Source organism: Scleropages formosus, chromosome 12 (genome assembly GCF_900964775.1).
Source record: "Scleropages formosus chromosome 12, fSclFor1.1, whole genome shotgun sequence".
NCBI classification, from domain to species: Eukaryota; Metazoa; Chordata; class Actinopteri; order Osteoglossiformes; family Osteoglossidae; genus Scleropages; species Scleropages formosus.
In genome coordinates, this window is record NC_041817.1 from 11,774,035 (window position 1) to 12,035,799 (window position 261,765).

Here is a 261,765-nt window from a genome sequence, read left to right on the forward strand (position 1 = left end):
GCTTTGTCCCTTTATTAAGGAAGAGCAGGTTAGAATACAGAGAATAGGAAGTTTGCAGAAGTGTTCGCAGAGCCTTGTGCAACATGGTTTGCACATTAGGACCCATTTTTAGTATGTGAATGCATGTTTGCACATTTGGAATTTAAGGGTGAGGCTAGATGCAATCGAGGAAGGAAATGCATGTTGTTCCGGGCAGCAGATCCTGGAAAAAGTACTTTTGTTTTATGATCATGTAATAATATAGTATGAGGTTATTCATGGTTTCAGGACAACTATCTTCTTGATAGCTTGGGAGGGGAAAAAAAAAGAGTATCATTAAATATTCAAGAGAATTCAGAGGTATCCCTGCTCAAACAGGGTGTGGGTTTTATGTCTGCTGACTAAAAGGTTTACACTGAAGACAAAAAATAGTTCACTGGAACCCGCAATTCCACAAGAAGATGTTTGGCAATGGAGAAATTTGTCTTATCATCTTCTCCCACACATCCTGCAAAATATAAATTTAATTAGCTCAGCGAACAAGCAAATGTCACCAGCCGGGCTGCTAAAAATCTTCAGCATAATGCAGAAGATGATTCTGCTTCCAGTGACTATTTAAATCATTCAAGTTTATTTGACGGTGTACTTCAGTTGCCGTCTTGCGCGTTTTACATACTTTTGTGTAATCGACATCTCATTTTCAGTTATCTCCCAACCGAAACTTGTTTGCGGTTGATCAACCTGATTAAATATGTAAAAAAAAACATTTATTCAACTACTTTGGCATCTTCGCTGCATTTAATATAAAAACATGGTCTATTTCACGGCAAGATCTGTAGTTGTCTTAATAGAGTGGACCGGCTTCTTATGAACTTAATGAGACCAAGAATTGGGTCATTACTCAAAAAGTCTGTTAGCCAAATATGACATGGAGCAAGCCAGGGGCTTGTATAATTCTGTTCTAATTCTACATGCAGCTATTCATGTAATACGTGCCAGTAAGAACAGTGGTACTGGACTAAGGGACTGTACTTATAGAATCGCGTGTCTGAACGTGTATGTCTCTGCAGGGAAATGTACTGTTATTACTCAGACTTCTAGGTTCTTTTGGAGAAAAGTGTCTGCTAAATGAACAAATATAAATGTTAGAAACCTGACATATATATTTCAGATGGGACCACAGCAGCAATGTCTTTCTCTTATCCCCCACTGAGCAGCTCATGGAAGCCAGGGTCGCAGACAGACTCCTGCAAGAATCCCCTGGCTGTGTATTTATGACCAATTGTAAATAAGAAAGTAAAGAACCCTGGTCAGAACTAGGGCAGGGTTTTGACAAACTAAAGGCAGCACAATATTCATGATCACTCTCTGTAAAGCGCACTGGGTGAAGCTATGGTGAACGGTTTGAATTGTATATTCTCGACCTGAAAAAAATAAATCAAGTACTTCTCTCAAAAGTTTGTCATGGTGTAAAGACTGATACTCAAAAGTGCATAAGTCTGAGATTAAGTCCACTGTACTAGAAATAAATATGACTGAAGCCACTGACATGTAAAGAAGCAGTTGTTATAAAATGAGCAGTGAACTTTTTCAGTTGGACCTTGCTCTCCTCTCAGCCTCTGCAATTGTCACACATCACTGTTTCCACCTAGTAGGATTTTTACTGGAAAAACACTTCACATCTTGTAATGTTCTGCCTTCCACACACACTTTTTAAAAATCCCAAAAAAGGTTGTGGCCAGCTGTGACATTTCCTGGATTTAATTTCACTGTTCCACTGCAACTTTTTTTTAGCTGAATGAATCATTTTTTTCTATCTAAGATCATCAGCTAAGTAAAGAGCATGGGAACATGAACAAGTAGATTAATATACACCCCTTTCAATATAAAAAGTTCCCCATGGCAAGAAACTCCCCTAAAGTCCTCTAATGTTTACAGCTGGTGGTTAAGAGTGTTTCACAGCATGTTTTCTCTGTCGGAGTGCATGTGTGTACATGGATCTGAAATCACTAAGAGGCACTTGTCAGAGTAATTGCTGTATTTTACATGTCTGCATACAGAGCTTCACAGCCAATCTTCCATTTTCTCCTTAAGAGCGACAATGGCATGTCCAAAGGAGTGAGAAATAAAAAGTAAAAGATAAACCCATGGCACTTATCAGTACTGATCCACTGAGTGAAAAAGAACCAATTTCACAAACAAGATTCTCTCCTGTTAAGTTTTCCATTTCCTTGTAACAGTCTTCCATCTGTTTTCAACTTCATCCTTATATTACCGTTTCCTAAATGTTATAACAACATCAAAGTAAATCAACAAATAAAATGCAGATAATGTTTTACAGTCACTTCTAATATAAAAACTTGACTGTTTTTGACCATAACTGGTGAAAGGCCATTGCCTTCATTTGTGCGCAATTATACAAGCCCCTGGCTTATAATTCTCTCTCTGCTACTGGGAACAAGCTGGGAGGAAGGAGGAAAATGTGAAAATAAAAATAAAGAAGGCCAATATGCTTGCCAAGAGTGGTCTGTATCAGCTCATTTTTTGTTTCAAGTGGGGGGGGGGAAATAGATTAGTGGAGAAAGCAGATAGGGCACAGGACAGGTGATCAGTGTCCCTAAGAGAGATGGCTGTGTTTGCATCTACAAGTTGGGTTCTGGTCTCTCAGCAAAGCTCTAGTCCTGCCCTTTCTTTCCCTCGATTCCCTTCATCCTGCAGGCTCAGGAACGGCTGCGGTCCTCCTGAGCTCCCACCAACATCTTGCTGTAGAGCTTCTGCTGCTCTTCCTTGAAGGTATCCTTCACCTTTGCACGCTTCAAGCCACCATCCCTGCAGCAGGGCACATGCAGTGACGCAAAGTAGACAAGTAAGAAGGTGGAGGACAAACACAGGAGATGGTGCTGTGAATTAGAGGGTATACCCTATAACAACTCTAAACCACTCTGGATGAAGGTATCTTTCAAAACAGTAAGCAAATACACAAAGGCTAACTGCCAAACACGACTGTGGTGCGAAGTCTCATGCTGGGTGATGATGATGCAGATGATGAAATGCACAAAAATATTCCCTTGTCCAACTCACCAAAGCAGGTCTACAAGTCCTCCCTGTCTGGCAATGGCAGCCTTCACACGGTTGGCAAACTGGACTGCATCCTCTCCTTCCTGCACAGAGGACATCCATCACAGCAAACAGAAAAACACTTAAAATTCAAAAGAGTTTTTGAATGCCTAAAGTCACAGAATTTTGTTCAAGAGACTACAGGTTTGTTGTATGTAAATCTGAAAATGTAGCACAGGAATAACAGAAAACTTGAAAAACAACACTTAGAAAGTCGGCATTTGGTGCATAATCAAACAACGATAGAGGACCTTTCAACAAACACTCAAGATCGTGCACTTAAAGTGATACAAACAGTTCTATTTCCGAACTGGTTCCATTTCCAAATCTGTCCACAGTAGGGCTTTTCTGAGAGGTCTTTGTGTGTGTGCGCATGTGAAAGAGAGAGCAAAAGAGACACAGAAAGAACAGAGGTTGTAACATGAAATGCACATTAGATATGTCTGTTTGGAAACATGGACCAACATATTAAAATCTGTTGTTCTTCATTAAAATTCTGATTAAAAAGGGATACAATCCAACTGTAATGTTCCATGGTTTACTTTTCCAGGCAATTAACTGAAGGTGCGAGTGGCTCAGCAAAGTAGATGGAGGTCGTCTTGGTGTTTCTCAAAACAAACCTCTGCCCGCAGGTCCGCAAACCAAAGCACATGTTTTGGGGACTGAGGTCTGTTTGCTTTTTCCCCGTTATTCCAGAACTGAGCATTGTCTGGACTGCAGTACAATTCTAAACTGTCCTTTTACATTTTAACATTTTTCTTAACTTAGAGCTAAATTAAAACTAAACTGACAGAAAATAAAAATGCATACTCCTGTCTGATTCTGCTGTCACTCATGAACACCAAGTTTACCTTACAATATTTAAGGATGTTTACCCAGATGTTTAAGAAATTAATGTTAAAGATAAATACAAAAAAGTACTTTTAATGTGTACAACAAAACTATTATTAGGCTCACTTCCTGCTGTCATAAAATGCCTTTCTCTCACAAGAAGTCCTTATAGTTGAAAAACTGATATTAAAGTTTCAAAGTTAATATTAAGTACTCAGAATCTATTACACAGGCAAGTTCATTTTTATTACAAATAAACTGAATTTTGCATTTTAGTTTCGTAACAGGCCAAAACTTGCATTTCCCTACTGTTGCTTAAATGAGGAGTTAAAGTAGATAAACTTTCCATTATACATCTTTATCTATAATCTTACAGTTAATGCTAAGAGACCTCTCAGTCAGGTCCAGTGCAAGCCGCCCCCATATAACAGGAGTTTACCTTGAGGACCTGCCCTAGCACTGACCCTGTCCATTGGTGAGCACTGATTTGGAAACTCTCTCGAGGCTGGGGAACATTTGCCTGCTCTCAAAACAAACATCAAGGAACCATTTGCATTCCTTTCAGCCCAGGTTGATTTTACAGGTAAATAGACGCCCCCCCATTTACCGTGGAAAGCACAACACTAACAAAAGCCATCGAGCACATGGAAAGAATATGACTGCACTCACAGACCCTCACTGAAACTGTATTTTATATTCAAAGCAGCATCTGGAATAATCATCATGACACACAGATGGGGGCTTGGTGCTGCGTCATTGTGGTGTGCATTTGTGGGCGTGTATTTGAGACAAGAGGAGGAACCACGATCACGCAAGGTGGCTGGTGCACTGCTACCCACCTCTCGGCGCATGGGAGGCAGGTACCACACGCTGCACACCACAGCCCAGCTGCTCATCATCCTCAGTAGGTAGTTGACCATCCCATACTTGCTGCTGTTCCAGAAGGCCTCAGCAAAGCGTGGGTCGTACTGTGTGCAGCAAAAACAGGGACACTCAGTTAGGACTGAGGGGTGTGTATGGGGTGACACAGTGCGGATACAGCGACCTTCTACCTTGATGGCAACAGGGTACACGGTGGTGCCAATCTCAAAGCTGCCCTTCTTGAACATCATTACGGAGGTGTTGTTAATGCAGGTGCCTGAGGAAAGGTGTCACACAACGCAGAATCTTCAGTGTTCAAAATCATTTTGTTCAGACACTCCCCAGATGAGGGCAATGTAAGTTTCTGAGAAAATGTCTGGTAGGACTGTGAACCACTGACAGAACTTACCCTCAGGGAAAATGAGAATAGGCAATTTAGTTTTGTCTTCTACATGGTCACTCAGTCTGCACAATAGGACACATAGAAATATATTTACAAACCGTCTTGTACAACAGCAACAAATGAGAGAAACACAGCTGAACTCATACATTTTAATGGACACACTATATAGCAACTGCAACCAAAATGCACCCATTTCGGGTTTAGTTCTTCCTATGAAATCAATAAATTAGGCAAATTCCAGTTGTAAGTGGCTTCGATGTCTTATTTCCCAAAAATAGTTTAGCAAAATGTTGGCGCCCGAGGTTTGGGTCGGCCGGGCACTCGGCCCCGACCACCGCCCAAATCCCACTGGGAGGAGGCCTCGGGGCAGACCCAGGACACGTTGGAGAGACTATGTCTCCCGGCTGGCCTGGGAACGCCTTGGGGTTCCCCCAGAGGAACTGGAGGAGGTGTGCGGGGAGAGGGAAGTCTGGAGTACTCTGCTCGGACTGCTGCCCCCGCGACCCGGCCCCGGATAAAAGCGGAGGAAGATGGATGGATGGAGTTTAGCAAAATTGAATACTAAAATAAAAGGTATGTTTGCACATGACAACGATAATGGTAACACATTATATAATAAAAAAATATGTTTCTTGCTTGTCTTTAAATGTTACACTTTCATTCATTCATTTTCAATGACCGCTGCTCCTACGGAGGGCCATGGAGGTCTGGAGTCTAAGCATAGAGTGTGAAATGAGACACACCATAGACAGAAACATTTTTGATAATTTTTTGGTTCACAGATATCTACAATATAAAGAAAAAGTTCACAAGATTACGCCGTATGTCTTTCACTATACAAGCAGGCGTAATGTTACACCTTACATTACAGGCAGTGTGTAATGTTACCACAGCATGCAGTGATACCGTTTGGCCACAAGGTGACGGTCTTTGACTTCAGAGCGCTCAAACCAGATGTGTGGACATGCCTTGACCATAGCCCTCTGGATGACCCCCATCAGCCCTCCGTGAATTTGACCCACCTGGAATGACAGTTGATAAGCACATTGCCATAAATAATATAAACAAATAGACAAAACAACCCTTCCACAATGTACTTGTGAACATTAAGTTCCAGTGTCTCTGCTTATTATTGCAGTAGAACATCCAATATCTGAATGTCTACCATGCAATTATTCAAAACCCCCGCAAAGAACTTACAGGACTACACTCTTATTTGTGCACAATTACTACTGTTTGTCTCTTTCTGTTTATGTATATTAAAAAAAAAAAAAAAAAAAGTGATTTATAGTTGAAACCGTGTAGAACAATGAGGTAAATTTAAAATAAATATGAAATCTACACTTTCTTTAAAATGTTTTGGTTATTATTTAAAAATCATGTCCTAAATATTTTTCATAAGGCCTCATATTTCGAAACATTGTAGTAATAACCTTGCATATAATATTTAAATGTATGCCTAATTACACTTTTGTGTAAACTGGGTATTATCATGCATGCTAGATTATTTGAGTAATTGAACCAACCTTGGTCCCAATTAGTTTGGATAATCAACATTCTACTGTACTAATCATCATCATCATCATTATTAAAAGCACTTTATTACCTGAAAGCAGAATTAGTAACTGGCTCAAACATCAGCATTTGCTTTCTGCCATAAAAGAACGGAGTGTGCACTTAGGGAAGCAGCCTGCAGGCTGTCCAGCAGGGTTCTAAGCATAAAATACAAAGATCTCACCATAGCATAGCAGCCATCACTGGCCAGGATAATGACGTCAATAGGCGAGGTGTGGTTCGCGACACAAATTCCACCATTCTTGGGCTTATTTTCACTATACAAAGTGAAGGCATATATGCATAAAATTAGGAACATAAGCAATATTCAGCAGACTACCTGGCAGATCAGTAGACTCCACTGAAATTAACATTACGCGTAACACTCTGTACAGACTCAGGCCTGCAGCAAGATACTGTATTCAGGCCTCAGTCAAAATTTTCAATCTTTTAATGCCTCAGTAAACAGCTGCAGTAATAGTGCTTTAAACTGCTGCATCACAACAATGACTACAGATTTTTTTTTGCAGAACTCCCACAGAATTCAGAATATTGGCATTTTTAGGCACTGAAAGAAGCATTTAATCTTTTGTAAAATTCAAAAAGATAGACCACAATCATTCACATTTTACTTATTTTGAAAAGCTAGATATTTACCTTTCTTAAAGACATGACTTAAGCCTTTAATTTTTGAGATCTGGGTGTTCCTAGTAAAGCACAACCAAGGATAAAGGACAACCAAGGAGCAGCAGTGAAAAACCATACAGTACTAATTTAACTTTGAGAATGTTTACAGGTGGTTTCTGGTGTTCCTGACTATAATAATAAGATGAGGAGCATTACATACAGTATAATTACGGAATGAACTGGTCAACAGTCAGCATTGAACCGAAATTTGTGGAGACAATGTACACACACACACACACACACACTTTCAGAACCGCCTGTCCCATACGGGGTCGCGGGGAACCGGAGCCAACCCGGTAACACAGGGCGTAGGGGACACACCCAGGACGGGACGCCAGTCCGTCGCAAGGCACCCCAAGCAGGACTCGAACCCCAGACCCACCGGAGAGCAGGACTGCGGTCCAACCCACTGCGCCACCGCACCCCCTTCGGAGACAATGTATTTATATTTTAAAGTAGTTCTTTTTTAATGTACATCAAAATTAAGGTAACAATCTTTATCATATTTTTGTGTTTTAGCTATATCCAGATTTTTACAGAATCTACCAGAGAACACATCAAAGTAAATATATTACGGTTTTTTTTTTATTTAATCAATTAAATTAATTTTGATTGTTTTTATCACTTTCAATTTACAAGCTACAGACTTCCAGTCCCAGATGTGTCCCTAAACTGAGGAAATCGGCTGTGCCGTTAATGATGTTTATCTAATTCCATCACTTGCTTTCAGGAAGCAACTAAATAAATTTTTTTTTTTTTTTTTTTGAAAGACCCTATGCTTTTTACTTAATCTTTTTACTCTAGATACAAATGCTGCAAACTGCTACAATTCTGCCAATAAAAATTATTTGACAACCTTTCTTTAAAGGTGAATTGACAATGTTACCTGCTATTGCTTCAGTGACTGACCTGTTGTGGTAGGTGATAATGGCAGTGAGGGCTCGCACACATATCCGGTAACACATAAGATGAACCTTCTCACTGAGGAAGTTCTTTGTCCTCAAGAAGGAGAAAAAGAATAAAAGTCACACAAGAGTTATAAGATAAGAAAACGTTAGACAGCTGCCGAAGGCAACTTACCTCCCACTGGGCAACAAACCCACAATGCTGGTAAGGACCACAAGGAGACCCACACCGGTGAAGGCCAGTGTTACCCTGAAAGGAAAAAGATACAACACGTGCCTTATGGAGACAATGCAGGAAAACTAAACAATGCCATGAATAATGGTCAGCTTGAGTTGCCCTTGCAAAGGACTCAAATCCTCAAAGCAGCCACAGTACAGGCAGTCAAATCAACAGGAATAAAATTATGCATCATTCCTAAAATTTGAACTCTGATGTCAAAATATCATCAGACTTTTTTTGGTATTAAGTAGAATAACCATTTGTGTGAACTGGACAGGAGAGTTTTCTTTCTTGAGACAATCTTGTGTTTCTGATCTACCTTCTGTCATGCTGGTAGAAGCAGAAGGGTATGGGGTCCAGGTTTTAATATGTATTTAAAGCTCGAAACAGTTCAGCTGCAGACATTCACCATTCCATTTAGCTGTACCTGCATTAGGCAGGGGCTCCAAGGAATGTGGGTTAACAAAGGATGCTTCTCTGGCCTAATCCTAACTAATCCCCAGATGGTTTCAACTTGTGGATATTCAACAGAGCTGCACATTGGCTCCAGCCACAGCAAGAAAGGTTAGCATTTCAGGAAGACGAAGGGACAGCTTTCGGTGTGCTCAGTCTAAAGGTGAGGAGGTCAAGGCTGCTATAGACAGACCACTCTGTCTAACCATGTGAAGAACATCTCCAGAATAACTGACTCCTATGTTTAACCATCTCATCACCTTATATGTACTGGCAATCCAATTTTTGCACTGATCTCTGTGCTTTTTCAGTGAAACTCCCAGTAATGAACACACAGTGCTGCAGCAAACAACCATCAAAACCATCGGTAACAAACGGGAAAAGTGTGTACATACAAGAGCGCATGCATAGCAGAAAAATTAAATATACACAGATCAAGTACAACATGCTGACACAAGATGACAAATTAAAACTGTCTACTTTCAGGGGCTCTTTCATGAAAAACAAGGTTTAGGATTGAAATGACTCCAACTGACAAATGGTTCCAAACGTGTGCAATTCATCTGTTAAATTGGTAGATATAGTATGCGTCAAAAGTTTGAGTACACTTGACAGAAAGAACTTTAACAATACTAATAATACAGTAATAATATTTTACATCATTTCAGTTGCCGTAAATATTTGGTAAGAATTTAAAAAAAAAAAACCAACACTGTCTTAATCTCAGGTTCCTCAGGACAGCCATGTTTTTGGTTACTCTGCTATGTACACATATCCTGTTACTACTTTTACATGTTGTCCATGTAGTCTCCTTCCACCACCCCCCCACAAATCAACCTTCATCCCTCTCCCTTTGATAAGGGCAATGGTGCTGTTCAACTTCAGTAACCGCACTGCTTTGAAACTGCCCCTCTGCCATGAACACTGAGCTACACTAACCTGAGTGGCAGCAGGAAGCCATAGCGGACGAGCACGCCCAACCCCCAAAGCACAGTGAGCCGCAGGCTGATGTGCTGGAAGTTGTAGTTGCTGCGTGTCAACAGGTTCCATGACTCCAGCTCTTCAGCAGAGAAACGCTTTGTCACCTCGTCGTCCATGATGCTTTCCACGCCACGCCGGCAGAAGTAGAAGATGTCTGACATCTCAAATTCCTGGGACGCAGCACCCAGGTCCCTGCTACTGCCACTCCGCCGGATCTCCTTGATCTCCTCCTCCAGCGACATGGGTTCCTTGGCAATAATGCCTACGGTGCCAAGTGGGGGACAGAGGAAAACTGAGACCTATATGTGCCTTCTCTCACTCCAGCTCACACAAAAACACACAAAAACACACAAAATAACAGCAATAACAATGGCTGTTTAAGGGAGTGACAAATTTCAGCTCAAAAATGATGAACAACTTAAAAAGTTAGATGTTTAAACATAACAGTATTGCATACAATGCAATTGTAACAGTGTACTGCTTTGAAGATTTGGTCCAAAATCAAAGACACAAGTATGGTGTTCTTATGTTAAATGTGTTGCTAGCAACCCAAAGAAAATCCCTAACAAAAAAAATGAAACTAAATGATGACATTTTCACAAAAGTTAGATCTCTGAGGAATGAAGAAAATTCTGTGTTGAAACCTATCTTGACAAGAAAAAATATGAAAAAGTAAAAAAAATAGCTAAGAGGTCAGTAAAGCCCTAAATCTCATAACTGGTGAGATATTACAGACTACAATTAATAACTGTATTGCTTTTTTGGAACCACTGAACCACCATGCAGCTATACTTGTTAGTTGTACGATTATTTTCCAAGACTGCAGGAAGCTGCAGCTTTTATTCCGTGTTACAACAGATCAGTTTCACAGAAGACTTGGTGGTGTCCAGAACTTTTGCTTTTCCTGAGGGAGACAAATCTCATAAAGACAAAGGTTCATACAGGGCCACGTACCATTGCTATAGGGCTTGTAGATGAGGTGGTTCTTCTCCTTGGCTCCCCTCTCTATTCTCAGAGTTGCCCACTATAACACAAAGAGGAAAGACGTGCATTTCAACACTTAGACCCAAAGCTTTCGTGGCTTTTTATCCCATGAAGTGGTTTTTAAAGATCACAACTCAGTTTGATGTCAGCATGAATTCTTTTCATGCTGACATCAGTCCGATTCTTTCCTTCCTTCTTGTTACTCAGGCTTATCAAAAAAAAAAAAACTAGCCCTGAGGAGACTGTGGATGATTCTAAGAGTGTGTACAGTTGGCTATGTTTACTGCAGCTGGGTGAGATGCACCATACGTCCACTATACAAAACGGTAAGTGAAATTGCAAAACGAATTACCCAAAAAAGCGGGCTGCCATGACCTATTTGCTCGCTTGGGGCAGCAGGTCAGGGTTGTTGCATTAGTGTACATTAAGTCCAGAAGTCCAAGTAAAAGGCCACCAATTTTGCAGTAGCCAAGCTGCGCAACTCTGCTGAGTTTCGGGCAAATCAAAATGTATAAGGAGAAGAGCCAGAAGAACGCTTCTGCCTTTGCCCTGCAGGAGTCGACTCTTCACCCAAGCGGATAAAGGGCTTTTATGTAACCATAGACAGCGTTGCATAACACCTTTCGCCAGCCATCTATCATCAGTAGATCAGTTGATAGGCTACACCCTAGTGCCCCATTCACAGCACTCCCTTGCCTTAAGCTTTCTGTTGGAGACATGGTGTGACTGCCACAAAACCTGTGGGGCAACGAAACACACTGGCTAATGGCAGAATCCCACAACACAGAAGTGTACCAGGGAGTGCACAGTAAGGATGCAGCACAGAGACTGGCAGCACAATGTACAGTGCATTCGCAGAACAGCGCTGTCTGTGCACTTCGTCGGCTGTGGGCTGTTCTCAAAGCAACGCTAATTCAGACACACGCTTCTTACCCCATTTCCCCTTGCAGTAGTATGCAGTGTGTGCTGGAGACACTTCATCTCAGACTTTCATACTATATCAGCACCTCAAAGAGGCAGAAATAAGCAATCTTGTACACAAATATTAAGGGAGGGGAGGAAAAGAACTGTGGCCTTATTTGTTATGGTGGGTCACGCAACATCTACTCATAATTACCAGTAACGTCTTGAGACATGGGCATAATCGCTCATCTCCACAGCACACATTCTGATCCAATTTGGCCTGCTAAAATCCTTTAACACATTCTTGGTGAAGTACCTCAATGAAGGGTACAGAAACAGGACCCTAGAAACTGAACCTGCAATCCCGTCATTCCAAGTTTCTGTACTGCCTGGGTACTGTGACTCGCTGGCTCTTTCTCACTCTGCCAGCCCTACTGAGAATTGCTGCATCACCAGACCAGAATGGAGCACTGCTCTGCTTCAATGGCCTCACTACCCTACCCTATCCTTTTCTAAAGAACTTCGGTGTTTCTATTCATAGTTTCCATTCTAGTCAGATCACAGCTCCCAAAGGCCCGGTCCACAGGCACCTGCTGACTACATCTTTAGCCTTCTTAGAAAAACTTGTGTTCAGACCAAACCAGACCCAGACCCTACTTCACACAGACACAAAGCTGTAACTTTTTGATAGCAGGACTCTGCAAAAACAACTAAGACATTTCACAAGTCAAAACTGTGGTTTCCTCTGCATAAGCAACACATTTCTTTTAGTTCAGCATATGCACAGCTTTTTTGTGACAGAAAATACCAATGAAACATGATATTAAAATTATTTTTCTTTTGTCAATTGTTTATACACTGTTTATAACTATAATTGTTTCCATTCGTGGGACATGCAAATCTTGGCCAAAACATGGTAGTTACAAAGCTAACAGAGACAGGCTCTTTACAGGTTGTTCTTTTTTCCCCTTTTACAGTGAAGTTGTCTACATGGGTACTAGCACCTTGTTGTTCACAAAAAAGCTAAAGATATGAACAATTATTTACTTGTAGCAAGTATGACTTTGTTAAAATGTAGTGTTTGCATACCCAGAGGGGCCTTTGGACTGTAGCTAATGTTTCCACTAGAGGCCCTTGGCACTTGTCTGGTCACATGCAGTACCCATGCCATCTCCTTCCCCACGTGCTTTAAAAGAAGCTGCTGAGCAGCCAGAGGCCACTACTGGGAACAGAGGAACAGGACCAAGTGACCTTCTCCAGTTTCAGCTGCTGCCACACAGCAGGCAAAGCACGTTGGGCCGAGGCCACGGCCATGGACTCTTGGACGGCTCTATAAAGGGGGACACAACAGCCCCCACCCCTACCCCGGTGTCTCTAAGGGCTCCTGGTGCCCTTCACAACTTATTTAGAACGAGTTTATCATCAAACTGAACTCTAAACTACGAGCTGAAGCTAGATGCTTCATGCACGCAGCGAACTGCTTTTAATTTCAGCAACTTCTGAACAAGGCCAAACTAAAGCCTGACTATTCAGATATCACGTGTAGTAATAACTAAAGAAAGAAAGACAAGCTCGTGCCTTTCTGCTCTCTTAAACATTAAATATTTTGGTCATGGAAACTACAGTGCAGCAATACACTTAAAATGAATTTGTTATTTAGTTCACTGTTTAAAGAACAAAATCTTAACTCCACTATCTGAAATAACAGTGGAAGGAAAGCCTCTACTGACCCTGCAAATCTGATTCTTTAAAGCGCTTCTTCGTCACCTCATTTGGGAGCAGGACTAAAGAGTGACAACTCAGAAGCTGGACTGCGTAATCCTCTCATCACAGGGCACCTCTGTGACAGTCTATGGCTTGTTGTTGGAGCTCCACTGCAGTAATTTCCCAGGGTCTGTGAACACAATGAGGCTCCTGGTAATGGAGCAGGAAGGAAGTAGGCCTCAAGTGTTTCAGTGCAGGCCACAAAGCCCTGTACCACCCACAGCATGGGCCAGCATCATCTGGTACAGCCAGTGACCTAAAGTAACCTTCAAAAGCCCAGAGCAGGGAACAGCTTGTTTACTTAAAGATGAACACTAAGCAACAGCACCACACGCTATGATGAAACTTTACTGGTGCAGAGAGTTTCCAAAACACACTTCATGTATAAAAGCTGAGCGCTCTTAGTCAATAGTGTCGATATATTTTTAAGGGAAACATGGTAAACTTTGTTCTGTGTTAATTAGTTACCAAGTTGTCGAGGGGTTGACAACTAATTCTAAAAGCGGCAGTATAATTGGTGCTGAACTTTGGCACACTCATTCAGTGCCACACTTCATAATAGAAACTCTGAAGGTGGTGTTGGCAGACTGCTGGGAGGGAACCATTGGGAGACTATTTTGAGAGAGAATTGAGGCAATGGAACATGATTCTCAAACGTTCTCAGATACTAGCGAGGGTCATCTTGGTACACATATTGGCAGCAGCAGACACAATGGGAATGTGGACACTGCTTACCCCAAATACTTTGAGCAACGTCTTCATGTAGAGACGGCGGATGCCGAAGGACACGCCAAAGATGGCAGGCACAATGATGAAGACCAGCAGCAGGGTAAACCACACAGTGAAGGAGATGCCCAAGAGCATGCAGAGCAGGTTATCAAAGGGGAGAAGGAACCAGCCCATTTTGGTAGAAGGTGGGAAGATAAGGCTTCTCCTTGACTATTTTTTTTTTTTTTTTTTTTTTTTAAATGTACTCCCAGCCTGTTTTCCTTCCTTCCTTGCCCTCTACAGCCTCAGTGTCCTTAACCTTATCTGGAACGGCACCTTCATAAAGATGTCTCAGAAACAAGGCTCCTCCTTCTGGAAGAGCAGAACTCAACTGTGGCAATGAACATTCTGAGAGTTCTTCCAAAAGCCACAAGTATCAGGTTGTCCCCCCCCCCCCACAGCAGCTGCTCCTTCCTTCCTTTATTTATACCGACCACATTCGTTTCTCCTCATGAAAGAACAAACCACGTCAAAACTTGTCTGGTCATCTTTGACAGATGTGAACAGAGGTACTTCAGTTAAGGCCAAGTCTTAACGGCAGGCTTTCTTCCCAGGGTTCGGTACAGTCTCATTTGTACCCATTAGTCATTTCAACTCCAGCAGGAGCATGCAAAACATCAAATCAGTCTGGAGAGAATGGATGAGGTGAAGAGAATCTCCCACGTCTTGCACTACCTGGAAAAGAAACACAAAGCACTGGATTACTTCAAACTCAGAAAGGAGACACTCCTGTGATTGCAAGAGGATATGTTTCTTTCTGTGGCCTCAGCAGAATGGGACACGCAGCAATGAGAAACCAGAGAGTATCAGACAGGAGGTTGTGTCTAGGAAGCTGCTCAACAATACAACGAAATGACAAGAGCTAGAGAAAGAAAGTATAATGGACCCTAAGGGAGCAGACTGTTAAAAACTATGACCAAGAGACCCACAAAGCTTCTATAAATTGGCATTGTATTGAACACACTACTTTTTTGAACAAACTATGATGCTTCCACAGACGGTGCTGAATTTTTCAATACCAAATCAGCAACGAGAGGAAGGAGAAGACTCACATGTCTCAGCTGGGATAAGGATACTGGACACGCAAACAATCTGGTTTAAATTTTCATTGAAAAAATCTGTTACAGGAGCTCACTGGCATATATGAAATCATTGCAAGTACAATTTAACTGGTCTGGAGGATTGACCTAACATTTGTGCAGTGCTGTGGCTAATCATAGCTACTCCAGCATATTCATTAACACAACAGGTAGTTGGCATATATAGAGATCGCATCTATTTTGATGACATAAAGGCTAAGAATAGGGCCTCCCCGCACAGTGCTGAGAGCCTGAGAAACAAGAACCAGCTGGCTAAGGATGGACAGTAACATCTTAAACAAAACAAAATATGATAAAAGGCAACAGTTCCTTAGTTCTTTAAGGAGCCCTCCCACAGTCCTCAGACTCACTACCCTCTTCTGTATATAGTGGGCAGGACATAGTTATAAGATATGGCTTCTGCGCATGCTTACAACTGTCACCACGCGCAGAAACTGCCCGAGTTAGTAACAAATTACTAAACAGCAAAAGCACAGCATCCTTTTGGCACAAATGGTTCACAAATACATGTCAATCAGAAACAGAAAACGCAGAAGGCAGATGATTGTGTAGCAGTTAGAGGCACCGCACCGGCACCTCGCAATCTGAAACGTAGTCCAGCCTGGGCACGGATCGCAATCAATCGCGGACTGATTCGATTCGTGCAGTTCAGTTCGTCCAAATTACTTGGCAAAGTATGTGGAAGAGGAGCACGGAGGTGTCCTACTCATTTTTCCTGCCATAACGTGTGAAGAAAGGTGACATTTTTCCAGCAAGAGTGAGAAATTTGACTTGAAAGAGAAACAACTGACTGAAAGACATCCCTTTCACTAGTTTGCTGCGCACACACACAGTGCAAAAGGACGAAACGGGGAAGGTTTAAGTGTGCGACACAAATCATTTGCAGAGACCACGTATGTTTCGTGTCTTTCTCGTAACGACGCCGGGGTTCGTGCGAAGGCCACGGTCCCCAGCAGACTGGGCACGAGTCCTCACAGAAATTTAATTTAGTACAGCACTTGACAACAGCAGTACGAACTGAGCAAGCAAAAATCCGCAAGGTTGCCTGAGTGAAAGCTCGTCACCGCCAGCCTACGACTACTAGACTAGTATAACGATGAAGTCTAGAGAAAAATCAAGTCGCGAGCTCAGCTGGTGGTGGGTGTCCTCGCGCTGGTGAATGAATCTCACTTAGCTTACCGAGCTAATCGAGAGAGACGTGACGTGTGGACAGCTGTCAACAAGAACTCGGATAAACGAATTCCCATTCGCGATTAAACAATTCGTTAAAAGCTAACAAAAAAAAAATTAGCGACGCACAGGTACGTCAATTGTAGTAGTAATCTGACGGGAACGGAAGGTGCGACGCGGTGTCGCTTCACACGCTGGCTCAGGTCGTGCTTCACTTCGGTCCGGAGCCGTTCGCGCGGCGTCTCCGTCCGAAAAAGCCCCTCTACACAGCAGCTAATTACGACCCGCCACGCGCACACACAGTCACCACATCCCGCTTACTGGCTAAACGGCCTCCTCGCGCTGTCTTTCCGCTACTTACGCGGTACGTGGCCCCGTCGCGAGCGCCAACGTGCCCAGCCTTTGTCTGCAACGCGGCCTCCGGTTCCGGCTCCGGCTTCGCCGCCGCTAACAGTGCTAATATCCGTACAAACAGGCGGGCGGGGGCGCGCGCGCTGTGCGTGAACACACAGACCCCCCCCCTTGCGATAGAGAGTACAGTAACACTTGACGGTGGGATTTTCGACTGAGCGGAACGAGCTCGTGGTGTCAGGAAGCGACTGGAGGTGCAGCGAGTCTACGAAATAAAAAAACTGAGCCTTACATAACTCAAACTCATCTATTTACACAGCTGACGACTTCAGGCATTCCTGCCTCGGACGTAGAGTCCCAGTTTATCGACGTTTGCACACGCATAATACCTCTTCACTTACTAAGTGCACTTTATAGTTTATTCGAAAGTACATGCTTATATCCATACAGAAAACAATTTTAAAACAACGTTAAGGTATCTATAATTCATTTTATTTAATTCATGGTTTTTGTGCAATTCCACGTGTAGCAGTATCTTCTTGATGTAAATTTGAGGCTCCATAAATAATGTACTGTATCCGAGGGCGTCGCTGCCCCCTAGTGTCAACACTGGGCGTTGCGATCTACGGTACAGAACCGCACTGCAAAGGAAAGAGGCACTTCAACGCAAAGATAGAAAATTCAACAATTTTTTTTTTCCCAGAAAAAATACTTTTCAGAAAACTGAACCAATCCAGCTGTAACATCAATTGAAAGAAAAAAAAAAAAGGGCTACATCTTTGATTTGAACGCAGCAGTTTCAATTTTGCATCAATTATACCATCAAAGGTTCCTGTCCTGCACCAATGAGAACAAGTGAGATGGGGGTCCATAGTGATGAAGCCCTTGCCCAGGGCTGAGGTCAGTGAAATTAAAAGAATGGCACTGGCATTAACAATACAGCTATATTCAAAGTGTGTGTCTTATACCTTATTTACATTTGCACCAGAGCTCGTTGTGCAGATTGCATTTTGAACCACCTCCACAGCATCCTTTTCACCGTCAAGTCAACAAACAGGGATTGTATATGGAGGCAAGGAGCTTGAGAACGTAGATCAAGGACGCTATGTGCAATGTTAGGCACTCATTTGTATACATCATCTTTCCCACAAGTAGTCTTACAGGCAAAAGGAACTAATTTTTTCCACTAGGAAGGAAGGAAAAAAGCCTGATCAAGGTTACACAATGCACATCTCCCTACCATACAAGACATCAACATGTCCTGCACATATAAAGCAATAAAAAAAACATTTGCACAATATTGTTAGCCCTAATTTAATTTTTAGATGAGTGCTGAGAGAGCTCCACTAAGCAATACGGCGATGTTTTACCACAATAGAAATTAAAGACACTGTTCATGTGACACTTATTGTGTCAGTCAGTATTATCTCAGCTGTCTGAATGCTCACCCCTTATGAAAAATGTAAAGCAGCAAATCACGTTCCCTTGTTTGAATTCTAGGAAGTCAAAGCACCCATAAAAATTGTGGTAGGAATTATACAGTGGGGGTTACTATGGGTCATCATGTCCAACCCCCACTGAGCAGCATGCACAGTGGTGCTCCAAATCTTCTCACACCCTGTTCTCCAGCAGGGCTTGAAAGTCTGGCGAACAGACCAGTTTGTGTTTGATATGGCCCAAAACAGTAAGGTCACCGATCCTGCCCTCTGTCGCCACAGCCACCAGCTCCTGAGGAAACATGAGCAAGTCCCACATCAGTTTTAGGTTTATAACAGACCTGCAAGTTATCAAAATGACAAATATTCAGTAAAGTTATTGGTTTTCCTTAAAAAAAAAAAAAAAAAAAAGAATTTCTACAACTGCATCTCAACAGAGATTATTCAAAGAACTCACCTGCAGAAAAGAGCAAGGCGTCCCCAGTGCAAGGTCCAGAGTGATCTGTCCCAGGATGAGCTGCACCCGGCCAGACTTCCGCACGAGCAGCCGGCCCACTAGGCCCTCGTGTAGGTCTTTCAGACAGCAGCTGTTGTCCTCCTGTTGATCCTCCTATGTGTACCAAGGTAGGAGGGGAGAAGAACATGTGCGTGCATGCTCCGAGTCATTCCCAAAAATTACACACCTACACATACAAAAACAAGGTATTGCAACAGGGTGGCTCTACCTACCTGACTGTTTTCAGTTTTCAAAAGCACTGACTGGCCATCTGCAGACTGCACCTCCGTCTTGACCGGCCTGCTTTCAATTGTGGGTGGCTGCCCTGGCAACGAATCTGGAAGTTGCACAAAGAGCAGTTCCTCCTCTTTGCATCGGCTGAAGGTATCCAGCAGCTCCGGCAGTGACTGGGGCTCTGGGAGCGGCGGGGGCTTAAAGGCGCGCTCCCCCGTCTTCGCTTCCTGCACACGGGCCGGCTCGTCTTTCACCGCATAAAGAGGTAGGTAGTGATGAGGGAGAGGTAAGCAGCCAAAGGACACAATGTCTCATATTACAAACAGGCACAACCATATCAGGTCAGTTAACTAACAAGAAGAAATTAAATATGTTCATTTCATAAAACTATCTTCTCAAACCTTATCATTTATAAGTCATTACTGCTGTTTATTACTATGAATATCATGCTGGGAAATTTTTCTTCTGGCAGAATACTTCTGAACACAGACTTTCAGTTCTCTTGCATCATTGTTTTTCATAACACACCTTTTATTCTGGTTGCTTCCTCATCCACTTCCATGCCCTCCACCTCCTCTTCCTTCTTTATGCCCTCCAGTTTAAGGCTCCGCTTCCGTGTGTCCTCGCTCAGCTCCTCCTTGAAGGTCCATCCAGACACAGCCAGGGGCAGCTGAACAGGACAACTTCTCATGTCACTGTGCAAGTGAGGGTCATCCAGGAACTGAGAAGTTTCATGGGGAGGGGAAAAAATAAGCAAAGTCTGAGGAATGCAAGAACCATGGCCAAAGGTACCTGTTGTCATCAATGAGCACAACCGGAACCATCAATGGATTTAAAATTGTTCTCTGAGGCTTCTTTCCTGTAGCTCTGAAGCACAGTTATAAAAACTGCAATAATTAGTAGTCTCGCTTCATAAATATGCAATGATTAGGGGCCATGTGAATTGAAAGGGAAAAACAAAAACCAAACACGTGTGTCATGAGGACCTCACATTGTCCCTCTCTAGCATGCGAAGTATCTCCTTGGTCTCCTCCTCAGTCTCCCGCTTCTCCTTCTTAATGTTGATGATGGGAGAAGGGCCCGTGTTGGGGGTCTCTCTCTCCCCATCCCACCCACCTGAGGGAAGCAACAGGGAATCCATGAGGTAAAGTCTGGCACACTGAGCTGTAGGCCCCATAGGAGCAAAAGTCATGATTTCAGGGGCCTGAAGGGTTAACTACACTGAAATGATAATTCAGTCAAGCTCGCTAGGTAACCCTACTATAAATATTTACATTTTTATTTCACAACACTAGTCTGAGGGCTTTAGACAAATTCCAAAGCAGACATTCTCAATTAATGTTATGCTGTTTATTTTTTTTTTATAAAAATATGGTTAAACTGATTCCCAGCAATAAAGGCAGGTTGGGATGCAGCCTGTCCCTCTTACTCCTTACCCCTTTTTTTCATCATCGCCTCTGCAGGTCCCTGTTCAAAAATGGAGTGCGACTGGATGACCTCAGGACGCCCCCTGCCACGGCCACGGCCATCTCGCTGACGGCCACGATCAGTCTCCTTTCTGTCCCGCCTCGGACCCGACTCTGTCTTTTGCCTGTGGAAGGAAAACCGATTCCGATTTTGCCCCATTCCTCCATACAAATGCGATTCATATCAAACTACTGGATTATTACTATAAGCTGATACCTTTCTCCCAGGCATCTTACAATGACAAGTTTTTATTGTACAGCTGGATCATTTTTACTGCAGTAATTGAGGGCAAGTATCTCAGTCAAGGCTGCAACACTGGGAGTGGGATTCGAACCCATAGTCCTTTGACTGCAAGGCAATGGCTCTAACAACTACACTTACCTACTGCTCCAAAGTCCCATTTATTCAACATGATTTAGGCGGTGGCCCTGTTCAAGATTACTTACAGTGATTTGCAGTATGATATGGGGAGAACACACCCTGCAGGTCATGCCCTGCTCACTGCACAAATGCTTTTGTCAGATAACCAGTTTGACTGTACACGCAAACACCTATCCAGCTTATAGGAAAAAATATCTTCAGCACTACAAGATAGTAGTACTAGGCATTGTACAAAAACTCAAGTTGCACTTAAAAAAAAAAAAAAAAAAATCACTTTCATAAGCTTTAAAAAAAAAAAAAAAAAATCACTTTCATAAGCTTTACAAAAAAAAAAAAAAAAAAATCACTTTCATAAGCTTTAAAAAAAAAAAAAAAGTAAAAAAAAACAAATAATTACTTACTCTTCCTTAATTTTTCGGCCAATGATGTTCGGGGTGAAGGTTTTCTGTACGAAAACAGAGGGGCGGTACGTTTACATTTATTCATTTAGCGGATGCTTTTCTCCAAAGCGACTGCATCTCATACAAAATACAGTGTGTACTTCACACTGGCAGAAAGAGACATGATTTAGATGCAGACGTGTGGTCCTTTGGGCAGTTTGTTTCTTTCCATATGAAATAGTGTTCATGACACAAGTAGCTGCATAAACTTTATCTGAATATCGACAATTCCTAATCATCTTCCTAGTAATTATACACACATACACACACACACACATATTTATGTTACATTACAGGTAGCACAGAGTGCAGTCAGTTAAAATCAGACCTGTATGTCTCTTTGGAGAAAATTCTGCTATACAAATAAATGTAAAAAAACAACACTAATGATCCAATGTAGGAGACACTGAGGGTAATCAGGTTTAGCACTTTCCCTGAAATGGTTCTGTAAAAATTACCCAGCTATGGGGGTGGATAACTAAGTTGCTTTTGGAGAGAATCCTCAGCTGAAAGAGTAAATGTGAATTTACAACTGCAATGCGAGAGGCAGCAAAGCGAGATGATGCTCTGTCTGTATGATACATCTCATCTCTCGTCCTTAGTTTGACTGGACGGTACAGCCACCCAGCTGCATCCCCACGAGGAGCTCAATGAACGAGACAGCAGGTCTCAGTCTGTGGGAGCCAGGGGGTCCGAGCCCATTCCGGGCCGGTGCCCACGCTGGCTAAAATCATGAGTGTATCCAAAGGAAGGATGCAGCCACGTTGCCCACTACGCGCGCGTGTGTGCGTGTGCGTGTGTGAAGGCTCACCTTCCGGACCCCCCCCAGGGTGAGGTCCCGCGATCGTATGGAGGGTAGGCGGCCAGGGGAGAGTGTGGCCGGCAGTCTGCGGCCCACCAGGTTGCCCACGGCCACGCCACCGGCACTGCCTGCTGCTGGGGTCGGGACACGGCCGGGCCGCCCAGCCTCTCCACCGCCTGGTGCTGCCATGATGGAGCCGTTCGACTCGGCAACACAGCTGAGCTGGATGAACACACACTCCCTCTTCGCTCCACACACACACACACACAAATCAAATCAGACCTATCCTCCTTCTCGTCACACACTCACACACACCCCTTGACTGTCGCACGGACGAGTCTGTCCACGCGAGTCGATGTTCGTCTTCTACCACTTAGTCTGGAGTTCGCCGCCCGCAACATCCGTTTCCTTGCGACACACACACAGTCACACACGCCGAACCGCAGCTCCACGTTCCCCCGCCGTTTCTTTCACATGGTTTCTCAGCGAAAAGCAGCACTCACGTCACATCATCATGTCATGGCCACGTGCCGAGACCGAACCGTTCCTTCCGGCAACGTCGTGACCCGAGTCACGTGTTCTCTCGTCACGGCGACGCCACCGACGCTCGTTTAACAAATACCTGGGAGCAGGTGGCAAGGAGCGGAAAGCTTTTGTGACTTTTTTAAAAAAATCTATAAAAAGCTGGCGGATGCCCCGTGTAAGGCGTGAAAAAAAATGTCTGTGTGATATTAATCCGGCCCCTGTTCGAGGATGGAGGCGTTCTGTTGGCGCTCCCCCTAGAGGTGCGACTGGGAACTGAGCTGTAAATCGTCGTAACGTCTGCTCGTATCTCGGGGAATTGCTGTCCGTCGCATCTGCTCAATGAGGAGGCGATGAGGCTCGATCCGATGGAGCTGTTATTCGCGTTGCGAGAGGAATGGAGCGCTCCTGTTGTCAGTGGAGCGTTTAGTACCGCTCCGATGGAACCACTCGGATCCGAATGTTTTATTATCCGAGTATCACACTTTGACAAGTTTTTTTTTTTTTTCTTCTGTGTATTGTACTGCAGCATTTAGTGGTTAGGAACATTTTCGCTCGTATAACCTTCCACGTTTATCCTACACAGGCAACACATGACTTCACTTGTGTTTTTTACGGCACTTTTTTTTTTACTGCAGGTCTGTTCCTTACTTTGTACCCGAGAGACCCGTCTTACAGTATATATTTATGCTGTTTTCTTGCAGATCTCTGTGAAGTTGTGTGTAAACCTTACGTGATGGAATGCACTGATCTGAATGGCCATTTTATGCCAGTCGTCGTGTATGGTATTGTTTTACCTGTTTCTCTTTATTAACAAATAAAGGAAAAATGCAATTGCCAAGGCCGAAAGGGTTTTGTATACACATATATATATATATTATATACAGGGAGCACAGAGTGGCACAGTGGGTTGGACCGGGTCCTGCTCTCCGGTGAGTCTGGGGTTCGAGTCCTGCTTGGGGTGCCTTGTGATGGACTGGTGTCCCGTCCTGGGTGTGTCCCCTCCCCCTCCGGCCTTACGCCCTGAGTTGCTGGGTTAGGCTCCGGTTCCCCGCGACCCTGTATGGGACAAGCAGTTCTAAAAGTGTGTGTGTGTGTGTGTATATTATATACCCAAGCCTATCCCAGAAACACAGGGTGCAAGGCTGGAGGGGGAGGGGACACACCCAGGATGAGACACCAGTCCATCACAAGGCACCCTAAACAGGACTCGAACCCCAGAGCAGGCACAGGCCAAACCGGCTGCACCACTACACCCCCCCCATTATTCATGTAATATACAAATGTAATATTTGTCCTTGCTGCCTGCTGTTCTAATAAATGCAGTCATGGTAACGACGCTCCTGTCTTCATTCTCCCATCAATGCCTACTGTTCCTGTATTATGGTATAAAATGATACTCTGTCAACAATGCAGACTTTTTAGATATTACAACAGGTCATTACAAAAGAGATGGTATGACAAAATGATTTTTTTTTAAAACCTTGCAATATTTTAGGCAGAATCAATGGAGTTATTTTTGGATGACTCAGTCAATCAAGGTATAAAATTACACACAATTGGTGGGAGATGCGCTGTTGCACGTCTCATTTTTGGGGGTCAGAGTTGCTGGGACATTTGTCTTACGTATTTAACACACATTTCTGAGAAGAGATCAGATTGTATCTGGAAGACAGACAGTTCAGGAGAGTTCGAGAAGTTTTTTTTTTTTTTTAATCAAAAAATTAAATCAAATTTGTGTTTATTAGGGCTTTAACATAGCTTCTCCATACAGGACAAAGAGACTTCCACAGCAAATAACTAATAAAAAATGGAACAAACAAATTTACTGACTTCACAGGAAAGCAATATTTCCCCATTTCCTGCATTAGGTACGGTTGCTCAAAGTTAATGGAATATCAAATGTTTGTTTCATAAATGCTTAATGCGTTGTGTGCTCACTTTCAGCGAGGTTGTGTGATCTGCCTGACTTTCGCTTGTCCATGAAGAGCATTTTCAGAACTCAGCGTTATCAAAATCGATTCCTCTCACCATTTCAGCTGGTCTCAGTACGACAGACAGAATCTTATTATTCACTTTGTTTGACAGTTTAATCAACCCACTTTATTCATGCTGCATTAGGCGTTTTAGATGAGAGACACTGTTTGCATGGGAATATATCTGATAAGAGTTTAATATTTAAAAGGAAGATTAGAAAGAGAACAGTTGGAGTATCGTGAGAAATTCATTTGTTCAATATCAGTAACTGTTCGTTCTATTTCCAGGGTCGCAGTGGTCTGGACCCTGTTTTGGAGATGCAGGATATGAGGCAGAATTCCGGTCCATCGCAGCGCAATCGCACACAAACTCATTCACTCGCATTTACGCACTCTATGGCAAGTTCAGAGTCACCAACTTGTCTGAAAGGTGTGTCTTGGGAAAAACCAAAGCACCTGGAGGAAATCGACAATGGGAGAACATTCAGACTCCACACACACCGGAGTCAGATTCAAACCCACATCTGAACAAACTGTTCTAAGAGGTGCAAGGCACCAGAGCTATCCATTCCATCCTTAATAAGAAATAATAAAAAATGTAAAGACCTAGTTTATGCAGCATTTCCATCTGCCTCAAAATTACTTTAGCAAGATATGCTGAAATAAACCAATTTTATCATCATGCTAATTCTGGTAATCCCAGATTATTGTATTGGGGTCTGTGAATCATCCACAGAACTGAGGGGACACATCCTGCACGGGACACCAGGCCACCGGTCTGCCGCAAGGCACAACAAGCAGGACTCGAGCCCTAGACCCGCCACACAGCGGGCCCCAGCCAAACGTGCTGCACCACCACGCCCCCGCAGGATCTGTACATTAAAGTTAAAATTTGTGTGTCTAATGTATAAAATATGAGGACGTTATTGAATGATCATTTAAGTGCATTCATTTAAGTGCATCATTGGTTCTATTACATTAAAAAAGGTACATTTAATATTGGAACCTGTCTATGCTCATAGTTTTTATTGTCAGTGTTAAGGGATGAATCTGTAGTGTAATGTATGTATTTGTTCATAGTTCATAGTTCTGTGTATGTATATTATAGTGTCCTATATCTGAAAAATTTAAATGAAGTGTCATTGAAATGGGTTTCTTACTAAGTCCTCTTCATCCTTACAACTTAATCCTCTTCATCCATGGTATTTACACCCTTGGCTTTGTTCAGACCTGGTAGAAAAAGAATCCATCTTTACTAGAATTTTCAGAATTAGACTCTAAGACGAAATCAATCAACTGATTGCAACAGAACAACTTTACTCGCGACTGTGTACTATACTGAAAACACCAATAAACGGATCACTTTGTTCTGACCCTATGGACTCTGATTGTTCTTCCATCTTGGGTTATATTGACGCTGCCTACTAAATACATGGACATTGATCGTTTTCCCACAAGTGTTAATATATGGTTCAGTTTCATTAAGTAGGTGGCCCCAGTTTCTACATTTCTTCATAAAGTGGACAATGATCATTCTTCGTTGATGTTCAAATACATCTTCAGTTTCACTTTGAAAGGAACCTTTGAAGAAACACCTTTTCCTGCCCTTATTCCAAACATATGTATTTCATGGCCTTCGGAAGACAGGTGATGTCTTTTTAACAGCAGCGAGAGGAGATGTGGGGAATGTGAGCCACAGCAGCAACTTTCTTACAAGGCTTCCCAAAGCATGGGTTTGAGAACCATGTCTCTGTTCATTCTAGATGAATGCAAAAACATGCAGTGACCACTGCAGACAGTAAAATCTAAGGAGGAGTTAGAAATTAGGAGTTAGGAGTTGGGGTTAGGGTTAGGGTAGGGTTAGGAAGGGTTAGGGTTAGGAAGTCTGTGTTTGTGGAGAACTGCACCTTGACCTCAGGAATGTGTTTGATGCACTTCTGCAGTTTGCAGCTCCATGTTTAATTTCCTCTTTGCAATTTATTCGTATAATTTACTACTGTATGACTCACTGCTACATTACTGCAGTGACATGCCAGTTAGGCTGACCTATTTATTGCTAATCACTTTTCCTTTGAAAGTGTTGCGCTCCACCATTGAGTACCATTGGCATCAGTAAGAGATAATAACCTCATTCAGGTGTAAAGCAGAATGAAAAAGCCTTTTCGTTGTAATCAGACCAGAAAATGTAGTCGCAGTTGAGAGGAGCTTATACGGTGTATCTTCTCAATATGATACCCCTTCTTTCCCCATGGAGAAGGAACGGAGACAGGAGGTGAGCTGAGTGGACAGCAGAGGATGTCCATATGGTGCAGCATCTGCTGGAAGTGTGCAAGCTCCAGCTCCGAACGGACGCCACAAAACGGGGCTCTTTGGGCTCCTGCCTGCAGTAGTCAATCCCAGCACTCGCTTGCCCTCCATGTGCTCCAGAACCCCTCCGTCACCTCAAGCGAGTTGTCAGATGTTCTGCACTGACTACCACCAAACGGTCAGACGGTGGGGGAATTGAGGATGTTTTTTGTGTGAAAAACAACGGCAGTCCGGAGGATTATTCCGTTTAGCAGGTGTGAACACAAACGCATAGATTGTCTCAGATTTCTCACTTTTAAGGAACGTTTTCAGCTCTTCTACATTCACAGCAGCGGCATGCTTTGTGTTTCATGGCCTTTTCGCATCAACACTACGCAGCACATAGAGAATCAGCTGCATGCGAGCCAAACAGACCAAGAAGTGCAACTCGTCATCAGCTCCTGAGGACACGTTGCTCCCTGCATGTTTGGGTCTGCTTGTGTGTTTTTAGGTCGGCGGGGGTCTGGGTAACTTGCCCGTTGCTTCGGTGCAACCCTTTGGCAGCGCAGACACACACACGCACACACACACTCACACTCACCCACACTCGTGTTTGAGAGAGAGAATGTTTTCTAGCCTCAGCTCAAATTTGGGGACTGCAGCTGCGCAGTAGTCCAGCAAAAATCAGTTCCCGTAACGAACAGAGAACCGTGCAGAATAATAGAGTGAGAGAGAAGAAAGAGAGCGAGTGGGAGAAGGATTCAGAGACAGAAAGAGGGAGAGAGAGGGAAAGAGAGCGAGAGAGAAGGGGGGGGGGGTGAGAGAGGGGTGCTCATTTTGCTCCTAAATCGTTTTTCCTCAGGGATCCATCATCCACTGCAGAGAAGAAAACACAAGTGTGAGAGAGGGGAGGCAGAACAATCCGAGAAGCACTTAAATCTGTGGCTTCTGTCCTCATCTGGAAACGGATTTTAACGTTTTACCGCTCAGAGAAACGGCACCACCACTGCAAGGTAAAAGGCCTTTTTATGCACTTTTATCCAATCAGTCCTGGCAGAACCACACACGCCAGTAGCACGAAATGGACTTGAAGAAAGTGTGGAACATCGCACTGGTTCTGACACTGGAGCTGTGCACTGTGTCATCAGCATGTTTCAATAGCTGCATTTTAAGAGTTTGGTCAGAGGGTTGATCTGTGTGTTGGTGTGTTTATCCTCAGCATGTTCGGCGCACCTCTGCATCGTGTGCGTCAGTGCTCTAGTCTTTTAAAATGCATGCCGTGTTGGTGTTCAAAAAAGTCAGATTTCACATTTATTATATAGGTGATTATTTCCACCATGGGCTTGTATGATTGAGCCGTGTGTTCTTTTTAGCAGTTAGTTATATCATTAAGTGTGTGCATCAACATGCTTTTTGGATGTTGAATACCTGCAAGAGTGTTAGTGCGCGTACCGATGTTCAGCATCCCAGCGTGTAACTGTTTTTCCTTTCAGTGGAATTTGCGTTAAGAATGTGAGTACTGGTTCTCTGCATCCCGTTCAGTATCTCCTTGTGTTGCTATACCGCTCTGGCATTTCTTCTGGGGATCACTCCAGGTAATCTCAGTTACAGTGGTTCTGAGATTTACAACTCTTTTGTCATCTAAGCAAAGTACTGATGAAAGCAAAACATTGTTTTTATGAAGTGAGAAATCATCCCTCAGAGCCACCTGACAGTCAATTCCGTGTTTTCCATGGGCAGAAGAGATGCATCGGTGCTTTCTGTCCTCCGGTTCCAGAACATGAACTGGAAGTAATGAGGAAATTATATGGATGACATTCATCAGCAATCTCACAACCCATATGTATGTGATATTTCCTTTAGGAATCCTGGTGGTGCTATGAAACATTTTTCAAAGGAGTCACTCACTGATCATTGACTGCTTCATTGGGCTGTTATTAGTCAATGCACCAAGGGCCACTGAGTAATGCTGTACAGAACTCTTTGTAATAAAGGACAAGACACAGTGAGTGTGCAAATGCTCTCCTGTGTATGATATGATCAGGTAGATGAGAATATTACTGCTGTGATGTGTGTGTATGTCTGTGTGCCTTGAGGGCATCAGGTGTGGGCATAGTCTGATGAATTCCTGGGAGGTGGGCTTTACTGGGACGGGTCTCATGTGTGGAAGGGGGAAGACAGCCAAGCGAGGCTGGGCAAAGAGGAGTGTGCAAGTGTATATGTAGCGCTGTGTATCTCCAAGCCAAAGGGATGTTCACCCACACTGGCAGGCGTTGGCCGTTTAGACATTTTATAATTCACATTCATTTTGCCAGCGATTAGAGCAGCCTCAAGTGATGCACTGATATGTGCTCATTTCAGTTATTTAAAGACAGTTAATTGGAGTCAAAGTGCTGGAAACATTCAGGCACTGGCTGACATTCATCGGTTTACAAAGTGTGCTGCATTTAATAAACAGTTATGCTGTGTTTACCAGTTTTAAGGTTCAGCGGGGAGCATATAGAGGAGCAACACTTGAGTAGTAAGTGGGAATGCTGACACAATATATTTGAATTACCTGGGAGTCGCTGGAAAAGTGGAACAAGTTGCACTTGCCGCGGTAGCTGTCCTCAGAGGATCTGCTCTCGACCTACATCCTCACTGCGTGAGAACGCATGGCCGGGAGTGGCTGGAAACTCACACCACATTTACACTTATTTTACTGACACTTTTCTCCAAAAGCGAAATGCAGTGTTAAGCTTCTGATGGGGATTTACCCATTTGTACAGAAGGATAGTTCATACTGTATCGGTTTTTGGGTAAGTACCTTGCTCGAAGGTTCTACAGCTGGAGATGGGATTCGATCCTGGTTCCTTTGAATGCTAGGCAGCGGCGGTAGCCTCTATGATGGCAGCTGGCCCTTTAGTGTTGGGCTGTGTAACCATGTCGCAGATAGGGGTATTAATCAATGCCTCACATGACTACACCTCAGGACTGTAAAACCCCTCCTGTGACACATGCCCTTCACACATAGGTGTTTCCATTCAAAGAAGTACTGATCTCTTCCATTGGTAGCATCACCCTATGCTAGAGCTCACAGGACTGCGGCAGGGATTGTTTTTTTACATGAAGGTGAAGGCTGGCCTGGTCTACAGTTATGCTCCCAACGAGGCGAAAGAGGGGACAGCGATGGACATCTGAAGGATAGACAGACAGACAGAAGAAACTGAGAGCACGAGGACGCATGAGTGATGAACAGCAATGACAGAGAGGCAGCGATCATAGGTCGGCTGCCCCCTCCCCACGCTCCAGCTCAACTCATGCGTGACGCAGTAGAGTAGGAGATCATAGAGGCAGATAATTGCCTTTCCTAAGAGCGCATCAGCCAGACTATTGATTTCGATGGGGCTGGATGACAGCTAATCTAAGGGAGTAGATGAACCAATGAATGAAAGCCTCTTTTTCAAGGTTGTGGACACCTGGCTGGACGCCATAGTTCAGAGGAATATATCACCAAACCATTGCACTTGTAATCATTTCACCCCAGTGCCTCAAATGCCATGAAAGCCATCGTGCCGAGATATTTGTGCCGGCGCTGCCGTTTCAGCCATGTGCCCCCGACCTGGGTGCTGTTTATTTCGAAGGAGAAAGCGCACCCCATTCCATCAGTCAAAAAAGGAAAATAAAAGTATAACTAAATAGGAGGCCATTAGACCAGAGCAGAGTTGATTAAAACTTGGGATATCGGCATTGTGAAGCCACTAACAAGCCAGAGCTGCAACATTTTCCAGGTCTGCGGTGCGCTGTGGTACACGAAGGCTTCAAACAGCAATATTGAGCACACGTACAGCCAGTTGCCAGGAGACTGTTCCTGGTGAAACCTCAGTCCACTGGAAATGGGTGCTCGGGGAAGCACCTGAGAACAGATCCAGCGCCGGGCTGCTCTCAGAATCAGAGGCATTATTTAGGAGATGGGGTTTGGCTTGGGGACATGTTCGTGCTGAGGTACAAGCACTGGCTGTGAGGCACTAGAAGGTGGTGGTGGCTGAGGTGTTGAAGATAAAGCAGCGAAGCAGCGGCGTCGATGCCGCTGACAGTTCTCTCCCAGCAAAGGCTAATTGAATTTGGCCGGAGAACCGCAGAAAGTTGTCTCAGCTGCACCTTTTATTTATGTCTCTCATTGCTTTCCATCCATTCCTTGACCATCCAGTCTCAACCCTGGAGGAGCCGTAAGCTAATGAAAGCTCCCTTCCTCCCCTCACTGATGGGTTATTGATCAGGCATTAAGAGCTAAATGGAGCACGTAGAGGAAAAAAATGAACAAAAAAAAAAACAAATTACCTCAGTTTTATCTCAAATAATGCAAAAGAACACAGAGGGGGAGTTGACAGGGATGAGAGCAAGCCTTTTAGGCTTGAGAACAGGAGAACTTGGCGCATGATCTTATAGAAACATGTAGCATGTTTAAGCTAAAGCCAGGCCAAAAACCTGAAGATTTCCAGCTCTTAGTGAGGGTTTCATTTAATGGGATTTAGCATTAATGGGGTGGCACGGTGGCACAGCCAGTTGTGCTGCTGTCTCACAGCATCTGGGGGGGTGAGAGGATGTGGGTTCGATCCCCACTCAGTCTGTGTAGAGTCTGTGTGGGTTTCCTCCCACAGTCAAAGACATGCTGTTCAGGTTTATCTAAGGTGAGTGACAGACAGAGTGTGTTCCACTGATGTATGGATGAGTGACCCATTGTAAGTAGTGTATCTAGCAGTGTAAGTCACCTTGGTGAATGAGGTGTGTGGGCTGGTAACACTACATAGAGTTCATTGGAAGTTGCTTTGGAGAAGTGTCTGCCAAATAAATAAATGTAAATGTATGTAGCTGTCAATATAGTGATTCAAGACACTGCCTTTGGATCAAAGGTCACATGTTTGAATCCCACCTCCAACTGTAGTACCCTTGGGCAATGTCCTTACCCTTGCTCCTGTAAAATTACCCAGCTGTATAAATGGGTAAATCATTATAAGTCACTTTGGAGAGAAGTTTCAGGTAACTAACTGTCAAAAAAGCTCCCAGTCCAGGCAATGAGTTGTGGCTGTTTATATTTAACTATGTGAAGTTTCAAAAAACCAAACAAAATGCACATTAATAAAGAAACAGCGTACAGAAACAACTCTAAGCCTAAAATAAATACAGTTCTACATTCAACATTCTTCTTTGTTGACCAGATTTAGATGAGAGGAAAAGAGGTGTAAAAATCTGTCAGAAATGTCTAGTTAAAGGTTGGGTAGAAGTGGGGGCAAAGAAGAAAATTCTCCACCTGTAAATGTCACATGGGGAACCTAGGTTGAGATGCTTTAGTGGATTGTGCCCATGAAGATCCCTTTTGTCTTCATAATAAAAGCCTAACATGTAGACTCAAAAATTGTCCATTAACTGCACTTACACATACATACTGTATAGCGTTCTGAAGCACAGTACTTATGTTCTACACCTAAAACCAAAGACAAAATGAAATGTCCTCTCTTAGCACTAGATCTGCTCCATGGGATTTAATCTATAAGGTGCAAAACTAACCCAAAATATTTATTTTAGTAACTCAATTCATTTAGTTATTGCTTCTGTAATGATTTTTCAGCTACACTGAGCTCGTTACAATACAATGGTGTTTTGAGATATTGGCCCGGTAGCACAGATTTGAACCCAGAGCACAAAATGATTTTCCTTAGTTCGGTGGGAACTTTGTATAATTAGAATTACATTTATTCATATATTTTTCTCAAAAAAGGACTTTTTTGGCAGAATAAGTATTTACGTTTATGACCTGCATCACAGTTACACTCATTCGTTCCGTGGTCATCAAGCCACTAATAGCCATATCCATCTAAATAAGTAATAAATTAGTACACAAACCGAAATGTATTATCTCTATACCAAACTTTTGTAAAAAAAAAAGTACTTGGATGAATTTATATGCACCCAGTAAATTTTTGCCTTTATTGTACCCTAGTTTTAAGTCTGAGTTTATTACAATGTTTTCATGCTGGGCCAAAAAGTCAGTTTGTATTCTCAGGACACAGCCCAGGAGCGCAGAAATGATGTACCATAGACAGAATTCGAGTGAGAAGATGTATCATAATATAATCTTGATCCTGTAAACAATTAAGATACACACACACACACACACACACACACACACACACACACACACACACACACACACACACACACACAGCCTACAACCACTTGTCACAAGCCAGAGTCAGGCCAGGGCTGGGGGGAGGGGACACACTCAGGACAGGACGCCAGTCCGCCACAAGGCACCCCAACCAGGACTCAAACCCCAAACCTACCCCAGAGCAGGCAAAGGTCAAACCGGCTCCACCACCACACCCCCATAATCGAGATACAATTTTAAGGAAATATTCTAAAGGAGATGAAACTGCAGGCAAAAGAAGGTACAACCCCCCTCCCCCTCCCCCCAGTGTTCAAGCAGCCCTTAATGTGTCCCTCAGCATTTGCGCAATTCCACAGATTACTTTTGCTAATATGATTCTGGCCCCCACTATCTGGGTGATTGAGTGTTAGGTTTAACCGTGTTTTTTCTCATATTGTTCAGGAGCTGATGGCAGAGATGGTTTCCCTCTCCATACCCCAGAACATCCAGATCAGCGAGGTTACCTGCGACTCCTTCCGCATTGGCTGGGACATGGCCCCGGAGGACACGGGGCGAGTCACGCACTACTTCATTGATCTGAGCCGCAAGGAGGGCAGGGACCCTAACCGCTTCAAACACAGGGTCTGCCACATCGCTTTCCATCTCACCTCTGCTGACTTACTCAGTCGCATCCCTCTCTTCCTCACCAGACAACTTTATTTTGTTCACTGCTGGGGGGGTGTTTTGCTCTGACTCATCCGGACACCTCTGTTTACATGCACTCTTTCTTAGGCTTGGCGCTACCCAACAGCAAGCACAAGAATTGAATGTATTTCAATGTATCTATTGCGCTTTATGCATCTGCATATGACATATTGTGTGGAACAAAAATTTCCGTTTGCTTCATGTCTTGTGCTATGGTTTCGCTGAAGGAGCCATCCATCAGTAGCAAGTTTGGGAGAATGCTGTAGAAGCAGAGGGCGCAGATGTGCATTCAACCACTGAAATGCAGTGACTCACAAACATTCACTTCCTCTTCAATGGCCTTGAACCCCTAGAGCTTCAAAACTGCAGCGGCCCCAATCCTGTCCTCTACAGGACCTCACTTCCCATCTGCCTTCCTGATGATCATTGACGCTGATCAGTTCCATCACCGGCTGAAGGGAATATCTGTTACCTTTTAAACATGTCAAAATGATCTCTAAGCTTTAACTACAAAATAGACATAACCGGGACTTATCAACGTCACCGTTTCCATCTCAGGTTCTTCTTTTTTTTGGTCTGTATGTCATGATTTAGTGGCATAAATAATTCAATAGGAAGAACAGCATACTAGTTTTTCAAAGTATAAATATCAATTTACTTTCCATGTCACATGTCAGTGATTCTCATTTCTTCAACAGAGGATTAAAAAATGTAGAAAATTACGTCTGAATGCCACTGAAACTCAGACTAAATTATTGCAGATGTGGCTACAGTTTGACTGTAACAGATGGTCCTTGATAAAGTCGAAACAATTCAACATCCGTCAGCACTAACCAATAAAACTATGTCACAAATACCCCCTGGCATTCAAGCTGAGAGAAAATTCCTTAAAGTGTAAATGTTCTTAAAAATGACATTTTATATAATTTCCAGCATTATGTTTCAGCCTGTTAAATACTGTGATTTTTTTCGTTCATTTGTAGACCCGCGTTGCAAGAACAATTTATGAGGGACAAGGATGATAGTTGCTTTTCCAGCTGAGCTTTCAAATAAACTTCACCTTTTGTTCCATTCAGACCGTTTTGCAGTCTGTCCCAAACATTCTTTATTTAAACGTTTTGATGGCCCGAGAGAAGCGCCGCAGAAGATATGAGCCAAGTGTCTTCATCCGACAACGGCACACGCAGCTGCCACCGCTGGCGGAGCACACTGCTCTCAGTCAGTGGAGTGCACTTTTACACTTACATCTGTTCTTGTCTTTTAATGTAAAGTTAAAGCCACACGGTGCAGTTGCTGAAGGATTCCCCTTGAGCGCTTGTCGTACTACATTAGCCTCAACTAATTGCGCTTGTGAAAAAAACCCGCAAAAACAAAGGGACAAATGGACTTTGAGAAGGATGTGCAGATTTGAGTCTTGCGGAAAATACTTTCTCCATCAGGTATAAAAGGGTGAGAGGCTGCAGGGAGATATTCACAGCACAGATCCCTTGTAGTAAAATACGTTTGTTGATGTCGTGCCGTCATTCTCGTTACATCTCGCCAAGTCAAGAAACTGGCGATCTAAATTAAGAATATGTTTCTGCCCCTCGGCATTTTCACATTAAAATGGAAATCACTGGCTTGCATGAAACGTGGACTTATATAAACTAGCGCTGTGCGAACAGACGAAAACAAATGTGCATAATCGGAGCAGCCAGGGTGTGAAGCGGAGACGCAAATCCCATGAGACTGGATCTTGGTGCCGGGTTGCCCTTTCTGTCACTGCTGCCCTACCCACTTCTCCCTGTTCCGACCGTTTCCAGGATGTCCCGACTAAGCTGGTGGCTAAGGCCGTCTCCTTGCCCATGGCGGTGAGGGGCCACTGGTTCCTGAGCCCACGGACCGAGTACTGCGTGGCCGTCCAGACTGCCGTGAGGCTGCCGGAGGGGGGCGATTACCTGGTGTCCGAATGGAGTGAGGTGGTGGAGTTCTGCACCGGAGGTGAGACTCTGGATGGATATGTGTTTGGGGGCTGAGAAGCAAGAGAAGAGGAGACAGAAAGTGAGGAAAAAGGGAAACAATGTCACGCTTGCGGTGATAACGATTTTACGATTCGTTATCCACAAAGTCGATGGCCACAGCTGAAGAGTACAGTTCTGGGTTTAATTCCACAATGTATTAAAAGGCTAAAAGTGGCTTTTGGTTTCCTTTTCGCCGAACTTCAGCTTCAAAGGCAAACTAGGGTATAAATGTATCCGAAGCATAAGAAATCGTGGTTAACAGCGTTTGGTCTCTCCGCAGACTACGGTACCGTCCACCTCCAGCAGCTCCTGCAGAAGGCCGAGGGGGCCGCCGGAAGGCTGCTGAGGTTCTCCGTGTTCTACCGTAACCAACACCCAGACTACTTCCACCACATCAGGTGCCGTGCAGACAGACGGCTGCCAGAGTGATCCCGTCTAACTCCGCTGCTATGTTTGCATGTCGACTTGTCCTGAGAACCCGTGGAATGTCCACGCTGCGTTCATGCTCCCTGTCCAGCTCTGAAATGTCTCTCCGTCTCACAGGACAGCGTGTGGGGGCGTGATGCACCCTGCCCTCAAAGACAGCAGTGGCAGTCACGGGTCTCCCATCAACGGAACCCTCAGCGGCATCTTCCTCAGCTGCAACACGGAGTTTGACACGGGCTTGCCTCCCAATGACTCCCCCTACGGGCCCTTGCGCTTCCTGATCCCCGCTGCACACCTGCTGCATCCCTCCACCCATCTCTACTTTGCCGACTTCTACTGCATGTACACTCCCTACCACTACGTCATCCTGGTGCTGACCCCTGCTGGCTCGGAGGGGGATCTCTTCTGCCGCACTCGCCTGCCCCAGCTGGACCTGACGGCCAACCCGTTCCTGACGTACAGCCCTCCGCAGAGAGAGGGGGAAGAGCCAGCCTTTTGTCACGCCAGGGATGTCATCCTGGAGGTGTTTTACACGGAGCCCCTGCACCTGGACCAAGGCTCAGTAGTGGAGATCAGCGGGCACCACCAGCTCATGAGCCTGTCCACGGCCAACGCCAAAAAGGACCCCAGCTGCAAGGTGTGTAACATTAGCGTTGGTCGTTGAGAAAGACTCGGAGGCTTCGGGAGGGATCGCCTCTCCGACATGCTGCGGTCGGAGGTAAGATGCAGCATGACGGACATCTCTCCCTCACTAACGCATGCTTTCCAGGACACACGGAGGAGAGCTCTACCACTGTTTCACCCCCCTACCAGCGTCACCATTATTAGTCGCTTAGCGAATGCCTTCATCCAAAGCTAGTTGCACAGCTTAGAGCTTTAGCAGTTTTTACAGGTAGACACAAGCACGTCCACAGAAGCAATCCAGAGCGAGGAAACGGCTCAGCGGCACGACACTTAACTGTGTAGGGTCCGCGCTGAGATCTGAACCCTCAGCCCGCCTTGCAGTTAGAAAAAAAGCCATATGTTGTACATACTGTATAAATGTTGTCTTTGTTTCCGCTCTCGCCTCACCGTTGTACCTCCCCTCACTTTGTCATGTAACTTTGCTTGTTAGTGTGGTGTCCTCAATTTACGGAACAGTTTTAACAGTAAAGTGTTATTTCTTTAAACCAAACAAATTATGCACCGTTTATGTACAGGTTTTTACCGGTATCAACAGTTCCACTGAATCGGATACGGCTGAATAAAAGGAGGCTCCAGATGCTGTTTCTCTGCGTAAGACAGTTCTTGCATCATTCTACCATCCTGTTCGGCTACTCTCCATCAACTTATTTTCCATTTGTATCTTTTCAAGGAGACAATAACAATCGTTTAAACAATTGCAAATCTGAACATGCTGGGTCCTAACACGCAGTCCTTCAACATTTTATAACAGGGTCACAGCTGGACTTATTGGCAACCTTCCTGCTGACTATTTTCCAAGACATAAGGACAGCTGGTAGTGTAGTGTAGGGGTTAGAGCAACAGTCTTTAGACCCAAAGGTCCCAGGTTTGAGCCTCACCTCCAGCTGTAGTACCCTTGAGCAAAGTACTTACCCTGAATTGTTCCAGTTAAAAGTTACCCAACTGTATAAATGGGTAAATAACTATAAGTCACTTTGGAGAAAAGCATCAGCTAACTATAATAAGAAATTCACATTTTTGCTAAAACTAACAGTCAAGTTTTTTCACTTCTTATGCTATTAAGTTTTGCTAAATATAGCATATTGCAACGAGCCACAAACAACACAATGAGCACTGAGAGCGAACGCTGAGAAAATGTAAGTTCTGCAGCTTCGAGATATTTCTCTATGTTATGTGCATTGACAGTACAAGCATTAAATGTGCTTTCTCTGGCAGGAAAATGAAACCTGCCTGCTCTGACTGACCTTGAAATGGAATCCTGCTTGAAAATGAGACCTTTTCGCCAGTGTGCGCGGAGTACAAAAACACAGCTGGGCGACGCATGCAGATACACAAAGAGGACCGCTGGAGCGTCGCCCTTAACAACAGCGACCTGCTCCGATGAACAGAAATCTCACATTGAGCTGCGCAGCACAGTGACTAGAATATAAACCAAGCTGAACTTGTGCCACTGCAACAGAAATAAATAGTCATCCTCCGCATAACGCAGGTGGCTATCGCACAAGTCAGTAGGTGGCATTAATTAGTTCTGATATGATCCATAGTGTCACTGGCGTTTTTACCAGATCAAAGAAACCTGTAACCATGATGTACAGCTGGTACGGCTTTTGAATTTTGCTGCAAATGAATATGAAGGTTGAAAGAAGAAAGAACGCATGGCAGGGGCAACATGTGATATAGGGTCAATGAGACTGGAGGGCAATGATGCAGCGGAGGAAAGTGACCACAGAAACCAGAGAGCAGGGTTAAAATTGTGACTTTGACTTTGAACATGAGACGTGAGACAGGTGAAGGGGTCTGGGTGGGGTAAACATGACAAGCGCTCAGCAGGTTGAAAACGCGAATCCCCGTCAGCTCTAATACTTGTTCCGTCTTTGTGACGGCAGGTAACACGGTCACTGTGCTCACAAAAAAAAAATCCCTCCGGTGAGGCACGGCTCTCCATTATTAATGCACCATCACTGAAAAGTCACTTGCAAAACGACACTTGGCTGGCATTCCTGCTAAACTGAATGTCTAATTCAGTAAAGTTTCTTTTTTAAAAAATGTGGAAAGATAAATATTGTATATAGAAAATAATGAACTACTTGTCAGAATACAATAGGGATAATATCAGAACAATGTAAATTAATTTTTTTTTAACTATATGCAAATATTATGTATGCTATGAGAACACATTTTCATATCAAACAATACATTTAAAAAAAAACTTTCCCTTAAAATTCTCATATTTCCACAATGCCTTTAATTATTGCTGCTTTTACATTAAACTTACATTTATTTATTTATTTTTAGTTTATATAATATTGTAGCGCACTGCACTCTGGGTTCAGATGGGTTGAAAACGGCCGCATGAAGAGTATTCGTTATGAACATTTGCTGGAACACCAACACAGCAAGAAGTATAGGCGCGAACGCAGGGAAATGATGCTCTCGGTCCAAGGACCTCTTTTCCCCGAGGAGTTGCACCTCAAGCCAGACAATTTTTTTTTTTTTTCCTCACTGATCAGAATGGATCACCAGGGTGTCTGGTTCAACACACTGTCAAATTTCTCCATTCATCATTTTCGGTAATTAAAATCTTTATTCAATAAACAAATTAATCCTAAAAACTTCCATGCCAATAATAAAATTTAAAAGAAAACAATAAAAATCAATAAGAGCAGCTAATATGAAGACCGCATGGCAGAACCTTTAAAACACTAAAAACATACCCCAAGGCTTAAAACCATACATAATAAATAATTAAAAGGAACTTCCCCAGTAAGATTCACTGCTCAAGAGGGGCTGTCCCCTGGCCTGCTCCCAGGGTGTTACCATACACCTTACCTACAGTTTTTAGGTGTTTCCCTTTTCACAACACATCTCCGCTCAAGCCAGATTTTTTTTTTTAATCAAATTTTATTTGATAAAGTTATCAATAATACACAACTAAAACCATACATTAAAGTCCACAATCAAACAAACCCAACACCATTTTCCTACAGTTGGTCAACAAAGTTACTAAGCAACCATTACATGAAATACATTGTCAAGACAAAGTCTTTCCCTAACAATCCCTTCCTGGCTTCAAAAAATATAACTGACCCAACCTGTTTAGCATCCTTCAAGCTTTCATTTTTCTTACACTGTCCAACGGACACTCAGCTCCTTCCATTCCCTACGAGTCCTCACAACGGTTGAAGACGTAATTCACGATTTACCCACAATTCTCAACTGTTCACAATAAACTAATTTTCCAGCCAAAACATCACACTCCCCAGTAACGTGGGTCGTTACTATATTAATTATTTTAGTTTAGCAGCAAAATTACTATGGTGGATCTCACAGAAGCTAGACCACCCAGGTCCATCACATCATGTGTGTTCTGAAATCCTCCCACTTCCTTACTAAAGCAAAGAGTTTGACAGCCAAGTGAAAAACTCTGGACGTGTCGACAAGCACCAGAGGTGTCAGAGCAGGGCTGGGTGCGGCTGCCGCTGTTTCGGCTGCTGCACATCCTATGCAGTATTACCAAATCTGAAGGCAGAGTGTTCGTCAGGAAGCGGTGTTGAGACAAATTAATTCAGGGGAATTTGGGGAACATGACACAGGTTTATACTTTCATGCTTCCTTTTTTTGTAAACAAGCTGTAGATCACTTCGGAGAAAAGCATCTGCTAAATGAACAAATGCGTAGAGTGCTGCTTGAAAGTATATGCAGCCCGTGTCCCTCAGATTTACCACAAAATGGCTGTTTAATGAGAAGCAGTGTTTCTCATGGGGGGGGCATGGTGGCACATGGTGGTGCAGTGAGTTTGGCCTATGCCTGCTCTCTGGTGGGTCTGGGGTTTGAGTCCCGCTGGGGTGCCTTGCGACGGACCGGTGTCCCATCCTGGGTGTGTCTCCTCCCCCTCCAGCCTTACGCTCCGAGTTGCCGGGTTAGGCTTCGGCTCTCCACGACCCCGTATGGGGCAAGCTGTTCAGACGTGTGTGTGTTTGTCATGTGACATAATAGGTGTGTGAAGACCAATTCCATATCTTGCTCTAGAGGAAATCGTGTGTAGTAGAAAAATGGAAGTAGGGTGTCAGCGGAGAGGCTGATAATCAGACACTGATGAAGGTCCCAAGGAGGTGGACTGCTGACAGTTACATGCCCCGCTCCCTTTCCCCTGCCTCGTGAGCCAGATGGAGAAGCACGTAAAACTCACGGGGAGTTCGAAAGGCTTCATTAGTCTGACAGCAACAAGAGAAGTTCGAGCGGACACTGGGGAGAGGGGGAGGGCTTGTGTCCGAGGTGCCCTTGCCGGCAGCCATCGCAGCGGAGAAAGCACGAATGTTTCCGGAAAGGTACACAGGTCTGTAGCTACAGGAGCCAAATGTAAACGAGTGTCATCAGGAATTTTTGTGTCTGTATTCTCTTAGGCATCCTTTCAAGAAGCACTGAGGGGTTAGGGTTGGCACAAGTCACATGTCCTTGTACAACACACTGGTGATCCTGCGGTTCGGTAAATCTGTGCTTTTTACACATTAAAATCATCAACACAGACAACCTGCTTACAAACCACACATAACATTTAATATAACATCCATTCCATTACAAGAGCCCTGTATTCAAATGCAAAACAGCACAAATGTGCTTTTTGTTCCAATGTGTGCATCTATACATTTCGAACTGGTTTGTTCAATAAACATGTCGATGAACAAACAGAAGATGACACACACCTGCACAATTCATGCATAGAAAAGGCTTTATATCCCTTGTAGCTGTTGCTCAGTGAATAAAGTACCGAAGTTTATTTGTACAAACTATTACAGCATTCTGAAATCTTTCACATCCTGCATTGCAAACACCGCTGCACCTGTACAGTTATTTATATTCCTAAATGAATACAAACCATACAATGAGCTGTTAATACCATATAAAAATACCTTGCTGAATAGGAATGTGTCCAGGCAGCCAATGCCCAACTGAACATCAGGCAAATAAATAACAATTCTTTAAAATCGCCCTCAAAAGGAGTGGCTGATATAAAGACTAGTTTTGAGCCTGCGGAGCTTAGCCTACAGGACACCTTGCTTTATTATCCTTTTGTGCAGAGTGTCAATAAGATTGATTAAACCAATCAATTCCTATCTCTGATTTACAAAGACTTGCAATGTTTATGACGAGTTTGAGGAATGAACACAAAAGCAGAGGTGTGAATGAGCAGTTAAACCTCAGGAAATAATGTGCATTCTCCCAATAAATAGTAATGATAAGACAATGAAATCAATGATAGATAAGCAACTGGACATTAACAGACCTTAATTCCCGTGGCCAGTAGATAAAAACCCCATATGACCAGATAACTGTACATGAACTGATTACAATGCGGTGAAGTAACTTATTTACAAAAAAGGGAAGAACCTTTAGAGTTTAGCCACAGTAGTATTTTATCACAGCGTTTCATCAGATTTTAACATTGCTCCATTTCAAACAAAAGAAGTACTGTAACTAAAGGCTGCGGCGGCATCTTGTGCAATAGCAAATATTACATTGCAATTACTAACCGTGCTACAATTATTTTCATTTTAAGAGACAGCTTTGAAATATCACCTGAACTTTCAGAGACCGAACATTACATAAGAAATCTCAATAGCTCCAGTGATTTATTACCGCAGGCTGTGAGCAAACCCCAGCTCTGCTGGATATGTTAATCATCTGCATGCAGCCGAGTGAATTCAGCCCAGGGCGGCGTGCGTCTCCGGCCTTGTGTGAGGCTACTGGAGGTGGACCGATGGGTCATCCTCATCACCAGAAGGGGGCGCAATTCTCGAGAGTGCCCGAGCTTTGGTTCAACAAGATCTCAGAGCAACTGGCTGAGCGATGGAGCGCTCTGCTCTCCGGACCATGCTGCCTGCCCCAGAGCTGCGGAACCCACAGGTCCCTGTTGTGTGACGCCACAGCGAACGGGGGCCGGTGTGACCTGGCTGTAGCTTCAGGCTCAGTGAGGATGGAATAGTTCTGTCCCATGTTGTTGTCCCACAGAGGGGTGCTGTACCCTCCTGGCTGGTACGATATGCAGAACTCAATCCGCTCCCGGGGGTCTAGGTCCCTGGGGAGAGGAACGTCAAAGGCAAAGGCATCTGTGTCAGGGGCACCGTAGCTTTGGTGCATGTAGGTGCAGGGCACATTATGATGGCTGCGCCACGAGTCGAAGGTGACGCGGAGCCGCACGTCTTTCTGATAGCTCACGTTCTTTACGCGCACGGTGCCGCTGAGGGCTCGCTCCGTCACACTGCAGCTCTCCAGCAGCACCAGGCCCTCTTGCAGCCTAGCGCGGAAGGTCTGGAAGTCAGCCGAAGGCAGGGGGAAACCCAGCCGTGGACTCTTGCCAGCGCACGTACCTTCCACTGGTACTCCCAGCGCTTCCAACCTCAACACGGGTTCGGGGGATGGGCACTCGTCTTTGTCGGTGAAGAAGCACACCGCAGTGAGCGAGAGGCCTTTGGAATCCGCAAACGCCACGCGCTTTTTCCCGGCGCTGGCGCAGTCATCGCTGCAGCTTCGCTGAGCTAGCTTCCGGCTTCTGCGCGGGGGTGCCGGGTCAGAGCCGGGTGGCGGGAGCTGCTTGAGAGCCGATCGGAAGCAGCGCAGGTTGACAGAGGGCGAAGAGACATCCAGCAGTTGGCCCAACGGCGGCCTGTGGTTCAAGCACAGCTTCATCATGGCAAGCTCGACGGGAATCAAGGGCTGGGGAGCGGCGTGGCCCCCTAACAAAGGCAGCCCCCTGGAGGAAGAGCAGCAAGTTAACCAGTGCAGTGCAGATAGAGCCCCTGCCTTGACAGCAACCTTACTGTGTGGGGTACTCACTTGGTGCAAGGCATCCTCACAGGTTAATTGCAGATCAGGAAATGTGATTTGGCAGTCTTTAACTGAAGGTCTCCACTATTTATATATATATATATAGAAAAAAAAAACACACAATTTAAAACAAATTAAAATATATTAAAGAGATGTGTTCCCATTTGCACACAAATAACTGCTAGTTGTAATACAAATTGACAGTAAACATAATTTGAAAAACTATTTCATTGTTTTGCTTTTGGAAAAAAGACACAAGAAAGCTCCAGTTTAAGACAGAATATAAGAATTCACAAATTCTGTTCTCTTCTGTCTCTCTCTGTATTTTTCACGAAAGAGCATAAGTCTTAAAAAATGAAAAAGCATTGACACGTACAGAGAAAATACTTAGAAGACTTACGTTTTTTAACGATTCAATAGTCAAAATTCTCAAGAGCGCAAGGGGAGGCGTCGTTACTTTTTATTATACATAGCAACAAGTTGCGCTCTAAGGTTTATTTCGCAAATTGTGCGGCGATCCGCGTCTCCGGCCTTTAAGATCTTTACGTCACCGGTTCTGGACAGCCAATCAGGTGGCAAAAAGAGTCGTGCGGCCAATGAGATTCATCGAAGCTGTTGCGCAAAGTGACGACAAAAAAATGACCACATTTGGAGTTTCCCGGCAACATCCGGAAGTGTTTCAACAAGCGTTTCTCTAGTGAGCGTCATAATAATAGTAATAGTAATAATAATGCCGTGTATAATTTGTTGTTGCCTCGGCCATGCATATGTTATTGAAGAAAGTAAATATTTCATTGAGGAGTCCTGGAGCTAAATTCAAGGTTATATCTTATACAGAGAACTGTAAGAATACACAAAACTGAAATGAGAAGAGATCTATGTGGTAATATTACAACAGGAAGTCATCCTTACATCAGAAAGCAGAGAAACAAGAGCGGCAAAGGCATTAGTAGTGTTTTAGCTCTTGATTTCAGGAAATTATTTATTTCTGTTCCCCACTGATTGCTATTCCACCCAGTCTGGTACACTGTTTTGTGTGAGGGACAGAGGCGCCAGGTGTAGGTCTGGCACGTTTTCTGCTTCAGCTGATTGCGGCTTCAGTTGCCAAATTACAGAAAGAGCGGGGATGCGGGCTTGAGTAAACACGCTAGGACTGAGGTCCCGACCAAAGCAAAGTTTTCTGTGAAACGCGGTGAATTTAGTGAAGTAAATCCAGAGAAATGATTCCGCAGAGATTAACCAGATCTGTGTGGATTGTTTGAAAATGCTATAACAAAATCAACTTTCCTAGTGTTACATTTAGCAAATTATTTTCTCCAAAGCAACTGCCAATGAACTCTATGGAGTGTTATCAGCCCACACCCCTTATTCACCGTGGTGACTTACACTGCTAGATACACTACTTACACTGGGTCACTCATCCATACATCAGTGGAACACACACACTCTCTCTGTCACTCACACACTATGGGGCAACCTGAGCAGCACATCTTTGGACTGTGTGAGGAAACCAGAGCACCCAGAGGAAACCCACACAGACACAACATGCAGACTCCAGATTGAGCAGGGATCGAACCCATGTCCTCTTGTACCACCCAGGCACTGTGAGACAGCAGCATTACTCACTGTGCCATCATTCCACCCCAAGTGTTCCTTTCACCCGGCAAATTCCGCTACAATAATTACTTTCACTGATCCATTGAACGTTTGTTCTTGTACAATAGCCCTAATTGCGACAGAGCATAACGTGGTTGGATCACATGTGAGTTCAATAGGTGACATGTTGTGCAGTCAGATTTCCTCTGCACAGGGAAGTCCAGGGTGAAATAGTCTACCCAGTGTTGAGGAGTGAAATCCTCCTTGTATTGGTTGTGAAAAATGTCCAGAGGTCAATAAAAAGGCAAGTGAGTCTGAAATAATAAAGCTTCATGTGGAAAACCATTGGTAATATAAACATTGCATGGTAAAAAATGTTCAAGATGAAATCTGTTAAACATTCATTTTCAGGGCTCCGTTCCTTACTGAGATTGCCAGGGCATGGCAGTTGAGAAGTCACTGCAAAGGTTAAACTCCCAGTCTATTTCAGTTCACGGCTACAATTTGCTTTCACTTGACAGGAAATCAGTGAATGATGCTAAAAATGACTTGCTGATAGATGACTTTGAGCTCAGCCAATAAGTGGGATGATCAGTATCTCGCTGGGAAAGAGTGCATCTCCACCAGAGCTGAATTTATAGCCTCAGTGTCTGCAACAGAGACAGTTAATTTCAGTCAAACTGAATTGTTGTCCACACTGCTGCAAAAACAAAGAGAATGCTCGGGTAGTAAATCTACTCCGTTCTCAGATGAGAATAGTGAAAGCCCTGTTTTTGGCGTAAATGTGACAGGCCCAATCCCCCTGATGTATTTGTGTTCTACGTGGTGGTTCGCAATCTCATGGACAATTTGACCAGCAACTCTCTAGACGGTATCTGATCCACTAGAATGGAACAAGAAATTAATTCTGTTGTGCAATAAACTACATTTGGCAAGCGTGTGCTGCCACGGTGCCCGGTGAGATTCTGAGAGTGCATACAAGCTCTTGGAAATACCTGAGAGTGGTGATCAGTTAAAAATGCAACAAAAAGTTCTGTTTAATTTTTGTGGTACTTGCAGGAGAGGTGCCAGTTGGCATTTATATTATATTATGATATAAATATTATAGTTTATATTATTCTCTCCAAATAATGTATGTTGTTCACCTAGGATTTTTTTAATTCAGCGCTCACTTTTAATTGTACCAAAGCAACAAACAAGCAAATAGTGTCCTCTCAATGACATTACACTGCATTATTTAAATCGGCTCCTTCAGGCAAGAGTGCATGGCAGTGTGGATTTGAGGGGGCACCACCACAGTCCTGTCGTATTTGTCTGCAAGTCATCGTCTAGTAATGCTTTCTTTGCATGCATTAACATGTTTCCCTTTCTGCATACAGAATAAGGTCAAGAGCAAGAAAAAGATCCCAACAGGTTTTTTTTCCAAAACCATTCTCCGCTGCTTCCATAGAGAGGCCCGCACTTGATAGTGCTGAGACTGTGCTTTTAACATATGAATAAAGAATTCCTCTCATGACTACTGTGATTACTAATTACACAGATTATATCACTGGTTGTGTTTTATATATCACCCCAGTGGCACTGATATTTTGCTATCTAGTACTATATTTTGAGCAATAAGGTGTTTTCACCTGAGTCTCCTTGCCAGTCCATTTAAAATCTGCACTCAATTCTCTTATTCTCCATTATGAAGCAGCTTTTGTTTTAATCATGTTTTATTTTTAAATGAGGCTTTAAGCAGTTTTGTCCATGCGTGAATGCCTTTGACAAGAGAACACAAGGTCTGGACATATATCATTACAAAGCACAACTTAATATGTTTAACTGCCAATTTTTTGAGTGGGTATTCTGGTGTGGGAATTCTGAACCAATCCCTGTAATATCATCCTAGCCAAACCTACATGCTTTTTTCACACCTTGCACATACTCTCACATAGCTGAAGACTGCACCAGTAAATAAACCTAAAAAAATGGCTCTATTGTGGAGCTGATGAGTAATCCCTGATGGCAAAATGTGACTGATGCAATCGTCGCTTCCTTTGTGTGATGTTCGTCCGGTAAATCATTGCTGAAGCCAACGATGCTTGACAAACACAGCTATATCATGTTTTTAGACAGCAAACAATTTCACGTTAATTTATTTGTACATTCATATTATGTACACTGTTCAAGTGTACAACATTAGAGGTTCCCTTGGTGCTCCTGGGGACAGTTACCTTTGAAAAATGTGTCATAAATGACCAAAAAAAAAAAAATCAAGAATGGGTTCACAAACTTATGACATGAAGGTGTAGTACACTTGAGCACAGTGCTCAGACTCAATTTAGTAAAATGCTTACATATACAAATGGCTATTTGTAAGGTGATTCAAGATGTGCCACTGAGTAAAAGCAAACTGAGGGACCACTCATGTGGTCTCCATGGCAAGGAACAGAATGACTTCACCGGTGTCTTCTGTGCAAGGTTTTGGGGTTCAAACATAGGAAAACTTCCAAACCCTACTCCCAAAAAGAGGAGGAATGATAAGGCACCGGCATGTCCCACTTCACCACTGTCTCCGTATAAACTGCAAAATACTCTGGATAAAAGCACTGAGCAAAAAAACATTAATGCTGTACTATTAGCACACCATCCGTTCAAATCTACAAATTACAAGTCTGGACCAATGGTACTGATGATGCCATGAAAACAGTACTGTTGCTCATATTGAATTTTGTTCCATTAAAGTGAATAAGCAAATTATATTTATTTTACTGCAATTTTTAAGATATTATATTAACATTTGCATTTTTGACATAAATGATTTTGGAAATACTGGGCTCTTTACCAAAGTCTGCAGAAATAATTGGGCCGCCTGATGCCACAGTGAGTAGTGCTGCTGTCTCACAACACCTGGGTGGTGCAAGAGAATGTGGGTTCAATTCCCTACTCAGTCTGTGCAGAGTTTGCATGTTCTCCCTGTATCTGCGTGAGTTTCCTCTGGGTGCTCCAGTTTCCTCCCACAGTCCAAAGACATGCTGTTCAGGTTCCCCCATAATGTGTGAGTGACACAGAGAGAGTGTGTTGCACTGATGTATGGATGAGTGACCCATTGTAAATAGTGTATCTAGCAGTGTAAGTCACCCTGGTGAATAAGGGGTGTGGGCTAGTAACACTACATAGTATCCATTGTAAGTCACTTTTGCAAAAAGCATATGCTAAGTGATTAAATGTAAAATAATTATCAGCAGTACACATGTAATAAAAACACTAAAGTTATCAAGCAACCTTATGTCACATGAAACATATACATACAGCCTTTATAACAACTCCAACAGACTGCCAACAGTACACAAACACACAAACACACACACACACACCATAATGAATGGTAATATATAAAACAGTAAACGTGCTGTGATTTTCCTCTACTTTTTTATTTTGAGCTTCTGATACCAGATCTGCCAGGCAAGTTTTTACAAGTTGTCCAAAGAATGTGAGACGTTCATTGAGCTTGACTGGTCTTGCTATTGGCATAAAGCAACAAAACAATCAACTTCAAGAAGGTATAGCTAAATAAATGTTTAAAAAAATCTGTTACCAGTCAGCAAATAAATATTTGTCACATTACTGAAGATAAAGAACAGCAATATGAATCATTTGATGTTGAAGAAAGCTAACTTCCTTAATACAAGAATAATTCTGGACCATTTAGATGTATTCCAAAAAAACAAATAAAACATACCTTCGTTTTACTTGTGTGAACTACTAGTTAAGCAGTGGTCCTAATTTCAGGATCAGATCTGCTATGAACATGTTCTCCTGGACTACGAGGCCCAGTGTTTGGTGGAATACCTGGTAAAGCCATCTCAAACTCTTGCAAAATGTAGGTTGGCAAATTGTGTACGTGACCAGAGACATTCACATTTGCCTGCTCAGATGCAAATTACTACAATACATGAATTACATATTGCACAATCTCACCTCTGCTTCCTACATTCCTTATTGATGATTCCAAACTGACAAACACACATTCAGGGACAGTGGTATTTAATGAATTCATCTGGGAGTGTCAGGTTTTGCTAGTGATTAAAACCTTGAACTGAGAATGGGTCAGATGCCATACCCCATACCCTTTTTCTGATAGGTATCCATCCTCTCCTTCAGTCAGAAGAACATGGCTCTGAACCTGCTGGGGAAGTAGCAGGACCACAGCTGATGTTTCTATTAGATATTAACTGGTCTCATGGCAATAGAAGTCCAGGAGCAGCTGAAAGGACAGGACAGAATAAGATTTGTTTAAATTCATTCAGTCATCTGCAGCCTGTGTTCCTATGGTAGAGTGAGGTGACTGAGAATCTGCAGACAGCCAGGCATCTACAGAGTTCTGAGCAAGATCACTCATATGGTTCTTTTCTCCAAGTGTTATTTCATCCAATAAAGCCTACAACTTATACACATGTTATGATATGCACAACTGTAGTATTTTCCCCAGGTTGGCCAAGGTGTCATGCTTTAAGAGGAAAAAACAGAAGACTTTTAAGCACAAATAAAACCAGTACAGAAAAAACACAAACTAAAAAAGTGCTAAAATCAACACTTGATACATCAAGTTTGCATCCCTTCCAAGAAACTGAGTCTTCCACTGAGCACCGCCCCCAGGAGAGGATGAAGGAGAAGCAATACAAATAACATACACCAATCAGCCAAAACATTAAAACCACCTGCCTAATACTGTGTAGGTCCCCCTCGTGCCGCCAAAACAGTCTTGACCCGTCAGGGCATGGACTCTACAAGACCTCTGAAAGCGTTCTGTTATATCTGGCACTAAGACGTTAGCAGCAGATCCTTTAAGTCCCGTCAGTTGAGAGGTGAGGGCCTCCACGGATCGGATTTGTTTTTCCAGCACATCCTACAGATACTCAATGGAATAAAGATCTGGAGAATATGGAGGCCAAGTCAACACCTTGAACTTTTTTATTTTTGAGGTCTGGCAGGGCACATTATCCTGCTGAAAGAGGCCACTGGCATCAGGGAATACTGTTGCCATGAAGGAGTATACGGGATCTGCAACAATATTTAGGTAGGTGGTACGTGTCTAAGTAACATCCACATGAGTGCCAGGACCGAAAGTTTCCCAGCAGAACATTGTCCAGAGCATTGCACTGCCTTTTCCAGCTTGCCTTCTTCCCATAGTGCACCCTGCTGCCATCTCCTCCCCAGGTAAACGTCACACACATCTGGCCATCCACATGATCTAAAATAAAACGTGATTCGTCAGACCAGGCCAATTTCTTCCATTGCTCCATGGTCCAGTTCTGACGCTCACGTGCCCACTGCAGGTGCTTTTGGCGGTGGACAGGGGTCAGCATGGGCACTCTGACCGGTCTGTGGCTACACAGCAAGCTGTGATGCACTGTGTGTTCGGGCACCTTTCTATCACGGCCACTATTAAGGTTTTCTTCAATCTGTGCTACAGCAGCTCTTCTGTGGAATCGGACCAGACGGACTAGCCTTTGCTCCCCACGCGCATCAGTGAGCCTTGGGCTCCCATGACAGTCATCGGTTCACCAGTTATCCTTCCTTAGACCACTTTTGGTAGGTACTAACGACAGCATACAGGGAACATCCCACAAGACTTGCCGCTTCGAAGATGCTCTGACCCAGTCGTCTAGCCGTCATAATTTGGCCCTTGTCAAATTCGCTCAGATGCTTCCGCTTCTCCATTTTTCCCGCTTCCAGCACATCAGATTGAAGAACTGACTGTTCACTTGCTGCCTAATATATCCCACCTCTTGACAGATGCCATTGTAATGAGATAATCAATGTTATTCACGTCACCTCTTAGTGGTTTTAATGTTTTCGCTGATCGGTGTACACCCTGAAGCTGTAATGTTCAGCCTGTAGATGAAATTAGTGTGACTGGACAGGCATTTGTCATGTGGAAAAGAGCTCTTCAGGGTGACACTGATGAGGAAGTTGACCAACGAATTTTAGAGAATCTACTGCGAACACAGAATGGAGGCCAAAGGACAGACTGCCTGTTCAATTTGGAACAATAACAAAGCCAACTCAAAAAGCATGTATATAAAGACTTCAGTACAGTCTGCTGTAAATGTGCTGATGTCTGTGCTATTGTTTCACTGTGATCTTTGTTACTTAAAAAACATTCTCCCTCCCATAGTTTTGCTAAGTTTGTTACGCTTGACTGAGCTATGGACATGACCTTAATTAAAGTAATGAAATTTAGAGCTCATCATGCTAAGATCCACATGAATTTCATCTCTATATTGATAAAAATAAAACACTTCCAGGCCTGTGGGTAAAACAAATTAGCGCACAATCTCTTACATAATAATAAGTATCCAAGCACAAGTCATCAGACTCCTCATGTTTGCTTATGTGAGGGAACAACCAGCACAAAGGAAAGCAATCAGTCCAGGTTAACATTTACCCTTTTTTTATATAAGCTGCACTGCGCCACTGGCCACCAGTGGCGCTATAGTGCAATATCGCATCAGGTGCTGGGAGCCTTCCTCCAGGTCAATGACATATTCCCTAGAAAAGAAAATAGAAATGGCAATTTACATTAAACAGGGTCATACCCTTTAAAGTTTATAAAATGATCTGTGCTGAAAGTCTAACCTCAAAAACAAAACACTTCACAGGTTTGTACTTAAACACTAAAAAGATTAAAAATATCAGCTGAACAAAGAAAAACTATGCTTTGTCACAGCTTAAAGGAGATACATCTTGAAACATCACTTAAGGCTAACCAGATACAGAGAATCCTAAAAATAAATCCTCTGCAGTACAAGCCCAAATATGAAGGGAAATAGCGCCCCCTGCTGTAGTCAACGGTGTCACAAGGAATCAACAATCCTGAAGTTCAGTTGAACCACATTGCAATTTGCAGTCAAAATTTGGACTTAAAGACAGCACAAAAAATATTATTTATTGAGAAAAAAAAAGAGTAAATACTGACAGAAATTTTCTGATTAGTCTTTACTTTAAGAATGAAACTAAAGCAAAATTAAAAAGTATGAAACAATTTTCTTTTGAAAAGCTATAAAAGTCAGGCAAAATATTAACTTCTAAAAAAATTTTAAATACTTTAGTTCTGTTTTTTCTTTGTCAAGTCCAAACGCTACATTTTAAACATTTTAATGCAACACAATATCATCACTTGGTTTGAGTCTAACAAAACTGACTAAGCAAAGAAATTAAATATAATGGTACAGTTGGTTTGCGATGTTACAAGTGTTATGGTCTGGAAATACTGCTGAACCATGTCTCCATTTGTAAAGATGCAAAAGGGCAATCTGCTCTGAGAACAAATGCCATAACCTCAATGTCTTGGCTAAATTCCATAACCTAACTACCCTAATCTGTTAATCTTCACCAACAGTTGTCTGTCTTAATCTCTTGCCTTCCTTGCTAGCTGTACACTAGGATATCCCTGCAAGTAAAAATACACTCTCAGCACACAATCTTGATCAAGTGTGGCTCTACATGAAGAAAAAGACATTTTCCATGCAACCTAAAGATGGACAAGTGAGCTCACACAATACACAATAGACATTTACTGGCTGACTAGCATTGCAATAGTACCTCTGCTCATCTGTCTCAGGCTCAACCAGAATGTTCTCTTGTCGCTCACGGACCCTCAGGAACACAAATGAGTCCAGGCAAGGCTCAGGCACTACAGTGCAAGCAGGAAACAGGAACTTCACACACAAGCAAAGGGCAGTTCCACTGTATACATCCACCGTGAATTCAGAACAGCTGGAATAATTTATCCCAAAAGTATTACAATTCTGAAGCATCCTATATCCTACAATATTAGTTATTTGTGCTTTGCTTTTTACTACTCCAATATAGGCCATTTTTAAAGAAAACATACTTCAGAAATACTTATACAACCATATGCTTGACTGCTTAAATTGCTCCAACCATAATGAAAAGATTGTTCATATTAATCAGTACATTAATCATTCATGGTCAGTCATGCCCTCAGTCCACTGCACAGGGCATAGAAATTACCTGCTTTCACCATGTCCACAGTCTGGAGATTGGGAGGCATGTGTTTGAGAGCCACGGACTTCAGGTACGTTTCTGTGTTTGCCAGATATCTGTTCAAGTAGAAGCATGTAATCATTACACAACTAGACTGTAATGCATGTGTACACTATTTTCTTCAGAGAACACTGGTGTTCCTCAAATTTACAATAAATCCATTTCAGTCACAGGTTTACTCCATTTTGTCCATACTGTATTTCAGAATTTGGTCCAGTGATAGATTTGGCATTACCTTAATATACTGCAACAGTGTTTTATACAAGCTTGCTGTCCAAAAAAAAAAAAAAAAAACAGTTTACATAGAAAATGCACACAGAAACAATTTCTGAATCAAGGAGTGGGGATTGAACACAAGTCCTCTTGCACCACCTAGGCACTGTGAGACAGCAGTGCTACTTGCTGTGCCGCTGTGCCGCCCTAAAGAGACGTTTCTAACTAGATGAACTGTAGGCCAATCAGAAGCACGGTGCACTTCTGCAGGCCTGCACTGGAACATAACCATCAATTACTAAACCTCATCCGCTGGACTCAGTCTCCGGTCCTGGTCCTACTTACTCTTTGGCAAAAGCAAACTCCTCTGGGGAAAGAAATGATGGGTCACCTTCTGCACGGGACTTTTCCTTTTCCAGCACATGAGGGAAGAACCTCTCTATCTGGAAGAATTAAGTACAGTACAGATGTGTATTAAATTACTAACAATACTCAATGAAAAGCTTTGTTCTAATATTTTAAGAATTTTTTGAGAAGTGATGATAGTTTTGTGAATCCCAGCAATAAATTCACTTTTCTGATAATTGTGAAAAGAAGCTAGCCAGCATGGGGTAAGACAGTAAGCACCATTGTCTGAAGAGGGGTCCTGCTGTATTCCCCTTATGGAAAATGCTTTTCCCAAATTGATTCATTCGCTTTGAATAAATAATCCAATAACGGAAATGGAGTTGCGCATGGAATAAAGAAAATCCCGAATAAAGTTGTTCACCTTTTGCAGACGGGAGCGGAGGTAGCTGCTCAGGACAAAGCGGATCCTATCTATCTCCATGCGGTGGATGCTGGCCTTGATATCCCCCTTCTTCACCCGCTGCAGGTTCTCCTCCTGCCCAGAGAGAGGTGGCAAACACCCAGCAGGAGGTCAAACTTGCTCACGTTATGGCCACAGACCCCAATCTGTAACACAGTGCCTCACCATGTGAGTGAGCTGCTCCATCACACACTCCACTATCTCAGACTTGTTCTCCAGCAGTTCCGGCGAGAACTTCTCGTTCATCCACGCCTGAAAAGATACAGGGTTCCCTTTGCCTTGATGCCTCAAGAGCCAGAAGGAATATGTGGAAAAACATTGGCCCAGTGACTGGGGTAGATAGTTACAATAACTCAGGTCAGTGAAATAACACCGGATCAAATATGGGAGAAAGCAAAAAAAAAAAAAATACTGGAAACAGAATACAGAAAAGGTATACATGTGGTGGGGAAACCGGCCTTGCTTTAATTGTGGGGGACATGATGATGAGGAGCGATTCATTAACATTTTCAATCAAAATATTTCTGAAATTTCAGGCCATAAACCTATATCTGGATTATTCACAAAGTTCTTTACGAAACTCTAAACTAAAATTAACAGTTATTTCCCCAAACTGCATACGTCGTCAGAAAACAAACTAAGTCAGTTTTAATTAATTAATTTAATTAATATAGGAGATGGTTTGTCTGTCCAACGCCCATACAACCGGGAGCTGTGAATGCTGCCAATATATAAACTTAAAAGGAAGGCCAGTACGCAGCATCAAGACAAGTCAGTCTGACACAGTGACAGTGCCCGTCGGAGCCCGAGTCTTGTTCTACCTCCTCTAGTCTGGCGATGAGCTCCGCCGGGGTCAGCTCGTCCTCCTCGGCGCTCCGCTCGCTGCTCTCCGACATCGAGTCCGACATGATGGCTCACGCTGCTCTGAGGCGCCAAACTACTAAGCAGCCGAGTCGCGCGGGCTGAACACGGATACGCTGCAGTGCTGTGCGTTGTTGTGTTGTGGCACGAGCTCACTCCACTCTCCACTCGCACTCACCGTCCTGAGGTAACCCGTGCAAACAACGGAAATTCCACTCACTCGTTCACCGAACGATGCGAATATTAATTAACTGTTCCTTTTTTGGTTCCTGAGATATTAACGAAACAATAATACGCAAAAGTTAAAAATTAAACCCACTCCACACAATTCACTATGACATTAGCGAGCGAAAACAACAACATCAACTCCCACGCCTCCAGACAAACATTGCACTTTGGAGTTTCCGGTAAAAAAATTTCGCGCCAACTTTCCATCCGATACATGATAGGCTGGATTTTTTTGTGGGCGTGGTCAAGCTTGGTAGCAACGACTGCAAATATCCACCATTTTTGTTGTGGAAAAGCTGTCAGTGATGAAGTTGAATTCGAAGAAGAATTTTTCCCATTTTTCCTTCACTAAAAGACAATGCATTTTGCATGTATTTTAAAAATAATGTACGTGATCTGGCTAGGAAAGCCGTACTGTGTTTTAGTAAACTTGTCTCTATCGCTTCTGTATTGAAATACATATTCTGCGTCATTTATTTAAAACATATTGTATGCGTCCACAGTATTTTAATTATCACTCTTAAATTTAAGACTTTGCATTGGATTTTGTTACATTTTGTAAAATAATATATTATTGTTACCACGTAGTACTCAATGTGAGTTTCGTTGCATCATATTCCTAATGTTACTTCTCCGAATCATGTGGTGGTGGCAATCATTGAATGGTTGTACATAAAAACTGATGTTTTCATATGTTCTTCCTCAAAGTATATTGGTAGCAATAAAGTATTTTAAACGCATCAAATACAGACTACCAAAAATCAATCACTTTCTACATCAATCAGTAGAAATAAAGTATAATGCCATACCTAAAAAACAATATGAGTTTGCACCAAAAACATATTCAGTCGAAGATAATATCTGTCCATGTCAGGGTCGCGGTGGTCTGGAACCTATCCCGGAACAACTGGATGCTGGGTGAGGGGGTACACCCTAGACCACCAGTCCATCGCAGGGTAGCCCAAAGTGACGTACATCGCAGAGAACAATACGAAGAGTGCATTACATCAACAGAAAGAGAGACTCGAATGCAGGAACGTGATTCTAAAGTAGGCCTACGGTTAATTTGTCGCATTCCGACATATGTATAAACCAATAGGCCAATACATCACACAAGTAGCTGCATAAAGCTTTACCCATAATTCACCAATTTGTAATCACAAAATTATTCACAAAAACACACGCTTATCATGCTATTAATAGATCAACGGAGAAGCGAATATGAAAGAGGTGAGTTTCGAGACCCTTTTTAAAATGTAAAGTGAGATTCAGCAGTTCAGTTTAAGGTTATTCCACCACATCAGAGCCAGAACCAAAAGTCTTTGTACTTTTGGACTTTTTGTGCATGGGACCACCAAGCAGACAGAGGAGTGTAGTTTGTAAGGTACCTGCAGTTATTCACTCATTTATACAGCTGGGTAATTTCACTGGAGCAATTTTAGGGTAAGTACCTTGTGCAAGGGTACTGTGGCTGGAGGTGGGATTTAAACCTCTTGAATCTGGGTCCAAAGGCAGAAAGTTTAACCATTACACTACCAGCTGCCCCCTCTTTGCATTTATTCACTTAGCTGACGCTTTTCCCCAAAGCAACTTAGAGTGTTAAGGTTACAGTTATTTACACAGCTGGGTAATTTTACTGGAGCAATTTAGGGTAAGTACCTTGCTCAGGGGTGCCACAGCCAGAGGTGGGGATTGAACCTGCAACCTTTAGGTCCAAAAGCAGTAGCTTTAACCAGTACGCTACCAGCTGTCCCCCTACTTCACAAAAGCAGAACGTTTATACCAGTTAACAGATTAAATGTAGGGTTCATGCAAAACAGGAATAACGTGAACGAAAACAGTATTTATGAGTTTGTGCAAATCCCTGCTACATCTTAATGTCTCTTTAGCTATTGTTATGTGTGGATTGTGCCTTTTATAAGTTTTCATGAATAATTCAACAGTCTTTGTCAGCAGCTCTGCCAGTAAAAGTGGTTCTGGTGTGTGTTTATTATAATTGTGTTGTAGGAAAGTTGCAGAAACTGGATGAAACTAGACACAGAAAGTAATAAACAGAAAAATGAATTATCAGGTTGCTGCAGATTATTTTAATAAAATGGGAATTGCAACATTTGATCGGAAAATGATTATACATCAAAGAATGGGGATCATCACACATCTTCCCATTTTCTTTCATATACTCCGTTTGAAATCATCTGAGCGCTCTGTAAAGTGTAATATGCTTTCCATGACCAGAGCCAAAAGACGTTTGTGAACCTGAGCTTATCTTGCAAGCCTCCTAAAGCTGCCATTCTTGATATTCAAGGTGATCAGGAGTTCCGCTCTTCAGGAGTAATCTCTCAGACTGAGAAAAGCTCATAAAGCCCGTAATGCCACATTGACCGTGGCTTGGAGCACCTCTCTGCCACCAAGTGACATTCCCCCCCCCCCCCACATACACACACACTGGCCTCAAGTTCCACCAGCAGGCCCCCAGTCCCTTTGCTGTGAACGCTCCTCTCTGCTGAGTGTATGCTCCACATTAAGACTGAAGCCTCTCTGCATCATTAAATGGAATATGTCAGAGGTTTATTTTTCACCCTTTTTTGGCAGCTGTGTGTTTTTTTTTTTTTTTTTTTTTTTTTTGTTTTCCTCTCCACACTTGTTACCTGCCTTATCCAATAGTAATGTATGTGTGTCGCCACAGAAGGTGGAAATCTTGATTGTACCATTCTCTTTGCTGCTGTAGAACTCACTGGAACAATTTTCAGCACTCTTTGTTACCCTGGTGAGAAGAGAGCTCTGTAAAAATAAATGGAATAAAACTGAACTTAATGTGTGATAAATTGGGATCAGTTTGTTTCATCATGCTGTGTGCCCTCATGTTACAATATTTGCGCATTTTATATGTAATCCATTAAAATATGTAGTCACGCTTAAGAAATGTCATTATACAGTATGTACTTCTAAAGACGCCTCCTAATCCTACACGATCAGACAAGCTCACCGTCACAGCGTCCTTGTATCACTGTGCAGATCCATTACGAATATTGCTATCTTAGCGTGACCTGGCAAACTTGTTATCTACTGCTACTACGGTTACCCCGCTTCACCATGTGTGACTTGCGTGGACGTAAAGCAGAGACGGCTGAGAAAGTGCATTATACGTAGGACAGGGCCATACAGCAAAAGGTGTTAATGTTACATTAGCTGTTACTCAAGGTGAAGTCAGATGGCCTTTGACCCTGCAGTCTGTGTAGAATATTTAGACTCTGATCTTCAGTGCTTGCAGACAACACATCTTATTACTGCTTTGTAAGAGTCTTATGAACTAATGGGCTTTAGAGGACAAGCATCCTGACCCAGGCAGACAAACCGAGAGCCACACATTCTCTGCTGAACTTTGTCCAGCAGACAAGAGGGGATGGGTGGTCCACACCGCATTAGCACATCAAACGTTTCCTCTCACCGTAGCACGTGCCACACGGCTGACAGGTGGTAACGCAAAGCCGTCCGCATGATTTGCGCACGAAGCGAATCTAAACGTCTTCTGTCACGTTTTAGGAAATAAGCACAGAGGTAATTATGATAACTTTAATTTGCTTTAATGAGATGCACTAAAAAATAGAGCTGTGCAAATGATTCAATGCGTGTAAATACAGTCGTCTGTGTTCGTGGAGTAAAGCTGAAGGCGTTTTTTTAAACACCTGTAGTATTCGCGTCTAGGCAACGATGCCTGGACACGAATACTAGTTACTAGGTGTTTAAAAAAAAGCGAAACGTGTGTTACTGTGACAGATGGGTCAGAATGGGACGGGATTGGACTCGGGTTCAGCATACACTACAGACTACAGACCCGGAGGAGGCTAAATAACTTAATTAGATAAGGTAAGGTATACTTAGAAAGTTGACAATGAAAAGAAGAAAAGGTTGCTCCAACCGAGAAGTTTAGGATCTCCTGCCGGGGAATTAAGATTATAAAGTGACGTCAGGTGCCCAGTGCGACGATGTGTATAAATTTTGCGCGGCGATGCGCTGCGGTCCCGTTGTCCGAGGACGGTTCGCTCGGTCGCTCGCTCGCTGAGGTTACGGTTACGCTGCGGTCACTTCGCCGGTTCCAGTTGCAAACCGCACTGAAGGATGTTGGCGTCCAGGGCTTTGCTGGCGAAGCAGGCTGCTGCGGTCCTCTCCCGGCAGCCCGCGTGCCTGGCGCACCAGACCGGAGACTGGGGCAACTGGGGCAACACGAACGTCGCCGTGGTGAGTGAGTGAGTGAGTGCGCGCGGGCGGCGCGCGGGCGGCTCACGTCGTCTGTAATGTAGCCAAACTCTTTCGTGATGTTTGCTAGCCAACTTTACGGTGGCTTTGCAACAGATCTGATTGAATCAATTCAGGCGAAATACCGAGACGAGAAGGGGTACTACCTGCAACCTACAGATTTTTACACACACACACACACTGACTGAAGCCACGACTTGTCCCGAGGTCGCAGCGAACCGGAGCCTAACCCAGCAACACAGGTCGTAAGGCTGGAGGTGGAGGGGACACCCAGGACGGGACGCCACTCCATCGCAAGGCACCCCAAGTAGGAGTCGAACCCCAGACCAGCCAGAGAGTAGGACTCGGCCAAACCCGCTGCGCCACCGTGTCCTCCTGGTCCTACAGAGTTTAATCAGGCAAAAACCCTGAACTCTGCAGTGCCTGTTTTTCATCTTAGTACACTTTACAGTACATTTGTTAATGAAAATCATTCGCAGATTGACATTTACATTTACAATCGTGCCGTTTTAAAAAAAACCACAGACACTGACTGGTGTTACACGAAAGTGAGAGACACTCGCTGCCCACACAGTGACTGTGAGAGATGATGTAAAATTCAGTGACTTTTTGACACGTTAGCGGAGCACCGGGCGTTATTTGTAGAGGTCGGATGGTTATAATGCAATTAATGTTGTTGAGCGCAGGCAGTTTACCGCGAGCAGCGGGGAGGCTGTTGCCCTGGACCCCCCATGGAGAACGGCACACCCTTTGCCATTAATCCAAACATTACCCTCTAAATCGCCTTTAGCAACATTTACTATACGATATCTATAATATGATTGGCAGTTCCTCAAGTCCGCAATCTGGCCACGGAAACTTAATACCACGTTTTTCCATCGCAAACAGTAAGTCGGAACCCTGACCCCTACACTCCTGCAGTAACTTAGTGTGGCGTTTAAAGCTGTTGTAACCTGAAGGTTCCTGGTTTGAATCCCACTCCTGCTCTAGTACCCTTGTTCAAGGTTTCTACCTGCATTTACTCCAGTAAGAAGATCCTGCTGTATAAATGGTAAAGTTATACCATGGTAACATTTATCACTGTGAAGCCGATTATGTTTCATTGTAAACCTACTTGGACAGAGACAATAGCTGAAGGCACTGGGGACAGCCGGTAGCGTATTGATTGCAGTTGCTGGCTTTGCACCCAAAGGTTGCAGGTTTGAATCCCACCCTCAGCTGTAGTACCTTTGAGTAAGGTACTTAGCCTAAATTGTACAGTTAAAAAATACCCAGCTGTCTAAATGTGTAAACAGCTGCAAGTACCTTATCACCGTATGTTGCTTGGGAGAAAAGCGTCAGCGAAATGAATAAAGATTAATAGTAATAAATAATTCTTGTGTTAATGCTTCCCTTCTCGGACCAGGTCTTCTCTGGGTGTGGCTGGTGGGATGGAACCGATGTCCATGAGGCCACATAGTGAGTACTGACAGCGAGCTTCAGGAAGCTCCGCACCTTGGCAAAGTGAGCTTAATGCTGTAGTTATTTAAGGATTACTGTAAGTAAGCTCTCACAATGCGTTTAATAAATAGGATTCCTTATTTATATAAGCTGGGTCCCTATGGCTTTTTAAAAATAAAGCTGTCTGTGTTTACTCCCATTAATTTGTTTTATTTTGTTATTTACAGTACCATGTACCACCTGAGCCGCAATGGTGCCCGCTTTCAGATCTTTGCCCCAAACCAGCAACAAATGCACGTCATGGACCACTCCAAGGCGCAGCCCTCATCTGGAGAGACCAGGTTCATATGACAATTTCTATAGACAAAGACACAAGGACCATGAGACAAGCCCATACACATAAGGAACGTGAGACAAGACCATACACTGACCTTTCATTTAGTAAAACTTAAAGAGCTGAATATTAAATTGTTGAACGTTAAACGTGTTTTAGTTATTATCAATTACAATGACATTCACACCTCCTGTAAATAAAGCACAATTGCAGCAAAATTACCGTAAGTGAAATGATCATTGTTGTGTATCGGGGAAAAAATTATTCTTCCACACACACCGATTGCATTCATCTGTACCAAAGGGTTTTTTTTTTTTAAATAGAGCACTGCTTTTGTTCACTGCACATTATAATTTCTTCATCATAATATTTGACAGACTTTTCTATGTAAAAGAATTTAAAAGCAACTAAATGACTTGAGGTTTGTGTCTCTCGGGCAGGAACATGATGGTCGAATCGGCTCGCTTCAGCCACGGTCAAGGCATGATGCAGCTGCACGATCTCTCCAGGCTGGACGTCAACAACTTTGATGCTGTCATCTTTCCTGGGGGGCATGGAGTGGCGAAAAACCTGTGAGAGAAGGGCAGGATTTGATGGATTTCGTGGTGGGGCTGTCTGGGATAGGTGTGGGTGTATGGGGGGATTTCAGAATGCCTACAAGAAAAAAGGAGATGCTGCTGCTTGATTTTCTATAATTTCTGGCATGAGAATGTATTTTCAAAGAAGCTGTGCAGTGCGGGGCAGTTTTTTGCTGCTGTCAGGTCTGAAAATATTTGACATTTGTGCTGAAACTTGTGTAATATCAGTCTTCTGTCAGACTATTGACAGTCCTGCACACCTGCAGGTCTACCTTCAACAAGGATGGCAAAGACTGTAAGCTCCACAACGATGTGGAGAGGATCCTGAAGGATTTCCATCGCTCCCGCAAGCCCATCGGGTATGTGACTACGTTGCACTGTACTAGCAGGCAAAGCAGGTCAACTCGTTGCACTGGGTGATGTAGTACCCTCCCCAGCTTTAATATCTTGCTTTGCTTCCGGATGATTCTTATCCTCGTTTAGTGCATCTGCAAGGAATAATGCCCCAGTAAATAATCCGGTTAAAACAAGACACTTCACTTCATATTCAGCAAAAAGTTACAGGTCTTACCCGTTTTAGTTTTGCACCTTTTTTTTTTGCTTTTGTAATATATGGAGATTGATCTGTTTCTTGTATCAACCTCATTCCTACTTCCAGGATCAGATTTTACGATTAAAAGGAAATGAAGGTTAAAATAGCAGATAAACTTACGGCTAGCTGTAAAGCTCTCTCGCTGTACAAACTGCACCATTTTAATTTTTCTATAAAACATATGAAATGCAAAAACCAGTGAAATTTTTAATTTTGTCCCTTCTGTGCAGTTAAGATGTAAAGTTCTTGTAGTGCTATTAAGTCACCTATGCTGAGAACTCTTACTGACGGCTTAAAAGCAAGTGCTACCAGCTTACAGAACCCAAACCCTTATACTTTTAATCTCCTAATGACATTTTCTTTGTCCTTTCATTGCATACCACAGCCTGTCCAGCATGTCTCCTCTGCTGGCATGCCGTGTTCTCCCCAGCCTGGAGGTCACCATGGGCTACGAGCGGGATGAAAACAGCCGCTGGGGCCGCTGGCCAAACACCAGCATGGTACAGGCTGTCAAGAACATGGGTGCACGCCACAACGTCCGTGAGGCTTACATATCCTTTCCGATGTTCTCCGCAACACTCTTCTAATGTGTGATCCAGGGCTGGATTTTAAGATTCAGATTAAGCCTGGTTTGGTGCTCTGACACCTTCAATGAGGATTCTTAATTCCATGTCCAGCTAGTAGTGTGTTTGGAGCTGTTGATTTTGGACTTGAAGGTTGCAGGTTTGAGTCCCCCCTCCAGCTGTAGAACCCCTGAGCAAGGTACTTGCCCTAAATTGTTTCAGTAAAATTAAACCGCTCTATAAATGAGTAAAAAGTTGTAAATGGATTAAATTCTGTAATTTGCTTTGGAGGAAAGCATCAGCTAAAGGAGTAAATGCAATGATAGAACAGCTTTAAGTTGGATCCAGGAAGTCAGCACTCAAAGTTTCCACCATCCCTATTCTCAAGCTATATGAAAGTGAGGGGAAAAAATGCACAAAGGCAATGGGACACATCCATTAAGTCACAGATGTTTTGCTTTTCATGTAGAAAGTGTAATAAGTCTTTGCTGCTGAGGATGTTCCTGTATGATGTGGTCAGAAATGTTCAGCCAAAAGCACAGGAGACACTTGATGTGTGAGTTATCTGCATTTTATTTTGACAGTCCATTCAATAATATTTTAATAATGCACTTGAATTAAAACTTGATTTTTTTTTCTTTTTTTTTTTTTTTTTTTTTTTTCGGGGTGCTACACATGAAGGCTTGTTTCCTTAACTGGAGTCTCCACGAAGCCTGCGTGGATGAGAAGAACAAGGTGGTGAGCACTCCCACTTTCATGTGGGAGACAGACTACCACTACCACTACATCTTCGACGGCATCGGCAACATGGTGAAGCACGTGATGCGCATGACGGCCAAGTAAGACATGGCAGCAGAGCATGGGCCGGCAAGTTGGAGAGATGCTCCCTTACTAGTTCCTTTTTGCATGCAGGAGGGCCGACCATGATGCATATACAGGCAACCTAAATAAAGCAAGCACAAGAAAGGAAATGCTTCACTCTGTGTATCATTTTGCCTTTTCTGAGGATATGTGGATTTTTTTACTACCTAGAATAGGAGACGTGCATGTACATTATTATTATTAGCTTTGACATATAGTTTCATAAAATGTCGTCTTTAGATTATAAATAAGGGCTGTACATAACTGAAACATACTGGTCCTCTTACTCAAAGTCCTTAAATCTGCCACTTGAGAATGACAGGAAATATTTAGCAAAAACAGAAAGGAATGGGTTGGATTATTTTGTAAACTTTCTTGCATTCGGAGTTTGACCACAGAAAACTTGGGCCAGAATAAAAAAAAAAAAACTGTTTATATTAAGTTATTCAGATTTCATTTTATGTTTAAATTCAGTAAACACCAGAAACACAAAGCAATGGAAAATAAAGGCTGTAATTTTAATGCTGATCAGTAAAGGCAGGGTCTATGCAATGACAGTGTCTGCCTTAGATCTACTCGCTTTCGTCAACTGCTTGTCCTGGGCAGGGTCGTAGCAGTCTGGCACCTACGCTGGAATCACTGGGCACAAGGTACACCCTGGATGGGATGCCAGTCCATTGCAGGGTAGCCGCACATTCACACAAATTAGTGTCCAGTTGATGTGAACTGCATGTCTTTGTACTGTGGGAGGGAACCCACACAAACACAGGGAGAACATGCACAGACTTCCTATATAACCTATAAGCCGCTCTCCACAAAGAGTCAGATGGATTCAGACCTACACCCAAACAGCCCAGCTTAGGTGAGGTGGCAGTGCATCCTGCTCCAACACTGTGTCACCCTTGACCTGGATCTAAAAAATAAAATAAAGGTATATACACAGATCACTCATGAAAGTTCATCCATACCTGTGGCCATCAACATCAGTTATTCTTTCTCCAGGAACCCAAGAGCAGGGGTGGAGTCAAGGCTCCTCCCCTTACCTCCTTACACCTTTACTTCACTGGATGTGAATATCCAGACAGGCCATATTCATATTTACATTCTACCTACATTAATGTAGCAGACACTTTTCTCAGAAGCAAAGTACAGGTCAGAGAAAACAAAAGTGCAGTTCACCAACAAACGGAGAAATACAGTGGCAGACATTCGAAGTATAGCCAGTTGGTCTGATGCCACTGCTTGAAGCAGAATACATTACACAGGTAGCTGCAAACAGAATTAGTAGAGCATAAAATTTTGTGACCCATATCTAACACTGCTGGATCAAGGCTACCTTTTCTCCTTGCAAACAGAGGAGAATTCAAGGAGTTTCTGTAACTGGGAGTCCCTGAGTCATGCTGTTCACCTTCACAAAACACTTTCCAAACACCTGGAGGCCTGGGAATTTATGGAGTGAGAACCATTTACCTTCTGAAATAATTGTTTTCAGAAGTTTGTGTTTAACTACTGTGACGGGAGGTGGGTGGTGGGTACAGCTTGACTTTCACCCAGATGGGCTTCTCGCTGCAGCCGGAGAAATCTCGAACTCAGTCCTTGAGTCCCTATACCTACAGCTGAGACCTGCCTCTTGTTGCTTCCAGCTTGGCTGTCCTGCTGTTTACCACACAATATTACTCAGAGTTAACAAAAATTTTAAAATGAGTCTTAAAAGTATTAATTTACTATTGTTATGTACAAGATTTTTACCTAACCCATAAATAAATAAAGGGTCATCTGCATTACTGAGCTTTTACTTATTGTGTGAATCAGTACCTACACAATACACTGGTAAACCTGGCAAACATTGCACATCCTTATATGATGAATCAGTCAGTCATCAGGATTGTAGAGTAGGTTGTGGAGATAAAGATTGTGGTAGGAAAACATTTCCATATTTAGTAACTTTAGTTTTAATGCAGTCTGAAATTAATAAGAAATAATGACTATATTGTGATGGACTGAAATCTGGTCAAGGGTTTACCCTAGTACACACCCCAATCTTCGAGGCTCCGGAATCTTCATGACCCTGCACTGGACAAACAGGTGTTGATTATGGGGGAAGGATATGTGAAAGTGGTCTGCGATTTTTACTCAACCTAACAAATGAATAACTGGAGGAATGTCTGTATTATGAAGCCTTTATTGATTGCGGCTTAGCGGTAAAAGTGACTTGGGAGTTACTTGGAGATACCTGGTCCGAATCGTGTAAGTTGAGGAGCCAGTGTACTGACTACAGTGGTAACCAACACTGCTCAGCACCAGCAGGTGGTGTCATCAACCAAAGAAAATATCAAGGAAACTACTAGGGCGGTTCTTATAAAGGCATAAGGAAGAATGTGTGTGGTTTCATCCCAGCGTAGGGCCACATCCAGTCTTTGAACCGTAAATGTTAGGTGGTTAATCACCCCAATATACAACATGAGGTCAACCACACTAAGGGTCGGGCAAGCATTCGCTGTAAAAGCCGGGCCTTTGGTGAGATAAGAACATGCCTGCCGAGGAGATGGGGAAAATGGGCATTGGTGGGTGTTGATGACACTCTTTACACCATCGCAGAAGGCCTGAAAAGGCGCAAATGTTCATGCTGTTTGTTTACGGTCAGTCAATAAATGTGAAAATGCGATGACGAACTCCACTTTCACCCCTGAGCTTTTCCAGGAAACACATTTCAAGCAGCATGTCACAAACTATACCACATATACAGGCTTTGCTGCACACCACCTACTAACCATATTAGGAAGCTCAACGTTTCTATGGCTGATAGTCTACGGAAATAGCATTTTCTGACCCCATTCGTTTTCTAAGTGACCACATTTAGTTACACAGTAAAGACAGGCAACCAAAACTTTTAGAGTGCGTTAGTAATAACACAAAAATCCTGAGAGACGAACAGTACATCATTTCTGTAAATAGTACGACTTAATAGTGCTGAAATTCATACGAATAATTCATGCTGAGGTATGCATGCCTCACCAAACGACTGAGGTACAAACTTTGTGAGGGCACTGAATTTACTGAGCTTAATGACCTGTACTATACTGTAAGACAAAATGACAGAGACTGTCCTTCTGTGTCAGAGTATTGCTAATTTATGCAGGGTAGGAACTCTCAGAGAACTGTTAATAATACTGGCACAAATGCACATCAGTGTGGTAAGATCTAGCACTGTTTGCAGAATAAAAGGCAAAGTATAATAATACTATACTTAATAATTATAAAATATAAAATGGTCAAAATCTGAATGAAAACAAGACTCATAGATACAGGAGAGATAATTAAATAGCAGTTGGACATGAATTTCCACGTTATGCTCATAGCAACCTTTCTAGGTTAATATTTTTGCTACTTCATCCATGTGCAACTCTGTATATAAGAGCATCTGCTGTGAGAACGAAGTTTTTTTTTCTAACCACCAGAAATCCTTACATTCATCAACATCATACAATGCAAAAAGTCATTACAATTGTATACATCTCCATGGCCTTGTTCTGCAGCAGTTTAAAACAGGTAGATAAAATGCTAAAGGAGGATGAGTGGTGCCCCGTGCGTCAGTGCCGGTTGTGCACCTGCAGACAGTGAATGAAGCTGGACTGCAGCTCTTCGATGTCATCTGAGGCCTCAATAGGAATGTTGACTCTGGTGAGAGATGCCAAAAAAGGTGGGCCCTCATCGGCATCAGCCTCCCTGTAGCGGTGGTACAAGGCGGAGTCAGAGTGTGGGGAGCCCCCGTAGAAGGTGGAGTGGGAACCATGGGGGAGTTCGCATGACTCCACTCCCAGGTAGGTGCCAGACAGCTGTGAGGGAAAGCAGCAGGGATACTGCTGGATCTGCTCAGCTCCGGGACTGTGGCAGGGACTGTGTGATGGGCTGTGGGGCATTAGGCATGTCTGCAGGCAGCTGCTCCGCCTTGGGGGTCGGTGCAGGTCCAGCCTGGCGATCAGCGGTTTCCCAATGTTCACCTCCATGGTCCAGTCCACTGGCTCCTCCATTGCAGCATACGTGCACTGCAGACACACTGTGAAGACCAACTGCTCCTGCATAGGTCATAGGGCGAGGTCAGTGCAGCAATGTTAGAACCATTACTCTTCAGACTATATATGCTTCCATTAGGGGATGTTATTGTGAAATATTGTATTAATTTCCAGACTGACTACCAGTGATTTCAAAATACTTCTTATATAACCCATAAGGTGCTCGGGAGGCAACCCAAGTGAGGTAGTATAGTGCTGCTTCCTAAATAACACAAGAGATGACACTCTGTGTTCATAAGACCTACTCACAATTCCCAAAATCTAGTAAAGCATTTGGGTTCATGGTCCTAAATTATGGAATGAACTACCAACCCCCTTCAGTCTCAGTCTTTAAAACGAGGCTGAAGACGCACTTCTTTCAATCAGCTTATCAGGCAGACTAGTGATCCACTCTGTGTTTCCCAGTCTGTTACCCAAACTGTACATATAAGAGATTTTTTTATACCAATACTTGCTGAAGTAAATGAATGAGTACTATGCCTACTATTCATACCATTCCTAATTTTGTGAATAAACGTTCCCTCCTCAGATTCAGAGCTGCAAACACACGGTTCCTGTTTAAAGCACAGTTTATGTGCCTCTACTTACCTTTGACAAAGAATCAGTGCCTCATATAGAGATGCTGAGACCTGGAAGTAAACATGATGAACGTGTTGTGTTGGTGAAAGCAAGCCGTCTTACCCGGAGTTTCTGCAGCGAGCTGAGGCGTGTGTACAGGCAGTGCTGCGGCAGGTTCTTAGACAGCAGGTAGCTCCCTGTCTCCTCAGGGGTCACTCTGTTCATCTCCTTAGGATCCACGTCGAGCTCCTGAGAAAAAAGAAAGCGCTTGCGTTTTGTGGGGCACGTTAGATTACATCCTCATGAGAACGGCGCACGTGTGCAAAGCCATGTGATCACCTGTAAATTGACATGCTGCATGTGTGCAAGTGTCTCACCGGTGTGAAGTTTGTGACATAGGCCTGGCAGGAGGATATGTCAACCGGCTTCCTCACAATACTGGTATAGATGACCAGTACGTTGGAGAACTCCGCAGCAAAGCCCAACTTGATCTGTACCCCGCCCTCGAAATTTAGGCACATGCTCTCAGGCAACTCTAGAGATAAGGTCATTCAAAGAGAGAAAGGCAACATTAATTATGGTTAACACGAATTATTGCACATACAAGGCAATCGTCTGTCTTGGCTGTTCTCACTGCTTTATATCCATGTGTATGGGAACCGTGCAACTGAAGACATGCATACAGGACCTATATATATGTGTGGTTCCTTCCTGAGCATTCAGAACTCCAAGGAACAGTGAAAGGAAGCGACAAAACCTCCCAGTATGTGCCTAGTGTACCAGTGAAGGCCTGTACCGTGTGCCTTGGCCCACTGCAGGTTGCGAGCCTGGGCCTCATCCCAGCAGCCACTGGGCAGGACAGGGTCTGTCAGGGCCCGTCTCTCTGATAGGCTGCTCCGAATCTCTAGAGCCTGCTTGCCTTTGGTAGGGTCAAACTGGCCCATATCTGCAGGCGCAGAGAAAAAGCACTCAAGCACAAGGAGAAATACACTATATTTGATGTTCAGGATGCACTTTGACCACCTCTGCAGAATGACTGTGTAAGGACATGACAAGATACTAAAATGTTATGAAATTCACAAGAAAAGGACCCTCTGAGATACAAGAGCACACAGAACAGATAATGGTGTATGTTGAAGGAAGTATTGCTGGTCAAAAATCATTGCGGTAGAGTAAACATGATTTGGACATAGGAAGACAGTGGTAGAGATGCCTTTTCTCCAGGCCAAAGGTAACATAAAAACTAAGGCAAAGAGTGAAGTCCTGCATGACTAAATAATCTGTGATATTCACAGCATGTGCCATTATAGCATGAGTGCCTGACCCCACCTGCATCCTCTACCTACCCTCTGCCACTCGGTCCAACAGCACGGTGATCTTCTCATCCTCTAGGAGACGCTTCTTCAGGAACTTGATGAAAACACCATTGGTGAATCCGCTTGAGTTAAGCTCGAACGCCTCTGCATCCGGGCAACTACACAACAAGTTTCATTTATACCACAATAGGATCAGGGTGAAAAATTAGGGCAGACTCTTCTGTTGAGGGGTCATTTTTAAGATTGGAAATTGTCCAATTGTGACATTAAGCTGTTAAAATAGTACCCATGTGACTCGAACCATCCTGAAGCACAATATTAAAGGCTTGTGCACTCCTGGGACATGCTCTAGTGGCACTGGGTCAACTTGGTTTTGTGTAATACATCACTCAGGGTAAGAGCTTGTGCTAGAGGTCCACTTAATATGATGTCAAGTTTACATACAATAAACAACTGAACAAGTAGGCTGGTTAGTAAACATACTAACTGGTGTCATTTTCCAGATAAGCCCCTGGGAATAAAGCTAAAAGAAGTTCCACAGTTCCTCAATGTAGATATTTATCAGTAAGTTTTCTACAGTGGGGTCTTAACTATATCTCTCACTAGAAGTGAACTGGTGAAAATACAGGTTTCTTTTCTTAAAAACTACTACCAGACTTACGTTGCATATCCAAAGACTATGTTAGCTGTAACTTTCAACACCACATTGGGGGTAGTGTCATCATGAACATTCCTGTAGAAGAAAAAACTATTGGAAATTAGGCAGTCTAGTAACTGAAATGTCTTTACAGGCACTGCAAATGTTTTGCATTACTTGACAAACGGGCTCAGAATAATGCTTTATTTATTTGCTGGGTATGTTCACAAAAGCGATTCAGTTGAAGATCTTACAAAAATTCACTGCACTGACACATTCTACAACAAGGGAGGACATGGTGTAGACTGAGACAATGTCCACTAAAAGGAAACAATGGAAAAGCCCACCTCTTCCTGCACATGTCCAGCAGGAACACATTGAGGCCCGTCTCCTTTTCCTGCATCAGCTTCAGGATGCTCTGCACGCACAGGCAGTTGGCAGAGCGGTAGGGGTTAGGCGCATCCACAGGGACCATGAAACTGTTGCCATAGTTCTCGTAGCCATGCCCAGCATAGTAGAGAAGGCCTAAATGGATGAGACCATCCTGTAACATTGTTCTGAAACTTGGCCTCTGTGAAATCATCACCAGAACCTTGGGTGTGAACCAACAGATTTACATAACCATTGATCTAAGCATACAAGTTGAGTCATCGCCACCTCCTTTGTGCAATACAACTTATTATTAATCTATATGGACTTTCATATATCCTTTCTGTGGCATCAGGTCTTGGTCGTGACATTCGGTTCAACGCGATAAACTGAGACAACATTTGAAAATTGTAACAAACAACTGCGTAAGAAAGACCGTGAAAGGCGCTAAGGTTTAAGTTTCTAATAATTTATTTATTTAATTGTGAAATATAGCCTTTGTCTTCCTCAAACCTTCCCATGCACACTACCAGGGTAAGTTTCCTTTACGAAACCATTCAATTTACATTTATCTGATGCTTTTCTCTATAGCAACTTACAATGTTAAGGTATTTACAAATATTCACCCATTTATACAGCTGGGTCATTTTTACTGAAGCAATTTAGGGAAAGTGCCTTGCCCAAGGATACTACAGGGAGAGGTAGGAATCAAACCTGCAGCTGTCGGGTACAAAGGCAACAGCTCTAACTGCTATACTATCTGCTGGCCCGTCATATCATAAAATTTATTTTATATGCATGACCCTTCATGAAATTTCTGAAAGTAGGTTTTTGTTACACTATAGACCCAGTATATCCTAAAAAATATAAAAGAATAAATTAACTGCTGTTTATTGTATTTTAATGTGTTACAAAACTTTCTCCTTATGACATTAGGCATAGTTTAGGGTGATTTTGGCATGGTCTGGGGTGGCTTGGGAAGAATTAGCCATTTCAGTACCTGGTTTTTCAATATTGGTTTTATTTAAGGAAAAAATTTATACTGGTAAACAGGGGAAAAGTGCAACTGATTCACAGGTCAAAGGAAAAACTGGCCACACACAGGTTCACTTTAAAGAACCGACAGGTTAAACAGTTTCACTTGAAGGCCTACGCTCTGAAATCCTTTATTTCAGTGTAAATTTTTGGGCTATCTGGTCAGTATCTTGGTCAGACAGCACAAGTCTTCATCGCCATAAAGACTACCAAGATGCTTATTTTAAATTCCACTCAGTATTGTACATTTTTCTGCAGGGACTAATGAAATAAATACCCTATCTTGTCCAGTATTAAAATGTATTACACATTGTTCAGTGCTCAGTTAGTAAAGTTTAGTAAGAATTATTGTATATATGTCACAGAAGGATGTCTTTAGTGAAAATTATCTAAATAACATGCTTATCTACAGCATCCTTGATAGGATGAAAGAATATCAGCTGCAGTACCTGTCTCCCTGTCAGCTGGACATATGGACAGAAAGAGCAATGCATCAGCCTGAAAATAGACAAACTCCTACTTGAAAACCAGAAGCATGAGTGAGCTGCCAGGAATAATGTATATTAAACTTATATCATGTGCTGGCCCCTTCCCTGAGTTACTGGTTGATGACATTGAGGCACTTTTCCAAGCACCATCACGTGTCATTTTTGATCTTGTTTGGAAACATGACCCTGCAGCGTGTCACAGCACTCTCCATTTCGTCACTTGCGCCGTGGTGTCCTCTCTCTTCGCGCCAGGAGAGCTGCTGGTGCACTGCCACATGCCTTGGCCAAAAACTGTGCGGGGCTTTTAATGCACTTGTGATTGGCGAGTGATATTCTGACACATCCTAGCACAGTGCATCAGAAGGCGATAGGAAACTGTGACCTCAGTGTGCTCCTGCGCTCAAAGGTTTCATTTTGCATGAGATGCAGATTTGAAATGCAATGTTTTCACACAACTGAGAGTCTGCCATAGACAACTTTGTCAAGGTCAAACATATTACAGCAGAACCTGAAATGAAAAAAAAGGATTCGTTGGAAAAAAGAAAGATCGCTTGATGATCTTGGAAGCCGATTCATGCTGCTCAGCCCTCAAGTAACAGGATAAGAGACAAGCTTAACATCGCTCACATCGTTTAAAAGTCACATGTGAATATGGCAGCTTGAATTACACAAACAAGCACCCCATACTCTGATAAGTCAAATGTGTCATGACACAAGTGCATGTGGATTTCCACTTCCCAGCCACAGGTCAGGCCGACCGAGTTCAAAACTGAAAACAAATTTTCCACAGGGGATGACTGATTGACAAAAGAAGTCCTTCGAGTACCTCGTTTTTGCTGGCGAAATCAACATGAGGTCGTCCACAGGAAGCTGCATGCAAACCTGCAGTGAGCTGCTGTAAACCTCAACCAACCCTCTTCTGTGAATCTTTCCACTCAGTATTTTCAGTTTGCTCAAAAACAAGCCATCGTTTGGTTTTCAAGTCCTCACAACCACCTCCCCCCACTACTTAAAAAAACAAAAATAATCGGGGGTAAGGGTGTCACAGTGATGATCACCAAGATGCTTATTTTAAAAACAGGTTCTGAATTATCTCTAAATTCCTGTTTAAAATGATCACCTTTGCTTGGCCATGAACACAAGAGCTTTTAGCCCTGATTAGTTTATAAAATGAAACAGACATGTAGGGCAGGGGAACTGGTGATTAAAGTGTCTGAGCTGTACGACCATGTGAGTGTATGTGTCAGATTGCCCTGGGATGGACTGGTGTCCAATCTAGAGCATACCTTGCATCATGCCCTATGCTTCTGGGATGGGCTCAAGATCGCTACTGCCCTGCATTGGACAAGTAGTTGTTGATATGCATATAGGTAAGGATACAATTAAATTTAATTTTGAATGTTGAGCGGAGCACATTGAACACTGCACACCGGTCCCATGTACACATACTGTAAGCTACCATAGCGCTTTGAGTACATACCGTAAACGCCCTTGTGCAGGAGCAACAAGAACTCGTCCACAGCATTGCGCATTTCTGACTCGGTGAGGTCCAACAGTGACACCACCTTGAAGTTGAGCTGGCGCAAAAGGTTAGTGAGGTCGTACACGTCCACCATGGGCGCCCGCAGCTGCGGGTGATTCTGGTACGACAGGTTCCCAATCAGGAGCGCCACTTTGTCCGTTGCTGTCGGAGTGGAAAAGAACATCAACTCAGCTCTGCTCTTTCTGCTACCTAAAGTCACTCAAGTTTTGACACCTTTATTGCCACAATATACATATCTTATTACTATTCACTGAAAAAAATCTCTTGTTGGACTGATAATAATAAAGACTGAAGAAACTCTCCTCTACTCAGTTATTACTGGAACCTGTCTTATAATAATGTAAACCTGTAACTTCAAAAGAATTCACATAAAACTGTAAGGTCATTCATACTGGAGTCATTAAGACAAATAGCTAGGTCAACAACTACTAATTTTATATATGATACCATATATAAAAACACACATTTCAGGTACACATGTGTAAATACACACACACACACACATCGTCTGAACCGCTTGTCTTAGGTGGGGTCGGGGGAGCTGGAGCCTAACCCGGCAGCACAGGGCGTAAGGCCGGGGGGGGGGAGGGGACACACCCAGGACGGGACGCCAGTCCGTCACAAGGCACCCCAAGCGGGACTCGAGCCCCAGACCCACCGGAGAGCAGGACTTGGTCCAACCCACTGCGCCACCACGCCCCCCCCACGTGTAAATATGTTAAATATATTTGGTACTAAAGAAGAAAGTAACATCAAATGATCACTACACTCAACCTTAAGGTATGGAGAACATGTTGAGAGGGCCTGGTCCTTTTGATAAATGCCAGCAATACGAGGACAGGTGTAGGGGAAGGGGGGTTATGCAAAACCCAGGAGCTGAAACTGGATCTTGGTCTATTTTAAAAACAGCCTCCACACAGCCTAGATTGTCTGTAAATGCTGGTATCAGTGTAGGAACTATAGTACCTGTTTCTAGGGTGGAGCTATACAATGTCTGTTGAAAAGAATGAACTACATTTAGCATTTCCCTTGTTTCCTCATGTGGCAGGCTGTACCCCAGGCCACACTCTACCTAGTAGACTGAAGCTTGCGTCTGAGGGAGGGCTTGTTAGAAGGAAACATAATAAGGCTAAGAAGACTAACAAGAATAAGATGCTGATATTTAACCCTCATGGAAAATTGCTGTCAGTCAGAGTCTTGGACAATAAAGACACCTGATATTTTTCTGAAGGGTTATTTGTTGGTTGTTTTGGCTTTTAAATTAGTTCTAGATCTTTTTCCATTTGTGCTGAATTTTTCAATGCTGTCTTATCACCGCACGGGTTTTGCTTTCTTTGTGTTTTCTAGCATTTTAGCTCACAGGGTTTTTCCTGTACAGTTCTTTGACAGTGTTGCTTTTGTTTGCTGAAGTTCTTTCAATAATTATGGGTCATATATATACCAAACACTGTATGTTCACCTACTGCTGCTCCAAAGCTTGTCTCCAGTAAAAGGAAGGCCCCAGCATGTAATTTGTTATTTCCCCTGTTAAAACACCCTGCATCTTATTTACTCACCGTAGGGCTTTTCTGGACCTTGATGCCAGATGGATACATAACTGTCTGAAGACAAAAATGACAAATGGGCAAACTCCTCAGAATAAATGTAAACTGAAACAATAACACTTAACAAAAATAATATTTTCCAACCAATATTTTGCAAGTCCGTTAGCTTCAGTGTAACATGTACAGCTAAAAAGTAACAATTACAAACAACAGTAATCTCGACTTGTGTATCTGCAGACCGAAACTAAATAAAAATGTAACATCCAGGAAAAATTCCAATTTATCCAAAATATAACAATACCTTTAAAACAATTGATGTAATCAAATGCTAACAATACCTTTACCAAAAACAACAATGTCCATCGTATTTTAATATTTTGAAATCATGAAGCACATTTACACCTGGGGGATAAGGTAGTACAGTGGTAAGGGTCTCACAAATTATTAAAAACCACATTGTGCCTCAAAAGAAGCAGATGTGAATAAATTTGTTTAGGTTTGTGGAAAATAAAGTTTTGGATATAGCTGAAACTCCTGGAATCTTTTTTGTAATATCTCAAAATTGCAAATCGAGGTGACATGAAACAGTGATTCAATAATTTACTGCACAATACAGGGGAAATTATTTCCCGTTGAGCACAGAAAAGTCAACTGGTTTTCAGAGTGCAACCAGAATTCCTCAGTTATCAAGGCACTGGTCTCTTCATTGGTTGGTTCTCAAAGAGACAAGAGGAGGATATTATCCCATGTTTGAATTAAGCACTGGACAGTCATGGCTTCATGACTGACAAGTGAGGGAAGGGTAATATCAGTGGAAAGCAGATGTGGCTGTACAAGGACATAATGAGCCAGATCAGTACTTTGACCTGACCAAAGTGGAACGGAGGGGACCATATTTCCAAGGCAGTTCCACAACAATTGGGACAGGATTTACTAACCTATAATGACGTCTACTTCCCGTGACCATGTCCACTCATCCTTGCAGGATACCATACAGCGGTACTTCCCCTCGTGTTCCCGGGTAACCATATGAACCTATTCCAGGAATAAACACCACACTGAGAAGAACACAAATTGGTTTCTACTTGCAAGTAGACTGTACTAAGAAAAGTGACTGCTGGGCTGACCAGACAAGGGTCTACTGGCACAGTGCTCTTCCCTCCTCACCATGTACTTCCTCTTACAAGCATTCTGAAGGGGGACCCCATTCCTGTACCACTGGTATTGGGGAATGGGCTTCCCTACTGCTCCACACTCTAATTCCAGTACAGCTCCTTCATGTAGCCTCTGGTTCCTGGGCTGCAGCACAACTTTTACCCGACTGTCCAAGGACTGACATGTCGCACCTGGACAGAGGAGACATCATACCAGATTGCAATAAAACTGGTGTTGAACAATTGGATCACACTCAGGTAAAACAGAGCGCTTCACTTTTACACACAGTGGTGAAATGTTGGCTTTATTTAATGTAAATTGCTATACACTGGTCATGACTGTAACCGTTCAAAACAAAAGTGGCTCACCACATGTTCCTGCAACATCCAGAATCTCTAGTTGGGCCCAGCTGCTGAACTCAAACATACTGCCACAATTCACTCTGCAGATGTAGAATCCTGCATCCCTTACTTGGACTGGGCTGAATACCAGTTCAGGAAAAGTACCATTTGGCATCTGGAAACATCAAGTAAGAGTATGATCCAGGTTTCATCTCTTAGAAACAGCAAGTATTTGATTAATTTCACACCAAAGCTTCAGAAAATGACTGAATTTTATGACAGAAATAAGCCGGTCTCCTTGCTAAACTATACAATAAATTGAAAAAGGCAGTTTGCCAGTATATCTGTGTCTCTCCAGCTGCCCATTCCTTCACACATTAGGCTCTATAAAGTGTGTAATGGATGAGCAGCCCAGTGTGAAACCCAGGACAAAACCTAAGAATCCATCTTTGCTGGACATCTGTGGACCAAGTGACAAGACATCCACAACATTTAAGGACCAGCTGTTCAGAGATTTATTAACAAGCATCTTAGCCCTTCATATAAATGCTGTGTACAGCTAAATCTCAAATAACCTGTAATGACCACAATAGATTCTGCAGTTTCATTATTGTTTATTGTTTCTTACATCACAGGTGTTTCAAGGCTACATATCACACTAGGAGATCAGTGGCTATATTATATTTAAAGAGTCTTTGGAATATTGAGTTTTTTTTTAAAGGCAGTAGTAACGGGTGTCAGAGCACTCAGTTGGTTATGCAGAATAATACTGAATAAAGTTTCTCCCATTTTTGTACTCTTGTTCTACAAAGAGTCAAAAAATGGTCATTCCTTTGAGATGGGGGTATTCTAACATGGACACTATTTCTTGCCCTTCACATTCAAACCACAAAATCATACAAAATAAGCCATAAAAACCTCAGCAATAAAGCATATATGCATGCTCTGGTAGAACACATTTTGCAGAGGTAATGAGCATCATTATTACCATTTTCCCTTCAGAACAAGAAGCCTTCTAGCCTTAATTAATATCCAAAATTTTTATGTTGGTTAGATCATCCCTCCTCTAATAGGAGACACTGATGTTTCCGGAGTGTTTTCATACGGTTTCCAAACAGCACTCACCTCTTCCTTGGATTTGAACCACTGGTACTGAACACCAGGACTACCCACAGCCTGACAGTAGAGTCGAACAGTTTGCCCAGATACAGCGGCCACAGACTGGGGTTGGATGACGATCTTAATTTCTGCTGACAACCAGTGTATAAATTAAGCCATCGGTAGTCCTAATGCCTTACACACGATCATAAAACATTGGCTTGAACTCTGTTCCCTGCTGCATTCTGTTTGAACATGTAATTCTCTGTGTTCATTGTTCATTGTCAATCCATGTTGCCAAAATTAACGTGAACAGTGTGGATTTGGGTCACTGCAGTTGATTACCTATTCAATTAGACTGAACATGTTCCATGACACACAACACAGAGAAAGCACACAAATTAATCCTATCCTATGAACTGACTACGAAGATACCTGCTATTTTTATGCACTGAAGAGCCTCGCTGTGACCCATGGCTTGCAGAAAGTCCACCAAGTCCTTCAACACACAGCCACGCTCTCCCATGAGCCTCAGCAAGCTGCGGGTAGGGCTGCCATCCAACTCAAGCACTTTCAGGGAGCACCGTTCCATCTCATCTGAGCTGTAGAGTGCAATGAGCACCATGACATGTAGTTCAAACACACATTTGTCTAAGGTACAGATTCTGATTCTCATTGAAACAAGTTCTGCTCTGCCAGATTTGTTGTTTTGAAGAACCACAAACTGTCGTGTTCAAGACAGAGACGATACAAATCCTGGAAACCCACCTCTCAGCTAATTTCCATAATTGGAAACAAACCAATTAGTTCTGTAGTCTAAATGATACAGGACAACTGGTATTTTGATGCTACCACGCACGTTCTTAGGAATACAAACATACACACACATAATTTCATAATCGGAGGTTAACTAAACATATTTTGTCAGTCTTTGGCCGGTCTGGCGAAATACAACAGGTTTAAAAAAATTGATCCTATCCAAGCAGTGAGAAGACCAGTGAAAGATCACCAGGAGCGAGGGGTGTGTAGTTGACTATCCCATGTCCTGGTTCTTACCTCACTCTGAAACGTCGGTCATTACTGACCACCTCTCCCAGCTTCCGCCACCCTTTGCTGTTAGTTTTGTCCAGAAGTTCACAGAGCCTTTTCAGAACAGGCTCTCGAAGCAGGTTAATGTTCAAAGAATAGCAGTCGGAGGAGTCTGACATCTTGCAAACATGCGTGTGTCCTCCCCAATGTGAAATACACACCTTTTTCTCGTCACATCCAAACTAGTCACTTAAAGGCCTGTGAGAAAAAAAGATGTGATAGTAATTAAGACAAAACCTATAAACTTTATGTAAGTGTGCACCAGTACTTAGTCCCCCCATTTTCAACAGAGAACAATATTGGCATTGTCAAAGAACACTGAAGAGAGTTCTGCTTCTGTCAAGTAATACACCACCATTGGCTTTGTTAAACTTGAGCAGCTGTGGTTTTTATTGCATGCCATTGTACGCAAATCTCAGAACAGAACTAAACAGAATGGCACTTTAGGTGGCCATGCACTGTCATTTACATTTACATTTATTCATTTAGCAGATGCTTTTCTCTAAAGCGATGTACATCTCAGAGAAAATACAATTTGTACATTACATTAGCAGAAAGAGACATGGCTGCAGACATGTGATTCTTAAGTGAACCTAGTTTGTTACTATCCACCTGATGCACCAATGTTTATCGCTCGAGTAGGTGCATAAAACGCAGGATAAATGAATCCTCATAACGTTCCTACAATTTTTTCTTTATAATAAGGTACACAAACAAACATTCCCATACAATACAGGAGCAGTGGCTGTGTAAAGGCTTAACTGGGGATGATCATGAAGTTACGGTGCATGAACATTTACACCATAATGAGCTGGAGAGATCTTGGGCGAAGTGAGTCTTGAAAAGGTGAGTTTTCAGACCCTTCTTGAATGTAGACAGAGTTTCAGCAGTTCTGAGTGAGTGGGGAAGGTCATTCCACCACAACGGAGCCAGAAGTGAAAACCTCCACGCTTTAACTTTCATGTACAGGACCACCAAGCCAGCAGAAGCAGACAAGCGAAAGGGTCTGGTTGGGGTGTAGTGGTTGTTCAAATCTTGTAAATAGCTGGGAGCAGTTCTGTTGATGGATTTGTAGACATTTCCCCAGCGCTTCAAATAAGGCTAAATAAATATCATATTGTTAATCACTAAACTTTTCTTATTCTAACTCTGTGTGACAGGATTCATAAATGACTGAGTCCCTGTAAATGCTACCTCTTTGAAATTATTCCTAAAGGGTTGCAATCACTCTTCTTCCACAGAGAACTGACCGTTTTTTTATTGCCCGCGGATTTTTGTAACTAATAATTTTAATCCTGCGGCGCACGCACAAACTACTACACTATTTAATTTTAGTATACATGATGATGATCATGATCTGACACCACCTCGGTTATCTTCTCATTCCACCGTTTTTATTGAGTCATCATATTAAAGCGGAAACAACGCTCCCGTCGTGATGAACACAGGAACTTGTTCGTTTGTGCTAAATAAACGAGAAACGCTTGTTATATATAAGGAGCTGGCTTATTTAAAAAAATTAATTCAAAAGAATACGCCGTATGAGCATCTCCTCGGGACCGGCGACATCCGCTCGAGACGAGCTCGCGCCACCACACTCTGACGCTGTGTCGCATCCGCAGCCTCGCGGCTTCTTCTCTGACATCTTCGAAAGGGTGAAAAGCCGCAGTGCAAATGAATTATGTGGCATCATGAGGTGAAGTATGAGCAGCTTTGCAATAATCGATCAGCGCTTTCATTGCTAATAGTGCACAGATGAGCGTTGGGAAAGGGCGGGTGGACGGAACGGCGCTTACCGCTTCTCAAGTGATCGCTCAACAACTTCACCCCAGAGCAGAGCGCGATTCGCACACTCGTTTCCGCGCTCGAGTCTGAGGAGCCAGGAAATACGCGCGTGTCTGTGCGCGCGCGCGCTCGCGCGTGTGTGTGTGTGTGTGTGTGCGTGCATGTGTGTTTAATGTGACGATAAAGGGAAAATCCAGCAAGTCTGCCGAGAAGACATCTCACTTCCTGATCATGCAGGAGCTCTGACGTGCGCTGCGCTTCGCTACACACACACACACACACACACACACACACAAAAGCAAGTGCCTTCCTGCCGTGTGTGTGTCGCACACGTTCTCTACATTCGACTTATGCAAGGTGAAAAGATGGTAAAAATGCTGGAAACACACTGGTGACACAACGTTACTCATGGTGCCAGCAGCTGCGGGTTTTTGGGTTGTTCTTCTACTCACTCACTGGGTCAGTTTGCTGACATTCAACTTCTGTTCCTGACCTCAAGCTCAAGAATATTGCAATGAATAATGATCTAAGGGTAACCACACAAAAATGTCATCTCGTTCACTTTCGGTTGCAGTGTTTCGTGCTTTCTTGGTCGAAATTTGGCCTGCTTTAGGACTCTTACAGGTACTAAGCTATGAAATAGACTCTAGTATATAAGACTATGCTGAAAAGTCAACAGGAAGTATGTTAAAAATCATGTTGTTTACACTTGGGGTTTAAGAATCCCTAAAATCATGCTTGGATGTAATGATTTTGCACTAGTGCATCTTCATCTATAAATAAATGCCTCTATATTTATATTAACAGTATTATACAAAAGTCTTAGGGATCCCAAGAAAAGTATATTTAAAGTTGTTTTTGAGGTAATTAATTTTTATTTTGTCATGAAAACATGGTAGGGACACATGGAAATCCAGTCAAGTGCTTGCCTGGCATCTGGCAGAATCATCTGGCATCAAAGTACACACTTCAACCATGTTCTTATAGGATGTGTTGCAACTAGGAAACCATTCTGGGAGAAAGGCAACAAGCAGAAGTATTTGACCTATAAAGCATGAAGTGACTGTCATGGTCGCGTCAGAGGGAAGCGGCGAACCCAAGTGCAGAGCAGTAATCGTGGTGTCTTCGGGGAAATCCAAGAGAGGAGGTCAGAGGACGGGCAAAGGGTCTTTGAGGTGCGAACGTCGTAACAGGGAGGATCCAAAAGGCGAGGTCAGTGTGCAGGCAAGAGGTCGATAATCCGAAGGAGGCAGTAGATCGGGGGAACAAGGGACGGGTTCGGGGAAGGCGTTCAGGAACAGGAAATGGCTGGAGAAGGTCACTAACGAGGAGGCAGATCAAGGTTCCGCATCAGCTGGTTGTCCGACGCAGCCTTTTATGCTGCGGTCTGCGTTGGGTCACAGGTGTTCCGTGTTGGTCCGAAGGTGTGGGCGTGGCAGTGACAACTAGTACCAGAAAGTTGTATGTGCCACGCCTACATCGCCGTGACAACGCGGAACACCTGGCGCACGGCACAGACTGATGCATAAAAGGCAGCATCAGAGTAAGAGCTGATGTGGAACCTTGTTCAGCCTTGTTACTTGTGACCTCCTTGCTATATCTCAACTCCTTCCTGATCGCTCAGTCCTTTCCCAGTCCCTTTACCCTACTCCATAGTCTTCTTGCCTCATGATGATCATCGACCTCTTGCCTGTGTACCGACCTTGCCTTTTAGATTGCCCCTTCAATGACGCTTGCGCCTCGGAGACCTTTTGCCTGTCCTGTGACAAAGTTTCTCTGATTTCCCTGAATAAAGCCCTTATTCCACTCTGCACTTGGGTCCGCCACTTCCTTCCGGAACCAGCCATGACAGTATGGAGCGATAAGTCCAAATTTGAAACTTTTTGTTTGCAAAGACACCAATATGAAGTACTTTGTTGCTTATCTGCATCCTTCTGTGAAGCACAGTGATGGCTCTGTTATGGTCTGGACGTGCCTTTCAGCCAGCAGTATAGGGGATTTGGTCAAAATCGATGACAGATTGACGGAATGATGACTGCTGAGAAATATGAAAAGATTTTCATTCATCATGTTAGACCTTCAGGAAAATGACTGTCAGAGGCATAATTTTTCAAGAGGATGACCCCACACACAGTGTCAACACATGAAGCCATAACAGTATTAAATTGGCTGCCTTAAAGCTCTGACCTCAACATAACTGAAACGGCATGGGATCATTTGAACAGGGAAAGGAACAAAGAGCAGCCAATGTCAAAAGAAGAGTTGTGGCACACCCTGCAAGAAGCTTGTAAAAATTTACCACTGGACTACTTTAGCGGTCAGTGTTTAACCAACACGTCCAGTTTTCTTGGAGAACTGTCTGCAAAAAGGTGTTCCAGTGTTGTAAAGAGAGAAGCATCACCAAAACGGCACAACACTCCAAGACATTCTAAGACCACTGCTCACGCATCCATAAGACCGGTGTGGTCATATGTGTGTAGAAAGCACAAATATAGACATATGATGTTAAGGGTTCAGAAGCAACACATGTCTACGCTATCAGATAGCTATGGGTGGGGGTAGTAGAAGGGGAGGAGGTGTTGGGGCACTATAAAAATAGCTCTAGTCTGTTAGAGTGCTGGAGCATGTTCACCGGCTTTTCCAACAGTGCCATTATTACCACTCCTTCAACATAAAACAGGTATGTAAAACTGCCTGAAAATACCTCTTTACAGCATCATTTCTTGGGTCAGCCAAATGATTTTCCTTCCTTTACAGAATGTTCTGTAGGTTTCCTATAGGAGTCAGCTGAGGGAATATTTGAAATGATATCTATAGGAAAATTAAAATAAATTAGTTTATAACAAATTCATACATGAAGTATAGATGTTAAAACCTTTTAGAAAAAAATTTCTTTGTTACACTTCAGAATTTCAATTTTATAAACAATCAATGGATGTATACTTATGTTTCATGTTATTATTATCATATGTTTATGGGATAAAAGAGAAATCCTCTACTTCATTTATTATAGTTACTTACATTAAAGTGCCCCTTGGTAATAGTGAGAGCTTGTTCATTAATGATGTTGCCAGTATATGTTGTTATGTTTGTCTGAAAAATCTAACTCACTACCACTAAATTAGTCTCTTTTATGCAAATAATGAGTCAGTGAGATCCACACATGAGCCATAAGTTTGTCATTACACATAATGCAGTTAATTGATGGAGATGTTTTCACACAGGGTTTGAATAGCATGGGGTAGCTGCTTTCAGGCAGATAGTGGGCTTCGGATCAAAGTACATCTTACTTGTTGCTGCATTTAGACCTACTTAACTGAATACTTCAGGTCTGGCAATCTTGCAACAGTTTCATATATAAGTAGTATAGTGAAATGAAACAACTGGTTATATGCCAATGTCTTCTTTTAATAAACAACAAAGAATGGTCAAATACAAATACACACACACACACACACATTTTCAGAACCGCTTGTCCCATATGGGGTCACGGGGGAACCGGAGCCTACCCGGCAACACAGGGCGTAAGGCCGGAGGGGACACACCCAGGACGGGACGCCAGTCCGTCACAAGGCACCCCAAGCGGGACTCGAACCCCAGACCCACCAGACAGCAGGACTGTGGTCCAACCCACTGTGCCACCGCACCCCACAAATACAAATAGCTAAACATTTTTATGAGTCAAAGAGGTTAAGCAAGATGATTTCCATCAGTGAGGAGCTACCAACTAATGCAACAGATCTGTTCATTGCCGTAGTACAATTTTATATCAATTTTTTTGAATAGTATAGCTTTAAAAATCCTTTATCTCTCAGGAGGTGGGTGTAGTGGCACAGTGGGTTTGACTGGGTCCTGCTCTCCTGTGGGTCTAGGGTTCAAGTCCCCCTTGGGGTTCCTTGTGATGGACTGGCATCCCATCCTGGGTGTGTCCTTGTGCCCTGTGTTGCCGGGTTAGGCTCTGGTTTGCCATGACCCTGGTCGTGTGTGTGATCTCTCAGGTTGAAAAATCAAAGATTTTGATGAAGGGTAGTACCTTTAATCATAAAAAGTTCAATTACAGTTCCTGAAAATTATGCAAAACACAGATCAGACCTCTACCTACACATTTTTTTTTTTTTAATCTTTATTTAAGAAAATCATACGAATCTGTTCCATTTCTTTCTTTCAGCATTGTAGTCTTTAATTCTGGAAGGCATACAGAGTGAACAGCAGGGATTCAAATATCCAGGATAAAGTTCAAGATGTGTTGTTGGGCTTATGTTAGCTGTTCTTACTGCCATGGAAATTACTAACTGATCACAGAGGTGAAGTCACCAGTTTCCGCTGTAGAGATGTCTGCTGAGCAACAGGTTTCTGACACTCCCTCAGGGGGCATCTGCATCCCAAGTGCTGACTGCATGGAGAAGATTGTCTGCAATACTGTTGAGGTCATGGGACATGTACCAAGCTGCCTGACTGATGGTTGCAGGTGTAACTGTGCGTGTGTCAGAGATGTCATATCTACCAGCTCCAGAGCTCAGGATGCAGAAACAAGCCGAGTTTCTGTACAGTTTGCAGGAAATGTGGTTGTTGCTGCTGGGGTCGCAAATACATGTGGCACCAGCGCACATTTAGAGGCTTGCTTGTTGCCGGATCCTGTAAATGAGCTGAGGCTCAGAAATGGCCAAATGGTTGTCGGTGGGGATGACCTCACTGGGAATGAGGAGTGCAACTCTGATGACACACCTGCAGTTTGTATGAGCAGATCACAGGGGACAGTGTCATTAGCTCAAGATAAGGTCTCAGAAGAGGGGAATGCCAGTGGATGCACGAAAGAACCAGCATCGGTTTACAAGGGAATGAAGGATGTCACTGCATGTCGAGGCAGTGACTCAGAGCTGTCTGGCATATCTTCCGAAGGAAGGATTGCTGTGGACAACTGGATGAATGCAGACTCATACATGATTATCACAGGAGACCTCATTCAAGATCACAGCATAGAGATGCAATGGGACCGGGACAGCCCTAAGTTAGCAGGTGGGGTTTGTATGGCACCACACACCGAGGACTATGCTGGAAAGCTGATGTTCAAAACCCAAGCCTGTGAAGAGATCAGCCCACACAATTTAGATGAGGAATGGTGGTTCCCTCAAGTGAATGAAGATACCCGGGGGACACTAGATACACAGGAGGACGTCTGGCTTGGTCAGGAGTTCTCTAAGCCAAACACAGCTAGTTTTACTCTGGCTTGTGGATATGTTACAGCAGCTACCACTGGTCTGGGAATGGAAGCTATATCTCTCTGGAATATGGCTGTGGAATCCCACGATCACAGAAAGGTGACTGTGTGTACAATTGATGAAATCTTCAGAATACCTGAATACTCTGATGCAGTGCCGGAATCACAGTCCTCAAAGGTGAGTGAGGGACTTTGGAAGTGTTTCAGTTTTGGTGGTGATTCAACACAACCTTTATAATGTATTATCTGCTCTTTGACTGATGAACTAACAACACTGTCATTTTTCTTACAAAACAACTTGATGTTTTTATATTAGGGCTCACATAGAAGAATGAAAATCTGATGATTATTATAATATTTTTATGAAAAATGATTTTATGTGCTGTAACGGCTGCACTGAATCTGTCTGTAGATAAAGCAAGAATTAAATATTATGCAAATCAGTCAAGAGCTTCAAGTATAGCTATAAGTCTGCTATAATTATCTGGACGCAATTGAAAATCATATACCTTGCTGTGTATAAAAGTGATTTAAATATTAATAGCAGTATGCACTATTCGAGCAAATAACTAAAAAGCTGTACAATTGCAGAAGTGAAAAGATATTACTCAGTGGTTTATGTAACTTTTTTCTGAACTTAAAGCTGGTGCAATATGATCTCTTGAGCATATGATACTCTGATCTTTAATGGCAGGTTAGTAGTAAATGTAGTGATTCTGGCTGGCTGATGTATGACTGAAATTGCCTGAAATGCTTTGTTCTCAGGTAAATAAGACTGGAAGTACAAAACACGCTGAGTTCCCAGAAGGAGAAGAAAGTGGAGCAGCACAGCTCTCGGCTTCCATCAGCAACCCCCCTGCTGTCTTCTCAATCTGTCCTAGCAGACAGAATAACAGTGAGATCCCAGACATTACCACACTACACCCAAGCTGGTGGGAAGGAGCACTTCCCACAGATCCCACATTAGGAGGTCAACAAGAACTTGACAAGAATCTGTCGCATGGATCCCCCAAAACAAACAACAAACTCTCCAGGCTCAACTCAAGGTCCATGCATGAAATAACTCTCACTAAAGAGGCATTTCATAAGAAGTTCTTGGAAGACAGCAAGGTTCAAACAGAAGAAAATGAACAAATTAAATTCCTCAGTGATAAACAATCTGTTTCAAACAGTCGCAAAGTTTCTAGTCTGAATTTTGAAAATGAATCATTGCCTTCCAGAGATCCATTGCAGGTGGTGACTATTGATCCCAAGCAGAACAAATCCATTCACACCGTCAGGGAACTCAGTCAAGAGCTCTCCAGTCTAATCATACTGACAGGCGACAGACTGATGCTCTCTAAGGAAGGCTGCATTGCCTACTTCACACTTGACCTTCACGTTATGTCAGATTACACAACTTCACTCTATGCGGTGGATGTACACTCTCAGATGTCCTTGGAAAAGACAAAAAATAATTGCAAAACTGAAGACAGGGAGAAGGTCAGAATGGCTCCCAGCAAGTCTGAAACACATTGGGACTGTGAAATGGTCCCAAGACAGCAGCCAGGGGCTGACATTGCCAATTGTGTTATCAAGACCTGGGAAGCTGAAACTAGGACCACCAAACAGGGAGAATGCCCGAGTAGCGAACCTCCACTGGTGCCTGCCTTGCTAATTGAAAGCAAAGGAAAGGAAAAGCAATCTGCCACAGTGACCAAGACTGCTGCTGCAATGGAACCCAATGTCACCAAATCCTGGGGGGAAGATAAAAGAAAACATTCCTCAACCCAAACAAAGAGTTTTCATCTTGGCGCAGCCAATGAAAATCTGTTAAATCTCTGCAACAGTAAAGGTGGATCACAGACAGAGGTGGGTAGAGTACTCAGAAACAATACTCAAAACTTTACACAAAGTGAAAAAGGTATCAGGCGAAAAAAACTACTCAACTATCAGGTTACTTTTATTCAAGTTAGGCTTGTAATTGTCTAAATCAATCCCATCAATGCATAACCCATCAGTGTTATTAATTTCAGCATACAGTTTCATGGAAAAAAGTCTATGTATCTTTTTCCAATAATTAAATCTCCTGTGCCACTAAAATTAGGTATTTTGAATTAGATTAATCAAATACAGTAGATATAACCCAAAATCAATAGTACAGTCTTATAGGTATTATAAAGCATTATATAAATATCTGATACTTTTGTCCAAGGTATCTTATTATGTCAAGTTTGTATATTGAGCTTCTTACAGTTTTTTACCCATTTATACAGCCAGGTAACTTCTACTGGGGGCAGTTAGGTCAAGGATACTAGAAGAGGAACAAGAATTCAGAATTATGTCCTTTGATTGCATGTCAACATCTTTAACCACTACACTACCCACTTCCCCCAAACTATGGTGTATCATTCATTTGCCATATAGCTGATGCTTTTATTGGAAGATGTTAACTTTTTACCTATTTCAACAGCAGGGTAGTCATACAGCAGCAGTGCAGGATAAACACATTACTAAAAAGCAGTACAGCAATGGGAAAAGCAGAATTTAGCTGAACTTTAGGTTACAAGTCATTATCTCTAACTGCTGCACTACCGTATGTCCCATAATGAGGAAACCAAAACATAAAGTAATACTGTCCAAATAACAAAACAAAAAATGCCAGTCTGCTCAATGTTTAAAATCCAAAGAAAGGTAAAACCCTATAGGGCCATACTGGCCTCCTATGACTTTACTTTCCTAGCTAGGCAGTGATTCATATAAGGCATCACATTTAGAGAATAGCAAGTTATGATTTGAATACAAGTTATATAACTTGTTCATTGCAGCTAGCTAAATGGTGTTTAACAGTTATTCATCCGATGTTCCATTGCCAGTGCTGACATAAACATTCTGGTAAGAAAGTAAGCAGAACTTGTTACCTGAGTAGCGAATACTCAGTAGGTGAGATACACAACAGCTACAGAATAGCTACTCTACACAAAATTCTGACTGGTCAACACTAAACTCTGAGTGGGAAGCACTAAACTGTGCTTAGTCTCCTTTTACAGAGAAATGTTAACCCTTCATGGTGTTAACACGTTTCTCGTATGTTATGTACAGTAGGTTACACATGATATGTGTATGTAATGATATGTGATTGTTAACTGCTCACAATAAAAGTGACAGTAACTGCCAGCTGATAATGACCAATCAAATCCACAGATGTCAGGTGACAGTGAAGAGGTTCTCCAGGTATTTACTTACATAAGGGGACATTGCAATGCAATGCGGTGGTGCAGCGGATTTGGCCTGCATCTGCTCTCTGGTGTGTCTGGGGGTTTGAGTCTTGCTTGGGGCGTCCTGTGATGGACTGGCATCCTGTCCCAGGCATGTCCCTCCCCCTTGTGCCCTGTGTTGCCGGATTAGGCTCCAGCTTGCCACGACCCCACTTAGGACAAGTAGTTTCTGACAGTGTGTGTGTACAATGCAGCTTATTATTTCCCTCTTCTGCTTACAGAATAATGGCAGGAAGGACAAATTTCCAGTTAGTCATCCAGTGAGAACTAAGAGAGACAAGGTCTCAGGTTCAGTGATCCATAAAAGGCCTTACACTGAAGTGGGAAGAGATCAAGTGCTCATAAAGAAGGAAGGTAACTGGAAATTCAGTTAACTTTTTCACTTTGTATTTTAAACCAGACATGGCCCAGTCCTCGTCCGAGGAGTTTCTAAAGGACCTGCAGGAACAAAACACTATGCTACCTTAGAATCAGGGAAGAACATTAATGAGTTTCCCTTTTACTTTAACATTCAACCAAATTATCCTGTCTGTTTTAAGCACTTTTTTGTAATTAACCTTTTTTTAGTCCATAAAAGTATCTATGTATTATGTACTTCCAAAACAGTTAAACACTGTCAATCTGAATGAAATTACACTGTAATATATATAGGTGGACTTAAAACCTCAGACTTTTAGTGAGCACTAGTGGTTTTTAAGTGTTCGTGTCTAACTTGATGGTTCTGACGGAGGTGGTTTTGTGCACAGCCCCTAGAGTTTTGCGGGACATCTGGGTAGAAAGGGATGAAGCTGCCTCTGTTGGGCTCAGGCTGCAATGCCTGTTGGGACACATCACCGAAGACTGCACCATAACCTGGTCCAAAGACGACACTGTTTTGGCCGAAGAGAAGGGAAGGTATGATGTATTTGGTATCGGATTTAAGGCAAAGCATGGCAGACATTCAATGAGCTGGCTAGATGTAATCATAGCAAGTGTCAAATCGTTTGTCTTTGGCCAGCTACAAGGTCTTCAGGTTCCTGTGTCTTACCACTGGTTAATTAAATCATTTGGAAAATAACATCATCTTGGTACCTGCCAATGGAGCCACTGCCTAGTAGTTAACCTAACTTTAAAGTCTAACCGGAATTTAACTTCTTACTTAAAGTTAACTTTTAACAGTAACAACCTTTGTTAACGAGAACACCAGTCATGCAATGAGTACAGGAAGTTTTCTGCTGGATATGCAGAGAGTCATTGTTCATTTAATTTCAGGTACGCAGTAAAAATCATAGCATGCTGTGTTCTTTCAGTTGCATTGGGCAGTCTGCAATGCGGAATTTTTGGCATGTTAAGAATGCACTAAGCTTCAGGACTGAGGACAGCTCTGCTCCACACAGTACAGGTGATGTTCACCAGATCTCACTCTGCATAGCTGGAGGTTCCAAGCCAGACCTAGGGATGTACCGGTGTCTTCTCAGTAGCACCCACGGCCTGGCCCGCTCTGAGTATCACCTGACCCCGGAAGGTAAAGTCCCATGTCGTGTTTGGTTGGGAATATCATTCAGTACTGTTTTGCCCCTGACACTGCCTTTTTACCCACAGCACTGAGGGAGCTGATACCAAAGCAGCACAACACAGGTACAGTGATTCCACTCTTCATGTTACTAGAATCTGTAATTGAATCTAATTCCTACTCTCCATGTATGCATGAACTGCATGGAACAAACAGTTGGAAACATTTGAGCTTATTGCATATAATGGACTATATGAGAGAAAAATCAGGAAGAAGGTAAGACTTTTAAGCCTCTAAACAGCCTGTAAAAGCCTCTAAAAAGGATGAATGGTTTAGCTTTGGAATGAAGCCATTCCGACAGAGTAACTTAGATCAATGAGGAGATTCCATTAGGAGAAAGAATATTAAAACAAGGTTTCTGTCTGTGACCCTCAACAGAAGAAGTCCAAGGAGTCAAGGAGGATGTGAAGTGTGCCCCACTTTTGTTCAAAGAAGATTTCCTCCGGGAGCAATACTTTGGAGGCCATGAGATGGCCAGCATCATCACTGAAGAGGTCCACTTTGGAGAGGGCATGCACCGACGGGCTTTTCGAACCCGGCTGCTGGAAGGCATGGTGACAGCTTTCAGGCCTGGGCAGCACTGTGTACTGAAAGTACACAACTCTGTGAGCTATGGGACCAGGTGCGAAGAGGAACTGCTCTGCAGGAACTACAGCTTGGCTGTGGAGGTAAGAACTATCAAGCCAACATGATGAAGGAGTTCACTACAAAAGTCTGAAATCTGGACAATGCTGGTTTACCTCAGAGAAGAACCCAGCTTTTGTGCTTCACAACAAATTTTGAATGAAGACCTTCAATTTTCATATGATCCAAAGAAAGGATGTTCTATATGAAACAATGAAATTTTACCAAATGATTGTTTCAAATGTAAATGTTCTAATGGTTTTATGTTGTGTTTTAGGAGTGTTATGTCCAGAACACAGCTAGGGAATACATCAGGGCCTACAAAGAGGTGGCCAAGGCAGCAGAGGCTTTTGGGGAAGTACCAGAGTGAGTATGACATCGACTTCACCCCTCTGGTGGAGCTGCTTTATCTTATGTTAATCCCCATCTCTATGTTTCTCGCCCTTCCCTGCAATAGCATCATCCCCATCTACTTGGTGCACCGGCCCTCAAACGACATCCCCTATGCCACACTGGAGGAGGAGCTGATAGGCGATTTTGTGAAGTACTCTGTGCGTGATGGACGGGAGGTGAACTTGATGCGGCGGGAATCAGAGGCTGGGCAGAAGTGCTGTGCCTTTCAGCACTGGGTTTACCACAAGACTGAGGGCAACCTGCTGGTCACTGATATGCAAGGTATTCTATAGACCTACCTGTAGAGCATACAGGTACACTAGCGCCTACTGGCAGAAATAACCAAAACCATACAGAAATAACCTACAAACCACTTTCTTCTTTCTTCACACACACACACACACACAACACAATGTCTACAACCACTTGTCCCCCTCTTTCTTCAGAAGTGTTAAAATCTTGGATCGAATGATCAGTATTTGCTGTGCTTTAATTTATTTTTCCTTTTGCTGTTACATTCTGTTTTAGGAGTTGGGATGAAGTTAACTGACGTTGGAATAGCAACATGTAGAAAAGGGTAAGTCTGACAAAATTAATATGACATCCTCACATAATGAGATTTTGTCGCTATTTTTTCCATCATTTTTGTTTTTCAGATACAAGGGGTTCAGGGGTAATTGTTCCACTTCGTTCATTGACCAGTTTCGAGCTCTACACCAGTGCAACCGCTTTTGTGGTCTCCTGGGCCTGCAGGCTCTTCAGTCTGACCAGCCCAAGCCCAAGAGGACTGGAAATGATCCCAAGCTGAAGCCAAAGAAGAAGACTCTCACCTCTGTCGTGAAGAATAAATCCTGAGAGGGAGGGGTTCTGTAACCAAATGGTGCTGGCATAAATTACAGACAATTCAGATAGTCTGGCAAGTTGGCCACATAGAGTGATCCTCCTTTTGTTTCAGTTTACGAGGAAAAATTTTGCACTTCTGTTTCCAGTGTATGGACCCTCAGAATAGATTTTCTTTGGTATTACACCTGTCAAGTGGCTGTAACTCATGTCAGCCTGTACTTATTGTGCTTGTGAATCATCTCCCTGGGGATAAGAACCATGAAATACACTAGTCTCGGTCAGTGGAGAGGCTGAGGGAATAACCATGGAATAACGATAGGACTGCTGCCACAGAGGTCAGCATTTACTGAAAAGGGTTATTCATATTCAAAATGCTTCTCTGTTAAAAAAAGCAATTTATGAGAATAAATAGAATTAAATAAAAAATTGAAAGAGTGCTTTGAAACCAAATCTAGTAGATGTGCAATATTTATGGAAAAGATATTTTTATTAAATGAAAAAGTCTCACGTATTTATTAAGACATTTTGTATTCCTTTCTATGTTAAATTTTTATTTTTACAGAATCTTTTCCCATTTGATTCTGAATGATTTTGCTTGTGAATTTATATTCTTATATCTTATAGCTATTTTTCGTTATATGCAGGTAGGGAAGCTTGATGTTATTTATGTTGTCTTCTGTGAAGGAGGGACTAAAGTGGACAGGTGTTATTTTTTGGGCATCAGTGTCACTGCCATTAGTTCACATGGTCGGGTGGGCATCTTGGTGTTCAGATGTTGTGACCGGTTATGTGCTCGATCCTCGGTGGTGGTGTTTTTAGCCATTATGTGTGGACTTAAAGATGTGGTTCCTTTATCAGGCCAGTAGCCCTCAGTCGCTGCTAAATGCAGTTTGGAATCACCTAGAAAGGAACTACAATATAAGTCCAAAGTTTAAGTGCACTTGCCAGAAGCTTTATTCATCGGGTTAAGTTAAAAAGTTTGATCAGGAAATCAGCTTACTTGTGTCCAGCTTCTCTGCGGTAATTCTCAGAGTGATTGAACATGCGTGGGTTGCTTTCCTATCACTTTGTTGTCCAGTTCATCAGAGATAGGTATTGCCCAGGTTGCTTGGGAGGTCTCATACTTTTCACTTCAAGGTGGAAGAATTGTTGAATGTATTATGTCTTGCTTCATAGCAATATTTGAAATTCTCCAACATTTTAATGCCTTTTTAGAAAGCTAGATGCATTAAAAAAACCACTGATGTGATGAATGGCATAAGCACGTACGTTACAACATTGCCATGCTCTTACTTGGGACTGAGTGTGACATATTTGAGGAAACCACGTGTAGTTAACTGATTTTTAGCTACATTCAGAGTATGTGAATAGTTAAGTTTCAACTTTATCTGGTCACTTTCCTGACAAGAGAGCTTCATAAAAATAAACTGAATTGAAATAAACTGATTTCTTTATACGAGGGGCGCGGTGGCGCAGTGGGTTGGACCACAGTCCTGCTCTCCGGTGGGTCTGGGGTTTGAGTCCCGCTTGGGGTGCCTTGCGACGGACTGGTGTCCCGTCCTGGGTGTGTCCCCTCCCCCTCCGGCCTTACGCCCTGTGTTACCGGGTAGGCTCCGGTTCCCCGTGACCCCGTATGGGACAAGCGGTTCTGAAAATGTGTGTGTGTGTGATTTCTTTATTCAGTTTGTGGGCAAATTGACTCTTAATATTTAATGACATTCGCACACGTTACAAAAGACATGCTTTGTTATACTCAGGATCATGCTTAAAATATAAATACAGTATTCCTCAGCTAAAGAGTTTCTTCTAAAGGGCACACACAGACATTCTCTTCCAACAGTCCAAAACAAAAGACTGACAGACAGGAACAAATTAAATTTATTAGAAAAAAGCACCGTGTGGCTTACACGGTCTTATCCATTCATGTAATATTTAAGTTAGTCATTCTTCTGAAATACAATGTTTTATACCATCTATATTAACTGCTCTGCCACGGTAAAATGTAAAGATTTCCTCTTAAGGAAATATACTGAAAGTATATACAAGTCAAAACTGTTTAACACAAGTGCACTTAAAATATTTTACATTTTATTCATCACAATGCACAAGTTTCTTTTTATGAAATAGCTTTGTTATCATTATATTATTTTAAAATATATGCATACTGCAACCTTGAATGAAACTCAGCAGCACTTGGCAAAAGCTTCAGAACATGTTGGAGAGCACTGCGTGTGAGTGTAAAGCTGCAAGGCTTAGCCTCCGGTACCCCCTGGCATTAAGCCCTAGGGAAAGGGGTCAAGGAACACATTTCCCAGCTGGCATTTTACCTTCCAGCTCCTGGAACCAGGGGCAATTCAGTCCTTGGATGACCATTCCTCTAATTCTTTCTGTTCAGGGACATTTTTATTTCACAAACTGAACTCTGGAAAGGTCAGTATTACAAAAACCAACAGAACCAAAAGATGTGAATCATTTTGACTTCCCTGAATGCTTGATCATGGCAAAGTATGTACAGATACACTGCATGCACAAAGACACTTCACAGTCCTTGGGTTTGCTCAGCGGTCATACACTCAGAGGGTCACACCTACAAATTTAACTGTAAACCAGATGGTGCTAGAAATACACAGCATTTTACATATACTTTAGCTAACATTATTAGGAACAATTACAATATAACAAGAAAAACACAAACCAAGGGAACAGCTGGTTGCACAGTAATTACAGCTGCTGCCTTTACACCCATAGGATGCAGGTTTGAATCTTTCCTCCAGGTGTAGTACTCCTGAGCAAGGTACTTACACTGAGATGCTCCAGTGAAAGTACCCAGGTGTGCAAATAATCGGCAGATGTTTTTTGGCAAAAAAGCATCAGCTAAATGGATGAAGGTAAATGAAACCTTACCAAAGTTAAATCTCATTGCTCAAGGTGTAGAAATGTATTTTTTATTTGTGTGCTATGTGTCTCAGTAAGCAGTAACACAGCAGAAAGGGGATTCAGTTTAGTGAGTGCATGCGTCCTGCAGTTGTTGCAGTAGAAATCATTTCAGTAGTACTCTTTACAAGGAAACATGGATAATGTGGGTTGTTCTTCTCTATGACACAGGTTGTCAGGACTACATATGTGGTCTAAAGGCCTCTGTAATCTTTTCACTATCCTGCCATCTAGTGGCCATACAAACAGATAACTAATTCAAGATTCAAGATTCAAGAGTTTATTGTCATGTGTAGAGTAAGCAGTAATCATAGTGGTACACAAGCATTGTTTACCTCACCTAAAGATCTCGCACTCTAGGGGGGTTCTATGTAATCAGTGTCTCACTCATGTTCACCAACCACCAGTCCTGGTCAGGGTTGCAGTGGTCCAAAGCCTATCCCAGAATCACCGGGTGCTAGGGAGAGGGCAGGACTCCAGGCCATCACACGGTAGCCACACGCAGTCACACACAACAAGTAATTTAGGCTGCCCAGTTCTGCTGAACTGCGAGAGGAAAACAGAGTACCCAGAAGAAACCCGTGCAGACCCACGGGGGACCATATACACTCCCCAGAGACCGTGCTGGATATGAACATACAAGCGAACATCCCAGATAGCGTGAGGGAACAGTGCTACCTGCTGCGCCACCCTGTGCCTAATTTTAAATGTGGCTCTCATGTTATTCTTTCAGCCACTTATATACAAAAGTAATATTTTGAGAAGAGCTGGGCATAAGGCAAGGTGCACTCAGGACACAACGTTAGTCACACCACTCAAACACACTCGGTTATGCATTTTTCAATTATTACCCTTTATCTGATGACTTTATCCATGGTGACTTTCAATGTTAAGAGGTAAAAATTTGAACTGAACCTTCAGTTGTGTTGACTAGAGAAGAAGAGAATAGATTTGCTGGATTGTGACACCAAATCCACATAGAAAAAATGCAAAGAGACTAATGTGTGCATATTCAAACTCAGAATTCTTGAGCTGTGAGGAGCAATCATCAGTCACAGAGCCACCGCTCAGTTAAAAGTTAAAATGTTGGACAACATTTGAAGAAGAGACAAACCAGCATAATAGTTGATCTCCGGGGACCAAAAATTAGTATAGTAATGAGTCACATTTTTTCTGAGTAATGAGTTATATTTTTACAATTGATATATATTTAAGAAATCAAAATCTATTTACACACACTGGCTGAAACCACTTGTCCCAAGAGGGGTTGCGGAAGACCGGAGCCTAACCCGGCAGCACAGGGCGCAGGGCTGGAGGGGACACACCCAGGATGGGACGCCAGTCTACCACAGGGCACCCCAAGTGGGACTCGAACCCCAGACCCACCAGACAGCAGGACCCAGCCAAACCCACTGTGCTACCACACCCCCCTATATATATATATATGGGGGGGTGCGGTGGGTTGGACCACAGTCCTGCTCTCCGGTGGGTCTGGGGTTCGAGTCCCGCTTGGGGTGCCTTGCGACGGACTGGCATCCCGTCTTGGGTGTGTCCCCTCCCCCCTCTGGCCTTACGCCCTGTGTTACCGGGTAGGCTCCGGTTCCCCGCGACCCCATATGGGACAAGCGGCTCTGAAAATGTGTGTGTGTGTGTATATTATATATATGTATAGATAGATATATCAATAGATAGATTTTGTTTCCTACAGTTAAAGTTACTTAATTTAAATTGAAGTACTTTGGTATATTTCTTGACCAGGAAGTTTCATCTAGTTTCACTCCCGGAAATGTTTAAATGAGTAATATTACTTGAGTAATTTTTAACTAAGAGAGCTTTTATGTGAGTATTGTTTCTTCGTTCTCTAGCCATCTCTGCCAGTCGACATAAACCGTTTTTTTGGCCCCTTCCAAAGTTCACTAGTTTGGCTGTGCCACGAGGAGGTGACAATAGGCATGGCAGTCAAGCACTGGAGAACATTAGCATCCAGATCCGTAACAGAACTGCAGCATTGCAGGTTGTTGTGACCTTTCTCTTAGTAACTGAGTTATATCTTCGAATCAAGTAACTTATTATCCAAGTAATGATTTCAGTCTAGCACTGAAGAGCTGTGGTATATCAGAATGAGAATGTAATAGAAGAACGCAGCTTGCACTCTAACATTCATTTTTAAAATATCCACCAGAATATTAGCACCAAACAGGCAACCTATAATTTTCCCATAACAAGCCTCTCATTAATTCTGTTTCTCTTTCATAACTGAAGTCCAAGGCACTTACACTTTCAAATTATCCTGAATAGTTGACTTCTGTTGCATAGCTTCACGAGCTGCTTCCCGCAGCTTGTGAAATACAGCGTGGTTACTTGGTCTTTGCATTCCTTTCTTGTCTCCTTGGTGTAAATGGTGTTTTCTCTTGTTTACTGGTCCATGTCACCTTGTTGAGAGGAGCACTATGTAAAATAAAACGCTCTGAACTGAACTGAGGTTGCATCAGAATATCTACTGCTATATGTTCCACGGTCTCTTTTCCCGTCACCTTTCGGCTGCTACCATAAAGAGCAAATTATCTTCCTGTCTCAGGAGCATTTTACTCAGTATAGTACTGCAACTCAGTTAAGTCTGCTACTTCTCAACTTCAGCTGATAGGCTTGTTTTCCTACATATGAGTTTTATGATCTGAACATTATATTTTCATAAGCTGAAATGTAGAAAAATAATTGAAAGTTACTACTGCAGAGTTTCTCCTGGGACTTTTACTTGCACCTTTTGGTGAATGTCCTCACTCATAATACCAGGTTAAACACTTGTAAAATTTAATCTTAGACCAGTACTTTTTTAGGACTTTCCATTCTTCAACTATCATTGTGCACTTTTCAGTAAATTTCAATATGTCAGTAGGGAATGATTGGGACTACAGGGAACAGTTATTAACATTAAATATTAGAACACCAGTATAGATTTAAATATTTGAAAAAGCAAACTGATCAATAAAAGTCTGAACCGCTTGTCCTCATACAGGGTTGCGGAGAGCCAGAGCCTAACCTGGCAACACAGGGCATAAGGCTGGAGTGGGAGGGGACACGCCCAGGACAGGACGCCAGTCCGCTGCAAGACACCCCCAGTGGGACTCGAACCCCAGACCCACTGGAGAGCAGGACCCAGTTCAACCCACTGCGCCACTGCACCCCCAATCAAAAAAAGTAGGTAGACAAATTAGTACAAACAAGAACAAAGCAACAAAAAGACAAAGAAAAACATTGCTTTATTCAAAATTCATGCATTTCTGATAAACATACAGTAGAAGATGTAAAAAAAGTTAACTGATAAATACCAATTTCATAACTTCGTGATCCCCACCATCTTCGAGGACAAGCAGGATAAGTTGTCCAGTATAAATGGATCTGTAGACCATGCATGAAATAAAACTAAAGCAGGAAGGTTTGAAGCAGGTAAAATAACAGGAAATATTGATTTAATTCTCAAGCTTTTATAGATCAAACTTTGCCCGGTTAATCTCAAGCATGCAGAGTTGGACGATAATGCACATGTAGTACTTCTGGGTTATTTCAAAGTGTTTCTGAATCTTTGTCCTCTTTGTCTGTCTTTGTGTTTGTTTCAAATTATCTCTAAAAATGGCCTGATGAACTATATAGGTTGTGCTGTTCACAGCAGTGCTGACCCTGTTCTAATATTTATCATCTGATATTTTATAGCCAAACATAAAACCATAACAAAATTCTGAATAAATTCATTTTTACTACAATAATAATGTCCAGAATATTAACTGGAAACTGAAGAACAACTTACATTTACATTACATATATTCATTTAGCAGATGCTTTTCTCCAAAGCGACACACATCTCACAGAAAATACAAGGAGTGCATTACATCGACAGAAAGAGACTTAGATGCAGATGCGTGATTCTAAAGTACAGTTAGTTTGTTACTTTCCACAATATGAACCAATGTACATCACATGAGTAGCTGCTTAAAAGTTTATCTGAATATCAACAATTTCTAATATTTTTTTTCTTAAAAACATTTACATTACACGAGTAGCTGCGTGAAGGTTTATCCTTTGTTCAACAGTTATGATCTCAAAGTTAAAGAGCATGAATTCTGACACATTAAAGTGAACTTAAGAGATCATGAGAGAAGTGAGTCCGGAAGAGGTGAGTTTCAAGACCCTTTTTAAATGTATACGGATATTCGGCAGTTCTGAGCGAGAGGGGGTTGGTCTTTCCACCACATTGGAGCCAGAACCAAAGAACCTTCGTGCTTTAAGATGGAGTTAAAGGTAAAATGTTTTTTAAATCTGAAGTCTGGATGGGACAAGAAAAGTCCAGTGAAACTCAGAAGTAAATTATAACAGTGACCGGTATGCAGAAAGGTCACAAGGGATGGTAAATGCTGTAATAATTAACAGTGTTTTTCCTTGGCTGTTGAAATAATTTAGCGGCTGATCATTAAAGTCCCTCCATTTGAGGTCACTTTTAAACATATACTGCATATTTAACTTGTAATCACACCTTCGCAGACAGGAATTTTTGACATGCCATAAAAAATAAAATGTATATGTATGTAGACTAATCATGCTTTCAGTTTTTCTTCTGAAACATACAGAGAAGTATAAAGGCACAAGAAGAGAGTAAGAAAAACTTGTCATCCTCAGTGAAATATCATCCATCCATATATTTATTTTCAATAACTTTGTCCTGAGCAGGGTCACAGTGAACCAGACCCTATCCCACAAGCATTAGGCTTAAGGCTGGGGGGGGTGCACTATAGATGAGACACCAATCCATTGTTGGGTATCACCACACACACACACACACACACACACACACACACACACACACACACACACACACACACACACACAACGGGCCATTTAGTGTCGCCAACCACTCCACATCTTTGGACCGTGAGAGAAAACCCAGAGCAAACATGGGGAGAACATGCAAATTTCACCCAGACCAAGCGAGGCTCAAACCCACATTCTCTCACATCACCCACGCACTGTGAGACATCAGCGCTAACACCATACAGTGAAACATCATACAAATTAAATTCCAGTTCCACGTCTTCACAGTGCTGTGTAAAAAATAATTAGAAACAGTTATGGTAAATAGTTGCAAAGTTGCTTATGTAACATGGTACATTGTCTTGGATCAAACTGTCAGTTAGACCAAAGACAATAGTGTAGAAATGCACACTATCTGCACAACTGACAGCTCCATGCAGAGATTTACATGTCACCAAAGCAAATCAAGTTAAATGCACAAACATAACTTGCCAAAAAGAGTGCAAAAGCAGTAAATGTTAACTTGTTACAGCGCCTACTTGTTCCAAGCCTAGATTCTCAGCAGGCCACAGTGTAGAAGGTCAAGCAAAGGGACCAATAAACCGCAACACCATCAGCCAATCAGTCTGGTATGGAGCATGACATGTTGTTTCAGCCCTTGTAAAAGTCTTACTCGCTTAGTCCCCTACACTCTTTCTGTATGTTTTTTGAACCATGAGCTGGGTGGGCCACTACAGTGTCCTTCTCAGAGCTCTCTTGCTCTCTAAAGGTTTCTGGTTTGAATCTCACTGTCATATCCTAAATCAAAGTACTTACACTGAACTGACACAATGCAAATGGCAGTAAATAGTTGCACACTTGTCTTATCTAATACGCTAAGTTATATTGGTCAAAGACCAGCAAAAACAGCACAATAATATCTCTGGGAATTTTAGTGGTGCTATAATTGATGAGAATATATTAAGACAGCACACACAGCAAGTCTTAGTTAATTCTATTTCATAACAAATAACATTATAATTAGCTGATGCTTTTCCCCAAAGCAATTTACAAGGTTAATCTACCTACAATTATTATTTACTCATTTATACAGCTGGGTAATTTTACTGGAGCAATTAGCCTAGGGTAAGTATTGGTACTACAGCCAGGTGGGGATCGTATCTGCAAACTTTGGGTCAAGGCAGAAGCCCTAACCACTACGCTACCGACTGTCCCTAATAAAGATAAATAAGATAAGTTAATTAGCTGAAATCATTTGGGTCTCTTGGGTAAATCTGCTGTTCATTCCCTCAGCTGAAAGAAACGTGGGTCTCTCCGCCTTGGGTTTCGTCCTCATTCCGTCACTTGGAAGCTGTGATTTTTTTTTTTTTTGACCCATCTGACGTTCCATAGCGGCCCCTCCCCGCGCGTGCAGGTGAGACCGAGGCGCGTCATTCCGGGGGCGGGGCGAGCGGTGGGAGGGGCCGGTGAGGGGCGCTGTCAGGACTCAGCCTCCTGTCAGATAGGCAGGGACTCCTGTAGCTGTCAGTGAGCGGGACCGTGTGTGAGTGTGTGTACAGTACAGTGCAGTACTAGAGTACAGTACAGTACAGTACGGCCCTGTCCACTGGGGTAAATGTGTTCCCTGGAGCGACGGTGAAACAAAATAACACCCGTGCGAGGACTCTGAGGACAACACATGAGACACCGGACAGGTAAGTCAGGGTGTCAACCTTGTTTTCTCCTTTACTTTTCACAACACAAGTACTTTACTTCAGCTTTGCGTTTCCCGAATTTATTAGATGTTGGTATTAGTAGTTGTTGTGTCAGTAGAGACGAAAACTCGCGGCGCTTGTTCTAGAACTCATGATTAACAGGTGTTGTAGAGTCAGTGTCTGAATTTCATTTTGACAAACAAAGTTATGTGTGGAAGTAAAAAAAAAAAAAAAAAAAAAATCCAAGACCACCTTGCTTAATCTTTATAAATTCCCGAATGCTCGTTTTCTTATGGTGAGCTGGTCTGATGATCATGATGGGAATTCAGTTCTCTGGAGAAATGGTTGTTGCCATGTTTTCAGAAACAGTGAGTCAGGTATAGTATGTTCAGGACGAAAGAATAATGTTACAATATATATTGCAGCACCCTTTATATTCATAAACAACCCAGTTTTAAAACTAACCACCTAATACGCCGCTTTGGTGGCTTTTTTTTTCCCTTGTTTCAAATTTTCACAAGCTTTTCGGATTGATTGGTAACGAAATAATAAAATCACAAAGTAATGCAAGCCTGCATTCCGTTAAATTAATACGGAGATGCTCCGCATTCCGCTGCTGAACAGATTCATCAAAATAACCTGGAAGAAAACGTCCAATAACATAAATAAATCATGTGATTGTGTACATCATCATCATGCATGATGGAGGCGAATGAATTAAAGTCTCGAGACGTCCGCTACAACTAACTAATATTAATGCGACTTTACCACGTGAGACATGATGCCGCGCGCCCTGATTCATGATAACGCAGTTTAATTTTTCACGTTTGGGCTGTTGGGGAGGGCGGAATTATTACCAGTGTCAACGGAGTTATGATAACACACACGACGCGTTTAGGTCGGAATATTAAGGCTTGACTGAACACATTAACATTAATTTAAAGATTGATTCTAAAAAAAAAAGAATTGGACGATTCATATTTTTCTTTAATAAGATTACACACACATAGTTCCCGTGGTGCGTTGGGGGTAAAGAAGTACAGTAAAAATACGGTGAATCAAATGCGCCAGTTTGAGTTTCGGGGGACACGAGTCAGTGTCACGTGTCACTCACTGGTCATTACGTTAAAAGTTACTATTAACTTTAATTTGTCACTATTTTTCGTTTCACCTGCCGCGCAGAGAATTCCACGCGTTTACCTGTAGTAAAAACAACAGGTAAGAAAAAAGTCTCTCTTCATTCATTGCTACAACCATTTTTTACGTATTTCTTACATTTCACACACACACTTTCTGAACCGCTTGTCCCATACGGGGTCGCAGGGAACCAGAGCCTACCCGGCAACACAGGGCGTGAGGGGGAGGGGACACACCCAGGACGGGACGCCAGTCCATCGCAAGGCACCCCAAGCGGGACTCGAACCCCAGACCCACCGGAGAGCAGGACCCGGTCCAACCCACTGCGCCACCATCTCCCCCCCCCTTACATTTCCTCCGTATTTACTACAACAAAATTTTTTACCATTAATTTACACCGTGGAACCATTAATTTTAAAGTGTCCGAGCTGCGCGTCTTTCTACCTGGTCGAGTAACTTTGGATCCATTTTTACACCGTTTACCACGCAGGATGCCGCCCAGAGCAGAGCGTGGCAGGAATGTGGATTTTCAAGCTGAGCGCCTCCGCTCCGACTGTAGCGTCTCTCCCCTAAGTGCGACACGCTATGTTAACCACTAGTTGCACGTAATATACTCTGTTTTACTCACCTCACTTCATATTAAAGGAAGCGACTGGAAGTGTCTGTGCAGTGAAGTGCAGGTAGTATTGATAGAGCCTGCTGCGTGGAATTCTCCCCGTGGCTGCGCGGGTTTTCGCAGAGTGCTCCTGTTTCCTCCCACAGTACAAAAGCACTCAGTTCAGGCAGACACTTTAAATTGACAGGAGTGTGTGTGTGTGTGTGTGTGTGTGTGTGTGGGTGGGTGGGGGGGTTACCCTTTGATAGACTGGTTCCCTGTCCAGGGTGTGTACACCCCCCTCACTGCCTTCTGCCTACTGATTCTGGGATAGGCTCCAGACCACCATGACCCTGGTTAGGAAAAGCACTTAATAGAAGTGACTATTCATTTATTAAATTAACTGCAGTCATGTTAAAATTTGCCACAGTTATACATGCGATGAAGAAATGTCTCGGTGAATATTTCCTTAAAAAAATCAATTTGATTCAAAGTGGGAACATTACTCTTCTTCCCGCAGAACCCCAGAGAGGAGGACCCACATGGTACCGTTTGAGGTTCTGTGTATGTTTCAGTACACAGGTCCTCCAAGGTTCTGCACACACACACACTGAACATACAGAACCGGTTGGAAAGGGGACTTCAACCGTGGTTATTGAGCAGTGCTGATAGGAATGTATTTTGAGCATCTCTGCAGATAAAGGCATAATCTTAGGCCCTGCGAACCCGATTCATAGGTGACAGTCGCTTGGAAGTGTCACGGAAGGTTCCCTTTTCTCTCCTGAGTTATGATGTCTGTTGAGGGCTCTCATCATGGTCTTCTAATTGTGTCCTGTGGTGGGCAGGAACCTATCATAGGTGGGAAAACCACAGTTGGTTGTGCAGGGGCAGGCAGCAGGGAGATGTGGAGTCTTTTTGAGGCTGATCCCTTCACCTGGAAGGTGTGTGTTTAAGATCCCAGCAGGGATTTTCTGTGGAGCTTCTTGTGAATTTTCTATTTTTACATGCCGTAAGTTATACATTTTTTTAAAAAGAGGTTCATCGGGACTGGGGCCCTTTGCTGTTGGCCTTCAAGGTGGGAAGTAAACAGAGACATGGTTGTGCAACCTGTTGAAGACGCAACATTTGGAAATACTTACATCTGATAGCTAGCTTTTCGTTAATCTGTCAAGGAAGCGCATTTCTGTCGAAACTGAGATGCATGGTGGCTGATTCCAGTTAATTTTTCGTTAGCTGTATGTTCACTGTTTTTCTCTCCATAGCGATGCTTTATGTCAAACTTGATCTTCCAGTGAAATAACAACGAAAATATTCTTACATATTGAACTACTGGAATAACTTCTTGGAAAAAAAATGCTAGGGACAGTCTCTACAAGAACTATTTCCAGTGTAGGAAGCCGTGGGGAATACATGTAACATTTTTTGGGTTTTAACGCTGAAGGACTGGAGTTTTTTATTTATTATTTATTGAGAATGGCCTTGCTGCTGGAAAAGGTGCTTTTCTCTAATAATGACATATTTACATTGTGACGTTTTCTACGAAAATATTTACGAAGATAGCGATCACTGCAGTTCGATCGTGAACGGAGCTCTTTCTTTCGTTTTTGGATGTTAGAGAATCTTGGAGTTATGATGCATTGACTGCGATTTTCCTTGTGGATGAATGATTTTGGCCTCCAGTGCATTCTGTGAATTCCACAGTGGATTTACAGAAGTGGACTGTTACTGGTTTCTACATCTGTCATAGATGCAGTTCAGTGAAGTAATTGCTTACTAATGTTCAATAAATACTTTCATTTTGTTCTTTTTTAATTTGATTATTCTACTTTGGGGGGCATGGTAGTGCAGCAGACTTGGCTGGGTCCTGCTCTCTGGCGGGTCTGGGGTTCGAGTCCCGCTTGGGGTGCTTGGGACAAGCGGTTTGTGTGTGTGTGTGTGTGTGTGTGTGTGTGTGTGTGTGTGTGTGTGTGTGTGTGTGTGTGTGTAATTCTACTTGACTGGTCTTGTGTAGGTAACTACAGTGAGTGTACTGTATATACTGTACCTTCACATTAGCTTTTCAAAGACAGTTTAATTTTCAGACAAACTGCTGCCTGCTATTTTTTATAATTAAGTTATTTAATGTGGCAAAGGGGAGGGGGGCGTGGTGGCGCAGTGGGTTGGACCAGTCCTGCTCTCCAGTGGGTCTGGGGTTCGAGTCCCACTTGGGGTGCCTTGCGACAGACTGGCATCCTGTCCTGGGTGTGTCCCCTCCCCCTCCGGCCTTATGCCCTGAGTTGCCGGGTTAGGCTCTGGTTTCCCGCGACCCCGTATGGGACAAGCGGTTCAGAAAGAGTGTGTGTGTGTGTGTGTGTGTGTGTGTGTGTGTGTGTGTGTGTGTGTGTGTGTGTGCGCGCGTGTGCTGGCGCGCAAAGGAATTAATACACCTTAACTGTGTCTCAGATATTATTCATGTGGTGTCCACATTTCCGTAACGCTTTTCTCCAAAGGCACTTACAGTGTTAAGCTACCCCCAGCTATTTACCTATTAATACAGCTGGATAATATTTATTGGAGCAATGCAGGTAATTAACTTGCTCAAGGGTACTGTAGCAGGAGGTGGGATCTGAATGTGTGACCTCTAAGAGCAAAGGCAGCGGCAGTAACCACTACACTTTTGACCTTTTGTTGAATGCAAATGGCCTCAGTCGCTTAGTAGAAAGTTTGCAGAACACATTCATATATGTAGTCTGGGATTACGTAATAGTGCAGCCCATGCGGCTGTACAGGTAATTCACTATATACATTATGAAATGGAACTTCACAATGAGGGCTGAGCTGCAGCTGCAGAGTCACACACCCACAAGCCAGAGAGCTTCCAATAAAGTTGATCAACAAAAAAACAACAGAGCGGTTAAGGAAAAAAACCAGAGGTTGAGAAACAAGCGAATATGCACAGTTTCCTCTGAAATACTCTTAAATGTAATATGCTGCAGTTGTATTTAGTCGTTCCCCATGGCCAGTGATCAGGGCCCCTAAGGCCTGCACTCATGTGATGCCTGTCAAGGTGGTTAATGATTGTGTTGTGCTCCTAGGTTCACTGCTCTCTAGAGGCAGCAGGTCTGTGTTTGATTTGCCAACAATGGAGCCATAAACAGGCTGCCTTTAAAACGTTGGCATCAAAAATTTTGGTGCACTTTGCCCTGTGACCTTTGCATTGCTGGAGTTAAGAAGAATCTTGCCCGAAGTAAGTAGAATCAAAGTTTCGAAAGAACGTAATCAAAGCTGAAATAGAGCTCCTTTTTAAGTATGTGTTTACGTTTAGTGGTACGACATGAAAAAGACATGTCTAATGAAACAGATTAGGGCAGAGTACAGACGAAAAAGTCCAGTTGAATAATTGTTTCTATGTTTATGTGGCCCAGAGAACTACAGGACGTGGAAGTACAGAACCAAAGGGTGTTGCCGTAAATACATCTTTTTATGTCGGCTATATTTGTATAATTTTGCCTGATGTGTGGCCTTGACATTGATGTGTTTCTCAGACCTCTCCAGGCAGCTGAGGACACAGTGCAGAAGTTGGCATCAGGCTTGTGACCCAAGGGTTGCAGGTGACCGGTGAAGTGACCACCAGTGCTATGTTCATGAACATGACTGATGCTGTTGGCCCCAAGCAGTGCCTCCTTCCCACTTCGCCATCGCTGCTGTCGTTTGCTTCCGTGCTAAACGGAAGCGGCAGCGTAAGCTGCTCTTAAAACGCAACGCAGAATTAAATTGCATCGGGGTGGTACCTGAGTGCCTCGCAGTTTCTGGAGGTTCGATCCCCAGTCACTCCGTGCCTTTGTCTTGGTTTCCTCCCATTCTCAGCAGTTTTATGTTTGAGGTTGGAGGTGAAATAGTGACTCTAAATTGTATGCAGTGTGCGAATGCGTGTGGTTACCCTGCGAAGGACTGGGGTCCCGCCCAGAGCGTTCCCTACCTAGCCTAGTGCCCTGTGCTTCAGGGAGTGAGCAAATGAGTCGGGAAGGAATCTGAAGAGAACATTTAAACCGTGACTGTACTCTGGTCCCTCTCACGTGTTTCTTTTTATCATTCTGATAATCCACGTTTCTTTGTGGTAAGTGGCTTTTAATAATTTTCAGACGTTGGAGGTCATTTCATACACTCACCTCTGTAGTGCAGATTTTTTATTTTTTTTTGGTAGCAACCAGACTGCAAACCAGTCGCCTTCTGTTGTCATTGATGAAAATCACAAAGTCACTGAGCGGCCCTGGGAGAGATTGTTCTCCACAGCCCTCTCGCTGATCTCTGGCCTCATGCTTTTTGCTGGTTATTGTATTCCTCTCCCCCTTACATGTTTATTCAGTAACTTTCCATTGATTCAGCCCTTCCTCCTTCAGCCCACACCTGTGACGGTAGTGCACGATCCTTCGTATTTCCTCTGTGAGCAATAAGTAACACCCTGCTGTTGTATATTAACGTAGACTCTAATATTGTTTATGGGGAGTGCCTCAAGCGAGCTATATGCTCTGGCCTGTTGACCCCTGGTTATAGCTGTTGTGTTTTCTCCTTGCTGAGCTATGGAGAGGCCTAGGGTATAACCATGGTTTTTTTGTACAGATGCCCTCTCCAGGAATGCTGCATGGCCAAAACTGCCCAGTTCAGCTCCTAGCAACTTACCCACTCATGGTTAACCGAGCAAGACAAGGTTAAGCCTTGGCTTGCCATGACCTTCAGTGGGACTCATGAGGCTATTTGCAATCAGGTGATTTATATAAGTCATACTTGGCCAGGTGCACTGATTTAGTGGGCCGTATGAACTCGAGTGTTTGAAATGCCACACATAACATGTTTACCCAACAAAAGCTGTGCTTTCTGAATTGAGTTGCTATCTACAGCAGACCACAGCGAGGGCAAAGTCTGATATTTCACGCTAGACATAGAAGCTGCCGGAATGTCAGAGAAACACGGAATCATAAATAAATGAGACCACTTGCTTCATCAGCTCAATAGGATGGGCCCGACATTCTGTATTACAGCTTGAGGTCGAGCCGGTCAAAACATGTTTGTATGTCTTTCATTTTTATTTTCTAAGCACAGTGAAATTCCAAGGGAGTGTGATCCAAGGAGAGATGAAATAGAGAGGGACAAGGCCTGTCAGTGGAATGACGGAAGGGTGGCGTGTATGGGGCTTTGGTCACTGGGAAGCTTCCATAAATTGGCCTTTCTGGACCTTTACAAGCTGTGTGTGTGCAGAATGGCTCTAATACCAATTATCAGATCACAAGATTACTGCTGAAGGGCCTCCTCACCGTGACCAGATAACCAGTGTGATGCTGGCAGCAGCAACCAGAATGCCACATTGTTAGGGTTAGGGTTATCTATGATACGCTTTTTGCAAGTGGTCATTTCCCTATTGTTTCTTTTTTTGTGAAGGGTTATAAGTAGGATCTCTTTAAAACGTGGGATTCCAGAATGATGCAATGTTGCTAATCCAAAAGTTTTTGGTGGACTTAGTATTGTATTTAGTAGAATTCAAAAATAAGTTACATAAATAGTGGAGCACACTGTAAAATAAAGGTAAAGATTTAACTGTGCATGCACTTCCTTGTCAAGGCATTGCATTCGTGCATTCTTTTAGGGAGTCTGAAGTCCTTTCCTCTTCGGCTGTAAGCGCTTGATTGATTTTTGTCTGAACCCTGTCGGTATCCCTAGAGCGGAGCCGTAAGACGGGTTTGCTTCGTGCCAGGTTGCTGTGAGCTCAGTTCCCCGGCCGACACCCGTCACAGGACGAGGGCTGGAGGAGGGAGGCTGGGTACACGATCTGTTATTAGATCTGACACGGTCAGCGATTCCTCCAGAGTGAGACGCAGGGAATGCGAGCGGCTCGTAGCCTGTCCTGGTGAGCAGGCGTGGGCTCCGTGTTCTCTAGCCCTGCATCAGGGAACGTCTGAGTGAGTCTCTCAGTCGGCAACAGAAGTAATAAAGACTTTCATAGGAGACAGCAGCCCTTAAAGTTTACCACAAATATAAATCGTATAGGTTGTGTCTGATCTCTCAGGTTCATTAGCGTGCAAGGTGAGTTCTACGTAATATATTACGTACTGTTTGGACATATACGGTAAAAAGAAACAAGCGGGTGAAAGTAAGACACAATGAGAGCAGCAGAGTATCGCCCATTTATTTCAATTTTCACTTTTCAGCCTTCATACTGTAAAATGTTGTACAATTGTTATGTGTAGCATGACTATTTGTTGTTCCTTGAAGTGATGCTCGGAAGTTAAGCTCCCTTTAGTAGCGCTTCACTATGGCTGAGGCTCTGTTTTACCCAAAAAAAAAAAAAAAGTGTGATGGGGTGTAGAATTAGAAATTAATTTTTGACCTTTTTATCTGTCCTTCTGCCTAAACAGGAAGAAGTCTAATTGGATTCATGTGTAAACAGTAGTAAATTACGCCCTTGCAATTTCAGTCATTTAAATGCCTTTAAGTGGACTGGAAGGTTATGTTCATACAGCTGTTTCCAGGGATTGCATTAACCAGGAAAATAGACAGATGGCCTTTTTATGATAACCTCTTAGAATGCTTTAATCTCCTACACAGGGAGACCACCTAGCTGCGGTAGCCACCCTTTCAGCTGGCGTGGGGTGCTCACGTCCGAGTGCAATGCTGAGAAACGCGTCCTTGCGACAAATTCCTCATGCGTGTGATCTCCGCACCTCTCCCGTCCGAGTGAGACCGGTCAAGCAGGCACGGCTGATTCGCTGTAACTAAATGTCTGAGGCTGCCGAGCTCCAGGCGCAGAGGAAACCCAAAGTGCCCGAGACCAGGCGAGGAAGAGCAGCTCTCCAAGGGGTGGGCCGCAGCGCTAAACCAGCTGCGGTTTCAGAAGCAGATTACTCCTCCAGGATAGCAGATCTCTTTCCTAACACATTTAGGATCACTCCCATAATTAGTACCTCCCCCATCTAAACCCACCTCATCCCAGTTGAGCACCCAGAAGCCTTTGTTTTGATGTTTGCACTTGCCCAGCTCAAGTGTACACTTGTAGTTCTGAGGTTTTTTTTGTCTGTCACTTTGTCAATGACAGCAGTGAGTTTAGCAGAGGAGGCTCTAACAGAAGAAACGGCTAACGAGAGCAACACCGAAAATCAACAAGAAATGACAGAAATCCTGATGACGGCAAAGATTAGCGGAGCATATTTCCCTAAGGGCTTAAGTGAAGGAGAGACTGTTTTGTTCGGTTGTTTCCCTACCCCTTTCCCACTCCGCACTGAATGTAGAAATTAGGCCTCCATTAGGTAGCAGTTCCTTATAAAAATGTCCAAAAACTAATATGGTTTATTTGCTAATTGCACTGGTGCCTGCGCTGTTTGGCAATGTAACTTTTCTCAGATGGGTCCTAATTATTTGTTCAGTTTCTTCTCAGGTTTTAGAGTAACTGCATGAACCTGTTTGCGTTTAAACATAATACTAATTTTGTGAGTTGAACTTGTGCACTTTAGCGTGTCCTCTTGCCCTCATTTGTCCGGGTTCTCCCGAGTATTATTTAACGCCCCCTTAGCATGGTAATGTGGGAGCGGCCCGTGTTTACAAACGTCATTGCGCTGTTTTGCCTTGAAGCTTTGTTTCCATTAGAAACAGAAGGGCTAGACGGGTGGCCTGGTGGGTCACGGAATCCGTGTGTCCTGCGACCCCTCACTGTGACACTGGTTCTTTTACCATAGCCCCATCGGCATGGAGAAGGGCTTTGCGAGGGTGTGGAGGAAGACAGGGACCCGGCTGACGCTCCTCTATCTCCTCCTTCTGCTAGTTGGACGTATGAACGGTGAAGGTAGGTATTTGTGGAAGCCCAAGAATGTGATGCTGTGCACTCTGTAATGTCACTGGATTTTCCCAAACCCAAAGACTAATTATCTCAAAATCACCCGTACCGTAGACACCAGAAAGGAAAATTGCACTGCGACACTGAATTAAAGAAAAATAAATACAAATGATTCTGTTATGTATGTTTGCCTGTTGTGGCTCCCCTGACAGTATATATGTACATTTGTTCATTTAGCTGATGCTTTTCTCCAAAGCAACTTACAATTAATCACCCATTTACAACTGGGAAATTTCACTGCAGCAATTTAAGGCAATTACCTTGCGCAAATATACTACAGCTGGAGGTGGGATGTGAAACTGTGCCTGTCGTATCCAAAGGCAGCACTTCCAACCACTATGCTACCAGCTGACTCATGGTCAAAACTAGCCTATGAGCTGTCCCCTTTATTTTAATAACATTATATAATTTTATAATATAATATTGTAGTGATCTGCTTGGGAGGGGGGGTGAAGCTGAAATAATCATAGACCATTTTCGTCTCTAAAGAGGTGAAAGTCAGCGGCTCTGTGGTACAATCGGTTAGTGCCTGGTGCTTATGGCAGCATACAGTGGAGAGATGCTGAGGGTTGAGCCTCACGTGGAGCACAACCTTTTCTTGGAGCTCTCCTTTGCTTTGGAGAAAAGCCAGATGCGTAAATGTACTTTAAGTTTTGCTCACCCTCCTCTCACTACTGTTCCTTACCCAGCAGGTGTTGCTCCTCCTGGGAAGCCCAGACTCATCAACTGTCGATCACCGGAGAAGGAGACCTTCACCTGCTGGTGGGAACCTGGTTCCAGCGGTGGTCTGCCCACCAGCTACACCCTTTTTTACCGCAAGGAAAAGTGAGTGGCATGTTTCACACATAGGAATAATAAACATTGTATAAATACACTGGTGCTGTATGTACAAGGTGGGATATCAGCTTTATATGTCACTTAACATTTATTCATTTAGCTGATGCTTTTCTTCAAAGCAACTTACAGTGTTGAGGTTACAATTATCTATTCATTTACACAGCTGGGTAATTTTTACTGGAGCAATTTTAGGGTAAGTACCTTGCTCAAGAGTACTATGCCCAGAGGTAGGGATGAACCTGTGACTTTTGGATCCAAAGGCAGTAGCTCTAACTACTATGCTACTGGCTGTCGCAATAGCAAGGGGACTTCATACTTCATATCACACAGCAGTTTAGAAATATTGACCCAGTAACTTTACACACACCTACAGCACCTTCAGGACTTTACACATTCTAAGCAGACGTTCTTGTTTTATACATACTGACGCACTCATTATACGGCTTCATGTTGTAGTATAATACAGATCGACATTCTCACATTTACTCATTCGCTGACATTTCCACGCCATCTTTAAAAGCATCTAAAATGTGACTTTAAACTGGCAGAATGTTTAATATATTGTCGGAAATATTTTTCCATTCTCAGGGTAGGGTTTGGGTTAAGGTTCGGGTAGTTTGTTTCATTCTCCAGTCTCCTGTTGTTCTCATCGTAGTCATTTACCTTTCCTTCCCTTGTGTTCCCTTCATATGTTTGTATACTGTTGTAAATGTCAACAGAGGTAAATCATGTCTAATCACCTCTCACTGGAACTGAACCACTGCTGAATATAGTCCATTGTGAGTACATTTGCTTTGACTGAAACAATGATATTTACACCAAATATTGGTCGTCCTATTTGTAAGTTTCAACCTTTCTCCAGTTGCTGATTGCACTCTGAGACTTTGCTTGGCTAACTCTCTTTTTTTACATTGCTTTTACAGCAAATTTATGTTTATGGTAGAATGTGAGTCACTCTGTATGACATTGCTACACCGTAATTGATCTCCCTTGTAATGTACAGAACTGGTTTCATTGCATCTAAGACCTTCTATTGCTTTCTATTTCAGTGGCCTGTACGCTTCTGAACTTTTTTTTTTTGCGTTTTCCTGCGATGTAAACTTTTTGGGTGGCTTAGTTTGTTGCCGATAGGCATTCCCAGCGGCCCCGAAGCACTGCACCAGCACACACAAACAAACCTACCTTGAAAAGAACGTAATGTGTCCGGCACAATCAGATTGTTTCTTCTGTGCATTGGACACCCGAGAAAGATTGTAAACAAGCTATGTGATAATCTCTAATGGTTTTCAAGAACCAAGATTACTGAAGAATCCTAGAAGATGCTATGGGTCACTCACTTATTAATGTATAAACACACATATATATACGGTTTGTACAGTATACACAATCAGATATGGGCTCACCCACACAAGAGCTGATTCCAACACAGAAAATAAAGCCTGATGAGTCTGTAATCTGTCATCTGTATGGCCTGTTACAGTTACTAGCATTACCCAGGTGTTAAGGGAATTCAAGTATTTGTTTCAAATGCATCATGTACAGTACCCTTTTGAGTACTGACTTTATAGACCTTTAAACCTTCATACCAAGAATAGTGTTAATAGTTTATTTACTCAACATGTTGTTTATCATCCTCCGCATGACATGCAGCTCCATGTCTGTTTTAATGTCAGCAGGTATGGTTGTGTTTAGGCTGTTGTTACTGAAATCAGACTGCTGTTAAAAACGTTTACTTATTTGGGCTAAATAATCTTATTTTCTGCACACCGTATCTGTGGCTAAATTTGCCGCATAGATTCCCGTTTTGCCGATTGCACCCGGTCCTGAACCTAAATGTGATTTCATTTTTGTTCTTCCTACATGGGTGTTTTCACACAGGATAAATTACGTTTATATTTTACTACTAGGTATTTACTTAAAGATTCAAGTTACATTTTTGCCCTTGAGGATGTAGCAATACACAATTTCTGAGAACTGAATCCCTAACACACTGGTTACAAACCAGATCCTTAACTGCCCACACCCTTCTGCTTTCCCTCACCTTGTCAGCTCTGATGTGGTCTACGAGTGTCCAGACTACATCACAGCAGGCGACAACTCCTGCTTCTTCGACAAGAACCACACTTCCATCTGGGTGAACTACAACATTACAGTGGTGGCCCAGAATGCCTTGGGAAACGCCTCATCTGATCCCATGGATGTGGATGTTATGAATATCGGTGAGCTTCTTCCTATTTTTTTGAAGGGCACGGTGGTTACATGACTGGATGCTATGGCCACTAAAGCAGCTGTTTGAGGCTCAGCAGTCCGCCCTAAATCTCACTGTACTATTTGCTCACATTTTTGTTCGTGCTGAAATCGAAAGATAATTGAAATTGAAATAAATCTTTAATTATGTTATATTGTAGTGAATAAATGCATTTTTATTTACAGATTTTTAGCTTTTCCTTCAATTTATGCCTCACTTAAGTTGAAATGTCAGTGTTTCTTTCCTTTTGTCTTCACACTCTTATCAGGATATTGTTTGAATATCGCTAATATTTAATAGAATTGCTGTTTGTTTTTAAGGAAACTGGGGATAAAATGGGATGATTTTTTTTTGTTGTGCTTTCAGGGTGTATATGAAACATGAAGGACAATCTGAAATAAATTTTGTATGTCGGTTTCTTAATTTGATGTCTAGTATATGTTTGCAACAAAACTGAGTCGGCGCGCAGGATGTAGGACCCAATTGCAGGGTCGTTTATGGAGCACAAGAGGGGCAAAGCAGGTCCCGTCGTCGGGGGGCAGGAGAAGGTTCTGGTCAATTGGCAAACGTCGTAGCAAGGAGCGTCCGGAGATGTGGTCAGAAGGACAAAGCGAGAGGTCGTAGCCATGGGAGACAAGGAGTTGGATAGAGGAATGAGGAACAGGACAGGTAAGGTGCGAGGATGATCTGAGAGCGCTGGGAGGACGGTTGTCTCTTAAGAGATTCCGCAAACTGAGAGCGGTGGATTGATACCCTGCTGTGCTGATTGGCCAGGTGCTTGCATCTGGGATATGGCCGTGGACCTGACAATGTCCAAAATCATGGACCATTTATGGTGGCACCTCCAGCAAGGCACATGCTACAGTTTGTCTTTCACACATCAGCCCCAGGTGTGTCTGACAGACAACAGGAAGCAAACCTACACCATACCCCTGATTTCTACTGAAATGCAGTAGAATAATAACTGAAGCCAATTTGTAGAATGAGGATGAACTGGTTTGGCTTCTTCTGTGGTGGCCATAAACCCTGGATCAGATTACAAAACGGCTTGGTCTGAGCTGCAGGCACCAGTGCAGTGTCTTGACTCCAAGTAAATACTCTGAGGCAACTATGCTGGGAAGGGTGTACCAAATTTATTTTAACACTGTGGCTTCCCTCTTGAGATTAATTAATTTTTTTTAACTGCTTCATCTCTTCTTAGATTGATAATAGGATTATGGTGCCTAATTTATCTACTTGGTTGATTGATATGTGATTTTGGTTATTTTAATTTAAAGTTAATATTGTAGTAGGATGGTATGGTTATATCTCAGAGTTCCTCGGCTGTGTTTTTGAACATTGCCTCCATTGCTTCCTTTACTCTGAATCAGACATTCTAGACAGCACGTTGGCTTTTTTGTGTCTTTGTACCTGGACACCCCACTGGTAGAGTGTTCAACTTTCAGGCACTGGTATGAGAATGAAAGAAACCAATAAGATTCAGTTTTTGGGAACATGTGGGAATGGGCTCACCTGCATTCTGAGAAGATAGGGGACAACCATATCTGTAACAGCACAGTTGAGAGACACACCTCAACCTGCTGTTAGGGCAACAATAGGACACTAGTGCTAAGGTAATGTGATATGTTTTCACTACTGTGTTTCTCCAGAGACATCCCATTTGATATGCCGTGTTTTATTGTTATTCAAGGGCGGAAAATGTTGAAACTTGTTAGGCTCCCGAGTTGCATTACTAACATACTTCTTTACTTAGTCAGAGGGCAGCCGTTTCTCATTTCTCTTTTTGTGTTAAGATATTCTCCTACACTGGAAATGAATTTCTCCCTTGAGCGTTGCAGCACATCTTCAGAATGTGTGCAATAATTACCTTCAAGCATGTGCTGCATCTTTCTCATAGCCAAAACTCCTTTGAATTACTTTGAATTATTAATTTGTAATTATTGATTAATTAATTAATTTTTATTTTTTTTAAATTATTTAATTATATTTTATTCTATTATTTTTAATTATTAATTTTCACAGTTGAAATTAACATCATAATGAAAATCTGAACTTGCCTTTACCCAGTTTCTCTTTCAAATGGGTAAAAGATGTCCCTTAGGTATTTACTCTGCAGAGGGCTTTGGGGTTAGTGCAAAGCTGGGTTCCTTGTGTGTGACTGGTAGGTGGTTAGTGTGTGTGACCCTAGCTTTCACTTTCACTCTCTAGCCTTTAACACAACTGAAAGTTTACTTGAAGTAGTTACAGCTGCACAATTTGTGTAAAACCGATGACATTTGGTGGATTGTCATATTAGTGACACAGTATACAGCTTTTTGAAAAGGGCTCTGTAAAAATATACTGGATTATGCTTAAGAAACAGTAACCACTCATTTTGTGTGACACTGCTACCACAAATAAATGTGAGAGAATGTCAGTCACAGTACTGATATCTCAAAATGTTACGGGAAGCTTTGGAAACGGGAAGGAGTCGTTTCGCTTAAACAGAGGGATCCATACTAGTGTAATTAAGTAAATTTAGTCACGCATTTCTCCAAAGAAACTTACAATGTTAAGGTACTTATAACTATTTGCCCATTTATAAAGATTTGCGGTTTTTAGGGGAGTAGCTTAGGCTAAGTACCATGCTCAGAGATACTTCAGCTGGTGGTGGGATTCAAAGCAATAACCTTTAGATCCAAAGACAGCGGGACAGCGGCCCTAACCACCATTCTCTCAGATGCCCCATGTACATATAAAAAGAAAGAAAGAAAGAAAGAAAAGACTGGTAGAGACATAGATACACACCATCACTAAGTGCCTGTCCCCTCTTTCTGTAGTTCAGCCCCATCACCCGGAGAATGTGACTGTGACCCTCATGCAGGGAGAGAACCTGTACCTGCAGGTGAAATGGCAGCCCCCGCGCATGGCGGACACCCGTTCTGGCTGGATCACCCTCACCTACGAGCTCCTGGTCAAGAGGGAAGAGGATGACGAGTGGGAGGTGGGTGTGGCCCGTCTTAGGCGTGTCAGTCAGGATGTGCTAAAGATAGGACTTTCCAGCCGCTGCCTGCTTGAGCTTAAGGAGTGAGCTAGAGGTAGCTATGGCGTTAAGCTGGAGCTTAGGCAGATCTACTCTTCTGTGTGTCTCTGTGTTCTGCATTGATATGAGTCTTTTGCAAATGGCCTCTCTGTGTCACGGTTAAACTGGACATTAACGGGACTACCTGTTCAGTACAAACAAACCGATCCCCCTGACTCCCTCAATGCAGGAATACTTTGCCGGGCTGCAGAAGCAGTACCAGCTCTTCAGCCCCCACCCTGGGGAGACGTACATGGTGAAGGTGCGCTGCAAGCCGGATCATGGCTACTGGAGCGAATGGAGCGCTACGGCCTACGTGGATGTACCTGATTGTAAGCCTGTCGCCATCTGGGATAAACCCAGTGCCCTTTGCAAAGGTGGAACTGGGATTAAATCCAATCGAAGCAGGAAAGGGTCAGGTCGGTAGAGTAAAGGTGAGGTTGCACTGGAGCTAGGAGCACCTGATGTTCAGGCTGAGGTTTTCATTCCAGCCAAGCTCTTGAATCCGTCATGTAGCTCAAACAAATCACAAGGAACTGAATGCGGTTGCTGGGAATTTATTTTCAGTTTTCAAATTAAATTATATGTACATTTCTACAAACACTTGCATTTGTGCTAATCAAACACACACACACACACACACACACACACACACACATTTTCAGAACCGCTTGTCCCATACGGGGTCGCGGGGAACCGGAGCCTACCCAGTAACACAGGGCGTAAGGCCGGAGGGGGAGGGGACACACTCAGGACAGGACGCCAGTCCGTCGCAAGGCACCCCAAGCGGGACTCGAACCCCAGACCCACCCGAGAGCAGGACCGTGGTCCAACCCACTGCGCCACCGCACCCCCTGCTGATCAAACATTTCTCCTTTATCTGTTACAAGATAGCGCTGACTGTTTAAAATTAACATTTGAACATTTACTGCATTTTTATCTTGTTACACCATAGTGTGAAAAGAACTGAGACGTGTTTATTGTAACAGTGGTTTAAAAGCTGCGTTGCACTGGAATAATCTGGCCTTGTGTATGAGAGTGAACTCCGCAGGACTATTGCTGCTGTCTGTCTATCTCAACATTGTACTCTGTACTGCAGTAAACTTTTTACAAAAGTTGGTATCTTATAACAACGGTTGTAGAAGATAATCTCTGAGTAGGAAACTTTCTAAACGGGTTTTTGAAGTGTATTTTTTTTTTTTTTTTTTTTTTTTTATGTCTACAGTTAATTGGCGATTGTCCTATAAATAAATTCTAGGAAAGCTAGTTGGTCTGTTGAAGCAGCTGGACATTGACTGCCTAGCAGCTTTTCTTCCATGGTTCATTGTTTCTCGGATCTCCTACAGTGGTGTAATGTTGGCCCATAAATATGTTGTGTGGTGTTTGTTTGCCATGCAAACAGTGTGTGTTGCTGTTTTGAAGATCTCCCTCGGGAGCGGTCAGTGTGGATGCTCCTCGCTGTCTTCTCGGCCTTTGTCTTCCTGATCTTCATGTGGGTGCTGGCCCTGAAGAAGAACAGGTATAGCCTGTTTACACACCGCATTTCAAAATGACAGTGTATGTTTGGTTGATTCTAACCCTAAGGCTTCTTGCTTTTTGTCACAGATTCTACAGCTTTCTGGTAAAATAGTGGGAAACAATGGAAAGACCAAAATGTTTCTTTTTTACACCAAATGTTCTGTTAGTTCACCCTCGGTATTATAATAATAATAATAATAATAATAATAATATTATAAATTCACTGTAAACATCTTATACAGTAACAATAACAATCATACAATATAATAATACAACTTAATACAATAACCTGTTTTTTTTCTGTTTTCAAGAGTGAAACATTGTCTTCTACCCCCTGTCCCAGGACCAAAAATTAAAGGCTTTGACAGCTGTCTTCTCAAGGTAACAGCCTCCGTTGTGTGTTGATTAAATGAAAGTTGTGTATTTAAAATGGTGCCTTGGCATTGTGTGTGTTTAGTTTTGGATTTATTTCTGTTTCAGGCCTAGGTGAGTAATGATTTTATGCTGTTCTAGTGACAAAACCTAGAGCCTAGCCTAATTATCTAAGCAGCGAACAGCAGTTTAACCCACAGGTTTCCTTTTACTTACATTCTACATTCTACCTTTACACTTGACAGATGGAGAAGTCGGAGGAGATTTTCAATGGTTTGATTGGCCTAGGATTCCGACCACCATCAGATAGCGGGGACCTGCTGGTAGACTACCTGGAAGTGTCTGAGAGCATACAGTCAGAGTCCAGACACAGTCTCTCACCGAATGGGAAAGACCAGGTGAAGGACTCTGTTGCTGACCATTCTGGAGGGCATCTCTGTGACGTTCCAGCTATTCTGGCAGAGAAATGCAACAAAGAGATGGAGGCACAGGGTGATGTACAAACTGAGGAATCCTTAGAAACGGTTGGACACCTGGCTGGGAATGACAACCATACCCCTAACCCTTCCGCTGCCTCCTCCAATCAGCCATGTGTTCAGGAGTCTCCTTACCATGTCCCAGAGGAATCTAAACAGGGTCTAGACCCCGTCACCTGGGACAATGATGAACTTTCTAGTTACCGTGGCAATGCACCGGTCCACGGTAAGTCACACTTCAACAGTGAATATGTTACGGAGAGGTGGCAGGGCTGTCTTCAGGTCACAAAGCCCACTGAATATGTGGAGGTTCAGAAGGTGAACCAGGAGAACACGCTGATACTGAAGCCCAAAGCTGAGGAGGAAATGGAGGACTTCCTACAACTGGGTTTGAGAGGACAGGACTACAGTAAGGTGAGTGAACTTGTCAATGACCATATCCTCCTGCTGGAGAGGGGATCGACTACTCCCAACACCTACTGTGGGTCCCTAGGGAGCCCCGTGCAACAGCAACCCAAGCAAACTCTCTGTCAGGGACCGAACGGCTACGTGGAAACATTCACAGTGCAGTCCTCCTCCTACTGACTGGTACCATCAGCTCTGAGAGGACCTCTTGTATTTTTACAACTTGACTCTAGAAGAGAAGAGGGAAAGCCACCCGCTGTATATATTCCCTTATGATAAAGGCTTTGTACTTCTTGGGACCATTTATCTCAATTCCCATTGTATATTTGCATTTTCAGGACTTGCCACATGCTGGTTAATTTTCCCTCATTTTGAGGTATTGCAGCTACTCAATCACTCCTAAAGAACATGTTTTTGCCAAGAAGTTAATGTCAGCTGTGTACATAAATCTTTTTTTTATTTTGGCTTTGAACCACTGCATTGACAGTATCCTGCATGTGAAAGCATGTGGTTTATTGCTCAGCTTCAGGAACTTTCTTTGCTCTGTTATTTCTTCTCGACTCGCAAAATGTCCATTAACAACTTTCCTCCATGTGTAGAAATATATTTAGTTCTTTAGATGAGCACTACTGGGTTCCGTATGTAAAGTGCAGCTTGCAGCCAATGAACCCAGGATCAGGTATTGAATAAACACGTGCAGAATATGTTCTGTGTCCCGACATAACACTTCTGAAGATTGACTCCAGAGGCGGCGTGTTTGGACTTGTCGGCACGTTGCTGCCGTGTATTTGTCAGATGTTGCTACATTATTTCTGCAACCCTAAATGTGAAGCGATGTACACTGTATTGACATGCAATATGTTACCTATTATTTGCATGTATAGCTAAATTATTTTAACCAACCTTTCCAGCTGAGTTTTCTGTGAGATTCTTACCCTACCCTACGCATATATAAATAGCTGTTGTAAAAAATGCCTCTTTAATTACATTGTTACATAACATGTACCATGTATATAATAGTGTATATTTGAATACGGTGCAAACATGTATAGATGTTTTTAAGGAGGATGGTAAATGCATGTATATACAGCTATTAACATTCACAGAGAAACTTGCAGGGACATGCATGTGATTGTAAAATATGGCTTTGTTGTTTCACTGTCATTAATAGAATGTAAAAATCACTCCACTGCCAAGAGGTGATTCTGACAGAACTCTGGAGATAAGAATGCCAGATTTACGGAGGGTTGTATCCATCCTCTCATCCCTCCTGGATCCAGACTTGTCACAGTGTGCGTCTCAGCATATCCATCAATGATTTTTCTTTGTATGATGGGGGTTGTCACAAGTAATTCCTGTACAGATAACATAGCTGATGCTGATGAACATATTTGTGAAAACATTTAGAAAAGTACCCTGCAGTGCGGTATCTTTGTGTACCATGAAACAGTCTTCATTGTCTGCAACATTTGCTGACCTCTTAGGAGTGGGTTTGGAGATTTTTTACCATTCAGAAATCTCTAAACCGTCACACTTAAGTAAAATGAGACTATGTGTATATTTTAAATATGTCTTGTAAATTTGGTTTTGTGCTCATAAAATTGGTTATTAATAAGATCATATTAGTAATATAATGGACCTGTTCAGATGGAATATACGAGTAAGTGTATGGAAGATATAATTGTGATGTTTCATGTTGAAATCAAGGGACCGTTGATATTGACATAGTCTTGTGTTCATACTGAGCAAACAGCTACTGTCCCAAACGAAGCGAATATGGGGATAAAAGAACCGCTGCAGTCGATGGCCGCTTGAGATGCCTTGAACTGCCTGTAGGTCACACAGGTGAAGAGGTTGTCTTTTCTTTCTTAATTAACACACATTTTGGAGTTAAACAGCATGAACCAGGAGGAGTCGCATACAATTCAAGGAATGAGCTCTCAAAAGTATTTGAGAAATTGCGAGTCTTAGATATCGAGTGGTCATCCGCAGTGCATTATAGGTCTGTGGCCACACTCTACAGTTAGGAGACAAGCAATGAAGAGCTCTTTTTACACCCTTACACTGACCAAATTCAAAAATCCACAATCTCAACAACCATCTGTTTCTAGCAGTTTCTGGTGGCTTGTTTAGTTGTGGCTTGCTTTTTTTTTTTTTTTTTTTTTTTTTTTACAAAGAAAAGCCCAAAATGGATTGAATTATTGATCAACAAGAAGTATGATTATCCTACAATGTCTTAATCACCACTTGTAAATAAGTGAGATTTTCAATGAGCTCTGCCGAAAAAGCTCTTCACTGTGAAAGATGTCCATCTATATCAGATGAATAAATAATAAGGAGCAGACTACTAAATGGGAGCATCCAGATTATGAAATCCAAGCCACTTGTTTGGACTTTTTGTGGTCTCAATTCAGGGATTTTCACAACTGCACTATAGAATTATGATTACACAGAAAGATTAAGTGACTGTGGAAAAGAGCTTCTCACATTGGATGCAACTTGGGTATCACGTGGGGAGATGCTGATGCACGCTTACATATTCTATGAATTATGTTGCACTTGCTGACCTTGATTATGTTTTTAATTATCACCATAATTGGAAGATGTTGTCCAGGGTTTTCTGTTTTTCCTGTCAGATGGTTAAATTAAGTTAGCAGCAGCACCTTTAAGGCAGAACTTGTTCTGACAGTAGGCTATACTTAGGAAAAAGGAAACTCGGAGCAAATATACTTACAGAATGATTTGTACTGGTGCTTTCAGGAGTACAACTGTCCTGTTTTGGGAATGTGTGCATACTTAGTATGTGGCGAGTTGTGTAACTAGTACACGTGTAAACGTGGTATTTTAAGAGTGATTTCAGGAGCTGGGGCTAGTTCACGTTAAAGTCAGCGCAGCATAATGCAGGAGACGCCGAGCCCTTCTGAACAACCATAAAGAGAGTTCTCCGATGAAATGACCAGCAATGGCATAGACTGGATCCTTGTCACGTTCGCAATTTTTATCAATTATTTACTTCTGCTGGTTTCAGTGTTTGGATTTTTCATTTTAACTGTTTAGCCTTTTATTAAAGATGATGCAACACAGGTTCAAGGTTCAAGCTGATCTGCAAATTGTCACTGACCATACTCTGCCATCGTAATAAAGGTGTGGAGAGGAGGAAGTAGTTCATGTTTTGTTCTGGATTGCAATTCACTGCTAAAATACATCCGGACTCTTCATGCTGTTGTTCACAATGGTACAGTTTCATTCCACCACGGAGGAAATGTGATATTATTGCAGTTAAGAAAAATAAATCAGCGTGGCTCTACTTGACTTGTGCGGATCATTCTAAGTACCAGAATTACATCTTTCACAAGCCAGTAGTGTGCTAAATTCCTGACAGGCCATTTTCTTTCCACTTTATTCCCCTTATTAGCCACACACAACACTCAGTTATCTGCGTTTTTATTGTAGTTGTACAAATATTAAATATAAAGCTAAACTAAGTTATGAAACTAAACAAAGGTTATAAAGGCATATGCTAGAACAGAAACCTGCATGTATATATACAGTCTCTCTCCTGCCAGGAACTGCCATAATGCATCTCTAGTGCCCTTTTCTCTCCATTTCTGAGGTTTTTGGAAATGTAATTAACTCTCAATTTACATTTATTTTGTGTAACTGATGCTTTTCTGTAAAGCAACAGCGTTAAGCTACCCACAGTTATTTTTACAGCAAGCAGATTTTACTGGAGCAATTCAGGGTAAATACCTTACACTACAACCAGAGGTGGGATTTGAAGCTACAACTTTGGGAGCAAAGGTAACAGCTGTAAGCACTACACTAGCAGCTGCCCCAAATTCCTTGGAAACCATTATGCTACAAGTTTTTAAACCTTTTTGAATAACATTTCAGTCATCACATTTGGAAAACTCAGAGATTTTGCTGATTTGCGTGGTTCCGATTTGTAATTTGTTTCATCAGCCCACATATTAAAACCCAAAAGTAGTTTCTGTACACATTTAAAAATGCTAAATTTGTCACTAACTAAAGTCAAAACAAAAAAATGGGGCCAATTGTAATTAATAAATTGCCTTAAAGTTTTTATAGTGGCTGTATTGCAATCAAGAATACCATTCTGAATGTGGCCTATGGGTATTGTTTATTCTAACTGAAAACATTTACATTTGCATTTACATTTATTAATTTAGCAAACACTTTTCTCCAAAGTATGTATATCTCAGAGAAAATATAATTTTTACATTACATTAGGAGAAAAAGATATGGCTGCAGACGTGATTCTTAAGTAAACCTAGTTTGTTTCTTTCCACTTGATGCACCGATGTTCATTGCTCAAGTAGGTGCATAAAATGCAGGATAGATGAATCCTGATCACCTTGCTACGTTCAAACATTTACACACAATGCCGGAGTAGCAGTTGTGTAAAGGCTTATCTAGGGATGAACATAAAGTTATGGTGCATGAACATTTACACCATACATGAGCTAGAGAGATCTTGGGCAAAGTGAGGCTGGAAAAGGTGAGTTTTCAGACCCTTCTTGAATGTAGACAGAGTTTCAGCAGTTCTGAGTGAGAGAGGAAGGTCATTCCACCACAAAGGAGCCAGAACCGAGAACCTTCACGCTTTACCTTTCGTGCTGCAGGACCACCAAGCAAGCAGACGAGCAAAGGGGTCTGGTTGGGGTGAAGCGGTTGATCAAGTCCTGTAAATAGCTGGGAGCAGTTCTATTGATGCATTTGTAGACAATAACCAGTGTCTTGAATTTGATTTGGGCAGCTATAGGAAGCCAGTGCAGAGAAATGAGTAGAGGAGATACATGGGAAGGCTTTGGCAAGTCAAACACAACTCAGCCAGCAGCGTTCTGTAACAGCTGCAGAGGTCTGATGGCATTACCAGGAAGGCCACACAGGAGAGAGTTGCAGTAGTCCAGACAGGAAGTCACCATGGTCTGGACAAGTAGTTGGACAGAGTCTGTTGTGAGGTAAGGACAGATCCTACAAATATTATGCAGGATGTATCTGCAGGACCGATTGTGGCTTCGATGTACTGAGAGAAAGACAGACTTGTGTCAATCGTTACTCCCAGATTCTTAGCCAAGAAAGTAGGTCAAATGAGTGAGTTGTCCGGTTTGATTAAAAGATCATGACAGGAAGACAGGCCAGCTGGGAGGTGTAGGATCTCTGTTTTGGTGAGGTTGAGTTGGAGGTGGTGATCATACATCCATGGAGAGATGTCTGACAGGCAGGCAGCAATGCGTGCGGAGATGTCTGATGCACCAGGTGGAAAGGAGAGGAAGACCTGGGTATTATCAGCATAGCAGTGGTATTTGAATCCATGGGAGGCTATGACTGGGCCGAGGGAGGAGGTGTAGATTGAGAAAAGAAGAGGACCCAATACCGAGCCCTGCGGGACACCGGTTGAGAGAGGCAGAGGAGAACGATGAGAGCTCCGCCAGACCACTTGATAGGATCTGTCAGATAGAAAACAGTGGGGATTTTAAAGGCTTTTTAAGGTCTGCATTGAAGGTGTGTGTAGTAACTGCCTTTGGCTGCCGCACTTAATTGACAATAAATTTTGTCTGAAAAATCCTGCACTGCTTTCTCCATAGAGCTATTCCATCTAAAGCCAAAAATTCCATTAACATTGTTTTGAGACAACACATTCACTTAGCTGTAAAACGTTTAATGACATGCCCCATGCTGGCATACTTATTCTCAAGCATTTTGAGAAAGGTTCCAGTTCCCAAATTCCCAAACAGCAGACATCACAACTCTTCATTTGTGACATTTTCATTAATTCTGGCAGAAACTGTAGACTTCGTGAGGGGAAACGTGTTTCTAGTGGCAAAGCCAAACAGCATATGAAGGAAAATGTTGCAAAGCAGTCTGAGTCCTTTAAACCGCACCAGAGGTTACAATGTAGTCCTCTGTGGACTAAATTACATTCATCACACTACTGCTACACTGCTGTACAGCGATTCCAACAATTCGCCACTAGATGGCACCAATTCCACCTCTTTTCCAAGACCATTTAAATCCTGTGTGCAATGCGCTCCTGCAGAGAGGCAAAAATATGAATTTCCTCATGGCAGCCATTATTCTCCCAGCATGCAGTTTGCTTATAAAAATTCATTCTCGTGTGAGTTTACACTTGGTTTGGCTGAAGAGACAATAGGAGCCATTACAGCGTATCTAGCACGACACGTTCCGTACAACCTTTACCTCACACTTTTCTCCAAGGCGACTTAAAGTATTTACCCGCTTGTGCAGCTGGAACTCTTTGTTTAGAGTAAGTGCCTTCCTCAAGGGTGCTAGAGCTGGAGGCTGGATTGAAATGTACAAACTCTGAACCACGACACTACCTTTTGCCTCTCCATGTACACCAATCAGCCAAAACATTAAAACCACTGAAAGGTGAAGTGAATAACATTGATTATCTTGTTACAATGGCACCTTTCAAGGAGTGGGATATATTAAGCAGCAAGTGAACAGTCAGTTCTTGAATTTGATGTGTTGGAAGCAGGAAAAATGGAGAAGCGGAAGCATATGAGCGACTTTGACAAGGGCCAAATTGTGGTGGCTAGACGACTGGGTCGGAGCATCTCCAAAACGGCAGGTCTTGTCGGGTGTTTCCAGTATGCAGTGGTTAGTACCTACCAAAAGTGGTCTAAGGAAGGACAACTGGTGAACCGATGACTGTCATGGGAGCCCAAGGCTCACTGATGCACGTGGGGAGCGAAGCCTAGTCCGTCTGGTCCGATTCCACAGAGGAGCTGCCGTAGCACAGATTGCCAAAAACCTTAATGCTGGCCGTGATAGAAAGGTGTCGGAACACACAGTGCATCGTAGCCTGCTGCGTATGGTGCTGCGTAGCCGCAGACCGGTCAGAGTGCCCATGCTGACCCCTGTCCTCCGCTGAAAGCGCCTACAATGGGCACGTGAGCATCAGAACCGGACCATGGAGCAATGGAAGAAGGTGGCCTGGTCTGATGAATCACATTTTCTTTCAGATCATGTGGACGGCCAGGTGTATGTGTTTTGTTTACCTGTGGAAGAGATGGCAGCAGGATGCACTATGGGAAGAAGGAAAGCTGGAAGAGGCAATGCGATGCTCTGGACAATGTTCTGATGGGAAACCTTGGGTCCTGGCATTCATGTGGATGTTAATTTGACACGTACCACCTACCTAAATATTGTTGCAGACCATGTACACCCCTTCTTGGCAACAGTATTCCCTGATGGCAGTGGCCTCTTTCAGCAGGATAATGCGACCTGCTATACTGCAAAAAATTGTTCAGGAATGGTTTGAGGAACATGACAAAGAGTTCAGGGTGTTAACTTGGCCTCCAAATTCCCCAGATCTCAATCCGATCGAGCATCTGTGGCATGTGCTGGAAAAACAAGTCCGATCCATGGAGGCCCCACCTCACTACTTACAGGACTTAAAGGATCTGCTGCTAATGTCTTGGTGCCAGATACCACAGGACACCTTCAGAGGTCTTGTGGAGTCCATGCCTCAATGGGTCAGAGCTGTTTTGGCGGCAGGAGGGGGACCTACACAATATTAGGGAGCTTTTTTTAATGTTTTGGCTGATCAGTGTAAGTTATATAGCACTTATATTGCCTTGCGCACATATCTTGAAACCTCCATCATCAGCAGTGTTGAAATTTCACAACCACCCAGGAAATTCAGTGTAAACTGAACCGAAGCACAATGTGAGCGTGATGACATAATATTGTGGTGTGCGGCGCACTGGGTTCAAATGGAGCGGAGAAGGTCATGGTGTGGTCACGGTTCATTATGAATGTTTACTAGAACACTGGCACACAGCGAGAGATATAGTCACGTATCAATGGAAATAATGGTCTCGGTCCGAGGACACCTTTTCTTCAAGGACCTGCACCTGAAGTGAGCCTTTCCAGCCCTTTTTAGGGTTTCCACACTGTCCAACAGGAACTCCGCCCTTTATAATCCCTGTCAGCCCCCATGGTGTTTGAACAACTAATTTGCATTTTTTCCACAATTCCCATTATCCACAACTACTTACAATGAACATCTGTTCCTGCTTGAATTTGACGCTCTTCAGTAAAGCAGGTCGTTACAATATGAGGGTTCATTTCTTCAGCTGAGTCTTGTTGTGGAGGTTGTTCTTAAGGCCACTTGTGCAGTCCCCTCTCAGCCAGGTAATGGATGTGTGGACTCTGCCATTGTTCTCACCTGTCCTCACCTTTATTACCTGATAGGTGGTGGAGGTTCCCAGGCAACAAGGAAAATAAAGCATAAGTCACTGACGGCAAAAAGGTCACTATGACCATTGATGGGTTATCAGTGTGCTGGAATACAACTGGAAAGATGCAGCAGCTGTGTAACAGATCACTGGTGGAAAATGGACTGGTAAAATGGACCAGGAGTTTAAGTCCATGGGCAATGACCAGAGTTTTGTATAAAATGACAGTATGACAGGTGTGACTTAGCTGGGCTTTCCTGAGTGCAAATCACAAATGGCTAATGTACTTTTCCTATCTCTGTGTCCACAAGAGCAAAATTATTGTCACATCAGATATTTGTCCCAGAAAAGGAGTAGAGATCCACTCAGATGTGAATGGAAATCTAAGCAATAGGAACACCATATCAGCAAAAGGGTTTTGTGCCTTTGCATTTATAGGGCAAAAGGGCATGTTCACCATGTCGCATGTCGGTTGCTGTTACGGTGACAGTAAGTTGGGGGGGGGGGGGGGGTGTGTGAGGAAAGTGAGGCTGTTCTTCAGAGCTTGTCAAGGCTTCAGAAGGTACGTTCTTCCTGTGTTGCTTCTGATGTGAACATAGAGACCTAAAGATGAACTGTGAAAAGATGAATCTGATATGCACGACTCTTGTGGTTTTCCCAGTGGGGCCATGCATGCTTGCCAGCAAAAAAGCCCCGACCAGAAAAACAATCTAAAAGTCTGTAGAAACAGGCGTAGTTCTACAGACAAGAGTACATTTTACAGTGCTGGAGAAATTGGTTTACTAAGACTGAAGTCAAGATGAATTTGGCTTATTAACTTCTATGGCCCCTATTAAATATGCAGGGCTGTGTTCTGAGCAATACATTCCAACAAACAGCCATTATTTTTTAGAATTATTTTTAGTTACTGTTTTATGGTCTTAGGCATATCTGGGTAACAAAAAGGTGACAATTTATTTGCATCTGGAACAGCATGACAAAAAAACTGCAGTGGATTGGCAGTCCTGTGACTGAACTGAGTTGTGGACATACTTTGTCCTGTAGACTGGATCTCAAAAGCTTCACATATTTCACAGCTGCAAAATTATCAAATGAAGACGGGATGTCCATTTGAGGGAAAACATTATCAAAATAAGCAAGGTTCACATTAATTCATTTAGCAGATGCTTTCCTCCAAAGCAACTTCCAGTGAACACTATGTAGTGTTATCAGCCCATACCTTATTCACCCAAGTTGACTTATAGTACTAGATAGACTAAATTCAAATTCAAATTCAAATTTTATTTGTCACATACACAACGATACACAGCACGACATGCAGTGAAATGCTTTATACAGCTGTCTGACATAGCAATCTAGAAAGACAAATAACAGGTACTAAAATCTAAAGGAAAAATATATACAATCTATTTATGCATATGTAAGACCAAAATATAATATATATATAATATATATAGAAAATATATAAATATCTAATTATAAAAATTAAATAAATATAATTATATCTAATATCAATATCTATATCTCTATATCTAATATCTAAATATCTAATTATAAAAATTTGTGCGGCATAAGATGTAGTGCAAAAAAAAAAAACTACTTACAATAAGTCGCTCATCCATATATGAGCACAACACACTTTGTGTTTATCGCTCGCACTATTGGTGATTTTTTTGAGTTACGCATCCACCCGAACAGCATATCTTTGAACTATAGTAAGGAACCTGAGAACACCCACGCAGAACATGCAAACTCCACACAGAGTGAGCAGGGACCAAATCCACATTCTCTTACACCACCCAGGCCCTGGTGAGACAGCAACGCTACTCAGTGCGCCACCATGACACCGATGACAACATGATTAACTATGCAGTTAGGTTGAATCCCCGCTGCCTTGCTGATTTCAGTTTCAGTATGTGCCTGATTTATTTTTTTTAAAAATTAAAATGTCCGCAGTGTGGTATAATATAGGTGTAGGTGTTTACACGTATAAGTTAATATAGCTGTTTGAATTTGGGGGTCAGTTAAATCTCTCCAGCAATATTTATGTCTAAATGCCATGTTTAACTGTCTGGAGAGATGGTGCAATATGGGGCCATAGTTCTTGCAGCTATATGGAGCGACATGAAGAATTATGCTGATCGCTCATACGCTCCACGTGTTGAATTACGGATGAGCCAACAATCAAATTCTACTGTTTATTACAGCTGAAAAGTTTAACTACGTGAGCTTTAGTGTGTTTTCAGACCCAAAATAACAACAATGAGTGTAGCACCATCGTGTGGTACCGAGGCAAGCAGCTAAACATTATTAACGGCCTTAAAAACCCTGTGGCGTAAACTACGGATTTGTATTTTTCATTTAAATACAAAATGCGAACGATGTGTTGCTGCATAACTACATTTATGTTCCTGAACACGTAAATGTGTATTTGGACTGATACTGCATGTGGCCTTTAATCCACTCTTCTCAGTTGATGTTGTGTTCTCAGTCGTGACACAACATTTACATTTACATGTATTAATTTAGCAGATGCTTTCCTCCAAAGCGACGTATATCTCATGGAAAGTGCAATGTTTGCATTACATTAACAGAAAGACAGACATAGATGCAGACGTGTGATTCTTAAGTGCAGTTTGTTTGTTTTTTTTTCCACCATATGAACCAATATTCATCACACGAGTAGCTGCATAAAACTTTAAATACAACATAAAGCAGAACGCAAAGGATGTGGTCACTGCAGGCCTGAGATTCCTGCTCCTCTCTTTGCTCCTTGCTTCGAGAAGAAAACAAGACTGCCTCCGTCTTAATACTCGCCTTCTTCTGTTTTCTCAATCGTACCATATGCTGCGGAATATTTCCTTCCAGATTTGATTTTCACACCATATCTAACGCATATAGGTACACTCACTACCCAGTGTCATTGTTTCTGGAAAAACGCAGGCCATGTAGAGTAGTGAGGGCTAAGGAAACGTACCCATTTTTACAGTCTTTCACATTTTCACAAACGTTTATCCAGTGCAGGATGGCGGTGGTCTGCAGTCTCTCCTGAACGTACAGGGCGTGAGATACGGTACGACCCCGGGCAGGACTCCACTACATCTCAAGGAAGTTTCTCTCTCTCTCTCTCTCTCACACACACACACACACACACACACACAAAGGACAATTTAGAGCCGGCGGTTACCCTGAAACACGTCTTTTGGACCGTGAGGGGAAACCCAGGTAAACGCAAAACATGAGGAGAACATGCAAACTACACACAGAATGAGCACATTATTCGAACCCATGCCTCAGGAGCTGCGAGGCACCAGCATCACCCACTACCCTGCCTATTTTTCACTCAGTTATACAATAATCATTGATAGTACTGCATATAAACTTGAATTACTGTCTTGCAAAGTATATTTAATCACCAATGTACGTTAAGGAAAAGAGCTCAGTAACAAGCATGTTATGGGAGTTTTATCAGGCCAGGATGAACCTTAAAAAGGTGTGTTGTTGTTTTACTCTTGAGGTAGAGAAAACGTGTGCCTTAACTCAATTTCTGACACGAAATAAAAAGTTATTCCGTGCTTGCTGTGAGAGGAGTATGCAGCCGCTCGCACAGCAATAGTACCATGATTCGGAGGACAAGTTTCTGGCCCCGCCGCGCGCTCGCGCCGACAAAGGAGTAGCAGGAGGGGGGGGGGAGCGCGAGCGCAGCAGAGCAGAGCACAGCCGCCATGCTGCACTGCACTGCGCGCACTTGTTAGCCGCGCTCCTTCACCAGCAGCGGCTCTGCGGAAACACGGCACGCGCCCCCGGGTAAGTCGCCTCTCAGTGAGGGGTCTGCGAGCACCTGGGACACATGGTCTCTGCTCTCGAGGCCTTCAAATTCGCTGCTCCTGTGCGCGCGCGCGTGTGCTCGACTTACTACTTGCACACAAGCCCGGGCTTTATTATTTATTATAGCCGTTATTATTAGTTAGTGACTGTGACCGTCACCTAGGAACAGGTTGTCGAGCCGCACAGCCACAGGTCGCTCGCGCCGAGCCCAGCGCCCTGGTTTAGACTGTCATTTATTATTTTGCTTAGCCAAATCCGCTTTTTACAGGCTTTTCCCCCACACAAAGTAATAATGTTATTAAGTTAACCCTGAGGAAGTGCAGTACAAGATGGAAACCGCGCTTGCAAATGTAACTAAGTGTAACCGCTGGCAGACAGAATGCAGACAAAACAGACTTTGCAGACTTTTTTTTTTTTTTTTTTCCCGTCACCGTGTGACTCGAGCGTTATGAACAGCGAGTGTGCAGCGTTAATAAATACGTGTAAATGTTTGCCATGTAATTTTTGTAATGTTGTTGGAGTCAGCTGTTGAGTTCTTTTAAATAAACGCAAGCACGTTGCGAAGCGTTTGAAAACCTTTACTTTTAAAATGCAGGTTAGTGCGGGAGAAAGGTGTGTGTGTACGTGAGAGAGACAGAGAGAGAGAGAGAGGAAGTCGCGCGCACACACTCTGCTGCCCTTGATGCCGCAGCAACACGTTTGATTTTTAGCAAAGTTGTGTGAGCAAATTTCTCATGGACTTGTTTGTGTTTGTGATTGTGCTCTGATGAAACTGTCAGCATTGGAAACGTGAAGTGTGTGCTCGTGCTCCCCAGTCTCAGTCACACACAGATCTCCCCAGAGTCCTTTCAATAAGTCATACTAGTCTTTGCCAAATGACTTGATATTGACCGTTGTGTCAAAATGCCACCTGTGACTGTACTGCACAGAAAAACGACACCGCTCTTGCCTTCTGGCCCAAAGTCGGTTGGCGGGACCGTAATTCAATACGTCTGAACGTCGTTTCTTTCTCCTTTTGGATTCTCGGTTTTGTTACATTGCTGGGGATGTCACGCTCGGCCTGTTGGCGTGCCGGTGGAAAGGACGTCATCTCCGCTGCGGTTCTGCATTATTTGCCAAAGGCCCTGTGCTTTGAAATGGAGCCTCAGGTTGGAACGGGACACCCGCAGCAGACAGCGAAGAAGTTGGGGGAAAAAAAAGTTATTCGCCGGCAGCGGTGTCGAGGTGTGCACGTTTCTGAAGCTTGGAGTGTCAGTCTGGGCATTGTCTACCAAGTCAAGGGCGAAGTCTGCACCGCCAACGCCGTGCTCCAGCAGGTATGCGGTACTCCTCGTACCGGGACCTCCGACGGGCACCGGGCAAGATTCCACGCAAGCTGTTTCGACATATGGAAACGTGTCCTTGGCTGAGCGTGTTTCGGATTAGTGTGTGGGACCAAAAATATGACCGGACGCCCACGGCGTGTTAGCCCTCATCCATTTATAGGAGATTTATGGATTTAGAACACACCTAGGAACTGAGTTGGTGTGAAGAAGGCGACCCTGGACCATGAAGAAGCAAACCTCCCTTATAATAAGGCTGGAATAGTGATTTTTTTTTTTTTTTTTTTTTTTTTTTTTGTCCCCCTTCTTCTTCTTCATGGCTTTGGCCAAGAGGTTTCTTAATGTCAGTGATCCTGGTGTGAGCTCGTTTGGTCTGCAGCTGTTTGCAAACTTCAGTCTTTACTGCTTTAATCCGTTCAGCTTTGTGGCTGTTAGGAATGCAACTTTAAAACACGTAGACATAGCTTTGGGAAGGCTAGTGAACTTCTGAAATTGTAGAAAATATAGAACTTATATCAAAAATGTTTATAATCATAAAGAACAGTTAATTATAATGTACACACACACACATTTTCTGAACCACGTGTCCCATACGGGGTCGCGGGGAACCGGAGCCTACCCGGCAACACAGGGCGAAAGGCCGGAGGGGGAGGGGACACACCCAGGACGGGACCCCAGTCCGTCGCAAGGCACCCCAAGCGGGACTCGAACCCCAGACCCACTGGAGAGCAGGACCCGATCCAACCCGCTGCGCCACCGTGCCACCGCGCCCCCTAATTATAATGTACTATCAGAAAATGAAGAAAAATTGATGAAGTAGCAGTGCTTCTTAGAAACGTACAACAATCCTTGCTGGTGGATGTAAACCCGTGACCACTCTCTCCTTAAGGGAAACCAACATTCTGAATTATTAACGCTGCCATTATAAGCATCCGTGAGCCGCTGGTAATGTGCTGCACAGCTCTCTGAACGCCTCCTTTGTTGCGTAGGCAAATGTGGGGGAGTGTGACAACGAGTGACATTAATGTCGCCGGTTGTATTCCAACAGCACGGTGAACAAATTGTACAGTGTCGATTCCTGTAGCCTTCATGGAGATCAACACGATCGAGTGTTGGGATGCGCTGCTGCAGACAGAAAAGTGGACCGAACGAGTGGGGAATCCGAACGTATTCCTCATTTCCAGCCTCTGCAGGCCATGACCTCAAGATGGAGAAGTCTTTCCTCGTCTCTCTCACAACTGCTGTCTTAGGAATGTTTTGACATAATTGCCAGCAGGTGGAAATATTAGCAGTGTGTACCCTACATGTATTATTTGTAAGGCATACTTTCCTGAGAATGCACTGCTTTGTTGAGCTGCTAGACTTCCTGCGATCAGCGGTTACCTGTTCAGATATTAACCGCATGGGTCTATTTATTTATGCAGACTCGTTGCTCCTCAGGTGTGTGTCAGTGCTGCTTCTCGGTAAATAAGGGCTCTGTGTCCTGCGTGCGTGGTGTGAAAATGAGCCGCAACGTTTCTTACCGAACGACGGCTGCTTCTCGGTTCGCAGACGTGTGGGATGACGCGTTCTGTCTTGGCTTGACAGCTGAGGCTTCATTGGAAGAACTGCACTCATTGTGGAACTTCTGGGCAACAAAATGCTTTTTTTCCCCATTTTTTTTTTTTTTGTTGACATCCTCTTGTTCTGGCTGTGCTGTGTGTACAATGTAAGTTGCTTTAAGCTTGCAGGACATTAATTATTGTAAGAAAAGTGAAATGTTGATATCTTGCTTTTCAAATAAGGGACACCGCCGTGGATACATGATGGTAATTTTTAGTTCATTTATGCAAAGAGTTGTCCAATTAATGACACGACTGAAGTAGCTGGTGGGAAATTCGGGCAGGTTGATTGTACCCAGTTTCCAGATGGATGCGCCCACAGTAGCAGGGGGGTTGCCGTGCGCTTCTGATCGCGCTCATGTCGTAGTCATCGTCATCATAGCGTGCCGATTAATCCTAAATGCAAGTGGGTCAGTCCCAGTGTTAAGTCACTGAACTCATTTAACTGTCGTCTGACAAAGGTCAAGTGAAGCGTTCAACAATTTGTAGTGATCTGAAGTACTGCACTGTTCAAATTAAAAGACAAAGCGGCAGCAACAACCTTTAATTGTAAACCCATTTAAAGGCTTCTTGGTGTGAAGGCTCTCATTTGGGACGTGCTGCTATTTTCCCATTAGATTTTGCAGTGGAACGTAAAATAGTAACCCGAAAATGTAACTTGGTAATCTTAATGAATTTTATTGCTAATCAAAAGTGCAGTCGGTGTGACAAATATGATTTGAGCAAGAGTGACAGGTTAAAGTTGCGTAAGCGAAATGTTAGTTGTTTACTATAAACAGTGGTATAGATCTGTAGCCCGTACGCAATCCAGAACCCCTGGAAATGTCCAAACGCCGTGCGTCAGCTCCCTGTCGCTGCTCATTGATCCAGAACGATTGGCAAGAAAAAAAGAGCTTATTATTTTAAATTGAACCCATTTTTAAGTAGCCTACACCCAGTGCAACAGAGGGTGAAATTTGTGAATAACAAACATGGGAAGAGATGGATATGGAAGGGGAAGAAAAAAGCAGTGTCACGACTGAAAGCAGTTAAGGACAACATTAGTATTACCGATGGGGCAAAGAAAAATAAAATGACAAATGTATTTGATTTGCTACTAGAGACTGTTAAAAAGTGCAAAAGGCACAGTACACCTAATATGATGTTCCTAATTTTTTTAAGTTGCCGTTGCACGTTTGTGAATTCTGAAATGCAGCAGCACCGCGGTGCTCCAAGACTGTGAACGCTTTTTGGGTTCAGGGGCCCGTCCCAAGCTTGTGTTCAGCTTTTATTATCCTGGTATCTGGTTTTGAGGTTGGTGACCACACCCTTAACTCTGCCCCACACCTTACAATTTCCCTCGGCATGCTGGGATTGGCGTTCCCCCGATGGGCGGCCCTCGCCACTGCTGGAATGGCTGCCGTTCTTGTCTCTGGAAGGCGGCAGCGGGGATCCTCCTGCGCCCCTCCTCCTTCCTTCTAGTGGCTGCTGGAGCACATTGATGGAAGGGAGACCACGACCTCGCCGCTCCTTGCTGTGCGTCGGTCAGTCGCCTGGACGCCCATCTCCTCACTGTAAGCCAAGATCCAGCTAGAGGCTTTGGTGCCTGGCGCAGGGTCTCTTGGACACAAGTGCCAAGCCTCTCCTCTGTTTCCTCTGCCTCCCTCTTCTCCACACACAGCCCGATTTTAATAATTCAGTGTGTGGCTCAGGGCACCAGAGGGGCAACGTCAGGGAAGAGGCTGGCTTCACTGCAGGCTGCTTCGCCTTTGTTATCGCTGGTGCACCTTTGTTGGTGGCACCGGTCACTGAAGTGGAGCTGCAGAAAACGATACGAGGGCTGGATGAACCGAAAGAGCCGCTGGGAGGTGCCGTGACGCACGGTAAGGCCGTTGTCCGTTTCGGCGTGGGGAGGACTGTCGGCGAGGGGGCCGTGCAAACATGTCCATATCTGCTGTCTTATTCAGATGGAGGGTTGTGATCTGGAGGCTAGTTCTCAGTTGGCTACAGGTTCGAATACCTGCTACCTACCACCCTGTTCCTTTTCTGACAGGGGTGTGGTGCGTTCTAGGTTTGCCGTAGCTCTGAACTCTGAACTGCCATTGACCTCCGCCTTTTTTCACTGTCTTCTCCTCTAGGCTAGAGAAATAAAGACAGAATTGGGGCCCTCAGAAAGACATTTAATTGAGGTGTTGGTATGGCTTGGTGCACAACATGATCATAACATCTCAACTGAGCAGCATTTGTTTGTATAGTGTGTTTCTTTTTCAGTATTTCTTTTAAATTATAACAGGTATGTTACCCATGATAAAGGGCAGTGACATGTCGTCCTCTTTAAAGATGTTTTGATTTTGCGGTCTGTTCTGACAGGGACCTGCAGCAACCTGTGTTTAAACACACCCTTTTTTATTGTTTGGCAGTGTGGTGCGCTCCTGTTGGCACCGTCTTGTCTTTCCACAAAAACCTTTCTTGTGGTCCGGTTACGATGGAGAACGGTTACGATCCAAGTGCTTCGTGTTAAAGTTTCTCATTGTCGAGGAAGCACGGCAAATGATTTTTTTTTCTTAGGTGGTTATCAAGTAGAAAAATGTTACCATGCCAGATGTTTGTTTGGCTATTGTCATGTGAGGTGATAAAGGAAAATTTGAAGTTAGTTTTTTTTTTTTTAAAAAAAAAAAAATTTATGTAGCAATGGATTGTTTTGTGCTGCTGTTTAGTCTTTTTGATATACAGCTGCTCTGATTGCATGTCAGACTATTAATTTAACTGGTAAATAATTCGTGAAAGCAAATGGGTGTAAAAATGCTATAGCCCATTTGACTTCTATCTATCTATCTAATTTTTTTTTTTTGTTGTCTGTCCTCAGAGGAAGTTTGGTGCAAATCTTAGAACCAGTACCAGTTTTTAATAAAACAATTTCACTACCAGTTTAGGGCTATTGTGTTTCTGATTCTCAGTGTTTTCCCTGCATGGTTTATATGTCTAATGGCAGCATGATTCTCTGAAAGTAGCATATTAGTTAGAATGGTTACCAGAAAATCACATTGTAATGATTCTGTCCATGGGCAGGTATGAAAAACATTTATGATTTTTTTTTTTTTTTTGCAAAATCAAAGTTGAATTTAAAATTCTTAAAAAAAAAAAAAATTCATTTCATCTAACATTTTGGATTGGCACCTTTAATATTCATTATCTATGGAGTGGCATGATTTCAAAGAAAACTGTGAAGTGGATGTATGGAGTTCAGTAAAAACTGTCTATTAAAACAACTATTATTGCGTTTTGCAAAAGCTATTTTGTGTGTAGAAATTGTGCTGCTCCATGTAAGATTGCGTTGACTTTTCTTTTTTGTGTTTGGTAATTTTGGTTGTGTATTTAGGTCGTACTGATTTGTCATTTCTGAATTTTTCCACGTTTTTTTTTTGTTTCGCTAAGTCAAACACAGCGCTGCTGATGTAATCTTAGGGCTGCCATACACGAAAGTTCACAGAGCAGACAAGTTTGGTGTTGGCGGTGTAGGCTTTGTGGTTTATTCAGATGAGCTGAGAAACTTTCGTGCTTGTCATTTCGTAAGTTCTGTGGACTTCTGTGCATCAAGTGATTCCTTTACACTGAAGCACAGAAAAGGTATTCCCCATGGAAAAATTATTTACCGTGTTGCAGTATTTATTTTTCTCCATGCGCTCACTCCATGTAGAATTTTTAGAGTGAAATTCATTTTGTCCATGATGTTTTTTGCATATAATCTTTTAGAGGTAACATTTCAGATGTAACTTCAGGGTAATACTATGTTCCCATTCACAGTGTTTGGTTGGAACACTGATATTTACTGCACGGATTCTGCTGATTTTTGTCAGTTATTCCAAATCATCGTCTTCCCCCACGTGAGGCTTATTAAGATTATCGGCGTGTGTTTGTATTTATGCGCTCTGTTTGTCTGCAGCATGGGGTTCTTATACAGCTTCTCAAATGTCCAGAAACCACAGAAGTGTGCTGATGCTTCTCTGGTTAACTGGCTGTTTCTTCAAGCTAGAACAGACCTGTGTACTGGGAGGAAAGAGGAGACTCTTCGCAGCAGCTCACGAGGACCTTTCTCTACGCTCTCTACACAAAGGTTAATGGCCGAATCCCCGTAGACCTTGGACTGTTCCACAAGCTTTCGGCCAATATCTCACCAGCTGGAATCTGCCAGCGGATGGACGAAGCTATGATACCGCATCCCTTTTGTATCTGGAATGTTGAGAACCTGAATTCTCAGCCAGCCTTGTGGAATGGTTCATGGCGGGGGGTCTCCGCAGCAGTGATGTGGTGTCCTTTTGTGTCTAAAGGCCTTATGGCTGTAGCAGTCTGGCGACGATGCTTGACAGCCCGGGGCTCTCCGGCTGCCAGGGGTGCCGTGTGTGCCGAAGGTGAGGACACGACGTCTGCTAGGACCACGTTGACCCTGCGGCAGTCGTTCAGTGGTGCGTTGGCAGGATGCTTTGGATGTTTACGCACCATTGTAACAAGGAGCGGCATCGTGCATTATGCACTGTTCTTACTGATGCCATTGTGTGAGAGCAGTTTGTAGGATGGACTCTGCAGCGTGTGACACAATGGACCATGATGGGAGTGGTTGCATAGAGCGTGCTCCATTGGGTGCCTGTTTGAGCAGTTGATTGTGGTGAAGATTGCGTGTCATGTTCTCATCTCCATCACCCAGTGATGTGTGAATGCCAAGAGCCCCAGTCGCTCCGCATCAGCTGAACCTGTCCGGTCAGCCGTTCCGACCTTCAGGCCCCCCTCCCCCCACCCCCCACCGTTGGAGACCTCAGGCATTCTGAGGAAGCCCTGCAGGGGTGTGGCAGGAGGCGGGGGCCGCAGTGCAGCCGACAGGGCGTGTAATCGTCCATTGAGTAAACACAATGATGAGCTTGTCTGGGTCCTGCTGTCTGTACATTGCAGTTACCATAGATATGATTCACGGCTGCCTCGGCGAGGAAGGTGTCCTCTGAAGAATAGAGGATTACAGGAAGATGCTTCAGGCCTTAGGAAACAAAGGCCGTGGAGACAAGGACAATAGGGAAGCTTGTGTTGGAAAATAAGGCACTTGTTTGGTTTTCTTAATTGTGTCTGTAGGAGGCTACCTTGTCTGTTCTCTTTTTGACCTGGTCGAAAGACTCTTCTCCATGGATGGTGGACTGCAGATTGCTCTTTGGATTGTACTGCAGTTCATTTCCATGTGAATATCAGCTGAGGTTAAAAACAAAAGAGCTTTTCATGAGGTGCAGTGCTCCGGTTATTGGAAGCATGTCAGGAGGTGAGCTCATTTTTTTTTTTTTTTCCCCTCCCTCCCCCCCCCCCCCCCCCCTTCTCGTCTCTGGGCCTGTGCCACTACGCTTCTGTCCATGTGGCACGTGGGCCTGCTCTGCCAACCCTTCTGTGTGTGTGAGTCACACACACAAGGCTCTGTGATCCCAATCCATCAGCAGATGGCATGTTGAGGGGATGTACAGTCCTGACAATTGTAAGCGCTCAGTGTCTGTAGACACTAAATATTTCAGCTGTTCTTTTTGTGACAATAAGAAATGTGAATGGTGGGACAAGGATGCAGACGAAGAGAAAGAATGTCTGTTAGGGGGCTTGCTTGGTTTGATTGATTTTACTGCCTGCCTTTTCGGGAACTCTTGCCTGCAGGGACAGCTTGTCTCTCCCTAGCCATAGCCAGGGCCTTTAGGTCACCTGGTTCTCAGTGCCCACAATGACCTTATTCCCTGGGGTACTGGATTTAAACCAAAAGCTCTTCAATTTCATGAAATAAACACATCCATGCGCTCGAAAATGGTCGGCCACTTAAGCCTGCCCGCACAACTTAAGATGATGTTCTTGTAGACATTGAGGAGGGCTGACTGGTAACATCAGAGTCTTAATGGCTTCCTTTGAGTTTTGCTTGCTTGTCACTCTCAGCTTGAGCTGTACACTGTCTCTTTAAAAAAGAGATGGGAATATTCGTAAAGCGGTTGTGGCTTTTCACAGAGGAAGTGATGGTGTTCTTCACATTGTGGTTCTTGCTGTGTGAGGAGTTGTAAGGCTCTAATGGATGTTCTACTGTGTGTAATAGAGAAGAATCTTCAGCACACCCAAGACACCAGCATGCCACGGGGTGCCTTCACGTTGAGCCTGATGCTGCTCCTGACACTTGGTTCCTCGGACCAGAGCCCAGCCACTGTTCCCCGCACTTCATGGAAACGCCAAGGTAAAGTGTCACCTTGTTCCAATAATGTGTTGTGGGATCTTGTTTTATCTGTGTTAAATGAGCTGGATCTGGCAAAGCATTGTTTTTTTGTGCTGTTAAATGCTGATAAACTGAAACATAGATTACTGGCGGGGAGAGATGGCTCTTCCAGGCAGTATCATCCTGTTCTGGATTGCAGAATTTACGTTGTTTTGGAATTAGGCAAAAATATAATTACAAAAGCATTGCCAACAGTGAAATGCCTCTTACGCAAGCTTAAAACTTCCTTTTTTCACTAGCAGTAGTGACCATTGAAGAAGGGAAGTCAATGAATTTGTTGTCATAATGTGGTGAAATAATTTGAATTATGACTTTTCTGAAGAAGCATATGCCATATGGATGAAATGATTTAAAAAAAATTCAATTATACTAAGCAATGCTATATCCCAGTTGTTTAATGCATTTAGTTGCACTAAAAGTACGATTTGTGTTTCATACAATGTTCTGCTATTATGTCAGCCAATCCATCCATTCGTTTTCTGATCTGCTTATCCCGATGAGGGTCAGATCCTGGAGTCTTAGTAATAAAACTGCGTTAGCTTTCTGTTGAATTTCATATCCGGGACTGTTAATGCAAGTGTGCATGGTTCAGTTTCAGCTGTTGTTTTAACATCCGAAATTCAATATCTGTGATGTCTAACAGTTAGCTTTTGGGTCCACTTAGTGTTCACAGCATTAGCTGTTGTTAAGGCCTAATAAAGAAAGATTCTTCAATAACTAGAAGTCCTAACATGCTTGTGTGATTGCAAATCGCTACGTTTTCCCATCTGTTTATTTATTTCATATCCGTTAACAACAGAACAGAATAGCACTGAGTCACAGCAACATAGAAACAGACATGGTACACTGAGATATTCCAAATAATTCATGCACATAATGCAGTACAAGGGCAAAAGGTTACAGTAACTCACAAGGGTGATCAGGTAGCCCTGTCTCAAGCACAACTATGAAGCTATTAAATATCAAACTATCAGTTATCAAGTATCTGAATTGGTTTTCTTTTCATCACTGCTTCACTGGAGGGGGATGGGGAAATGCACATGGTCTAACATCTGAGCCTGAGTCTTTTATTTGCTTGGAAGTCACGTCTTTCAGAATGAACTGGATGACTTGTAACTGTTTGTCTTCTCATTTGTGTACTTGACTGTTTAATAAATTCAAGCTCCTTGCATGAATTATCTGAAAATCCAGTTTCCTTTGACTTGAATCAGTAGTCTTTTGATCACTTGTCTACTTCCTTAAATGTTTCTGCACTTTGGTTTTTTTGAGTAACAGATGTCAACTTGTATGAATTTTCTGAGCCGGGGATCTTCAACTATACGACCTTACTGCTTCACGAGCAACGGGAAGTGTTGTACGTTGGTGCGAGGGAGGCCATCTTTGAGCTGAGCCTGAGAAACATCTCAGTCAAGAACCATAAGGTACAATCCGTTTTCTTTTAAGAAGGTTAATTAAATACCTGAAGATTTACCAGTGCTCTGTGATTTTTTTTTTTTTTTTTTTTTTTTTTTTTTTTTTTTTTTTTTTTACTGCATTTGTCTTCCTTTTTAATGTTGGTTCTTTGATATTTCAGGTAGTATGGAAAGTTCCAGATGTAGCTACAGAGGTATGCACTTCGAAAGGAAAATCTAAAGAGGTACGCTTGGAATATCCATAATAGTAAATGATACTAAACTGCTGTGTATAACATTTAGCTATAACTTTTGAGGTAATCTGTATGTTTCACACATCACATTGTGACTGCAGAATGTTCATAATTGTCAGCCCTCTTCTGAGTGGATGTTTTTGTTTCATAGACAGACTGCCTGAACTACATCCGGGTTCTGGAACTGAGCGACAGCCATCTCTACGTCTGTGGGACGCACGCCTTTCAGCCTCTGTGTGACCACCTGGTGAGCAGATATCCCTCCAGAGCCAGCAACCCTATGTGTGTGGTAGCATATGGCCCAGCTTCAGCCTGACCAGCCAGGGTTGTCTGCCTCTTTGTGCCTTCAGTCTCTTGCGGATTTTAAGCTGGAGGGGCGCCAGGAGGATGGTAGAGGAAAGTGCTCCTTTGACCCTATGCAGAGTTTCACCGCAGTCATGGTGGGTAAGTGAATTTCTTAGGACAACCGTGCAAAATGTGTTTCTGGGTGTAGTCGTCAGCCTGAAACCCACTGATACGGCTTTCTTGAGGATATATAACATGACTGTATTATCAGCATGTAAGCCTCACTTGTGAAGGAAGAGCAAAAAAAAAAAAAAAGCACATGCTGCAAAATGAAATTTAGCATTAAAACTGAGAGTTGCACTAAAGATGGGTTTGAACTGTTAAAAAAACTGATACTGTATCTGCAGAAACAGACATTAACAGACAGTATCTAGCAAAGCACTGCTGAGCATCATGAACATTATATTGCCCACAATCCAGTCTTATCGGCGTGTCACACAGCTGGCTCTCATCTTTCTGATCTGTGAGAGTGCTTTGAAGAGCCAGCTGTTGGGAGGAAACTGACAAGGGAGGGAGCACAGATATGGCATAGCCCATCGGTGCAACTAGTAACTAGCCACTTCTCTAGTCTTTTCTGTTGCTAGTTCAGCTTTATGGTATATATGCAGTGGCTGGTAGCGTAGCTGAAAGAGCCGTTGCCTTGTAACTGAAGGACTCAGATCAAAATCCTGCTCCTGGTGTAGTAACCTTGGCCAAGGTACGTATGCTTAATTGCTCCAGTTAAAATTACCCAGCTGTGTAAATGGTTAAATAATTGTGAGTAGCGTAGAATGAAAATGCGATACTGTAAGTGGCCTTGGACAAAGTGTCAGTTAAATAATGGTTAATAATGATAAGCAGCAGTTTCCTTAGAATCCCTTATCTGCTGCATGGTAGTGGTTGTGCAGCTCAGTTCTCTTCATTGGATGTAAATTATATAAACAATATTTTTTTTACAAATGCTTTGCAATAAAATAAGTTTATTTCAAAATCAATAAATGTTCCATTAACGTAAGTAGTCTTGGGTTGTAGTCGTGTCCAGCATGTGCAGTTGCTATTTGACAGGTGTTTGACATTCTGGGCTAAAGAATCATAAATGAAATTGAACCTTGTTTCCCAGATGGAGATTTGTACTCTGGAACGGCATACAACTTCCTGGGAAGTGAGCCTATTATATCAAGGAACGGTGCCACGCAGAGCCCGCTAAGGACCGAATACTCAACGTCCTGGCTAAACGGTAAGAGGCCACCATTTCTCGGCCGTGTAACGTCACCTATTCATGGGTTTGGAAAGGGGAAAAGGAAGATAACAGCTCTGTGATGACTGCAACAATGGTGTGATTGGTATCTGAACATAACTGAACCAACCAGAAGGCTCAGATAACTGAGAACAGAGCCTTTGTACAGGTGCCTGGTAAAATTCTTGAAGTCTGGAGAAGTGAACATTTGTAAAACGAGTATATAACTGCTGAAGTGTGTAAATCTGAAAATGTGTTGTAAATGATTGGTTAAAAAAGCTACTATCACCTTTGTCCATCCAGAGCCCAGCTTTGTATTTGCTGATGTGGTGAGGGAAAATGAGGGTGGTGATGAAGATGACAAGATCTACTTCTTCTTCACTGAGGCATCTATGGAGTACGACTTCTTTAGCAAGCTGCTAATCCCGAGGGTTGCGCGGGTCTGCAAGGTCAGTCTTCATTTGGTGGACCGGAGAAGCCAACATGATGCTAGTCCTTCCTGTGACTCATTCTATATGCAGAATTAATCTGACCAAAGCATTCAAAAACATCATGCATGTTTAAGGAGGCAAACGGTAGTGGTTTCTGTCATCTGTCTCAATGCTTTTCAGTAGAAAATGCAACTGTAACTCCAGGCAACCGACTGTTGCGTGCTACTGTACGTTTGATCTTATCCTGGACTTGGCATCTGTAATGTTTCTAATGCATGAGGATGTGGAGAATGCTGTTTTGGCTTTGAAGACTTTAATCTGTATGAGATTATGATGTCAGTAACAGGGTGGGAGGTTTCGGTACAGGGACATTTTTTTTTTGTACATGCTAAGAGGATAACATTTGTTAATATCTAAAAACTCAAAAGGTCTGTTTTTGGTTGGTTCCCTACTTAGAAACTGAATTTGGTTTGAGAGTTTGTTCTTTACTCAAGGGTAGTAAGTCGAATGTGACATGGAGCAGGTCAATAGCTTCTTAATTCTGTATGCTGCCACCAGTGTAATGTGTGGTGGTTTTTTTAAAAAAAAAAAAAAGAAAGGACAAACTGACTCTGTGAGAATCACATGCTTGCATGTATATCTCTTCATCTGTTCTGAAATGCACTTTAGTTTGCTCTGAGTTCTGTGCCACTTGGAGAATAGGCTCTGCCAGCAGAATAAACGGAAATATAATGTAAATGTCAACAACCTGGACAGCTCTGCGAGAATGAAGCAGCAGCAGGGTTTTTCTGACAGGAACAGGGACTCTCTGTCTTCTTCCTCTCTTTATCTCTCTCTCCCCCTCAATTGAACATATCTTCAGAGGTAGGGGAGCCGACAGTCACCCCTGGTGAGCTGGGATGGCTCATCCATGCGCCAACACTTTCTGATTTCCCTGGCAGGGGTATTCACAGCATGTGAAAAAGACAGGACAGTGAAGAACTGTGCCACAGAGCTTGACAGGGGTGTTTGTGCTCAGCTGCAGCTCCACAATCCATTCTTTTGGAGACGGATGTATTGCGTTGGAGTGGGTGATGACAGAGGTGACACTTCACTGATTGGCTCAAAAGTGGTACATGTAGGAGGCAGAAAATCATCTGCAGCTTGTTCTGTTTCTTTGCTTCTTTTCTAACCCCCCTTGCACTCTTTCAAAAATCTTAACGGAGTGCTCGTTGTTTGCGATTGCTGTCTGTCAGTGCCTCCGGTGAAGCTTTGGTGGGCAATCTGAATCTGTATGCTATTTGTCATTTTCTGAAAAAATAAATACTAAATACTTCTCAGAAAGGGGCTGCGGTGGCGCAGTGGGTTGAACTGGGTCCTGCTCTCCAGTGGGTCTGGGGTTCAAGTCCCGCTTGGGGTACCTTGTGACGGACTGGCGTCCCGTCCTGGGTGTGTCCCCTCCCCCTCTGGCCTTACGCCCTGCGTTGCCGGGTAGGCTCCGGTTCCCCGTGACCCCGTATGGGACACGCGGTTCCGAAAATGTGTGTGTGTGTGAGTGTGTGTGTGTGTGCACTTCTCAGAAAAGTTTGTATCAGCAAAAAAATTAAAAAATTGGGGACCAACTATATTATATATACTATAACTATATATATCGTGCTATACAAAAATTGGCTGAAATCAAAGATTTTCAAAAAGATTTAAAAAGTTTTAATGTGTTGTCACTCAAAAACTTCAGCATTAAGAAATGTGCTGCGATTCATTTTCGTGAGTTGGCAAGAAGACATTTCCTGGGATATAGCAAGTAACCAAAAAGGTCTGTCAGTCATGCCTGTGATCACCATTCAGGGTGACCTTGGAGGAGAGAGGACACTGCAGAAGAAGTGGACCTCCTTTCTGAAGGCCAAACTGATGTGTTCTATGCCCGAGACCGACTTTGTCTTCAATGTGGTCCACGACGTGTTTATTCTGAAGACAACCAACTGGAGGGAATCGGTGATCTATGGGATCTTCACCTCGCAATGGTGAGTCTTGCGTTCCAGGGATCTGGATTATAGGTCATGCTGCAAGGGTGAAGTATTTTGTTGTTCGGTTTTCATGAGGATGACTGTTTCCTTGTTATCTAGGGACAATGTTAGGTCCTCAGCCGTGTGTGTCTACAGCATGTCTGCGGTAGAGGAGGTCTTTTCCAGGGGAAAGTACATGCAGAAGTCCACCGTGGCGCAATCCCACACAAAGTGGGTGAGGTACAATGGCATCCCTCCCAGCCCACGTCCCGGAGCGGTACGTCTTTCTGGCTGCTGTCAGAAACGGAGCACGTGGTGGTTTTCGTGTAGACAAGCTTATTTTTAGTGTGCATACATGGACGAGAGACAAAGGTTCACTGTGTTCTTAAACTTATCATGTGAGATGAAATGGTTTTAAAAGAGTACAAAGATTGCTTTTTCACTCAGTACTGCCTTTCCTTGCAGTGCATCAACAAAGACATTCGACAACAGAATATCACCAGCTCCCTCATGCTGCCGGATAAAACCCTTCAGTTTGTCAGAGACCACCCGCTGCTCGAGGACGCTGTCCGCCCCATGGATAATGGGCCCAGGTTTATCGCCAAGGATGTCCACTACACACAGATTGCTGTGGAGAGAGTCCCAGCTCTGGACGGGCAGTTGTATGATGTAATGTTCATGGGAACTGGTAAGGGACTTTTGGTTGAGCAGGCAGTTCAAAAATGAATGTACATCATTATTAATTAAAATCATTTTAAAAAGGACAAAGGTTTGAATTTTCATCCACTTACAGACTGTTTTCTTTTTTTTTAGACAAAGGAAACCTCCATAAGTCTGTTCTCTACCAGAAAGAAGTACACATAATAGAGGAGGTAGAACTCTTCCCTAACTCTGAATCTGTAAAGACGTTGGTCATGCCCTCTCATGGGGTAAGTGAAGTACCTGAGGGGTTGTCTGATTTTTAACACATTGCCCTGGTTCTGTGGGTTGAACTGTGTGTGTTGTGAAACTTGCAAAAAAAAAAACTTGCCATTACTATTAAAACAAAAGTGCAATGTGCATTTTATACAGTGTGATGTATTAGAATGGAAACTTTGTGCTAATTGTGTTTATGGCTCTGTTTTGGCTGTTGGTGAAACTTTGTACATTGTCTTGTTTTTGCATTTTGAGGTTTTCATTGTTTGGTTTGCATACGCCACATGCTTCTTCTTGATGCAGGCCCTGACTGTCTCCTTTCCAGTACAGCATGAGTCCTGGTTCTGAGCTGCCCCCCCAAACAAAAACACTGAGGCTGTGTCCCACCTTTCTCCTAGGCCCAATTCCTGTATGTGGGGTCCGACAGCAGGGCCGTTCAGTCCCCCACAGCCTTTTGTGAGAAATATCACATGTGCGAGGACTGCTTGCTGGCACGCGACCCTTACTGTGCATGGGACCGTGGTGCTGGTGCATGTGTCAACATCCTGCAGGAAGATCGCTCACGAGGGTAATGTGGTCAGAGCGATTTGTCATGACAGCAAAATGATTCATTTCCACTTCTGAACAAGTTTGTTCTTATTTGTAGAAGGTACATGATCATGTGTTCAGAGGTCCTTCACACATACCTTGAGGTTTGAGAGTTTGGTTATAACTACAGTAACTTTCTTGTAATTGTTTTTTTTTCTCCAGACACTTGATACAGAATCTACAGGGCAATGCAGACGAATGTCCTACAGGTATGTAGTGAAAGCAGTGCTCTCCTGGAGAGCTGAAAAAGTACATAAGTACATGAAGGAGTTACCAGGGGTAAACAATGAGACCTGGTGAATTCTTGATGGACTTGTAGAGTTTTCTTCCCATCCTGCAGGGCAGAACCAGTCCACTAAAGCATACCAGCAACTGTGGGTGAAGCCAGGGGGTGCCGTCAAGCTTCCATGCCAAGTGGAGTCCAATGTGGCCCAGGTTGTGTGGACGGTCAATGGGAGTGTACTGCAGGAGAGGTCTCCACCGTATCAACGTATAGCAGAGGGTCTCCTTGTCTATGGTGCGGGCCCTGAGGACCAAGGCTACTACAAGTGCTGGGCAGTGGAGGAAGCAGACCATAGGAACTTCACCTGGTTGCTCCAGAGCTTTGAGTTGGCCCTGGCCAAAGACCACCTGTACCCCACCACTGAAGATCCCAGTGTTTTTACTGTAGTGGACGTTGGCTTCACTGCCAGGCCAGTCCCCACATTTGAGATGCCTGAGCCCACCAGGCTTGTTTTGACTTCTTCTGTGTCGCGCCCTCCGGGGGACCAGGAATCACGGGACAAGGAGCTCGTGCCCCCACAGTACTTGGAGTCAGACAGAGGGATGACCCTGCTGCTGACCTTCACTCTCCTTTTTTTACTCCTGTTTTTAGTCACTGTGAGCTACAACTGCTACATGCAGTACCTGCCTGGCCCCTGTCTGCGGGCGAGGGCTTCTCTGCTGGGGGCCAAGAAGCCACCCCAGTCGGAGTACCGCTCCTGTGAAGCAGGCCTGGTGGATAATGTGACTGATCAGCACCAAGGTCTCCCTAAAGGTCCCAACGGAGTTCAGAAGGTTGGGAGGGACGGAGAAGGTATGTCAGGTGTTGTGCAAGAAGGCAGCGGTGCCCCTTCCCCAGGTGTGGTGTGTCAGAGCCCTCACTCAGAGAAGCCCTTTGACATTGACTCTGAAGGTCAGCCCATTGAGTACGCAGATGCAGATGTCGAGGCGCCTTGACCATCTTTCTCCATATCTTCTGCGTTAAATGTACCTGTGGAAAAGAAATATCTGCCATAGACGCTGATACGTCTTGTGCTCCAGTTCACGTTTTTTGTTGCATATGCGCCTTTGTACACATGTATTATTGTGGACTTGCTGGGAATTCTCACTCTTCCACCTGTGACTCTTATACTGTATGGAGTTTTTTCTTCTTCCAAACTTTTTTTAACTCACAAAGTGGAAGTATAATTTATCAAATTGATAAGTTAGCAGGAGAGATTCCAAATTTTGAGTATGTTACTCTCTTTTTTTTGCTAAATATGATAGTTTTGAATAATGTGAAACTCCTGTAGACTGTATCTATCTTTTACAGAGGCGGAGCATCTGTCCTTTACATTTCCTCAGGGAAGGAGGTCTCTGCCTCCTGTTTTACTGTCTAGTGCTGTTAGCTTTCACAGGCACTGCATGTAAGTGCTGTAAGATGCCCTACTGATGTAGATTGTTTTAGGTTGGCTCATTGTGGGGGGGACCAAGGCAAGGTATATTTCATAAGAAGAAAATAAAATGTTCCAAGGAAGATGGAGTATAATTCTGGGTTGAGCCATGTGACGGTAATGTCTGTTTTTGTTTGTCTGTGCTTTTTTGGAACGTTCCTGAAATTCATTGGTCTGTGAATAAACAGAATTGTGAGACTAATTCCTGGTTGTCCTGATGGATCTGAAATTGAGTGATTTACTAGAGCTGCTCCATGCTGAATGGGAATTGGTAATAACCTGAGAAGCAAGTGAAATGAACCATCAGAGGACTTTTTATCAAAATGCTTACTTATACCAGGAAGGTGGAAATCTTTCTCAATGACTTGTGGAGTAGTTAGTGGTTGTTTGAATATTTTTTCAAACTCTTGCAATAATTAAAAGTGTAGAAATGGATGCGTCACCCTCCCTGAGTCTGATTGCTGGTTGTCCTTTTTATCCAACTTTTCCGTCCACGGTACAATGACCTCCATCTCGTTTGTGCTTCTAATGAGAGTTCAGGCTTAATTTAATCCAAAAAGTAACATTAAATGCCCACTGGCAATTAGTGTCACACATTGTGGTCTATAAGCAAAGGTATGGGCAAGGGCTTTTAAGGAAGAATACACCACCAAGTGACCCCTGTGAAAATGTGTTGTGCAGGTGCTTATCATAGACTGAAAGCATTAGCTGTCCTTTACAATTTCTAGCCAGTCAAAAAAAGTTGGTGTGATTAATGTATGAATTATACTTTTAAATGTTTAGCCCCTTTCAAAAATTGTTCTAATATGATCCTCCCTCCATACAGCCCATAGACTTATGAACTGCTGACTCAAACCTACTGTCTAGACTCGTTGCACGAACATTTTCCCGGTGGTTGGATTTTTGACGCCGGTCACTGACGCAAGGTTTTGGGAACTGATCACTGATGTTTGACTTTCCTTCGTGCATGAACAAGTTTGGGCCCGTGACTTGATTGTGTTCCTATTAGATCATCTCACTGAGACACTCATGGGGAGGGAACCATAAAGACAGCTGATAAATGCTGTGAAATTTGCACAATTAATTAGTAAGTCTTTCAGTTTGGAGTTCAGTCACATCTCAGTGAAAGCAGAAAAGTGAGGCTGTATTAATGTTAATCACATGTAACAAGGTATCAAGCTCATAACCTCCCTGTATTAGGGAGACAGATCTGCAATACTTAACTTTTCTACTGTGATTACCTGTGTAAGCTGACAAAATTGAAAGAAAAAAAAAAATAAATTTTACAGCAGCTGGGGTAGGAGACAAGACACGTCTTAGTGTACTAATAGCCCAGTTGGCATGCTTGTCCTCTACAACTAAATCTATAAGTAGCGGGGTTGTCTGGATTCTTTCACAGACCAAATGTTTCTGAATAAGTCAACATCCAAAATCTAGAAGTAAGATAAGTGCTGAAAACCACCTTGTCTTTGGGGGGGAGGGGGGAAAAAAAAAAAAAAAAACCAAGTAGTGAATTAAAAAACTATTTATTTTATTCCTAACACTTGCAAACTTAGCTATATATTTTTAGAGAAATTAACAGCCTAACAGAAGAAATTTTTTTTTTTTTTTTCCTTTTTTCAAATTAAAAATCTGCATAATTTTAAGTGGATAATGGTTTGATTCACCAGAACAACTAGATGGAAACAATTGCTTAAATGCATTTTGTGAAACATTCACATTTGCAAAGGGTCAGGTACAAAACACTAACATTCAGATTGTCACATTTTAAAATCAACAACTAGAAGAATGCAACAGAGAACAGAAATGTGTTCACGAGTGTCTGACCAAAATGAAAGTAATGCCTGCTGCCAAGTTCCTCCAACTGTCCAAATCTGGTACTGATCTCCTATGAATGGTGTCACTGTCGGCTATTTTGCCATATACTGTGCATTTTTTTTCCTCAGGAATAACATTACCATTCTCAGTTCAACAAAAAAAGTACAAAGAGGAGAGAAAAAAAAATAACAAAACCAACGAGGGAGGGGGGAATCATCCACATACCATGCTGTCCCTGACAACACAAAAGCATAACTTGCCTTTTCCCCAGCTTCTTTAACTTCAACTTTTTTTTTTGTCATTGTTTATATGTACTGTACTTGTGATTAACATTTTACAGTAAATTTGTGTCAGATGTGTTTACATTCATTTCTATTAGTCTTATTTAAAAGTAAGCTGATTCAGAATTTTGCAAAATACACCACTTTTGAAGGTAGTGCATGGAATATTATAAAGGCAGATAACGTTTCTGGAAATGCATTTAAGCAACTGAACCCAAATTAACACTGATGTTTACTTGTGCCTTTCCTTACCAAAATCAAGGTGTATGAACTGTCAGCACAGCAAGAGGACATGACCTCAGGTTGGTTCATACCACTGTGCAGTCCATTAAAGCCTACAGTGCCCTCTTCTAACACCAGCAGCAGAAATTCTTATGCCATGTCAGTGACAAAATGGAAATATTCATACTGAGCAGAACTGCAAAATGTTTAAGGCATAAATTACCTGTGACAAAGCAATTCTGGTTTTTGATAAAATGTTATCTTCCCATATTTTTTTTCCATTAAATTCCAATACAAACATAATGCTGCTTAAAGAGCAGTAGTGCTATTCAATTAGCCTGTCATGATGTATTTATTTAGAAACTTTATTTACAGTAGAAATTTTCTGCTGATGTGAGCAATTTCTTCTGCCCAAACCTGTATTACTGCCTTGTGCTGCAGGCCCTGGTGAATGAACTGTAAAGAGAAATGAGATGAGTCGAGTTTGTAAACATGGTTGCTGGTTCAGAAGGGGCATGCCAATCACCACGCTCAAATTCCTGATTTATTTTTGCAGCACTTTCAGCTTGGAAATTACTTCATACTGAAGCAATTGTTTTTTGGTTCACAACCAGATCACTCAGGCTCAGAGGTTACAAGGACTGAAAAAACAAGAGAAAGTCTGTAACCTTGATGCCTATATTTCTAAACGTTATTTAGCCGAGAACTGTCATCATCAACTCTTCTCATCTTGCTCACTCTGCAGTCCTGGTTCGTCGGCCATGCCAGCTGTGGACAATGGCTCCTCGAAGTATAAAAACCGATGGTTGGATTCCTTCTCCAGCATCTTCTTCCAGACCTTTACTGCAAAGACAAATTTCCTCCTCAAAAGGTCTACATCAAGTACCAATTTCAAAAAAAAAAAAAAAAAAAGGGCAGTTCTTGTTCCACAGTTGAGAACCACTGAAGTCAATGTTGTACCAAGTGTATATATTGTTTCAATAAGATATATGGAATTGTTTTGTGAGCGATGTATCCATTAACACGCACCTCACTGGGCTAATGGAGAGCATCTTGATGAACTTCCACAAAGCCAGGAACGGGAGATAAGGCACTGCAACAGACAATCTGAAAACTTACTGTATTCTGGTTCCACCATTTCTGACTGGTCCAGGGTTGAGTCGACATCTTTTTGCTCAACAGGAACTTGCAGTGGCTCAGTATTTGGTTTTTCCAAGGTAGCAATCATTTCCTCATAAGTCTTCCTGGCTTCTGATGACAGCTCGATCATTTTGTGGTACAGGTCCTGCGAATACAAAGATGTTAGACATACGTCCTTCTCAAAGCACCATTTTCACATTCCTTCATAGACAAAGCTTTGCTAAATTAGTATTCTCACTTTCGCATACTTTACCAAATAGTTTTCACCTTAATGTTGCGAAACAAGGCATTCAGAACATAACATAAAAACCCATGATGTAATACACGATTCTTAGCAAATACTGCAGTGCTGCTGTCTTTCTTGGAAATCTCACCCTCCCCAGCATCAGTGCTGCACACTCCCACCTGTGCACCATCGTAGTTGAAGATGCCCACCAGGCTGACTGGCACAGCCTTGTTGACACAACGGCCAAGTGCCTTTCGTGACAGGGCAAAGACAAAGGGCACACTCTGCTCACGGCACGTGTCGATAATTGTATGGAGGGCTTCATCTAGACCACCTATGAACATAATGACAGAGCCTCTTCAGTACAACAGCACTATCACAAACACTAATGCCTGCACTATTACATTTGTTGAGTCATGTTAGATGTCGACAGTGGAATACAGTTCCGTGAAAAAGCATTTGTCCTATTTCATATTTTCTCTATTTTTGCAGCTTTCGACATTAAGTTTGATCAGATCTTTTTATAGGTTATAATACCATATGAATGGGGAGAAACTGAACCATAAAAGTGACACCAGTAGTTTTTTAGTTTCCTTGGTGTGGAATATAATGAAGTGTACAGTCATAGACATACAAAGGCCGCTTCCCAGTCGATAACTGGTTGCACCACCTTTAGCTGCAATGACCGTAACTAAACACTTCCTGCAGCTGAAGACCAAGGTTTCTCATCCCTGGGGAGGAATTATACTCCACTCCTTTATCTCAGCAACATTTGCAGGTCAAGCAGGCCTTGCCACCATATCTCAATCAGATTAAGACCTGGTCACTCCATAACTTTCTTTAGGCCTTCTGATGTTGACTTGCTTGTATGTTTGGAATCCTCATTCTACTGCGGGACACAGCTGTACTTCTGATTAAGCTCACAAACTAATGGCCTGACATTCTGCTTTAGAATTTTCTGATACAAACTGAAATTCATGAGAGCAAGGTGCCCAGATCACGTGGCAACAAAGCATCCCCAGACCATGATGATGCCGCTGCCACGCATGACTTGTACAGTATTTGGTTTTTGTCAGATTTAACAAGGCTCATGTAATCCAAAAGTTCTTTGTTGGGCTATCAGTCCACAGACCCTTCTTCCAGAATTCTTGAGAGACATGCAGGTGCTTTTTGGTGAGCTGTAGTCAAGTTTTCATGCTATTTTTAGTGAGCAGTGGTGTCCGTCTTCCCACTCTCTCACGCATCCCATTTTTGCAGTGTTTCTAATCATGAAGCCATGAACACTGACTTGAGCTGAGCCAAGAGAGGCCTGCAATTCCCTGGATGTTGTTTGCTCTGGGGTTCTTTCTGAGCCCATTAATGATTTTATACTTTGCTCATGGAGAGATTTTAAAAGGATAGTCATTCCAAGATAGACATACCACTCATCCAAACTGTCACCATTTGAAAAGTATGGCTCTGACCATGGTTCAAGTTGAGTCACGCCTTTCGAATGGATGCGTAACCCTGACCAGACTAGTAAGTTTCAGCAACTTTTCTTCAGAAAGTTACTTTGAATGCAGCATGATGTGCCTCTATGAATCTCTTCAGCTGGTAAGGGTCTGCGTAGCTGGAAACTGATGTAATGCACTCATTGCATTTTTCTTGGAGATGTAAGTTACTTTGGAGAAAAGTGTCCGCTAAATGAATAAATGTAAATGCAAAATTATATTGGACAGCGGTGGCCCAAATCAGGCCAGTTTGTATTCAGAAAGCTGACTGTTTATCCCTTTAAGTCGATTAACTACTTTTCCACACCTATGACTGCACATTTTACTAACTTTCACACCAAAAATATGACATAACAGTATCAACTTGTTTAACTCTTTCCATCTCAGGAACCATTTACCATGACATTACTAGCCATGACATTACTAGCAACATGGTTTTACTAATCTTCCTCGTTCATAATGTACAAAATTGTGTTCTTTCTAAAAGTGTGATGTTCACCTTATAATTTAAAAGATTTAAGAGATTAACAAACAATGGATGCATTCAAGTAAATAAATGTTGTAAACTCTGTATCTCAACAGTTCAATCTAGTCACATCCTAGCAAGAAAGCTGCACACCAAATACCACCAGAAGCCATCTTAAAATGACAACGCAAGATAGATCTTTGAGGGGTACCTTTGGACTGGATGCGTTCACAGTTGGGGGAAATGACGACACACTTGACCTTTCTCAACTTGAGGTGCTTGAGGACCTCCCTGAGGCCCATGACAAGGCGACGCTTCATTCGTGCCTTCATGGGGTCCTTCTGGTAGAGGCGGTCCTGGAAGCGCACGAGCTCCTTCAGCAGCGCAGTCACACACTCGTCCACTTCCTTGCTCAGCACCTGGCTGCAGTAGCTGAGGAGGAAAGGGTGTGTGTGTGTGAAGGTGTATGTGTACGAGTGAGAAATGGTTGAAAAACCTGTATAATTTGGTCAGCTGTGCAAAAGCTCCCTCTGGAGGCAACATTTAAAATCGTAAATTACAACAACCACATGCAGCCTTTTCATGTTTTCAAATGCTTCCATAATCATTGTTCACCACACATTCTCATCTTTTATTTGTAGCATACAAATGCATTACTCGGCTTCTTTCTCTTATCCTCTCAATGTAACTCAGAAAGATGTCGAGTCCATTTGCTCATCAGATTTAGAGATACAATTTTTGTCTTGCTAATGTAATGTATGACATTTAAAATGGATATAAATTAGAAAATTTACCAACTTGAGTACAAATTTACCGATTCTTCAATACTGACTGCTCTCAAGAATCTGAATCTGCATCTGAATCTCCCCTTCTGTTGATGTAATGCAAGCTTTGTATTAGCGTCTGCTAAATGAATAAATATAAACGGAAGATTCTTCGAGCCAGCTAAGAAAAAGCAGTGACCAGCACATAGCTTACTCTCTGAACTTCCGGCTGTGGATTTTGGGACGCTGGACCAGGGCTGTTTCTAAAGAGGACCCATCGTTGGTTGGCTGCTCCCCAATTTCTGCCTGTGCAGGGTCATCTTGTGTACAAAGATCCACCTGTACAGTCATGGACTCCTCTGTCACATCTGTGGAAAAACGTTTCAGCCATAGACACACCTCTCTCAGCTGGTTCTTCAGGCAAATGACCCTTTTGAGAAATCAAGTAAAACAGCTAACACTAGACAAACACCTTTAATGAGATGGGACATTTTTACCAAAATTGAAAAACTTTACGAAAGACTTTATAAAACTCTCATCATATTTACGAGAAGATAGAAGACAGAGTCAACTGTCAAACTTGCCTCACCTGTGGAACTGTGCACGATCTCCTCCAGTTGCAGGCTCTCGAGCTGAACCACCACCTCATTGCTACAGGGCCCAGAATCAGCAGCCGGAGGGAGAAGTCCCCGCTCTTCCAGCAGACGGTTCCGCTTCCTCTCCTCTCGCTCCTTCAGGATGATCTGCATAGTGAGAGAATGCAGATGGTAGTCATTGGGAAACGGAGGTAAACGGGAGTCGACCGAAAGAGGGCCGGACACCGGCTGAGTCTCACTCGTTTCAGAGGCGTAGGTTTCTTTGCTTTAGGGACCTCTCTCTGCTTGCCCTTCTTCACCAGGGGGCTGGTAGAGTCTAAAGGGTTGTGTGCCACCCTCTCTACTTGCCGTGGGTGTTTTTTTGGAGTGGAGGGGTCTTTCTGTAAGACAGGAAGTCCACCGCCAACTGCAACACCACAGCAAGGAGAAAAAAAAAAAAAATTGAAGAAAAAAAACCATCAGCATCAAAAAGGCAGAAACTTGTATTACTTGAGACCACTGCTTTTAAGGTGCAGAGGTATGATTTCAGAAACGTATCAATAATAAATAAAAACGACAAAAATAATAATGAAAAATAACCACCTGACAGGATGATAGGCTTGGGGTTCTGCTTGGACTTCTGGGACATCTGCTTCTGCTCTAGCACAGCCAGCATGTTGCCCAGGTCCAGCTGCACGGGAACCTTGCTCTTCTTGCCACCTGGCTTCTCAGGCTTCTGCAGGAGACAGATGTTGTCCATCAGCCCATCAGGTTTTACTCAATATCATCATAAGTTACTTCCAAATCAATTTTTGCAACACTGCATGCAAATGAGTTGAGCCTACCAAAAAAAAAAGAAAAAATTGCAATGATAAATATTTCAGTTGTAAATGTACACAATACTCCTATGGAACCAGTCAAAAGTTAAAGCACACTACATGGAAACTACTTCTCCCCACAAGGCATTTGCCTTCTGCTGCATTTCCCAGAGATGAAGGACAATTGTGGGTTGACTTACTTTGACTCTTCCGTCCAGTTTGTCCCATAAAAGATTTTCTAGGTTGCCCAGGTGTACTCAAACTTTTGACTAGCGCTGATACTTTCAATAACTTGTAATCTACAAGTCATGTCAAGTTACAGTGAAAAACAGCATATCCTGCACCCACCTGTCCCTTCTTGCCGTCAGTAGGAGGGGCCAACGTTTGGGGCGTCTCTGACAAGGTCCTGTCTCCGCCACGACTGTCAGCAGGGGTGTCTCCACCTCTGTGAAGGTCACCGTCTTTATCCTGTCTCACAAGCGTAGGCAGGCAGAACATCAGACGCATTTAAATGACAAAAGTAATTTTCTTCGACTCACTGGAGACGTTCAGCGTTTCACATCTGGGCTTACTTTGGCTGTGTGCTGAAACAGCAGATCGTCTTTAATTTTGCATGTGTGTGAGGATATTAAAAGCTTTAATAAGGCTCAGCTACTCCCTGCCCACGGGAGCTTGGCTTTCCCATTGCTAAAATGGTCCATCCAGCGAAGGTTTTACCACGGTTTCCTTCAATTAGTCTCAGTGAAGTTCTTCCCACATCATGTACAGTAATTGTAATTTGTTTTGAAATAAAGAAATTAACAGTTTTTGCAGACAGTGGAAAGGAGACGAGAAGTTTTCAGCTGCACCAAGACACTTATTGCAAGTAAGCACACTGCACTGAAATTTCATAAACTTACATAATATTCTCTTTTCTTTGCACTGACTCCCCATGTTACAAATGTTCAACTTAATAAATTTACATTTAAAAAAACCCACAAATGTATTCCTATTTATTTATTCATTCTTTTTCCCCCACTTATGTATTTTTACTTTTTTGAATTACACGGAAACTGTACTTTTAAGTTGACTTTTAAGCAAGAAAATTTATTCATTTAGCAGATATTTTTCTCCAAAGCTACGCACATCTCTGAGAACAATTTACTATTTATACTCACGCTTGTGAGTGAAACTCTCACCCCTTTTGGACTCTTGGCCACGTTGCTAGAGGATATGATGGAACGTGTTGGACCCTGTCCTTTGTCTGAACCGAAAATCGCATGGGCCAAGTCGGGGAACTCCTCTTCATCCTGTCGGCAACACAATCCTCCCAGGTGTTGGTGCAGTCTGGCAGACATGCTGGAAAACTATGAACAACCTGAGATAATAGTCTCAATAATAATTATCAATACTCTCCTACCTTCAGAATTTACTCAGATTATTCACACAAGGTCGGGGGGTACAGTGGCGCAGTGGATTGGACCACGGTCCACCTCTCCGGTGGGTCTGGGCTTCGAGTCCCGCTTGGGGTGCTTTGTGACGGACTGGCGTCCCGTTCTGGGTGTGTCCCCTCCCCCTCTGGCCTTACGCCCTGTGTTACCGGGTAGGCTCCGGTTCCCCGTGACCCCAATTGGGACAAGCGGTTCAGAAAGTGTAAGTGTGTGTGTGTGTGTGTATATTCACACAAGTGTAACCATTCTGTCCACCAATACGGAAACAGATTAAAAAGCTCCCGGTAAAGTGTGCTACCGGAGGGAATATTCTAAATATGATATTACAAGAAAGGAACAGTTTGGGGGTGGGGGGGTGTGGCAGGTTTGGCCAGGTCCCGCCATGTGGTGGGTCTGGGGTTCGAGTCCCGCTTGGGGTGCCTTGTGATGGACTGGCACCCTGTGTTGCCGAGTTAGACTCCGGTTTGCCACGACCCCGTACGGGACAAGCTGCTTCAGCCAACGTGTGTGTGTATGTGTGTGTGGAACAGTTTAGAATTCCACAGAAGTTTTATACCTTCAGAGCAATGACTTTACCTCAAACTTTGGGGGCTCTTGCTCAGGGCCTGGGGCTTCTGGCTCTGCTTCAGCAGTATAATCTGTTTGTTTTGATTTCTTCTTCTTCTTCTTCTTATTGTTCTTTTTCTTCCTCTCAGAGGTTTGTTCCAGTTCCACCTGAGCTTCAGCCTCCTCCTGGAAGTGGAAGGTGGAAACACTGTAAATCGGCCTCTGCAACCGCAGTCCTTACTGGCCAGGATATAAGCATGTTCTCCTAGTCAGATACTTGTCTAATTTACTGAACGAACAAGTCAACCTGGCTGAATTTAAATATAACATTCTTTGTCAGCACAAAGATTGTCAGTGACTGAAAATGAGCTGAAAAATCTGTGCATACACGAGCCTACCAGGACATTGCACATTGCACAGAGCCACAAAAAAGACTAATCATGCACAGCACAGCAGTGAGTAGCACTATCACTAACAAACATTAAATAACGAGAGCAGTAGAAACTGCTTAGCTCACTGAGTAAAACAATTATGCCATGAAGGTCAGTTTATGGCTTTGCTATAAAATATGGTTATGACACTATACGCAACCAATCTGAGTATGTGTTCATATTCCCAGTAGGAAGGTTTGCTCTTGTGAAGAAACAAGCAGTGCACCTGCAAGGACAGTGTGTTGGGCTGAAGCCTCCTCGGGGGCTGGCAGGCCACAGCAGCCCAAGAAGTAGCTGGGGAAACAGGGCCGGGTGCTGTGGGCTCCTGGGTCCGGCCTGACCAGGTAAGCCGTACAGTCAGACACCTCCGTGCCAAACATTGTGCTCATCTCATAAACCTATGTTATAGGTACAATATCAGAAGGAGCAACCACGGATGGCACCTTCGCCCCATACCTTGGCCAGGCTTTGTCTTCACATCCCTATTGTCAGGAGTCTCAGAATTTGGACAGGAGTCTGCAGGGGGTCCTTTTCTTGAGGAAGCGCTCTGAATATAGAAGACAGAAGAGGAGCATTTCCGGTACAGGTATTTTTTTTGCATCACGGTGGGTTCCACACAAATGCCCGACGACTCATTCATCACAAGCCCGAGACGAAGGAGGGAAAGCACACTGGAAGGTTACTGTAATAGGAGGGCACAGGAACCAACCTTGCTGGGTGAAGATGAAGCCGAAGGCCACGCTCCAGGAGAAGGAGATCGGCGTCCCAAACGGGTCTTGGCTGTGGGAATAGTGAGCTCTGGGAAATCAGACAGATCGACTTGAAAGGGATCTGCATCGGCCCTCTGGGTCTCGCAGTTCTGTGGAGGATGAGGAGTTGATTTGGGTCTTCTACCTGGAGATAAAAATGAAGGGAGAAATGTCTCCTGTACAGATGTCTTTTACCTACCAATAGTCATGTACAGTTTACAGTCAGGGAAGACACAAAAATCAAGAACAACACATATGAAACTATTGCTGTTGATCCAAAACCACTATTTCAGTCATTCATTTCTAATTACCTTGTTCCTTCATACTTCCTTCTCTCTTATGCGCTGGTTCTCTGGGGCTTTTCTTTTCCAGACAGATGAGATCATTACTGAGTCGTGACGCCTGAAACAAAGTACAGCTGGTTACAAAAGAGGTGTGATTTAAGGCAAAGGTGCTGTGTGTCTTTACTGGTGACCCATGCGTATGACGACCTTCTTCTACAGGTTTCATTAGAATTAGTGATAAGTTGAACACACTTCAGCTTTTTCTTCCCCAAATTTCTGCTGGGAATCTACTAGCGCAAAACGAATAACACGTAGAATTCATGGCAACCTCCCTTACAGCACAATGAAACAGAAAGCTGAGATAATCAAAACGCTGCCAGAATGGCCTGGGTGAAGGATGCCTCATGCACAAAATCGCGTTGTGCAGATACGCTACGCTGCAATTTTATTTTGCATCTCGATGAGATCACAATAATCACTTTCAGTAACTTTGTTACGTCCCCAAAATCCTGATGCAACAAAAGAAATCCACGTGTCGCGCTCCTCTACTTTGGAAGGGACAGGAATGACCCTGGAGGCGTACCTTTCTCGGTGACTCCGAAAGGGTGCGTTCCAGTGCTGTGCCTTGGTTCTGTGGGACCCTTCTGGCCCGGCGGGAGCTGCTGTACCCATGTTTGCTGCCACTGGTCTTCTGTCTGGGCCACAGGGCCGAGGGGCTCTCCTGACTGCACACGGGCGACTGACCCCTAGATGGGACGCTGTAATGAAACCCTTCCTTGCCCATTTCAGTCTGTATAAGCAGATTATTGCACCAACTTCTATTTTCCCAAAACTTTTATGATAAACAATTTTAAAATTCGTATGAAAGTTCATTATGAATTACATCTTCATGAATTACACGGGGAAACGTTTATGTGTAAAAAGCTGTGGTCTACTTTGTTCACGTATGTCCTTTTGCTGTCTTTTTTCGCTCTCTAATGCAATGTGTGCCATACATTAAACATTTAAATTTTAAAAAAAAAAAAAAAAAGTGTAAACAATGTCAAATTTATAAGTGGAATAAAAACTGAAATACACATTAAATTATTTGCCTTTAGACTTTAGCAACTTCCGCTGAGGATTTTTGAAGAAAAATATTTGCACTGAAATTTCAAGAGGAAGAAATTTTACACTGACTGTTTACTGTATAAAAAGAGAGCGGGCATGCCACCCGGAAGAGGCGGAAGCCTCCCGTGCAACTCGTCACCTTCAGTTACAGCGCTAGGAGCTCCACCCACCCTGCAGCGTGCCGCCGTGCTTCTGTCGAACAAGCATCAGGAGGGCAGGGCGACCCCACCGCATGCTGGTCCTTCCTCTGCTTCGGTACAAAAGGCTCAACCTCAGGTGACAGCTTGCTTTCCTGGTGACCCGACGAAAGGAAAAAAGAAAAAAAAATTAGAAAGAAGGAATGCGACATTAAAATTAAATTGCTTTTTATTTACAAAGACATCAACCTGTATTAATGTAAAAATGTCTCAGTTCATTAAGCGCTGCTGAATGGCGTCAGTCGCAGGTCCGCACCAGACCACAAAAAAAATTCGGAACACCCCCCACTCGTTGGTTCAGCGAGGTCTGGCAGCCATTGTTTACTCAATCACTTTTGTTCATCACTTGTCCTACCCATCCAAGAGGCACAGGACGCAAGGCTGGTCAAGGAATACCTCGGATGGGAAGCCAGTCTATCGTAAGGCAGCCGCTGCCATTAACTCCTACTAAGTAAGTAAATTGTCTTTAAGAAATAGTTTTTGAAAGTGAAAAGGATGTTTAAATACCTCAGACACAGAGCGGCACTCGAGGAAAGTACAAACATCAGGGAAGCATTTAGGTCTTCAGTTAAAAACAAGTGAGCGTATACCACTTTTAATTGTTTTATAATACGTATGATCAGACTCGGGCATTAAACCACACCTGTCCAGTGTCACCGTACCGCTCTAGTGTGATGTTAATACTTCAGTGATGCAAAATGGACTTCCCAACTGCAGAAATACCAGTTTGGTCAAAAGCATTTAGATAATTCCCACAAAATTCCGAGAACCTTTAAAAACTGGCTGAACGCACGTACAGTATTCGCACATCAGCTGTTCTGTTTTATTGGGCTTTAAGAATCTGCAGCACAGTTCTAATAGACAAAGTCAATGAGTGAGTTTCATCCCACTTGTCCCGGAGAGGGTCGCAATGATTCAGAAATGGTACGTGGTAAATTCGTCACAAAAACCTCATTTTCCATTTTAATAAAATGGAAAATAACTTTATCAGTGTCCACCACTGAATTAAAATGTGCAGATGTTAAAAAACATTTACTGTAAGTTATGTCAAACGGGGTTAAACGCAGACAAGAATGAGACGTTTGTCCATGAAAAGAAAACTAAAACTGGGGTTTTTGAAAATGGAAAATATTTTGAGTAACTGATCCATCACACTATCATGAGGCTTTATGGACAAATTGCTATAATCCAACTTTGCAGCTCTGAAGGGCACATACTGTAGTGGAACTGTGACTGAACGCCAACGCTCAGTCGGCACGCTGACCAAGGCTACATTTCTCTGCCACCGCAATGCACACACACACAGTCTGGACAAGCGTCCCATACGGGGTCGTGGGGAACCGGAGCCTAACCCGGCAACTCAGGGCGTAAGGCCGGAGGGGGAGGGGACGCAGCCAGGACGGGACGCCAGTCCGTCACAAGGCACCCCAAGCGGGACTCGAACCCCAGACCCACCGGAGAGCAGGACCCGGTCCAACCCACTGCGCCACCGCGCCCCCCACGCCACCGCAATGTGTTAAAACTCAAACACTGTTTACTTAACAACAGTTTTAATAATAAAACAAAAGTTATGCTGTGATTAGGATATGATGGGTACATTATTAACCCTTCAGGAAAACACACACACAGCAGCTACATGACACATAAAGTGCATCAGCTATGCGCAAACAAAATAAATAATTAAAAAAAGCTAAAATTACACACACTACACAAGCAACTAAACAAGTGCAACACCTCTAAGGTCACAAAACATTTACATTTACTCATTTAGATGGGGGTTTTCTACAAGGCGACATGATTATTTACCCATTTGTACAGCTGAGTAATTTTACTGGAGCAGTTTAGGGTAAGTACTTTGCTCAAGGGTGCTACAACCGGAGGTGGGATTTGATCCGACAACCTTTGGGTCCAAAGACAGCAGCTCTAAGCACTACACTACCAGCTGCCCACCTTCCTGCGCATCAGCGCTGAAGACCGTTGACTGGCATTCATGGAGGCAGAAGGCTGTCAGTAAGAAGAAGCCCCAGAGGCATTTAGGACACACACACACGCTGACTGAAGCTGCTTGTGCCGAGTGGGGTCGCGGCGAACCGGAGCCTAACCCGGCAGCACAGGGCGCAAGGCTGGAGGGGGAGGGGACACACCCAGGATGGGGCGGCACTCCATCACAGGGCACCCCATGCGGGACTTGAACCCCAGACCCACCAGGAAGCAGGACCCAGCCAAACCCGCTGCACCACCATGCCCCCCACACATACAACACCAGAGATGAATAATCAGGTAGCTCAAGGAGCTCATCGCGATCGCTTTGCGGAGGCGACGAGAGCCACTGTCCATAGCGCGCTCCGACTTCCTCCTCGTCCCGGCCTCTGGCTCCGCCGCCGCCGGGCTGGGGGTCCGAGCCATGACGGATCCCACTTCCTTCACTCGCTGAGAGCTGGCTCTTTGTGATCTGGGTGATCCTCACAGAGGGTTAACAAAGAGAGCCTATGGATCTCATCAGATGACATGTTGAAACACACGTCACGTGTGGTGTGTAACACTGTACCTCGTCGGTAGAGCGAGCAAACAATTTTGCTGCTCCTAAGGACCTGAAGGGAAGGCACTGCTCTGCCCTCACAGTTTTCCTGCTACACTGGGAACATACTGAATGATTCACTGAATGGGGGGGGGGGGGGGACATGATTTTCTTCTGTTCTGGCACTGGCAGCGCAGTGCTGTAAGTAGTGCGCACTTGACCAACACTGAGTCACTGGTTACGAAGTAGCTGGACAACGAATCCGTGAATCGCTGCCACAATTATTCAGCACTTTCGTTTACGGTTTACCTCCGGCGTCAGAAAAACTGATATAAATATATATCTTGCTACATCATCATTCATATTTACTAGTCTTTCTGAGGGCATCACAGTCAGTCACACACATGAAAGTACACGAATCAACATGTCATTATCAGTCAGTGATAATTTATAATGCCTCAGCACAGGCAGCTCTCTCTTCTCCTGCAGAAGTTGAGCGCTGCGCTGGACTAGACTAGTCTAGTCTAGTCTATTAATTAATGATCAACTAAATCACGAACCTACACCTGGGCAGCGTATCAACACGTACTGGAAACATAGATAGTGCTGAATTTAAAATTCGGTACCTTCTGCAGAGTGTTCACACGAGGTTTCATTGCTGCGGGCTGCGCTTAGCACTTCATCATTCCCACAGTGACAGGGCGCTCTTCGCTGCTTTCACGTCGCGAGTTTCGCTGTTCGCCATCACGAGCGCGGCGGTGTCGTGAGAACGTAGGCTTAACCATGTGAGTACGGCAAGCCGCACAAGTCAATATATACGCTCCATTTCGCGTTGGCGATATCGGAATCAGAATCTGAACGAGCTTTATTGCCGAGTATGTTCACGCAAATACAAGGAATTTGTTCTGGTGACAGAAACTTCCACAGCACAGACAGAATGACAGTGACAAGACAGAATATGTGAATAGAGGATAAAAAAAATGTAAGAAATATAAAGTACACAATATACAAAAATAGTCAGTAGACATTATGTATGTACAGGTATGTTCTATACAAAAATGCAAGGGAATGTGAGTAAGACATATGATGTGATAGATATAAACATAGCGTTGTGTATTGCACTGGTTTATTCTCTAGGGGGGATTTAGCTGTTCATGAGGTAGATGGCCTGAGGAAAGAAACTTTTCTTGTGCCTGGCTGTTCTGGTGCTCAGTGCTCTGTAGCGCCGGCCAGATGGCAAAGGTTCGAAGAGGAAGTGGCCTGGATGTGAGCGGTCTACAATGTCAATGATATGTTTAAGAGCGCTGAACTGTTTGAGGTGAAGGTAAGTCCGAAACCTTATTAAAAGATTATCGTATTTTGTGTAAAATACACTCAAAATATTTAAATGCTGGAAGTGTTGCATTTCATAGAACCACTACAAAGCACCATGACTCATGAGCTTGAAGAGGTTGTGACAAAACGCAGAGGCAAGTGTAGCACAGGTTACATGATGAAGCAATTTGGTTTTCCATTAGCTGACGCTTTTCTCCAAAGCGACTTCAGTGTGTTGAGGTTACAATTATTTACCCATTTATACAGCTGGGTAATTTTTACTGGAGCAATTTAGCCTGAGTAAGTACCTTGCAAGGGTACTACAGCCAGAGGTTGGATTTGATCCTACCACCTTCAGCTCTAAGGCAGCAGCTCCAACCACTGCACTGGCAGCTACCAGTTAGTTTCCAATAAAAACACATAATGCTAATTAACTAAGTGGTATAGCACTATAGATGTGGTTTAACTGTGTTAATATGCACTGTTCAATAAACAAGTCATTAATGCAATGCATTCTCCCTCTATTCCTGTACTCCAGTTTCCTCCTACATCATGAAGACATGTTTCAGTTGAATCAGTGGCTCAGAATTACACGTAATGTGTTTGTTTCATTTGTGATAGGTTGGTGCCCCATTCAGGGTGTACCCTGAACTGCTGGGACAGGTTCTAAAGCACCACCACACATTATAATAGACTTTTCTTGGTAAGTACACTAATCTCCAATCAACCCCCAACCCCCAAAAAGGGTAATTTACTACATACTGGTACTTCTAGACCTTACAACCCAAATGACAAGAAAGGATTAGCTGTCCACCTTCAGTACAAATATTACACTAAATATATACTGCACATCAAAGAGCAGAGAGAAGCTAAGGTATTGAATGCTTTTCTACACATTTAGAAAAACTAATGTATAAATAACAGCTCCAGTAATACAAAATTATTCCAGTGATAACTTTTATTTACATTTCATTACACCACTGAGTATATTATTACATCTGTGGGACAAGTGGCCATGTGTGCTATGCAAACTGACAATGAGTAATGCACAAAACAGCACTGCATACCAATTACTGTTAAAAGAAAAATGCAACCGTTTTAAATATGCATTTACCAGTACATGCTGTAAATATCATCTAAAACTAGATCAATAATGCAACTACTTTATTCAAAGGCTACTTTGACCATGTGACATTCCTAGGCATTAATGTCCTCCCCGTAGTTTTCATATACAATATTACAATCACTATCCCTAGTAAGAACTTCCAAATCTCCTGTGTCATTTGGCTGAACTTGCTGCTGTGAAGAATACAGCTCAGACAGAGATGTTGATTTGCAGGCTTACAAGTATTCACTGAATACCAGATTAAGAAACATGAATATCCCAGAAGATTCCAGAAGTTCATATTAGTTCTTTGGAAGAGGTCTTCTGAACAGAAGAATGTGTGGTTCTGAAATAAGAAGGAAAAAAAAAAAAAATTAGTTTTGAACCTGGGGGAGGGGCGTTGAGTGCGACTTATTCTCAGTCAGCAATGTTGGGAGACACATGTAAGAAACACTGTACCCTGGAAATTAAGTACAAGTGGTAAACTGGGGAATCCCTGATACGCAATGACCTTTTGAATAATGTTTCTATGTATCTCAAAAAAAAAAAAAAAACCCCATTAGGAAGGTGATTAGGAATCTGCAATATTCTGGTAAAATTTTATGCAGCTACTTCAAGTGTGATGAACATCAATGCATAGGGTGAAGGAAACTAAGTGTACTTAGAATCACATCTGCAGCTATGTGTCTTTCTCCTAATGCACACATTGTATCTTCTGTGAGATGTACTTCACTCTGGAGGAGAAGCATCTGCTAAACGAATAAACGTAAATGGATACAAACCAGGGTCGTGGATCATATAATGGACCCATCCAAGGCTCTGCTGCACTCCAAGCCTCCTCCACTCTTCCTCAGACATGAGGTGCGACTTGGGCACTTGCTTGGCCAGTTCCCGGGGCAACACAACATGCCTGTCAGGTGGACACACGTGTTCAACAGCATCATCGGCCAAGGGTTAAGCCAGGCAGGGAGGCAGATCTCTACATGCTGGCAGCGTGACGAATGAATCATCATGTCGCGACTTGCACTAAGTAAACTACCAATTTTGCCATCGCACGTAGCGAGTGAGAAAACAGCTGGGTTGGACAAAAATATAGCGACATCAGACTGATCTCATGATCTGTTTTCAACAACAACAGCCTGCTAAACTATGACTACTGCTCTCTCTCAGCAGCGAGCAGCCATGAGGGATCGATCGAAACAGCTTCACTGCGACAGTTCTGACATGATAATCGCGCAAGAAATTCGATAGAAAACTGTTTTCCTCATTTGTTAAAAACGTAAATAACTAAGACTAGTCTAAGTACGTTTTTTTTAAACAACAGCACAGCCCGAAAAACACGGGACGAAGTGGCAGTCGCGAGTCGGAAGCAACCCAGCCAGCAAGAATATAATAATAGCGGAGATTTTCAAATAAAATACCAATAGACTAAAAATATTTAATAAATAACAAATGAAATAGCAGTTAGAATTACTAGTATGAAACACGCAAGCATCCATATTAATTAATTAGCGTCGCTGCTAAACTAACTGGCCTACTACTACTACAACGAATCATTCCAACTCTACTCGAGCTTACCTGTACTCATAGTGATCGTCATTGTATTTGTCAGAATAATATATTTGCTTCTGCGCCATATCATAAACCGGTCGTCACACTGGTTTCCTCGCAATATAATTTATAAAGAACAAATCCCCCCCCACGCAGCTCATACTATCTGCTTCCTAACCGACACATTTTTAAACGGGAGTTTAAAGCGAAGTCGGGAACTTCTCGCTCCTGATTGGGCGCCTGTTTCCACCAATCACAGACGCGCTTCCAAGCGGCCAAATAGGAAGTCGTTTAGTAGCCGTGGAAAGGTGCGAGGGCTTGTTTGTATCGTATGCTGCTGTTGTTGTTTAAACAAACAAACAAACAAACAAACAAACACGAAAGAAAGAAAGGCCTCGTTTCTCCGCGCAACAGTCACTACATCGTTTTGTTTTGGATTTTACTCAGATATGCTTATGATGCTCTACAGTGAAATGTACAAGAAGTAAATATAAATAGTACTGCACCGAATTCAACACCGCCACTGACTTTTTCCAGAATAAAATGTTTAATACATTTACAGATACAGACAGTAGCCCATAAAAATAAGTTTCGAAATTTTATTGAACTTTGGAGGCTTTGATTGGGTTACACGGACGGTGGCACAGCGAGTAGTGCTGCTGTCTCACAGCCCCTAGGTGGTGTGAGAGAACGTGGGTTCGATTTTCCCCCCTCAGTCTGTGTGGAGTTTACATGGGTTTCCTCCTTAAGTCCAAAGACATGCTGTTCAGGTTCCCCAACAGTGTGTGAATGACACAGAGAGTGTGTCTTCCACTGATGTATGGATGAGTAACCCAGTGTAAGTAGTATATCTAGCAGTGTAAGTCACCTTGGTGAATAAGGTGTGTGGGCTCATAACACTACATAGAGATAGAGTTCACTGGAAGTTGCTTCGGAGAAAAGTGTCTGCTAAATAAATCAATGCAATGATTGTCCTGAGTTTGGAGCACCTGGATGTGTTTGCTCGTGTCCTTTTCATATTTAGAGAAGGATAGTGTGGTGAAGACAGTGCAGAGTGAACTGCAAGGAAGGCCCATTAATTTTTTTCTAGCACGATAAAATATCTTCATATTAATTCCAGATGGTGTGATGTCGCCTCCAAAGATAACTTTTTTTATTCCAGTGGGTTATGAGCTGTTGAATGTGGTACAAGGTGGAATTTACTTAGTCTCCTCCTTCCTAGAATTACACTCCGCACTGTGTAAAAAAAACAGAAAGGCAGAAAAATGTCACCCATCATAGTTTTACCAGTGATTTTTAAACTCATAATTTCAAGTGTCAGTGTTTTACAGTGCTGTCTTTTGTCAGACCTTAATTACAAACTTCATAAAAATGCCTAGATTTATTGCTGACACATTATAATTTTGAGATTTCTTTTTAATGGTGGCATGGTGAGTGTGTTTCACTGATGCATGGATGAGTAACCCCTTGTAAGTAGTGTATCTAGCAATGTAGTCACCTTGGTGAATAAGGTGTGTGGGCTAGTAACACTGCATAGTACCTGTTGTAAGTTGCTTTGGGCAAAGTGTCTGCTAAGTGAATAAATGTAAATGTGTACAATTGTGAAGTCTGTCTGAAATCTACAAAATTACACTGAAAACAGAAGTTTCTTTAACAGTCTACTTATAGACTGTTGGAACCTGCAAAATTCACGTGTGATATAATATATTAAAAGAAGTTCTCCCAAATATAAAGGTCACTCATAGTTAACTCTGGCTTTAGACAAGAAAATTTGGTGGAAACAGGAATGTACATCATTTTAAATTAAGCAGAGAAGACTTTCAATTTTGTTAACCAACAGTTTTTTTAAGCAAATATTTATAATTTAATCATTACACTGATTCAGAAAACATGACAGCACAGGTGAGTTTTGAGAGGCCCTGTTGAGATATGACACCATTGTCCTATACACAAGAACATTTACTATATGATTCCATGCACAACTGTTTCAAACTGTTTGGTGATCTGTACCCCGAAGATGTATTTTTTCTCTATTCATACAACTTTTGAACATCCCAAAGCAGAATTGTAGGAGTCCAAAGTTTTGGCTTCTGATACTGTGTTAAGCTATGTCTTTAAAAACATTAATAAATATGCCCTATAGTATTCTGAGGCGTCGTTAGAAAAAATATTTTCCAAAATTCCCTGAAAAACATTCTGCAGTATGTATAGCAAAAAAGCCACTTTAATTTCTGTACCGGGTCTCAGACCCTTGTACCAATATTTAAAAAATATCTTAACAGATGTACATACATTTCTTAACAAAATCTTGTAACAAAATACTGCCAAAAGATTTAAATATGCATAAATAGCTAGAAAATCTTTTAGCATCCCATACATGGTTTTTGACTCGTTAAACAAAAAATGAATCATTAATCATCAATGAATCAATATAAACAATATTTATATTAAAACAATGTAAGCAAAAAATCAATTTTTCCTTTTATTGTTAAAGCAAACAATATATATACATATAACTGCAATTCAAAATAAAACTTTAGATGGTTAAAAAAGAGTGTTAAATACAATTTTAAGTTAATGGCTGTTTTTAAAAATGAATAAAAAAAATCATTTTATTTAAACACATTTTCTGTACATATTTACCATTGTCAAGTGCTATTTTTGTCAAAATGTTAAACACAATCTTTCAGGAGAACTAATGGCAAGATGTCACCAAATATGGAGCATTGTTCTGGTCCTGCTGTAGAAATTACTATGAAGTGAATAATGTACTGTATATACTATTTCACATACTACAAGTGTCCTTTGCATATTCTTAAAAAGTCTGTTCATTAGGATAAAGTGTTAGACTTGTATGAAACTTCTGTTTTTAAGTGTGCAGCATTTTAAATCGTAATCTTAGAAAAGTAAAATTTTGCCAATTTTCTGTTACATGGTATTCTTAATCGAAACATGAAATTGAACAGCAACGCACTTATTTAAAATGTAAACTATACAAACTGGAAGTTTAATTATTTACTGTTAAGTGGTTTCAGACTGTGTGTGTGTGTGTGTGTGTGTGTGTGTGTATTTCATTTAACACACTCTAATTGAAGTGCTAGAGGCTGCCTTTAGGGGGCACTCTGAGAATCCTTATTATCGGAAGTAATACTATAGTAACCTTATATTGGGAAGATCTTCAGTATTGTACTGCATTTCACTCCACGGTTTAAAATGGCTTATGCTAATTTAAAAAAAAAAAAAAAATCCTGGTGTGAGAGGCAACCCCTCCGAAAACAAAGTGTCATTGATATCCTTGCATGAACTTAAGTATATTGTAAAGAAGGAAGTTTCTTTAATATCACCCTGTGATATCCCTAGTAAACATTTATGTACCCATCATGTAAAAAGCATTACAGACCAACTTTACTCATAATATTCAACTACCGCTTTCCATGAGCTTGAACTGATGTAAGAAATTGTCTGAAGTCAATTTACTATTAACAGTTGTAACAGTTACCCATTATTATGACTGCTATGAATGACATGATAACAAATAATTTCCGCAACATTGATAAACTGCAATGTGAATTCCAAACTTTATAAAGCGGTTGATTTGAAAACCTTCATACCCCAGTTGACTTCACCAAAGTCCATGAAGATATCTTTGCCAGCTCTGGTTAAAGCCTGTTTTGGAGTGTTAATCAGAGTGGGCCGTAGCACTGTAATGCCATTTCGGGTTTAAGTGGTGACCTGTGGAAGGGGATGACTGTGATCCAATCTCATGGCCCATGGCGGGTACAGAGGCTGACTGGAGAGCACGTCATCATGGGCTACAGTGAAAGCAAATACCCCCCTCCTCCTCTCATTCTCCCCATCCTGGTTTCTGTCTAATAGCCGAGGTTCCAGGCTCCTCCTCTCGCTGCTGTCTAAGTTCTCCAAGGCCATGGTCTCTCCATGAATGAGTTGGTGTGGGCCAACAAAACCAGGACGGGTCGTGTTACGGCTGGTGGGAAGGAACCTGTCGTTCATGGTGAGACATCCACTTTCACTGTGTGGGGCAGTGGGTAGGTAGAGCGGGTGGGAGGGACGGCGGGATGCAGGCCTCCGGCCTCGCCGAGGATGTGTCACCCTGCAGCTCTGCCGCTTCACGTGGCGGTGCAGGTGGTCGGAGCGGGTGAAACTTTTGGTGCAGTGTTCGCACTGGTAGGGCCGCACCCCTGTGTGGATACGCAGGTGGTTCTTCAGGTCGTAATTATGCACAAACTTGGAGTTGCAGTGGAGGCAGATGTAAGGCCGCTCCCCAGTGTGCTTGCGCATGTGGATCTTCAGCTTGTCCTGCCTTTGGACAAATGCAAAAATACCGGTTAATAAAATGAGAAATAGATTACCATCCTAAAAAGCTTGCTTTGCTGCTAAGACATATTGAATCTGGCATTGTGAACTGTGGGAGTATGTGTATGAACTCCGGAATAATTCAGTTTTAAAAACTAACGATGTAGCACATTTAATAGGCCTCTGGTTGATGGTTTCACCTACCTGGTGAAGCGAACCTCACAGATGGTGCAAACATAGGGTTTCTCTCCAGTGTGAGTCCTCATATGCCGTGGCAGCTTGCCCGCCCCCTGGATCACCTTGTTGCAGATGGGGCACTGCTGGGAGGCTTTGGGCTTCATCTTTCTGTCCTCCACCAACTGCCAGGGAGGGAGGAAGGTCCCCAGGTGGGAGGCACTGAGGAAGCTCAGGTATGAGCTGAGGTCTGCTTCATCCTTGATGGATCCTATGTGGTTGCTGTCGGCCATGTTCAGGCCAGCTCCTATAAAGTGCTTCAGAAAGTCATTGTGAAAAAGACTAGGGTGGAACTCCTCCTGCATCTCCTCTTTCACTGCCTCCTTCTTTACGCCCAAATCCAGAGGTGGGCACTCAAGTTCTCGGTGGTATGGGGGTAAGAGGGGGCTATGGTCCGTGATCTGTGGAAATCCAGGAAACTCTGGGTTCCACAAAGGAGGAAAGAATCCAGAAAAAAGGGGTGTTCTGTCAGAGGCAGAGAGCTTGGGGTACAGCCCCTCCTGCAGCAAAGCGTCAATAGAAAAGTCCCTAATGGCACGAACTTCTGGGTCTTTAGGGTCTATATTTTCATCTCCTGCCACCACTGTGGAGGCAGGTACTTGAGAATCATCAGACAGCCCCTCGCTCGGTGAGGTGCTCGGAGGGCTGTCCTGAGTCTGCCCTATATCATCACAGCTCTGCTCTTCAGTAACCGGTGTAGATTTCTCACTGGAGTACTCTTCTTCCTCTCGGGATTCCTCATCTTCCAATTCTCCATCCTCAGCTCCTTGGCCCTGCTCACTCTCCCTATCCTCTTCCTCATCTTCTCCTGCTGTCGAGTCCATGATCTCTAGGCAGACACTCACAATGCAAGGGATGTCCAGCATCTGAGCTGCAATTAGGACCTCCCTAATGCTGCAAGCGGTGACCGTGAGTGTGGAGGTGTAGACAAACTCCAGAATCGCGGCCAGCGGCTCAGCATTCACAAAGTCAATCTCGTACACGCTGTGCCATGCATCCCCGGTGTCTGTAGTGAAGAGCTTCTTGAAGTACTGGCTGCAGGCAGCCAAGATGGCACGATGAGCTTGGTACTCATGTTCACCGACAGCCAGTACCACATCGCACAGCAGACCTTTCTGCCGCTGCTCATTCAGTGTGCAAAGAACCTCACTGCTGTGATTGGGGAAGGGAATCCCAATGCGCTCCACCTCTCTGCTCACCATCCTCACATCAACAGCTCTGTCAGAGAAGAAGAAGGTAGCAATGATCAAAAATCAAAACCTTTTTGTAGTTCTTTTCAAACATTTAACTTGCAGTTAATCTTTAGGGGCATGAACGCAATAGGAAAAAGTCAGTGTACAGTTAATTGACTGAAATTCACAGAAGATGTCATGTGTTTGCGGTAATACTGACTTGATTAGCTTTACGAAGAGAAAAGCTAATCGAGAGAAAAGCTAAAAAAGTATCACTGTTAAAATTAAATCTGAAAAGTACAATTTATCCAAAAGTTTGCTTAACTACAGATAATTGAGTAAATGTAGCTCATGACAACTTATCTTGCTATAGAAGTTAATAAAGAATGACTAAGTTTTAGTAAAGTATTAAGATTTTCTACTTATATTTTGATAAAATCTTATCCCCCCTTATTCAATACCATGTTAAAGTATAAAGTTGTGAACTCATTATGTATTACAAATATGACAGTGAAACTACAATGGATATGAAAGCCTATTTTGTACCTATTGAAAAATTAATATTTTCATTTGTACATTTATATATTGTTGTCATTGTTTTAAAAAGAATTAGGAGATTGCTCATTTCAAAGTTCAAAATGATTTCCAGTGTCACAATATTATTCACACATACTGCAGCTTTCAGAAACTTTGTAAATCACAGTGCTGGGCTTTGAAATGAGTGTTTCAAAGAGTTTCAGTGGATCCAGTCAGCATTACATATAATCTCATGTAATTCCATATAATATTATTTCTCATATTAAATATGTAATACACTGGTTGGAAATGGAGAAGATGCCTTACAGGAATCTTAAGTGGTGCAACATCTTAATAACACCTGAATTCTGCCAGCTGGATTGCCCAACATCTGACATCAGTCTGGCCATCCTTGGTTTATGACACTTAATTTACACTGGCTAATGTTCAAGTCAGTTCTCTTTGGTCTGTGTTCTAATATGTGGTTTTTGCTTTGCTGCAGATATTGGCTGAGGAGCTACTTTTGAGCTCTTAATATCTTTATCAAGTCATCTGTCCAACTCAGGTAAAATTATATTTAACATTTTCACTCACTTGAGACTTCTCTTTATGCATTCTCCAATGAAAACAACATTTGTGTGTGTATATTTGATCTTTGACTTTCTTCAACACGGCCTCCTTGAAAATAGGACTGGCTCATACAGCGTTGGTCCGCCAGGGGAGCTGAACCAATCTGAACTGAAAGTAAGGGTTCCCATAATGCCACCTTGCAAAAACACATGTCCTATGGTAGACAAAATCCAGAATTCCCATGGGTGGGGAATGACATCCCCTCAAATTCCCTTTTTCTCAAACAGGTTGAGTAAACACAAGGCCAAAGAGCCCCTCCCTGCCCCAATACAGCAGTGGGAACACCCAGCCAAGTCAAACAGCTGCAAGGCGAGAAAGCAGCCAGCTTGAGGGAAGGGGGGCATCCGCTCTGTGCTTCTCCAGCCTCTGGGAACAGGAGCAGTAGCACTGGCTTTGGAACGCTTCTCCCAGCTACAGGATAACCCAGAGGGGACTGAAATAGGATGAGACACATGGGCAAAGGTTTGGAGATGGTGAAGTTAGTTTCCCACCACAGGGTCCTGGATCATGACATACTATGCTTGCCCTGACTTTTCATTTCCTTCACTGGTGAGAATGGGTGGTTCTCAGTCAAGTCCTTCATAGCATTACCACCAGCGCTTTACAACATGGCAGCAGTTGGTGAGGTCATCCCTAAATCAAAAACATAAACTTTATGATGGTTATGTTTTTTGTCGATTCTAGATATTCACATTATGATATCTGGAGTCTTTGTCCAGGGTCAACAGGAACAGCTTATGCAAAGAAGTGAAACATGCCTAGTGGATGTCTTAGCAGTTATGAACTACGGGTGGGTGGGAGATTGCTTTCCCATGCATGTTGCTGCCATTATTTATTTTCTCTTGTAAAATTCATCCTCAAGTTATTATTTTATTAACAGATTAAGTTTTGCATGCAGTCTACTGTACCCCTGTGCTGTACTTTTACCCTGTAGCAGAGGTTCAGATGTAGGGCCCCTCTTACTGAAAATGGAACTGTTCACTCACATGCCTGGTGCATGCCCCCAGTTCTATTCCATCCAGGGACTTAACTCACTGCTCGCCCACACAAACCCACCCCATTTACCCACCCCTACAGCCTTCACTGTCATGCTGCATTACTACAGCCCTTTACTAAGACCTTCTCCAAAAAAATTATCATAACTGCAAGGATGGGTTTAGTTTAATTACTCAGCCTGTGTCTAAAAGAATAGCAGCAGATTTAACATGGCAAAGGGAGAGAGGTTAACTATTCGTTACAGTGACAATATTTTAATAAGCTTGATACTGACTGATTTCACTCTGTAGATTCATCTAAATACAGTTTCTGTGATTTATTGATGAAATCAAGTAGAAGAGACACTACTATAAGGATGCACGTGGAATGGTGAACAAGTTTAGAATAATATGTTTCACAAAAATATAACAAACTACAGTCTTAACATTATCACAATTGCAAACCTCGCAACAATGAGTCGTATTAAGTTCCCAATTAACAGTATGCGTCAGCTGTAAAAGAGGTCTGACAATTACCACTTTGATATACGAATTTTCAAAACAACACAAGGCAACTAACACACTGGCTGAAACCAGTCGTCCCACGAGGGGCCGCGGCGAGCCGGAGCCTAACCCGGCAGCACAGGGCGTGGGGATGGAGGGGGAGAGGGCACACCCAGGACGGTATGCCAGCCCGTCACAAGGCACCCCAAGCAGGGCTTGAACCCCACACTTGCCAGAAAGCAGGACCTGGCTAAACCCGCTGCACCACCATGCCCCCCATCAGGCAACTAACAATGTTCTGAAAAGCTGAAATGTTTTTTGTCCAAACTGCACATACATCAGTTCTGCATAAAAACTAGAGAATTATTTGCTGCGTCAGAGAACAGTCCCAAAAATAATGAGAGCGTATGCCAAACATACACAAATTGGATCAGCAAAGAGGAGCAGTGCTTGCAAGTCAAAGGTCACTGATAAGGTTAGATGGGCACTCCACCAGATAGTTACTAAATACCTCAAAAATACAGCCTCAGAAATGATCACTGAAACAGTTCACTGAATTGAAGAAATATATATTCACAGAAGGTGAACAAAATAACAAAATAATTCCTAACAATATAGTGAATACCAAGGACATAATAAGAAGTAGGGCCTCTGCCTTCAAAACAGCTCAGTCCTTCTTGAAATGCTGTTATACAAGCAGCAAACTGTGTTTAACTGGAATCATGTAACAATACAGACACCCACACACACACGGTCTGAATCTGCTTGTCCCAAGTAGGGTTGCGGCAAGCCAGAGCGTAACCCAGCAATATAGGGCACAGGACTGGAGGGGGAGGGGAAACACCCAGGACGAGTCGCCAATCCGCTACAAGGCACCCCAACCGTGACCCGAACCCCAAACCTGCCAGAGAGCAGGACCCAGCTAAACCCATTGCACCATCGCGCCCTCCTTACGCAACAATAACTAAATAAATTTATTTACATTGTTATGTCCTATGACATACAATTTTGTCATCTCCTGTAAATATATAATTATTCCATCATCATTTAATTAAAAAAAATGCTATAAATATGGTTTAAAATTTATCTTTAAATATATAAAGAAGGTGGCATTTGAACAATACAGCTTTTCAGCTCCAGCAAACATTCTGCTGTGATAAATACAGAAAAATTATAGAGAACATAGCACATCTTGCAGTTGGAGCCGTTTCGTTTTCAGTACAACTGAGAAAGTTTGAGCAAGCTATGAAGTGTTGGCTGTCTAGGAACTGAAGGTCAGCTCTGCAATATATGCAACCTAAATACATTATATCAATGGAAATTTTTTCCCTACAAGACTGGACTGTGTGGCTGTATGGAGATCTACAGGGAAAAGCTTAAAGTTCACATGCCCTTCAGTAATATAGAAATCACAAATATTTTTTTGTCAGATATTTTTATCCCTGGAAACTTACAATGCTATATGATCAGCTTTGCAGTGATTTATCCCTTTGTACAATAATTTACGATTAGCACATTGATCAAGGGTACTACAGTGGGAGTGGGATGGAAATCAGCAACCTTCGGAACGCTAAGGAGCAATGACTGTGCCACCTGCTGGCCTGATGCTGCCCACGACAAGATGCAAAAGTACTACTTCACTTGTTTACAACATAATCGCAATTTCAAAACAACACTAATCATACATTGGAAGATAGGAAAATCCACTCAATGGGGCTCTATGATGATGGATCTCACTTAGTTGAGCTATCAGTCATCTCTTCAGGCACTGTTATTAGAATTAAAGTAAATAAATTATTCTGACAAATCTGTTAAATATACGTTGCAAAAGCTATACATTTATCATTTGCATTCTCTTTTTATCCCAATATACCAGGAACACAGCAATTGAAGCATCTTTAAACAGCGGTGGTTTTATTGTCCTACTCAACAAGAAGCAACACGTGATACACTGCCCACAGTGGCTCAACAGCCCCAAACATGGGTTCTTCCAGACATGGGCTCCAAAGAAACACAGGCTCCGCCGAACACAGGTTCTGTTGTCCCTTTCAAGATTCAACAGGTTTCCAGTGCAAAGTCACCGCAGTTTTTTTTGCTCTTCGGCTTATTATGTTGAAAGACGTTCGCCACGCTTCAAGCCCCAAACTGTGTCAAAATAATCCACCGCCGAACAGCAATGCGCAGCAGACAGAGAAACATGTAGCGGAGAAGTGCTTAACACCGCTGCAACTGATTCGGCGATGTAAAAGTGCGAAAAGGCCCTTACTGTTATGATGACATTCACTAGACTTTCATTTAAAGTCGCTCACTTTTTACCAGTTTATTCAGGTGACTAATTTATAAGAGCAACTCAGGTTAAGTACTATGCTCAGGGTATGATGACAAGAGTGCTTCAACAGCTGGAAGCAGACACCTTCAGACTGCAAATCCAAGTTTGTACCCACCTGACAGTGGTTGTGTACTGTGGTAAACATTCTTAAATCAGACGGCCACCTCCTCCTCCTCACTTTATTATGCCCCACCTATTTTTGTGTCACATTAGTCGAATCTGATACAAACCTAAACCTTCCATATAACCATACCTGTACATCACAGGTTAAAACATACACCGGACAAAACTTTGGAGAAACAGGCATTTAGAGGGTTTCATCTAAAAGGCTACTAATATTTATTATTTACATATGTAATGTTTGAAGAAAAAAAAAAAGAAAAACAAATGCTCCATTAAGAGCCATTAAAGAAATATTAAAGAATGCAAGGTTATGGTATTTGACACAAGGCTTCACTGCTAATGGACAGAAACCTGTGTTTCCTTGCTGACTCCTTGACAGCTTTAGAATGTTTTGCCATTTATTTGCAGACCTTTTCTCCTAAGTGTCTTTTGATGGGTCGTTTTTACCTGCTTCACCAGCTCCCTGCTAAAACTGCACATTGAGTTCATGAAATGCAGCTGGAAAGCTGATATCCTAATGTTAAATTTCAAATAATTCTCCTTCCCAGTGAAAATATAGACCCGACACTGCACACTTACAAAGCAATGCTTTTTACTGTTATATTCCGATTACATTTTGTGGTTTCAGTACAGCAAAACCACTACAGTCCTGTAAATCTCTTTATTTATTTGTTTATTTATGTTTCTTCCTTTCTTTTTTTCTTTTCACAGAGCGGCAGTTGTTTTCTGATGCCTAACGTTCAATAACTATATTTTTTTAATTTATCGTAAAATCGCATTTCTGAACTTCGAGACAACTCACCGGAACTTTACTGTAGTTTCAGGACAAATACTGCTTATATGACAAACGTGCACGACGAAATCTCTCCTGAAAACTGCTATTGGCTACAGAGTTCAAAACAAAAGTTGTGACTAAGCTGCAGAACGTTACCATCATGTGTCATCAGACATGACGGTTCCTACAAAACAAGGACTGTATATTACTCATCTAATTGTACCTGCACAGCGTTTCAGGACTGAACTAAGAAGGAGCCTAACTCCCGGCTTACTTGGTCGTGCACAAATACGCCGTGGATGCACACACTCGTACATGTACGCGCACGCATCTGGAGGTGTCCTTGCTCCTTCCGCTCATTCTCGGCCTAATGAATCTGGGAATGAAGAGTCATGACCCACCTTATGTTCCGGCACTCTTTCGCTTCCCCCGAGAGGTTACAAGGTGACCCCTTCTTGTCTCCACCTCGTACTGCCGAGAGATACACTTTCGACTTTTCTAACTATGGTCCGCGCTCATCTACCGGCCATTCGCAGAGGCGTCCCCGAGCGCCAACGCAGGCGGGCTGCTGCAGGTGCCGCACGGAGGCCAGTCTTCCCCGCGCAGCTTGCTGACAGGCTGGCGCAGGCGGGCTGGCGCAGGCGGGCTGGTGCAGGCTTGCGGAGAGGAGGCAGAGGCTGGCGTGTCGGAGCCGCAGATGGGAGGGAGCGCAGCGACGTAGCTCTGCCTCCAGATGCCGCACCGCTAGTTTTTATAGCAGGGTGGGTAGCTGGAGGATAATCATACCCCATCCTCCTCCACAACACAAGTTAAGCACAGTGTGTAATAAGCTCATGGTTCAAACCCTTTGATTTAGGTCAGACAAAATGAATTTTTAGTTCTCCGTTCTGTTAAAATTACTTTCAATGCAGGGGGGGAGGGGTGTTTGGTGGGAGGGTGGTGGGGGGAGAGAGAGGAGAGAAATGAATATGATCATTCTGCATACAGAAAGCGCTGGAGAAGAAGTCAGAGAGCTCCTCCAGTTAGCCAACCCAGTCCCACAAGATAAGACCCACGCGGTGCACTGACAACTGACAGTGTGCCTGAAGCGGGGCTTGGGGAGAGCATGTTGTGTCTTGTGGGGGGTGGGAGTGGAGGGGGTAGCATAATGCTGTTCCACAGCTGAAGTACACAGGATAGATTTACACCCATGTAAAGCAGCAGGTCACTGCATGACTTTACATGAACCGGAGCATAAACACAAGTCTGTGGTCGGCCAGCCTTTTTGAACGTGCTGCATCTATCTATCTATCTATCTATCTATCTATCTATCTATCTATCTATCTATCTATCTATCTGTGTCTGTCTGTGTCTGTCTGTCCCGGTCTTTATTCTCTCAACATTTATGTGATATAAAACAGCAGAATTATGAAAAGCATTACGTCTACATCTGCAAAAATGCTATTTTACGATTTAACCGACTCAGAATGTCTGTAAAGGATAATCTCGGTATAAAATGAGAGAGTTGAGGTGAGAGCTGTATGACTAGAATAGCTCTCCCTCTACGTGCCAATGGGTGTCTCCAAAATGAAGAGAATATTGCTTGTAGTTATGTTCACTCTTCTTCGGGCTTTTATCGGCTGGGGAAATGTTTGAACTTTTCTGCTACGACTCGCAGTGGGTAAGAACCACAGACTCCAAAGCTGGATGCCTTGTCTGGGTCCAGTCTCTAACAGCTCTTCTAAACCATTTATGAGACAGATTTATTCCAAAACAACAACAAAAACCAAAATCTGTTTATGGAGCATCACCTTGCCATGGGATAAAGTGGTAGGTTGGTTCTGCTGATCATGTCAGCCCGGTGAAAGCCACAAGTGTCCCCTCAGAAGTCCCTTTTTCAGGCCCGACCCGCCCGGCCCCCTCAGAACCAGAACCCCCTCATTACGCCCAGTGTGAGTGGTGATTAAAGGCAGCGGTCAGACGCAAACTGGGGCTTCCCAGCTGTGGCCTGCGTCTGAGCTGCGCTGGGCTGGCCTCAGGGCAGGATGGCCAGGCTGAGGGCGGCTGTTTGCTCTGCACTGCAGGTGTTTGCAGAGTGTCAGTGCAATCAACACAACCTTTCAACATCAACACAACTGCACTGCAGGCATAGGGCAACACCCAACTGCCACCTCCGTTATAAGCAGGCTTCTGTGTCTTTGACACGCATACCTCCCTTTTTCAAGGAGCCGGATGTTTTTTTTTTTTTTTGCAAACTTCAGAACAGGTGCTTTTCACTGTAGAATAAATAGCCCCATGGTCATAATCAAATGATACCATATGATAAGAAATAGAATATTGTTTAAAGTTAAACCAGGGTTTGTATTCATTAGTTTTTCTTGCCTTGCAGTTTCCATTGGATATACCTTTTTATTTCATTCTGTCAATGAATGGATGACTGAATGAAACGCCTACTTATGTACCACTGGATCATGTAATAAATCATATGACTGAATCACTGGACTACATGTTGGACCTCTCCCGTGCTGCTGGTTGTCACAGAAACAATCATAGTGGTTAACGTACTATCTATTGGACATTGCACCCTTAGTAATAGCTAAGGTTCCCAAATTTAGGTTAATTATGAGTCTGTTCTTCACTCTACAGGCCAGCATTCAGGATAAAATCCAATTTACAACTTCAAACTTCATAACAACTTTGCATATTTAAAGGCTGAAGAAGCGTCTGATTACTGCATTTCAGAGGTGCCATCTTGAAACAGATATAGAAGATGCAACAGACCTTAGTGCAAAAAAGGTCCGCAGTAATTGGCAATATTCTTATGCAGTATTATGTGGCCGTATAAGAAGTTAACAGCAGCGATATGTAAGTCTGTAGCACTTGAATACTCCATCTGTCAGATGTTAAAAGTTGGAAGAACCTAGTCCAAAGAACAAAGAAGTGGAGTGAGGAAGTCACATTCATGTCTGCAGACATCTATAGAGACTTTGCATCTCATCAACACAAAAAATATGAGTAAGACAGAGAGTAGAGTTGATGTGCGGGAGAGCAGATTGTACAAATATAGGATTATATTAGGGACTTCCATAGGACCTTAAAGAAAACGTGAAGGTCAACTTTTTTTTGTCAGACCGTATAGAGAGAGGACAGTTAAGGGAAGTTTCTGTTGCAGCAAAACAAGCACTACAATGCTATTCCAGGTTTGTAGATCTCGAAAACACTGATGACGTTATCCGTGCACAGCTAACAGACTGGAGGGAAGGGAGTATCAGAAAATCTTGTTAGTCAAATCAGGGAGACTTGCTGTACGTGGGAGCAAAGACTCTTGTTCAGATTCCAAGGAAAGAGACCCAACAGTTTGCAGTGGGCGTTCAGCTCCGTCATGGATTGACACCGATCTGTCTCAGTGCATAGAGGCGGGAACCAAATGGGAGCCACACAGGTCTGAACCTCTGAGACCGGGTACTACTCAACACAATTGTTTTTTGCCTATCTCAGAAGGTTTTTAGGTTTAGAATCATGAATTTTTCAATGTTTGGTGTGCATGTTCTGGTTTCTGTAGCACTACGTTATAATTTCTGCAGATTTTAAACGGCAGAGGAACACCAGTTCATTTCTGGCTATGATAAATACTTATGGACAACAGCAATTTATTTGTTTTGCGTGCACTGTGTTGGGGGTGGCTCAGGATCGCAACTTCTTGTTCTAGTGGGGGAAAATTCTTGCCAAGGAAGACACAACAGATTTGCTTCCAGCCCTACCATCATCCCAACAGTGATCCTGCACCATCTGACCAGTGCACAACTACCTCTCACTGCTGCCAGCCAACAACCTACAGACACATCACCCTGGGCCTTGCTGTATGTACAGTATGTATCATCCTGACAACAGTTGGTGACTGAACCACTCAGAGGATGCCTGAGAGACCTAAATGAGCAGTGACTTTGAAATGCGTGTTCCTGCTGAGCAGATTGTACTGGGATATCCTTTATCCTCCATTTGTGGATTCTACTTTGGTCCTATGATGGAAACTTATTGAACTGGAAACTCTATTCATCCATATTGAGTGTAAGGTCTCTATAGTCCAGGACACATCTCAGGAAGTGAACGGTATGGAGCAGAGTACACCCTGGATGTGATGCCAGGTCGTCCCAGGGTAATCACACACTTCACAAACACGGACACTAAGGGCAATCTCGAGTCAGCAGTTTACCTGAAACAAATGTCTTTGGAATGTGGGAGGAAACCCATGTGGACATGAGTCAAATAAGCTCAGTAGAAACAGAGCCATACCTGCAGCCTAAGAGCTGTTAAGCACCAGTGCTGCCTGCTTTGCCATCATGACATGACCAGTGAGGCACCATCGGTTATGGCTATGCTTTATATAAGGAGAAGACAGTTTCAAAATGTAACTATGATTCCTCCTTTGCCTCGGTTTTTACATTTGTATCTTTAAATCTATAAAATGTTTTGCATTTTGTCTGTATTGGTGGGGTCAGACACTAAGGTTACAGCTGTCATATCTCCTTGCCTGGTAGTCTGTTAAAGCACCACTGGCTAAGGTAATTAGACCAAATGACGTCTCAGCTTGCCTCGGATGTACCCGGACGTACTTGACATTCTTTCTGCGATGTATTCAATAATGCCAATGTTTGAATATAAACAGACTTTTGCTCCAGGGATGAAAAGTCCTGAATGTGGCTCACAAATAACCTGTAAGAGTCTTGCTTGGAAAATCACACAAAAACTTTGGGGCATACAGAAAGGCCTGAAAAATCCCTACATAAAAATTAATAAACTTGTTTCTTGGTAATTTGCTTTTGTACCATAATTGTGTGTATTACATTTGAGAACTGAAATTCTTCAGTACTCATGAAGTAGTGAAATATTTGTCTCACAAACACACCTGAGGTATTTTTCTGCATTTAATGATGTTATTGAGTTTATCACTATGAAACACAGCTAACATGGGTAAGAAAAAAGTTAAGCACTTCACTTCTCCCCAGCTGTATTCTGTTGCAGTTGCAGACAAATAGAAATAAAACATTATTGTTACCTGTGTTACCGGGTAGGCTCCGGTTCCCCGCGACCCCGTATGGGACAAGTGGTTCTGAAGATGTGTGTGTGTGTGTTAATTTTTAAAGGGTAACAAGCCAAAAGTGGCTGAAATATACACGGACCTGAAGCTAATGATAAGTTCAGATAATAAGAAATCATAATGTTACGGTGGATATGCACTTTTCACAAGCTCAGTGCAAGGGTAATGATCCGGCAATATCACTGCGTTTTTGAAGTGCAAGCTGTTTGTAGTGCTGTTATCCCACAATATTGAAGAGCCTTGCACTCACTCCTGCACCCTGCACTCTTTTTCTTCTGGACGAGTGACTTTGGGAACTCACTTCACTTCCCTGCAGCTGCAATTGAACTTCCTGTGCCTCACAAAAAAGAAACAGAAGATCAGCTCTTTTCAGAAATGTTCCTTTGTGGCCACATTACGTATAGTTTCTACATTGTTTAAAGGATTTGACTGAAATCTTTGGAGGCCCTTTTAGATGCGTTTTAGCCTTAGACCATGAGGTCGGGTGTTCCAGCTTTCTTTTTCAGGGAGTGAAGAGAAATAAAAGTTGCAGAGCGAACAGGACATCGGTGTGCTGCATTTCTACATCATTAAGAGGCAAAACCAATAAAAGAAGAGCGACGGGGTAAGGACTGTTTACACGGCTAGGTCAGAGATGCGCACCGTAACTGAGAAACCTCATTGTGAAAGGTTTGTCTTCAAATAAACCTTGTCGCACAGCGATAAAGAATTTTTATGTCTTACGTTTGGAAGGTAGGCTCCGCCATTATCTTTACATGACCCCTTTCCATTGAGGGATGACCAGATGGTGCACTACAGCTAACCAAAAACACTGCAAAGTTTAACAGCAAAAACATGAGTGAGTCACCGTTGCAACTTGAAAAGAGAGATAAGCGAAAGTCACACTGATCACCACGGAGAAATTCTGAGGTCCAGATATTGACCCTTGAAGATGACACACCATCGGTGATTGGCAAAGAACTGTGACTGGATGAAAACTTGGAGAAAATACTTCAATGGGTGCCTTTGGGAGTTTTTAAGGAAAAGTGGAAGAATATGGTCACAAAAATTGTTAAAATGAAATACAAACTTACTGTTAAAGGATCAAACTTGTACAGACAAAATTTTGGGATCATTCGCTCTGGACACTCTGCAGTTACTAAGGAAGTTACTTTTTATGTAAAGTACAATATTTGGAGCCCAGAGATGTGGTGAGGCTTCTGTTAAAATAAACACTAATCAAATAAGCTTTATATTGCCTGCATAAAACTGTAAGCCACTTTCATAGCAGCTTTATATCAGAGAAATGTATGTAGATTTCCTTGAAAGAAATGAATGACGCATATCATTTATATTTTATGTACATTTTATCATAGGCTTAGCAAGGGGGGGGGGGCATGTGAAGCAAGCTTAATGACTCTGTACAACATCTGTCTATATATAATACTGTTTGGTACTACTCCAAATATTTTTGGTCCATGCCAACAGCTGAGAAGGGGCTAAACCCCTGTATTTGACAGTACAGTACATTGCTTTCTAAAGCACTTTGTCACATTTTGTGCTAACATCCACTCTTACTATTCCCAGCCGTATTTCATTGAGAAAACAAATCAAATATTCATTATGCTCTCTAAAGACTGTCATTTCTGGCTATGCATCCACTCAGTTTCAAATAAAAAATATGCTTATTTAGTAGGCCTCCAAGCTGATCAAAGCCCTACAAGTCAACGGCTTACCATGGTGAAATGCAGCCTCCTAAACTACGTACCATCGTCTTGTTTGAAGGAGGAGCCAATATAGCCACTAAACACAATGCTGAAAGATGCTGGACTCAGGATTCAGGATTTTGGAAATGTACCAAAGGCCTTTAAGCACCGCAAGACAAACTCTTCAAAAATCAACTCGATAAGTACACAGATGACTGAGACAACAAGAATGCGACATCAAAAAGCCAAGTACCAAGAAGCCGACAACCAAGCTACCCGTCCACACCCAACACGCAAAAAGAAGTAAATTTGCTGACCTTGCGATGCCAGTGGGGTCAGGGTGTCTCTTTGTCCTGCAAGGAGGTCGTGTCAGTTTCAGCACAAGGATGTGCGAACAGGTATAGGAGCAAGATGGAGTGCAACAGAGGACTGAGCAGTGCTGCAGTTTAGTTGGAAGTGCTACTACTCTGACAGCAGTGAAGAATGAACCCTCATACGCAGACACACACACTCACAGCGAAAGGCTTGGGAGCAGGGCCCCCACCCACTCTGCAGCACCCTCCCTTCAAACCGAAACTATTTGGCAGCGATCCGTGCACCTCCACCTGTGCCGCTGACAGGAGAGAGCGGCGCTCCCAGGCGCTCGGCCCGCAGGAGTTTCCCCGCGGCAGCTCAATGACTGTTGCTCGGAGAGGAGGGTGGAGAGGGAGGGAGGGAGGGTGGGGGCTTTGGACTAAGGTCATGTTCTTACGCCGATGGGGTGTGTCAAGTTCCACAAGGAGAAACCTTGTTTTTATCAGGTGTGTCTTTTTTCTGAAGTGGTTTTAATGTGACAATGATTAACTCTTCTATGCATCTGTGCGCATTCTCAGGTCTGCGTTACTTTATCTGGGCTTTCCTGCATGGCTCTGCACCGCCGTGAGAACTGCTTCCACTCACTGATGATGCTGTGCCAGAAATAGCACCTTATCTAATTGGCTCTGGAGGACCCTGAATCGAGATGTCTGACAATCTCAATATTGAAGGAAATGCCAAGAATCTGACTGAAACATGTTGGAACAGAATATGCCAGGGTGTTGTTTGGTGTGTCTGAAAAGCACTCATGTTTCCCTGTACCTGAATACCAAGGTGTTCTTGTTTCTCCCACATCTTCATTTCACTTGTTCTCAAACCTTATGCTGAGTGACGTTATGGAGAATGACTTTTCTCACACTCTTATGTTATTGACCATTAATTCTGTACTGCACAGGAGGGTGCGGTGGCACAGCAGGTTTGGCTGGGTCCTGCTCTCTGGTGGGTCTGGGGTTCGAGTCCTGCGTGGGGTGCCTTGTGGTGGACTGGTGTCCCGTCCTGGATGTGTTCCCTCCCCCTTGTGCCCTGTGTTGCTGGGTTAGGCTCCGGTTTGCTGCAACCCCTGCTTGGGACAAGCGGTTTCAGACAGTGTGTGTGTGTAGGCAGAGGGGTCGTGATGTCGGGGATGATGTTTCTCATGAAGCTTTCTGCAGTATGTAAACTTAATGGCTGCACCTTTAGCCATTAAAGATGAGAAAGTTTGTAGTCAGCTGTGGCTGTTAAAAATAAGTTATAGATAAGAATTGCCCTGTGTTTAAATGTATCTTAACAAAGCATTGTAAGCATTATTATACTGTTCATCACTGGATGCATTACTTCAAAACTGAACTGTAAAACAAGCTAATTTTAAAATGAATGCATTATTTTGCTAAATCCTATATTTTTACTTCGTATATTACTGATTAATTTGTAGAAGTGTTTAATTTTTACTCAAAAAAATACTTCTAAGTGCAATTTATACACATTACATTTGCATGTAAAGAAAACAGTGAACAAACTCCCTCCTTGTTAGTTTATTGGTAAACTCAGTCGGTACAAAAAACCAAAAAGGCCAAGTCAAGCAAGAACTGAAAGATTCAAATTATGCTCTGGTTGTATCTTAATTAAACAAGTGAAATGATAATAGCAATATATATTTATCCTTCATCATCAATAACAACTTGTCCACTCTACACAAACACAGTCACTTACCAAGGGCAATTAAGAGTCACCAGTCCACTAAACTGCATGTCTCTGGACTGTGTGAGGAAACCAGAGCACCCAGAGGAAACCCACACAGACACAGGGAGAACATGCAAACTTCACACAGACTGAGTGCGAACTGAACCTACATTTTTTTGCACCACCCAGGTGCTGTGAGTCAGTAAACCTATTTGCTGCCCCATCGTGCCACACCACAGTTATTATTATTATTATTATTATTATTATTACTTTGCATGTTACTGTTGTGTTTTGCCATATGCAGTAGCAGCATAGTGGACTAAAATGGGATGCATACTGTATTGTTGTTTACCTTGTCAGGTAATTTTATTGCCTAACACCCGACAAGGTAAACAACATCACTGGGAAATGTAACATTACAAATTTGGAAGAAGTAACCAGGGTGTACCCCCCACCCTTGCGGCCAGTGCTTCCAGGATAGGCTCGGACCAGAACGACCCTGATCGGGACAAGCAATTACTGGAGATGGAGTGATATTACACCCTGACCTGAACCTATTACCTCTGACAAAATAATATAATCATACATTTGTCACACAGTGATGTAATAATTCAACACCATATGAACAATTAATGATTTTCACACCCAGAGTTAAACAGTTGGGTGTATATTTCTGATGAAAGGTAAAGCTGATTTCTGGTGTCCTACATCATACAGTCCTCAACATGACAAGAAGTAGCACCGCATTCTTTGATGGAACAAAGGTTCAGTCTTAGAGACACGCCTGAGCAGTGGTCTTCCTCCTCTTGCCACACCTGTCCTGCACTAGGATGATTAAATGCATTATCCTTTATGCAGCTCTGAAAGTAAAACACAAGCTAGTGATGATTGTTTTTCTTCTTTGACATTTATAATTACGTACCAGTTTATAAAGCTGTGTACTTTTCGCTGAAACAGTTCTACATTAGTACCTTACACAAAGTTATGACAACAGCAGAAAGAATTCAAACACAAGTCTTTCAAATACAAGGAGACTGCTCTAACCACTGTCCGACCTGGTGTCCTATATATGTTCTATTCAGTACTCGTCTAAACACAATATTACACCTGCCTGACCTTAAGAATTTGACTTTGGTTCAACAATCTATTAGATTCAGCCAGAAAAGCATTCATTATTCTGTTTATCCTAAAATTTGGAATTCTTTAGTTCATGTGGAATTCATGAGCTGACACTTTCCAGGGTAGTTCGAAGATTTTGGAAATGTGTAACACAATGAGTGGTCAGCACCTTAAGTTTTTTTCTCTAGATACCCTTCCATGACTGTATAGTGATCAAATACAATGGTCAGTGGTTCGCTAGAAGCTTAAGGGATACAGCGATAGTTCCGGCAATGTGCAAAGGGTTTGAGGTGTGGATAGCAACAGCGGGTAAGTTAGGACTCTCAGATACATTTAAAACATTGGTATATTACTAGAACATTCTGTCACAAGTCCTCTGGCCCCATCTGGTTCATGAAGTCCTATGATTCCTATGAGTTTTAGCATTCGAGAGAAAGATAAGCTGACAAGGAGTTTAGAGTAACAGAAGCCAGGAAAATACTGCAATACAGGGACTTGATTTATCCTAAAATAGCTGGATGCTTTGACATTGGGACACAAAGGAAGTGAAATGCGTTGGCTGCAGTGGGGCAGACAAAGTCCCGGCTTCAACTCAACATGAAGGTGGGAACATTGGTTTCTCACGGCAATATGACAAGGTTTATGGAAAGGACCTTTCTGAGCTGATACAGGAGAAGGTCCATGCATCCTTCCATCCATCCATCTGGTTGCCTAGGACAACTGGGATTCAGCAGCAGGCAGTGTGCATAAAATGGGAACCAGATCTGATGAGCATAGCCTCACCATATTAAGTTTTCGGTCCAGGCAGTTTCTAATGAGCCAGCCTGGTCCATCCAACTTTTACAGCTGGGGGAAAGTTGATTCTCCAACATGCCTTTTGTGTCTGAAGATCGCATTACTGGAGCATGTCCTGAGCAATTGCTCCAGAGTGGTAAGTGAGAGCTGTTCACTTAGGTGCTCAAGGCTGTGACAGAGTCAGTAAATAGCACACAAGAGGACATGCCGTCTGGTGAAGCAGGCCATAGCATTTGTGAAAGAAGGCAAAAGAGTAAAAGCAGCAAGCACTGCCATGTCAGGGCTTCTGGTGATGGTGCAAGACTGCCAGTTGATTGTTGACTTAAGAAGGCAGGCAGCTACAGGAGGGAGGATATGAAAGTTGTGAAAGAGACTGCAGAAAGAGCATCTAGATGGTTGTGAATCAGAAGTGAAGAGATATGTGTTCAAGGTCACTCTAGCAGCATAAGCTGGGTTTTGATCAGTCCTAGTCTTGCCTGGAGGAGAGTGTATGATTTTGAAGGATCTGAAACAATCAGTGACTCTAAGATATGCCACTGATGAAGTGTCCAGGTGTGTTGCGAGATGTGTAGCATAAAAATGTCAGAATTTTAACAGTGCTGAAAGTTTCCAAAAGTTTGCACCTCAGAGTAACTTATGCAAAAGATACTGCTGCATGTAAGGTAACCAAGTGGAAGAAAACAGGATGCAGGTTTGGCAGTGTAAACATGTAAGATTTCTGTTATTACTAAAACATGTCTACACACCAGAAACCCAAAGCATATCTCACCCTGTGCTCTAAAACACAAAACAAAAAAGTTAAACTTATATGTAAATAATGAATATAGAAATGAACCTTGAGCCTATAAAAAGGAATACACACATTCTATGTCAACCATCACTGAGTGTTTTGGCTCCTATCAGACAGCACACAATGTGAAGCTGAAATAATTTTAAGAACCCGGTGTGACACTCGTTATGTGTATTAGTTTGATAGGTACCAGAACATAATACAGGCTGTCTTCTTCCAATGTGTGGCGCACGTAAAAGATATGTCTGCGAAAGGTCAAGCAACTTTTAAGAAGAATTATTATTATTAAAAACAGTCTAGAAAGTTTGTAAACAAATGTTGGTTTTCAGATTGATGTGTTTAGGGTATTAATTTAGAAATAACACATCTAATATTGACATTGCCACGAGAATAGCTCAGGAGCTCTCCAGAGGTCCTTCTCTCAAGAATTCTAAGACAACATCCAGAGTCCTGATCAAAGTAAGCCTATCAAAACTATCTTTAAGAGGAAGCTAGATGAGGAAGTTTACTGTGGAGTCTTGTTTTCTGCTTACACTGACATGTTCCTGAAGATGTACTCTTGCTTTCTCTAGTATTCTCTTGTTGTTCTAGTCTGTGTCTGCATACAATGTTATCATGAATATTGGATGTCATCTCAGTGAAAAATCTGCACCTGGTTGCTATCAGATAGATCCTGCACTTGGATTTTCCTTCACTTCTCTGTCATCATAAAAGACCCCACCTATTTAGAGTAGACCCAGTGGGATTCAAATCCATGAAGATGGCAATATTTGCCCAGGTCATGCTCTTCTAAGAACATAATACATCTCTAAAAAGCCTTCCAAATTCAGTTTAAGAAGAGCTTTGGGTTCACCAAGAAAAAGCTTTTTTGTCGGCCATGTCACCAGAGCCTATAAACCAACCTCAGCTGCTTTCCTCGTCAAGTCCTCAGCAAAGAACCATTGCCCCAACCTCACGGAGGTACAATGGGTTACCTGATTGGTGTAAGGGTTTCCATTTGCAGTGCACTCTCTTTTTTGTTCAACAGTCATCAGCATTTCACATGGACACTGCGAAGGCAAAGGCTTCAAAATCTTCCTGTTAGTGGGCAAAGCTTTGTGGAGCATACAGGTTCCATGGCATTCCTGAAATTTGTGCTGGTGGTGTCATAGACTTTCACTTCCCATTTAGGGGTGTCCAGCAACCTGAGATATGGTTACCATCCTCAGTCTCATGGACAATTGAAACTAGTTAATCAGGAAACCTTCTGAGAAGGAACCAAGCTGAATGGTAACAGTTTGTATGCCAGACTGATTATGATCAGAGCTCATTTGTTTACATTTCCACGAAACTAACACTCTACAATTTATCCTTGGGTATCAGCTCCCCCCCACCACCACCACTTTGCCATGGACTCTGGAGTGATATAGCTGCAGCTGATTGTGAGCTCAAGAGGAATGAGGAAGTCTGATTGGCAGCTCATCTTTCTCTCTAATGAGAGGTAAGATTACAGTAAACGCAAGTGAACTTGAAATGTTCAACAGCGTTATACCATCCTGGACAAAGGGTGTGACTCTCTACCTGTGATATTAAGCTGAAATTCCCTTTTCAGAACCTGAGCACCCTGTCAACTAGTCTTTTTGTAAATGTTAAAAGAACTAATTCAATCAATTAATACTTACAGTTGCCTCCTCTAGTACCACTTGTAAAACATTTAATATGCTTTGTTGGAACCATTTTGCAACAGTGCATTACAAAATCAAATGTATATCCTTGATATGGATCAATCACTTGCTTACTTCATCTGTTTCATCTTGCACCACAAGTACTGTGGTGGTCACTTGCAATACCTCATGAACTGGGAGTAGTATGGTCCAGAGAAAAAATCCTGGGTGCCTGCCAATGACAATATTGGACCCCTCCATCAACCTTGACTTCCACTAGAATCACAAAAACTGCCTGGCACAAGACCATCGGAGCCATCTTCCTGTTTGTCTGTGTCCAGCTATGAGAGCTGCTCATGGATGTCCAATCATTACTCTTATTAATAGAGGTCCCTCTCCCCATAACTGTAACTTGACCCTCACACACCTGATCCCCTTGAACCTATTAGGACCGTCTTTAAGGGGAAGCTGAAAGAGACATTTCTCTGCAGAGCCTTGATTGCTTACACTGACAAGTTCCTTAAGTTCCCCTCCTGCTTTTTGCGCACTTGGTTATCTTGGATGTTTGAAGAGGCAACTGACTGAGAAGTCTGTACCTAGATATCATTAATTACTGTAAATCCCTCCCTTGGATTCACCTTCACTTTTGTGGCTGTGTCATCATAGGCATGTATTTAGAGGACACTGTTTAGTTTTTTATGCTGCTCAAGAATCATTTTTAGACCAAGCAAAAATGTGACAAAAATCATTTTTGCTAAATCAGTAAAAACCATGCAAAATACTTGATGTGATGAAAGTGGAAAAAAGTATATCCTTTTTTTCAGACACTGAAGACTAACAACAAAAGGTATGAATTTGTACCATTCCATTTCATTCAAAAACAAAAAAAGTGGTAGTTTGTAAAATTTGTAGCTTGTGATGGGGTCCCTCACTGACTGGTGACCACAGTGGTTGTGGCCAAGATGTCAATGAATATTTCTTTCGTATGTACTGAGCATTGTGGATATGAGTCATTATTTGAGGGGGCATGGGAAGCACGGTGTTCCCATTGGTGTGGTGCTTTGCTGTCAGTGTCAGAAGAAAAAAGGAGCAAAGGCATTCATCCTGTGCTACTTATACACTGACCGATACGGCAGCCTTATACATCCAGCAGCTTGACTTTTGTGAATTTTGAAATTGGCCTTTGATGCACTCCAGAAGCGGCAACTACAACATGTATCTGCCAGCATGTATCAACAACTTGGGCCGGAGGCTAATTACAGGAGCAGGGCAACAGATTTAGCAGGGACTCCAAAAAGGAGCAAGCCGGTGTGAGGGTTCTCCTGGAAGGTCTGGCTGGACGCAAGATCCGCAGGCGCGGACCACAGCAAGGGGAGTGAAGAGCTGGCTATTTCGAGACTCGCCGTCACTATTTATCATAGTTTCAGCCTCCGCGCAATGCTGCAACCTACAATTCCCTACACGTCGTCAAGCCAACTCCCCCGCCTCCCCCCCACTTCCCAGCAACCCCACCTCCGGCGGGACCTGCAGCCAGAGGCGGGCTCCTTCATTGACTGCCCAGTCCATGGCTTCTGGTGGGGGATATAGGGAGGTACCCTTGTCAGCCAAAGTGGATGTTTTTGGACTGTTTGGAACAGTACCATGCTTTCCTCCATAACAACTGTTTCTAGCTATATCTAACGCCATATATATGAATACAACATGCGTATTATTTGACACATCTGTATGTTGATGTTGACATTTTATTTAGAGAATTTCCATTTCTATGGAACTGGGGTCAGAGAGGTTCAAAACTACCACAAGCAGGATGTACAATCCTAAACCCTTTCTATGTGTTATGATGTAGTTCTCCACTATAAAATACATCAGGTTTCTGAATAGAGTCATCCTCGGCTGGCACAAATTTCTTGAGTAATCTTATCATTCAAAATTCAAGCTGGGTGCTGCTAAACATCTGGTTAGCACTAAAGCAACTGTGTACCGGAAGGTACACCTAACCCAGGTCGATAGCTATTTTTGACTAAAGAGCAAATTGTCAAAATTGAACACACAAGTAAAGCATGGAAGAAATATAATTTTCTTGAAAATTTGTAGGGATTGTGCTGCCATCATAGGAATAACAAAAGTTTAAAAAGCTGGAGAAATAAAAATATTGTACAACCTTCTACTCTTGTATGTATTTGCAATGTGTTGATGAATGGTTTCCATCCCCATGCTGCTGCGACCCAGTGCTGCTCTGTTAATCAATGCACGCAGTCAGAAGCCACTTGTCCCAAGTGATGTCATGGCAAACCGGAGCCTAACCTGGCAACACAGGGCATAAGGCTGGAGGGGGGAGGGGAGACGCCCAGGACAAAATGCCAGTCTGCCACAAGGCACCCCAAGCAGGACTCGAACCCCAGACCCACCAGAGAGCAGGCCCTGGTCAAACCCACTGCACCACCCCTTGCTAATCAATAAACAAGTTCAAATATGTATATATGGATGTTTAAAGTCAATGGTCCTCAAAAGGACTCTGAACTGCCCCTAGTGGTGACATCCCTTTAGCTTTTTCCATTTCTCTCTGTTGCGACGGACTGGCGTCCCATCCTGGGTGTGTCCCCTCCCCCCTTCAGCCCTACGCCCTGTGTTGCCGGGTTAGGCTCTGGCTCCCCCCGACCCTGTATGGGACAAGTGGTTCAGAAAATGTGTGTGTGTGTGTGTGTGTGTGTGTGTGCATTTCTCTCTGTGGTGTATGAAGTTTTCAGTTTTCAGAAGGAGTAAGGGCAAAAAATTATTAAAAAAAATCATACCTAACTGCCAGCTGACCTAACATTAATACAAAAATTAAGAATCATTAACATTTTACAGAATATTTGTCTAAGTAAACCATTGGTTTGAAAAACAGACCAAGATATAAAAATCTGGTCCGCTAACCAAAAGCCTCCTTTATTATTAGAAGAGCAAATGTTAGATTTATGATTTGCGTGTGACCAAGAAACTTGCTGGTCTTCAGGTCAAGGGCATCTTATTGGTAAACTGCTATTCATTCATTTCCCTGTGATTCCGCTGTGGAATCTTTCTGTCAGTCTTCAGGACATGGAGACTCATGACAAGCTATCTGAACTTGGTATAAAGTTTTGAAAAACACTGAGAACTTGTGGCCACTCAAAAAATTACGGTAAGTTTACAATAAATAGCCCATTACTTACTGTTTTTAGGATGCTTGTTTTCAAAGATCTGATATTGCTCTATGTTATTCTGTTTATTTTGTGAATTCCAATGGTGCAGTTTGAATGGACATAGTTCTATTTATTGTTCTTTAGAAAAGACAGCCAACTCAGAAGGGTTTTCCTGGGGGTAGCTTTTGATGAGAAGTTTTCCCATTTGAAGGGCAGTTTCCTTTTGAACTTTATTCTTTTACAGTGGTTTGCTGGTATGAAATGGTTATAATTTGTGGGCTTTAATAAGCCGTTCTGTGGGCCATTTATTCATACACAATATCCTTTGTAGGATATATTAAAAACCTACCTCAAATTACTCACATCCACATTTTTATTTAAAACCATGCCACTTGGGCCACACAATTTAAGAACCTCATACAAAGAGGAATGTCACCAAAGCCAAAAGAAATATCTAGACTTTATCAATTTAGTTAAATTTATGTATGCATTATTCAAATTTTTTTTATTATAACAATGGGGGAGGGTCCATGAATCTGTATGTAGTAAGTGGACAGTGCATACGTGTGCAGCAACAGGTAGTGAGCTGCTGTTCTGTACGTATAGAACACAGACCTGCTGCCCTGATGACTGTCCAAGGAACAGTCCTGAGGCTGAGCTGTTTAGCAAGATATGTTTTTCAAACATTTTCAGCTTGAATTTTCAATCATTTCAGAAGAGAATAGAGCTGCACAAACGGGTAAAGCATAAAGTTTTATAAATTGCTTAGGATTAAGTTTTCTTCATTGCAACTTGTGCATCTGCCAATCATTTGCTCTACCCTCTTAACAAGAAACGCATGGGGTATCAATGGCTTTTGTGTTGCTGCTTTGTCGTGTGCTATGTTTTAACCTTTAGACTTGATGCAACAGTGTTTCCTACAGCCATCACTGTGCAGCATTCCTTTTCAAAGCTTTCCCTGAAACAAGTAAGGCACAGCATGTAAGATGTTTCATCTCCAATTTTTTTTTCAGGTAATATGAGAAACTTTTAACTGGTCAGTTGTGTCAGCCAGCTGAGTACAGATGCTCCTCGACTCCGATAAACCCGTCGTAAGTGGAAAAAATTGTAAGTCGAAAAAGAATACAGTGCCGCACCTACCGAACATCATTGCTTAGCCTACCTTAAACGTTCTCAGAATGCTTACCATAGCCTACAGCTGGGAAAATTTAAGCAGGAGATAAACATGGGCGTTTAGTAGACATGATGGGATGCGAAAACACGAAATAAAAAACGCTTTCAGCATAGTATCACTTGTTTACATTTGCGGTTGTGTACACTCTTTCTCAGGATTGCTACAGAAACGTGATTGAGTGGATGCTGCGGCTCGCTGGCATCGTCCAGCATTGGGAGAGAGTATCGTACTGCATATCGCAAGTGCGGGAACAGATCAAAATTCAAAATTCGAAGTACGGATTCTGCTGAAAGTGTATCGCTATCGCACCATCGTAACTTAGAAAAATCGTAAGTCGAACCGTTGTAAGTTGAGGAGCATCTGTATTTGATTAAAGATGAGAGGGCAAAAATTTCAGAGAACAAGAGACAAAGCAATGCTTTGAGAGGTGTAACATGCTGCTTCAAACCCACACTATGCCAGCTATTTAATGGGAAATACTTTCAAAGGGGTTTTATATGACACTGGAGTGCCTCACTGTGGGATGGAATACATGGGTAATAGTTCAACATATCAGGCTGCCTACAGACTCCAGCTGACTGCTGTCACAATCCCATAACAGTAGCAGGCTGTGGGCTTTAGACCCTGCAGAAAAGCTGCATGACTGTCAGGTATGTCTGAGCCCAAAGGTGGAGGGGGCCGTGGACCACACCAGCCAGGACGTGATGTGATAATTAAAGACGGCAGGCACCGTCTCGCACTCAGCAACAATCCCCCGACCCCTCCCAACCTGCAGCGTTGGCGAAATGGGTGCAGGCGGTCAAGGTAACAGGTACAACTGGGGCTTTCAACACCAACAGGCAGGATCTTGAACACCTGTCCCGATCCGTCACCCCAAAATAATAGGCACCCTCAGTCATAAACAATTAGCCACAACTGAAACGCACTGTGCTTCCATGCACCTTGCGGTCTGCACTGTAAAATACTCATCTAAGAGCTCATTTTTGAAGGGAAAGAATGATCTCATTACGAAGAACGTGAACAGAAAAGGTGAAAAAACTAGGCCGTACATCTTCAGTAGCGAAGACTTCCAAAGTGCTGCTTCAAATGCAGGGAAAAAAATCTCGGCTGAAATCATATAGGCATCATAAAACTTAGAAAGGTAAATGTGGCTCACTGTTAAAAATACTGGCTTCATTCTGAATTGTTTCTATGGTTACTCTTTCAGCTCTCGTCAATAATGTGCTAGAACAAATTCAGGTAAGTAGGTAAAAATGAACTGGGGGTGAGCAATACTGCCAGTTGTTGCAATAGAGATCGGCTCCTTGGCATGATGCGGTTTCCATCCATATATTGAAGCCAAGGCTGATTTAAATAAGATCATTTCCTTACTCGTGTTCCATAAATGCCGTAATTGTCGACAAAGAGCTGATCTGGCTGCCCAAGTGTGCTGCACGCGTTTATAAAATCTCAAGTTTTGCTCTTGAATTAAGGGCCTTCCTGTGTAAGGGATTAACATGCACGTTGCCTACTTTAATTTGCCTGGTGGCGAGGAGGATTATCTTCAAGGGGACCACATGAACAGCCCGTGGATGACAAAATGCATTTTATACAGAGTGAAATGTCAAGTCAGATTGTTTCAGATATTTATGATCTGTCTGAGCCTGTCAGAATAATACTTAGTGTTCGTTTTGGGGAAAACCTATATCGTGTCGATGCTTAGTCATAAGGCCGATATCCTGGAAACACAAATTTTGCCATCTGAAATTCAAATGGAGAATATATCTGCTCCTACCTGCTAGATATTCCAGTAATGCGACATAACAGTATAGCACGACAATCGCTTCATCTCCTTAAGTGCAGTATCTCTTTTTTCCACAGCTTATTTACAACAATCCTCTGCAGCAGTGTGAACAAGCACTGCGTATCAAAAAATAACAAGCTGAAGCCCTGCATCTCATTGCACCCTTAGCAGAAGCACATTTCTACCTCGGAGATTCATGCAAAATATGAATATATCTGAAGAGCAACAAGCTTGTCTGTCCCAGTCAGTCCCCTTGTCTGTCCCCATCTCACACCGTAGTGAATAAACAGCAGGACTAATTCTTTTGCATCCAACAGTAAACCATGAGGTTACCACACGTAAGCAGGGGTCAGCGAAGGGTGGGCACGGTGACGGGCTGGAGCTCAGCCAGTTTTTACTTTTTCACCACTATTCTCACTCAAACCAGCAGAGCTTTTTCAGGGAGATCCATTTGGCCTCAGCAGAGACCCATAGATGGCAGGTTTGGGCACAGAGGTCTCCCTATGGTTGCAGGCGTGGAGGCTAGTGAACCGGGTGACTCCCTTCATGCAAAGCTGAATGCTGTATGGCATTGACACAGCCCACCCCAGTGCCACAACGCCCATGTTTGGCCGCGAGTGCAATTGCATGTTGGGAGCGACAGCCATGGCTGGGTCAAGCGGGGCTGAGGACAGAGGGCGGGACACAAAGGAGAGCATTTTTTTGCAGGAATGCTCGTGGCGTGTATGTGGAAACTAATTACACGTTGCTGGTACCCAGAGCAGCGCACTGACACAAGACGTAAGTGAGGAGTCCATGTCCGCAGAGGCCCATCCCCTCACAAAGCCCCTGTACCCCACAAGAGGAACATTTTTGGTCATGGTTTCGAGGACCCACTTGCATGGAACTGAATTTTAAAATGTCCAGATGCACTTTACTTTAAATATTTGTTAACAGCATTGAGATATTGTTCATTCACTTTGATATATTTTAAGATGCAATACATAGAAGCAGGGGAGTGTGTTGGCGCAGTGGGTCGGACCAGGTCCTGCTCTCCCGTGGGTCTGGGGTTCGAGTCCCGCTTGGGGTGCCTTGCGATGGACTGGCGTCTTGTCCTGGGTGTGTCCCCTCCCCCTCCGGCCTTACGCCCTGTGTTGCCGGGTAGGCTCCGGTTCCCCGCGACCCCGTATGGGACAAGTAGTTCTGAAAATGTGTGTGTGTGTGTGTGTGTGTGTGTGTGTGTGTGTGTGTGTGTGTGTGTGTGTGTGTGTGTGTGTATATACATAGAAGCAAGGGGCAAGAGGGGGTGCGGTGGTGCATGGGTTGGACCGGGTCCTGCTCTCCAGTGGGTTTAGGGTTCGAGTCCCGCTTGGGGTGCCTTGCAATGGACTGGTGTCCCGTCCTGGGTGTGTCCCCTCCCCCTCCAGCCTTACGCCCTGTGTTACCGGGTAGGCTCCGGTTCCCTGTGACCCCATATGGGACTAGCGGTTCAGAAAATGTGTGTGTGTGTGTGTGTGTGTGTGTGTGTGTGTGTGTGTGTGTGTGTGTGTGTGTGTATACATAGAAGCATTTAAAATGTGTGGTGTAACTGTACAAATAAATCTTAATTGTTGATTGTACAAAAGCCAGACCTTCAGCAGACACTTTTATCCAAAGCGATGTCCACTGAACTCTATGTAGTGTTATCAGCTCACACCTTATTCACCAAGGTGACTTACACTGGGTCACTCATCCCTACATCAGTAAAACACTCTCTCCCTGTGTCATTCACACACTATGGGGGAACCCAAACAGCATGTCTTTGGACTGTGGGAGGGAACCAGAGCACCCAGAGGAAACCCATGCAGACTCCACACAGACTGACCAGGGATCAAACCCACATCCTCTCGCACCACCCAGGCACTGCGAGGCAGCAGCACTACTTGCTGTGCCCTGGTAATTTATTAATCCATTGACTGATGTTGGTGAGCTAAAGTAATACTTCATGGCTTAAGTGTGCCAGAGTTCCTCGACAACAATGTCATACCCTAGTGAGTAGCAACAGGAAGTAACTAGTTGCAGCTAAAGGTGGCACATCTAGTAAATAATTGTGAAGGGGTCATTACTTCTTCACACCAACTACACATTTCATTGTCTTCTACACCAAGAAAAGGACATAAAAAATTGGAGTATTTTTCTCTCTAAGGCTCCACTCATATATTGCTCTAACTGACAGAAAGACCAGATTTAATGTCACCTGACATCTGACAAAATTTAATGTCAAAAAGCTCCTAAAATAGAAAAACCCGGAAAGAAGGCTTTTTCATAGCACTGCATATAACCAGGATATTAACGCCACAATTAAATGTTTGAAATTTGACAAAGTATACTGTAAAATTGTAAGAAAAGAAGACTGACAAGATTCTTCCCTTAAAAGATTCTGTAAGGTAATTAATTCAATAGGCTACATACAATAAAAAAAAATTTCTACATGGACATAAAGGATCATCCATTTAGCTGTAAGCCTGGTTCATCCTGCTGCCCTGTTACTCTAATGGAAATCGGAGCCACATTTTGTACTTTGGTTTTCAAATGGGTTGTTTGAAAGCTGAAATCATCTAATAGTTTGGAATCAGCTGAATCATTAACTTTATGGGTCTTTTCCATTAATATTCTCAACGCTGTATCTAATGAAAAGTAAGATGGACTCTGTCTCATCAGAGGTCAGATGAAGGCGAAGCTGGTGGTGTAGTATTTAGACCTGCTGCTCTTCCATCCCAAGGTCAGAGGTTTGAATCCTCTCTCAAGTTGTAAGACCCTTTGGTAAAGTGCTTACCCTCAAGTAGTCCAGTAAAATTAAAAACCATAAATAGGTAAGTAATTGTCAGTAGCTCCAGCTCCTTTGGAGAAAGTTGTCAGCTCAATGAATAAATGTACTGTAGGAAATTAAGTCTATTGAGGTTTCTCCTTCTGAGACCAAGCAGAGTGATGCTGGAACACTTTTCCCTTTCTTCACACGAGAAAGGACACCATCCATAAGCTCCAAAAATAATCTTCTACAATAATCTGAACCGGCTTTGACGAGGTCCTTCGGAAAATCTGGGAATAAAGTGAAAGTCATGACTTAGTTTTACAAACTGTTCAAATGAGCTACTTTTCCACTGTGCCTTGCAATGTTACTCTTTCACAGTTGTTCGGTTGCTACCTTTATCGACAGATGTAAGGTAGAAAGCGCTTGACAACGGACCACGAAGACACAGTTTGTACCACTATAGTTAAATTCGACATTCATTATCACATTTAATACATATGGTATTAAAATAACTTACATGTTACTTATTTACTGCGTATGGAGTCTGCAGAACCTTAAATAAGGAAATTGGAGATGAGATGAAAAATGAAATCATCGTGAGAGAAGGGGTGAGGTTCTGGTTGTCAGATTCCCAGCAATTTGGTATGGTTGGATCTGTGTTTTTTTTCCCTCTTTTTCTTTGAGGAGACTGGTTTGACAAGCTCTTTCAGGTACAGTTGAGGCCTCACCCCCCTCGTGTGCCTGTTCACTCCCCAAGGAGCCGCACCCTGCAGTGAGTAGTTGGGCGGTGACCCTACGCAAACACAAGGCCCCAAAGACAAAGGCACAGTCCCGTGAGGGACGGCCCACGGGTGTTGCGCTGACATGGGTGTGTGTGTTCACCATTGTGTTCGCCCCTGTTGTCGGAACACAACATACACTGCTCCTCAGGTCTTCCCGTCCCTTCCTCTTCCTTAATTCCTTCCTTTGTTCTCTCTTCTACCTTTCGAGCTATTTAAACATTAACCACAGTCATCTCAGGCAGTCTCACCCAATGCCTTCAGTACTGCTGCAACTTGCTTCATGACTGCAGACATTCTTAGTGGCTTTTTAGTTTTCAATGTTTAATTAGAACGTGTGAGCTGCAACACGAGACATGTTTAAAAAACACCAATAAGGTGTGCGAAAGGCTTCTTGCAAAATTGCGTTTTGAGACTCTCATCAAGTGAGGGTCTTTGTTCAGCAGCACTAAAGCAACGCTCCACGTTCAAATTGCTTTCTTCTGGACATAACCTCAGTGCCCGAAAGGCATATTGTGAAGCGTCACGGTGCAGCAGTGACCCCCGATGACTGTCTATGGGCTCACTGGTGTAGTGAAGTCACTGCTGCGCTTTTATAAAAAAAAAACCAACAAACCACAGCAATGGTGTTAATGTAATGGAGTTGACATTAAAGAAAGAACTATTAAAAATGCAATGCACACACTCCTCTTAGCACCAGCTTTTGTCACTATTAAGAGCTTTCAGAGAGGTGGCTTGGTGGTAAAGGCTCAAACACAAGGAAAGGCACTGCTGTTGTAACCTTTCGCTATTTACTTAACTTGAGAACCTGGGTCCTTCACTTGGACTACCAGCCGCCCCCTACCCTGCAGGGTGTGAAGGGTTGAGGTGTGTAAGGAGGAAAACGTACTTTGACAGAGCAATATGTCCTCTGAAGGTTCTCTGTGAGGTCCTACTGCCTCTGCAGTTCAGTGGTGCCTCACACAGCAGGAGAGGAAGCGACAGGAGTTCGGACTTTAGAGCGCATCCTACTTTTTATGTCGAAGCATTTCTGACCTCTTTCACTTGACCTTTTTTCATTAACAGAAAATCAAGGTGTTTTTTTTAAGATATGAGGTCAATTGATTACTGACCGTTTGCTAAGACAGGGATGTAGGTAACACCACTTCAAGGAATTCCCAACTCAATGGAAGTACCGAGCTCTACGAGTTCCCCCATTACGCTGAAATCCAGAACCTGAAGTTCACTTGAACTGAGGTCTTCCATCCCTGCTTTCAATTAATTGATGTGGTGATTCCTGTCTTAAGTCAGATCATGATCGAGTTTATATCTTTTAGTCAAGGTTAAGAGGCCAACGCGGTGAAACGAAGCCTAGCCCGCCAGCACAGGCCGCAAGGCGGGAGGGGGAGGGGACACACCCAGGATGGGACAGCACTCTGTCAGCAAAGCAGGACTCGAATTCCAGACCCCCCAGAAAGCAGGACCTGGCCAAACCCGCTGCGCCACCGTGCCCCCCAAACGCCTTTAGTAATACAATAATTTAGATATGATGAATCTCACATAAGGGGGGGTGCGGTGGGTTGGACAGGGTCCTGCTCTCCAGTGGGTTTGGGGTTCGAGTCCCGCTTGGGGTGCCTTGTGACGGACTGGCGTCCTGTCCTGGCTGTGTCCCCTCCCCCTCCAGCCGTATGCCCTGTGTTGCTGGGTTAGGCTCCGGTTCCCCGTGACCCCGTATGGGATGAGCGGTTCAGACAGTGTGTGTGTGTGTGTGAGTGAATCTCACATAAAGTTGACTGTTACTGTCACTGTGAAAAATGAAGCAGACAAATGCACAAGTCCTTCTCATTATAGAGTAAATGATATTCTTAAAATGTTACCAGGTAAGTTTTCCCTTAATTATTTATTAAGTATGGTTTTAAGCCTTGGGGAATGTCCTTTAGTGTTTTAAAGGTTCTGCCATGCGGTTCTTCTATTAGTTGGTCTTACTGATTTTAGTATTTATTTTAAATTTTATTGTTTCCATGGCAGTTTTAGGATTAATTTATTTATTGAATAAAGATTTTTATTATGGGAAATTTATTCCTGTCAAGCAAGACAGTGTGTGGAGCCAGACACCCTTGGGTGGGTTGGTGATCCTTTCTGATCTGAAGGGAAAAAAAATGATATTCTTAATAATTTCTTCTTTAACTTTATATATCTTTTCATTTAAAGAAATTGTAAGTTATGTTGTCACATGAATATAAGCAGAATTACACACACACACACACATTTTCAGAACCGCTTGTCCCATACGGGGTCACGGGGAACCGGAGCCTAACCCGGTAACACAGGGCGTAAGGCCGGAGGGGGAGGGGACACACCCAGGACGGGACGCCAGTCCGTCACAAGGCACCCCAAGCGGGACTTGAACCCCAGACCCACCGGAGAGCAGGACCATGGTCCAACCCACTGCGCCACCGCACCCCCTATAGCAGAATTACATAAACATGTAATTCACATCAACATCCTCACTGAGGATAGGTCATTTCAGCAGGTAGACAGTTCAATGAGCAACAAAGAGATGGTAGGAACCCCCAAGTGGAATTAATCAGAGCAAAAGCAAATCTCTTTGTAACTGTCAACAGCAGGAAAAAATAAGCATACAAAATAAACTTTTACTCCTTCCACAACAGGCAAAATAATGTTCTTAATGAGTTCACTTTTGGGCAATAAATCTTATTGTACACTTTTGATAATAACAACTATCCTGAAACAAGAGCACACAAATGTATGGCTGGAAGGCATAATGTAATGTAATTTAATGCAATGTAAAATATGGGGTGGAATGGTGACACAGCGAGTAGCGCAGCTGTCTCACAGCACCTGGGTGGTGTGAGAGGACGTGGGTTTGCTCCCTCCTCAGTCTGTGTGGCGTCTGCATGCTCTCCCTGTGTCTGCATGGGTCTCCTCCAGGTGCTCCGGTTTCCTCCCACAGTCCAAAGACATGCTGGTCAGGTTCCCCCATAGTGTGTGAGTGACAGAGAGAGTGTGTGTGTTCCACTGATGTTTGGATGAGTGACCCAGTGTAAGCAGTGTATCTAGCAGTGTAAGTCTTTGGGTGCTCTGGTTTCCTCCCACAGTCCAAAGACATGCTGTTCAGGTTCTCCCATAGTGTGTGAGTGACACAGAGAGAGAGTGTGTTGCACTGATGTATGGATGAGTGACCCATTGTAAATAGTGTATCTAGCAGTGTAAGTCACCACGGTGAATAAGGTGTGTGGGCTCATAACACTACATAGTATCCATTGTAAGTCGCTTTGGATTAAAGTGTCTGCTAAATAAATGTAATGTAATGAAAAATAAGCAGAGGACCACAAGGGGGAGCCATTGTCCCCCCCCCAGCACGAACCCCTAATCACAGCCTTGGTTAGTGAGTGCTGTCACCGCCCCATCTTCGCTCACTCACTACATGTACAATTCAGAGGAAGTGGTACAATAATTAATCATTGATGAGAAGCATAGCCATCATGAAAATGAATAATTAGAATAACCATGAAATTCAACAAATCAAATAACTTATTATTTCAAACGTGTTGATATTTTGTTTTATTTGTTCAGTACAGCACAATTTAGTGACTTTAGTTCTGCGGGTAAATAAATCATAACCACTTTCAAATGCATCGCTACGTATAAAAAGATGTTTTTACTGTCCTCGGGACTTATACACACCTGGTGCGCTCATAGAGAGAGCTTTATTGTCCCCGCATTGGGATAACTACAGAAAAATGGCGGTTTCATACAAGGTCAAACTGTTACCTGTAAATCAAACAGCTTTGGGCCTTAGATGGTTTACAGCAACAGAATATAAAAAATAAAACATAATCATGTATTTGTATGAAGTACAAGCAGCTAATGCATGTCTTGAAACAGTTTGTCTTGCTTCCGTAGGACCAGGGGTGATAGAAACGCACTCCGCTGCTAAAGAGCTAAGTGGTTCCGTTCAGGCCGTGGCGGGTTTCTGATAGAGCCGCTGTGCTGCTGTCAACCCAGGTGTGTCTCCGAAAGCTGAGAACAGCTCGTGTGTAGCGCAAACAAACTGCGCGGACCCGAGATTACAGAGCCGGCTCCCCGTCGCGGGAGAGCCGTGCCGTTCCAGCGCCGACAAACACGCAGTCCGACCGAAGACTGGCCAGACCGCTTAAAGTGGGGCCGACGTGCTTTCTTTTTAGTTTGCTGTGGCATGCGGCAGTTTGGTCAGACGAATGTGTCCCTCACAAAGTTCACTAGCACATAATGATAGCTGGGAATGTCAGCAGCGCTATTGGACAATGCCATGAAAAATGACAGGAGCACAGAAAATAATAACAGTCAGCTGCGATACGCAGGTTTTTGTTAAACAGCAGGGTATCGATGTCACTTGAGCTCATATTTTAGACATTTTTGTTTCCCAGGTTAAAGAAACAGCGGCAGAAAAGGAACCTAAAGGACTCGAGCCATAAATTCCATTTTTACGGATTCTCTTTTTAAGGGCTCGCGACGCGTGGCCGCAAGTGGAGCGAAGGGTCATTTTTTTTCCCTCCTAATTGAGGCCTTATAGCGTGTGCCCGACAGCTCGCTGCTCCTGGAAAGCGCGCCACTGCCAAAGCCTCCTAAATGCTTCTCTTGTCTGTAAAAACCTCCTTCACCCTGAACTGCGCGCCGCTGTTGTGTGCGTATGTGCATTTAATAACAAAGCGCAAGCGGGGCAGCCTCCCTTTTGAAACGAGCCTCTCCATCAACTAAAGACCGTCTGCAATTATAGACTGTCCACAGCTGACAGTTATAACTTTATGCATGGATAAGCCCGGGCCAGTGCTGATGCTGAGGTCAGTTTTAAATATAGGAAAATTCCTCAAGATCAACTACAGTCGGAAGATGCAGGTCACTTTTTTCCATCTGGCCGCCAGGAGGCGATGAATTAATAAATGGTTCCACTGACATACGCATTGTTTCAATATGTGATCAATAGGTCGCTCTTGGCTCATGTAGCTATAACTCTTTAACATTTTTCATAAAATCTATTAATAAGGACCATTCGTAAGTTAAGGATCCTGAGAAAGACCCCTTTTTTCCCTCCAGAAGTGATTTGTGACAGCGCTGATTAGTGACACCTGGTTGGAGGGCTTCCTGGTGTCAGCAGATAATTTGGATTGCTGCAGGAGCGAGGGGTGCAAGCTATCAGTGGGTGCAGGAGCCTGCAGGACCAGGCTTCACACCTGTATAATGAATCGGAATGACAGCGACCCGACGTGCCAAGCCATCTGGTACCACGAGCCCTTGTGCGGACAACACCGAAAACATAAAATAAAAGAGCGCCGCCGAAACAAAAGTCAGTGTTGCGTATCAGGTGTGAGCGAAGGCCGTTACCTGCGCAGTTACGGGTATGGGACCTGAGAAGCAACAGCCATTGGATCGAGTACCCAGAGGGACTCTACTATTGTACCCTTTTGAGAAGTATTTTGTCTTATTTGCTTGAGAAAAATAGCATGTAGTTTCATCTGGTGGAAGGAAGGAACCAGAACCAGAACCAGAAATGGTTAATGTAGTAAACGCCTGATTTTGTTTTCTCTTATGGATGATAAAAGAAAGTTGTTTCAGTGAAGATCTCCTGTATGAAGCATACCCCAATTTTAGACACAGTTAAATGTTTTTTAATTCTACTTTAAAATTCTAAAAATTAAAATCTTTTCTGTCAATGTGGAAAGACATGGGAAACAGAAGATGCCTCCACCAAGCTGATACCTCAGTTAACTGCTCAATGGTAATGGTAATTGTGATGCTAATAGTAATGGTAATGCTACTGGTACTGGTAATAGTGAAATTAATTGTAATGGTAGTGGAACTGGTAATGGTAATTGTCATTATGACGCTAATGATAATGGTACTGCTAATAGTGATGTTAGTTGTAGTGGTAATGGTAATGGTAATGGTAATTGTGATGAAAATAGTAATGGTAATGGTACTGGTAATGGTAATGGTAATTGTGGGAAAAAAGTTCATATAAGATGTTCAGTGGTGATATTGAACGTTAGCTGCAAACTCGGCAGCAAAGAAACAGTTTAAACCTCAGTCCTTGAGCATCACTGAGGGCCCTTGTTAAACAGATTGGTTTGGACAGCATAGTGCAGCTAAAATAGGAGGTACTAAAAAAGCACAAAAAGAGATTCCAGAGATATTATGGTTTTCTTTACTACTGCAGGACAAAGACAAAAATGCTCAGAGGCAGATATAACTGAAGCATTTAGGACAAGTAGGTCTCACATACTTAGTCGCTGGCACCTTTCTCCATGATGACGTACAACGGTAATGAACTTTACAGTGATTTACCCATACGTACAGCAAGTATTGTTACAGTTTTGATAGTTATTTGACACGTTTTTTAGAATGTGTAGCTACCTACAGTTATTTACCCATTTACACAGCTGGGCAATTTCAACTACCTTTGTCCATGGGTACTACAGCTGGAGGTGGGATTCGAACCTGTGGCTCCAAAGGCAGCAGCTCTAACTACTACACCACTAGGTGTTGTTCGTCCTGTATCAGCCCAGGGTTAGAGTGTTACAGCAGGAGGTGGGACCTCAATAGACACTCGCTAGTCGATGCATCGGTGGCGCTTTGCTGTCAGTGCTGAGTTTGTATTTTCTCCTTGTTCTCTGTGTCCTTCCTTTGCTTTCCATCCATCCTCCAGAGACACACCCTCTAGAGGACCTCGTGGCCCTAACTTTCCCAGCCGATGAATGGTGCTGTTTCCGCTAAAGCTCCACACCTTCCGAGATCAAAACTCGTCCATCTCAGCCCTGACCTGGGAAGAGCTTTCCCAAAACACACTCTCTTACGTCCTTGGTATTTATCAGCATTGTAAGTTATTGCGCACAATTTTTTAAAAAATTTAATGGCACCAATTTGATTTCCAGTTACCCCCGTACTGCCAGTATGTATAGAGGAGGCAGCTGTATGCATCCTGGACAGTCTCTCCAGTGAACCCTGGCAGGCACTGCGTCCCTAGTGTTAAAAATATAGCTGACATGAAGGCCGTCTAGCAGTGTGACACGCGGCTTAGGGCATGCCCTACTGGCTGTCACTCAGCATAATGCTAAGTGTAGTCAACGGGAGCTAAATGCGTACGGTGCGGGATCCACTCCAGGGGCCAACACCCATGCCCTTCGTTTCGGCGTTGGGCTCTCCTTTTTAATTACCTGGCTCGTCGAAGCAGTGTAGCGGGCAGGACCTGGCCGAGCAACAAGGACATCGTTCCTTCTGGTTCTGGTTGGGAGGCTGCAGCCGAACCCCAGGGAGTGTTTCTGAGCCGCTGCTGTATTTATGTTGAAGCCTTTGTTACTATCTCTAGTTGGTGCTGGGATCATGCTGGCCTAGCCAGGACACCGTTCTAGTCATGGTCTCCCCATGCTGTCCACGCTGACTCCCACCTGCCTCAAACACGCACCCAGACAGGTCGAGTCACCTTACAGAGCATGCTGGAATAGCGAACAGCGAATAAGCAATGTCAGAATCACTCGATCAATTATCACAAGTCACAGTGGAACACGGAAAAATAGGGGCAGCAGGTGGAGGACCCAGGCTGAAACCCCCCTTCCTACTGTAGTAGCCTTGACCAAGGTACTACAGGTGAATTGATACAATAAACTAACCCAGCCATTTAAATGACTAAATCAGTGCAAATGAATGTAAATAAAACACCATACTGAGGTCATTCTGCAAGCTTTATGGAACAATAGCACCCAGGACTTTGAATAAATGAAAAGCACTGTGCGACATCACCGGCAATTTCACACAGAACAGAAGAAGCGTTGTGAAAGCAGAACAAAATTAATAGGGAAATAAATCAGCATAACCATGAAACACGTCTCGGTGACTGTTTTTTCTTTATGTACAGCAAATGTTGTACGTCCACACACTTTTACTGTTAACACATTTTTGTTCATTTTCAGTGCCCCTCCTGTCTTGCTTTTTGACATGTACTGTTTTATTTTAGACAATCCATAGTTTATTTATAATGTTTTATATTGTATCTCCAACCTGAAATAATTTTAAAACAAAATCTTCGCCAGGCTGTAATTCTTCCAAGTCTGGTGGCCACAGACTTGTGAACTGACAGTTGCTTAATTAGGGTGTCTTAACGCTGATTATGATCCTTAAAAGAATGGAAGGGATTGTGAAAACTGTGCGATGCAGAAAACAGTGTAATAAATCAGGCAGAGTGAATCGTTGAGGAAGAAATCAGAGTGGAGTACAGCAGTACTGTACAGTTGTACAGTATATCAATCGCCAAATGCTTCCTAGTGACCAAGAGAGGTCACAACCTCTCGAGTCTCGAACCATCCTTCTGTATTTGGAGTCCCTGCAGAAGTCCAGCGAACAGGATGCCAGACACAAATAAAGGCAGCAGACTGTGATCTACACACAGGGTCATCCTATGTCATGTTAGTGGAGGAAATCATCCTGGGCTGGGAGTGTACATGCACTGGGATACAGTTGCATCCTTACACTTTTACTTGCAAACTGAAAGTCACTGCTTCCAGCCTCACCTCTGCTGTATTACCCTTGACCAAGGTACTCACATACACTGGCCAAACCCGTTGCGCCACCGTACCCCCCAGCCAAGGTACTGATAGCTGCTGTGTAAATGGGCAAATCTTTGTGAGAACCTTGTTCTTATGCAAACTTAAAATTTTAAGTTGTCTTGGAAAAGGATATCAGCTCATTCAAAATAGATAGATAGATAGATAGATAGATAGATAGATAGATAGATAGATAGATAGATAGAAAAAATCTTTTAGGGCAAGAATGGCCTGATGATGCAGTATTCAGCAGCTTCTACTCTACCATCATAGATATTTCCAAAAGGTACTTCCATGTTGCAAAAAAAGGTTTTTGAGCCCTTTTGAATAATCTGGATTTCTGCACTAACTACTCAAGAAATGTGGCCTGATTTTCAGCTAAGTCACCATAATAGACAAACGGAATCCGCTCTTTAATAGTGCAGATCATTGTGTCATCTTCAGCTTCTATCTGAAACAGAACTCAGCGACACTGGAAACATTGTGAAAGGGAAGGTCAAACATTTGTTGCCGGCTATATGTGCTGCTGAGTAATATTAGTTTTGGCAAGGTTAAATGGTGGGAGTAGTATGTTCACATTCATATTTACGTTCATTCATTTAGCAGACACTTTTCTCCAAATCGATGTACGTTTCAGAGAAGGGTGCAAAGAGGGTATTACATCAGCAGGAGGAGAGATTTGGATGCAGACACGTGATTCTGTAGTACAATCCATCTGTCACATTTCACCATATGAACCAGTATGTATTACACATGTAGGTACAGGCTTTTCCAGTATTAAACAAATTGTTATCAAACAATATTAGAAATTATTAAAAATGATTAAACAACATTGCATTGAATTTATTCCATTCTACTTCTGCTCGCTTGGTGGTCCCGCGCACGAAAGGTAAAGCACGGAGGTTCTCGGTTCTGGGTCCGTTGTGGTGGAATGACCTTCCCCTGTCACTCAGAACTGCTGAAACTCTGTCTACTTTCAAGAAGGGTCTGAAAACTCACCTTTTCCAGACTCACTTCGCCCAAGATTTCTCCAGCTCATTTACGGCGTAACTGTTCACGCATCGTAACTCCATAAACATCCCCAGATACAACCTTTATTCAGCCACTACACTGGTATTGTACTTGCTTATTTGTGTATCTTATAATATTTAAAAAAAATTCGTGGGAGGGTATTGGGATTTGTCTATCCTGTGTTTTATGCACCTACTCAAACGATGAACCTCGGTACAGCAAGTGGTAGGGAACAAACTAGGTTTGCTTGAGACTTTCAAGTCTGCAGCTATGTCTCCTTCTCTTAATGTAATGCATAAATTGTACTTATGCTGAGATGTACGTCGCACTGTTATTTTCTGGAGGCTTTCACTAAAGTCTCACTGTAACCGGAAAGCTCTTGAGCACAAGAAAAACGGCAAAGTCTTGGTGGGCCGAGTCTGAGCGCTCTTCTGAAATCTCCAGCAATCCCCCTTCTCACACAAAGTGCTCCATTTGTCCTTCGGTCAGACAGTTACTAAAGGGCGGGATGCAGTGGTACTGATGCGGCGGGACTGGATCCACGTCCACGTCGTGGAACCACGATCCGGCCGGTTGCCCATTCGGTGCGCTCTGCTGCGAGAGAGTGGAAGATGCAGAGCTTCTTGGGAATTTCATACTTCGTTCTCCTTGTCTCTTCACGTGGCTTACTGTACTCTGTTTTCGGACCCCACTCAGATTCCCTGGGAGAGAACTGGGTCTCTGCACGAAACTGCTCTTCTCTCTTTCTCCACAGAGGGGCGATGTGAGACCTTCTCCTACGGTCGTCCTCGCTCAGGGCCTCCTAATAGCGCCATCTGGTGGGAGAAAGTCTAACAGCAACAGCCAAGTCAGTCTGGCGGCGCAACGCCGTGCTAAATGGATAATGCTGAATGAATGAAAAATATTTTATTTCATATCAAACATTCATTGCTTTTTTTTTTTGTATATTCTTGTTAAATGTGATTTTTTTTGTTCAGTTAAAGGTAACTTTTAAAGTGCGTTACCTGATGATTTACATGATTATTTATATTTTCGCAGTGTTGAGAATCCTGTGCTGCGTGGGTGTCTGAGTCAATGTGAAGATTTGTGCCAAAACCAGGAGAGTGTCCTTCAAACCATTTTGGACAACTGTAAAGCAGGCATCTAGCAATGTCTCACAGCCAAATGAACGGTGAAAGGCAATTGCCCAGAGCACAGCCTGGTTCGGACGGCATTCACGGGGGGGCAGTAACACGTGACCACTAATGCCCCCCCCCGCCCAACAGGGCTGGCCCTCTCCTAGCATTTATATCCCACCCTTGCTTATAATAAGCCACCCCGAAATCCCTGCAATAAAACATGCCTTCGATCAGTCACACATAAACTTTCAATTCAAACAGCGCAATATAGCGACAGTTCATATGGGTGCACTAAGAGGGGAAATTTCCAAAACAGGGTTGAAGCGAGCAAATATTTGTTTAACCTCACTGAGCATTAATAAGTTAATTGATAAGCTTTTGGTCCCACAGTTACAGCAGCAGACAAGGCCTGTCGGGCCACCGCTGGATCTATTCAGTTAATGTTGACACTGCCGCCTAGTGGAGACACTCGGTAATTGTTTTTCTCTTTTTTTGCACTGCTGTAATTCTCACCTTTTTCTTTAGTGGTGTTGTACTGGAATTAAGTCGCATTGTTTTCCACCAGGGTGTGCCAGAGAGATGTACAAAGTGTTCAGGAGATGTCTTCATTTTGGGATGCTGTTTTGTATTTTATTTTCCAAGGTGGGAAATTGGTAGTGCAGTGGGTGGGTACAGGTGTTGTCTTAACCCACGTTGAACCCAAAACCCAAAGGTCCCCGGTTTCAGGGTCACCTTCTCCTGTAGCGACCTTGAGCTACGCAGTTACCGTGAAAAATGGCTCTAGTAGAAGTTTACCCACTTCTATAAATGGTTCAATTATTGTAAGTAGCTTAGCACTATAAGTCACTTCGAAGAAAAGCATGACATGAATAAGTGTTGCTGTGTTTGTATGAGTGAAGTGAAAATGTGTGTGTGTCTCTCCCTCTCTCTTGCACGTTAAGCAGATCTCGTGTGGACGTGGCTCTTATTCACGCCCCTGCTTGCTCACAAAGACCCAATATGAGGGTGGGTCTGCCACGCTAAGCTAAAGGGGCTTCTACACTCGCTGGTTTGTTGTCATGACGACAGTTCAGTTGAGCCATGGAGATCAAGGCCACACCTTGCTTTTCCATTCATTACAGTGTGTAACTGTGGAGGAGGACCACTGTTGATACAGGCCAATGTCCAGACCATCCGCTTAAGTGTGCTCTCAATAGAAATTAATGTTTTTTTAACAATTTCTCTGATAGTTGTTATACAGACACACTTACATTTCATTAATTCACTTAGGAGACACTTTTCTCCAAAGCGAATACCAATGAACGCTATGTAGTGTTATGAGCCCACACACCTTATTCACCATGGTGACTTACACTGCTAGATACACTACTTACACTGGGTCGCTCATCCATACATCAGTGGAACACACACTCTCTGTGTCACTCACACACTATGGGGAACCTGAACAGCACGTCTTTGGACTGTGGGAGGGAACCAGAGCACCCAGAGGAGACCCATGCAGACACGGGAAGAACATGCAAACTCCACACAGACTGAGCAGGGATCAAACCCACATTCTTTCACACCACCCAGGCTCTGTGAGACAGCAGCGCTACTCGCTGTGCCACCATGCCGCCCACCTGGAGTGTAAACCGTGCGCCACATGGAGAACATCTCCCACAGCAAGTCCGTGTCAATGAAATAGAATGGCCTTGTTCACTTTTACGTGACACAGGTGCTAGAAACATGTGACGCTGTCTGTTTCCAGCAAATGACAACTCTGCTTAAACTAATAACCAGGGAGAGCAAGGACTGAGGGATGGAGCTGCTCTGGCGGATGGGCAGCGGTGCGCTCATTCGCCTGGCCGGCGCTTTCTCCCGCTGTGTCTTCATACCGTCTGACGCGCATTTGTCCCGAACGAAGACAGTTAGTACCGGCGACTGTAGTTTGTGTTCTGCTGCTGGTGGTGGATCATCTGAAAATCCATTTTATTCTTGTTATTCATATATGTCCTAAAATCAAGGCACAACGAAATGCAGCAGCGCGACGCCAACCAGTTCTCCAGTGTCTTCCAATTCGTCTTGTATTTTTTTCCGCCCCCTTTTCCTACAGCTAGCATGTCTTGTGCTGCATGTGCTTTCTGCAAACTCTCTCTTAATATAATGAGAATAAAATAATTAACTGAAAGAAATGCAGCCACTCAGTGTGCGCTCATAAATCTATCTATCTGTCATTTAGCATCTATCCATTTTCATTAGCTGCTTGGCCTGATTAGGGTCCTGGGTGTCTGGAGCCTATTCCACAACAACTGGGCACAAAGCTGAGGGGGGCATCCTCTGGACAGGACATGAGTCTGTCGCAAAGTAGCTGCGCACACTCACGCGTGAGCTCACCCATTCGCACATTATTGGCAATTTTTTTGAAATATTGGACTTTCAGCCTCATTTTATAATGGTATTTATTTTATGATGCCACTATTTATGCATTTTGTTTGTTCGGTAATTTTACATTTTATTCACATTTGCAGATTCTTCAGGAGAAATTACCGTTTAAAGGCCTTGGTCATGATTGGCTGATCATGATTGGCAACATCTGGGCCCCTCCAGGTTCTTGACCATTTATTAAGTCCTGCTGTCTGCAGACCTTAAAATATCTCTTAAAAATGCCAAAGCGGTGTCTAATCCACACATGATATCTTTTCTGTAGAAAAAGGAGGAGTGTTAAGAAAATGCGCAAAATGTACAAAATGACTGTGAGAGCACAAGTGAGGCAGCTTGACTGTGTGTTGTATTGTGTGGAAGACCACTGCTGTTTTGGGGGGTTTGGGGGCTACGATAACCCTCTGTTGGCACGGTCGCAGAGGAGAAGCCGTACTAATTCCGACCTCACGCGGTAGATGGCCCAGGGTGCAATCTCCGTGTCCTGTGTTTTTCAGCATTCGCACTGCATGAATGCAACGCTTGCTGGTCTTCTTAAGCTGATTTACTTAATCTCAAGGTGACCGAATGCCATCGAAGCTGGCGAAGTGACTTTGTACTCGCGGGCCGCTTGCGAGTAGCTGGTCCGCAACGTTGGGGTTTTGGCTGCGCGGGTCCCGTGCCGAGCTAAGTGCGGTGCACGCTTCCTAGTAGGGGCCAGCGAGAAGCTGCATTGCAGTCCGGTGCACTTCTGCTTTAAATAAAAAAGGAGGGCACACATTTGATTGTGGTGGAAAAAAGGGAGCAGCAATAGAATTCGAACAGCCCTTCGCCTGGCAGGAAATTGCAAGTTTCAAGCTTCCAGAAACAAGTTTTTAACTATTAGCAGTTATACTCTAGGGGTGATGCTGAAGGCGAAATGGTGCAGCCTTGGCAAATTGGTGTAAACACCGGGCCAGGCCTTGTTCAGACTGGAGCCTTGGGTCCAACCGCATTATTTACCCTTTTTCACATTGTGTTGGACGAGGTTATTGGATCCAGGCAGCGTGTGATGACTAGGGCCTTATTCCGCTTTTGTTCGACTTCTCTTCAGTTCCCTCTTTTCCACACTTTGCCCTTTGTGTTGAAGGACGCAGAAGACAGGAATTCTTTAGCAGCTTGGCAAAAGACTTCTTTTGAAACACACACACACACACACACACACACACACACACACTTTCAGAGCCGCTTGTCCCATACGGGGTCACGGGGAACCGGAGCCTACCCGGCAACACAGGGCGTAAGGCCGGAGGGGGAGGGGACACACCCAGGACGGGACGCTAGTCCGTCGCAAGGTACCCCAAGCGGGACTCGAACCCCAGACCTACCGGACAGCAGGACTGTGGTCCAACCCACTGCGCCACCGCACCCCCACGATTTTTTTAATATTTACAGTTAAAATAATTAAGTACAACTGTCTAGGTCAAGCAGGGACCCTGCTAAAATGTGAAATTGCAGCCTTCTGGCAAAATAGGCAGCTATGCAAACATATATTTCTTAATCACTTTATTCTGCAGGAGCAATTAAAGGTCGGTACCTTGCTTAAAAGTGCTGCGGGGCGACTGGAACCTGTAATCTTCACACGCAAAGGCAGCAGCTCTGACTGCTACACAACCAGCAGCTCAGAAGAATGCTGAGCTTTCCAGCAAAACCATTTTAGGATTGTCAGTTTATGGGGTGGATGGAAGAAGTATGCACCGCGCTGATCTCCAATGACTTCCCTGTGCTCCGGAAAAGTGGAAACCGCCTTGGAAACTGCTCTCAGAGCTTCCTCACTTCCTACTGGAGAAGCAAGGTGCCACTCAGAACGCCTGACTTGTTCTGGTGCGTCAGCCGGAGCATGAACTCGTTTTAATGGCAGTGCACTCGTGTCAGATCTGACATATGCTGCAGTTTAATCACTGCTGCCATTATTTGGCCCCCAATCATGATTCATCACATCCCACTGCGCTTGTCTGTTGGATGCGGCTGGAAGGAACTCCTGGTGTTAAACCCAGCAGATGAGTCACACTCTCTGTGTTTGCTGGCTCCTCAAACTGGGGCCCCTGCTGAATTCTTGCTATCTAATGTAGAACCTGCCGAACCTGCAGGTCCAGTGTCCACCTGGAGACTCCGCAGGGCCCCGTGTCAGACAGGGGTATTCTGACATTATGGTTCAACTTCCACCGCTCCTGTGTCATCCTCTATTCTTAGCCCATTTAAACATTTTACTCCAATCTTGCCTCAATGGGAAGCACACTTATGGAATAATCACTCACACAGGAACCACAAATAAGCCATGGTGGTCCCAGAGTTGTCAGATTCAGACATTCTCCCTATCCGTCAAGCTGCTGTATGTGGGTGGCATGCATTTGCGTTTTTCCCCGTCTTAGACTTTTTGATGAGTTTAAAGCCAGACTAAATAGATACTCACAACTTAGACATCACATCTGCCAGCGTTTGTGCAGCCAGGCAAAGCTAACGAAAGCCTTAAAAGAAGACGAAGCAAAATCAATTTCTTTCTTTTTCACCCTTTTTCTCTCCCATACACCGAAACAAACATACAATCGATTTTCCCAAATTCATTGCACTTCTTATCTCATGCCTTTAACGTCCTCAGAATATAACACCACCAAGAATCACTTCATTTGACTTGAATGCTTTTGACCAGAACAACTAGCGAGTTTGTGAGGAGTCGGGGAATTCCAAGTGTGAATATTTATGTTTGTATTTGCACTGGGGGGGCAGGGAGGTAGGGGTGTAAGGGTGCAGGGGTGCAGTGGCACAGCAGGTTTGAATGGGTCCTGCTCTCTGGTGGGTCTGGGGTTCAAGTCCTGCTTGGGGTGCCTTGTGATGGACTGGCGTCCTCCCCTGGGTGTGTCCCTTCCCCCTCCAGTCTTGCGTCCTGTGTCAGGTTGGGCTTCGGCTTGCCGTCACCTCGCCCGGGACAAGTGGCTTCAGTCAGTGTGTGCATCTCTATTTCCTATTTCTCATATACCTTATGTTCTCAACTAGTTTTTACTGCTTATATTTCACTGAGATCCACCGAGTATAAAAAAGAACAAAAGGCTCTTCAAAATTTGTAGACGGTGCAGCATTGCTTACACATGGAGCGCTGAGGTAAGAACAACAGAAAAATCACAAAAAGAAGACAAGCTGCATATGTGAAAAGACCTTAGATTAATCTGCTGAATACAGAAAGTGTTTAAAAGTGATCAGATCTCAAGTCTGCTGCCTTTGGCATTTCTGATCTAAAGTGGAGTCTGAAGAGGTGAATGTGGAAACTTTCCTGTAGGAGTTCAAGGGAATGAATTCCAGAAGTCACCCTGATGCTGAGAGGTGTGCATTAAAGCAGAAGCCTTCACCAGTGTCCTGACACTCACTTTTCAACACTCTTCTGCTGTGAACTTGAACCTGATTATCAGGGATTTGTATTCAAGACGAAATCTGAGCCCCCGAAGGCCGAGTCTCTGACAGACTGGCACCGAGTGCGGCTGAGCTCAGGGGTGCTGAGGTGGACCTCATACCGTGTTGTTTTCAAGTCCATGTTCTTCCGTCTCTTCAACCTTTTCGCAAATCAATTACGCCCCTTCAGCATCTTAAGAGTGGCATGCTAGAGCCAACCATTTATAGACACCAGTGCTTCTACTTAATTCCAGTGCTTTTGCTCATGAAAAACTGGACAAGATACGCATATTTGATAATGTGGGGCAGGTGTTTTTATGGTTTTGTTATTGGAAGCAGACTGGCGTCCCAACCAGGGTGGGTCCCCGGGTCCCCTCCCCCTTCAGCCTTGCACCCTGTGTTTTCGGGATAGGCTCCGGCTCGCTGCGACCCCACTCGAGACAAGCAGTTGTAGACATTGGTTGATTGGTTGCTTGGTGTTGGAAGCAGCCATAATGAAACACTTAAGGCTCTATGTGCACAAAGCTTTACCGGAGTAATACTTTCTGGGATCTTTGGCTCCATCTCATAGTACACACAGAACCTATGTGAGAAGTTATGGAAAGCTGCTGTGAATGTTGAGGTGTTTGCAACATGCATATTAAAATGTTAAAGTGTTTGTCTGACAGGATCACCTTTCATTGTGAGGCCACACACTGCATTTGGCATTGGGGAAGAGTGTGGAAACCCGACTGTGTGCTGTAGTGGAATGCCATAGGTGATGTATTGCAGTGTCTTGTACTCTCACTCACATGGACAGCAAGAGTGTAAAAGGCTTTCAAAGTAGCTGCTTTCAAATTCACTCCAGTCTCAGGCAGTCAAGTTTCAGTGTAACTTCAATTTGAAAAGTCATGTCTTGTTCCAGTGTCTGCGGTACTAAACATTCTGAATTAAATTTTCAACTCCAAGCTCTTTGGAACCCTTAAATTAAAAATAACTACATGAATTAAGCCACTAAATACAACAAAAAAAAAAACAACTGACATTCTTTACAATATATGACTGGATTATTTCTAAACAACTCAGGATAATTTAAACTCTCAGTGATGTCTCAGGAGGGGTGCGGTGGCGCAGTGGGTTGGACCGCAGTCCTACTCTCCGGTGGGTCTGGGGTTCGAGTCCCGCTTGGGGTGCCTTGCGGCGGACTGGCGTCCCGTCCTGGGTGTGTCCCCTTCCCCCTCCGGCCTAACGCCCTGTGTTGCCGGGTTGGCTCCGGTTCCCCGTGACCCCGTCAGGGACAAGCGGTTCTGAAAATGTGTGTGTGTGATGTCTCAGGAGTGTATACATGTAGTTCGGAATGTACTTGACCAATGAATGTATTTAGAAAAATATGGAATGTGCTTATTCTTATTTGATGGTACCAGAACATCTGATCATCCTTATGAAGAACCTGTATGCTGGGCAAGATGCCTCAGTTATAACAGATCTGGGGGAAACTGACAAAGAAGAAAGACAAGGCTGCATGCTTTCTCCTTACCATTTTAACTTTTACACATTATTAAAACTGGACACATTATTAAAGAAGACAGGCTATAAAAAGACAAAAGTGGATCCAGAATTGGTGGAAGGAAGAAGGACAGTCTTATAATATGCTGATGACACCACATAAATAGCAGGGGATGAAGGAGAGGTTGAAGAACTTAAAAAGTTAAGATTAAGAGCAAAAAAGGAGGCTGGAAATAAAGCTGAATAAAACTGAAATCACAACTACGTGGAAAAGCTACACCGATTGTGAAGGTACCCAAGTCACTGACAATTTCTACCCATTGGAATCAAGAATTCAAATCAAGGGAACGAGTGGTCAAGAGATGCTGAATGCCAGCACGTGGACAGCTGCAATGAAAGATTTAGAAAACATCCTCAGATGTGCTGATGTGCCCACAAGAACAAATGTAGAACATCTGCAAGCAATGGTTTCTTATAATGCGATATGAATGTAAAGGCTGGACTTATTAAACTGTGATGCTAGTGGAGACGTTAAAGAACATCATGGACGGCCAGGAAAACAAACATACGGATCTTGGATCCAATACGACGGGAACGCTCATCAGGAGCACAAATGAGTCTGAAGCGATCAGGCTTCGGACACACGATGCACAGTGTGGATACTCTCAAAAAGACTGTAATGCTTTGAAAAAGTGAAGAAAAAAGAATGCGAGGACAACCAGTAATCAGGCGGAATGACTCAGTCACAAACCTATATTCTCTAAATTATCCGTTGAAAGTTAAAAATGACGAGAGAGGTTCCACAAAACTGGTAATCTTTTCTGGGTTCTTGATGTAGTACTTTGTGAAATTGCTGCTAGTTACTTGATCCTTGGAGGCCCAGACTGACTTTCAGCTGTGGGTTGGTTCTGAGCTTTGGCTCAGCGCTGGCTGTAAAGCTGTCCTGCTCCACCTTCTTTCTCTATGGTATCCTGTTATGCAGGGAGGCCATCAATGCTGCCATTAATTTTCTGTCATTCAACCCTCCTTAGGGAAGACCAGGAGCTGGATGGACTCAGTAGAAGTAGCGGGCAGTGACAAATGTGTGTTAACCTTCGCCTTTGGGTACTGGGGACCTTGGCACAGTCCAGGATTGCAAGAAGCCCTCAGGTAAGCTTTGTACAAGTCCCCCACCCTACCTACCGGGAAACCCTGCTCCAAGGTCTCACACACTCCCCTGCTCCTCTATTCTTCTATCCCCCCCAAGTAAGACCAGCTTCCCACAGTAAGGCCTTTCCAGCATCCTGTTAATCATCCCTGGCCTTTGGAGTCGCCCTTGCTGGAGGGAGGGACTCTCCTCAGCAAAAGCGAGAAAGGGAGAAGGGGTTTCTCCCCCAGCATCAGCAGGACCTGCGAAAAAGTGCACGTTGCCCCGGAATCTGGGACCAGGTCTTATTGCAAGGCCTTGTATCTGCAGCTAATAAACCTGGTACAGGGTTTCCCTTGGGAGGCACACAGGATTTGAAAAGAGTCCAAAATGTGCCTTTCCAGCTCCCCCTCCCTACCGCACCACCTAACAGCAGTGTCCTGAAGCACTTGGCAAAGGGTCACTCAGCCATTATTTTCAGTGCTCTGTTTCTAACTGAGAGGATGCCCTGGTCAGGTTGGTCAGAGCGCTGCAGCCTCTGATCCAAAAGAAGCAGCAGCTATTTTTTTTTTTTTTCAAAGCCGTTGTGCTTATTTATTAAAGGGCAACTGACCGTGCTCTGGCTGTAAGGACAATATAGGCATATTTGTCTGAGCTCTGGTCATAGTGCTTGTTTTGGCTGTAAGGACAATATGATGAGTTGTTAGGAGAGGGTATGGGGGGTTAATACTTCATTAATCACTGCAGGGAAATGTAACGCATGGCAGCCGAACATGCCACATAACAACAAAATGCAGTTATAGCAACAAAAAATGACAATATAAGCATTTATGAGTCCCACTTCTTCTAGAACAAAATTAAATGGCATTAAACAATTTCAGAGACTCAAGGTAGTTAAGGGACCTCCCTATAATACCTTGTTGAGGAGCTCAGAGGCATTTGATAGTGACTGTACTCAGGCTGCAGGGCCACTGTGATGCTCTTTGCCAAAACACCTGTGGTCAAAGGACAATATTCTTTAAGAATGATGTCGTCATGCTCACCAGAACTCTTGCAACCAGACCACATTGTTAGGGTGGCCAGTTAAAGGCCGAGCGTACCTTGGTTAAGACCATGTGTGGTGAAATCTCAGGTCAGCCGTCCAAATACACACATAATTCCACAGTCTGGATCTCTTTCTGGTCATTTGGTAAACTTCTTCCTCATGCTCTTCTGCAGTACACGGCAACAGTTTGAATGATCCGGAAAATGGAGAAGACACAATGCTGGAAAGGTGGTAAAAAAGCAAGTGCAACACACAAACCTCTGGATCAGAAATGGGCTGATACTGGCTCTTAAAATGAATTTTAATGCCTTACATTTGGTTATGGTTGAATGCAAATGCTTGGAACAGTCTGTATGTCTAGACTCCTTGTTTTTTTGTTGTTGGATGGAAAGAGTGTTTATTCAAATAAGTATCTGCAGTACAAACCAGAAGGATAATTTATTTTGTATTTGCTGTGGGGTTGTTTATCTAAAACATTATATTAAAACTCGATTCTAAGAAGGAGGCAGCCTGTGCCCATGGAACATTCTAGGGTGGTACAGAAAATATTTTCCATCAGAGTCATTCTTCAGACAGTCTTAGTAATTTGCCGTAGAAAAAACGTCAAATTTAAAATGATGAATTTGTGTGAACTGAACACTGCGCCCGTGCCTCAGTTTAGCCCGCATTCAACAAAATTGCCTTTTTGCCTGTGGATTGATATTCAGGCTGTATTCACGCGAGGGATGAGTTTACTTGTGACATACGGCGTAACAATCGTGTTCAGATTTGAGGCAGATTTTGGGAAAATCTTGTTGCCTTTGTGTCTCGGGGAGAGGGGACATTGTGGGTTAGAGGAGCAAAATGAGAAAAGTGTGATTTTTAGGTTCGCCCTCACCAGCGCTGCGCTAAGAGACAGCTGAAGCTGAATGCACCGAACCCTTTGAGCACAACAGAATCCGCTCTCCTTTCACGAGCCAAATGTAATCTCTCCCTGTCCGCCCCCGATGATGAGCACATTTACATTTTAATTGCAGACAGGCACAGAGGAGGTCTCTGTGTACCTTGCTGGAAAGGCTGGAGGTGTGTGTGCATGCGAGTGTGTTTGTGTGCCTGTTGATGTGCAAACTAAGTGCTTGATTATACACTACCCATAATCTGTCTTGAAACGGCTATGTTTTTAGTCTGGGAGGCTTGTGATCCACCTCCCTGCGCCATCTAAGTGGGGGGCAGAGTCGGCGATGGGGTAGGCGATGGTCACATAGGCTCGTGCGGAGAGGGAGGGGATCAGCGTTCCGATGGGACGCCCTTGTCTTGCAATGCCGGAGCCGTGGCGCAGTGCGGACACGGGGCATCGCCGGGGGGAAGGGAGGGGTAGTAATTTAGCAGGACTTATTTAGGTGATTCTCCAAGGGGCTGTCTAATTGCCCTTGGCCCGGTAGGACGCCACCGCGACTGGAGGGACGACGTCACATGCCTTTGAAATGTGGTCGGTCCCCCAGCAGGCTACCTTTGTACCGTGGAAGCTCTGATTTCGGCTAAAACAATCAGCCTGTAAAGAAATTTAAACAAATAAATAGGCTTTAATGCTGGCACAAGCTTAAAATTGGACCGTTTCAATGTTTTGTGTAAAGTACACAAATATCACGGCCCACTTGATTGCGACAAGGGGCATGCAGCGTTCAGCCAAGTCTTCATCCTATTGCAAGGGTGCTCTCCCACTCTGAGATTCTCGCGAGAAGTTACAGAGCTCATCGTCCAACTCATTCTCCTGTCCTGTTATACACAAGAGCTTCTGTTGATTTCCACATGATGGAAGCTTGGTTTTTTGTCAGAAATTCCTCAATAGACATCAGTGTGTGAAGGAGCGTTGTCATGGTGCAGAATTCATGGTGCCATTGACCGTTTTCCCACTGTTTTCAGAAGGAAAAACATTCCTGCGATGCCATACCCACTTCATTCACCCAAATTTGCCCCATGCCTATTTTCTGTGCCCGAAAATCTTAACGAATCTGACAGGAAGGAGATTTGTTGATGTTCCCTCCGTCCATGAAAATGTGAAGGCAGAACTTTGTCATATCGCAGCTGAAGACTTTCAGCATTGTTTCAAGAAGCGGTGGTGACACTGGGATAAATTCAGATCCTCTCGGGGAGATTACTTTGCGGGGTTCAGCACACGAAGACGTGCGTGCGCTATTCTTCAAAACAAATATGTCCTGGAACTTTTTGATTGCACCTTCTATATGTGAGGTGGAGCTAGGGAGAATGAACACTGGCAGCGGGCAAACAGAACACCACACACGGATCTTATGAATTTAAGCCAAAGCTAAACAGAGACGATTACTGCCGGTGCAAACCTTGTCAAAATCCGCCATCCTAACTACAAGCGGCGTTTTTTAATTGGATATTGTTATTGGGTAGAGCTGAACGACTAAACCAATGATGAAAGTTTAACCGCTTCCAGAAAAGCGGCATCAAATAATAAGATGCACAATAAGGCAGAGGCTCGGCAACGGCGTCTATTTTTTTGGGGAATTCTGCAACAATTAACATTCTGCAATAAGTAACACAAACCGGGACAACTGTGGATGTTCGCTCACATTGTGCATTACCGTCATTTCTCATTAAATTTGACACCGTAGAAAGTTGGCAATTGTTTTGTATTCATTTTCCAATGCAGGAATGTACGGACGTGTCCTGCGGCCGGTGTGATGGGCGGGACGCGACTCTTTGTCAGTGCACGGTGAACTCTGGGCCACAGCAAAGCACTCGTCTTTGTTAACTGGGTGTCGTACAGCTTTTCATTCCAGACAGTAATAAGGGTTCCCTCGCTACACACGTGGGCTACCGCAGTTCAAAGGAACTTATGATTTTACAACTTCCTGGAGGTTTTTTTTTTCCATCTTACAACCTACAAGAACTGCCGAGACCACAACCTACTATCGACCTGCAGTTGTGACGGCGATGATTGCAATTGTCACAGAAAGGTTGTCCAGCCCATGTAAATCTGAATATTGTGTTATATACATTAAATGAAAGAATATGCACATTTTATTTAAAATGCCAGTATTCTATTTCAGGCTTTTACACATCTGTCTTCAGCTGCTGCAATCTCTCTCCTGAAACATACTGTATTTGGGTGAAGGTATCCTGCCCTATCAGGGGGGCGCAGTGGGTTGGACCACGGTCCTGCTCTCTGGTGGGTCTGGGGTTTGAGTCCCGCTTGGGGTGCCTTGCGATGGACTGGTGTCCTGTCCTGGGTGTGTCCCCTCCCCCTCATGCCCTGTGTTACCGGGTAGGCTCCGGTTCCCCGTGACCCCGTATGGGACAAGTGGTTCTGAAAGTGTGTGTGTGTGTATATCCTGTCCTCATTTCTAGAGACAATGTAGCACTGCAAGTACTGTAATGCCTTATCTCCCTTTCTGGGCTTACAAAATGCCCAGAAACTTCCAGATTCATTTAATATTACACGCACGCACGCGCGCACGCACGCGCGCACGCACTTTCGGAACCGCTTCTCCAATACGGGGTCGCGGGGAACCGGAGCCAACCCGGTAGCACAGGGCATGGGACACACCCAGGACGTGACACCAGTCCGTCACAAGGCACCCCAAGCGGGACTTGAACCCCAGACCCACCGGAGAGCAGGACCCGGTCCAACCCACTGTGCCACAGCACCCCCCTATCATATTATAATAACATTATAATATTCACATATAATGTCTAGTGTCTATTTTGTATATTGTGTGCTTTATACTCTATATATATATATTTTTATCTTTTATTATCCCACTCTACTTTTATTACCTGCATCTTGTCACTGTCATTCTGTCTGTGCTGTGGAATTTTCTGTCACCAAGACGAATTCCTTGTATGTGTAAGCATACTTGGCAATAAAGCTCATTCATTCATTCATTCATTCATTCATTCATTCAATATCCCCTGCCCTCTCTGTGGCCAGAACTGCCACTAGTAACACTTTGGGAAACCGCAGGGAGGGCGGATACAGGGCTGACTGGAGTAACTGATGAGAAAGACGCGACGAAAGAAACAGACCCCCGGTCCAGTGTGACAGCCCCTCCCACGGACGCTGCAGTGGCAGATGTTCATTACTGTAACCGACAGCACTGGTCAGCATTCGATTATGATAAACAATAATTGCATCCCTCATTTGGTGTGGAATTTTTGGATTTTTTCTGGCACCACTTCAACATGGAGAAAAGCCTACAATTTTTTTTTTTTTTAAGTTAGGCATTCAAAATCTAAATCACTCATCATTTCATGGAAGACAGCACATGTAAAAGCGCTTGGCGTAAAACATAATGATACATTCATATATCTTGTGATAAAACCATTTCAAGCCTGGGTCACCTGGCTGCAATGCAACCTTTCAGTTTCAGTTTGTTTCAGTGTGGTGTTCTTTATTGGCATAACAAAAGTTGAGTTACTTGTGCTGCCAAAGCAATGGTCAAAAAATTGTACACACACAGCTGTTCTGTGCTTCTCGTTCTGTCATTTGACAAGCATGATCTCCTTCTCTGGAGTACTTTGAGGAGCTTACATGGACACCTTCAGAGACAGGTTCAGGTTTTGTGCGTTGTTCAAGGATCAACAATGCTGTTTGCATTTGGCATTTAACTTGGCGATTACACACACACACACACACACTGTTTGAAACCATTTGTCCCACACGGGGTCGTAGGGAGCCCAAGCCTAATCCGGCAACACAGGGCGGAAGGCTGGAGGGGGAGGGGACACACCCAGGACGGGACGCTGGTCCGTCACAAGGTACCCTAAGTGGGACTCAAACCCCAGACCCACCGGAGAGCAGGACCCGGTCCAACCCACTGTGCCACCGCACCCCCCCCTTGGCGATTACTAAGATGGTTTAATAAGATGCTGTTATCTTGCAGGGTTTTTATCAAACCGTTTTTTAGAATAGGACATTTTCTGTACATTTATCCATTTAGTTGGTGCTTTTGTCCAAAGCGACACACAGCTGAGAGTAGAAAAAGTGGATTTGACCAACAGAGATACAGGTGCAGACATGAATCTCAAAGTACAGCCAATCAGGCCAATACTGCTGTATTTTATCAGGATGTATTTCGTGCTACAGATATAATCTTCTTAAGAATTAAAGAAGACTTGTTTTGCAGAGGTTGTCAGTTCCATTTTTCTACAATACAAAGGAAGACTTCAGATGACTGAAAGAGGTTGGGAACTGCTGTTGCAGGCAGCACAGTAGGATTGACCGGAGGATGTGGGGGCTTGTGGTGCAGAAAAACCACGGTCAGGGAGCAGGAGAAGTTCCAGTGAGGAAATCTAGTGAGAGGTAGACGTGTAGTCAGGTTCCTTAGCTGACACGTGGTTGTGAAAGACACTTTCTGCTACTCAGCCAGGGTAACTTGTGTTTTGTCAAAAATTAAGGAATAAGCAACTACGGAAAAAATGTAACAGTGGGTGCTGGATCCTCTGAAAACAAGTTGACTAAAATGCAAGTAGAATACCACTCATTGTTCTAGATATGTTTCTTGCAATATGAGATTGTGACACAGACACCTTTCTGCTCAAGGTCTTCTTCAGGGTCTGTGGGACATTGAGAAAATATGCTAATAAATATGAAGAAATAACATAATATGACTCCAGCGATGGGGCACGATGGCGTGGTGGGCTTGGCCGAGTCCTGCTTTCTAGTGTGTCTGGGGGTCGAGTCCTGCTTGGGGTGCCTTGCGGCAGACTGGCGTCCCGTCCTGGGTGTGTCCCCTCCCCCTCCAGCCTTATGCCCTGCGTTGGCGGGTTCGGCTCCGGTTCGCTGCGACCCCTCTCGGGACAAACGGTTTCAGCCGGTGAGTCCAGTGATGTCATAGACTGAAAAACATTGATGGACAGGAATCATAATACATCAAAATATCTCTTACAATCTTAGGTTTGCATTCTAAGCTATTACATTAATTCTAGTTTTATTACCATTCTCATATACTTTTCTAGTCATAATAGCAGCAATATAAGAGATACACTGGACTGGAGTCAACTAATTTTGTCTAAGTCTTAACTTCTGGGGAAAATTGCCATTTCTCCACATTATGGGTAAATGTTTAGAGCAGTGATAAAACAACTCCTTTGACTCCCCTGTCTTGTTATGAATTTTTTTTAGTCATGCACATACATTATTCTACATTTTGCTGCAGTATATTTGTAATTTTAAGTTTTTTGAAGCCCATTCTGATTTATATAGCCTTGAACACATTTTGGTTTAATCTTTGACTTTCGGCTATTACTGCCGCTTCATGGCAGGAAACGGAAAATTTACCTTTTGTAGCTTTGACCTAAATTTGACTTGATTACAGATTTAAGAAGCATATCCTAAAATAAAATTAGAAAAACAGAAAAAGGTTATAGGAAGGATTGCGTCCTATCCTCCCCAAGAGCTTCACTCTGACAAGTGCATCTCCATGGAAACGCAGATCACACAGGCAAACATTGTAATCATGTTTTGCATTCTTTCTTTCCCTCTCTCTCCACTGCTCCTCACCCTGACCTCAGCTCTCCCAGCCAGGCTGTCTCCGCGGCGACAGCCTCGTGGGGCGGTGGGATGGGGTCAGCTGTATTGACAAGGTGCATGGCCAGCTCCCTGGTTGACCTATCTAACCCTGGCCTGCGTGCAAGCCCACACAGAGGGCACAGGAAATCAGAAGTCTGGTAGACTGACCTTAACCATTCAGCTAATAACTTGATCCGCGGTCCAACATGTGCTCCTGAAAACAAACCAATCGATAGAATGGACAAGTTTACCCACCCTGTAGTGTTGCAGCATGCAAGAAGAGAATTCAGAACGGTTAGTGAAATGTTAGATGGCTGTCTGTCCAGAAAATATCTTTGTTGGACGCCAAACCAACAAATATCTGTTGCGCACCAAAGGAGATTTTGGAAATGTTCCACAAAAATAAAAAATGAGGCATGTAGCCATGTGAAACAAATCTTCCAGTGAAACTTGGCCTGTGGTGAGTCCTCTGAAAATTGTGTTCACTTGCGCAGGAAAGCTCAATACCACCTGCAACGCTAATAAAGTAATATAACTGAAAGGGTCTGCTGAATGATGAGCACTAAAGTGCTGCCCGTGAACAGTTCCCCCCCCTTAGAATGAACTGTGATGAACTCCAATAGCCTGGCAAATCAGACATTAACAGTACGTCTTCACAGGAACAGCACCAGGACATCTGATCAAATAATAATAATAATAATAATAATAATAATAAGAAGAAGAATAAACACACTGAAAGTTAAAAACACACTGGCATGAAAGGAAATGTATCCTTACTTATATACTGTACCACTTTTTGTTTCATTTCAGTGGCAGTGTTGTAATATTTGCTTCGTTTTCTTGCTGCAGTTAATAATATTAATCCACACCTAAGTCCACTGTATCATTTCTAATGGATTTTAATACTTCTGAAAGGAATTTTGATACATATACAAATTGTTCTCTTTTTCAGTGTTTAAGGTTTTTCTAGTGGGGGGGCAGCTTTCTATCAGCTTCACATCATCACGAGTATGGTCAGCACAAAGCAGTTATTGAAATACTTTAAAATATATGCTTTACATGCATAAAATTGTACAAAAGAAGACACATTTTGCAAAATAGTGGAATATAATAAATATAATTTCATGAGTTCAACTTGGTAGGGGAGTGCGGTGGCGCAGTGGGTTGGATCAGGTCCTGCTCCCTGGTGGGTCTGTGGTTCAAATCCCGCTTGGGGTGCCTTGCGATGGACTGGTGTCCCATCCTGGGTGTGTCCCCTTACGCCCTGTGTTGCTGGGTTAGGCTCCGGTTCCCCATAACCCTATATGGGATGAGTGGTTCAGGAAGTGTGTGTGTGAGTTCAACTTGTCTCTATATTTGATGTTTTAGAGTAATATTTTTTTGATAGACATGGTACTGTCACACACTGAGTCAGATTCAAACCCATGGCCCAACACACACCGGAAGTACTGTGAAGAACCAGCGCTACCTGCTAAAGATCTAAAATAAATCAGTGCTCTGAAACCGAACCTTCCCTTTCAGTTCAGGGAAGGCGGAAACTGCCGATGGTATTTACACATTTAAAACCAAATTTCTTCCAGACCTAATCTTGTGCAGGTGCTTGTCTAGTTTTTTAAATCTGTTTTTTAATTACATGTTTTTTATTATCTCATGGCTGAAGTTCCACAGTACTTTTAAACGGTAATTGTTTTTCTCTGAGACACTTGGTCGTGCGGCCACAATAAAGCGGTCCTCCTTTAGCCTCAGATTAATCACAAGCCCAGACATTGTAATTATCTGCCTAATTGTTTATTCATTGCTTCACAGGAGCACAGAAGCAGGCAAGCAAAGGCCCTGGAATGAACCCAAACCCATCAGGGATGACGAAGGCTGAAATTATGCTAATCTCTTGTTTTACCGTTTGGTGAGCTTTGATTAACATACACAGAGCGTGGACTAAAACAAGGCAGGCGAGCGGCCACGGGGCAGCTGGAACAGATCATACCGCAAGCGCTCGCTGCATTAGGCCAGCATTTCGCTCACAATGCTTTCTCACTGAAGTAGCCAAATGGACTTTCAGTGAATTCTTCCTTTCAGGTGTTCCCCTCTTTGGATCATCTTGTTATTAACGTTCTAGAAAACGAATCTGTGTTTGGAGTGCATGATTCAGACTTTTGAAACTTCTGCATTTTGTTTGTGGTGGTAAGTCAATGACACTCCAACCGTTAAGGAGGACACTTTAAAGTGACTGTCTGGTGCTCTGTTGTCCTCGAGTGCCTGGTAATATGCGAAGACACTCGGGAGAAAATAATCAGCCATGGCAACACTGAGTGCAAACCTTGTGTTTGACGTGGAAATCAATATTGCTTTATTGTCTGTGGCTGCATCTATTCTTGCTGAGAGAAAGCTGACCCTCAAAAAAATCCAAGCATGTGAAAGGACCAGAAGTTCTGCAGACCGAGTCAACGCTCGCATTTATATCTTTTTTATGGGCTGGCAGATCTGGCAAGGAGGCCTGCATGATTACAGAGAACAATCAAATTGCAAGCTAAGGGATATAAAAACGAAGAAAACTTGTATTACATTTTCTTTGCGGGTCACCCTCTTTTTCCTGTCTCCTCATTGTGTCTAAAGCTGTCCCAACAATGCAAAGTGTTGTAACTTTGTGAAACAAAACACTGGAGCATTGTTTAGCTATTTTACCGAGTACTGCACAGAGAATAATCGAATGGCCAAGGGCCAATATACTGATATTTTGGAATATAATGGGGTAGTGTGAAGAGCGCCACCATACGGAGGGAGCTGTGATTTCACACTTATCTGCAAAGATTTTTTTACATCTGTAGCTACTATTTGTATTAACTGCACAATTTTTGAGCATCTTTGGTCGATCTTTGATGCCCTGTGTCAGTGCCCCTCCCATGCTGGTCCAAGTACTGTATTTGTCCACTTGCTTTGTCCTACATATTAACATCTTCATTCCTTCCTACACATCCCTTTTTTGTTTGTACTTGTCAAAACACCATCAGCACCCTGAACAATCTATTGTACTGCAATGCCCTCTTACAGCATGTTACATCTGCACTTGTCCCTGCCATACTGAGAGCTTTACCTGTATGTGTAGCTGGTCTATGGTAGATCTATGGTGTATTTCCATCAGTACAAGAGGTGTTGGCATCTAGTTTGCATGGAGTTGTTCTCATTTACATTTATTCACTTAGCAGACACTTTTCTCCAAAGCAACTTACAATGAACTCTATGTAGTGTTACCAGCCCACACACCTTATTCACCACGGTGACTTACACTGCTAGATACATTACTAACAATGGGTCACTCATCCATACATCAGTGACAGACTATGGGGGACCTGAACAGCAAGTCTTTGGACTGTGGGAGGAAACCCACGCAGACACGGGGCAAATATGCAAACTCCAAACAGACTGAGTGGGGATCGAACCCACGTTCTCTTGCACCACCTCTACTCACCGTGCCACCATGCTGCCCATTGATTCTCACTCTGGAATCAACAACCCTTATGATTTAGCAGCTTACAGACGAGGTAAATGCCTTATTGTGACTGTACCTTCTCAGCCGTAAAAGGAAGAGCAGTCAGTTGGTGATATCATGGTGAAAAGCATGGTTCACAAGTACATTGTAAAGCCAGTAGTAGTGACGTATTAGTCTTGCGTAAGCAGGTAGTTTGACAGTATTTCAACACTGCGGTGGTCAGGATATTTGTCTCCATGGAAACTGAAGGGGCTGTAGACAAAAACCATGTTAGCTACGACAGGGTAGAAAACAACAAGCTGAGAAGGGCATGAAAGGGGAGACAGGTGGAGTCTTAGTTTGGGGGGGATTCCAGCAGTATAAACATGTGTTTGCTCTCATTTGTAAGCGTACGTGTATCTCATTAACATACATCTCACGAACATGGAATGATACCCTCTTTGTGCTGGTGAGTTAATGTTGTCTTAGATACTTTTATTGATAGGAAAGTGTGTCTATGTATTGCTTGGGTGTCAAAAGTTGTTTTAGGGTTGGATCATAATTCTAGACTCCTTTTCACTGCCATATTAGAGTTGCTTTTTTCCTTCTTCGGAAATACCATAACTCTGAAATTCTGTGAAGAGAGGTTTGGGATGTGTGTACCTCTTCTAAAGTTTGACTTGAAAAATACAGTTATAAAAAAAGGAATATTTACATATATATTTTTAAATTAATTTTATTACGGTTTTATGCTAGAGTTACACAGTGGGCCAAATGTTGCGTGAAGCCCTGAATTTTTTTAGTCATACTCCATAATTCAAACATGACACTTTGCAGCTGCTTCACAAATTAACCACTTTCACACACACACATAAACATGCCGACACATGTGAACACACTAGTCTTTCGACACACACACACACACGCACACACGCACCATCCCGCTTTGATGTATGCTGAACGGCTGCCCCCTTTTCCCTAACGCTCTATGGAGAAACTTTCAAGCTGAGCTATGAGATCAGAAGGACAGCTGCCCCCTCACCAGTCACGCTGCCAGGTAGCGAAGCATCCAGGGTCTGTGGACACGCCACCATGCCCGCTGCCGGGTGGGCACCCCTGCCTTCCAGATGCCATGCTTCACCCACAGCTTCTTAGATGGAAAATGAGGCGCTTCTCTTGTGCTTTTCGGATAGCTGGATCGGCTGCACCCTGCCGGGTAGTTTGGTTACCCTAGAGATTGTCAGATGCAATCCTGTCGCCTTCCATAATCAGAGATGAGTCTTAGGTCAGCCCAGTCAAGTGCAAGACATCTATCCCATGCAATGATGCTGGTGGCAGTGGAGTTTATCTAATGTATTATCGCATTCAGTGCCTGACAGCTTCCTAAAGCAGTTAGTTACCTATTTTGCCTGCCCATCATTCACAAGCAATAAGTACGCTCAGCTTCTTTTCTCCTCAGAGAATGTCAGGTCTGTGTATAAGTTTTGCCAGAAGTATTGTCATAGTATTTTATTGCCATTCTTAATGTTTCGCGATAATATTTTTTAGTGTTTTAGTTAGGGGGGTGCGGTGGCGCAGTGGGTTGGCCCAGGTTCTGCTATCCAGTGGGTCTGGGGTTCGAGTCCCGCTTGGGGTGCCTTGAGACGGACTGGCGTCCCGTCCTGGGTGTATCCCCTCCCCCTCCGGCCTTACGCCCTGTGTTACTGGGTTGGCTCCGGTTCCCCGTGACCCCATATGGGATAAGCGGTTCAGAAAGTGTGTGTGTGTGTGTGTGTGTGTGTTTTAGTTACTCATTAATATGTTATGTGTAATGTTGTCTGTTTTCCTGACACCGTCTTTCTCTCCTCTTCGTGTGTTTATTTGCAATCTTATTAAGAGCAGTTTACATTTTTTCATACAGCCAGGATTTGCCAATGGATATTAACTGAAATAATTCAGGTTGGGACTTTACTAGGGCATATGGCATTAACATCCAGGCCAGCAACTGAACTTGTTTTATTGTCCCTTCTCTGTACTGGACTCTCTGAAAGGGACACAAGGGCCCACCCCTAGGGGGCAGCAAGTACTATAGTACACACTGTGCTTTCTTCTCTTATGAACAGAATATTTTCTTCATTGAAAAATCCAGCTGTGTTAGTAGATAGTTTTAAGCTATGTAAAGAAAGCAGTTTGTATAAGCAGCTAAATCAAGAATGAATGAACTTACTAGCAGAGGCCAGCCTACATCGTAGGATAACGCAGCTCATCTTTTTAATGTGTTGCCCTTTTCTTTTAGACTCATATAATAGGAAAATACACTTTAATGCAGTACGCGACTCCATAGGTGTCAATGGAGGCTCTTATACAGGTAGAGTTGTTTTCTAGGTCTTCATGGGTGTGATAACAGTACACACTGTACACTTTTTAACGTGTGGCTGTTGACCCACAAGTGTACAATGTGAACAGAAAGGGTTTCCTTCCTAACCAATTTCTCTACTTTATAGTCCTATTACACTCCTCTTTCCGGTGTGGTGTGAGCAAACAAACAACAGCGAGCGCCCCGCTGCAAGAACTCCTGAGATTTCAGCCGAGCTAATGATGGGGCCAGAAAAATAGGTGGCTCCTTTTCCACTTTGCGGTAGAGAGAAACTGATTGTGGGAACATCTCCCACTTCTGCCGACAAAAGCTTATATATATCTTTAAATAAACAGTAAAGTAAAACGTACCCTGTTGACCGACAATAAAAGAGAAACGAGGTAAAAGGTGAGTATGGAGGTGTGTGTTTTGACAGTTAAGTACTTGACAACTACCCTTTCATGAACGGTACTTTAGAGTGGGCAAATTGCCAGTGTTGCCACAGCTTTGGGCATCTTGCTCCAACCTGTGACTGTCAACAAAACAAGACCGGCATACAATGTGAGATGTCTTATTTGTACGCTGCTCGGCTTCCCCTCTGCCTGGGAGTGCCAGAGGATGGCCCAGATCCAGCGTGCGCATGACCTGTTCCTCTGCTTGGCGTCCTGAGTTCCTTGCCGGGATGTGCAGGCGCCAGAGATGCCTCAGTCCGTCTGTGGTTCTGTGGCAGCGTGCCTTCCGCTCTCATCGTGGCTCTGCTCATTTTTGATGTTCTTTTCCTTACTGTGTCCACACTTGTGTGCTCCTAGGTTCCTTCCTCAATAATTGCTGCATATCAGGCAGCTCCTGCACTTGTATCACAGGTAACTTCTCCATCACCTGTCAGGTAACTCTTCCAGGCCCTGTCAGGGATCTTATCCAGCCCTTGTCAGATATCTTCTCCATCCCTTCTCAATATCTTCTCTGTCTCCTATGGAGAAACTCCTCCATTCTACATTTACATTACATTTATTTATTTAGCAGACGCTTTTCTCCAAGCAACTTCCAATGAACTCTATGTGGTGTTATGAGCCCACACACCCTATTCACCAAGGTGACTTACACTGCTAGATACACTACTTACACTGGGTCACTCATCCATACATCAGTGGAACACACTCTCTCTGTGTCACTCACACACTATGGGGGACCTGACCAGCATGTCTTTGGACTGTGGAAGGAAACCGGAGCACCCACAGGAAACCCACACAGGCATGGGGAGAACATGCAAACTCCACACAGCCTGAGTGGGGATCAAACCCAAATCCTTTCTCACCACCCAGGCGCTGTGAGACAGCAGCGCTACTCGCTGTGCCGCTGTGCCATCCTCTGTCAAGCAGCTTTTTCTAGCCCCCTAACCAGGTATCTCCTGGGTTGCTGTGCACTTTAAATTGGCGGCCACAATGTGGGCAGATCCTCATGCTCAATACCAACATTCTGCCATTCAGCCAAACGGTGGTGTCTGGCTGTGGATCCTAAGGAACTGCTTCGCTGAACCCTCAAACCCAGGAGTGAAAAAGTCTCATTGAAAGTAATGATTATAAGAAAAGTTAAGCGCAGCATGACAGTAAAACTCCCCATCTGTCTGCCCTCTCCCTCCAAACAGAGGTTCTCTTAGAGAAGCTGTGTAATCAGGCTTCTATTTTCTATCTTCTTGTTTAGATTGGCAAAGAGAAAGCGCATTGGAGGCTCCTTGGTAAATGATCTCAAGGGCTGAAATTGGAGGAGTAAATTAGAGTGGAGAAAAAGGTGTGGGTGAATATTTCTTGCGTCTGCCAGTCTGACAGGTTTCACACAGGAATTTTCTCTTAAGGATACCTTCATTAAACTGCTATCACAAGACCTCAGAACTTACAAGCTCAGAATAGAAAGAAGTAGGTGGTATGATGGGTTTCCACAAGTTATGTAAACATCTTGCCAATGTCAGAGCAGCAGGAAGGGATGCTGGTGGGGAAACCTTAAGTGACATCATTCCGAGACATTTTTTTTTTCCAGATTGGCATTTGTACGTGCTTTTCGTTGCAGTTTTTTCTGCCATGTGTGTATCTGAGTGTGTATAACAGGGAGACCCCGTGCATTTCCACAGCCACGGCTTTATTGCTATTTCTGTCATCCTCTTTTTCTTTTAAAATTGCTCTTGTGAACAGCATGGGGTCACAGCAGCATACAAGTAGAGACAGTTCAAGAAGAAATCGCAAGTTTGCCCACGAACGTAGAGCGAGGGCTCAGGGTCAAAAAGTTACAATTCATCAGAGGTATGATCATAAAGCACTCTGTCATCCTTTTGGATTGATAGATTTACAATTAAACTAGCTACATCATATATTTTGTATGCACTTTTGTGCTAAATTTTTTTCTTAACATTGCTTTGGAGAAAGCTACATGGCATGGATTTTATTAATTAAGTTTTTCTTTTCACTTTTTTTCAGAAAATTAACTTCATAGAAAGCAAGACTGCATCAGTAATTTTTGGTTCTTTATCACAGTATGCAAAGGAATAAGAAGGCCTGCTTTATAAATATGAAGCTAAGGATGTAAATACCATGAGAGCAATTATGCAAACATGCGCCTTACAAGTAAAGCAAGATTTCTGTTGAAGGAGTTTGGTGCTTGACCATTTTGTGTCATAAAACACAACTGTCAAAGTAAAATAAAATCAGGTCAACAAGGGTTAAGGTCTGTTTTGTATGCTTTTGTTTAGAGTTTCAACTTTCACTGAATTGTCTTTGTTTCACAAGCTATCTTTGGTTACGCACAGCCTATGATCTGGCTTCCTTTGCTCGTAATTTGAGGCTTCGGAAATGTATGGTAGATGCAAAACAAACATTAAGCAGTGAAAAAAATGCACAACTGCAGAAAAAAGTTACGCTCGAATCTCAGAACTTTACGGCTGCGTGCCTGTTTTCCTCTCTCTCCCTTTCCGCTGCAAGCCGTTATGTTTCGCGCAGCGGTCGGTGCTACGGGTTCCGCTGTTGAAGTTGCTGATGTGCGCCTTTTCGGCCGACAAGGTGGCCGTGTCACGGATTTCGGGTTTTATATCCCTGCGATCATATTAGAGGTTATTGCCTCGTTTTATGAAGGCGATGCTTCGCTCTGTGAAAACCACGCTCACCCGCAAGGTTAACAACGCAGAAGCGAAGGACTGCAACCTTTCGCTACCTCCACACGTGCTGCCCGAGTTCTGCTGCGCAGCTTTGCTCTAAAGTCAATAACTGTTCCGCGCTAATAGACCAGCTCTGTAACCTCGCTTTAAAATAAGTTGAGCCTGTGTTGAAACTCTTTCGCCCTGTGAGCGTTGAGTCTCAGCAGGGTCTGCCGGCTGAAAGTACGACTCCTAACCTCCACGGAAAAGGCCGTTTGTTTACGAGCTGCAATTTATTATTGTCTGTCGCCCGGAGAGTTACAAAGGCGCTCGCAAAAAAAAAGACAAGCGTCAAACCTCAAGTTGTGGCCTGTTTCACGGCTACTTTCTTAATCGCTTTGCAGCTGCATTATTCTTTTTATTTTTTACCTTTCTTAAAAGTATGGCATTTAGACCGTTACGTGGGGATGAGAGAATAGCATCTGGAAGCACAACATTAGGAGAAAGACTGAAAAAACCCCAAATGGGCGACGTGGTAGCCTCTTATGTTCTCTTAAAATATATATGTATCTTATGTTTTCTTGCATTCACTGTGACTCGAGATTGCTGGCCATTTCTGACTGACAGAGTGCAGGCCTACCCAGAGTCCCTTTGATCATCTCCGCTTTTTCATGCCCCCCCCACTGCAACAAAGAGATGCCTGTTTCAGTGCCTGTTTCAGGGCCTGCCTGGTTTTCCTGTCTGCCGCCGCTGCGTGCTCCTGCCCACTACACCTCCCCGGGGAGGGAGCAGTGCAAACATGCGAGCCCTCTGCGCCGGCTTTGATACCGCCCGGCTCCTCGGAGCAGAAACAACCCCACGCTTTATTTTTCAAAAACACATTCATGCAAATATGAAACGGGAGAGCGTTTGATCGGCCGCTCTCGGCTCTTTGAACGCGCGCTGTGTACGCTTACCCACGTCTGCCTTTTTTTGGAGCCGGTGCCAAGGATGTTATTGTAATGGCAAGACGAGTGTCGCTTGTTTTATTTTATGCCATTTTTTGAATATGCGCAAAAATAAAGCAGTTCAGCAGAAGCACTTTGCTCAAGGGTGGAAGGGAAGGGTCTTCCCAGGGACTTGAACTTAACGTCTTTCTCTTCACTTCCTTCACCTCTTGGCTACTTTCAGCACAACCTGCTCTGTTTCACAAGTTCCTTCTGTACACCGAAATATTTACACAAACTATAGCTGCAACTCAAGGATATACTCTGTGTTTTAAATATATACGGTGTGCTACTAACTGAACTTTATTTTATGACATTATTTATTGAATGGGGGGTGCGGTGGCGCAGTGGGTTGGACCGCAGTCCTGCTCTTCGGTGGGTCTGGGGTTCGCGTCCCGCTTGGGGTGCCTTGCGGCGGACTGGCGTCCCGTCCTGGGTGTGTCCCCTCCCCCTCTGGCCTTACGCCCTGTGTTGCCGGGTAGGCTCCGGTTCCCTGTGACCCCATATGGGACGAGCGGTTCTGTGTGTGTGTGTGTGTGTGTGTGTGTGTGTGTGTGTGTGTGTGTGTGTGTGTGTATTTATTGAATTAACATGTTCTATTTTAGGTTGCAGTGCTCAGCTGAAGAAGCAAATTCTAAATGGACATATGCGTGTTTTGTGTCCAAATATCCGGGACAATGCAGTATACAGACAAACGCAATGTCTAGAACTGCTTGACCCGAGCAGGGTCATGGTGGACCGGAGTCTAGCCCAGCGGTGCGGGGCACAGGGTGAGGGGACACATCCCAGGCAAGGTGCCAGTCCGCTGCAAGGCACCCCAAGAAGGACTCAAACCCGAGATCTGCCACACAAGGGGCCCTGGCCAAACCCATTGCGCCACCGAGTCCCCCCAGATGCAGTATATCCATTTGCAATATGCTTAGGTCAGAAGATCACGCCCTAAGCTGCGCAAGCAGTATACTTAAGGTGTTTAAGTCAAGATTCACTTTTTGAGTTCAGTTTGTCCCTCTAGAACAAGATTTGGAGCCTATACATATTCTTTCCAGTGAGAAACACCTTGGCTTGACTGCAGTCACACTGCTTCATCTGCACCTATGCACACAGTTGTCTTCACCTCTGCTGGCCTTGTGGATTTTCACTATCAGCCTTTCTCTTGTCGGTACCACTATTAAGAGTGTTGCAGTATTTATTCTATGCTGTTACCGAGGTCATCGCTCGAAAGACGGGAGGAATTCTGTGTGTTCTCTGGCCTGTCCATCGCCAGTCCCAAGAAAGTAGACCTACCTGCAGATCTTCGCATGACACCAGGGCTGAGATCCCGTATGTTGGCAAACAGCGGCATAACAACTTGTCATGAACTGAGGTACCAAGAATAGTATCAGTAGTATTCACCTGAGTTAGATATACATATTAAGAAGGAGATAATTAGGCTTAACTGAGCATGTTGGGGGGGCGTGGTGGCGCAGTGGGTTGGACCACGGTCCTGCTCTCAGTGGGTCTGGGGTTCGAGTCCCGCTTGGGGTGCCTTGCGACGGACTGGCGTCCCGTCCTGGGTGTGTCCCCTACGCCCTGTGTTACCAGGTTGGCTCCGGTTCCCCGTGACCCTGTATGGGACAAGCGGTTCTGAAAATGTGTGTGTGTGTGTGTGTGTGAGCATGTTGGCGGGGAGCACCATTTGTGGAAATACAGCCAAAGTATACTGCTTAGTGTCAGTTTTGCTCTTGGTTCCTGAGGTGTTTTTGTTGCTTTCCGATTCACATCTCATAATCCGGAAAGAGTTAAGATATATATTATAGGCAGGAATTAATAAGAAACACGCATAGCAGCCTGCATAAAATCTTTCAAATCTGGTTTTACGAAGAAGTAAACTAGCTCTGAAATGGCCTGTGCTGCAGGTTTCCCTGTGCTTTTGTAGCACAATCTGAATATTTTATTGAGAAGATTTTTGGAATTCTTTTCTGGAACAGCAAGCAGGCTGACTTGTGCTACTCTGCATAAAAGCCTTTCTGACAATGCTGTGATTTACCCTAGCCGAGATTCTCTCTTCTTAAACGTCACACTTCTTTACTGGTTCAAATTACTCAATTACTGTGCCGTTGGTAGTTCAGTGGAGCTGCAGAATGCCTGGGGAAGGCTGGATTACTTTGAGAAAATTCTGAAGAAAAACACTGTAGCATCCTAGCTGAACCCTCTTCATGAATGAAAAAAATGACAGCATGGAGGCAGAATGCTCCCGTGGACATCAAACTGTGAGAAGAGTGGCAAGAGCTCTGCAAGGAAGGTGTGAGCTAAATTTGCGAACATAAAACAGACATATTTTGTATATATTTTGAACATCAGAATCACTCAAATATGCAGCAGAGTAAATTTTTAAATATTTAAAGCTGTTTTTCACATTCATGGTAATAATTCATTATTTGAGCCTCTCCCAAAAAAAAAAAAAAATCATATTGTGTTTTGGAGAACTTTCTGGGTTTAATCTGTGATGCTGTCATGTGCTGTGAAGTTGACTTGGTTACTTTTTCCACATTTAGTATATTAGCTCACACGGGGTGAAGACCACCGGTAGTTTCTCTTATTGTATTTATTATTGCTATGTTATTGTAATTGTGGAGCCCAGAATCCAAATACTGCAAACTGCAGTGCAAACAAATAGGTCAGATTGCTGTTGGATACCCTGGTCAAAGAATCAAATTCAAATTCAAAGTTTATTTGTCACATACAAAAGCATACTTAGTGCAACGTCCAGTGAAACGCTTTTCCAACTGTCTGTCATACATGCTAACAGTAGAGAAAATAAAAAGAAGGAAATACAAATAAAATAGAAATTCGAAATATACTACAGAAAAAAAGAATCAGTGCCCTTTTGTATTTTAATATAGGTGACATCATCATTTTGTGACGTAGCCGCTCACCGCACTAGGCGTAGGTACCCTGTCCATTAGGGTCAAGGTGCTACCAAATCCCTGCGGTTGGAGGTCATCAGACTTCATGAGCATAGCTGTCACCATGTGGAGAAACCTACCAAGCACTACTGGAACAGCACCACGCCGAAGCACAGGAAGGGGCTTGAGGAGATAGGGCTTTAAAGGGGTTAGTGACTTATAGGGGGTTGTTTTCGGGGGAGGGAATGGCATGAAATCTGGAACTCACAGGAAGAGATGGACTGGAACAGACTTGCTAACAGGGTCTTTGGTGAATTGCCTGGGTCATTAGGGGGGAGGGGAGGCGAGGAGCATGTCTCATGTCAGCGCAAAGGAAGCCCAGGGAGGGGTATGTTTTTGAGTGTGCCTAAAGGTTAATGGGGTCTGGAGGAGGGCGCTTGGGTGGAGGGAGGAAGGGTTTCACTCAGTGTCTGATGTTTGCAAACACTCTGCCGTGCCCCCAACGCCCCCAACACGATCACCGCCCTTGCTGTTAAAGCACAGCCCCGCGTTACAGACCACATCAGGCTGTCTGGGAGGGCTGTCGTGACGCCAGCCGGATGAATAGGCTCCAGGGTGCAAACTGCGGGGCCTGATATTGTCTCACCAGGTCTTTGTCTGCCAGCTCATGTGCCCTACGGGCTGGCTTTGTCGTGCAGACGGCAGCTGGAGAGGAATCGGGACCCAACCCCCCCGCTGCAGACTCACCATCAGCGACGCCTCCCATCCAGCCACCCTGGGAGCCTGGACCAATGTGCATCTGGGTCTGTCCGTTCTACTGCACCGAGTGTCAGTGATAGAGAATGTTATGCAAACTGTTGTGCAGGTTGAAGTCTGTATATTTCTTTAATAGTTATTTTTTAAAGATGGAGAAAAAATGGTCGGTGAACAAGTCAAGTGAAAAAGGGTAATCTATTTAGTTGGTCTTTTGCTAAACAGCATGATTTAACTGGTCATTTTCACTAAATATCAGTGAGGTACTTGACTTATTAGATAACTAAGCCATACTCGAGAACAACCTCACAGTATACTGTTGCTACCTAAATTTTTCATTCTGATGCAAAATTTAAAGGCTTGTAAACAAAACTTTTTCTAGCATTGCACCACTCCCAAATACAAAAAAAAGGGTATGCATGAATTTTTTAACTTCCTGAGTAGCCTCCAGTAAGAGGAGACTGCTGAGCATACAGTGCTGCTTGATTCCTGTATAAAATATTAAAACAAACTTATAAAATCCAAATCTGAAATCTAAAAACACTTATAAATGGAACAAATGATTATGAGTTACTCACCTGACTCTACAATACCTATTTGGTTTAACCAATGCAACTTGGGGTTCACTTATTTTTGCACCTGCACTATTCCCATTTTTCTACTACACACAGGATTTTGGGAGCTCCTGGAGGAAACCCACACAGACATGGGAAGAATAATACACATTCTACGCAGACTGAGGTGGATTCAAATCTACGCATCAACGGTCCACTCGCTGTGAGGCGGCAGTTCCACCTGCTGTGCCACTGTGCCTCCCAATTTTACAATAATTTACCCACAAAAGAAAAAAAGGTTTCTTCTTTTCACACTTACATTCATACATGTTGTAGTTAATATTACGGCGAGTTGCTAGCTAAAGTGTTTGCTCCTAGAACTCAAAAAGAGCTTATTTTCTAGTAACAATTCATTCAGGTCATGTTATTGCATCTTGGACTGGAAGGGGATGTATTATATGGTGTTCTGCCCACTTCCTGTGGGAACTGTGCGATGATTCAACTGGGGCCGGTAAGTCTGAAGTAGCAATCACCAAAAAAGTCTGAAACAGGCGTTCAAGAGGCAGGACTGATTGGTCTGCAACAAGGGAAAGAGGTTTTTGTCCTCTTACCACAGTGGCAGGATCACTAGCCGCTGATTAACAGAAAGCAGAAGGAGGAGTAAGAATGATCAGTGACGATGTAAACGAATTGCACCATCCGACTTTTGTCGTTTGTTATTCCAGTGTTTGTTAAGATGGAAATTAGTTTGTTCTTGATGCTGTCAGCATCCATCCTTCAGCGCTGAGGAGGTGCCATTTTCAGTCGAACTTCACAGTGCCCTTCAGGCCCTATGATTTTGTCCTTTCGGGGAGCTTTACTCTTCTTGTGTCTGCACAAGAATCTCTGGCCATCCAGTTTCAATAACCGCTTGTCCTAAGCACGGTTGCAGTGATCCTCAGCCTATTCCAGAAGCATTGGCTGAGGGGGGGTGCACCATGGATGGGACAACAATCCATCGCAGGGTAACCAAACACACACACACAAAGAGTCACTCACCTATTCACACTATAAGGGCAATTTAGATTCACCAATCTACCTGAACTGCATGTCTTAGGAATTTGGGAGGAATAACCCACGCAGACACAAGGAAAACATGCAAACTCCACACAGACTGAGTGGGGATGAAACCCACGTTCTCTTGCACCACCCGGTAACAATAAGCAAAGATTTCATGGTAAAACTAAGGGACACAAGGGGTTCACATGCTGTCAAGCAGCGCTCTACATAGGACTGACATTCACTGGGATCTTAGCATGAATACAAACAACAATCTTCACAGCCTGCCTTGGCTGGTTCAGAATATTTTTTATGTATTGTCAGAAAAATGGAATTCCATTGAGGACATCCTCTATTCTGTGTTCACCACTGGCATCATTTTAATAGAGTTGAACATTTTATAAATGAACACATTTGACAATTTTTTGTGTAATAAACTCATAACAGTTTCAACCCGTTGGCTTGTTGGTCTTGAGGTGAACTGACAGCTGGATGCTTGGGAGACTGCAACCACAAAAGAATCACATGTCACAGTTCTCTGACCCCTTTACAGGATCTTGGACACTAATGAAGTTGAAGGGAATAATGACCTTATCCTGGACTGGTGTCCTGCTCAAAGATATGAAAAATGGTCATGAGAGTTTCTCAGCTCCTCCTTTGGGTCCTTTGGCTTAGAATGATGTTCTCAAGATAGAAGTTTAAAATCTTAATGAACTTTGATTTTCCAAGGTTTTACTACTAAATGAAAGGTATAGCATCTATTCGGCAAGAAGTCGCTAGTGTCTAGTTAGCAGCTCTCATTGTTTTTAGTTGTAAGGGGAATGAACGTACCCACTGTGTAGAAGAAACCCATGTATCAGGGAAATTAATATAAAAGACAACATTTCAGCTAAAGGTGCTTACGCATTAGGACTGTTTGTAAATGTGCTACAGGACACTGCAGAAGCAGGAATGGCATGGCTCCTGGTAGGAACAATCACAACAAGGAGCACAGATGGGTGGATTTGATTCATTCGCCATCTCCTGGGTCCATTAGCATACAGATAGAAAGGCAGACGCAAGGCGAATTGCATGTCCCCTTGGGAAGAGGCTGGGGAATTCTGCCACACCTACCAGGGTGTCTGAGGCTTGAATATGAGGTTCGCCGGGTCAGCTTGCTCGTGTGCCTGCGGTGCCGGGCCCTCAGCCATCTTTTCATCTAGGTCTGAATGCTCAGACAAAGGGGGAGTGTCCCAGGGCCAGCCCCTCGTTGATGGATGACCGGGGACAATGATGGACACAGACTCCTCTCTCTTCATCCTAGGGACTGGAGTCACTAGGGATGCTGATGAGAGGGCTTTTTTATTTTGCAGGGAGGGGGGAGTGGGCATATGGCTGCCTCTCATTCTAGATGAATGGAAGGAGGCAAGTTAGGATGGCTGACCCCCGTGCCCTGGGACAGATGGGCCGTTAAGAGAAGCGGGGGTGGGGACGACCCATATAGACAGACATGGGGCCCTGTCTCACTCTGACAGTGTATACAATTACTGGACAACCGTCCTCCAGAAAATCACTAACCAAAGAAAACTAAAAAGAGAGCCTAGTTACTGAGAGGTCCTCTTAAGGGTTTGGTGGAAGAAAGGTGCTCGCAGCAAGACAGACTTGTGTGACATTCCGCACACGCTAAGGTTCTGGTAACCTGGAATTCTGTGTATGTGCGTGTGAGTACAAGTCAACGTGTTGTGCGTGAAATGCCGCAGATGATCACAACTGACATGCAATTTGCCTGTTACCTTTCGGGTTATTCTGTGCTGCCAGTTCACTGGAATATTTGACAAGTGAAAACACTCACACCTCTTTGCCCTTTGAGGATGCAGGAGGTGTGATTTCTCCCCACGCTCTTGTGTTTGTACTAGATACTGCGCTGTTTGGAGAAGCCAAGGCGGGTCCATTGTGTTTGGTTTCATAAGTGGATGTAACCTGTATGGGTACATCACCTGGGACAGGTCTGCCTGCGACTCTCGGAGGATGGAGGTGGAACTGGCCTGAACAGAAAAGTAAACAAACGCTGTGATTTATTGCAGCTTCAAAGTCTGGCCTCTCCTCAGCTCTCCTGATGCCTCCCCCCCACATTCAGTGACGGAGCTACTCAATGAGACAGAGCGTGTAAACATCTATTTACTGTGTCAAACTGACAGAGAAGGGGTGGAACCCCAAACAAATATACCTGCAGCATCCTGCATATGCTGTCTCCCTCTGCATCACCTGCATCACTAGGCATTCTGTGTTTAAAATTGACTTAAAACGCCATTTAAAAAAGGACTACATTGCTGAGATACTGGACTTTTATTTATTTTCATTCCCTGATTTCTCCCCAGGGTTATATTTGTTCACTTCTTTAACAGAATTGTCTGCCTGCTGTAACTCTCTGAACACAACCACAAGCAACAATTAAACACATAGATTTACAGAAATTTTGCAAATTCACTCATAACTCTATAACAGTCCACCCAGTTTATGTAACTTTACTGCTCACATACTCATACAAAGACTCCACTCTGATGTAAAAACAGATATAGAACATAAAAATACAAAGAAAAATACAGAGCAGGAACAGCACAAAAACTATATCAAACCTTGAGTGATGTTTTCCAGTCCCCAACGCTTACTGGCCCACTAAAGGCATTGCATTCACATGCAGATGCTGGTTTGCCTTCAGCGGCCTTTTGTCAGTAAATCGATGTCACAGCATACCGACAAATAGCCAAGTGTATCTTGTCTCCCTGTCTGCAAGACACAGGTAGATCATCAATGAACATTCAATGTGGGGACATATTTTGTGAAGACCGACAGAGGTTGTCCATCAAGGTGGTAAATTGGCAGTACACCAGTGCAACATTGTGAGCACACGTATACATATACATACAAGTAAATTAATGGGTTCTATAATATAAAATGCATACTGTATATGTAATATATAGCAGATATTTACAAGTATTTGCTTTTCTCCTGTTTATCCTGCCACTGCTTTTCTGTAAACCTTTAACTTACTATAGGAAAATGTTCAAAACTGATTAACTGCAAAAGGACTTTGGAAATTAAAAACTTGTGTCATAGTGACATGTGATGGATTCACGTTATGGCTTCAAAGCTGTGCATGAATTTTAGTTTGCCTTTCTTGTCGTTTGCCTTTCTCGGCAGAACATGGAGCTGGAGGCAACACTTTATCCCATTCTGTCCCCTTTCCCTGGTGAGCAAGGTGGAAATAGTGCTCTCTCCCCTTTTGTCCGGACTTCGGCAGCGGTGAGGGAGGTGTAGAGTGCAGAAGGGCTTGAGGTGTCCGACGGAGAGATTTATGCCAGGGATGGGTTGCGCTAGCCAGCACAGCATGAACCAAGCTGAACTGTGCCTGACACCAGTACAGGGACAGCCTCTTCCTTTATGGTGATGAAATATCAGAGGTCGAAGATCATAGTTAATAATGCTGGAAAGCAGTGGGTGCTGAGGGAGAGCGGCCTCTGAAATTTGATTCCAATTGCCTAATTCCTGCTGTAAACGGGGAGGAAGGACTCGGTAAATGCCACGTCCGGATGTGAGTGCATTGTGCATGGATGCGGTGTGTGTGTGTGTGTGTGTGTGTGTGTGTGCGTGTGTGTGTGTGTGTGTTTACATGTTCATGTGTGCACTGAGCAAAGTCTAAATGAAAATGTGACCGCGCCGACATTGCAGAAGACAGCAGCACTGCATTCTGACATCTTCGCGTTTCGCCCACTCCTTCCAATGCGCACAAACAGCCGTTTACCAAGATGACAACATGTGACAAACGTGGGAAGTTATTTCACAAGAATCCGCCCCTACAAAATGCAAGCCTGGCCTGGGGTTCAAATAAGGGTCACTCCTACTGGAAAACAAAGCTTTCTGGATGTCACTGCTGTTCCTCCACTGTAGAAAGGGGCAAAGGCACGTGGAGTGGTTGTGCACTGCTCACAAGCACTGGCAAAGAAATGCAGACCATCATTATGTGTGTGTAAGATACCACTGCTTACATAAATCTTTGTAGAATGTTTCTGCATCTCAGAAAGCTGTCAACCTTTATATGCTGTTCCAGGAAAAGTTTAGAAAGTAATTCTTGTTATGGAAGTATCATTTTTAAAATCTGTCCACTTTTTGAAACATACATTTATGACATGATAAGTGTACTGAAAAAAACATAAACTAATGAAAACTGCCCTCGGATGTAACCAGCCTTTGAGTAGCAACAAATCGCATACTTACCAAGTCCAGGAAAGAGCTGAAGTCCTTCATTAAGTAAACCCATTTTTGAGCCCTTTAAAGTCTCCATAATAATCTAAACAATGTTTTGCTTGGCAGCTGAGCTAGACACACTTCCACCTCCTGTCTGCGGAAAGTTGAAAGGAAAACGTTCTGTTGACAAACTGCGCTTGGGCCTTCATCAGGAGTCCCTGGTAAAATATGCCACTTGAAGGAAAACAACAGGCAGGACTGACTTAGCTATGAAGAACACCATTTATGATAAATCTCATGGACAAGAATTCTCTGAAAAAATCACTACACTGCAATACAACAACCTGTGCAGGACACAGACAAAAGGGAACCTAATGGAAATCTTTAAGAAAGTATTGGGGTTTGCTTCTTCAAAAAAATATAGAGAACATTAATGCCAATAAACACTTTTTTCTGCAGCAGAGCTTGGCTACAGAAAACAGGCCTTTTTAAAAGACTGCGTAAATCACGCACACACTGTCTGAACCGCTTGTCTCATTCTGGGTCACGGGGAGCCGGAGCCTAACCCGGCAACACAGGACATAAGGCTGGAGGGGGAGGGGACACACCTAGGACGGGACGCCAGTCCATCACAAGGCACCCCAAGTGGGACTCGAACCCCAGACCCATTGGAGAGCAGGACTCGGTCCAACCCACTCTACCACCTTCAATCTTTGAATGATTCATTTGAAAAGTATGAAAAGCTGCAAACTTTACATGGCAGAGTTTCGCAGAAATACAAGAATGTGACAATTTCCTGTGAACTCTTTACTACAAATATGACAGCAACTATAGAAATGTTGCTCATTTTTTTCCACATCTGCAAGCAGGATGGAGACTGGAAAGCCCATCAAGCTTCTTGTGAGTTGCCACTGGAAGCCCTACATGCACACGAAGACTGCAGGCCTAAAAGTTCTGAGCTATGCAGCCATGCATTATTTATGCCCTGTGGCCATCCGTACTCATTCAGTGCACGTGTGTGCATTTCCATACGAACATAGTGCATTGTTACACACTTTTGATCCTTGTACAGTTACTCCACCTGGCATTTTGATGGTCACTCCATATTTCAGGTTTATTAGATTTCAGATTTCTTTCTAAGGGGGATGCTAGAGGTCAGAAGCAGACGTGATGTGTGATGGAGTTAGGAGTTTTGGACTTAGAGTTAACAGTTAAAAATTTTGCTGACCTGGACTTAGCTTTGGATTACATGTGTACGTACAGGTGTGTCTGCACGGTATTAACACCAGATGAATGGAGTTAGTTGTCAGGCTGGTGACCTGGTGAGCCTCCTCACATGTCTTTGCTTTCCTTAGTACGAAAAGGCCTCGCCTATCCACCTTAGTGAAGGTATAGGAACACCAGTGGTCCACATTTTTCTGTTCTTTTGTGTCCCCCACCCCCCCATAATGCCCTCCCTCTCCAGAGAGGTGTGATGAGAGTGCTGTTTTTTGCTTCATTACGCTTCATTACAACCACACTCCTCCACTGGCTGCAGCAGGCGAAGAGGAGGGGTATATTCTTTTTCAAACCCTTAGATCTACTTTTGGATATTTATTAACTTTATTGAATAAAATTATGGGCATTTATTAGACAGACTTCAATATTTTTGTATTCAGACGTGCCTTTGCTACACGAGAAAGCAAACTTGAAACAAAAACAATGCTGGGTGATGAGGTAAGAAGAGGTATGACTTTTCTTGTATCTAATCAAACAGCCTGCTGACAAACAGCATCCCCTTTGGGATGGTTAAGTAATGGTTCAAGCACTGGACTGAAACAAGCCAAGGAACAGCTTGATCCTGGATATTGGTATGAGCTCTAAAAATAGGCAAACACTCTTAGAGAATTTGGAAGAATTAAGTACAGACCAGTGAGGCCCAATTCCACACCCTTTCTTGTAAGTTCATTATGTGTGCTTGATAGATGAATTTCAGTTGAAATAAAATGAACATCGCAGCCAATTCAGAACAGAGGTGAGGACTGGAACAAGAAATAAACAAAACTACCCAGAGAAACTGAGGGCCAGAGGAGGTCCAAAGAAGGATTCCTTGAAAAGAGAACCACTTAAGTAAGTACCAGAATTGGGTTCTGGGAGTGGTCCTTTCCAAGCTACTCACTATGGGACACATCCACCCCTATAAATCTGTTTGCAGGATTGGGTGTAACTGCCTAAAACCTGATAAGCAACCCTCCAAGAGAAAAGAAAGAAGTAAAACTACTCTCCTTTATTCTGGGAAGTATTCTTCTAACTTTAACTGGAACAGAAGAACCAGAAGACCATTGAAAGGGTTTCTCTGATCTAGTTTGTCTAGAAGATTTTAGGGTTAAAAAGCAAATAGGCTGATATCTATAAATAATAGTATGTGAACAAATAATTAAAAAATACATACACAACTATATCAGAAGTATGTTTCTTTTCTGTCCAAAATAATTTTACAAAACATATACAATCCATGCCTGCAGTTTTAGAATACTTGTAGAGGTAGGGCAGATAGACAAATGTTTGAATCAGGTAAATGCTTTTATTATATTTTCATATGTAGTTTTTTGACCAGTAAATCCCTATATAAATCTATAGTATATTTGCATAAAACAGCATATAGAGCACAATAGAAAATGTTATATTCAGATTTTTAGAAAATCAGCTGCAAAGAAGTTCTTATATACTGCTGTATTTTACTGTACTTTAGTTAATGACAACTGAATAAATGAATTATTTTTACCCTTTATTTTATCAGAAATCTTAAAAAAAAAAAACTGTTGTGTTTTTATGTGCTGAGCATAGTGTAGAGGAACTGCTCTTCAAAGATAAAAAGGTACCTTTAAAAGTACCTTCAACAGGCCTGGGCAAATACAGGTAGTGTGATCTCTAAAATCTCACATCTAATGTTTGCTGGTTTCATTCTAGCTGTGCATGTGTACCATACACGAGGTAGAGCATACAGCACATGACTTAAAAAATGCAGGAAAATCCATTTAACAACTGCAAAGAGGTAAAGAACGGGTTTATAACATAGAGAGAGAGACAGAGACAGTCATAGAGGCAAAGACAAGTCTTCTTTCTGAGATTATTCACCAATGTGTATTCATAAGGTGCTGGGAGTTTGACTGAGGGCTACAGAAAGAAAATGGTCTGAGTGGGGCCTTCAGGCTGAGCACAGCAACTGTTGACATCCTGGACATACTGGTACAAAGCTAGTTTAAGACAGTGTGCCAGAATCAAGATGAGCTTCATAGAGGATGTACTGTAACTGGCTGCCAGAGGAGGAAGGCGACAGGAGGAGTGAATTTGTTTGGACAGACTGAAAAGATCATCATCTGTATTCTGGATGAGTTGGAGAGGTCAGACAACATGCCTAGAAAGACCAGTATTGAAAAACTGCAATTGTCTCAAGTGAAAGACATAAACCACCCAACTCAAGTTTTGTAGCTAAAAGAGCAGATGAAACCGGGGAACCTGACTGTGTTTCAGAGGTAAAATGTTCATTTGCATATGTAGCTGTTGTGTGGTGGTACATGGTATACCTGTTTGACATCCAGGTTCATGGAGGTCTTACAGGAGAACCCTTTTCTATTGTTCAGAAAGCATTGCAATGGTATAGTGAGGAGATGACAGTGCAAAATATTTCACAGTTACTTTGACATCATAATAGAAATTAATATGAAATGGCATGAACATTGGAACTGCAAAGCCGTCCACTAACATCCAGGGATGTTCAGTTTAAAAGGAAAAAGGGGACTCGGGGGTGCTACTGCAGCCTTTGCCATGTCTCCTCTGAGCATCCAGTCTGACCCCGCTATGTCCCCCGTGGGAGACGGTGCCGTCTGCCCACTGAGACAGGGGACGTTTTATCTCAACACTGGATTTTCGCCCTTTTCCTCAGTCCTTTCATCTTGTTTATCTTCTCTGGAGACAGAGGACCCAGTGTCCGCAGAGGCCTCTTGATGGGGATTGTTTTTGATTTGTCTAGTGGGTTGGGGGCCAGACTCGGGTGGGATGGAGGGGGGCGTGTGGCTGGCACCAATCATGGGCTGCGTCTGCCCCATGACCCACCCCGCCACTCTCAGCTGCCAACTCAAAGCACACAGCCTAACAATTCCCAATCCATCTCTGCCAACTGCAAAGTAACATACCAAGCCAGACACGCTTATTACAATGCGCACAGAAGGAAAATCTGCAATGTTGGATACTATCACACTCTGCCATTAAAGAAGGGGTAATGATTAAGGGAGATAAAAATGTGAAAAATTAAAGAAGTTAAAGTTTATATAGGAGCCAATCTGCTATAATGTGAGATTCCATAAGAACCTTTCATTGTTAATGTCTGACTTTTAATATTACTTTTACAGATGCTCCATAAATAGCTGTTGCAGATAATTAGAAGTGTTATTAATGAGGCACACAGTGCCAAGGGTTCAGATGGGGCAAAGAAGGACACAGAGGCAGTGTTTGTTACAAACAATTTATTAGAACACCAGCTCAAAGGAAATAACACTGTTAGTCCAAAGACCCCGATTCCTCCAAAACCTGCACCTACAGCCAGCCCTTCTAACCTATTTAGCACCCCAAAGCTTTCTCTCCCAAGAGACTGCTAGGCACAGTCACCCCATTATTTTCCCCTTAAGTGCCCCCAGTGGTTACAGATGCTATTTACAAGTTACCCATAATGCAACTATTTACACAAAAAATTTTCCCACCGAAATGCCAGTAACGCGGATCGTTACATTATTCTGCATTGTACCTTGGTCAAGTTTTCCATTTGGTTTTTTCTAAACAGTATTCTGAGCTACAAAAGTAATGACTGAACTAATGTTTATTACTCTGTATAACAGCAACATGTTTAAACATAACCCAATAAAGGACGAATAATTAAAATCTTATCCTCTGAAAACTTATAGTTAAGCACCTTTGGCGACAGCATTTGTTGGTGTTATGGAAAAAGGTCTGTGTATCAGTGTGTTGAAGCCCCTGAAAATGTAGCTCACTTATTCAAAGATGCTCCTGTCGGGAAATAGCCAGAGAACTTACAGAAAATGATGCCTGGAAACAGCGATGAATACACACACACACACACACACACATTTTCTGAACTGCTTGTCCCATTCGGGGTCACGGGGAACCACGGGGGCTGGAGGGGGAGGGGACACACCCAGGACGGGACGCCAGTCCATTGTAAGGCACCCTAAGCGGGACTCAAACCCCAGACCCACCGGAGAGCAGGACTCGGTCCAACCAACTGTGCCACCGCACCCCCCCATACAGCAATGAATATTTACATTGGAATTACAAAGGAGGCAACAGAAAATAACTGTGATTTTGTGACAGAAATGATAAAACTGAAGGGAAACAGAAGACTCAGAGATATTGCTTACCTGGACCTTTGTGATTGGCAACTCAGAAAAGCTGTTGAAATGCCTGCCCTTTTCAGATTTTTTTCATATTAAACAAGGATATTCTGGGGAGAAAATATGCTAACGATTAAAACGGAAGAGGAAATTGGTTTTGCCAGTGTGTTAACTCTGCAGCAGCGCAAGAATTGAGAAAAATACCTGCTGAAATGTGGTGTAAGGTGAATGGTGTTTTTTGCAACGTTTTGCAGCATGGGATCATTAGAGGACCTCAGCAGCAGCAGAAAAAGGTCAGCGAAGGGTTCAAGATCCTGACCACAGAAAATGTGTGGATGTGCTGTGACATGAGGGCTACAAAAGATGGTCTTTAGCATCCTTCAGATCATGAACACACCCCTCACTTTCAGACAAGACTGAAGAGTGCTTCTGTAGCATACTGCTTGAAATGTTTTTCTGTTTGCCTCTTATCTGCTGTCCTCCATCCCAATCACTAAAAAATGAAAGATTTTAAAACAAAATTCATCTGTTTTCACAGACATTTATTTATATTCACATTTTTGCATTTGCCAGAGGCATGGCAAGTGTAATCAAAGAGACATACAGCAGAGAGAGAACAAAAGTGCTGCATCCTGCAGAGGTCGTAGATACATAAACATTTACACATACAATTATTGAAGCACAGCTTGTTTGTTTGATACCACCATTTTCATAGTCCAGATGTTGCAGGAGCTATCAATAAAACACACACGCACACACACACACACACGCACACACACACACACACACACAGTGCAAAACTGCTTGTCCTGAGCTGGGTCACAGCGAGCTAGAGCCTAACCCAGCAGGGCGCAGGGCCGGAGGGGGGAGGGGACACACCCAGGACGGGACGCCAGTCCATCACAGGGCATCCCAAGCAGGACTCAAACCCCAGACCTGCCAGACAGCAGGACCCAGCCAAACCCACTGCGTCACCACTAAAAGTGACATACAAATTGCAAAACAAATAGATAAAATGCAGCAAGTAATAAAGGACTAAAGTACCAAGGTTTCAGGAGTTCAGGAGGGAGACTAGTCCAAAAGAGATGAATGTGGAGACCCTCAGCAGTTCTGAGGGCAATCACACACAACTTCATTCAGTCACACATGCAAGCACAATGGGCAATTTAGAGACTCCAATTCATCTTAAATATGTGTCTTTGGACAGTGGGAGGAGATCTCCAGCAACTGCAGCAAGCCTACACACACACAAGGAGAACATGCAGACTCCACACAGGCTGAGCCAAATCCAAACACAAGTTTCAGTTTTATTATGAAACTGGACACAATTTCCTGTCATAGAGGACTTCAAATGAAAAAAGGGGAGACAGTCTTTACAGAATCTTGTTCAGTGCACCCAGGCTCATTAAGATCTGCTCCATCAGGTTATGCGTTCACTAGTTATTTTTCATTTATGAAAAATTCCTTGTTCCTGTGTTTAGGTTGAAATGAACTTCTTGTCCGTGTAAATAAAGCACCATACTGGTCTCCGTGTCAGTGATACAACCATTGTTCTTTTTTCTTCGCTTTTTAAATTTGCTTTAAAGCACTCTGCGTTCTGTGAGAATAAGAATTTTGGAGCTCTTGTCACAATTAACTCTAGTGGATGGGCAAACACAGAGAGTTATGACTGTTGTCACTGTTGTGATAAAAACTGTACTCTGTGCATTTTGTCTGATTCTGGAAAAAGCCATCGGAAACTGGAGTTCACTTTAAAAAAACTTCTTGACAACTAGGATACAAAAGTATTTATCCCAGACTAATTACAAAAGCAGGGGGTGCAGTGGCGCAGTGGGCTGGACCATGGTCCTGCTCTCTGGTGGGCCTGGGGTTTGAGTCCCGCTTGGGGTGTCTTGCGGTGGACTGGCGTCCCGTCCGGGGTGTGTCCCCTTCCCCCTCTGGCCTTACGCCCTGTGTTACTGGGTAGGCTCCGGTTCCCCGCAACCCCGTATGGGGCAAGCAGTTCTGAAAATGTGTGTGTGTGTGTGTGTGTGTGTGTGTGTGTGTGTGTGTAATTACAAAATAAAAAGTTACTTGGGTAGCACAGCGAGTAGCATGGCTGTCTTGCAGAGCCTGGGTGGTGTGAGACAATGTGGCTTTGATCACTGCTCAGTTTGTGTGGAGTTTGCATGTTCTCCTTGTTTATTCTGGGTGCTCTGGTTTCCTCCCATAGTCCAAAGACATGCTGTTCAGGTCTCCCATAGTATGTGAGTGACACAAAGAGTGTGTTCTACTGATGTATGGATGAGCGACCCATTGTAAGTAGTGTATCTAGCAGTGTAAATCACCATGGTGAATAAGGTGTGTGGGCTGGTAACACTACATAGAGTTCATTGGAAGTTGCTTTGGAGAAAAGTGTCTGCTAAGTGAGTAAATGTAAAAGTTTTCATATTCTAACACACTCGGGTTCTGAAACTGAGCAGCAGTTAGATTCTTTGTTTTTATCTGGAAGTTCACAGGAATTCGGCTGACAGGAATAGCGGTACCGTGGATAAGAAGAGGATGGTCCGTACTCCAGTGTTTAAAAGCTATGAGGTCTTTCTGGCTCCTGGCACCACCTTCCTAGTTCCTCAGTAAATGTAAATCCTTTGAGCAAGTAGACATTTGATTACCACAGAGAAAAGTGATCTCATGGGAGAAGGTATGGGCTAGGGATGGCACTGTGGTACTCACAGATATGTGTTAGTGGAGCTAGCCACTGGATGAGCTGGAAACACCAGGACTGTACTCCCAGTCTGATTCCCCCACCTCACAGAAATAAATATACACTTCTATGTCCCATATGTGATCCTTGCTCTTCACAGCAGGGTAAACTGCATCCTTGAGGTTGTTGGTGATCGGTTGCTAGCACAGTCAACACAGGTCTGACCCCACCACCCCGATGGCAAGTGGGTATGGGAGAAACATGGAAAAAACAGTACTGGAAGAGCCTAGAACAGTCATACAGTCTAACAATGACCCATTACCCATTAGCAGTTATTAACCACCTCATAGGAGAGCAAGCAGTTCACATTCAAGGAATTCCCAATTTTGGTTCACAACATTTTCTGCATCTCATGCACATTGTACACATTTTCAAGTTCTTATGACTCCGAGATTCCCCTCATCTACGAAGAAGACACTTCTTTCAGGTCCTGCATTTTCAGTGAGGCAGAGGCCAAATCTGACCCATGCTTATAAGGTCAAATTGGACCTTCAGCAGGAAAGGGGAAAGTCTAGCAGTGGTTGATGGGATGTCTCTGTTCTGTTAACCAGAACATTGTGTACAGAGAAATCCTCATGGTTTTGACATTTGTATTTGAAAGAAAGGGACAGGGTGGAGACAGACCCTGAAAACTGGTTAGGTTAGCATACAGGTAGAATGCAGCCATACAACCATACAGTGGTCATCAATACAAAGAAACCTGGAATAACTGAAATAAGTATAAGCATGTATGCTGGGAGCTTAGTGCAGCCATGCTTCATTAGTGTGCAATATGGCATATGCAAACAATGGTGAAAGGAAATCTTCATGTGCTCAGGCTAATCATGAAGATACCACAATCAGGCATACAAAATGTTCAGGTTGAGCAGTAGCACACAAACTGGGAACCACTGGTACTTATGGGATAACGTTCCTCCCCTTGGATTGCTCCTGGCACCCTCTTTGAGTCTTTGCTTTGAGCCTCCAGACAACAGTTTGTTGGCCAAGATTAAGGAAGACCTGGGATTACCCAGGGCTGGCCGCCACCACCCTAAAGCCTTAAACCTGCTCACTGGCTCACCGGAAAGGTTGTGAATTCTCAAGGCTCTGCAAGGTGCAGGCCAAAGGCTCACCTGGTTTATGAGGGCATGACCTGCGGCCACTCTCCGCGATACCGGTCCCAGAGTGGCATGGCAGCCGAACAGGGGGCCGTGTGAGGGCACGGTCTCGCCGAGGCGAAGGCAGCTTATCGGGCTAATCCTGTGGGCAGACAGCCCTGCCAGAGGGAACAGGAGGAGAGACAGTGCCAGTCTAGACACGGACAGTATGTGGTGCAACTCCAGGAATATATCGGCCTGCATTGCTAAATGTCGTCCACAGACAAAACTCCATTAGCAACAGTGACTAGTGACTAGAGCATAAACTGCGATGGGCTTTTGAAAAGAATGTTTCAAATGAATCGGTCAAATCTATTTGCTGAAGTTACCTAACTATTGCAAGACAAGCAATAACAATAAAATCACCTAAAATATATTAAGACGTGAATATTCTAAAGCAAAAAATACATGTTGTTTCTGTTCAGAGGATTTTTCACAATTACAATGGCAGCTTACATAATTAACAGGAAGAAGTCTGTGTTGCTCTTAAACAGACTTGTGGAGTAATAAATACTAAAAGCTTAAACCTCTTCACGTCTTTAAATCCTTAGGGGAACATTTGGTGTAAACATAGTACTTGTCATTCATTTCAAATGTCTAACTGAAAATATCTTATGCACAGAAATTTTTTTAATAGGCATATTTTATATAGATCTTCTAGGTACGTGCCCTATGTTTATTCATTTATTCATTTTTCACTCTCTTCTCATCTTGATGTTCTTTGAATTAATGGATCAAAAAAGTTGACTCATGGTTGGGGGGAAATGCAGTTGATTACCCTTGCCAAGGCTTCACAGTGGGGCCTGCTAAAACAGCTTGTATTTTGGATTGGACCCTGTCCAGTGTCACCTCTTCATGTGAGTCTGGAAACGTGAGTATACCATCACCTGGATCTCCCAGGTTCCACAGGGAGATCTCAGCCACTAAAAAGAGATGCTCAGGGTTGGCATGCGTAAGGAGAAATCAAAACCCCAGATATCTATTTTTGACCTACTTCTCTATAAAGTAAAATCAGCTGAATATCATGAGATAGAAGCCACCAGTTAGTGTATTTTGGGCCTTGGTTGATGGGTAGCTGCAGCCATAGATGCAGTGTGCCATGATGACTTCGACATGTGTGCGGATATCCCAGCTCCAAGTTCTAAATAGATCATCAACAAGTGAACAAGGTAAAAGCAGGGCTGAATAAAGGTAATGCTCCCTCAAGGCTAGACTTCATATTTCAACACATCCACAGTGAATTCAGGGACAGCGGGAGGTTCAAGAGACTCAGGATAGGACTCCAGAAAAAAGAAAGAGCCTGTTCTGTGTGTGTTTTTGCAAAGATATCTCAAAAGGTGGAGAAGAGAAGAATGAAGCTCCTTGGAGTATTGTTTCTTATCCACAATAATGGGCTGAAGGGCATTTGAGGAATGTATAAAAAAATCATGACCTGAGTTTACATTCTATGTTTTGATTGTCACATCTTGCCCATTCCAACTCACGTTACAGAAACACCAAGGTAAAAAATGTACAATGGATTAAGAGAGAAAAGGGGTGCGGTGGCGCAGTGGGTTGGACTGCAGTCCTGCTCTCCGGTGGGTCTGGGGTTCGAGTCCCGCTTGGGGTGCCTTGTGACGGACTGGCGTCCCGTCCTGGGTGCGTCCCCTTCCCCCTCTGGCCTTACGCCCTGTGTTGCCGGGTAGGCTCCGGTTCCCCGTGACCCTGTCTGGGACAAGCGGTTCTGAAAATGTGTGTGTGTGTGTGTGGATTAAGAGAAGATTATGGGCCGAGGTTCCTGGCAATAAATCAAGTGCTGTTAAGAGCAAAACAATCTCAGCAATCTTAGAGGCTGTTCATGACAGATGTTGGTTGTCTCTTGAGTCACATTTTGGGAGAGCCTGAGGAGTACCATTTCTTTCCCAAGAGATCCC

The 261,765-nt window shown here is 43.3% G+C and overlaps 13 protein-coding genes across 26 annotated transcripts; 5 read left to right on the forward strand and 8 right to left on the reverse strand.

The window, feature by feature from the left end:
- Nucleotides 1-286: 286 nt before the first annotated feature.
- Nucleotides 287-17,362, reverse strand: LOC108929533 (glycerol-3-phosphate acyltransferase 4). 3 transcript variants are annotated; one of them, XM_018744132.2, is made up of 13 exons: nt 17,042-17,362; nt 14,378-15,085; nt 10,946-11,015; nt 9,950-10,253; nt 8,513-8,587; nt 8,342-8,431; nt 6,930-7,023; nt 6,098-6,213; nt 5,198-5,253; nt 4,980-5,065; nt 4,767-4,895; nt 3,061-3,140; nt 290-2,808 (listed from the first exon to the last, which is right to left on the reverse strand). In XM_018744132.2, exons 2-13 carry the CDS (start codon nt 14,543-14,545, stop codon nt 2,700-2,702), a joined length of 1,377 nt encoding a protein of 458 aa, XP_018599648.1. In that variant the 5' UTR covers nt 14,546-15,085; nt 17,042-17,362; the 3' UTR covers nt 290-2,699. The 3 variants fall into 3 exon arrangements, with proteins under 3 accessions (XP_029112651.1, XP_018599648.1, XP_018599649.1); XM_018744133.2 differs by having other exon boundaries at nt 17,002-17,362; XM_029256818.1 differs by lacking the exons at nt 14,378-15,085; nt 17,042-17,362 and adding an exon at nt 13,609-14,368 and having other exon boundaries at nt 287-2,808.
- A 426-nt stretch (nt 17,363-17,788) lies between these two features.
- polr3d (polymerase (RNA) III (DNA directed) polypeptide D) lies at nt 17,789-22,831 on the reverse strand. Its single transcript, XM_018744015.2, has 8 exons — nt 22,297-22,831; nt 21,447-21,490; nt 20,634-20,788; nt 20,189-20,313; nt 19,726-19,918; nt 19,197-19,444; nt 18,925-19,077; nt 17,789-18,759 (listed from the first exon to the last, which is right to left on the reverse strand). Exons 1-8 carry the CDS (start codon nt 22,474-22,476, stop codon nt 18,643-18,645), a joined length of 1,215 nt encoding a protein of 404 aa, XP_018599531.1. The 5' UTR covers nt 22,477-22,831; the 3' UTR covers nt 17,789-18,642.
- Nucleotides 22,832-27,884: 5,053 nt separating this feature from the next.
- On the forward strand, nt 27,885-37,578 carry phyhip (phytanoyl-CoA 2-hydroxylase interacting protein). The gene is made up of 5 exons (XM_018744025.2): nt 27,885-28,084; nt 33,661-33,840; nt 35,706-35,883; nt 36,184-36,301; nt 36,447-37,578. Exons 2-5 carry the CDS (start codon nt 33,667-33,669, stop codon nt 36,991-36,993), a joined length of 1,017 nt encoding a protein of 338 aa, XP_018599541.1. The 5' UTR covers nt 27,885-28,084; nt 33,661-33,666; the 3' UTR covers nt 36,994-37,578.
- A 3,971-nt stretch (nt 37,579-41,549) lies between these two features.
- Nucleotides 41,550-44,335, reverse strand: ppp1r3c2b (protein phosphatase 1 regulatory subunit 3C2, duplicate b). 2 transcript variants are annotated; one of them, XM_018744023.2, is made up of 3 exons: nt 44,239-44,335; nt 43,848-43,922; nt 41,550-43,764 (listed from the first exon to the last, which is right to left on the reverse strand). In XM_018744023.2, the coding sequence occupies exons 2-3, from the start codon at nt 43,859-43,861 to the stop codon at nt 42,786-42,788; spliced, it is 993 nt and encodes a 330-aa protein (XP_018599539.1). In that variant the 5' UTR covers nt 43,862-43,922; nt 44,239-44,335; the 3' UTR covers nt 41,550-42,785. The 2 variants fall into 2 exon arrangements, with proteins under 2 accessions (XP_018599539.1, XP_018599540.1); XM_018744024.2 differs by lacking the exon at nt 43,848-43,922.
- Nucleotides 44,336-49,265: 4,930 nt separating this feature from the next.
- On the reverse strand, nt 49,266-55,738 carry gins4 (GINS complex subunit 4 (Sld5 homolog)). Its single transcript, XM_018744053.1, has 8 exons — nt 55,332-55,738; nt 54,676-54,762; nt 54,472-54,585; nt 54,048-54,145; nt 53,457-53,545; nt 53,025-53,115; nt 51,868-51,971; nt 49,266-49,683 (listed from the first exon to the last, which is right to left on the reverse strand). Exons 1-7 carry the CDS (start codon nt 55,416-55,418, stop codon nt 51,875-51,877), a joined length of 663 nt encoding a protein of 220 aa, XP_018599569.1. The 5' UTR covers nt 55,419-55,738; the 3' UTR covers nt 49,266-49,683; nt 51,868-51,874.
- A 3,338-nt stretch (nt 55,739-59,076) lies between these two features.
- On the forward strand, nt 59,077-64,407 carry gatd3l (glutamine amidotransferase class 1 domain containing 3, like). Of its 3 annotated transcripts, none has more exons than XM_029256979.1 (7): nt 59,077-59,157; nt 61,262-61,314; nt 61,524-61,637; nt 62,071-62,202; nt 62,475-62,567; nt 63,186-63,351; nt 64,072-64,405. In XM_029256979.1, the coding sequence occupies exons 3-7, from the start codon at nt 61,528-61,530 to the stop codon at nt 64,204-64,206; spliced, it is 636 nt and encodes a 211-aa protein (XP_029112812.1). In that variant the 5' UTR covers nt 59,077-59,157; nt 61,262-61,314; nt 61,524-61,527; the 3' UTR covers nt 64,207-64,405. The 3 variants fall into 3 exon arrangements, with proteins under 3 accessions (XP_029112812.1, XP_029112813.1, XP_018599563.1); XM_029256980.1 differs by lacking the exon at nt 59,077-59,157 and adding an exon at nt 59,403-59,466; XM_018744047.2 differs by lacking the exon at nt 59,077-59,157 and adding an exon at nt 59,633-59,838 and having other exon boundaries at nt 64,072-64,407.
- Nucleotides 64,408-67,752: 3,345 nt separating this feature from the next.
- malt1 (MALT paracaspase 1) lies at nt 67,753-81,464 on the reverse strand. The gene is made up of 16 exons (XM_018744019.2): nt 81,267-81,464; nt 79,438-79,668; nt 78,817-78,983; nt 78,409-78,530; nt 77,311-77,458; nt 76,955-77,133; nt 76,726-76,822; nt 75,800-75,844; nt 74,181-74,384; nt 71,156-71,333; nt 70,833-70,904; nt 70,202-70,329; nt 69,652-69,801; nt 69,233-69,390; nt 68,979-69,104; nt 67,753-68,300 (listed from the first exon to the last, which is right to left on the reverse strand). The coding sequence occupies exons 2-16, from the start codon at nt 79,587-79,589 to the stop codon at nt 67,815-67,817; spliced, it is 2,412 nt and encodes an 803-aa protein (XP_018599535.1). The 5' UTR covers nt 79,590-79,668; nt 81,267-81,464; the 3' UTR covers nt 67,753-67,814.
- A 4,458-nt stretch (nt 81,465-85,922) lies between these two features.
- Nucleotides 85,923-88,029, forward strand: LOC108929468 (uncharacterized). Its single transcript, XM_018744002.2, has 3 exons — nt 85,923-86,651; nt 87,239-87,892; nt 88,012-88,029. Exons 1-3 carry the CDS (start codon nt 85,923-85,925, stop codon nt 88,027-88,029), a joined length of 1,401 nt encoding a protein of 466 aa, XP_018599518.2.
- Nucleotides 88,030-102,368: 14,339 nt separating this feature from the next.
- LOC108929553 (prolactin receptor-like) lies at nt 102,369-123,457 on the forward strand. 2 transcript variants are annotated; one of them, XM_018744179.2, is made up of 9 exons: nt 102,369-102,573; nt 112,009-112,115; nt 112,856-112,991; nt 115,053-115,222; nt 118,071-118,234; nt 118,503-118,644; nt 119,735-119,831; nt 120,142-120,211; nt 120,448-123,457. In XM_018744179.2, exons 2-9 carry the CDS (start codon nt 112,019-112,021, stop codon nt 121,261-121,263), a joined length of 1,692 nt encoding a protein of 563 aa, XP_018599695.1. In that variant the 5' UTR covers nt 102,369-102,573; nt 112,009-112,018; the 3' UTR covers nt 121,264-123,457. The 2 variants fall into 2 exon arrangements, with proteins under 2 accessions (XP_018599695.1, XP_018599696.1); XM_018744180.2 differs by having other exon boundaries at nt 112,859-112,991.
- A 9,553-nt stretch (nt 123,458-133,010) lies between these two features.
- On the forward strand, nt 133,011-151,436 carry LOC108929515 (semaphorin-4D-like). 5 transcript variants are annotated; one of them, XM_018744094.2, is made up of 16 exons: nt 137,567-137,615; nt 137,723-137,924; nt 142,142-142,276; nt 143,591-143,736; nt 143,889-143,951; nt 144,112-144,207; nt 144,311-144,404; nt 145,405-145,521; nt 145,825-145,970; nt 147,777-147,952; nt 148,055-148,211; nt 148,400-148,622; nt 148,748-148,863; nt 149,248-149,417; nt 149,600-149,646; nt 149,778-151,436. In XM_018744094.2, exons 3-16 carry the CDS (start codon nt 142,174-142,176, stop codon nt 150,653-150,655), a joined length of 2,532 nt encoding a protein of 843 aa, XP_018599610.1. In that variant the 5' UTR covers nt 137,567-137,615; nt 137,723-137,924; nt 142,142-142,173; the 3' UTR covers nt 150,656-151,436. The 5 variants fall into 5 exon arrangements, with proteins under 5 accessions (XP_018599607.1, XP_018599608.1, XP_018599610.1 ...); XM_018744091.2 differs by lacking the exons at nt 137,567-137,615; nt 137,723-137,924 and adding an exon at nt 133,011-133,118 and having other exon boundaries at nt 149,778-151,434; XM_018744092.2 differs by lacking the exons at nt 137,567-137,615; nt 137,723-137,924 and adding an exon at nt 133,136-134,455 and having other exon boundaries at nt 149,778-151,434.
- A 1,286-nt stretch (nt 151,437-152,722) lies between these two features.
- Nucleotides 152,723-166,961, reverse strand: LOC108929516 (selenocysteine insertion sequence-binding protein 2-like). Of its 4 annotated transcripts, none has more exons than XM_018744097.2 (19): nt 166,820-166,961; nt 163,649-163,770; nt 162,955-163,129; nt 162,399-162,489; nt 162,048-162,232; nt 161,795-161,885; nt 161,565-161,674; nt 160,938-161,093; nt 160,110-160,220; nt 159,280-159,399; nt 158,717-158,849; nt 158,374-158,540; nt 158,128-158,281; nt 157,753-157,906; nt 156,986-157,206; nt 154,998-155,152; nt 154,572-154,737; nt 154,191-154,295; nt 152,723-153,908 (listed from the first exon to the last, which is right to left on the reverse strand). In XM_018744097.2, exons 1-19 carry the CDS (start codon nt 166,847-166,849, stop codon nt 153,805-153,807), a joined length of 2,550 nt encoding a protein of 849 aa, XP_018599613.1. In that variant the 5' UTR covers nt 166,850-166,961; the 3' UTR covers nt 152,723-153,804. The 4 variants fall into 4 exon arrangements, with proteins under 4 accessions (XP_018599613.1, XP_018599611.1, XP_018599612.1 ...); XM_018744095.2 differs by having other exon boundaries at nt 160,089-160,220; XM_018744096.2 differs by having other exon boundaries at nt 152,724-153,908; nt 160,089-160,220; nt 162,955-163,117.
- Nucleotides 166,962-168,458: 1,497 nt separating this feature from the next.
- Nucleotides 168,459-170,392, reverse strand: LOC108929456 (cyclin-dependent kinases regulatory subunit 2). Its single transcript, XM_018743980.1, has 3 exons — nt 170,191-170,392; nt 169,395-169,522; nt 168,459-168,958 (listed from the first exon to the last, which is right to left on the reverse strand). The coding sequence occupies exons 1-3, from the start codon at nt 170,247-170,249 to the stop codon at nt 168,915-168,917; spliced, it is 231 nt and encodes a 76-aa protein (XP_018599496.1). The 5' UTR covers nt 170,250-170,392; the 3' UTR covers nt 168,459-168,914.
- Nucleotides 170,393-173,711: 3,319 nt separating this feature from the next.
- On the reverse strand, nt 173,712-189,038 carry LOC108929454 (zinc finger and BTB domain-containing protein 7C-like). The gene is made up of 3 exons (XM_018743979.2): nt 188,814-189,038; nt 174,682-175,929; nt 173,712-174,484 (listed from the first exon to the last, which is right to left on the reverse strand). Exons 2-3 carry the CDS (start codon nt 175,911-175,913, stop codon nt 173,884-173,886), a joined length of 1,833 nt encoding a protein of 610 aa, XP_018599495.1. The 5' UTR covers nt 175,914-175,929; nt 188,814-189,038; the 3' UTR covers nt 173,712-173,883.
- Nucleotides 189,039-261,765: the final 72,727 nt, after the last annotated feature.

What these genes read in the sequence shown, in the direction of transcription:
- LOC108929533 (XM_018744132.2), bottom strand. Translation starts at nt 14,545, where the DNA reads ATGGGCTGGTTCCTTCTCCCCTTTGATAACCTGCTCTGCATGCTCTTG. An exon ending in GTGATGGCTGCTATGCTATG is followed by an intron (nt 6,214 to 6,929) that starts GTGAGATCTTTG and finishes CTGTCATTCCAG; the next exon opens with GTGGGTCAAATTCACGGAGG. An exon ending in CGTCACCTTGTGGCCAAACG is followed by an intron (nt 5,254 to 6,097) that starts GTATCACTGCAT and finishes CCTATTGTGCAG; the next exon opens with ACTGAGTGACCATGTAGAAG.
- polr3d (XM_018744015.2), bottom strand. Translation starts at nt 22,476, where the DNA reads ATGGCAGCACCAGGCGGTGGAGAGGCTGGGCGGCCCGGCCGTGTCCCG. An exon ending in GGCGATGATGAAAAAAAGGG is followed by an intron (nt 20,314 to 20,633) that starts GTAAGGAGTAAG and finishes TGCTTCCCTCAG; the next exon opens with GTGGGTGGGATGGGGAGAGA. An exon ending in CGCCTTGCTCTTTTCTGCAG is followed by an intron (nt 18,760 to 18,924) that starts GTGAGTTCTTTG and finishes ATGTTTCCTCAG; the next exon opens with GAGCTGGTGGCTGTGGCGAC.
- phyhip (XM_018744025.2), top strand. Translation starts at nt 33,667, where the DNA reads ATGGCAGAGATGGTTTCCCTCTCCATACCCCAGAACATCCAGATCAGC. An exon ending in GGTGGAGTTCTGCACCGGAG is followed by an intron (nt 35,884 to 36,183) that starts GTGAGACTCTGG and finishes GTCTCTCCGCAG; the next exon opens with ACTACGGTACCGTCCACCTC. An exon ending in GACTACTTCCACCACATCAG is followed by an intron (nt 36,302 to 36,446) that starts GTGCCGTGCAGA and finishes TCCGTCTCACAG; the next exon opens with GACAGCGTGTGGGGGCGTGA.
- gins4 (XM_018744053.1), bottom strand. Translation starts at nt 55,418, where the DNA reads ATGTCGGACTCGATGTCGGAGAGCAGCGAGCGGAGCGCCGAGGAGGAC. An exon ending in GAGTTTGCTTTTGCCAAAGA is followed by an intron (nt 53,546 to 54,047) that starts GTAAGTAGGACC and finishes CTACTTGAACAG; the next exon opens with ATATCTGGCAAACACAGAAA. An exon ending in CCTGAGACAGATGAGCAGAG is followed by an intron (nt 51,972 to 53,024) that starts GTACTATTGCAA and finishes TTTCTTTTCTAG; the next exon opens with GGAATATGTCATTGACCTGG.
- gatd3l (XM_018744047.2), top strand. Translation starts at nt 59,719, where the DNA reads ATGTTGGCGTCCAGGGCTTTGCTGGCGAAGCAGGCTGCTGCGGTCCTC. An exon ending in CATGGAGTGGCGAAAAACCT is followed by an intron (nt 62,203 to 62,474) that starts GTGAGAGAAGGG and finishes GCACACCTGCAG; the next exon opens with GTCTACCTTCAACAAGGATG. An exon ending in ACAACGTCCGTGAGGCTTAC is followed by an intron (nt 63,352 to 64,071) that starts ATATCCTTTCCG and finishes TGGAGTCTCCAC; the next exon opens with GAAGCCTGCGTGGATGAGAA.
- malt1 (XM_018744019.2), bottom strand. Translation starts at nt 79,589, where the DNA reads ATGTCAGACTCCTCCGACTGCTATTCTTTGAACATTAACCTGCTTCGA. An exon ending in GACCGACGTTTCAGAGTGAG is followed by an intron (nt 78,984 to 79,437) that starts GTAAGAACCAGG and finishes TGCACTCTACAG; the next exon opens with CTCAGATGAGATGGAACGGT. An exon ending in CCTGCACAAGGGCGTTTACG is followed by an intron (nt 71,334 to 74,180) that starts GTATGTACTCAA and finishes TCATCCATTTAG; the next exon opens with GCCTTCTCTACTATGCTGGG.
- LOC108929468 (XM_018744002.2), top strand. Translation starts at nt 85,923, where the DNA reads ATGGTTGTCGGTGGGGATGACCTCACTGGGAATGAGGAGTGCAACTCT. An exon ending in CGGAATCACAGTCCTCAAAG is followed by an intron (nt 86,652 to 87,238) that starts GTGAGTGAGGGA and finishes CTTTGTTCTCAG; the next exon opens with GTAAATAAGACTGGAAGTAC.
- LOC108929553 (XM_018744179.2), top strand. Translation starts at nt 112,019, where the DNA reads ATGGAGAAGGGCTTTGCGAGGGTGTGGAGGAAGACAGGGACCCGGCTG. An exon ending in CTTTTTTACCGCAAGGAAAA is followed by an intron (nt 112,992 to 115,052) that starts GTGAGTGGCATG and finishes TCACCTTGTCAG; the next exon opens with CTCTGATGTGGTCTACGAGT. An exon ending in TTGACAGCTGTCTTCTCAAG is followed by an intron (nt 120,212 to 120,447) that starts GTAACAGCCTCC and finishes TACACTTGACAG; the next exon opens with ATGGAGAAGTCGGAGGAGAT.
- LOC108929515 (XM_018744090.2), top strand. Translation starts at nt 141,214, where the DNA reads ATGGTGGACTGCAGATTGCTCTTTGGATTGTACTGCAGTTCATTTCCA. An exon ending in TATTGGAAGCATGTCAGGAG is followed by an intron (nt 141,341 to 142,141) that starts GTGAGCTCATTT and finishes TGTGTGTAATAG; the next exon opens with AGAAGAATCTTCAGCACACC. An exon ending in CAGGAAGATCGCTCACGAGG is followed by an intron (nt 149,418 to 149,599) that starts GTAATGTGGTCA and finishes TTTTTTCTCCAG; the next exon opens with ACACTTGATACAGAATCTAC.
- LOC108929516 (XM_018744095.2), bottom strand. Translation starts at nt 166,849, where the DNA reads ATGAAACCTCGTGTGAACACTCTGCAGAAG. An exon ending in GCACGGCGGCACGCTGCAGG is followed by an intron (nt 163,130 to 163,648) that starts GTGGGTGGAGCT and finishes GTTTCATTACAG; the next exon opens with CGTCCCATCTAGGGGTCAGT. An exon ending in CTGACGGCAAGAAGGGACAG is followed by an intron (nt 158,850 to 159,279) that starts GTGGGTGCAGGA and finishes TGTCTCCTGCAG; the next exon opens with AAGCCTGAGAAGCCAGGTGG.
- LOC108929456 (XM_018743980.1), bottom strand. Translation starts at nt 170,249, where the DNA reads ATGGCGCAGAAGCAAATATATTATTCTGACAAATACAATGACGATCAC. An exon ending in GACGATCACTATGAGTACAG is followed by an intron (nt 169,523 to 170,190) that starts GTAAGCTCGAGT and finishes TCCACCTGACAG; the next exon opens with GCATGTTGTGTTGCCCCGGG. An exon ending in TTATATGATCCACGACCCTG is followed by an intron (nt 168,959 to 169,394) that starts GTTTGTATCCAT and finishes TTCTTATTTCAG; the next exon opens with AACCACACATTCTTCTGTTC.
- LOC108929454 (XM_018743979.2), bottom strand. Translation starts at nt 175,913, where the DNA reads ATGGTGAGCAGAGAGGTGGAGCGCATTGGGATTCCCTTCCCCAATCAC. An exon ending in TGTGAGGTTCGCTTCACCAG is followed by an intron (nt 174,485 to 174,681) that starts GTAGGTGAAACC and finishes ATTTGTCCAAAG; the next exon opens with GCAGGACAAGCTGAAGATCC.